The sequence below is a fragment of the Eurosta solidaginis genome, chromosome 3, assembly GCF_040869045.1.
Source record: "Eurosta solidaginis isolate ZX-2024a chromosome 3, ASM4086904v1, whole genome shotgun sequence".
Classification (NCBI taxonomy): domain Eukaryota; kingdom Metazoa; phylum Arthropoda; class Insecta; order Diptera; family Tephritidae; genus Eurosta; species Eurosta solidaginis.
Window position 1 is genome coordinate 37,815,215 of NC_090321.1, and position 272,496 is coordinate 38,087,710.

Here is a 272,496-nt window from a genome sequence, read left to right on the forward strand (position 1 = left end):
GCACATTTCTTGGAACACAGCTGATTCAAAATTCCTGCCTTGGTCAGAATGTAACTCCATTGGTACACCATACCTTGCAACCCATTCGTTTTTAACCACTTCTGCTACTGTTTCTGCTTCTTGGTTTGGGATTGGGTATACCTCTGGCCATTTACTGAAATAATCCATAACCACCAGTACGTATTTGTTTCCGCGGTTGCTAGTAGGAAATGGACCTGCGACATCCATGGCGATCCTTTCAAATGGTGCACCTGAAATATACTGCTTCATCTGGTCATGACTTCGGGTTTTGGGCCCTTTCGCTCTGTTGCATACCTCGCAATTGGCAATCCACTCGGTGACCGACTGACGGCAACCAACCCAATAGAATATCTGCTTAATTTTCTCGAGTGTCTTCGTGATTCCAAGATGACCTCCACTTGGACCATTGTGCAGCTCGCTGAGCACGTCAGGAACAACTATCAGTTTCTTCTTGCATTGACCATCCTCACTCTCCCATACTCGATGCAAGCAACCGGATATCAATTCTAAACTGTTCCACTGTGCCCAATATGACTTCGCAATGGGACTCTCTGCTGACATCTCCTCTCTGCTTGGTCTTTCGTTTCGTTCGAGCCCTTGCATAACATGTGACAGATCTGTATCTTTTAGCTGACACTTTCTTAGTTGTTCCTTGTCCCATTCATCCGTAAACGTTATAGTCATTAGCCGGACATCTATAATGTCTTCTTTAGCCTCGGCATTTGAACAGTGCTTGCATTCCAAACTACATGGCCTTCGTGACATTGCATCGGCATTTCCATGGGTACCACCTTTTCGATGCTCAATGGAAAAGTCATAGCTTTGTAGTCGCTCGATCCACGGTGCCAATTGTCCTTCCGGATTACGGAACTGCAGAAGCCATTTCAACGCTGCGTGATCTGTCCTGACACGGAATCGCTGGCCGAAGAGGTATTTGTGAAAATGTTTAATGCACTCTACCAATGCCAACAGCTCTCTCCGCGTAACACAGTAGTTCCTCTCTGGTTTTCCAATCGAACGGCTGTAATATGCAACTACCTTCTCCTGTCCATCGACCAGTTGTGATAAAACGCCTCCTATAGCATATCCACTCGCATCTGTATCTAGAATAAATGTTGCTCCTGGAATCGGATATGCTAACATTGGGGCAGTGCACAAACGCTCCTTCAATGTTTGGAAAGCCACTTCTTGCTCCTTCTTCCATTCAAAAGCTTTATTTTTTCTTGTAAGCTCATGGAGGCTATGGGCTACGCTGGAAAAATTTGGTACAAATCGGTGGTAATATGTGCACAGCCCAAGGAAACTTCCTAATTCATGTAGGTTCTGTGGTCTTGGCCAATCCTTTACTGCCTCTATCTTTTCGTTCGCAGTGCAGATGCCCTCTGTCGTTACCTTCTGACCCAAATAATTTACTTCCTTTTTAAACAGCGCACACTTTTTGGGACTTAAATTCAGACCAGCGCCAGCTATTCTTTGGAAAACTTCCTCCAAGTTCCTAAGATGTTCATCAAAATTCTTGCGCAATACGATGATGTCGTCCAGGTACACCAAGCATGTTTTCCAATGTAGTCCTTTCAGTACCTGGTCCATGAGTCTCTCAAAAGTAGCTGGTGCATTACAAAGTCCAAAAGGCATCACTGTAAATTGCCAAAGACCATCACCGACACTGAAGGCTGTTTTCTCTTTATCTTCCTCCTTCACCTCCACTTGCCAGTAGCCGCTTTTCAAGTCCAGCGTGGAAAACCATTTCGTACCAGATAGCGAGTCCAGAGTGTCGTCAATTCTTGGCAATGGGTAGCTATCCTTTTTCGTTACGTCATTCAACTTCCGGTAGTCCACGCAAAACCTCATTTTTCCATCCTTCTTCTTTACAAGTACTACCGGTGAACTCCATGGACTAGCTGATGGTTCGATGACGCCGCTGTCGCTCATTTCTTGTATGATTTAACTCACAACTTCCCGCTTCGCCAGTGGAAGACTACGTGGAGCTTGACGGATCGGCCTCGCATCTCCAGTGTCAATTTGATGTTTCACAACGTTGGTGCGGCCTGGTTTGAAACCATCCTGGTCAAAGATGTTCGGGTACTTTAGGAGCAGTTGTTTTGCCTTACTCTGATAGGCTTCCTCTAGCCCTTGCGTCCATGCCGTGATGTCCTTTGAAAGATCAGTATTACTATATGAAACGTGTTCCTGGAGCTGTTCACAGTTAATAACTACTTCGGCCTCTTGGCATCTTCCCAAAATAGTTCCTTTGGTCAAATTGAATGGTGACTTGAACTCATTGAGTACTCTTACCGGAATACGTCCATCTTGTTTTGTCATAGCCAGGGTTTTTCCTACAAGTATGTTCAGTGCTGATTTATTTGCTGCTTCGACAACCCACAATTTGTTTGTCCCACAATCTCCATCAACCTTTGCCCAGATGACTGCTTCTGATTTTGGTGGTATTTGCTGACTCTCTTCCACCAGCACTCGTTTACTGCTGTAGCCTCTCTCGTAGCCGAAATTAAGTGGCACATCCATGTTCTTATATCGCATCGTCTTGCTTTGCATATCGATTTTGATGCCTTGGTTGATTAAGAAGTCCACTCCAATTATGATTTCATCAACAATCTCTGCCACTATAAAATTGTGTACTACCGTGACGTTCCCAATTGCGACTTCACATGATACTTCTCCTAGAACCGTGCTGTCTTCTCCAGTGGCTGTACGCAATCTTGCTCCATGAAATGGTCTTACCTTCTTGTTGAATAAATCCGCTCGAATGATGGAATGAGATGCACCCGTATCTACAGTCAGTAAACGTTCCTTTCCATCCACATGTCCTCCTACAGTAAGATTGTTTGACCTTCTTCCAATTTGTGAGATAGAGATTATGGGGCATTCAATTGAGGGAGCCAGCTGTCGCCCCTTGCGGCTGACTCGCTTTAGTTTAACGATTGAGTGGACTTGGAGATTTGCACATCTCCTTCAGCTCTGCGTTTACGGCCACCCACATTATTAGAGCTATTGGCACCGCTGCTGCAATGTCGTGCAATATGACCTGGGTTGCCGCACTTGAAACATTTAATAACTCCGGCATTTTTGTTGTGATCCCTTCAGTGCTTCCAAAATTGTGTCTACCCAATCTGGTCTTTCCACTTCCACACGATGAGCTTTGTATGCTGGTTTACTCAATAGTGAAGCCGTTTCCTGAGTCAATGCATGTGATACCGTTTCAGCAAATGTCAGCTTTGGGTTTGCGTATGTAGCTCGCTTCGTTTCCACGTCCCGTATGCCATTTTTAAAACCCTGGATTTTTACCCTCTCGGTGTATTCCACGGGTGCATCCGCATTTGCGAGATGAGCCAACCTTTCAACATCCGAGGCAAACTCCTGCAAAGTCTCATTAGCTCTTTGGCGACGGTTTTGCAACTCAATTGGAATATCTGTTTCCTATGCCCGCTTCCATAACGTCTCTCGACAGCGGCCATCAATGCTTCATAGTTGTTCCTCTCTCCTTCGGGAATCATCTGTAGGATTTCGGCTGCTGGCCCTTTCAATGCCACGAACAGAGCTGCAACTTTATCTTCAGCATTCCAGTTGTTCGCTGTCGACGTCTTCTCAAATTGGAGCTTAAATACCTGGAATGGAACAGAACCATCAAACGTTGGGGATTTTACCTTCAGAGTAGACGTTGAAGTGATTGGACGGTTCAATTGTAACTCCTGAATCCGATCTTTCAAAGCATCCATCTCGGCCTCCACTTTATTTTGTCGTTCCCTAACAGCCTCCAGCTGTGATGAGAATTTTGTTTCCTGTGCCTCCAGCTTTGTTGAGATACGCTCTTCTTGTGCTTCGAGCTGTAATGTTATGCGTGCCTCTTGTTCTTTTAATTGTTCTGCAATTTGTGACGCAATGTGTGTTTTCTGTTCTTCCATCTTCGATGTTATTCGTGTCTCTTGAGATTCCATCTGTGATGACATATACGTTTTTTGTTCTTCTAGTTGAGATGACAATTGCGACGACATTGATTCTAAAGTTAGAAAATAATTAGGTAGGTCCTAGGTACTAGTCATCACACTCCTTATCAATCTAGGGCGTTGATCAGACAATCAAATAAAAGCGTTGGGCGCGTGAAATTTCTAAAAATGTGAGGCGTAGCATAACCTGATTAAGGTTCAGTGGGTTTTACTTATGACTATCAATAGGGGGGCAAAACCGGGACACTTTGAAAATTCAAAAAATATACACCCCCCCCCCCTCCCCCCACAAAAAAAAAACATTAAAATGTTTTTTTATTTACGCACATAAGTATTATTATTTATTTACACAGGACAAAAATAAAACCATAAACAAATGATATACCTTCCACGTCCCCTAAAACAGCTAATCACAACTACTATTCAAAATAAATACTTCTAAGGTAATAAAATAAATAACTGTAAAGCGCGATAACCTCCGAAGAGATTTTAGGCCGAGCATCTCTCCCAATTTGCGTCGTGCTCCTTTTAATTTATCCTAAAAATTGGCGGGACGGGACCTACTTGTTTTATGCCGACTCTGAACGGCATCTGCAAGGCAGATGAGTGTTCACTTAGAGCTTATCATGGCAGAAATACACTCGGGTTCACACCCCGGGCAAAGCAACATCAAAATTTTAGAAATAAGGTTTTTCAATTAGAAGAAAATTTCTCTAAGCGGGGTCGCCCCTCGGCATTGTTTGGCAAGCACTCCGAGCGTATTTCTGCCATGACAAGCTCTAAGTGAAAACTAATCTGCTTTGCAGATGCCGTTTTGAGTCGGCATAAAACATGTAGGTTCCGTCCGGCCAATTTGTAGGGAAAATCAAGAGGAGCACGACGAAAATTGGAAGAGAAGCTCGGCCTAAAATCTCTTCGGAGGTTATCGCGCCTTACATTTATTTTTATACTCAGTTGAGCAGAGCTCACAGAGTATATTAAGTTTGATTGGATAACGGTTGGTTGTACATATATAAAGGAATCGAGATAGATATAGACTTCCATATATCAAAATAATCAGGATCGAAAAAAAATTTGATTGAGCCATGTCCGTCCGTCCGTTAACACGATAACTTGAGTAAATTTTGAGGTATCTTGATGAAATTTGGTATGTAGGTTCCTGAGCACTCATCTCAGATCGCTATTTAAAATGAACGATATCGGACTATAACCACGCCCACTTTTTCGATATCGAAAATTTCGAAAAACCGAAAAAGTGCGATAATTCATTACAAAAGACTGATAAAGCGACAAAACTCGGTAGATGAGTTGAACTTATGACGCAGAATAGAAAATTAGTAAAATTTTGGACAATGGGCGTGGCACCGCCCACTTTTAAAAGAAGGTAATTTAAAACTTTTGCAAGCTGTAATTTGGCAGTCGTTGAAGATATCATGATGAAATTTGGCAGGAACATTACTCCTATTACTATATGTACGCTTAATAAAAATTAGCAAAATCGGAGCAGGACCACGCCCACTTTTAAAAAAAAAATTTTTTTAAGTAAAATTTTAACAAAAAATTTAATATCTTTACAGTATATAAGTAAATTATGTCAACATTCAACTCCAGTAATGATATGGTGAAACAAAATACAAAAATAAAAGAAAATTTCAAAATGGGCGTGGCTCCGCCCTTTTTCATTTAATTTGTCTAGGATACTTTTAACGCCATAAGTCGAACAAAAATTAACGAATCCTTTTGAAATTTGGTAGGGGCATAGATTTTATGATGTTAACTATCTTCTGTGAAAAAGGGCGAAATCGGTTGATGCCACGCCCAGTTTTTATACACAGTCGTCCGTCTGTCCTTCCGCATGGCCGTTAACACGATAACTTGAGCAAAAATCGACATATCTTTAACGAACTTAGTTCACGTACTTAATTGAACTCACTTTATTTTGGTATGAAAAATGAACGAAATCCGACAATGACCACGCCCACTTTTTCGATATCGAAAATTACAAAAAATGAAAAAAAATGCCATAATTCTATACCAAATACGAAAAAAGGGATGAAACATGGTGAGGTAATTGGATCGGTTTATTGACGTGAAATATAACTTTAGAAAAAACTTTATAAAATGGTTGTTACACCTACCATATTAAGTAGAAGAAAATGAAAAAGTTCTGCAGGGCGAAATAAAAACCCTTAAAATCTTGGCAGGTATTACATATATAAATAAATTAGCGCTATCCAACAGATGATGTTCTGGGTCACCCTGGTCCACATTTTGGTCGATATCTGGAAAACGCCTTCACATACACAACTACCACCACTCCCTTTTAAAACTCTCATTAATACCTTTAATTTGATACCCATATAGTACAAACACATTCTAGAGTCACCCCTGGTCCACCTTTATTGCGATACCTCGAAAAGGCGTTCACCTATAGAACTAAGGCCCCCTCCCTTTTAAAATACTCATTAACACATTTCGTTTGATACCCATATTGCACAAACGAATTCTAGAGTCACCCCTGGTCCACCTTTATGGCGGTATCTCGAAACGGCGTCCACCTATGGAACTAAGGATTACTCCCTTTTAAAATATTCATTAACACCTTTCTTTTGATACCCATATTGTACAAACAAATTCTAGGGTCACCCCTGCTCCACCTTTATGGCGATATCTCGAAACGGCGTCCACCTATGGAACTAAGGATTACTCCCTTTTAAAATACTCATTAACACCTTTCTTTTGATACCCATATTGTACAAACAAATTCTAGGGTCACCCCTGGTCCACCTTTATGGCGATATCTCGAAACGGCGTCCACCTATAGAACTAAGGATTACTCGCTTTTAAAATACTCATTAACGCCTTTCATTTGATACCCATATCATACAAACGCATTCTAGAGTCACCCCTGGTCCACCTTTATGGCGATATCTCGAAAAGGCGTCCACCTATGGAACTAAGGATTACTCCCTTTTAAAATACTCATTAACACCTTTCGTTTGATGCCCATATTGTACAAACAAATTCTAGGGTCACCCCTGGTCCACCTTTGTGGCGATATCTCGAAACGGCGTCCACCAATGGAACTAAGGATTACCCCCTTTTAAAATACTAATTAATACCTTTCTTTTGATACCCATATCGTACAAACAAATTCTAGGGTCACCCCTGGTCCACCTTTATGGCGATATCTCGAAACGGCGTCCACCAATGGAACTAAGGATTACTCCCTTTTAAAATACTCATTAATACCTTTCTTTTGATACCCATATTGTACAAACAAATTCTAGGGTCACCCCTGGTCCACCTTTATGGCGATATCTCGAAACGGCGTCCACCTATGGAACTAAGAATTACTCCCTTTTAAAATACTCATTAACACCTTTCATTTGATACTCATATCGTACAAACGCATTCTAGAGTCACCCCTGATCCACCTTTATGGCTATATCTCAAAAAGGCGACCACTTATACAACTACCACCACTCCCTTTTAAAACCCTCATTAATACCTTTAATTTGATACCCATATCGTACAAACAAATTCTAGGGTCACCCCTGGTCCACCTTTATGGCGATATCTCGAAACGGCGTCCACCTATGGAACTAAGAATTACTCCCTTTTAAAATACTCATTAACACCTTTCGTTTGATGCGCATATTGTACAAACAAATTCTAGGGTCACCCCTGATCCACCTTTATGGCTATATACCTAAATGGCGTCCACCTATAGAACTATGGCCCACTCCCTCATAAAATACTCTTTAATGCCTTTCATTTGATACACATGTCATACAAACACATTCCAGGGTTTCCCTCGGTTCATTTTCCTACATGGTTATTTTCCCTTATGTTGTCACCATAGCTCTCAACAGAGTATGTAATGTTCGGTTACACCCGAACTTAACCTTCCTTACTTGTTTTTTTTTTATAAAAGGATAAAATTAAACAGTCATATATTTTTCGTTGCACAGAACTTGTTCCAAAACTTCTGGCTTATTTTTAATATAATTGTAAAATCCTGTGCAAATCAGTCTTAAGTTGAATTTGCATTGAATAATACGGTCTAATGTGCTGATATTCAACGAATTTCTTTCCTTTGTCCATTGAGATGAAACAAGAGAAAAAATTCGATCCGCATTAGCATTATAACCAGGTATCGCATATAGATATTGAACTATTTTAAGTAAATTGTTTTTCTCTTCTTTTCTTTAGTTATGTTAGCTAATTAGGAAGAATACTTTACATCTATATATGTGTACTACGCAATGTGCAACTATCTAGCGACGCTAGAATTTTACAATTAAAGTCGGTCGTTGGTACTTGTATTCAGACTAGTTGGAGCGCACATTATAAGCAAACCGAATAGTTGGTAGATTTTATGCCTCTTTATTTAGATTTAAAGCCCGGGACACCTAAACGAAAACCGGGACATTTTGGGGTTGGAGCGGGACACCGGGACAAATGGCCTAAAACCGGGACATGTCCCGGAAAACCGGGAGGTCTGGCAGCCCTAATCATTGGTCGCTTTCTATTCATGTATGTATTATGTGTTCCAAATATGGACCAAATCAAATCGGACCACAAATACGATTTTTGTGAATATCTCGATCCTTGCGCCACCTAGCGGCGATTTTTTTCCACAGGTCGATTTCAATTCTTGCATGTATTATGTGCTCCAAATATGAGCCAAATCGGACAACAAATGCGAATTTTGCGAATATCTCGATCCTTGCGCCACCTAGCGGCGATTTTTTTCTTATTATTGCATTGTCATCGGGTTCTGAACTATGTTCCAAGTTTCAAGCTTGTAGCTTATCGGGAAGTTACTTAAATTTCAATTACAAGATTCGTTCACAACGGCCGTGCAGCCTGTCAACTCAAGCTAAATAAAACCATGATACAACAAGTAAGGAAGGTTAAGTTCGGGTGTAACCGAACATTACATACTCAGTTGAGAGCTATGGTGACAATATAAGGGAAAATAACCATGTAGGAAAATGAACCGAGGGAAACCCTGGAATGTGTTTGTATGACATGTGTATCAAATGAAAGGTATTAATGAGTATTTTAAAAGGGCGTGGACCTAAGTTCTATAGATGGACGCCTTTTCGAGATATCGCCGTAAAGATGGACCAGGGGTGACTCTAGAATGCGTTTGTGCAATATGGGTATCAAATGAAAGGTGTTAATGAGCATTTTAAAAGGGTGTAATCCTTAGTTCCATAGGTGGACGCCGTTTCGAGATATCGCCATAAAGGTGGACCAGGGGTGACCCTAGAATTTGTTTGCACAATATGGGCATCAAACGAAAGGTGTTAATGAGTATTTTAAAAGGGAGTGGGCCTTAGTTCTATAGGTGGACGCCTTTTCGAGATATCGCCATAAAGGTGGACCAGGGGTGACTCTAGAATTCGTTTGTGCAATATGGGTATCAAATCAAAGGTGTTAATGAGTATTTTTAAAAGGGAGTGGGCCTTCGTTTTATAGGTGTTCGCCTTTTCGAGATATCGCCATAAAGGTGGACCAGGGGTGACTTTAGAATTTGTTTGTATGATATGGATATCAAATGAAAGGTGTTAATGATTATTTTAAAAGGGCGTGGGGCTTAGTTCTACAGGTGGACCCCTTTTCGAGATATCGCCATAAAGGTGGACCAGGGGTGACTCTAGAATTCGTTTGTGCAATATGGGTATCAAACGAAAGCAGTTAATGAGTATTTTAAGAGGGAGTGGGCCTTAGTTCTATAGGTGGACGCCTTTTCGAGATATCGCCATAAAGATGGACCAGGTGTGACTCTAGAATGCGTTTGTACGATATGGGTATCAAATGAAAGGTGTTAATGAGTATTTTAAAAGGGAGTAATCCTTAGTTCCATAGGTGGACGCCGTTTCGAGATATCGCCATAAAGGTGGGCTAGGGGTGACTAGAATTCGTTTGTGCAATATGGGTATCAAACGAAAGGAGTTAATGAGTATTTTAAGAGGGAGTGGGCCTTTCTGGACCAGGGGTGACTCTAGACTTTGTTTGTACGATATGGGTATCAAATGAAAGGTGTTAATGAGTATTTTTAAAAGGGAGTGGGCCTTCGTTCTATAGGTGTTCGCCTTTTCGAAATATCGCCAAAAGGGAGTGGTGGTAGTTGTATATGTGAAGGCGTTTTCCAGATATCGACCAAAATGTGGACCAGGGTGACCCAAAACATCATCTGTTGGATACCGCTAATTTATTTATATATGTAATACCTGCCAAGATTTTAAGGGTTTTTTATTTCGCCCTGCAGTACTTTTTCATTTTCTTCTACTTAATATGGTAGGTGTCACAACCATTTTATAAAGTTTTTTCTAAAGTTATATTTCGCGTCAATAAAACAATCCTTACCTTACCATATTTCATCCCTTTTTTCGTATTTGGTATAGAATTATGGCATTTTTTCATTTTTCGCAATTTTCGATATCGAAAAAGTGGGCGTGGTTATAGTCGGATTTCGTTCATTTTTCATACCAAGATAAAGTGGGTTCAGATAAGTACGTGAACTGAGTTTAGTAAAGATATATCGATTTTTGCTCAAGTTATCGTGTTAACGGCCATGCGGAAGGACAGACGGACGACTGTGTATAAAAACTGGGCGTGGCATCAACCGATTTCGCCCATTTTCACAGAAAACAGTTAACGCCATAAAATCTATGCCCCTACCAAATTTCAAAAGGATTGGTTAATTTTTGTTCGACTTATGGCGTTAAAAGTATCCTAGACAAATTAAATGAAAAAGGGCGGAGACACGCCCATTTTGAAATTTTCTTTTATTTTTGTATTTTGTTGCACCATATCATTACTGGAGTTGAATCTTGACATAATTTACTTATATACTGTAAAGATATTAAATTTTTTGTTAAAATTTTACTTTAAAAAAAAATTTTTTTTAAAAGTGGGCGTGGTCCTTCTCCGATTTTGCTAATTTTTATTAAGCGTATATATAGTAATAAGAGTAACGTTCCTGCCAAATTTCATCATGATATCTTCAACGACTGCTAAATTACGGCTTGCAAAAGTTTTAAATTACCTTCTTTTAAAAGTGGGCGGTGCCACGCCCATTGTCCAAAATTTTACTAATTTTCTATTTTGCGTCATAAGTTCAACTCATCTACCAAGTTTTGTCGCTTTATCGGTCTTTTGTAATGAATTATCGCACTTTTTCGGTTTTTCGAAATTTTCGATATCGAAAAAGTGGGCGTGGTTATAGTCCGATATCGTTCATTTTAAATAGCGATCTGAGATGAGTGCTCAGGAACCTACATACCAAATTTCATCAAGATACCTCAAAATTTACTCAAGTTATCGTGTTAACGGACGGACGAACGGACGGACGGACGGACATGGCTCAATCAAATTTTTTTTCGATCCTGATTATTTTGATATATGGAAGTCTATATCTATCTCGATTCCTTTATATATGTACAACCAACCGTTATCCAATCAAACTTAATATACTCTGTGAGCTCTGCTCAACTGAGTATAATAAAGAAGGTAGTTCCACTCAAAATGTTTTGACGTATTTGGGGATTAGGGATTTGAAGATTCATAATGTTTGTTGTTTTGCCAGAAGCGTTGCCATACCGTTACTGTTTAAGACAAAATTGTGGTTTTTCGGGATGGAAATTTCCTTTAGGATGAAAGCGCAATTGTCATTTGAGACAATAACAATATGCTTTAGCACGATTTATGTGCATATACATATATTGATTGAGAATACAGTAAAACATGCAATTTTAATGAAAAATAGTGAATAATGACTCATACATTGGTTAATGACTCATATTTTTATGGCAGCTTGATCCCTAGATAGAAAAAAATACACGAAAAATCCTGCTGTTCTAACATGACGATATGATCATGCCTCTTCAGTGGATGTTTCTCAAGGCGTGTTGAGAAAAAGTGTACGTCCAAAGTCTGCAGGGAGTGGTAGGTGTTTAATTTGTTACGTTTGTGGGACGTCAATGCTAAAGGCATACAGAATGTGTATAGGCGGGGCTTGCGCCAAGGTGACCCCTGGTACAACGGCCAAAACAACTCTCATAACTACTGCTAACCTGCATAGCTACAGGGCAATGTTCTCCTTAAAAAAATGGTTTAACAATTCCTCCCTTAAGCGCTAAGCTTGACTTATACAATAAATAAAAAAATAAAAAATGTGGACCTGTAGCCAATTTATCAAGAAATTGCGGTGTCGATTTATAAGGACCTCCTTTGAGCAAGCAATTGACAAACGTGTATGTTTTGTCAAAATATTCTGAGCAAACGTACAGGCTATATTCCCTTGCTTATTATATTTCGATCCATGTTTCTTCCACCAAAACAATTCTCGGGAGCTCGAAAACGTATTAAAAACTTTTTCTAGACTGATATTTCGTATTGAAATATTTCCCAGGCATTGGGGTCTCACAAGAGAAGTCGTTCGTTCTTCGGCTTTTGAGTTAGCGAAACAGAACAACATTAAGAATCCATTTTCGACTCTGTATGGTTCCGCTGGAAAAGACTGGTTAAACGCTTTCTGTAAACGCCACACTACCCACTGGAACTTCGTTTGACAGAGCTAAAGGTTTCAATAAAGAAAATGTGAAGGGATTTTTTGACTTGCTTGAGCAAGAATTTGAAAAGTATCAATTTCCACCTAGACATATTTTTAATGTGGATGAGACAGGACTTTCTATCGTACAAACCAAAGTGTCAAAAGTTATTGGAAAAAAAGGTAAAGAGCAAATCGGGGCCATGATTTCAGCCGAGCGTGGGTCGCTTATAACAGTGATAAGTTGCATGAGCGCATCTGGAAATTTTGTGCCCCCATACTTTATTTTTCCAAGGAAAAATCACAATGTTCTTATAATGAAGGATACGCCCCCAGGTTCGCAATCTTCGTGCCACTTATCGAGTTGGGTGCAAACTGACATATTCACTAAATGGTTCCTTCACTTCCTTGAATTTACAAAACCTACGAAGGAAGAGCCAATAATGTTGATATTAGATGGACACCACACTCACACCCGAAATATAGAAGTAATCAACTTACCTCGTGAAAACGAAGTGGTTATAATATCACTGCCCACACATTCCACTCATAAAATGCAACCTCTCGACCGATCTTTTATGAGCCCACTTAAGACTTATTATAGCAACGAAGTGAAGCGTTTTATGAGAGAAAATGGACGAAAAGTAACACAATACGATTTGGTTGGTCTCTTTTCTAAAGCGTATTTCAAAGTTCAGTCTGGCCAGGTTGCAGTTAAGGGTTTCAGATGTATTGGTATATATCCGTTCGATCGGAATATTTTTACTGACGCGGATTTCATTGCTGCGGAATCTTTATATGAGCACGTAACTGCCGATAACTCTGAAGATCCTGAGCCAGATAATGTAACTTCAGATTATATATTGCCGGAGACTGCACAACAAGCAATTACACCTGCATCTAATGTAAATCAAGTCCCTTCTCCAGAACCTGTGGCATCCACAAGTAAAGGAGTTGTTTCACCATGGCAGATTTCACCTTTGCCAAAAATCAGAAAACCAGCGGCTAATGGCAGAGCAAGAAAATCAAAAGCGACAGTACTAACAAAATCACCTTATAAGAACCACTTGGAAGAAAGCATTCTAAAAATCCAGAAAAAGAAAAGGCTAAAGCTAAAAAAGTAAAACCATTGACGAAACCTCCGAAAAAGCCACAAGCAAAAGCCCGAAAAGATAACAACGAAGATTTAACCAATTTCGGAGTCACGTGGTTTACGCAGAATCGGACCAAGGGAACTTCGTTGAAATGTCCCCAGATGGAGCCATTTGCTCTTTTTGCACAAAACTTTGGAAGGATGACAGAAATATAGCAGAATGGCGTGCATGTTTGCAGTGCGATATGGTTTGGGCTCATATCGCTTGTATTCCCAGGAAAAATCCAATTTTCGTTTGCGAGTCTTGCGATAACTGAGCCCAGACCATTTCAATAGTTACGTACCATTCCTTTAAAAACATGTATTTTTTATCTAAACTAAAAGGGAGCCAAGGAGGCATTTTATGTTATCTAATGATAAGATTTTATTTTAAAAAATGTTAATTTTCAGAAAACACTTTTCAAAACCTCCGATGCATTTGTTACTGATTCATGGAAGTTAGAACAGTAGGCACTGATATTTTATTTTTGTTACCTTTTGTTTATTAAATACATGTTTCTGAAATAAAATTTAATAACTTTAAAATGTTTTATTTAATTTTTCCCTCAGTAAAACTTATTTGAGTACACTTCGGGTAATGTGGTAAAGTATACCAAATTAAACTACGCGTGTATACCATATTACCCTTCAATTTTTGAGGAAGCGGCTTTTCAGGTTGCTGCATATTTCGTCTTATAAAATGTAAACTGTCAGTGATACACAAGTTTTGTCCACATATTTCTCCAAACAGCATATGCTAGAAAAGACTGAAATTGGACTTGTAGTTTGGCAGAAATTGCGCGTCAACCAAAAGGTATACCACAATTGCCGCAGTTCCTCTATTAAATGAAACAAAATAAAATAAAACAATAATGGCTTGGTTTCCTCGAAATCGGTGCCGCTATATAGCGGCCGTTACTTAGCGGTAGAGTACGTTGTCAAAAATATTGCAATGTAAAAATAATTATGTGGAAACTAAGAATATGGTGAAGTTCACCGTAACGTAATAAAGCGGCCGGGCATAAAACAACCCTGCCGTTATGACGGTAGAAACTCGTTCATCACCGTTTTTTCCCACCGCTATTGTCAAATCGGTGAATATTTTGTCAAATAATTCAAATTATTAATAAAATAAACAACATTTTTGAATTGAAATTTTTTTCTTGTGAGTTTATTAAAAGAAAAATTATAAAAAACTAAAAAAAAAAACATGTAAAAATGTAAAATTAACTTTTGCAACTCATCTGCCGTAACAGTTCGTAGTTTCCAATAAAGCGTTGCCGCTAGAAACGGTAAATTTGTAATTTTTACATCAAATAAATGAATTTCGAAAAATTAAATATAAGTTTAAATAAAAAACAAGTAAAGCTGTCTAAGTTGGGATGTAACCGAACATTATATACTCAGCGTGAGCTTCAATTGTACATTTCTTTTCAGATAAATTACTTTTCTACATAGCACGTGGCACCGCCCGTTTAAAAAAAAATTTCTACACATTTCCTCTTAAAATAAAACTTGATAAGTGTAATATCATTGATTTAAAACTATTTTTTGCTAAGTTATAGCTTCTTATTCTAGTCTACGACCCTTTTAAATTTGTTTTATATCTAAGTTGTCGTGGTCTTTAACCGATCCCATCCATTTTTACTGGAAATATTTTCTGCTATAAGGAAAATATGTGCACACAATTTCATTACGATCCGTTAATTTTTCTTCGAGGTATGGCTCCCGAAACATAGAAAATTGCTTAGTCATAAAAGGGGCGGTGCCACGCCCATTTTTTTAAATTTGAAGTTTTTCCTATTTATTGTTATAAATCCACTTGGAAAATGAAATACCATTGATATAAAGCTCTTTTTTGCATAGATATAGCTTATTTTATTCGTCCACAACCCTTTTAAAAATCTTTTATATAAAACTAGCAGACCTGACAGACGTTGTTAATCCCTAAATTTGTCCTATCTGCATTTTTTAATAAGCTTTTTCCGTCTAACTCTGCCCTCCCCACCCCTCTCCACTTTTTCCTGATCCTTTTATTCACTCGTCCTTCCGTCTTTTTCGCTTCATCTATCTCCATTTTCGTCTCATTCTATTTCTTTCTCAGTATCCTTCTACTTCTCTTTTTTCTCTTCTCTCACCTCCTTCACATTCGTCTTCATCCCTTATTGCCTGTCCCAGAGGGTGGTATGTATTTTGTTCCAGTCCCAGTCCCAGTCCCACTCCGAGTCTCAGTCCCGGTCCTAGTTCTAATCCCAGTCCCAGTCCGTCTCTGGTTAACTTCCCGGAAAAAAGGATCGTAAATACTAATATAGGCAAATTTATATACCAAATTTTCAAATTTTGAATTTTTCTAAAAAAGAAAAATCGTAACTCAAGAATGGCTAAACCGATTTTGGATTTCAAAATCAACTAACCATTATCTCTCCTTCCTGTATCTTTCCTAAAAATTTCATGGTGACAATCAAAATGTACACTTCTTTTTATATATATAGATTGGGCGTGGTCCTTAACCGATTTCGTTAATTTTTCTTCAAAGCATTCCTTATAGTAAAGGCAACCTCTCTGCCGGATTTTGTTACGATAGGTTTGACGATTTCTGATTTATGATTAATAATATTTGTAAAATTGATTTTATCACAAGTGGTCGGTGTCACGCCCATTTTAAAAAATTGTTTCTAATTTTTATCAAGAGTCTCAGTATCAGTCCACATGCCAAATCTCAACATTCTAGGTGTGTTATTTACTAAATAAATAATCGGCTTTTTTGTGTTTTCCAAAATGTTACATATGTATATAAAAAGTGAGCGTGGTTTTCATCCGATTTCGCTCATTTTCAATACCAGTCTATCCTGACTCCAGATAAGCTCGTGTACCAAATTGGTGACGATATCTCAATATTTACTCAAGTTATCGTGTTAACGGACAGACGGACGGACGGACATGGCTCAATCAAATTTTTTTTCGATACTGATGATTTTGATATATGGAAGTCTATATCTATCTCGATTCCTTTATACCTGTACAACCAGCCGTTTCCAATCAAAGTTAATATACTCTGTGTGCAAAGCACGTTGTGTATAAATATATAGTGTAAGATGCAACAAAAACAATAAGAATAAATTATATAAATTAAAAGACGGTTCAAATAATAAAAATATCAAGATAAGAGCACGTTTAAGCAAAAAAAAAAAATTTTAATTTAGAAAATTTATGAATAGAAATAATACACATTGATATGCGAGAATCTATGTGATCAACGAATAACTACAAATTTCAAATGATTGCATATAATAGCCGTGTTTTTTTACGCGCGTATACGTTTCGTTTGCGCGTGAAAAAAAAACGCCTATCCTCGCTTAGATAATGCTTAGGAGACCCATCTAGCGGCTGTGGTTAAACAACTAGCTACAGCAACAGGGTGTACCGAAAAGCGGAGACACAACGCTCTGATGGCCATAGGGTATAACATATAGCTGATGAATTGTGGTCACACATAGAATACATAGAATTAGTGTAGAGGGTGAAACAAAGACAAATATTTCAGTTACATCTGAGTATAATGCGTATTGAAATTTAGTAGGAGAAAATTTATGCGCAGCAATTTCAGAGGTGTATTTAAAGTTTGTCGCTTAGCAGTCCATATAAAGTTTAAGCGTAAACGGATATACGCGTATTAAAAACACGGTAAATATCTCACCTTAACTAAGCTTGTAATAGCCGTGTTTTTTTATACACGCGTATACGTTTACGTTTGCGCGTAAAAAACGCCTATCCTCGCTTAGATAATGCTTAGGAGATCCATCTAGCGGCAGTGTTTAAATAACTAGCTACAGCCACAGGGTGTACCGAAAAGCGGAGACACAACCCTCTGATGGCCATAGGGTATAACATATAGCTGAATCAGTTGCGATGAATTGTGGACACACATAGAATACATAGAATTGGTGTAGAGGGTGAAGCATAGACAAATATTTCAGTTACATCTGAGTATAATGCGTATTGAAATTTAGTAGTACACATTTTATGCGCAGCCATTTCAGAGGTGTATTTAAAGTTTGACGCTTAGCAGTCCATATAAAGTTTAAGCGTATAGACGTTTACGTGTAAAAAAACACGGCTAATGTTGTTGTTGACCTTGTTGTTGCTATCGCTTCTGTAGCGGTTTTAGCGTTTATCTGTGGAACAGCAACTACACTGGTTAACTAAAAAAAGGCGAAAAAATTGTAGCTTGTTGCCATGGCTCAAATATATGGTTGGCTCATCTCATCAGCTGATTTTATTTGTTTCATTTCACTGGCATAGGGATTGTCAAAAGGGAGATGGCAAACACAAAATGTAACCAACACATTGATAAATATTTTTGTCGTCGTGCTATATTTTTTACTAAAAAATAGTTTCACAGCACTTTAAGTTAGTTTTTTAGTAAATGCATCAAATTTAACGCATTCTATTCCCACAACACACAAGAATTGCAAAGCTTTATATTTTCTCTCCATTCCATTCGCCTGACACCAACACGCAGATTTGGCAATCTACACAAAGGTTTGTTGTTGCTGTAGAGAGGCTCCAACCATATAATCCAACCATCCGGTGGCAAAATCCTGAGCCAGATAAATCCAGATAGAAGTCTGGTTCAATTTGTGAGCCAGATAATTTGTTAATTACTTCTTTTTAGTTCGGCAACGCTGCTTTTAATAAACCCACTTTTTCAAAAATAGATGTCACTGCTTAGCCTTTCGCCGTATGAGTTAAATGAAAAACAGCGGCGACATCTGCCTATCCCATTTCACGTGTGCGAAAATTTCACGACATCTACTTCTCAAGTCTCTCAATGATCCAGAGCATTCCCGTGAGAATTGAGCGTGAGCCGGAGCTGTAAAACTCACTGGAAGACGGCAATAGTTGAACCATGCTTGTTGCATTAGGGTTGCCAGTCTTATTTTTCAGAAATATAGTATTGATATAAAATGTTGCCAGAAAAATACGTTATTTTCGAAACTTAGTCGGATCACAAAAAAGGAAACCAAACTGCAGATGATACATTTTCAAAGGAGATTTTTCTGTATTTAAGCGTGTTTCGATCTTAGTCGTTTTTATAGAAACCGAAAACTGCAATTTCGTTTTTTTAGAGGAAAGGGGAAGATATGGGGATAAAGCAAGGATCAAACATGGAGAGGAGGGAGGGAAAAGAAGTTATAATATGACAAATGCCTCTATCGACAGAGAGAGATACATCGCGGGGAAGAATATTATGGGGTGAGGGACGTCTCAATTATCCATCTATATCTGTAGGGACTCCATATATGAGAAATTTGAGTTGATAGAGATAGAGGGAGTGGAAGTGGGACTAGGAGTGAGATAGGAGTTCAAGCGGGAGTGGGGATGAGAATTGGAGTGAAAGTGCGAGTAGGAGTTGGTGTGGGAGTAGCAATGGTAGTGCCATGAGGATTGGGAGTGAGAATGCGGGTGGAAGTGGGACTGGGGAGTGTGTGGGTGTGGATTTGGGTGTGGGCGGGACATAAATGAAATAAGGGATAAACAAGAATATGAACAAAAATGAAAGAGAAAGTACAAAATAATGAGATAGAGAGTGAAGAGGCAAGGCGATGCTCACTTTTTGAATGTAGGAAAATCAGTTTCGGGCAGAACAATGTCTGATGTGGGCTCTAGTTTTTTTGTAATGTCAGGGAAATAACATGACAGCATTAATTTTGCGAAGAGTATAACGATTTTTCCTTTCACAAACATTTTAAATTTAATCATAAAAAATTGTTGCTAAATTGCGATACCGATAAAGAAATCTTCGTTCAGATGCTATAAAATTCTACTTCAGTAAAGTATAATAGCAAAATTTTGAGACCCTCACAGGTCATACTGAATGGAAATGGAAACGCGAAATAAATGAGAAACGTGAAAGTTTGACATCTACTAAATTTATTCCTATATTTTGACGGCTAGATTAATTATTGTGGATTTATTGTAGACTAGTGCAGGTGTGCACGTGGTCTTACTCTTTACGCATTATATGACAAATTTACTATGAAAAAAATATAAGAAATGTGACCGCACTGAAAAAAAATTGTATAACAAAAAGTTTTCACATTTGGTGTGTGCGAATTTTGGAATTAATAGCGAGTAATAGAAATGTCCTTTAATAAGGAATGGGGCATGAGTTCCTTTTTTGCGAAAATTTTTGAGTGCGAAGCACAATGTATGTTGTGCTTTGTAACTATGAAAAAAATTTCGAAATACCAGTTGAAACGACATTTCTTCACGTGTCACCAAAACTTTTTTGAAATGGTTAAAGGGGATGAAGAAAGCCTAGAAAAGGTAAAAGCCTGAAAAGAAGAGTTTCTTGAGTATGATGCGAGAAGAATACTTGATGTGATTGAAGACGAAGGTCCTCCAAATCATGTCAGAATTTTATACACCAAAGATAATTATGATATGTGCGAATTGAAATAAGTTTGAAGCTTTTTTCCGATGGACCTTTAATAAAAGAAATATGCCAGGAGATGCTTTCATGTTTTGGAGTAAATGGAAGGGCAATGGCAAACGAAATAAGCAGGGTAAAACTATCCCGATCAACAGTAACACGTCAAATTGAAAATTTACAGCAACATTTAAATAATAAATTGAGAGGGAAACTGGATGCATGCAGATATTTTTCATTTGCAGTTGATGAGTCTTGTGACATTGCAGATACTAGCCAGCTCTTGATAGGTACGAAGTTTTAAAGCATAATATAATGCTATCACGGGTGAAAAAAATTACTATTCAGTAAAATTTTGGCAAAAATTTATATTTTAAACGACAAAAAAATCACCATCGGAAAATCTGATATACTTCAGAAAATTTCACCCAGCTAGTATATTTTTACTAACATCTCACTTATCAATGCTTAGGAATACGCATTATTGATGATGATTTTGAAATTAGCGAGGAGATATTTGGTATCATGCCACTTTTGGAAAATACCAGAGGAATAGATATATTCAACGCTATTTATAAAAAGTTCAATGAGAATCTTGCTTTGACAAAACTATCTGCTATATGTACAGACGGAGCACCAGCCATGGATGGTAAGAATAATGGTCTTGTTGGTCAGCTAATAAAAAGGGGAATAGATGTACCTGCATATCACTGCATAATGCACCAAGAAAACTTATGCGCTCAATGGAAGTATGCCACCAAAACTATGGATGTAGTAGTACAAATTTTAAAAAATATAAGAGGACGTCATAACGCACTTACACATAGAAAATTTAAGAAATTTCTAGACGAATGCGAATGTAAATATGGTGATTTGGTAATGTTTCCACAAGTGAGGTGGCTGAGCAGAGGAAAATGCTTAGAACGATTTTTTGAAATAAGAAACTACATTTCGCTATATTAAATTTAAAAGACACGGACTTAATAGAAGCTATATCTTCAGAAAATTTTAAGTTTGATTAGCATTTTTAGCAAATACTAGCAACCACTTAAACAATTTAAACTTATCGTTACAAGCAAAAAATAAAACTATATTTGTTATTGGCCGATTTTATAAGTAGTTTTATATATAAAATTGACATATTTTTGGCCCACCTACAAAAAGAAAAATTGTTCCACTTCCCTTGTTTAAGGACAATTTTGAGTGAGTATGAAAATATAGACTTTGATTTTAGTTACATGAAAAGCAGCTTGAAAAGCTTGAGAATAAGTTTTCGGAGCCGATTCAAAGTTTTCGACGGGATTAAACAAATTTTACCAATTTTTTACAGTCCCATGACTTGTGATATATTATCGCAAAGTCCACAGTTTCAGATGGAATTTTGCAATTTACAAACTGATTCATTCCTTAAGGAAACAAAATTACAAGGCATTGATTTTTGGAAAAGTACGAGAAAAGACAAGTATCCGATTTTAAGAAATGAAATATTAAAATACTTGTATATGTTTAGTAGTACATATTTATGTGAGAAAGCATTTTCCAGCCTTAAATTAATCAAAACGAATTTAAGACACTCCTTGACCCAAGACCATTTAGAAGCCGTTACACAATTATCCACATATAGTGCAACAATGGACATCGAAGATGTTATCAAAACATTCAAATAAAGTTGTGACTGGCAACATAATTATATTAAGTATACACATTATGAACTTGTTACTGCGTTTATTCCATTTAACTTAATAGGGGGACTCATGTAGCCGTATAAATGCCTTATAAAGTGTGTAAACGTATAAATTTATCTAGTTTACGCACGAGCTGTCAAATTTTGTAAGAAAAATCATTTACACAATTTGTATACGCGCACATTTCATTGTGTAATCGCGGTAAACTCAAAGGAATGCAACCTTGCAGACATTACAGACGGCATTTTCATCAAAAATCTCCAACATCAGCAAGTAAAGGCGTTTTAGTTTTGATTTTTCACTTAGTCTTGGCATTTTTTAATTTGTATAACAATCAAAAAATGTTGTTCGGCAATAATACAGCTGATAAACAATCAAGTTTATCAAGAGTTTTACTAGGTGCGTTCATATAACAGCGTGTGTAAATGGATATAATTTTACACCTTATAAGTTTATATGCTATCATGTCCCCCTAATACCTCTTCTATGTTTGTTGTATTATTATATGTAGATCTATACATACATAAAATTACTTGAACTGTATTACAATATTATTTACAAAAAAATAGTTCCATTTAAAAAAAGTATTTTGGTTTTTCTCAGTGCACTTATAATTTTTTGTAATTGTGTTAGTATTTGCACTTCAATACAAAAAATTTTGAGCAGCCCTGCTTATGATATACCCGATTAAACAAGTGTATTTACGAGTATATACTTTCGCGAAAGTTATTTTATTTGTAACTCGTTTCGAGGCAGGCTAGTCTGAACTCTATTTGTGCAAAATATTGAGCTTCCTAAAATCCATAATTTTCCGATATATAAACCTTTAAATGAGTTAACAAATTCAAAATTACTCGCTGGAGGGTTAAAATTGCATCTATTTTGTAAAATTTCCAGGCGCTTTAAAAGACAGTGGAGGCAGTGAATGAATTCAAGTTCCTCCACTTTGTATCTCCTAACTCGGTGCAGACCTTCTGATGTGAAACAAAGGTATGGAAGATTATCTATGCCGGTGGGTATTCAACGATTCGATTAACATAGCCAAGGTACCTTTTTTGGTTTTTATTGGTTGATGATTTCAAACCATACACAATACAGGTATAATAAGTGCCGTTTGCTCATATTAACTTCAAAATAAATCTGCCCTATAAACAAAAATTTTGCTTTTATCGGACAGATAAATCTAAAAGTTTAAAATGTATATGCGCTATAAACACAAATTTCGTTTATTAGAAGCATATTTATCGAATCGATAGCGATCTATGGGTTTTTGTTAGCCCAGAGAGGAATTTACTTTTCAATTTTCTACTCAGTCCAAACTAACATTTATTGCAAGAGTCCGTCTATGGGTGACTTTCTCAAGAGGAATATTTCTTGGGCTGCACAGTGTATTGCATTGTTGCACCCATATATGTTGGTCTATGTATATGCTTTGCTAAATGAGCACTGTTATGCCATTTAAAGTATTAGTTTCTGTTAATTTACGTGTTTAATAAAATAATTATTAACTTAAAATAACTAAAATAAAAACTTGAATAGATAATAATAATAATAAGCCAGACATGGGTGCGCCAAGCGGTTGAAATATTTATTGTTTGTTTATTTGTTGCAACTACAATGTCGACATTTGGTATATATTTTGTTTAACAAAACGGAACTACTAAATATTTGAATAAATTTATTAAGTATGCAAACACTACTGAATCGAATGTATATATATAACGTATGTTAATGAGTGTAATACTAGGTTTATACTGTTTTCACACGGACGGCTTATTGAATAATAAAGACAGTTTTCTACATTAAGACGCTTATTGAGCTCAACCTACAAAATTCGAATCTATAATTATTTCATTAGTGACTAATCCAATGCCTAATGAAGTCAAAAGCACAATGCAGCTCTGTTGGGAGCGTTCAGTTTCTTAGTTTTTGGTGTGCTCAGTGCTTAAAAATGTCATTTGTCAAAGTAAATGTCATTGTCTGTCATATAGTGTTGTCATTTTATTCCCTTGACATTTCATCCTTCATACTAATCGAGCAGTTACTTCTGTGTGAAAACAAAAAATTTACGATTTCATTAGAAGGTGAAATGAGATCATTAAGCTTCTGTGTGAAAACAGTATTATACAGTATTATACTGTTTTCACACAGAAACTTAATGATCTCATTTCACCTGCTAACGAAATCGTAAATTTTTTGCTTTCACACAGAAGTAACTGCTCGATTAGTGTGAAGGATGAGACAGACAATCATGGCGGAACGATACAAGGTGGGAGCATGGTGACATACCTACAAACAAAAAAAATTCCATGTACTTGTAAATTCGATGGACAAATGTCAAAATCGTACTGCGCCGGTAGTTGATGTATCAAATCAAATAAAAAATGTTATAATCAGCTGTTCGATGCGGCCACCTTGTATCGTTCCGCCATGCAGACAATGACATTTGCTTTGACAAATGACATTTTTAAGCACTGACCACACCAAAAACGAAGAAGCGGAAACGGAAGCGGAACGCTGCCAACAGAGTTGCATTGTGCTTTTGACTTCATTAGGCATTCGATTAGCTACTAATGAAATAATAATAGATTCGAATTTTGTAGAGAAGATTGAGCTCATTGTTTACTATATAGTTTGGCAGCTTAAGTAGAGGTTATGTTGCGAATAGAGTGGAAGGCAGTGGACTAGGCAGTCGAATGTCATATAATGAAGGAATGGTGTTCGGAGTATTTTCAAAGTTAAAAAAAAAAAATGATAAAAGCTTTAATATAAATAAAACTATTGTTTTAATAACAACAAAAACGCCATGTATATTCTGTATACATTAATTGGCAAAGATTATCTAACTTTAAAATTTGAATTAAATAATCTAAAGTTTTTTTTTGAAACTGAGCCGAGAACTGTGTGTGTGAATGTGCGAATTTTCACCGATCAGCTGTTAGTTGCGCTACTTGGTAAAATTTACAATGATTGAGCTCAATAAGCGTCTTAATGTAGAAAACTGCCTTTATTATTCAATAAGCCGCCTGTGTGAAAACAGTATTACTCGTATAGATATTTACTCAAAAAAAAAAAAGAATTGCACTCGTACTTGTAGGTAGTTCTAAGTTCAAACATTAGAATAAAAATTTTGTAACTTTTATTGTAAATTTTAAATAATAAAGTAATAACTTATATTTAAGAATTCATGAGCTTAACACCGGCTTATAATAATTGAATTTCAATTATTATATTTTCTAAGAGAAACTGAAAAGAAAGAAACATTTACTGGCATATTGCGATGGACCATTTCGAAAACCGCCAACGTAATCATCATCACGCAATTTTGTAATGTTATCAAAGGTTTCACCGGGATTCGAACCGTGAATCACATGGTGAAAATGCAGTAGCCTTTAACCACTAGGCCATCCTGCTGGTATTTGTTTTCTTGCTTAATTCAGTTTTTCTCATTTCTACACTAACAACACAATTGAGACATTTTGTCTCTATATTGATTTGCGTGCCATGTAGATTTGTTTTTGTAAAGTTCTTCTTCGTTGTGAATTTTCTCGGATCCACTAAAGCCGGAGTCATTGGTGCCGTATGTCGTATCGCTGTATCCGTATCCCTAACGTAATCAGCTGATTATCGTTACGACGGTAAACCAAAACCCAATTAGTTGGCTACGATACGGTTACGACCTTAGCGGCACCAATAATCAATTGCATTGATTCTCATAAGGTTGGTCGAATCAGCTGTTATAAGGTTACCGATAAAGCACCAATGGTCCAGCTTAAGACAGGATAGATTGCAGCAAGTTACTGCATTAGGCCTGATTACATTAAAGACGGCGGCTACAAAGCGACAGAGCAGCACGACAATCAATCACAAATACCGTTGTAGCCAGAAAAAACCTAATTATATTTTTGGGTAGCAGCAGTGAGTGGCGTCGCTTTTATTTTGTCAATAAAAACTAAAATAGAAGTAAATAACAGATAATAAAAGCTAAAATTATTCTTTTGAACGTTTTTTAAACATAAATCATATATATATTTTTCTAAATTTATTGCTACTGTTTGCTACAATTTAAATCTGTGGCTGTTGTGCTCAAAGTAATCAAGAAGCCAATGATTGGCTACGGTTGTCGTCAAACTTTGCTTTATTGTGGTTTTGGTCTGTAGACACCGTTGTAGGCACACAATTATTTGTGCGATATCCAAAATTAATTTTATTAATTAAAGTTTTGAAATTTACATGAATATATATATAAGTTTAATAAAATGAAATAAATGTATTGAAGGCGTGGTGTATGACACGTTCGTTGTCCAAGTATTAACTTTCTTCTTCTTCTTTCGTTTATGTATCCATCTGTTTGACAGTTGGGGTAGCGTTGCCAGTTGGTGTGGTATTGGCAAAGTTGCCGTCGCTCACAGTCGGCTTTCCTGACCATTCGTAGCGCCCTCGCTCGAAATGCTGGTTTCGTTGTCACTGATGTCATCAAGATCATCAGGTGGTAACTGACACCATGGTCGTATTTGATCAGATGCAAAGACGGATGTATAGTGGCGTTGTGTTCTTTCAGCATGAGGGAGATCTTCTATAACGTAGCGGTCATTTGGTAATACCTTGCTAACAATGAAAGGACCTTTGTATCGAGGTTCCAGCTTACGTGATGTACCCGTGCTCATCGGTTCATTCGTGGTAAGCACAAGATCACCTTCGTTATACGTCTTCGGCCTGGAGTGCTGCGAGTCGTACAGAGCTTTTGCGTGTGCTCGAATGTCGTCGATGCGATTAGCTACATCTCCTCGTAGCTGCTGTAATTCGGTATCGGTCATCATGTCATTGGAATCATCTTGGAGCGCTTGGATGAGCTGGTTGTACAGGATATCTCGTGGCGTATACCCATAGAGTAACTGGAATGGAGCACAACCGGTAGTTTTGTTGGGCATGGTGTTGATGCACCATTGGATTCGGCGTAGATCGTCGTCCCATCGTTTTTCATTTTCGGTTGTCGGTAAAAGCATGGATAGTATAATGCGATTCATTCGTTCGGCGTGAGCATTTGCACGTGGAGTACGCACGGCGTTGAGAACATGTTTGACGTTGTTGTCGCTGCAAAACTTCTGGAACGTTTTTGACGTGAAAGCCGTTCCGCGATCGGAGATGATGCGTTCAGGCATTCATAAGTAGCTCGTTACTTCTAATAACACCTGGATTACGTGATTTGTTGCTGTGCTCTTTACTGCGCGTATTATGGTAAATTTCGTGAATGAGTCGACAATGGTCAATATGTGCTCGTTGCGTTTGGAACTTTTTGGAAACGGACCTAAATGGTCGACGTGAATTGTATTAAATGGTATCGGCTTAACGTTGTCGTAATGGTACTGACCTTCTCGTCGTCCACCTGGTGTTTTGTTCAGAGCGCATCCGACGCAGGATTTGATGTAGCTCTTCACGTAATTACGCATGCGAGGAAACCAAAACATAGTGAGAATGCGCTTTATCGTTTTATCGACGCCCATGTGACCTGCTTTGTCGTGGCATTCATGTAACACCACGTGTCGTATTTGCTTCGGGACTACCCATAGAAGTTTGTCGTTGTACTTCCTGTATAGACGTCCTAACTCGATGACATAATCCGAGTGTTCTGGATTTGTACCATTCCTCATCTCGTCGACGATGTTCTTGAGTTTATCGTCTTGCAATTGGATGCTGAATAACCAACCCGGCTTGTCGATGATTGTTTTAGCAATTCTGAGATCAGCGGTTTCCATCTCGTGGGCGCATTCATATGGCATACGGCTAAGTGCATACACATGTTCCATACGGGAACCTGGTCGGTGAATGATTTCAACGTCGAATTCCTGGATTCTCAACCACCATCGGGCTATACGTGGTATCAGTTCTCGTTTTTCCATTGTAGTCCGCAGAGCGTTACAATCAGTAATGACTCGAATCTTCTTTCCATATACGTAATACTTAAATCATTCCAATGATTCCACGACCGCCAAAGCTTCCAGCTCATAACTGTGGAAACGCTTCTCGTTATCTGTAGTGGATCGACTAAAATATGCAATCGGCTGGAGTTGCGCCTTCTCGGCTTGCATTAGGACGCTTGCAAGGCCAATGGAACTGGCGTCCGTATGTAGTTCGTGATCGGCATCGATGCGGTAGCTCACCATTGTTGGTTTTGAGATGAGCATATGTTTCAATTTGTTAAATGCTGATTCTTGTTGTTCTCCCCATACGAATTTTATATTCTTGCGTAGTAACTGACGTAACGGTTCAGATATGATGGAATATCCGGCGACAAACTTGCGAAAATAGCCGCTAAGACCTAAGAATTTGCGTACTTCGGTGACGTTTCGTGGTGGCGGAAAGTTGGCTACTGCATTTGTCTTAACTTCTCCTGTACTGATGCCTGTAGGATGTAGTTGATGTCCTAAGAATGTGATGGTTTGTTTGAACAATTCACACTTATTGGCGTTTAGTGTGAGTCCACATGATCGTAACACTTGAAGTGTTCGGGAAAGTTTATCGTACATTTCTTCGAAAGAGTTGCTGCCAATCAGAATGTCGTCCATGTAGTGAAGCATGTCGCCTTTCTTCACTCGTTTTTGTATTTCGGCCATGAGTCGATTAAAAACTGCTGGTGCGTTCTTAAGCCCAAACGGCATACGTTTGAACTCGTACAATCCGTCGGTGGTAATAAATGCGGTGAATTTTTGACTATCGGGTGCCATTGCGATTTGGTAGTAGCCACTATTCAGATCGAGCGACGAAAAATAACGAAAACGTTTGGCTTCTTGCAGCCTTTCTTCGATATTTGGGACCGGAAAGTTCTCCTTTTTCGTTAACTTGTTGATGCGTCGGTAATCGATACATAATCGACCACTTCCATTTTTCTTTTTCACGAGTACGACTGGGCTAGCATACTCGGATGTGGATTTCGTGATGATGTCATGTTCTAATAGCTCGTCGATCATACTATTGACGATGCCTCTTTTCGGCTCTGGAATGCGATATGGAGGTTGGGATACAATCTGACCGTTCTCCAGTTCGATACTCGCTTGGACCACATTGGTTCTGCCGATGCCGCTTAACCCGTTAGAGAAAACATCTTCATAACTCGTCAAAAGATTTTGCATTTTAACTTGCTCAGTTGGAACTCTGAAATTAGACAAAAGTTTTACAATTTTACATTCGGATATTACCAAATCTGCTGTAGCTCGTTTATTCCCGAAAATAGTTCGACCATCCTCAATCTTCATTGTAACGTTGGCGTTGACAATGACGTCTTGTCCTAAAAGTATTTCTTCCTGCAGTAGCTCGTCGTCAGCGATGTAAACTTCAGCTTTTATGATAGCTGTATCGATGATTATGTCTGTGACCATAGACTCATGGAGCACTCGTGTTCCTCCACAAATACCTTTTATTTGCATGCAACACTTTTTACGTTTTGCATTTATACGATTTGCCACTGAGTTACGTATGATACTGCACTGGCTATCAGTATCGATAAAAGCGATATACGGAAGCGTTTGTATGTAAATTGTTTTGTGGAAACATCCATCGAGATTATTTGCCCCAAGTCGTCTTGTAGCTGCCGTCGTTTTATCGCAATTTCCTCCATTTGGATGTACTTTGTTGCACGTTGTACAGCGATGACGTTTCTGTGGTAGTGGACATTTGTTTGAGAAATGCCCCGGTTCGTTGCAGTTGTAGCATTTCAGCTGCGGTTTCCTCTCGTTTCCTTTCTCTACAGCGTACAATTTTGTTTTTGCTTCATCTCGTTTGATTACTTGATTTGCATGCGGATCACTAGCCGCGCCACGATTAATGAAATAATCCTCGATTGCATCGCGCATGTGCTTCATCGTTGCAAACTTCATTGCTGCTATACTGTGCTGGAGCTCACGGTGTTTCAAACCCGACCTAGCTTATCTGATGACTGCTGCTTCACTAAGCTTGTACCGAATACCTAGTGCTGATATACGGAAACAATATTCCTTCACGGTTTCTTTTGGTCGTCGTGTCGCATTAGCCATGCCAAAGTGAATTTCCGCTTCGTCTTTCACTGAGCCAAACTCGCATTGCAAAGCGTTGGCAAAATCGTTCCAAGCTGTGGGCATTGTGCATCCAACCACATACGTGCGGCACCTTTTAATCGGGTGTATACAGCCAATAACAAAATTCTTTCATCCCATCGATAGGCCTCTACAACTTTATTGACCCTATCTATAAATTACTCTACGGTTATGCTTGCGTTGTTTGTCGGATCAAATTCCGGCAGGGTATGCGAAATTTCTTTGACCGATGCTTGCCTCATATTTCCGTTTGAAAAATTTGTATTTCCTTGATTAAGTAGTGTTGCGCCACCATTAGCTGACACTGCGCTGTCATCGTCTTCTAGAACAATCTCGTCGTTTCTATTACGTTCGTTTGCATTTTCGTCGCCTGCTACCGTGCTGTCTTTTTCTGCGCGCTGCTCTGCTACCTTTGACGTGTTGTCATTAGCGTTGGCGTTCTGCGTTTGCAAAAACTGCGCCATCATTTCACGAATTTGCTTCATTTCTTGCTGTAGCTGTGATATCGTTAACATTTGCGATTATTCTTCCTGAACATTCCCGTCCTGTATGTCCACTTCATCGGATTCCTCGTGTGCACCGAGACGCTGTATTAATTGATCCCTTGTACCCGTCGTTGCCAAATCTCGTTCGCGTAGCAATTTCTTCAATTGTTCTACTTTAAGTTCGTTTATTTTCACCATTTTTATGTATAAAGCAATGATTTTTCGTTTTTACGTTGCAAATTCCTTTTCGTTCGTTTTGACGTTGCTGAGCGATGCTTGCTAGCCGTTGTATCGTTGCCTACTTGCTTGTAGTCGTTTTCGTTGTCGCTCCCGCTGAGCGATTTCGTTTTAAGTCCACTGCTTTACGTTATTAAGTGGTACTTATTAGTCGTTCCATCACTGCTGCGTCGCAGTTACTATGCGCAGTCGCTGCACATTTCGTATTTCGTTGCAAGAAAATAAAGGTGACTTACCGTTTTGCATGTACTCACATGCGCTGCCACAAAATCATGCGCTTTTTGTTACTCGAAGCAAGTGGATTCTGATCCCACTCTGAAACTGTAGGCACACAATTATTTGTGCGATATCCAAAATTAATTTTATTAATTAAAGTTTTGAAATTTACATGAATATATATATAAGTTTAATAAAATGAAATAAATGTATTGAAGGCGTGGTGTATTACACGTTCGTTGTCCAAGTATTAACTTTCTTCTTCTTTCGTTTATGTATCCATCTGTTTGACAGTTGGGGTAGCGTTGCCAGTTGGTGTGGTACTGGCATAGTTGCCGTCGCTCACACCGTGTTGAATGTAATCAGCCATATTCTTTTCAAATTATTCAACTGAACCTGGCTTTATGGATTGAAGTTTAATGCTTGGTTTTCACTAGGCTAAATATCCATATCAATATAAACGGCTTGTCATACGATCTCAAATGCGTTTATCGTCCGCGTTGACTAGAAAGAGACAATAAAATTGGTCAATAATTGAGAACGTAAATTGCCAAAAGTATGGCAAATTTGACATTTAAACTTCATTCGCCAATACATCGACTGTGAAGTTTTTGAAAACAAAATCTTAGTATGGATTTTGGCCATACTCTGCTTGCATAATGGCAACGCCTTCAACTCTAAATGACCAGGCCAGTTTGAGGTAGTTTTTGTTGTCAGTAATTAAATAAAAATAAAAAAATAAAATAATATAAAATATCCAAGGATGTGTTTTTATTGGCGTGAGTCGAGTTTGATTAAGAAGCATCTAAGTTGCTTGCTGTTGATTTTTATGCTGAAATCTGGAACTAAGGATCACGATATTTTCAGCCGCAGAGAAGCTGATCAACCCTAAAAAAGATCCATGTAAAAAGCGTTCAAGAAAAATTTAATCTGCCAAGTAGGTAGTAAAGTCTCAAGAAAACTGATATGCTTTCTGTTACTTTTTTCTAATAAGTTTTTTGTAAATGATCACATGAGAGCCGTGGTTTCGCCACTCTAGCTATATATATATAAAAATCGCTATGAACGTATTCCCCACACTTCAATCATCACGAAATTTTGGTTATAGGTTCCTTCGATCAACGGGAAGGTTTTAGGCTAAAAATAATTTCCATATATAAAAGGGGCGTGGCACCTCCCATAAAAATGGAATATATTATACTGCATATCTCTGGATGTAGTTATGGTAGGATAATGAAAATTGGTAAGGAGCTATATGACGTTAAGTCCTAACACCTGCAGTAAAATGTGGAATGGGAGAAAAAAGGGGCGTGGCACCTTCCCTACAAATGGGATTTTTCAGAACTATGGCTGCCGTACAAACTTAAGTTATTTTAACACCTAAAGTTTGACTGATTTTTGACTTTGGCTGTTATGCCTTTTGGACGTTTAGTAATCTGCCGCAGTTAAAAAAATTGTTTAGTTTCAGTCTATCTACATCTTCTATAAAAATCAAATTCTGTGTGTGTGTTCCCTATGAAAACGTGTTTCCCATACTTCAATCATTACCAAATTTTGGCTGTAGGTTCCTTCGATCAAGACGAAAGTTTTTCATATTTCAGAATTAAGAATTTTAAATTTAAGTGTTTTTTTTTGGCTATGCGAATGAACTATCTTAGCTCCTAAAAATGATCATGTTAACAAAATCAATTGGCGGTCACCGTGGTGTGATGGTAGCGTGCTCCGCCTATCACACCGTATGCCCTGGGTTCAACTCCCGGGCAAAGCAACATCAAAATTTTAGAAATAAGATTTTTCAATTAGAAAAAAATTTTTCTAAGCGGGGTCGCCCCTCGGCAGTGTCTGGCAAGCGCTCCGATTGTATTTCTGCCATGAAAAGCTCTCAGTGAAAACTCATCTGCCTTGCAGATGCCGTTCGGAGTCGGCATAAAACATGTAGGTCCCGTCCGGCCAATTTGTTGGGAAAAATCAAGAGGAGCACGACGCAAATTGGAAGAGAAGCTCGGCCTTAGATCTCTTCGGAGGTTATCGCGTCTTACATTTTTTTTTTTTTTTTAACAAAATCAATGATATTATTCAAAACCAATTTCCTGGTGAAGTGACGAAATATAAATCGATCGACACAGTTACAGATGAAGATAAAATTGTGAATTATCCAATTGAATTTCTAAACTCCTTAGAACCAAAAGGAATGCCTGCGCATATATCAACTTTGAAAATTGGCTCACCAATCATGCTTCTTCGGAATTTAAACCTACCAAAATTGTGCAATGGAATCAGACTTTGCGTTTAGAAATTAATGCCGAATATAATCGAAGCAACATTCATCAGCGGTAAAAGCAAAGGTGAAGATGTGCTCATACCACGGATCCCAAAGATTCCTACAGATTTGCCATTCAGTTTTAAGCGCTTATAGTTTCCTGTAAGCCTTGCCTATGCAATTACAATCAACAAAGCACAAGGACAATCGCTGACTGTTGCAGGCTTAAATTTAGAGAGTCCGTGCTTTTCCCATGGCCAGCTATATGTTGCTTGCGCTAGAGTTGGAACACCAAAAAATTTGTTTATCTTTGCACCGAAGGAAAAACCAAAAATATTGTGTACCTACATGCATTAGAATAACATACAATAATAAAATGTTTTAACAGAAAATTTCACCAAATATGCGTACAAAATTCAATTCAATTTACAGAACAATAAATTAAATTATCAACAAACAAAACAGAAACAAGTAAGGAAGGCTAAGTTGGGGTGTAACCGAACTCAGCTGAGAGCTTTGGAGACAAAATAAAATTTAGTAAAATGAACCAAGGGTAACCCTGGAATGTGTTTGTATGACATGTGTATCAAATGAAAGGTGTTAATGATTATTTAAAACGTAGTGGGCCTTAGTGCTATAGGTGGACGCCTTTTCGAGATATCGCAATAAGGATGGACCAGGGGTCACTCTAGAATGTGTTTGTACGATATGGGTATCAAATTAAAAGTATTAATGGGGGTTTTAAAAGGGAGTATCCCTTATTTGTATATGTGAAGGCGTTTTCGAGATATCGACCAAAATTTGGACCGGGGTGACCCAGAACATCTTCTGTCAGGTACCGCTAATTTATTTATATATGTCATACCACGAACAGTATTCCTGCCAAGATTCCAAGGGCTTTTGATTTCGCCCTGCAGAACTTTTTCATTTTCTTCTATTTAATATTATGGTAGGTGTCACACCCATTTTACAAAGTTTTTTCTAAATTTATATTTGGCGTCAATAAACCAATCCAATTACCATCTTCAGAGGTTATCGCGCCTTACATTTATTTATTTTTTTATTACCATATTTCATCTCTTTTCTCATATTTGGTACAGAATTATGGCATTTTTTCATTTCTCGTAATTTTCGATATCGGAAAAGTGGGCGTGGTCATAGTCGGATTTCGGCCATATTTTATACCAAGATAAAGTGACTTCAGATAAGTACGTGAACTAAGTTTAGTTAAGATACTTTTATACTGTAAAGATATTAAATTTTTTGTTAAAATTTGACTTAAAAAAAAAAATTTTTTAAAGTGGGCGTGTTCGTCATCCGATTTCGCTAATTTTTATTTAGCACATATGCAGTAATAGGAGTAACGTGCCTACCAAATTTCATCATGATATCTTCAACGACTGCCAAATTACAGCATGCAAAACATTTAAATTACCTTCTTTTAAAAGTGGGCGGTGCCACGCCCATTGTCCAACATTTTTCTCATTTTCTATCAACGCACCTACCAAGTTTCATCGCTTTATCCGTCTTTGGTAATGAATTATCGCACTTTTTCGGTTTTTCGATATCGAAAAAGTGGGCGTGGTTGTAGTCCGATTTCGTTCATTTTAAATAGCGATCTGAGATGAGCGCCCAGGAACCTACATACCAAATTTCATCAAGACACCTCAAAATTTACTCAAGTTATCGTGTTAACGGACGGACGGACGGACGGACATGACTCAATCAAATTTTTTTTCGATACTGATGATTTTGATATATGGAAGTCTATATCTATCTCGATTCCTTTATACCTGTACAACCAACCGTTATCCAATCAAGTTATTATACTCTGTGAGCTCTGCTCAACTGAGTATAATAACGCAGCATTCATTCGATCTCGGACGTTACATCGTACGCCGGGTAAAGCTAGTAATATATACTAGTATCGCCTGTGGTCGAAATTCGACCAACGTGTATTTTTTTCAACTCAGTCTATGCATCAAGTGTTGGAAACGTAGCAAACTGGTCTAACTTACTTAACTTTTTTCTTAAAATTTTGAATTTGACCTAAGACCTTGTACTTTTTGATTGTATTTTCTACAAACTTTTCGCGTGTAATTATAACGTTTTGGTATGGAGTTCCTTAAACAAAAATATAAAAATAATGTAAAATCAAATGAAATTGACATAGAATTATGGTGAAATTACTTGAAATTGAATTGAAAAATAGGTTTTTCCACACCACCCGGAAGTTCCCCGTTGGCGCGCTACCGAAGTTAGTTTTGGGAGCTCGGTTCCCCAGTAGGCCTATATAACCCATATACATATATCGCCCATTTACTTCAATTGTGTCATAATTAAAAAAAAACGAACTTTTAGTTAAAAACGAAGAAATTTGCTAAAGGAATTTAGCCTATTTCACGCCACCCGTTTAATTTTGTATAAATAGATACATATATAATATGTAAGTGTGACACAAAACAAAAATTTCGAGTAGAATAGCGGATACCTTCATAAAAAAAAAATTAAAATATAAAAAAATTATGTAATGAGAAAGAAATCAGAGTTTACTAAAAAATGTTTAATTAAAGAAAACAAGTAAGGAAGGCTAAGTTCGGGTGTAATCGAACATTACATACTCAGTTGAGAGCTATGGAGACAAAATAAGGAAAATCACCATGTAGGAAAATGAACCTAGGGTAACCCTGGAATGTGGTTGTATGACATGTGTATCAAATGGAAGGTATTAAAGAGTATTTTAAGAGAGAGTAGGCCATAGTTCTATGGATGGACGCCATTTAGGGATATCGCCATAAAGGTGGACCAGGGCTGACTCTAGAATGTGTTTGTACGATATGGGTATCAAATGAAAGGTGATAATGAGTATTTTAAAAGGGAATGGGCTTTAGTTATATAGGTGAACGCCTTTTCGAGAAATCCCCATAAAGGTGGACCAGGGGTGACTCTAGAATATGTTTGTACGATATGGGTATCAAATGAAAGCTGTTAATGAGTATTTTGAAAAGGAGTGATCCTTAGTTCCCTAGGTGGACGCCGTTTCGAGATATCGCCATAAAGGTGGACCAGGGGTGTCTCTAGTTGTACGATATGGGAATCAAATGAAAGCTGTTACTGAGCGTTTTAAGAGGGAGTGGGCATTAGGTCTATAGGTGGACGCCTTTTCGAAATGTCGCCATTAGGGTGGGCCAGGGGTGACTCTAGAATGTGTTTGTACGATATGGGTATCAAACGAAAGGTGTTACTGAGCATTTTAAGAGGGAGTGGGCATTAGGTCCATAGGTGGACGCCTTTTCGAGATATCGCCATTAGGGTGGGCCAGGGGTGACTCTGGAATGTGTTTGTACGATATGGGTATCAAATGAAAGGTGGTAATGAGTATTTTAAAAGGGAGCAATCCTTAGTTCTATAGGTGGACGCCTTTTCGAGATATCGCCATAAAGGTGGACCAAGGGTGACTCTAGAATGTTTTTACGATATGGGTATCAAACGAAAGGTGTTACTGAGCATTTTAAGAGGGAATGGGCACTAGGTCTATAGGTGGACGCCTTTTCGAGATATCGCCATTAGGGTGGGCCAGGGGTGACTCTAGAATGTTTGTACGATATGGGTATCAAACGAAAGGTGTTACTGAGCATTTTAAGAGAAAGTGGGCATTAGGTCTATAGGTGGGCGCCTTTTCGAGATATCGCCATTAGGGTGGGCCAGGGTGACCCTAGAATGTGTTTGTACGATATGGGCCAGGGTGACTCTAGAATGTGTTTGTACGATATGGGTATCAAATGAAAGGTGGTAATGAGTATTTTAAAAGGGAGTAATCCTCAGTTCTATAGGTGGACGCCTTTTCGAGATATCGCCATAAAGGTTGACCAAGGGTGACTCTAGAATGTTTGTACGAGATGGGTATCAAACGAAAGGTGTTACTGAGCATTTTAAGAGGGAGTGGGCATTAGGTCTATAGGTGGACGCCTTTTCGAGATATCGCCATTAGGGTGGGCCAGGGGTGACTCTAGAATGTTTGTACGATATGGGTATCAAACGAAAGGTGTTACTGAGCATTTTAAGAGGGAGTGGGCATTAGGTCTATAGGTGGACGCCTTTTCGAGATATCGCCATTAGGGTGGGCCAGGGGTGACTCTAGAATGTTTGTACGATATGGGTATCAAAGGAAAGGTGTTACTGAGCATTTTAAGAGGGAGTGGACATTAGGTCTATAGGTGGACGCCTTTTCGAGATATCGCCATTAGGGTGGGCCAGGGGTGACTCTAGAATGTTTTTACGATATGGGTATCAAACGAAAGGTGTTACTGAGCATTTTAAGAGGGAGTGGGCATTAGGTCTATAGGTGCACGCCTTTTCGAGATATCGCCATTAGGGTGGACCAGGGTTGACTCTAGAATGTGTTTGTACGATATGGATATCAAATTAAAGGTATTGATGAGGGTTTTAAAAGCGAGTGGCCCTTAGATGTATATGTGAAGGCGCTCTCGCGATATCGACCAAATGTGGATCAGGTGATCCAGAAAATCATCTGTCGGGTACTGCTAATTTATTTATATATTCAATAACACTAACAGTATTCCTGCCAAGATTCCAAGGGCTGTTGATTTCGCCTTGTAGAACTTTTTCATTTTCTTCTACTTAATATGGTAGGTGTCACACCCATTTTACAAAGTTTTTTCCAAAGTTATATTTTGCGTCAATAAACCAATCCAGTTACCATGTTTCATCCCTTTTTTCGTATTTGGTATAGAATTATGGAATTTTTTTAATTTTTCGTAATTTTCGATATCGATAAAGTGGGCGTGGTTATGGTCCGATATCGTTCATTTTAAATAGCGATCTGAGATGAGTGCTCAGGAACCTACATACCAAATTTGATCAAGATACCTCAAAATTTACTCAAGTTATCGTGTTAACGGACGGACGGACGGACGGACGGACGGACATGGCTCAATCAAATTTTTTCTGGATCCTGATTATTTTGATATATGGAAGTCTATATCTATCTCGATTCCTTTATATATGTACAACCAACCGTTATCCAATCAAACTTAATATACTCTGTGAGCTCTGCTCAACTGAGTATAAAAATAAAGTACTTAAATTGCGAAAAAATTAAGTGAAGTGAACAAACAGTTCCATATAAAAACGCAATAAGTGCACTTTGACTTTTTCCGGGGTTTAATGTGATCATTGTGGAAATATGAATATTCAAATGTTTGGGTATTTAATGTTGGGATTCCCATTGAGATCTATGTACGTAATTAATTTGTATTAAATTTGTAAACACTCCATTTCATGAATATATATGACCATATCTAGGATAAAATATCGTCTGTGAACGATATAATATTAAGATATAACAAAGCAGAATAAATTAGAAAGAAAAGAAAAACAAACAAAAACATTAAAGTTATTCACGCAAACATATTTACTAAAATAAAATTGATTTCATAACTTTAATCGACATAAAAAATTAGGGTTATGGGATCTAAGCATCCGATTAATGGATATATAATCCAACAAAGTTAGCCTAATAATAAATATAGTGGGCAATATACTGACTATGCACGCTATGATGCCGGTTGCCGTTTTGACCTAAAATCAAAGACGTTTTTGGGATGTTTTTTTGTTTCGTTTAATATACAATGTGAAATTTTCCGATTAAGTCAAGTTGCAGTTAAATAATAATAAACCAATTTGAAATAAGAGAATATATAATAAAATAAAATAAGAAGTAAAATAAATTAGCCTAAATGGCAATATAAAAAATTTAATGTTATATTTTTGTAACTTTTTTTTTCGTTCAGTATAAGACGTACTTTTTTTAAATTGAGGATTAAATATGCAAATGCCAAAACATTTTCGGGCAAATTTGCCATTAATTGTTATAAATAAATTAGTTAGTTTCAACTAAAGTTAACTCATATTTGCGATTTCATGTTTTTTTGAAAACAACTAAAATAAAAACAAAGAATCTGTTAAATAAAGACTTATGTATTTACGTGTAAGTGAAATTTTCCACAAAAAATGGGACAGTCAAAAATAAATTCTATTTAAGCTTTTTGGTACGCTACAAATTATTTTGGAACAATTTTTTAGTATTTTCGTAGAGGCTATTATAGGTAAGTGGCAACAATGGGAAACCATGTTTTAATCTTTCACCGTGTAGCGCGTACGCTTATGTAGGTTTGTGTCTTAGAGCACTTACATAATTTGTCCAAAGATGGCGCGCTTTTGTGCAAGAAAGTAAATATCCATATTTGGAGAGATTGTTGGATTTACGAAAAAGTTTTTCTATTAATTATAAACAAATAGAGTAATATCTGTTATCAAAAATAGGCCTATGCACTGCGCTTGATCTATACGAATCGAATCATATCACTTTTATATGATTTTACGTATGCTAACTATGCGAAACCGCCTGTCAATTGTTTGTATGGAAATTTTGTTAGCGAATTAATATATAGATAGTGGGTAATATACTGCCTATGCAATACGGCCGCTATGATGCCGGTTGCCGTTTTGACCTAAAATCAAAAACGTTTTTGGGAAGTTTTTTTGTTTCGCTTAAAATACAACGTGAAATTTTCCGATTCAGTCAAGTTGCATTTAAATAATAACAAACCAATTTGAAATAAGAGAATATATAATAAAATAAAATAAGAACTAAAATAAATTAGCATAAAAGGCAATATAAAAAATGTAATGTTATATTTTTGTAACTTTTTTTTTGTTCAGTATACGACGTACTTTATCTAAAACAAGGATTAAATCTGCAAATGCAAAATGGGCCGGTCAAAAATTAATTCTATTTAAGATTTTTTGGTACGCTAAAAATAATTTGGAACAATTTTTTAGGATTTTGGTAGAGACTATTATAGGTAAGCGGCAACAATGGGGAACCATATTTGAATGTAGGTGAAATGTTTGTGCTTTCGAATTTAGCGAGTATACATAAAATTAGAAATTCACATTAGAAAACTTAGATAATTGTTCCCAAAGACGGTGCTCTTGTGCATAAAGGTTCAGGTCTTTGAAATTCACATTAGAACACTTAGATACTTGTTCCCAAAGATGGCGCGCTTGTGCACGAAAATGACTTACGATATTTGTATGAATTGTTCGAATTTACAAAAAACTTTTTCTATTAATTATAAACAAATAGAGTAATATTTGTTACCAAAAATAGGCCTATGCACTGCGGCTGATAAAAAGGAATCGACTCATATAACTTGTATATGATTTTACGTATGCTAAGTATGCGAAACAGCCTGTCAATTGATTGTATGGAAATTTTGTTAGCGTATTAATATATAGATAGTGGGTAATATACTGATTATGCACGCTATGATGCCGGTTGCCGTTTTGACCTAAAATCAAAGACGTTTTTTTGTTTCGTTTAATATATATGAGAGAATATATAATAATGTAGGTGAAACATTTGTGCTTTCGAATTTAGCGAGTGTACATAAAATTTGAAATTCACATTAGAAAACTTAGATACTTGTTCCCAAAGATGGCGCGCTTGTGCACGCAAATTACTTACGATATTTGTATGAATTGTTCGAATTTACAAAAAAACTTTTTCTATTAATTATAAACAAATAGAGTAATATTTGTTACCAAAAATAGGCCTATGCACTGCGGCTGATCAAAACGAATCGATTCATATAACTTTTATATGATTTTACGTATGCTAAGTATGCGAAACAGCCTGTCAATTGATTGTATGGAAATTTTGTTAGCGTATTAATATATAGATGTATATGCGTCTCAATATTTCTCGAGCACCAACTCTGTAAGAACACAGTCGGTTAAATACCAGGGAGAGCAGTGACTGTGTTTATTTTGTTTTTTGAATGGAAGGTTCAAATCAATTTAAGCTAAGGTATTATTTTTCTTTTGTTGGGAGTATTCTCTTTTACTTAAGTGCATTTTCAATACGTATGTATATGGTAATTTTGACAAACTTTCTTCAGATGCATTGTTGTGTCTGATTTTTGACTCTTCATAAAGAACAGAGAGCTAAAGGAAATCTCAAAATTACTTGGCTACTTCAATTTTTCACACAAGAAATAGGTATATACAAAATTTTTCTTTAGCGTTTTTTTATTATGTGGATTTACAGGTTTCAGGATATGCATGCGTCAATGCAGTTAAAAAAGGTAAAAATCTTGTGCTCCGTGGTAAGGTTTCGAGCCGAAGTGCTCCGGATTACTGCAGTGTCCCCCACCCACTGGGCTATCACAAGTAACAAATCTATGACTTGCAGGCCTTTTTATAAATAAAATATTTTATTTTTAAATTTTCAGCAACAAGTTTTAAACTTTTGGACCCAGAAGTATCCACAAGTTTCTATTTTTAGATTTTCGAAATTTTTTGATTCTGTTTTAACATTTTGAGATTTTAGCCTTATTGTTCAACCAAAAAATGCACATAACTGGTATGAATAAAGGTCGGGCTTTTTCAGTGTGTCTAATTTGTTGCTCTGGCAATGGCGTCTTAATGTGCTTGGGCGACTATCACGGGAGCGATTTGACCAACAAACCGTAGAGAATAGTTTCTACAACAATCAACAGTCGAAGTAATATAGATCAACAGCAGCATCGATCGCCACCTGCAACATATGTAAATATTTATGTATGTACGTACTATCTATGTACAATACTCATTGCATAAGTTTATATTTGCTTAAGAATAAAATCGAAAGCCTTTTGATGCAACTTTACAAAGCCACCTAAATCATCGCTACAATAACGATCGTATCGATCAGGAGGAGGAGGCTTGTAACTTTACACAAATTCAAGATCAACAGCGGGTCGAACAAAACTCGTCGTGTTCAGGTGAATTTATGTGTGTTCGTCCATATGTGCATGTTTGTGTTGTGTATGGAAAGAGGAGGCGGGGATGGTGCAGTGATGCTAGTAGCTGTGATCATGGCGACAGAGACGCCACTGAAAATGCTGCTGGCATTGCTATGTTGTTGCCGCAATATTAACAATGTTGTTTTTGTTATTGCTCTTGATTTTGCTATTTTTGTAGCATTGTTGTAGTTGCTGCTTACCATTATTTTACTTCTTATTGTTGTTATTTTCTTCTATATGCTGTTGCCGATCATTGTTATTATTCTACTCATTGCTTATGTCAGTTTCGTATTGTTATGCGCATTTTTGTTGTTGCTTACAATTTTTTTTTTAATTTTTAGTTTTATTTAATTTTTTTCCAACGAAGTACATACATACATACAAGTGTGGTCATTGCTATTGGTGGCGTTGTTCTCCAGCTGCTGCTGTGGCCGTCAATCGCTGCGTCCAAAAGCGTGAACAAGATCACTTCTCACGTAAAAGGAAAAAACATAAAAATACTTAAAGTGGAGAAAACAACAAAAATAAAATTGAGAAAATGTAAATATTTTTTGTAATGAATTCAGAATTTTCACAAACTCATATACAACCGCACATGCATAGATACAGAGTACCTATGACAAACGCTTGTGGCTTATAGAAATATGCATTTATTTATTTGTTGTTGTTTATATATATGTGTATTGCTATACAAGGTGTAAAAAAATATTTGATTTAAGATCTGTATGGATCAAATTTGTGCAATAAATGTTCAGGTGGTTATAGCAACGATTCCGTCCGGCCGGCAGACTTGTGATAATTTCTATAGAATTCCATGGCCTCCAGCGGGTTAGGGGGTAGGAATATACCCGCGGTAGGTATGTCTGTCTTAAGAGGCGACTAAAATACAAGATTCAAGGGCTTGTGTAGTGCAACCAGCGCAATATATAGCTTCTCCAAACCCAATTGTCAACCTCACCTATCCGTGGCGAATCCTGTTTCATTAACAGCCGAGGCTCTGGCGACCCCGAACTCCTAATGGATATTGGGGGTGGGAGGGCGGTATGGCCTAGAAGGTTGCATTTGGTCATAACAAATATTTCCCGAGATGGTCGGGCTTGGTACCGGAACGTACCGGATCTGCATCCGGCAAAGGACCATCGACTCGATAACACTCCCCAAGCCCTTCGGGGAGTGTCTTTATCGCTACAACAGCAACAACAACAACGAATAAATTCTGGCGGCCCGACAGATTTAATGATACACCGCGCAAAGCGAAAAATAACTCAGGATTATTTTCAAATAACAGCACATTGAGGGGTACGAAAACCCTACTCACATCATCATCATAACTTGAGGCTTAACCGCCTAAGCGATTTTTGGCGTTTCACAACAATCTCTGCTTCACGATAACTCACGCCAATTGGGAGCACCATGGAAAGTCAAGTCTTCCTCCACCTGCTTCTCCCAACTCAGCGGAGGTTTCCCCTTCCTCTGCTTCAAAACTGCGGTGTCGATTGAAATACTTTCTTGGCCCTGACCTAGCAAGTGAAGCCTTTGGGTTGTTATTCGCTGCAGTATCGTCAAATCTGCGTACAGCTCATCGTTATACATCCTTGGATGCTCGCCGTCGGAGAACTTTTCTCTCGAACACTCCAACATCTTCCTTCGACACCGTCAATGATTCCGAGTCATACATCAGAATAGGTATTATGAGCGACTTGTAGAGCTTGATTTCTGTTCGCCGCATTTGTTAGCAATATTTTTTCTGTCTGATTTCTAAGCTGACGTTGTTTTTGCTATTAATGCTGGCTCCCAAGTAGACGAAATCCTTCACAGTGACGTGGCTGCCTAGGCCTACCCACTCTGGTGCGAAAACCCGGCTGACATGGGAAGTGCTTAACTGGCACAAGTCTGGACTTCCTATCATAAAACTGCTACCTCTAAGCAATTAAGTTTCGGAAAGATATAACTTAGCCGCTTCACCAAACTCCTTTGTCCACCCTTGACCACTGTACACAGTAGCTTACGCAGACTAAACCTACTTGTCCCTACATGACACAATCAATATTTGATGTGTCACCAATAACTCTTGCAACCTTTTTGAAACCTTCAAGTACTTTCCTTAGAATTTTATTAGAAGATGCTGATGGCAAATTTTGATTATGTGCACCATCATTTATGTGAGTCTTTTAATTATAAATCAATGTATGTGTGTTTTATACATCTCCAAAGCTCTAAACCGATCTTTTCGAAGTTTTCACTGTTCACACAGGTACACGCACGTTCACGCCACGCCCCAGGGCTATTTAATTGCATACTGAACAAAAGCCCGACTTTATTTGGCTTTACTGGGTATACGTGCCCAATATCAATCAATCGGTATAGAATTTTAGAAAAGTGGGCGGTACCACTCCTACAACCAAGAAAAGTTAAGTGCGCTATATCTCCGCAACTATTTAAAGTAGCGTCACAATTTATTCTATATACAAGGATGTTAGGGTGGAAGTGGGCTAGGAGAGGTAGGTGCCTACAACTCCTAGGAATAGTAGTGGAAATGTGAGTGACAGATGGAGTTGTAGTGGAAGTGGGAGTGATAGCAAAGATTATCGAAAATAAAGGTGTTGCAGGCGCAAACTTCGGTGGACAGCAGCGGAGCGTAACAAGATTCTAGTAAGTCACTTTCACCACACCAAAAACTTTAACATAATTTTTAACATAATTTAAGCACAGAAATACACTGATTGGAGTTTTAGTGAGTAAAAGTTAAAATTCTGAACACATTAGCTGAATAAAAAGTGTACAAATAATTATTAAATAACAAATACAGATAGTGGTAGTTTAACAAATTCTGCTGTGGTAAGTGGTGAATGTGACCTACTAGAATTTTGTGAAGCTTGCCTCACACGATTTTTCGTCTATGCAATGTCTCTATATTATATCGTTTCTGGTGATAGTAAGAGTTGGAGTGACAGTAGGGGATAGGTGTACGTCGCTTTGCCTGGTTTTGGCGAATTTCTTGTAGATGTCACCTTCACGTTAATCAGAATTAACTTTTTTGGCCGTTTCCACAATCTCCATTTAAGTCAGATTTTACCTGAAGGATAGCAATCATTGTAAACAAGTAGCGCAACTAACAGCTGATCGGTGAAAATTTGCACATTCACACGCACAGTTCTCGACTCACTTTCAAAAAAAAACTTTAGATTATTTAATTCAAATTTTAAAGTGAGATAATCCATATAAATTTATGTATCCAGAATACATATGGCGTTTTTGTTGTTATTAAAACAATAGTTTTATTTATATTAAAGCTTTTATCATTTTTTTTTAACATTGAAAAAACTCCGAACACCATTCCTTCATTATATGACATTCGACTGCCTAGTCCACTGCCTTCTATTCGCAACATAACCTCTACTTAAGCTGCCAAACTATATAGCAGGGATGCACCTTAACGTTAAGCTAATCGTTTATCAAAAAATTTCCACCGTTTCCGTTGAAACACTTCGAAATATTATCGATAAAGAAATTATCAAGATAAATTGTATCTCGTTTTTAACCGAAACGAAAAGCTTTCGTTAACGTTAAAAACGTTAACAAAAACGTGATACTTTATGTTTGAATTGTGCTGGCAATGCTATAGCCATGGTGAAGCCGTAAGGTGGCAACAACGAGCGCACATACACACACAAACTCTATGTAATTTGTTTGTGTAATTCGTTGGTGGTAATGTCAAAAATACTCTGAGAAATGTTTGTACTGTCAAAATTCATGAGAAAAGTTGCAATCAGCTTGGCTAATGCTTTCACCTTTAATGACTCCGCCATCAATCAGCTTTGCCAGCATAGTTTGAAATTAATAATCAACATAAACGATTTGATTTCGTTTTGATATGGCAGAAAACGAAACGAAATCATTTCGTTAATTTGACGATCTTAACGTTAATAAACGAAACGAAATGACTTCGTTTCGTTTATTAACGTTGATTATCGTAACGAAATGATATCGTTTCGTTGGTTAAGCATGCCTGCTATATAGTAAACAATGATAGCAATCTATTAGATAGCTTCATTTGACATTTTCGTTCACACCAACACAGGGCGACCAACCGAATCGCAAACATCTATGTTGAAAACTATCCAAGCAGCTGACTTTTGTTTACACTTTTTCCGTATCCCTAACGTAATCAGCTCTTTATCGTTACGACGGTAAACCAAAACCCAATTGGTTGGCTACGATACGGTTACGATCTTAGCGGCACCAATAATCGATTGCATTGATTCTCATAAGGTTGGTCGAATCAGCTGTTAAAAGGTTACCGATACGGTTGCCGATAAAGCACCAATGTCTTCAGCTTTAACTGGGACGCGAAGCTTCTGTTAGCATGGCGAAAACGCAGATTTCGATAACTTAAGGCCAAATTAATCTTCCTTAACCAAAACGCCATAGTCGTAACCATACCCATATCCATAACCATCTCAATGTGATCGATTAATGGTGCTTTAACCTAAAAATCGTGAAAATTTCATAAAAATGATGAAAACGCAAAAATTACAAACATATTCCACAAAAAATAAGTATCTTATCATAACGTATCCAAAACAATGAAGAAAATCTAAAAAAAAGTTATTAAATTCACCAACTCAAATATTTTTAGGTTATGGATATGGCGAGAAACCAAAAGCCAATTGATTGGCTATGGCGTTAGCGTTATGGTATGGCACCATTAATCGATTACATTCCTTTCCATAAGGTAGGTTCGATCAGCTGATTTATCTGGTTATGGCTTTATGGTTATAAGTCACCATTAATTCGCCCTTTATACTTTGGTTCACCATGTATTGTTCGCGGTTAACATATGTATATATTTGTACGAAAGTGCTTTCAGTGCGGCATTGTTGTAGCTGAGTGCTGTTGCTAATATCGCCACTGTAGCTGGCTCCATTGTAGTCGTTGTTGTTGCTGTAATTGTTGTTGCATTCGATCACTGCTGTTCTCGCCATTGCTACACGATATTCTACAATTTTGGTGTTAAACTCAACAGATTTATGCAGCAAACGCATCAGTACAAATTTGATTTTAACGACGTTCAGTTGCGAAATCTCGAATAAGTGAAAATATAGATATATCCAGATTCGCAGAAAAACAAACGGTTTACATTCCAGCATTAATTTTATTCTCCGACTTCCTACTAGAGAGGTTTGGAAGAAGTGTGTTTGAGATCTCACAATTGATGGTTTTGCTTTTTATTTAAGAATTCACTAAAATTTAAATAAAGAAATAGAGAACGAATAACGAATTGAAGCGTAGAATAAAAATAGGGTCAAATTTATCCGCGCGTGGTTCTAAGTACAAGTGCACTTACATATTCTCTAAATCCTGTGAGCAGTGAAAAGTGTTATAGGCAAAAAATTATTTATAAAAATAAAAAAAAAGTGCGAAAAATTCGTGGAATCAAAGATTGCAAATTTCATTTTTAATCAAGTTATTTCGCCTACGTTAGCCACTTTCCATCAAAGCTAATTATCAAATAGGCAAGAAATATAATTCAACCAAAATGAAAGAGGAAGATCTTGTCATGGCGCGCATTTTGGTGGCCGAACAAGCTGCAGCAGCGGCCGCAGCAGCAGCTGAATCGTCAGCAACATTAACAATGGATCAACAAGCATCGCCCGCCGTCTCGCCAGCACCCTTGCGGCGCCTACGTGAGGCCGATCTGGCGGAAAAACGTAGCCAATTCAGGTAAGTCGATAAATGAGGTCGCAGCATAATTAAGAGCTCAGAACTTTGAGATTTCTATTATTTCTTTATGGGTTCAAAGCCGATATTAGGGCGGAAGGTGTAACAACACTAACTTCTGCTTGGAATAGTCACCCTATTACCATGCCCATTATCAAGCTTCTTAGGTGGATATTTATCAAGACGTTTAGCTTAAAATGTTGGGTCTGTTGAGAAAAAGTGTATCCTAGTATCCTAAAGTCTAAAGTGTGTGGCAGGACGCACTTGCTGTGATATTTCTTAAGGTCTTTAGTATGCTACGCTTGGCAGGATGCAACCTCCAATGACATGTTAATGTTAAAATGGTATGGAATGTGTATAGGCTACAACGGATGGTTTCAAGGATTCTCATGCCGAATTTCAGGCCTGCGGATCTACGGGTTATTGATGTGCTAACCATTTCTTATCGATTTGTTATCGGTCTGTTATCGAAGAGGCACATACGAGTTGTTAACTTGCTATCGAAATGCTATTAATTTTCTATCGATTTGAATCCGCAAGTTATCGCTTTGTTATCGAAAATATGTCGATTTTGATATCGACGTGTTAAAAAAATTATCGACTTATCAAAAATTTATCGAAAAAAGTGGCCGATTTGTTATCGGAATATTATTAATTTGTTATTGGCGAATATCGATTTGTTATCGACGACTATCGGTTTATTAAGAATCAGATACCGAGAAAACTTCAACATAAAATCGGTACAAAATCTCGATATCAACCCGATACGAAACTAATAGGAAGCCGATGACTCTGTGAACTCCTGTTGAACCTCCAGGAAAATCGTTCGCCTTGCGTGCACGCACGCCATCACGCACAGGCACTTTCATTATTTGCGACCACAGATTTTATTTCGGTTTAATATCGTTCTTCTTCTTTATTTATGTCTTTATTTATTTATGTTGCGGTTTTATAAAAAGTATATAGGAATACAATTTCCACAATAGTTTGGTTTTTTTTAATCTTTAAATGCAATCACTTATTTCAATTTAATTTTTTCTCCAACCGTGTTCGCCAAGTCCCAAAAATGTGTATCCTCAAAAATGATGCCCGCCTTTTCTTCTTTTTTTGCCGACCTCCCCGTTTCCAACTTGTTTCAACACCTGTTGTCCATTCACAATAGACAACAGGTTTGCACCAAGTAGGAAACAGGGTGAAATCATAAGGCTGCTGTTACACCATCCCCCTTTTCGAAAAAAAAGTTTGAAGGCGACAAGTTGATCAGGTTTGTCGGCTTCAACCTTTTTTAGTGGTATGGGTTTAAATACCTTCCGAATAGCAAATTGAACAATTTGAGAAAAAAATTGGACTTTTGTGGCAGATATAGTTAAGTCAACTTATTTAATATAACTAATGACATTTAGAATTAGAACCTTTGCGGCAGATATAGCTAGGTAATCTAGTTAATTTAATTAATTACATTTATTTGTACTTATATGTGTTATGCTTAGTTTTTCATTTATTGTTAGCCTACATATTTACATATATGAATAATAATAGTTTATTTATTACTCTCTTTTTTCTGTAAGTTAGCTTAGTTAATTTAATTAATTACATTGATCTGTTCTTTAAGCCTACATATTTACATATATGAATATTAATAGTTTTTATACCTTTTTGTTTGTTTCCTTTGTAATTCAAAATTTCATTTATATCGGTTTTGTATAGTAACTTATACATACATTTTCTATTTGTTTATTTTACTTGCGTTATGTATTGTTTTCATCGTTTGACATATTTTTATTTAAATTTGCATTTACTTAAATTAAGTATGGTTTTAAAGTATGATAAATTTTGGTTTAAATTTGCTTTATTATCGTAATGAAATAGTAAAAAAAAATTTTTTTTGACTATCTCAAAATGAAATTGGGTACATCCGATTATATTTATCTAGGTACTCCTCTTATGCGGTTTTTATGTACCGTTTTGTATTTTTTGTTTTCATTATCCAAAATGGTTACATTTACACCGTCTATATTTGTTACTAGGTATGGACCCTGATATATGTTTTTATGTTTTTCCCGTGGTTCTTTTTGAACTAAAACCATATCGTTTATGTTTACTACTATTGGTTGTGCATTTTTGTCATATGCATCTTTATTCCTTATTTTGTGTTTTTCTACTAACTCTTTAGCCAAGGCGTGGCACTTTTGCATTCGGTACTTTACTTCTTTTGAATAATTTTCGATATTATAAATTGGTTCAATTCTTTCGTTATTCAGTTCAGATGGCACAATGGCCTTTTTACCAAAAATTAGTTCAAAAGGAGTAAGTTTATTATCGAATACCGTATTTGGCGTTGTGTTATGCCAAAACGTAAAATATCTCAAATATGTATCCCAATCATCAAAGGAATCATCTAAGTACGCACGTAGGTACTCGTTAAAAACTCTATGGTTTCTTTCGACAGTTCCTAAGGTTTCGTGGTGATATGGTGTAGAAAAGTTGTGATCAATATTTAATAAACTGGTTAAATTTGCAAAAATTTCATTTTTGAATTCAGTTCCTAAGTCTGATTTAATCAATTTCATAGCCCCGTATATTAAAATAAAGCCTTCGAATAGTGCTGACGCGATGGTTTTTGCACTTTTATCAGGTATTGATATTGTAACTAAGTATTTTGTCAGATCGCAGATTATGGTAAGCGCGAACTTATTACCATATCTCGATTCTGGCAATGGGCCTATGGTATCAATTACGACAATGGCAAAAGGTTTATTAGGAGTAGGAGTTAGAACGAGTTCTTCTTTATTTCCTATTTTGACTTTATTCAGAAGACATTTTTCGCATTTCCTAACATAATTAGCTATGTATTTTGTCATGTTTTTTCAGTAAAATTTGTTTCGTAATTTGGCGTATAATTTTTTCGTTCCACAGTGACCTCCAGTGATGGGATCATTGTGATAAATTGCTAATAATTTTGATTTTTGTTCCTGATCAATGATTGTTTCAATTGGATCCATTAAAATAATTTTTAAAAATTGTAAAAGCTTATTTCCTCTTTCTTTAAAATTTGTAATTGTAATGTATTTGAAAATTAAATCGTTTTTTTGGCCATTCTATTTCCTTAATATTAAGTTTTCCGGCTTCTTTTTCTAGCCTCGAAAGTAAAGTATCGAAATTCTTTATTTCGTTAGAAAATTCAAAATCAAGTAAAATTGTTCTTTTATGCTTTATATGCGCGCATATTCTTAAAAATTGTTTTTGGCTGAGTATTGCTCCACATCCCGTCTTAGAAGCGTCTACTGTAATGGTAAACTGTTTGGAAAAATCTGGGTATTGTAATATCGTTGGTGACATTAGGGATGCTCTTAGTGCATCAAAAGATTTATCGCATGCCTCGTCCCACTTAAATTCTACTCTTTTTCTATTCAGTCTGTTCAGAGGTGCTGCCAGAGATGCAAAGTTTGGAATAAAGTGTCTGTAGTAGTTGGCAAAAGCTACAAACCTTCTTACAGCGTCCTTGTCTGTTGGCTTAGTATAGTTACGAATTGCGTCTATTTTAGATTCGTCTGGTGACATACCTTCAGCTGAGCGTTTGTGTCCTAGGAATGTTACTTCTGGTCTTAGAAAATTACATTTAGTTGGATTGAGTTTAAGGTTTAATGATCTACAAGTATTGAATACTTTAGACACATTTTTAATGTGATGGGATTCGCTACAGCCGATGACTATAATGTCATCTACATAAAGAAAAGCTACATTAGGGGGTATTCCTGAAAATGCGATGGTCATCATCCTAGAAAACGAATTTGGTGCAATGTTCAAACCAAATGGCAATACCTTCCATCGATATGCTCCGCGATCAGTAGAAAATGAGGTTATATCGCGTGAATATACGTGTAATGGTATTTGGTGAAATCCAGAAAAAAGATCTAAGGTTGAGAAAAATTTGGCTCTGCCAAGATTGTCTAAAATATCATCAATTCGTGCTAATGGAAATTTGTCTGCTATTAGCTCCTTGTTAACTGCGCGAAAGTCAACACACATTCGGTATGCTTTTTTGCCATTTATTTTCTTTTTAGGAACTAAGATAAGAGGATTGTTGTAGTTAGAATAGCTTTCTTCTTTTAAGTCATTTTCTAATAATTTTGTAACTTGTCTGTTAATTTCTTCCCACTGCAAATAGGGTAGACGATAGTTCTTTATATACACTGGTTCGTTGTCGGTTAACCGCAATTTCTGCTCATAAAAATTATTTAACGTCATTTTATCGTTGTCAAGCGCGAATATGTCAGCATATTGTATGCATAGATCTAAAAGTTCAGATGGTGCATCTTTTGGAATTTGATCTTTTAAAATCGAAGTTATTTCGTTAATTCGCTTCACATCTGACTTAGTTTTGTCGATTACGTAGACGTGATAATTAGATAAGTTTTCTGCTTTAATATAATTTTTGTGTACGAATTGTACCTCATTTGTGGTATTGATTAATTTTATGATTGGATTATTGGAATTTATAATACATCTTGCGGTAAATACGCCTTTTTGTATTTCTTGAGATTCAACGAAAAGTGGAGTTGTTGAGTAACCTAAGTCGAAAATTCGAAAAACTTCACATCTTGGTGGTATAATACACATATCTCTTTTTATTCCGTGTAGGACTGGCATAATGACTATTTTATTTGCCCAGAATGAGATACTACTATTTGAATAATTTATTACACATTTGTTATGATGAAGAGTCTTTACCCAGTATACCATCTGATGGGATATTGAAGTCATCGTTTACCACGTGTAAACTATGTTCGACTAGATTATTATAAAAATTTAGGTCTATGTTTATTTTACCTATGGTAGGGAACAGAATTTGATGTAACGCCTGTGATATTAACTATATCGTCATAGTTAATGGGAATGTGCTTATTTAAGCTTGAAATTTTAATCAGCGAAATGTCAGCTTGCGTGTCTAGTAAAAATGTACATAATTTGTTAGATCCGGTTATATGAGTTTCGATAAAATCTGAGTAATTTAGGTTTAGACAAAAAATATTTTTAATATTTATTCGTTTATCTCCTCGTCCCTCAGTGTTCGCTGCTGAGGGGCGTCCAAGTTTAAAGAACGAACGTTTGCATTATTTCGCGTATTTGAACTTCCGGCGTTAGTATTGGTTCTGTTTTCTAGCCTATTTTGACTGTTGCTAGTGTTACGCGAGTTATTATTGTTTCGATTGTCGTTGTTTTGCCTATAGTTGTTGTTTTGCCTATTTTGATTGTTATTATTGTATCTACCATTATTATTGTTGTTGTACCTATTGAAATTATTATTGTTATTGAACCTGTTGAAATTACTATTGTTGTTGTATCTATTATTGTTGTAGTAGTTATTGCCTCTATTGTTATTGCGAAAGTTGGTTTGATTGTTAAACCTTGATCGAAAAGATAATACCTGTCTTTCTGTAGCCTGATTGTTTTGTTCGACTATCATTTTTGCTACGTCGTATTTTGCGTCACTAAAGGAGGTTGATGCGAGAATTGATTTGACTTAAGCCCCCATTACTGATACTTAGCATAGACTTGACTTGACTTGGCGTAAACTTGGCAACTTAGCCACGATTATACTCCACTTGGCGCATAAAATCTGGCATCATAATCAGCGTTGATATTTATTTTTAAATAAATGTCAATTTGTTTGACAAAATGTCAAAATGAAATGGAAACAAACAAATGGCATCTCAAAATGTAAACGTCACTTAGAACTTACATAGAAAATCAAAATTCAACAGACTTCTAAGTCAAGTTAAGTTTTGAGTAATCAGTAACATGCAATGTTCATTTAACAGAACTGTAAGTGACAGTTCGCAAGCCAAGTCAAGTCTATGTTAAGTATCAGTAATGGAGCCTTAAGTCTGAGCGCGTATTTAGCCTACAAACGTTTACTGACTGTTCGACTGCCATCTCGTGCGCTTTGTCTTTTGATATTCCCTCGATAATTAGAGACCTCTCTAAAGCATCAGATAATTTCTCTACTCGTTTAGCAAACTCGGTTAAATTATTGTTCGTAACCTTTAGTGAAGCTATTTTCCCTGCAACGACTTTTGAATTGTCTGGCTTTATTCGACTTTTAAGCGCATCTTTAATTTCTTGGATAGATGTTATATTTGTCGGAATTGCTTCTCTTGCTTTCCCTTCGAGCTTCGATTTAACCAATAAAATGAAAGTTGGCACAAGATCTGGATCTATACATCCTTCTACTAGTGCAATTTTATCTATGAAGGAGTCTAGCGCTAAGGGTTCACCGTTATAGTTTTCCCTGAATAAGGGCGCCCACGACCCAATAAACTGCCTCTTTTGCTCTGGTGTAGCCATTATTGTTGGTTCTAGAAAATTAGTACGAGATTGGTTGGAATTTGAGAAAGTTGTTAAAAGCCCTAAAGGATTGTTTGATGTAACGACTGGGTTATCGAAACCACAGACGTTTTCTTGTAACGAAATATTTTCAGTATGAGGTAAAGAACAATTTTTTTCACCGATACGACTGTCGAGTGTTTCCGGCTTTGATGGGTCAGAGAATTCTTCTTCTTCCTCAGATTCGATTTTGTATGCGTCGAAGGATTCTTTTTCTTCCCGATCAGTATCTGATATAAAAGTGTTATCTTGGACTAAGTCGATGTAGTTGGTTGGTACTTTAACTGTGCAGTTAAGTTTTGTAAAACATTTAATTAATTCTTCCCTACAACGTGATAAACTTTTATTCACAGCAATTGGTCTGGGTCGGTTTTCAAAATGACCATTTACCTCTACTAAAATGTTATTATATGCCTCAATTAAAGAATTTTTATATTTATCTAACTTCTCTTGCCTTGTCGGTAAAGAACGACCTGTATGTAAAACGCGTTTTTTAATTTTAAAGAAATTTTCTCTCAATTCTTTGAATTTTGTTTCGAAATTTGACATTAGCAGAAGGAAGACTCTTACACTTGCAGCTTTGTATGCTTGGATATTAATAAATTTTAATGAAAAGGAAGGATGAAATGATTTTATAGTCTAATGCTATGTTCAAACAGAAAAATAAATTGAGGCAATATCAATTCAAATTGAGTGGTGTTCATACAACTCAATTTAGCTTACACAATAGTAATTTGATGGCCGGTTGGCTCATCTCTACAGCAATAACATACCTGTGTTCAGAATGTCAAAATGTGCGTGTTGGAATTAGGTGAATGGAATGGAATGAAAACATAAAACTTTAAAATTTTTGTGTGTTGTAAGATAATGTGTTCAATGTTTTGGTTTCATTTTGAGTTTGCCATCCTCTTTTGACAATTCCTACTCCAGTGAAATGAAAAAAATAATATCAGCTGATGAGATGAGCCAACCATATAGTTGAGCCATGCGCAGCTGACGTTTAAATCTACTCAATAAACACACTTTACAAGGTTGTATTTACAGTTTGAAACAATTTATTACGCAATTTTTTTTAAATTGGCAATTTGTTATTACAATTTATTATATGATAAATTGCGTAATAAATTGCCCAAATGGTATAAATTGCCAATATGGCGTGTGTTTGTACCTAGTATAAATCGAGATGTGAAAAAGTTGCAAGTTTGAGGTATGAATATGAACGAATTTGAATGAAAAAGAAATTTGGAATGGTTTTCAATTTTAAATTGTTTGAGTTGTGAATAAGAACAAATTTGAATGGAGGAGAGATTTCAAATGGTTTTATAACCTATATTGTATTAACCTAAATTGAATTGTTGCTGCATATCTGAGACATGAATGTGAACAAATTTGAATTGAAAGGGAATATGAAATGGTTTTATCACCTAAGTTGAATTAATAAAAGTGGCAAGTTTGTGTTATGAATGTCAATTTTGATTGAAAAGAAATTTAAAATGATTTTATAATCTAATTTGAATTTTGTATTGAATGTTGAAGTAAAATTAATGAATTGAATAAATTTGTTATTTATTTGAAGTTGGAGTCACTTGAGAGACAGCTGGGTTGTATTCCCTGTGAACAATGAATTAAATTTTTTTGTTTATACCGGGTGTGCTACCATATACGGTATATAAGAGAGAATCCTGATCTATTTTTCCAATTTTCCAAGACAGTATTAATTTTAGACGTGATATGTTTATTGCAATTTAGTATCTATTAAAATATTGTTTAACGTGACGGTCGCACCGTTGCACAAAAAAATCATTAAATTTTACGTGACGGCCGCACAGTTGCACTAAAAAGCATTAATTATTTTAGAATTTTTACGGACGAACCGTTTTCATCAAAAATATATTCATTGTTTAACGTGACGGCCGCACCGTTTCACAGCAAAATGTTCAGTAAATGAAAAAATGTATTGCAATTTCATTATTTAAAGTGTCGGCCGCACCGTTTCACAGCAAAATGTTTCTTTTTGTTGTATTAAAAAAATTTTTGTATTAAATGTTATTTGTTTTTATCTTTTTTTTCTGTTTTTTTTTTTTGTTTTTTTTTGTTTTTTTTTTATTTTTTTTTATATATTTCCAAATTATAGGATATATTACGAATTTAATAGATTTTTAATGTGTTTTAAAAGTATTGAATGTGTTGGAAAGTAATTAAATTTTCACAAAGCGTGTCAATGTATATGCATACGTCGTTTTAAAATGCACTACGTATATTCTCTTTTCGCCGCGATTTATATGCAGATACCTACACACCTTATACAAATTTATTTATTTGTAATTTTTAGTATACCTTTATTATTTAAAATATTATTGTTGAATTATCTCTGTTTAGTTTAGTCTTAGTGTTAGTTTCTTTTATTAAACAATTTTCTTTTCTCCAAGTATTTAGGTTAGGGTTTTTTCCGATATATTTAGTTGTAGTTTTTAGATATTCCTATTATTTAAGCGATTATCGTATTATCTCTGCTGTAATTACATTTTTTTGTTTAATTTTATTAGAATTCTTCCTTTTCACGCACTGCCACTTTACTTATCTCCCAGAAAAAATGTTCCCACACCACCACCTACCTTGGTCACGGTCGCCATGTGAACTCCTGTTGAACCTCCAGGAAAATCGTTCTCCTTGCGTGCACGCACGCCATCACGCACAGGCACTCTCATTATTTGCGACCACAGATTTTATTTCGGTTTAATATCGTTCTTCTTATTCATTTATGTTGCGGTTTTATAAAAAGTATATAGGAATACAATTTCCACAATAGTTTGGTTTTTTTTTAATCTTTAAATGCAATCACTTATTTCAATTTAATTTTTTCTCCAACCGTGTTCGCCAAGTCCCAAAAATGTGTATCCTCAAAAATGATGGCCGCCTTTTCTTCTTTTTTTGCCGACCTCCCCGTTTCCAACTTGTTTCAACACCTGTTGTCCATTCACAATAGACAACAGGGTTGCACCAAGTAGGAAACAGGGTGAAATCATAAGGCTGCTGTTACAACTCCGCGGTATCAAGCCGATAACAAACCCTGCGGATCTACGAGTTATTGATGGGCTAACTATTTCTTATCAATTTGTTATCGAAGAGGCACATACGAGTTGTTAACTTGCTATCGAAATGCTATTAATTTTCTATCGATTACAAACGTTATCTATGAGCTATTGATTTGAATCCGCGAGTTATCGCTCTTTTATCGAAAATATATTGATTTTGATACCGACGTGTTAAAAAAATTATCAACTTATCAAAAATTGATCGAAATAGTGGCCGATTTGTTATCGGAATGTTATTAATTTGTTTTTGGCGAATATCGATTTGTTATCGAGGACTATCGGTTTATTATGAATCAGATACCGAAAAAACTTCAACATAAAATCGGTGCAAAATCTCGATATCAAGCCGATACGAAACTAATAGGAAGCCGATGACTCCGCGGTATCAAGCCGATAACAAACCGATAACTCGACGACAGTTTCGTTATCGATAATAGGCCAATATTAAAACAACGTGTCGGTATCGGTAGCTCCCCGGTGGGGTAAACATGAAGTAACTCGATAATGCAACCTAAGCCTTCTCCATTGAGCTGAAACAGAAGGGTTTCCCAGCTATACGTCATACCCACCAATCATTAAAGCGTTTGAGCACTGCTACAACAACAACAACATTAAAGCGCTTGAGCACTGCTACAACAACTAAAACAACATTAAAGCGTTTGCTAAGCTGCGGAACTTTAAATTACCTACCGCCGGTTCAGGTGCACCTATACGGGCTAAGGGGTCACACTGGGATACTGCTTTAGCCCAGAACGCAGAGGAACTGAACCTTAATATAGTTACATGGAAACGTTAGTGATGCCTAGGCACTTGATTACACCACAGTCGGCCTTTGAAAGTTGTTTGGTGATCCGAGTTGATGTGGCTGGATATCATTCTATCCACAGCTCCCATACCCGCGATAACTACTCCTAGGAAGGCATTACAGTGATAGGGCCGCTGCAACGTGCGGCTCACATGGGGCTACTGCAAAATAGCGTCTACAACCCTTATCTTCAACCCATACGTGAACCAGTAAACTAACCAACGCTTCCAGATGACTCCCTATACCCAGTCGTTTCTAGATGGAATGAATGAGTTAAAGCTTGCATAGAACGCAGATGTCGCCATACAATATATACAAGTCAACAAGGTCTTAAATAGTCCGTGAGGTGATGCGGTAGCACTTCCAATTACGCTAAAACAATTCGTCTTACAGATTTTGCGAAAATGGTTTTCTTCGAAAGAGCCAGAAATACGATTTTCAGGCGGCTCCTAGAGGTTTTGAGTTCCGCCTTTTGTCTAACAACACCGAAAGAAACGCTCTTGCCTACAAAACTATTTGATCGAGGCTTATAATATGTGTCACAACTTAAATCTCCTATTTCGAGACATTGGTGATGATTCTTGCCTACAAATTGGTGGGACGGGACCTACATGTTTTATGCCGACTCCGATCGTCATCTGCAAGGCAGATGAGTTTTCACTGAGTAGCTTTTCTTGGCGGAAATACACTCGGGGGCGAACCCGCTTAGAAAAACTTTTTTCTAATTGAAAAAACTTGTTTCTAAAATTCCGGGGCGTGAACACAAGATCTTCGGTGCGATAGGCGGAGCATGCTACCATCACACCACGGCGGTCGTCAGATAATCAGACGAAGATATATTCAGATTGCTGGGCATTAGAGTTTAAGGAGGCCAGGTGGTAGTTCAACACGTCTTGAGTTTGAAATACAAGTCTGGAGGAAGGAGGTAGACAGAGACTCTGTGGAGTTGGACGAAAGTGTCCCCATCATGTTCTTGGCGCCTCTTAGTCCTTGGACGATAGTAAATACTTTCTCAATAATTAAAAATTGTGTAGAATAATGTCTTTAAAGGCAGGCTTTTTTCAGCTTCGGATATCAGAGTTTTAAAAGGAATTTAGGTCACATTTGGTCTTGCATATGTTTATATGATACTTCTAAAATACACATTCCTTAGGAATTCCATAGTTTCTAGATAAAGTGAATTCCCAGTGAGGTTCGGTATATACCTCGAGGAGTAGAGAGGAGCCGTTGTGTTCGCCTGAGAACTTGGTCCTATATCGTTGCAGAATGTGTTCCAAACTGTGTTTAGGTCTTTTCGTAAAGAAGCGTACTGCTTCATCTCTATGAAGCTGACTTTGAGATGAAATCGTCGAGAGATGCTGAAATGGATTTAGAGCGCAGCAAAGGGAGCCCAGCACGACAAGCATATTCAGAAGTGAGTTGCATAGCATCGTCCAATATTCTCGTTTGATATCTCATCTCTCTTTAATTTGAGCAAATATGGTGCTATAGACTTCAACAGATTTGTAACTTCTTTTGTATTTATGAAAGCTTGTTAAGGCTTCAAGCACTTTTAATAGCCGAAATCTGATTACCGGTTTTGAGCCTTATGTATTACGTGCTTAGCCTCTATTTCGTTGCGATAGTCACTGCAATCAAAGAATTATTAAACGTCGCCCGTACATCTCGTCTTACACACATTCCTTTCATTCTATTTTCGAAATTTCAAATCATTTGTTATTGTTTTGTTCCTAAAGCGAAATTATTCACGTCCCATAATAACAAAAACAAATCTATTTTTGTAAATTTGGCGCTACATTTTGGATACTTGTAATATGCGAAGAGATGTGTAGGGAGGCGTATGTAAATACATATTTGAGTTTCTAACGTAAGTGTGAGTGGCACATTTATGGCATCCGGTTTATATTTGGAAACTTAATAACCAATTAGTAGATTATATTAATAACATGAAGAAATTACATTTATTTTCGCACCTCAAATAAAGGTGCCCCTCTCAGCTCCGCAACAAGTCCTCACATTGATACACAAGATCTTGGTTCTGCACGGTAGTATCGGACAACAGCGTTTGTCCATGAGTTGAATTAATTTGCATCACACACTGGCCCTTTTGGCGACTGTTGAAGCCATCTGCGTTAAATGATATTATGTATATATCTTAAACGTGGACTATGGCCAAAGTTACCTGTATTCCAATAGCGGACCAAGCCTCTCAATAGTCCTTCATACCCAATCATTTTTTAATCGCTCCTTCTATATGTCTAATAGGTAAGTATGCGGTCTAAAATACTTTCTTAAAGACTGCAGGATACTCTGTGTTGCCCTCCAAGGCTTCGAATAGAGAGGGTTATGCGTAATTACCTAAACCGATGTCCGGTCCATCATTTACAAGAGAAAGTTCTTGGGCATGTTGTGCTACGGGGGTTACTTATAAAGACATGCTAACTATGTTGTCCAAATCATACCAAATCTATGAAAACTCAACTTAAATGTTATTGTTTCTATTCACGAGATGATACAAGATCCCTCAGACCCGCCCTCAGGATCCACCGCGACTGAGACTGACAAGATCAGCTACCTCTTGATTTTACGGGACAGGAAGCTGGTACGAAGGTATATGTAAAGTAGGGTGCTTGCAATAACTTATATTTTCGTGGGAAAATTTAATTCGAAGATTTGAGTGCTGGTTGGTGAACACCCCAAACTACACTCACTATACAAAGAGGGGAATAGGTAAAGAAGCTGCCAGGCTACTGCCGCATCTTCTAAGCGGACAATGGTGGCTGTCCTATGAGGTATTCTTACAGTTAATTTATTGAAATGCCAAGATGCAATAAGGAGTTGAGCTAATGACTGCTTAGGTCATGGGTAATTTGTAAATTGCTGAGCTGCTCTCGACAACTTTTCATTATTTCGGGAGAGAAGTCATTTAGACCCCGGTGGTTTCGCTGACACCCCGACAAATTGTCATGGGAATTTCTTGAGCATTTGCTTGTTACTGAAACGTACCGGAACTACATATATCCGGCAAAGGACCATCAACATCGATAACATTCCCTAAAACTTTCGGATAGTGGGTCATGGGTTGGCCAAGGCTTTAACGGCTGACAATACATTGCTCATATGAGCTCAGAAGTCGAACACGTAAGCTGCTCTTGGTCAACTCATGTTGTTCCACCTGTGATTTTATTTCTCCCTAGCTCGGATTCTCTTAGGTCAGCCGGAATGTTTATTTGATCACCAAAAAGTTAACTGACGCCAAAATTAAGTTTTTCGTAGGTACGCTTCTTGTTAAAAAGAAGACTAGCTAGCTATTTAAAAATATCAATATTTAGTCCTATTTATAAGGAAATCTTTTATGTACCCAGTTTTTTTTGGGTCTTGGCAACCCCAGCGAAATCTTTAGCTTTCCCAACGTAATTTTGAACCCCACCCACCTACCTGTGGCGAATCCTGTTTATTTAGCCGGCGAGGCTCTGGCAGCCCAAATCTTTATGGAGAGAGGGGACTTACACTTTTCCGCTCCTGTTACATATGTGAATACGTAGGCACATATATTTACCAGGTGAGGCTTTGTTCTTCGCCAGAAAAGTGGCGAAGCAAAAGTTTTCCCCAGACAGTCGAACAAATGACTTGGTGGGCTACTACTCTAGTGGTCAGTCGACCAAGTTTGAAAACTGAGGCTACGCGGTTATTCATAATGAATTCTTGTATCAAAAGGCCGGAAAACAAAAGTTTGAACTGAGCGTATAACCTTAACATCTTTCAACTTAAAATCGGTGGACTTTCATTCTAAAATATCGTTTTGGTTTAGAGAATACTGTTGAAATCAATGTTTCTAACACAAACGTCTACAAATTTTGGTATACATAAAAAAAAGGAACCAGGGTCCTTGTAAAATTTAAATTATGTAGGATTATACTATTTTCACCCTTGAGTTACGCAATAATATCCACCTTGGACTGCTTATGATTTCGAGGGCGGCATCCTTGGCCGAATAGTTGCTCCCTAACGTTTCAAGGTGGTACTCTGGTGTAGCTCGGCAGCATAGCGCAACAAAAAAAATCCGTTAGAAAGTCTTCGGAGCTAGACATAGAGCTGCTGGTGATGTTCACGAAGGTATGAGTTCGAAGTCGCATTGCTATAGCTTCTGTGCTGGCATGGTGTATGAGGCTCAGAAGGCGTGGTAGCGACTGGTGGTGAACAGGATTGCTACTGTTCGCACTACGGGAAAAAACTAGATGCCCCCTTTGGCGCGATTAACAATAGGCCAGCGTTGGTGCTCATCGTTAAAACTGTGCCATGAGGTCCATGAGTATTAAAAGATCATGAATAGCAACCGGAAATCGCATTTGTGCGTGACCACAATAATTTAAAGAAATCGTGTCGATAACGAGTATTAGAAGTTAGACCAGAACATCTACGCTTTGTACGAGACATACAGACAAAAGTGTGACCATTTTAAGTACTTAAATTTTTTTTCGGCAGACGCAGCAGTACCAGTCCCTTAGACTGGGGCTAGGTTCGAAGCCTCCCTGAATGAAGGACAGGCCCTCCGGAAGGAGCCGCTTTTGAAATTTTTTGAACGATCCGCGAGACTTTGAGGCAAAACCCCTGGATCTTTCACAAATCGCCAATACGTTGATTCCCTTAAATACATATGTACAAAGAAAACCTTTCCTAAATATTATTTTTTTTAAATAGAAAAAAGCTTTTTAAAGCAAGAACACCGGCGTACACCGGCGCGCCGCCACCGCCGCCGATATAGTAATCGGCGTAAACCTCTAATCCCTATGTCCGTGAAATGAAAATAATAAAATCAACTGATGAGATTATGAGATAACCATATAATTGAGCGTGCCTTAGCGGTGCTCGATAAATTCAAAGAAAGTCAAAAACAAAGATAATGAAAATCATACGTAAATAATTTAAAAAAAAATAATTCAATCCTTCGAGCCGGATTTGAACCAGCGACCTATGGATATCTGCGCTTCAATTTGTATTGAATCGTATGCCTCTACAGTCCACCGCTCTACCAACTGAGCTATCGAAGGCTTGTAAGCTTTGGTGAAAAATCACTCACTTGAGCAACGTCAGTTTGTATTGCTTGTTTTTCACATTCGTGATTTTACAGTCAAAAACACATTTTTTAACAGAGCTCTTGTATTTACATAGGTAATAATGTTCTTTTAACAGAGCTCTGGTATTTACATAGGAAATAAGTAACAAGTGCAGAATACATACATTTGTCAAAATAAAAAATCGGACTTTATAGAGATTTTTATGCTGATTCCAACGGTATATTTCTTTTTTGGTGCAAATGAAAGGTTTGGGGGTGATTCCATGTCAAAAGGCGAAATTATGAATTTTTCAAATCAAAATATCTCCGAAACTAGTGGATGGATTTCAAAAATTAAAAAATCGATAACAATACCTTTCATCTTATGTATATATATCTTTAACTTTTCTAGTCTTTATTTATCAAAAATTTGAAAAAAGCTCTTTTTTGCATTCGTGTACGAGCTGATATTACCTTATAACTCTTATGTTTATTGTTATGTTAGCCGATCCACGGTGATGTCCTTCTGCGTAGTACACCCTTCTGCGCAGATTGTTGTGAATATATAAAGCAGAAGGGTGTACTACGCAGAAGGACATCACCGTAGCGGCAGCCACGGTTATACCACACACCCGGCCTTGGCATAGCGTAGCCCAGGGTTATCTTTTATAAGCGCGGCCGAAGGCCGCCTATGCAGAAAGGTGTTCTACGCAGAATTACTGTGCATGGCGCAGCCGGTGTTGGATCGGCTAACATAACAATAAACATAAGAGTTATAAGGTAATATCAGCTCGTTCACGAATGCAAAATTTTAAATAGTTTACCTTTGACGTATATTTTAACAACAAAAAATTAGCAATGTTATACATTATGTATTTTTGCAATTATTTAATACAACGCATAAACCCATACATACATAAATAACATCATATATATACCTACATACATCGATACAAATAATTGAACTCATATGACACCTTCATTGTTTTTCGCCCCTAAATAATCAAGTTATACCTTCTAATATAAAGATATATATACAAATTAAAGGTAATGAAATTATCTTCAACACGGTAGTATTAAAGTATTTTGTCAATAACACATTTTTTCGGCTTATTATTCGATTTATGATAAGTTAGCAATCATTTTCCCATAAAAACATAATTTTATTATAGAAATTTCTTCTAAATATATATGTTTTATATATCAAACAAAACTTGTTTTATTACCTATCTAAAGACATTACATTTCAAGATTGACTCAACAGTTTCAAAGATATTTTGTTTTAAAAAAATTTAAAATTTACCTTTTGACGTAGAATTACCCCTATAGTTATTATTTGCACCAAAAAAAATTTTACGGTTGAACTCACTATAAACACCACTACCGATACTCATATAATTTTTTTGAATTTAACAAATGTATGTATTCTGCACTTAAGCCGGAAATAATGTTATTTCAACAGATTCTTTTTTTTACATAGGTAATAATGTTAAAGTTTCTCGCCGTGCGGCAGCACTGCATTTTCGAACTGTCAAAGTTTACAGAGCAGATTTGACAATCATGGAAAATGATGAGAAAAATAAATAAATAAAAACTTGTTTTGCTGCAAAGTATCGTACATTTTGTGCTTAAAAATAAATTGTGTTTTGTCTTAGAAAAAAATAATGCTGTCCTGATAGAGCTAATTACAATTGAAGCACTGCACCAAGCATTGTGAGAATTTGCTGATTTCATCAGTGTAAAGTGAACTTATCTTGATCGTAATATTGAATAGTAAAGCAAATAAAAAAGCAGAAAAATTAAGAGAAAACAGCTATTAAATTATGGCGAAACTGGTTTAAATCCACAAAGGCTGTATGCATTTTCATTAAATGATCTGATTAAGTAGCTACCACAACAGGCAACAACAAATTTATCGTAGGGCGGTAGGAGCTTGCATTTGATATCACTTCAATTGACACGCACTCACCCGCGCTTATGTCGATTTTTTGTTAACAAAGGAACTGACCTTTATCACTCTTTTTAATTTGTTAGTAGAAGGTTATATTGGTTCACTGAGTTGTTAATAAAATCTGCAGGTATTTTCGTCAGCGCCCTTAACGTTTTTCAATAACCAACTTTTGATAAGTGTACCTATTATATTAAACAATAAAAGAAAATAAATCAAAACCGTTTGTATATAAGTATATAAACAAAGAAAAACGCAAACAAAAAAAAATAAAAATGTCGCAGACAACAGCAACGACAACAAGTAATGCGAATGGCCTACATAGCAGTTCACCAGCCTTGGAGTGCATATCGTCTGCTACGAATGATGCCGGTGCGGCATACCAAGAGTATCAGCAACAACAAAAATTTCTGGGTATCAATCGCAGCAATGCTGGAGATGCCTCATCAGCGCCAAACGTGGAGGCAATGCGTGAATGGTGGTAAGTTTTCAATGTAAAGCTGAAAAAACGTTTTCTTATTATTTAAATTTAGAGAGCTCGTTTTATGTCTATTCATTAAATAAGCGCATGCATATTATTACCATATTAGATAACTTAACTTTATTTCAAGCATTCTCCATTTTAAATGAGTCATCGGTACGCCTTTTGGTTGATATTGCTTTGTCATTTTGTTAACTTTATAATTATCACTTAAATAATAGATAGGGTCAGCCTACTGCTTTATTGCCGGCTGCGTAAATTCACATGCTATTTCCAAATTAGGTATTTAAATGGTACCTATGATGATTTAGCAATTTTATTGTATAGCTTATTTTTTTTATTACTTAAAGTTGATAAACTTCTTCATAGCTCTGTTCAAATGCTCAGAATCAGAGATCATTGCAGCTTAAAAATTATTTAGGCATTTGACCTTCATCTTTGATCAGGATAGTTAATCAAGGTAGGTAGGTAGGTTGAACTGGCCGGTCCATGAGGACCTCACATAGACTGATTGAGTCCGTAGTGTTACCAGAAGTTTGTTTTAACGACCAAACTGAAAAACCCTATCAAAAACCAGGACCTATGTTATAAAATAACTCCGTCCTCTTGGCAAATACTAGAAGCTTCCTAGGACTTAAGCCACTTGCTGCTTCTAGATCTGACAGCTGTATCACTCCTAATAGCTGGAGTCTTAACCTGGCAAGTGCAGGGCACGAGCACAGAACGTGCTCGATCGTTCCCTCCAACCCGCACTTCCTACACCTGCTATCACTGACCAAGCCTAATTTAAAGGCATGTGACGCCAGAAGGCAGTGTCCAGTCAGAATACCCGTCATGAGTCTACAGTTCTCTCTTTTTAATGATAGAAGCAACTGTGTTAGTCTAAGGTTGTAAGACCTACACATAATCTTCGACACTTTACAGCCCCGCGTTTGAACCCACGCCTTTTCTGCTTGGTCGATCATGTGCACCTCTCGCCTTCGCTTAATCTCGCCCAATCTAATTGGGACGTCTACGGAGCAAGCTTCAAGGGATGCGCCCTTTTTAGCTAATTCGTCCGCTTTTTCATTCCCATCTATTCCCATATGCCCTGGGACCCAATATAGATGTATGCTTCTCCCTGTCCCGATTCTCTCCAGAGACTGCTTACACTCTAACACGCATTTAGATGCTGTGCTATGCGAGATTATTGCCTTAATTGCTGCTTGACTGTCAATATAAAAATTAACACGGTTGCAGCTTAAGCTATTCTCTTCCAGGGTTTCTACTGCTTTGGTTACGGCTAATATTTCCGCTTGGAAAACGCTACAGTAATCCGGCAGCCTGTAGGATCTGCTTAATTCCGGATCAGCGCAGTATACCGCAGACCCTACTCCTTCCACTATTTTGGAAACATCGGTGTACACATGTATCGCCTCGTCCGCCATTTGCGCACCCTTGCGCCAACCGTCCACCTCTATTGTGGCCTTAAGATCTCCCTCAAAGTGCAGGTAGGGAATCATGTAGTCTGTTCGTCTTGTGACTGAGGACGCTATACTACTATGGCCATATGGTCGGCGCTCCAGCTGCCCCGAAGCATCGAGCCTGGTTGCGGTCGTTAACGCTTTGTTCTTTGCTACCAGGTCTACAGGTGGAATGTGCAGAATGGCATACAGTGCAGCCGTCGGGGTTGTTTTCAGGGCTCCCGTAATGCAAAGCATCGATAGTCTGCATACCCCCTCTAATTTTTTGAGGTATGTTGTTTTTTGTGTGGCTTTCCACCAAACAAGAACTCCATAGTTAATCAAACTAAGGCGACTTAAATTGTGGAACGAGATCAAATCAAAACGCTCGCACCAGAGTTGGCCTAGTACCTGATGATGCTAGTAGCGAACCATGATAGATTTATATGATTTGCATACTGTTTTGATTTTAAACAAAAGTCAACAATAACAAAGAAATTAGCTAGAAATCAAAAATATCAAACACATCAACCAATGTAGATCTACAACCAACTAACTTTTACCTTTTTGCGGTTGTTGACTAGCCTCTGTGTTTCATATGTTGTTGTTGTTGTTGTAGCGATTAGGTTACTCCCCGAAGGCTTTGGGGAGTGTTATCGATGTGATGGTCTTTTGTCGGATACAGATCCGATACGCTCCGGTAACACAGCACCATTAAGGTGCTGGCCCGACCATATCGGGAACGATTTATATGGCCACATTGAACCTTCAGGCCATCCCTCCCTCCCCACCCCCAAGTTCCATGAGGAGCTTGGGGTCGCCAGAGCCTCGTCTGTTAGTGAAACGGGATTCGCCGCTCGAAGGTGAGGTTGACAATTGGGTTGGAGAAGCTATATATTCCGCTACACAACCCCTTGAATCCCTGTGTTTCATATAGAGAACGGTGGTACAGCGCTTCACGGTAAAAGTTGCCAAATATTTCTAAAGCGTTATACTATGTACATAGATCTATACCCAATATGTTAGAAATTCCTAATGAGCTTGTATCCTTCCCCTGAACACTTTCTTCTATGTATATGTGTATGTTTACATATGTAATTGCGTTGTGAACTAGTAAATGATGCCTCTTTTTTCAATTCGAAACCGTTTTAGCCCTTTTTATTGAGAACACTGGACGTTGGTAAATTTCTTGTGACATGTCCGCATTAGATGTCGGCATTGGCGGATGAGCAAACGGTTTTATTTTCACTGACCCAGGGGGATTTCCTCTAAACGGCTCAGTGGTGTTGCCTCAAGGCTTTATGAGAAATAGCTCAATACATATTGTTGTTGTTCCTGTTGTACTTGCTGTTTCAACAGGGATGGACCAGAGAGTAAGATTTTAACCTATTACAGTATCCAGTTGAGCTAGAGTGTCGGGCGCCTCCCTGTAGAGGTTGCTTTCCTTAATTGCGAGTTCATGGTATTTGTCTTTAAGAACGGGGTTCTTCGGACAATACCTGGTGGAAATGGCGGATTTCGGCAGCGCTTACAGAGATGACTTCTTAGGCTCCGGGGAGACGCTACAATAACAACAACAACAACAGTGTTGAGATTAGCCGTGGTTTTTTTTTACACGCGTATACGTTTGCGCGTAAAAAACGCTTATCCTCGCTTAGATAATGCTTAGGAGACCCATCTAGCGGCAGTGGTTTTATAACTAGCTACAGCACAGGGTGTACCGAAAAGCGGAGATAGAAACCTCTGTTGTATGTCTGCGTATAACATATAGCTGAATCAGTTGCAATGAATTGTGTTCACGCACCATTTTAAGAGGTGATACATAGAATTAGCGTAGAGGTGAAACATACACATATTTCAGTTACATCTGAGTATAATGCGTATTGAAATTTAGTAGTACTAATTTTATGCACAGCAATTTCAGGGGAGTATTTAAAGTTTGACGCTTAGCAGTACATATAAAGTTTAAGCGTAAACGTCTAAATGTATAAAAAAACACAGCTATTGTTAAAGTTAACAGTGGGCAAAGTTAACTTCTAGGAACTGTACTAACGCCATATTTATTGAATGAGTTTGCCTCGGTATAGTATACACTCCAGAGTCGTGCTGACCTCGAATAAGTTAAGTGAGTATTCCATAGTAAGTTACCCTGAATGATCACGATTATGTTTCCCAGTTTTTTTAAGACACTCTGCATTTTTTTCTTACTGGGTAGAATAAAGTCACATGAATGCAAGGCGAATTCATTAGAGGTGGTGTTATCCCATCAGCTGATTGCTTCTTCTTGATAATTTTCCATACAAAGTCTTGTACAACAAAATGTCAGTTAATCGAAATCTATGAAAAATTTCTTTTGACTTGACATTCATCTGCATGGCGAATTGATTGAATTCGCTTTGCCAACACCTGGTATAGATTCGCCTTGCATGAATGCTTGTTGATACAAATTCGCTTTGGTATCAGTTTCACTGACAACAGCCCGACCTACAACTTGGCCATATTAATAATAAACAAGTGAATTAAGATTTACGACAACAACAAAGATAAAGCTAAATCGATTTAATTTTAATTAATAATATTAAAAAATGTAACAATTAACGCACGATGAATGCTAAAAGTCAAAGCTGCTTATCAGTTGTTATGCTTGACAAAAACAGCAAAAAAAAAAAAAAAACCGTGGAGTGAGGTTGAATTTGATTTAAATATTGCGCATTATTTTGCTATTTTTCATTTTTTTATTAAACAATCACAGTTTGTCTGTGCAAAAAATGTTGTGATCATGTAAGCAGCGCTAATAAACGTGATCATCCGGTATTGCCTTTGTCTGAGCAGTGATTGCCCAAAGCTGCGATTATTAAACAAAAAAACATGTAATTTCCAATCAAGAAATATTTTTATAACTACATGAAATGTTATGTATACATATATGCATGCTTGGTAAAAAGCTAACAACAAAAAGCAAAGCGTTGATTTACTTTAACTTTTACTTTACTTTTAAATAAATATTGTTTACAAATGCAAGCCATTAAACCAAAATGTATTTAATAATAAATAGTAATATAGTAACTCACAATCAAAGTGGGATAGAGAAAACTATTTTTTTTCTCAAATAAGAATCAAAACTTTTTCTGTTATCGAATAACTGAAATTTCGATAAAAATTTAGAAACAAAATTTAAATATTTAGAACGCTTAAAAAATTAATATTTTTGGACGAATATTTTTTGTGATTTTTTATTTCAAGAACTTTTATAAAACCAAACATTTTTAAGAAAAATGTATTTTTCTGCGAAAAAGAATTTTTAATTGAAATCAAAGAAAAAATCAAAGGTCTTTTTGTTTGTAGAACTAAATGCGTACGGGACTTGTTTATCAAAACTAATTTTTTTTGGGGAACACAAAATTTGATACATGTAAATGCAATGTGATTCAAAAAAAAACTTTTCTGTAAATCAACAATTTTTTTCTAAAAATATTTTTTTATTACAAAAAAAATTGTAAAGCGAACTTAAAAACAGTATGAATTCATATTAAATAAATAAAAAATTAAATCTTGAACGTAAAACTTTTACTCAAAAGCTTACATTTTTTATAAAAAACGATTTATTTTGAAGGCAGTGCATTGCTTTTTTTTATAAAAAAATTTAAGTTTTAACAAGTTTATATAAAAAATAATTTATTTTGAAGATAATGAATTTAATTTTAGAAAATTTTTAGTTTTGAATAATTTCTATAAAAAAATAATTTATTTTGAAGATAATGAAATAAATGTTTTTAAAATTTGTAGATTTGAAAAATTTCTATAAAAAAATTTAATAAAAAATATTTTCTATTACAAAATTTTAAAGTTGTACAGGAAACGAAACTTGTTTTCTAAAAACATTGTCCTTTCTCGCAAACATTTATCCGCAGTTGTCTGTTAAACTTCGATTCATTTTTTATTCTTTTAAATTCAAAATGCACTATAATTTTCATTGAAAACAAACTTTTTTTAAAAACCAAGTCTTTTCTGCAAATCAAATAATTTTTTATTTGGTTACAAACAGTGGAATTTTAATAAAAATATAAGTAAACAAATAAGGAAGGCTAAGTTCGGGTGTAACCGAACATTACATACTCAGCTGAGACCTTTGGAGACAAATGTACGAAAATGAACCTAGGGTAACCCTGGAATGTGTTTGTATGACATGGGTATCAAATGGAAGGTATTAAAGAGTATTTTAAGAGGGAGTAGGCCATAGTTCTATGGGTGGACGGCATTTAGGGATATCGCCATAAAGGTGGCCCAGGGCTGGCTCTAGAATTGGTTTCTACAATATCGGTATCAAATGAAAGGTGTTAATGATTATTTTAAAAAGGAATGGGCCTTAGTTCTGTAGGTGGACGCCTTTTCGAGATATCGCCATAAAGGTGGACCAGGGGTGACTCTATAATGTGTTTGTACGATATGGGTATCCAATTAAAGGTACTAATGAGGGTTTTAAAAGGGAGTGATGGTAGTTGTATATGTGAAGGGGTTTTCGAGATATCGACCAAAATGTGGACCAGGGTGACCCAGAACATCATCTGTCGGATGCCGCCAATTTATTTATATATGTAATACCACGAACAGTATTCCTGCCGAGATTCCAAGGGCTTCTGATTTCGCCCTGCAGAACTTTTTCATTTACTTCTACTTAATATGGTAGGTGTGACACCCATTTTACAAATGATTTTTCTAAAGATATTTTGCGTCAATAACCCAATCCAATTACCATATTTCATCCTTTTTTTCGTATTTGGTATAGAATTATGGATTTTTTTTTAATTTTTCGTAATTTTCGACATCGAAAACGTGGGCGTGGTGATAGTCGGACTTCAACCATTTTTTATACCAATACAAAGTGAGTTCAGATAAGTGCGTGAACTGAGTTTTTGCTCAAGTTATCGTGTTAAGGGCCGAGCGGAAGGACAGACGGTCGACTTTGTACAAAAACTGGGTGTGGCTTCAACCGATGTCGCCTTTTTTCACAGAAAACAGTTATCGTCCTAGAATCTAAGCCCCTACCAAATTTCACAAAGATTGGTAAATATTTGTACGACTTATGGCATTAAAAGTATCCTAGACAAATGAAAAGAAAAAGGCCTGCGCCACTCCCATTTTAAAATTTTCTTTTATTTTTGTACTTTGTTGCACCATATCATTACTGGAGTTGAATGTTGACATAATTTACTTATATACTGTAAAGATATTAAATTTTTTGTTAAAATTTGACTTGAAAACATTTTTTTTTAAAGTGGGCGTGGTCGTTCTCCAATGTTGCTTATTTTATTAAGCATACATATAGTAATAGGAGTAACGTTCTTGCCAAATTTCATCATGATATCTTCAACGACTGCCAAATTACAGCTTGCAAAACTTTTAAATTACCTTCTTTTAAAAGTGGGCGGTGCCACGCCCATTGTCCAAATTTTTACTAGTTTTCTATTCTGCGTATTAAGTTCAACTCACCTACCAAGTTTAATCGCTTTATCCGTCTTTGGTAATGAATTATCGAACGTTTTCGGTTTTTCGAAATTTTCGATGTCGAAAAAGTGGGCGTGGTTATAGTCCGATATCGTTCATTTTAAAAAGCGATCTGAGATGAGTGCCCAGGAACCTATATACCAAATTTCATCAAGATACCCCAAAATTTACTCAAGTTATCGTGTTAACGGACGGACGGACATGGCTCAATCACATTTTTTTTCGATCCTGATTATTTTGATATATGGAAGTCTATATCTATCTCGATTCCTTTATATACATATGTACAACCAACCGTTATCCAATCAAAGTTAATATACTCTGTGAGCTATGCTCAACTCAATATAATTAAAATTTCAGCAAAAATTTGTAAAAATATAATTTCTTGTGAAAATATAAATTTACAATATAATTAATAAATAATTTTTGAAATTTATTTAATTTAAGGTCACCATTTTTCCCTAAATTTAAATTTTAAACTTTTTGTAAAATATGTTTGAAAAAAAAAATGTTAAAAAATCGTATATTTTAATTGGGAGTACTTTTCAATGAAATGTAATTTTTTGGTAAATATTTACAATTTTTATTAAAATTTGAAATATGTATAAAAACTTATCGTATACATGCTCTCAAGGCGAATTCAGTAGCAGGTGTTGTAACAGCTGATTGCTTCTTCTTGATTATTTGCCATACAGCGCCTGTGTCAATTAACCGAAATCAATTAAAATTTTCTTTTGACTTGACATTCTTCTGCCCGGCGAATTGGTTGAATTCGCTTTGCCTTCATTTTGTATAGGTTCGCCTAGCATACTTTAACTAGGCTGTAGCTATTCGTCCGGAAAATTCAGTACACAAATTAAAATTTTTTGTTGTAGTTTTTTAAGATTTTGTTGTTGTTTTTTTATACCTTTCATGAAAATGAAATGGTATATTAACTTTGGTCCTATGTTTGTAACGTTGAGAAATATAAGATAGACTCACCATTAAGTATACCGAATTGATCGGGGCGACGAACTGAGTTGATATAGCCATGTCCGTCTGCCCGTCCGTCTGTCCGTCCGTCTTTCTGTTTGAACACAAACTAGTCCCTCAAATTTTGAGATATCTCAATGAAATTTGGCACAAGGATGTATTTTTGTATTATATTAAACATTTGTCGGATCCGGTAGGATCGGACCACTATAACATATATCTCCCATAAAACCGATCGTTCAGATAAGACGATTTTGGTCATTCCTGCCGCAATTTAGAAAGTATAAACGTGAAACTCTCGGTGATATTTATTCTAATATGTCATAGAAGATTTCATGAAAAACCCATTTCGATCGGAGCTATATATAATATATATCCCATACAACCGATCGTTCAGACAGAAAGATTTTTGGCCATTTCTCCCTTATTTTTCAATATAAAAACGTGAAACTTGGTGATATATATTCTAATATATCATAGAAGATTTCCTGTAAAAATCATTTCGATCGGAGCTATATATAATATATATCCCATACAACCGATTTTTATTTTATATTTATCTTAAAAATCGTTTAGGTATGTACATCTGTTCACTATATATTTCTTATCTTATACATCCGATTATTTGGAGATTACGAACGGGATAAGATTATTTTTCAGTCCCATTCAGGAAAGGTATGAAGTCTTCGTCACAGCCGAAGACAGCCCCGTCCTTACTTGTTTTCATTTTACTTCAATCCGGGAGATAGGAAAAAGCGTTTTTTCAGATGGAAAGCCATTTGCAACAAATTAACAGTACAAAAATGATTGTGAATGCAGCGAAATTTTGTTTATTAGAACGTCGTTTTAACCACCCTTTACTAGCGCCATATAGCGTCTTCCCAGTCCTCCTCACAGTAAAATTTGTGCAATTATGGTAAAAATATTGGGTCTCATTTTAGCTTAAATATACTGTTTGCAATTCTCCCCGTAGCCTCATAGTCAGGCGATCTTTATAAATCGCACGATCGCTTAATCGCTGAAACCTTTACATTTAACTTTGTTTACTCCTCCACACTTAACCCGATATCACTTTAAACATTTTATGAGCGTCTACTTGTTATTTTAATCTGTTTTTTTTTTTATTTAAGTTATATTTATTTAAAATTTTAACATGCGTGGCACGTTTTCATCAGCGCAACTTGAAATAACCCAAGCAAATTTCAAATGCAAACGAATGTACCCGGCAGCGTGTTGAAATAAAATTGTTTGCCTTCAAATTGCAAAATCCATTTGCCCTTAAGAACAAGTACCAATTGCAAAACGATTTACCTACCCCGCCTTAAACAGAAGACATTCAATACAATGGAGAGTAAGTGGCAGTGATCGTGTACTAGAGGTTTACGCCGATCACTTTATCGGCGGCGGCGGCGTAGACTCTATTATATACCGGAGGCGGTGGCGTGGGCGGCGCGCCGGCTTACGCCGGTGTTCTTACTTTAAAAAGCTTGATTTTTCTATTTAAAAAAATAATATTTAGGAAAGGTTTTGTTTGTATGTATTTAAGGAAATCAACGTGTTGGCCATTTCGGAAAGATCCGGGGTTTTTGCCTCAAGATCTCGCAGACCGTTAAAAAATTTTCAGGAGTAGCTCCTTGCTGAGGGATTGTCCCTCGTTCGCTTACTCCAGAGAGGCTTCGAACCTAACCCCGGTCTATGGAACTGGTACTGCTGCGTCGGCTGAAAAGAAATAGAGATACATAAAATAGTCACACCTTTGTCTGTATATCTCGTGCAATGCATAGTTTCACCTAGGGTTAACTCCTAATAATCGTCGCGAACACAATTTCTTTAAATCATTTGTGGCTCCTTGGCGGTCACGCACAAAGGCGACTTACGGTTGCTATTAATGGTCTATTAATACTTATGACTCTCGTAGCACAGGGCGCCTCCAGTGTTCTCGGCTGTTTTTAAGAGCTACAATTCCCGATGTGCGAACAGTAGCAATCCCTACAATCAGTCGCTACCACGCCTCCTGACCCTCACACCATATGCCAGTACAGAAGCTATAGGACTGCGACTTCGAACTCATACCTTCGTCGACTTCACTTTCCTAGAAGCTCTAGGTGTAGCCCCGAAGACTTTCCAATGGATGCTTTTGTCGTGCTATGCTGCCGAGCTACACCAGAGAAACGCCATGAAACGTTAGGGAGTGACTATTCGGCCAAGGATGCCGCCTTCGAAATCATAAGCAATCTAAGTGGAAGTCATTGCGTAATGGGTGAAAATCGTATAATCGTCGGCGCATCTGCATGATTAAAATTTTACAAGGACCCTGGATAAAATTTTTAAAATGTAGACCAAAGTTTGCAGACGTTTGTGTTCACAACATTGATTTCAATAGTCTTCCTTAAATCAAAACGATATTTTAGAATGAGAGTCGACTGATTTTAAGTTGAAAATGTTTACTGCTGTTTTCCGGCCTTATGATATAACAGCTCATTATGGATGACCGCGTAGCTTCAGTTTTCAGACTAGTTCGAATGTTCACTACGTTAGGGTAGTAGCACACACGGTCATTAGTTCGACTGTCTTCGGAAAGATTTTGCTTCACCACTTTGAGTGTTCTTGCGAAGGACAAAGCCTCACCTGGTAAATATATGTGCCTACGTATACACATTTGTAAAAGGAGCCGTAACGTGTAGTTGATATTTAAACTTGGTTGATAGGCTATATCAATGTGATTCACTCCAAAGGACTAGTTTTGGATAGGACCGCCAACTTTAGGAAATGTCAAACCGGGAGACTTGGGTGTTGAAGGATGAAGTGTGAAAATCAAAATTAAAATTTCAGACGCTATTGTATAATTTCGCAAATAAACAACAGATGTTTGAATGTAAGACCAAGCGATTTTTCAAACCCTTCTCATACATACATATATCCTCAACTTAAGTATGAGGTAAGAATCATTTCAATGGACTGTTTATGCCCCTAGAACCTGCTAAAGGATTTTGAATCACTGATTTCGATTATTCTTTCAGCCAATCGCAATATAACATTTTTAAAAAAAATCGGCACCTTTTTTGGGTATTTTGGTTTTTTTTACAACTTGAGGACAATTTGAAAACAATTTGAAACGCCTTGGGTCATTTTATTTGAATTCATTGTTCATTATTAATTTTTTGAAAAAATATGCAAAGTGAGCATATAAATTTATTATATAACTTTTCTTTTAGTGTTTTGGTTTAATAACTTGGTGAATTGGGTGATGGAAAGTCCGTGTTAAGCAGACATCGAAAACGCCTGTTTTTGTAAATAACTTTTGAACATTTAGAACGAGTTAAATTTCGCAATTAGTATCTTATAACTGGCAGTTATGCGCATCCTTTGATACCACTTTCGACCATATCCGACCAATTTTCGACATGAACAATAAATGGCCTATACATTCTTAAACGAGTAGAAAATATAGTAACGCGCCGGACGCCGCCGCCGCCGCGCCGATATTTTTGACTTTCGGCGGCGGCGTGCGAAAACGACCCTAATCGGCGGCGGCGGCGGCGTTTATCGGCGGCGTATATCTACCTCCACACGACTTAACCCGCTATCACTTTAAACATTTTATGAGCGTCTACTTGTTATTTTAATCTGTTTTTTTTTTCATTTAAGTTATATTTATTTAAAATTTTAACATGCGCGGCACGTTTTCATCAGCGCAACCAGAAATAACCCAAACAAATTTCAAATGCAAATGAATGCACCCGGCAGCGTGTTGAAATAAAATTGTGCCTTCAAATTGCAAAATCCATTTGCCCTTAAGAACAAGTAGCAATTGCAAACCGATTTACCTACCCCGCCTTAAACAGAAGACATCCAATACAATGGAGAGTAGGTGGCAGTGATCGTGTACTGGAGGCATCACGTTTCAATTAAAAAGCACACAACTAGGCACTGGAGTGGCATGCGCTAGCCAACAACACAGGCGCGGTTGTGGCTCTATGAAATCATTATAGGAAATTTAAAGCTCAATTTTTACCCAATTCGATTAACTCAGCACCCACTTACCCGTCTTTGTTGTAGTCGAAGTTACTGCAAAGCTCATCACATTTAATTGAGCTTTGAATTTGTCTGTGCTGTGCTTGCCACTTGTTCAATAGAAGCAAACTACTTTGAAAAAACAAAAAAAAAAAACTTTTTTAAGTGTGCATACCAGTCGTCATCTCAACCGCTTCATCACCCACTCACACTTGAGCAGCATTAGAAACGATCTACAGCACCTAAACGTTTTTCCGCGATATTGTGATTGACAGCTCATTGGAAGGCGACAAAAAACTGCTACTTCCCGCCCTCGTCATTTCGCATCACTTTTCAAATTTATCACAGCTTGCATGATGAGCGATGAGCTTACAGGCGGCTCCGGTCGTTTGACGTTCGTAAGTGTAAATGAATTATCTAAATACTTTGACTCCTCATTTTTGCGGCCAACGAGCCGTCAACTACTATTTTTATACTCAGCGGAGCAGAGCTCGCAGAGTATATTAATTTTGTTCGCATAACGGTAATCCGTCACGGCATAAACTATTCGAGTTAGATATAGACTTTTATATACCAAAATGATCTGGGCGAAAAAATAAATTTATTTAGCCATGCCCGTCCGTCCGTCTGTCCGTTAACACGATAACTTGAGTAAATTTTGAGGTAATTTGGTGAAATGTGGTATTTAAGTTCCTGGGCACTCATATCAGATCGCTATTTAAAATGAACGAAATCGGACCATAACCACGAAGACGGCTAAAGCGATGAAACTTGGTAGATGGGTTTACCTTATGACGCAGAATAGAAAATTAGTAAAATTTTGGACAATGGGCGTGGCACCGCCCACTTTTAAAAGAAGGTAATTTTAAAGTTTTGCAAGCTGTAATGTTACAGTTGTTGAAGATATCGTGATGAAATTTGGCAGGAACGTTTCTCTTATTACTATATGTGTGCTAAATAAATATTAGCAAAATCGGATTACGAACACGCCCACTTTTAAAAAAAAAATTTTTTAAAGTCAAAGTTTAATAAAAAATTGAATATCTTTACAATATATAAGTAAATTATGTCAACATTCAACTCCAGTAATGATATGGTGCAACAAAATACAAAAATAAAAGAAAATTTCAAAATGGGCGTGACTCCGCCCTTTTTCATTTAATTTGTCTAGAATACTTTTAATGCCATAAGTCGAACAAAAATTCACCAATCCTTGTGAAATTCTATGACGATAACTGTTTTCTGTGAAAATGGGAGAAATCGGTTGAAGCCACGCCCTGTTTTTATACACAGTCGACCGTCTGTCCTTCCACTCGGCGGTTAACACGATAACTTGAGCAAAAATCGATATATCTTTACTAAACTTAGTTCACGTACTTACCTGAACTCACCTTATTTTGGTATAAAAAATGACCGAAATCCGACTATGACCACGCCCACTTTTTCGATATCGAAAATTACGAAAAATTAAAACAAAATGCCATAATTCTATACCAAATATGAAAAAAGGGATGAAACACGGTAATTGGATTGGTTTATTGACGCAAAACATAACTTTGGAAAAAACATTTGTAAAATGGGTGTGACACCTACCATATGAAGTAGAAGAACATGAAAAAGTTCTGCAGGGCGAAATCAAAAGCCTTTTGAATCTTAGCAGGAACAGTATCGTGGTATTACATATATAAATAAATTAGCGGTACCCGACAGATGATGTCTGGGTCACCCTGGTCCACATTTTGGTCGTTATCTCGAAAACGCCTTCACGTATACAACTAAGGGCCACTCCCTTTTAAAACCCTCAATAGTACCTTTAATTTGATACCCATATCGTACAAACACGTTATGGAGTCACCCCTGGTCCACCTTTATGGAAAGGGCGTCCACCTATAGAACTAAGGCCTACTCCCGTTTAAATAATCATTAACACCTTTCATTTGATACCCATATCGTACAAACAAATTCAAGAGTCACCCCTGGTCCACCTTTATGGCGATATCAAGCAAAGGCGTCCACCTTTAGAACTAAGGCCCACTCCCTTTTAAAATACTCATTAACACCTATCATTTGATTCCCATATCGTACAAACACATTCTAGAGTCACCCTGGTCCACCTTTATGGCGATATCTCGAAAAGGCGTCCACCTATAGAACTAAGGCACACTCAATTTTAAAATACTCATTAACACCTTTCATTTGATACCCATATCGTACAAACACATTCTAGTCCTGGTCCATCTTTAAAATACTCTTTAATACCTTCCATTTGATACCAATGTCATACAAACACATTCCAGGGTTACCTTAGGTTCATTTTCCTACATGGTGATTTTCCCTTATTTTGTCTCCAAAGCTCTCAGCTGAGTATGTAATGTTCGGTTACACTCGAACTTAGCCTTCCTTACTTGGTTTTATTTCAACGCATATCAAGTGTTTATTTGTATAATGACAATCTGCTGCCTTGCTTTTATATGCTTAACGAGATTGAGTAAATTGTAAAACATACTTGTTACGTAAGCTCATAACTCAAGTTGCGTAAGTGATATTTAGTCATTTAATTGCGTAAGTGATATTTAGTCATTAGCTTCAATGTAAACTTAATTATTGGTATTTGCTAGCCGGTTGTTTTGCTTAAAAAGGTTCTTCTAGTACCTTTCAAGTTTTTAGGAATAATTTACCCTACGTATGCGCGTTCTTACTTAACGTTTTGAATAAGTTGGCGAGTGCGAGGAATTCAATGTAAAAATGTTCTGGAAGATTCTACTAATTTCGAAGATAATTCCTTGATAATTATTCGAAACTATTTTTCATTCAATTCGTGGACGCTCAGCACAGAAAGTATTTTTATTCACAGCGTTTTCGGAAGCAGAAGAAAAGGAAGACCTCCACTGAGTTGAGAGGGCAGGTGGCGTAAGACCTGATCATCCTTGGTGCTCCCGATTGACGTCAGTTATAGCAAAACAAGCATGATGACTAACATGTCCTAGTATGGTAGCGGTGACAGGACTGATTTATTATTTTGGAATCTCTACGGAGGTTCCAATGTGAGACGAACTGAGAGGTAAGCCCCCATATTTCTCACAGCTCATAGGTATACTCCACTAGTTGTTGCGGGATATGTGAAAAATGCAGCGCCAATGCCACCCATACCTACGGTGAATGGTAAACGGGCCTTTATAGAATAACTGAGCGCGTACAGTCCCATTCGGCGGATCAGTATCAAAACGATATCAAAACGGAAGTTGGCCTATAGTTACCCTGTCATGTAATTCAAGCAACAACCAACACTGAGAGAAGGTACCAACTAAAGTAGCTCGCAACGCGAGATGCCGTCTGCAAAATGAAGTACGATTCTTGGTATGAAACTGCCCTCACAAGAAATTCCGTATCATCTCTACAACAACAACATCAGCAACGATCAACAGCACAACGCGTCAAAAGGGCAAATTCATTTCCATCTGGTGCAAAGTGGTCAAATATTGTCTCAAGGTTGCCCTTATCGGTACAAGAAGCAATGGTAGAAGGCAAGTGCGGACCCTTTGGAACTCCATTGCGAAGTGACAATTCGAGATGATCGTCGAGCACTCCAAGATTAAATTACAGCTAGCCAAAATTGCCTCGGATAACCTTATGGTCCTTCTCAGAAAGTAAAGTGAAGAAACCGTGGGTTCGGTTGTCAAAGATTATTGGCCTACCGACCCTCCACTCATTGAGCAGGTAAACCCATATCCCAGTTATTCAACGGATTTATTAGCGAGGAGATGCCTGATATTAGGTAGTGCTGAGCACATTCATAGAAAACGGAGGACTGATTCCTTGTAGTTTTCCCACAAAAAGCCATGAACCCCTCGACTCCTAGTACTTACACTTGGCATGGCTGCTGAAGATACCGCTATTTCAATACTGCCCCCTTTTTCCGTATCAATACTTCTTTTGGTTGGGTCTATTGTACAAGTATACACAAGTGTGAAACTCCAGTGGGAGCTGGACAACGATTACGATTAGTGCATACGTTGACTTTAGTATGCTCTCTTCACTTTCCAGGCACGTTGTCTCTATCATTCAACCGCAAAATTTACTCAGGAAAAGGAATCCCGAGGATAATAATCCTAGCAGGGTAGAAGTGGGCGAAGTCGGAAAGGACTTCAAAAACCGTAGAAAAAGGGACAGGTGGAGGACGCGGACGTCACCACAAGGTGTTAGAAGAGTATTCTAAGCGGGCAGGTAAAATATATGTTTAAGCTAGCAAACACCGCGGAAAGCGAAGCGTGCCCGGACGAGTATAGGAATCTATTGAGGTTCTACAAGCGTGAAATTGCCAGGGCGAAGAGTCTCAAGAGGGCTCCAGTCCACTGACTAATAAAGAAAGAGAACGGGGAATGGTCACGTAGTAGTGAGGAGTCCCTTTAGGTGCTTTTCCACATTTCCCATCGGTGATTCAGAAGAGCCAGCAGACAACACTCACACTGGAGGAGAGTGACGGCACTTTATGGATATAAAATAATGCTGGGGTGTATGTGGGGTTTATCGCCATCTCTTTCTCACTGTGTATTTACAGCAATTGTAAACCCTATCCTACACTATGGAGTTCTTGTTTGGTGGACAGCAACACAAAAAAGAACCTACTTCAAAAAAGTAGAGGAACCATGCAGGCTATCAATGCTTAGCACAACGGGAGCCCGGAAAACAACCCCGACGGCAGCACTTATGCACATTCTACCTGTAGACCTGACAAAGAACATAGCGTTAACAACTGCAACATGGCTCAGTGCGACATGAAATAAGCAATACCTGGAAAGAATCGGAATGCGAAAAAGCGTACATCTATATTGGGTCTCAGGGCATATGCGAATAGATGGGCATGAAAAAGCGGATGAACTAATTAAAAACGGCGCATCCATCAAAACTTGCTCCGTAGACGTCCCAATTAGATTGGGCGAGAGGTGCACATGATCGACAAGCGAGAAAGGCGTGGGTCCAAGCGCTGGGCTGTGTGGAAGATTATGGATAAGTCTTACAACCTTAGACTAAGAAAGTTGCTTCTATCATTAAAAAGAGAGGACTGAAGACTCATGACGGGTATTCTGACTGCACATCTGGCGTCACATGCCTTTAAATTAGGCTTGATCACTGATATCAGATGTAGAAAGTGCAGGTTGAAGGTGGAAACGTTCGAGCACGTTTTGCGCTCGTGCTCCGCGCTTGGCAGGCTAAAAATCCAGCTATTTGGAGTAATACAGCTGTCAGATCAAGAAGCAGCGAGTGGCATAGGTCCAGAAAGCTTCTAGTATTTGCCAAGAGCACGGAGTTATTTTATGACATAGGCCCTGGATTTTAGATAGGCTTTAATGCGATCATTGCTTTAGTCAGACTTTAAACTGTTCGTTGGAACGCAACGGCAAAGCATTGGCCCACATTCGACTACTGTTAATGGTAGGCTAAAAAAAAAAATAAAGAGCAAGCGACGGAGCGTATCGAGCTCAATTTCGGCTGCTGCTTCTTACCCACATGCGATTTTTTGTTATTTTTTTATGCCATTGCCACACGTGAGTGGTAAAGCACACTCGAGCAAATTTACAAACTGATTGACATTTACAAATACTTATAAGCTAATCAATCCCGAAAACGCCGTCAATGTTTAAGAATGCACTTAGTGGAGCTTGCAATCTGAGGTAACGCGCGGAAACCGGCAGTTGGCGTGGTATTCATATGTACACTGACTCCTGTTTGAATGGTTTACATGGTTTTAAGGTTTTTGTAAATTCGGTAGTGACACAGTTGAAACTGTTATGTGAACGAACCTTTCAGGTCTAAATCGAAGCGCCTTTTTCGAGTCATTGCTAAAAATTGCATTTCTGATCCAAAACCCTGCCTATCTAAAAAACGTTTTTGAAACAGGAACAATATTATCACTAGATGGCGCCCTATGGGGAGGGGGGGGGGGTTTAAAAAAAACTTATCTGGAAATTAATACTAAACCAGTAAATTAAAAAAAAATTTCAAAGATCGAATACTTATTTTTTCAAAATTGATTTATGCAAAAAGTTTTCTGGTTTTCTGGCGGCCGTCGTGGTGTGATGGTAGCGTGCTCCGCCTATCATACCGAAGATCCTGGGTTCACGCCCCGGAAAAAATAACATCAAAAACTTCAGAAACAAGTTCTTTCAATTAGAAGACAATTTTTCTAAGCGGGGTCGGCCCCTCAGCAGTGTTTGACAAGCACTCCGAGTGTATTTCTGCCATGAAAAGCTCTCAGTGAAAACTCATCTGCCTTGCAGATGTCGTAGGAAAAAAAAAATAGGAGAACGACGCAAATTGGAAGAGAAGCTCGGCGTTAGATCTCCTCGGAGGTTATCGCGCCTTACATTTATTTATTTTTTTTTTTGGTAAACGAAATTTTGTAAATTTCCAACGTGTTTTATTAAAAACAAAAAAAAACCCAAGATCTACTAACCAAAATAATATGGGATGCTGAATCCGCATTTGTAAAAAAAAGTTTAAATTTATGCAAAATATTTCCTATATAAAGATTTCAAAACGTTTTCAAATATTGTTCCCAAGTTTACGAGCTTGCAATTTTAAAGCTAAAGTTACAATTGTGAAATGCCCAAAAATACTAAAAACTTTTGGAAAACGTTTCTAGAAAATATAATTTCAAAAAATTTCTAATGCATGTTTTTAGCTAAAAAATGTTCTAAGAACTTAGAGGTGCTTGGGCGAAATATGTAAACTTTGTGCAAAATTTACCAAACTTTCGAATATTTTGAAAACTTTATTTCAAAAAAGTAGCAGAAAAAATTATTATTATCAACCGAAATACGGGTCAATTCAACCGAAATTTCTGTCAATTTTTATCCATCGCAACAAGATGTTGAATCAACTGCGCACAAATCGTTGATTCATAATTGACCATTTTAGTAGTCAAATGAACAAAAAAAGTTGTTGCGACAGCTTTGTACGAAAGTACCTACATATGTTGCGGCATTTGCAAGGCAGATGAGTTTTCACTGAGATCTTTTCATGGCAGAAATACACTCGGAGTGCTTGCCGAACAGTGCCGAGGGGCGACCCCGCCTAGAAAAATTTCTTCTAATTTAAAAACCTTACTTCTAAAATTTTTATGTTGTTTTACCAGGCGTGTGAACCCAGGGTCTTCGGTGTGGTAGGCGGAGCACGCTACCATCACACCACGGCGGCCGCCATATACATGCGTAAATATGTGCATACATTTAGTACACAGCATACACAAGTTCAAAGTAGAGAGCGCAGTGAGCGTAAAATTCTCTTTGAAATTTGCTAATGTATTGACTGTTGATCGCTGTTCAAATGACCAGTGAGATCAGTTGTGTTAACAAAAAAATCAGTTAGATTGATTAGGAATCTGTCAATTTTACAGAATTTTGTTAACTTAAGAGCGACAATTCCTTTTCTGTTGAAATGACTAAACTAATTTGTTCGCTTGACAAAGAACTCGGTCGAATTAACCATAATTCGATCAATTTCACCGAATCTCCGTTAAGTCAAGAACAAAAGAACCGATTTGTTGATTTTACTAGCACCATTTCTCTCAGTGTACAAACACATTTTGTGTAAGCAAGTTTGTGACCCAATAAATTTCAATCTATTAAAGATCAGGTTTGAAGTTTCAAAATTCGCACTGATTTTTGAAATTTTTTTTCAACAGAAATTTTATGGAACTTTAAGTACAAAACAAAAACGAATGACACCAAAACTGATGTAGGACTACAAAACTGCATACTAGAAAAAATCGCTGAAAATTCTAAGTAAAAATCTTGCAATTTTCATGCTTATTTTAAAATACTTCTCAAATTTTCTACTTTTTTGTAAGACGTCTTTAAGTTGGGTTTGCACAGTTATAGCTACAAAATTCATTGCTGTTTTTATTAAATTAACTAAAAAGAAATAAGTGATGAAAACAAATAATTAAATTTGTTAATAATTTTTACTGCTACTTTCGTTCTTGCAGCTGTAAGTATTTTTAGACAAATTTTTCAAATCCTAGAAATAACCTTTGACTTTAGAAAAATATCATGTGGTCACTTTTTGAAGTTTTTTATTTGCCATTTAAATTTAAAAATCTAATTTTCTACAGGTATTGAGATGCCCATGGCGATTTTGTGAAAATTCTATATATTTTTATTTTCAAAAGTTTTGGAAAATTTTCGAGTAAGCAAGGCAAAGCCTTGAAGTCCGTAAAAATTACCTTCGATTTTTGAAAAATATTTTCGAAACAATTGAATAAATAAATTTTTAAACTTTTTTATGCCAATTTCGCAATGAAATAATTAGTCAAGTTTTCTACATTAAAGCCCTAATTGAACTCAATCTTCCATACAAAATACAAATTCTTAATTATCTCATTATTGCTTTATTGAATGCCTAATCAAGTGAAAAATCCAGTCGGTTTTGCTTGGTGCTTCGAATTTTATTGTCAATGTAACAAATGACAATCAAAAATAAATTATTTTCAATAATTTACAGAAAATAGAAAAACACAAAAAATTCAAAATTTGATTTTCGCTGCATTTGCTGCAAAAGATAATATGGCTTTTTCGAAAATAGGCGCATATTTGGTTAGGTGCAACATCTATGGGTAGTTGCGCATGCATTTTATTTGTATTGTATTTATAGTTAAGAAGGAAACGGCTTCTTTCCATTTTAACTATTTTTTGTAAAAACGAAATATTTTTTTGGGGCTGCTGACAGATGTTCGCTTAATGAAGCAAAAGGTCCTGTATGAAAAGGAAAACTTAATTATTTCATTAAATAGAATTGTGATTCGATTAAGTTTCTGTGTGAAAACGGTATTATACTACCAAAATTCGAAAATTCGAAACATCTCGGTAACGTATATCAAATAGCAGTGGCAATTTTTATCAAATGACGTCGACTACATCCTTCTATCAATCTAAAGGGTGTATAACTTAATCCCGACTTACAAAATCCCGAAATACATAATCCCGACACGACCAAATCCCGACAAAAATCCCTACAACATGTAAATTGGTGACTAACATTTTTTACATATTTTGTCAGTATTTTTGAATAAGCTGGATTCAGTTTTCACTCAGTGATAAAACGATGCCATAAAAAATACACATCTTCGGTATTATTCTATTATTTTAGGCACCCCTTTTGCGTAGGCTGCCTTCGGCCGCGACTCATAAAAATAATCCTTAGCCGATCCAATCCGGCTGCGCCATGCACAGTAATTCTGCATAGAACGTCTTTCTGCATAAGCGGCCTTCGGCCGCGCTTATAAAAAATAACCCTGGGCTACGCCATGCCAAGTCCGGGTGTTTGGTATAACCGTGGCTACCGCCACGGTGATGTCCTTCTGCGTAGTACACCCTTCTGCGTAATAACGAAATTTTAGTAAATTTGTCTGGATTATGTGCTGTCGGGATTTTGAGTTGTCGGCATATTGTGTTGTCGGGATTTCGTTATGTCGGGATTTTGTTATGTCTGGATTGTGTCTTGTCGGGATTTTGAAAGTCGGAATTATGAGGTGCACCCCAATCTAAAACCCCTTTTTCGAAAAAGTGCGAAAATTCGAGCAATTCGAGAAATTCTACGAAAATTTTGGACTTTAAGATTTAGATTTCAATACTCAAAACTCTTAGTAAAAAGTACGACGTTTTTATAGCAGTTTATCGAATTTTCGAACCTTTTCGAAAACGTTTTTGAGATTGCTTGCATAGTTTCAATAATAAATATCATAAACGTTTTTTCTAAAATTATCGAAAATGAACAAAGAACTGTTCGATTGACGAAATTTGATAAAAGTTAATACTGCTGTTTTATTGTATGCTGCTGCCAATATGTACAAAGTTTTCGAAAATTTTCGAAAACGCAGTTTAATAGCAATAGGTGAGAGTTTGAAATTAACATAGATTTTGAAAAATTTTTTGTTTTACCAAAATGCCTGAAGTCTGCTTAAAAAGTTAACAATATGCTAAATGTCCCATTTGCCCTGCAACCAAGTGTGCTTTATTATGTATAAGTTAGCTTTGGCTGAAATCGAACCGCGCTTTATTAGCGGCATATTGCCTGTATTAAAAAACATCTAAGCGTGACAACAACGCTTAAAAGCAATAATCAAAAATCCGCTCAACACTTGATATCAAAAAAAAAAACGTTTTATTTTCGAAACATTTACAAGTCAGTTGGTATTCGGACACTCAGCACGGCAGACGCGAACGCGCATATTCATATTCTACTAGTAGCTACTACTTACTACTAGTATTTGGTAGATACGACACCGCAGAGTCATTAACGTCAAGCTAAAATTCACACCACGCTAATATTGTGGTAATACTTAAAAAGTTGTTGCAATCAGCGGTGAATCGGTCAGTGTGTGCTTTAGCTGTTGTGTGCTTTAGCTGTTGTGTGCTTGTTTGGCCTTTCGTTCGCGTTTTTCTGTTTTGTTTTTTGTACGCTATAGCTCATCAATTGCTACGTTCGCATAAGCGTTGGCTCCACATCGTTCCCATCTCCTCTCAATATTTAGCTCCATTTCGTGGACATTCGAGATTTTTTTTTTTGTTTTTGTGTTGTCAACGCCGTACCGTTGTGTCTCGTGTATCATTGTTCGAATTTATTTGTTGAATTGCTGAGCTTTTCATCAGTCATATTCGCGCCTTTTATGCGCTTTTCGAACAGTTTAGCAGCTCACTCACTTATCGTCGGTTGCTGTATTAGACCCGGTTGCGGTTACGTTGTGGTGTCGCTAAGCGCTTGTTGTACGTAAAAAAGTTCGTGTTTCATGTTTTTTTGTATATTCCAATGAGAAAGGTAATGAACTAAACTAGTGCGTTGAGTTGGCTATTAGTTTGTGTTGATATTTCGTAATTTAATGCCATTTGAGGTTTTTTAATATTTTGTGTAAATTTTTTTTCTTGCAAAACCTCTCAACGAAAAGTGCTCGACTAAAGCGGTTTCACAAACTCAAAAAATATGATCTACAGTTTTGTAAGCCATTATGAGGAAACTAATTAAAAATTATTACTATGAAATAATAGCAAAAATATATAAAAATTGTGTCTCGTTTTGTTGTTACAACAAACATAAAAAACAATTCACCGAAGTGTTCGAGTCGTCGTATTGATAACCTGTTTTTGCGCAAAGTCGTTAAGTGCAAATTAACTGAGTTCACTGTGAAATTATTTCCGAAGTGCTTTAACAGCTGATTTTTATGTGTTAATGTACGGAATTGAAATGCGAGAAGTAAAATATGCAATTTTTGGGTTTTATTAGTGCTGCACAGAACTGGATACCCGAAAAACCGACTACTTTGCGGATTGACTAAACGACAAGAACTGAATAATGTGACACCGCGTTATACAAACAGAACAAAAATGTGATTTCAAAAGCAGTGAAAATGGGTTTAAAGAAACGATTCCGAAAAACCATTTAAGAGTTTAACAGTCATGTTCCGATTCTCGATTCCAAAAAAGTTTTGTACGAAGTGGATTCAAAATGGATTCGATTTTTTTTCGAAAACAGGAACAGGCATGTTTAAGTGGCATTATACAATAATGGTTCCCGTTGAAATCGATGAAAACGATTGGAAACCACTGATTCTTTGCTGTGAATACGAAAATAGCAGCAACAATTACACAGCCGCACAGAAAAAAAAGTGGGATGTGCAACGCACTAGGAAGATAAATTATCAGAATTCAAAAGTTATCTCTTGTTATATGAATTATTTCAGGCTTGGCTGATCCATTTATTTTGGTGCAAATGAAAGAATTCAATTCACCATTCTGCCCAACGTTTCGCTGACAAATTTCAGCATCATCAGGGGCAACTCTGTTTATTTTTTTTGAAATTTCTAAAAATGTGAGGCGTAGCATAACCTGATTAGGGTTCAGTTGGTTTTACTTATGACTATCAATAGAAATATGACGCGTCCAACGCTTTTATTTAATTGTCTGATCAACGCCCTAGATTGATAAGGAGTGTGATGACTAGTACCTAGGACCTAACTAATTATTTTCTAGCTTTTCGTTTTATTATTATTTCATGTAAGTATTGTTTTCAATAAAACCGTTTAACTTAAAAATTTTTTTTTAATTATTTTATTAAACGATTTTATTTAGCTTGAGTTGACAGGCTGCACGGCCGCATGCACGACGGTTGTGAACGAATCTTGTAATTGGAATTTAAGTAACTTCCCGATAAGCTACAAGCTTGAAACTTGGAATATAGTTACGAACCCGATGACAATGCAATAACAAGAAAAAAATCGCCGCTAGGTGGCGCAAGGATCGAGATATTCGCAAAATTCGCATTTGTGGTCCGATTTGGCTCATATTTGGAACACATAATACATGCAAGAATAGAAATCGACCTGTGAAAAAAAATCACCGCTAGGTGGCGCAAGGATCGAGATATTCGTAAAATTCGCATTTGTGGTCCGATTTGGCTCATATTTGGAACACATAATACATGCAAGAATAGAAATCGACCTGTGAAAAAAAACGCCGCTAGGTGGCGCATGGATCGAGATATTCGCAAAATTCGCATTTGTGGTCCGATTTGGGTCATATTTGGAACACATAATACATGCAAGAATAGAAATCGACCTGTGAAAAAAACGCCGCTAGGTGGCGCATGGATCGAGATATTCGCAAAATTCGCATTTGTGGGGTCATATTTGGAACACATAATACATGCAAGAATAGAATCGCCGCTAGGTGGCGCATGGATGGAGATATTCACAAAAATCGTATTTGTGGTCCGATTTGGTTCATATTTGGAACACATAATACATACAAGAATAGAAAGCGAACTATCAAAGAAAAAATCGCCGCTAGTTGGCGCAAGGATCAAGATATTCACAAAAATCGTATTTGTGGTCCGATTTGATTTGGTCCATATTTGGAACACATAATACATACATGAATAGAAAGCGACCTATGATGCCCGATTTGGCTCATATTTGGAGCAAATATTGCATACAGTCCAGTAGAAGTGACATCAAAATATTTTGGAGTTGGAGGAGGGACAAGCATACGTGGCGCAGAGTCGAGTAAAGTCTTTGGAAGGATTATGTATTGAGGACTTAGGTTGTAACAAATTGTCAGGAAAGAGTCCTTGTAATAATGAGTCACTAAATGAACTAAATACAATGAGAAATAACAGGCAATTAAATAAAGATTAAAAACTTGAAAATAAAATAATTAAAAAAAATTTTTAAGTTAAACGGTTTTATTGAAAACAATACTTACATGAAATACTAATAATACGAAAAGCTAGAAAATAATTCGGTAGGTCCTAGGTACTAGTCATCACACTCCTTATCAATCTAGGGCGTTGATCAGACAATTAAATAAAAGCGTTGTGTGAAAAAAAATCGCCGCTAGGTGGCGCATGGATCGAGATATTCGCAAAATTCGCATTTGTGGTCCGATTTGGCTCATATTTGGAACACATAATACATGTAAGAATAGAAATCGACCTGTGAAAAAAATCGCCGCTAGGTGGCGTATGGATCGAGATATTCACAAAATTCGCATACGTGGTCCGATTTGGCTCATATTTGGAACACATAATACATGCAAGAATAAAAAGCGACTCATGAAAAAAAATCGCCGCTAGGTGGCGCAAGGATCGAGATATTCACAAAAATCGTATTTGTGGTCGGACTTGGCTCATGCTTGGAACACATAATACATACAAGAATAGAAAGCGACCTATCAAAAAAAATCGCCGCTAGTTGGCGCAAGGATCGAGATATTCACAAAAATCGTATTTGTGGTCCGATTTGATTTGGTCCATATTTGGAACACATAATACATACAAATAGCGACCTATGATGCCCTATTTGGCTCATATTTGGAGCAAATATTGCATACAGTCCAGTAGAAGTGATATCAAAATATTTTGGAGTTGGAGGAGGGACAAGCATACGTGGCGCAGAGTCGATTAAAGCCTTTGGAAGGATTATTTATTGAGGACTTAGGTTGTAACAAATTGTCAGGAAAGAGTCCTTGTAATAATGAGTCACTAAATGAACTAAATAGAATGAGAAATAACAGGCAATTAAATAAAGACTAAAAACTTGAAAATAAAATAATTAAAAAAAATTTTTAAGTTAAACGGTTTTATTGAAAACAATACTTACATGAAATAATAATAATACGAAAAGCTAGAAAATAATTAGGTAGGTCCTAGGTACTAGTCATCACACTCCTTATCAATCTAGGGCGTTGATCAGACAATTAAATAAAAGCGTTGGACGCGTCATATTTCTATTGATAGTCATAAGTAAAACCAACTGAACCTTAATCAAGTTATGCTACGCCTCACATTTTTAGAAATTTCACGTGCCCAACGCTTTTATTTAATTGTCTGATCAACGTCCTAGATTGATAAGGAGTGCGATGACTAGTACCTAGGACCTACCTAATTATTTTCTAGCTTTTCGTATTATTATTATTTCATGTAAGTATTGTTTTCAATAAAACCGTTTAACTTAAAAATTTTTTTTTTATTATTTTATTTATTATTTTATTGATTTTCTTTAGTTTTAGAAAAGGCTAACGAATTGTGTTACACATTTCAAAAACTATTTCGAAAAGATTTGAATATTCAAAAAATATTTTAAAATTTATTACAAAAATTTCCGAAAAATTTTGAGTTTATTTTTTACGTTTCTTTAGGTGTTTTTCTTCATTTCACTTCATTCTGGACGGAACAAAACAAATAATCAATTTCATTAAAATCATCATGGAAGTTTCGAAATTTTCGGATAGAACTTTGAGAAACTGTTGAAATTTCGCTAAATTCGCATTGACCTTTGACAAATTTTTTTTGCCGAACTACATATGTATTTGAATATATTTTTTATTATAAAAGGAAAGCTTAGAACATTTGGTATATGAGAAAAACTCAAAACTCTTCTTTGGAAATAAAGAAAACTGCAAACCTAAGCTATGAAAAATGTGAATAAAAATTTGGAAATTCTTATGAATATTTTTTTAAATTTCTTTTGAAAATTTATTTCGAAAACATTTTGGTAATATTTTTTTTAAAACTAACCAAAAATTAATAAAAGAAGAAAACAACTGTTAAGTTAGCTTGTTAATATGCGCAGCAGTTTTCATGCTCAGAACGAATTAGCACGTTCTACATATCGTTGGCTAAGTGTAAGATCATCTATTCTCGACTGCCATATTTTAGTAAGGCTATAAGGGCCTATTCGTCCGGAAAATTCAGTATAAAAATTGTCGAAATTGTTTTGCTTTTTATTTCATATTTTGGTTTTTTATGCTTTTTATAACTCATTGTGAACGATTTCGTTAATTAAACTCTTTTTTATTTTCGACAATTTAAGAAAAAATTCATGTGAATTTTTGAACTGAAACCGAAAAACATTTTCGAAAAAATTTGAAAATTAAAAAAAGAATGTTACGAATATTTCGAACTTTTTATTTTGAGTTTTCTGATTTTTTCGAGTATGCTGTTTTGTAGCCTTATCAGTTTTAGTCTAACAAAGTACAAGTCATAAGTCTCTCGAAATTGGTATTGATTTTTTCTAAAGGTGTTTTACATTTTATTTTACATAAAAAATAAAAATTGTCAAAAACCAATAAGAATTTTAAAGAGACCTATAACTTGTACACTGTCAAACGATTAATTGATTAAGTTACACAACTGCATTCTTGAAAAAACTTAGAAATCCCTAAATTAAGAGTTAGAAATTTTCGTAATATTCGAAAAATTGTTTGAGATTGGTTTACATAGTTTCAGTTACAAACTTCATGTAAGTTTAACCCTAAATTCTCGAAAATAAAAAAAAATAAATATATTGCCGAAACTTGATAAAAGTTGCTACTGCTATTTTTCTGATCGCTGCTGTAAACCGTCAAATAACTGTAGCTGAGTAAGCTGTCAATCCAAAACTTAATAGAAAGGATCTTTTGGTGTTGATAAAATAGAGCTATTTAACAATTTCACAGACAAAATGTTAGTTACCTATCATACCTGGCACCAATTCAAAAACTCTTTTTCACTTGGAATCGGCCCCCACTTAACCGGTTCTTGAATCTCGAAACTGTACAGCGCTTGACCCGATTTTTCTTTGTTTTTTTACCACTAGTGTGATGTGGTTTTGTTTATTTAAATTTCTAGTAGTTGCTTCTTCTTCCTCTAGCACTTGTTTTTTTTTTATTCATCATTTTGTTCTTCCTCATAGCGCGTGATTGCATTTGTTCAGCGATTGAGATAACTTTTAGTTTTACGCCCTTGAGTCACACTTGTTGTTTGGAATATATATTCCAAGGGTAGGCAAGCGTTGGCGCGGTATGAATCACATCAGTATTCGAAAAGGTGCAAACAATCGGAATAAATAAAAAATTAAGGGGAGAAGCGATAAAATATATGTACATATATCCTGATGGCTTCAATTTACTTTGCAGTGAGAATGGTAAGAGAACTTGAAGCAGAGCGATATCCAAAAAAAGTATGAAGACGGAGGTTTTCTAAGCGGAGTGCAGCATTTGGCGCAGAAACTCTGCACATCGTTGGTCTATATCGCTTAGTTATCAGAGTGTAAGATAATACTGCAGTTATGTAAATATTTGTGTTTGGTTTGGCAAAAAATTAATCAAAATTTTATGTTGAATAAAAAAAAGTATACAACTAGAATGCCCAATGGACAATCTTCAGTTCACTTCAAAAATCTGTCTTACATATAACGACATACGTGAACAGTTATTTACGCCATGCCCATTGACTGCGACTACCCTGCAAAAATTGTTGGATCATGTGGTCCACTTATGTCATACTGGAGTACTTACCATTCTACTCCACTGTAATGCAGCAATGGACCAACTCATGTTTCTACACGAACATATTGTAAGCCGATCATTGATCGTTTTTAACGATCGTAATCACTACACGATGTTTATTGGAATGCTGAGCTGGAGTATATGGTGTAGTCCTAGGATATCGCAATGTTAATTGGACCATATTTTTTGTATGAATTGTTGTTAATTTTGGAACACTCGCTTGGTCCATAGCGAGTACTCCATACATGCATGCATGGAGTACTCGCGTTTTTTGCAGGGTAGCAACCGTATTCGATCAAATATCACTAAATAATACCGCCAACGCAGCTGTTTGGACTCCCAACCCCGTTGCAAAAGTTTTTATACCCTTATTGCATATATGTAGCTTCGCATTTCGTTTTATTACTTTTAAGCAATTGTGAAATTAACAATTTTTGTTGTTATATCGGCCTACTGATTTTAAGATCGCGGGTTCGAATCGAGCTCAAGGCCTAACAATAATTTTTTATCATTATTATTGTTATGATAAATTTTTTCTTAATTGAAAAAATTTTTAAATTAGAATAGAAGAAAGAAAAAAATTTAGACAACTGCCAAAGCTCGTTGTATAGATCCATTTCGGGAACTGCTAAATTCCTTCATCGGCAACGTTTAGGCGCCGCTGATACAATCAATAAAATATGACACTATGGCAGCATTGCCAACAAACAAGTCCAATTTTCACAGCTATTCTGCAACAGATGTCGCAGTGTTGTGAATATCAATTGGCACGAACCAGAATGGAAGTAGGATTAATGAAGACAAACAAAAAACCGCTGTGGTGGCTGAATGGTTATAGCAGCGGCGCCTAAACGTTGCCGATGAAGGAATTTAGCAGTTCCTGAAATGGATCTATACAACGAGCTTTGGCAGTTGTCTAAAATTTTTTCTTTCTTCTATTCTAATTTAAAAATTTTTTCAATTAAGAAAAAATTTATCATAACAATAATAATGATAAAAAATTATTGTTAGGCCTTGAGCTCGATTCGAACCCGCGATCTTAAAATCAGTAGGCCGATATAACAACAAAAATTGTTAATACATCCCAGAGCACGGGGAAAAAAGTGTCAATAAAATATGACACTATGGCAGCATTGCCAACAAACAAGTCCAATTTTCACAGCTATTCTGCAACAGATGTCGCAGTGTTATGAATATCAATTGGCACGAACCAGAATGGAAATAGGATTAATGAAGACAAACAAAAAACCGCTGTGGTGGCTGAATGGTTATAGCAGCGGCGCCTAAACGTTGCCGATGAAGGAATTTAGCAGTTCCCGAAATGGATCTATACAACGAGCTTTGGCAGTTGTCTAAAATTTTTTCTTTCTTCTATTCTAATTTAAAAATTTTTTCAATTAAGAAAAAATTTATCATAACAATAATAATGATAAAAAATTATTGTTAGGCATTGAGCAATTGTTGTGAAATGTTTGAATTAGGCAGTCAATTCTGAATTAGCATATTATGTATCAGAAATTTAAATTTGTGCTTCATATAATGATTAAATATAATAATTACTATGAATTAATATAAGATGTTTTCATATTTTCTTTATATCTTTAAAATGATTGATAATAAACTAGTTTCAAACTAATATTTAAGTAAACAGTTAATTTTGTTTTTAGTAAAATTATTATTTTGAGTATTATTTGATTAATTGCAGTTAGTCCTGATTCTTATAATTGCATGATTAATGCAACAACTTGACTACCTCCAATTACGCCCTTTTGATTTTTAATACATGATTAATTTGATTAATTAATTATCTTTTTATAATCTTTCTTCATAATTTCCTTTAAATTTAAACTTGCTTGCTTTACGATGCTCATCTTCTTGGAAAAAGATTTAAAAATAAATAACGGAAAATATAGTTGATTAATTTTAATCATTTGATCTATTAAATTTTAGATTATTTGCTTCATTTGCTGATTTTTGTTTTTATTAAGAAAACTTTTATTAACTGCTCTTTAAAACTTACTACAAATAATGATTGCAATCAAATTAATTATTAACCATTTTTATCAAAAATACATTACTCTCAACTCAAATCTGAAAAAATGCTAATTTTTTGAAATTTTTCGTTTTGGAATTTTCTACATATTTCGATGTACACCTGCGAATAAAAAAAATTCAGCAAGTCTTTCAAACCTCGTATTGGTTTCTGATAGTTTGAGCGGATTTTAAATTTTTCCATAGAGAAAACTTCCATGCAAAAACAAAATAAAATTTTGTATATGGAAGAAAATCTTAACCACTCTTCATAAAAAAATTTTCGAAAATCAATCCCGTTTTGAGATGCTTCTAACTTGTACTGTGTTAGCTTAAAACTAACCGGTCTACGTTTCTGTAATTCTACTTAAAATCTTCTTCAAAATTTGTACTAAGATTTTCAAATAAGTTCGTATGTTTGAAAAATTAAAAAAAAAAGTTTTCTTGTATGGATTATGTTTGTGTCAAATATAAGCTTCATTTTAGTCAAAGTTTTAATTTTCTTAACATATCGATCTCAACGGCGATGGGTTATACATATATCTTATGAAAAAATTTCATGAGCTAAATTCTTTTATTTTTATACGGTAGTTTAAGAAAAAGCTTTCATGTGACTGAAGCTATGCCACACAGCCTTAAAATACAAAAAAATTTTACGAAAACTTCGAACTTTTTATTCAAAGTTTTTTGAATTTTTTTAAATTATGCAATTTCGTAGCCGAATCAATTATAAGTCTAACAAAATATAAGTTATAGGTCTCGAAATTCGCATTGATTTTCGAAGATTTTTTACTTAAAAGGAATGGATAAAAAATTTAGAATTTTTTTGAGTATGCAGTTTGGTAGCCCAATCAATTTCGGTGTAACGAAGTACAAGTTGTAGATTTCGCACGTGTTGTATGTTTTTTTTTTTCAAAGGGTGTCTCAAAAATCAATGTGAATTTTGGGAGGGCTTTAACTTGTACTTTGTCGGACTATAATCTATAAAGCTACAAAACTGCATACTCTAAAAAATTCCAGAATTCCAAGCTCGAAATTTTCGTAAAATTGTCTCGGATTTTTCGAGTTTTTTCGAAAACGTTTTTGATGATAGTTTCAGTTACAAAATTCATAGCAGTTTTATCTCAACATACCGAAAAAAAGAGAATTTTATTGACTACTGTGCACTGCTCACTACTGTGCACTTGTTTCGAACATTACGTGTTGTAATTTTTTCTTCAAATTTCTTTTTTTTTTTTTTTAATAAACACGAGTTTTGTAAATTAGATCATAGGTAGTCGTATCGCATCATAAATATAATTTTTTTTGTACCCTGGTACTTCGAGCCGTGTGCCTCATCGACATTTCATCCTTTTATATTGCCTGGTTATAGCTTCTCAAGTTTCTAGTCTCTGGATATCCCATAAGCTACTCACGAATCGATACCAAGATACCATAAGATTCCTATTTCAAAACAATCAGACAGAACATATACTCTCATCCAATTACTCAACTATTGAATTGAATTACAATTACAATTCTTGTTCCATGTTCGTGAAAGGTATCAGAACAGCCAAAACGAGTTCTCTATTTACTTATTGTTGCTTTTCACACAATTTTGTTAGCTTTTCTGTTAATAATACAACGAACTTTATTAGCCAGTTGAATTTCAGCCAATTACTTCAATAAGCTACTAAGTAAAACTGTGTCATTCGTTTTTTGTTTCGATTCCATTATGTTTCACTACTTTAAGCTGCTACTGTTTTTGGCGCTCACAAACTCGCGTTGTTTTTTTTTTTATGCTGAAGTGCTGTTGAAGCTAATTTGGTTAATGGAGTTGGTATTGATACACAACCATAGTGAGCATGTTTTGACCAACATCATTGTTGGGTTTTACCAAAGTTTTAATTGCCAATGGAAATGTGTAAGCGATCATATCGAATATTTAGGGTGTTAACCTACTCCCAATTGCTTTGAATTGCTTGATTGCCCTTTTTGAAATTTTTTGTATATATTTTTGGTTTATTGGTCAAAAATTCTTTTTACATTGTGTTTTTGTTTTTTTTTGTAAATACCATTGCAAATCGAGTACTTAAACTTGCGTTGTCTGTTTCTTTGATTGCAATCGATTTACATGCGTTTTAAAAAATTAATTGGATATTAAACTTTTTTATTTATTTTCATTTAACTCTTTGCATTGCGCTGAAAATTTGTTACTTTCTCACACATTAATCGTAAATTTATCTACTAATTGTGCTTTTATCGATTATAACGATAAACTCTTCCGCCTTTGAGTCAACGAGTTTCCCTCTAATATTTTTATACTCAGCTGAGCAGAACTCACAGAGTATATTAACTTTGTTCGCATAACGGTAATCCGTAACGGCATAAACTAATCGAGATAGATATAGACTTCTATATATCAAAATGATCTGTGTGAAAAAAGAAATTCATTTAGCCATGTCCGTCCGTCCGTCTGTCTGTAAACACGATAACTTGTGTAAATTTTGAGGTATCTTGATGAAATTTGGTATGTAGGTTTCTGGGCGCTCATCTCAGATCGCTATATAAAATGAACAAAATTGGACTACAACCAACCCCCCTTTTTCGATATCGAAAATTCCGAAGAAGCGAAAAAGTGCGATAATTCATTACCAAAGACGGATAAAGCGATGAAACTTGGTAGGTGCGTTGACCTTATGCCGCAAAATAGAAAATTTGAAAAATTTTGGACAATGGGCGTGGCACCGCCCACTTTTAAAAGAAGGTAATTTAAAAGTTTTGCAAGCTGTAATTTGGCAGTCGTTGACGATATCATGATGACATTTGGTAGACACGTTACTCCTATTACTATATGTGTGCTAAATAAAAATAAGCGAAATCGGATGACGAACACGCCACCTTTAAAAAAAAAAATTTTCAAGTCAAATTTTGACAAGAAATTTAATATCTTTACAGTATAAAAGTAAATTATGTCAAAATTCGACTCCAATAATGATATGGTGCAACAAAATACGAAGATAAAAGAAAATTTCAAAATGGGCATAACTCCGCCCTTTTTCATTTAATTCGTCTAGAATACTTTTAATGCCATAAGTCGAACAAAAATTTACCAATCCTTGTGAAATTTGGTAGAGACATAGATTCTATGACGATAACTTTTCTGTGAAAATGGGCGAAATCGGTTGAAGCCACTCCCAGTTTTTATACACAGTCGACCGTCTGTCCTTCCGCTCGGCCGTTAACACGATAACTTGCGCAAAAAACGATATATCTTAACTAAACTTAGTTCACGTACTTATCTGAAGTCACTTTATCTTGGTATAAAATATGACCGAAATCCGACTATGACCACGCCTACTTTTCCGATATCGAAAATTACGAAAAATGAAAAAAATGCCATAATTATGTACCAAATATGAAAAAAGAGATGAAACATGGTAATTGGATTGGTTTATTGACGCAAAATATAACTTTAGAAAAAACTTTGTAAAATGGGTGTGACACCTACCATATTAAGTAGAAGAAAATGAAAAGGTTCTGCAGGGCGAAATCAAAAGCCCTTGGAATCTTGGCAGGAATACTGTTCGTGGTTTGACATATATAAATAAATTAGCAGTACCGACAGAAGATGTTCTGGGTCACCCTGGTCCACATTTTGGTCGATATCTCGAAAACGCCTTCACATATACAACTAAGGGCTACTCCCTTTTAAAACCCTCATTAATACTTATAATTTGATACCCATATTGTACAAACACATTCTAGAGTCACCCCTGGTCCACCCTTATTGCGATATCTCGAAAAGGCGTCCACCTATAGCACTAAGGCCCACTACGTTTTAAATAATCATTAACACCTTTCATTTGATACACATGTCATACAAACACATTCCAGGGTTACCCCAGGTTCATTTTGCTAAATGGTGATTTTCCTTTATTTTGTCTCCAAAGCTCTCAGCTAAGTATGTAATGTTCGGTTACACCCGAACTTAGCCTTCCTTACTTGTTTTCCATTATTTAATTACTTTCGTATTCAAATTAATTATAATTATTTCCATTTAATTATATAGTGAATACTTGGAGTTTTATTTGACCTTTATTTAACTTTGATAGCTTAATTTGTGTGCTAGTTTGTGACTAACTACTTAATCTATATATATGTATGTAAAGAAGGATAAATGTTTGCATGCAGCTTATGCACGGCCCACTCCGGGATTAGTGGGGATGATTGCAGAATTGATTGAAGTTTTTTATGAGAAAAAAAGGCGAAACTCGAAAAATCTCGAAAAACTGAAAAATTACAAACAAAAAAAACTTTAAAAATTTTTTTGAAGTTTTTCCGAAAAGTACATTTGAAAACAAATTTAAAAATAAAAGAACCCAAACGGTAAATTTTTGAAAAAGTTATAGCATTTTGAAAACAAAAACGGTGTTTTTTTTAAAATTCATAACTTTTTTTGAGTTGGATGAAAAAATTTGAAAAACTTCTGAAAAACGTCTTTCGTAAGCTAGAAAAAGAAGAAAAACTTTCAGCCAATTCTAAAGGGGTCGGGTTCAAAATTGGTAGAAATGGGATGGAATACCCCATATGTAGATAGCTCTTTGCCTAGATTAGTGTTTACGGCACTTTTTTCATCAATCAATTAATAGTTGGTTGTTGAAAAAATGATTTGCCATTGTAAAAAAATTATAGACTATTTGAAATATAATAAGGGAATTACAACAATCAAATAATATTCATGTGATCTTAGTCAATTACACTATGGGACAAAATCCACTTTTTTTCTGGGTATAGGACAAAACCCCCTTTTTTGTAGAGAATGAGGCTATAGTACTTTGTCTACCTCCGTTTTTCGAAGTTAGCCTCCAAAAAATAGATATCGGCTTTCGAAGTTCGAAATTTTTTTTTTTTTTGTTAACGCGTTTAGCAAATTAAAAAAGTAAAAATCTGATCGTGGTCCGCCTTTTTCTTTTATTTGAATGGCTGAATTCTTTTTTTGAAAAATTACAGTACGAGCAATTCCAGTGGACAGTATGTGCAGACATGAAAGTAGTAGCCACTATCATGGGACTATCTGACTTTTCACCTCGTATAACAGCTGGTATACTAAATTTCTCAAAAGAGAATTCAGCCCTTCAAATAAGAGCAAAGAGCGGACTACGACCACATTTACTTTACTTTTTTAATTTGCTGAACGCGTTAACAAAAAAAAAAATAAAATTTCGAAATGTAGAATTTCGAACTTCGAAAGCCGACATTTATTTTTTGGAGGCTAACTTCGAAAAGCGGAGATATTACTTTGTCAACTGAAGCCTCAAACTCTACAAAAAATTGGGGTTGGTCCAATACCCAGCCGCCTGTTGCACAGTGTTATTAGTGAACTGATTTTAATTTGGTTTTGTGGTATTTTAAATTCAATGATTAGTTGTAATTATTCAAAATTACTTTTATGAACAAAGACAGTTTTTGACACCAATTTTTTTAAAATTTAATTAAATACATAATCAAAACGTCATTAAATAAGAAATATAGTTAAATAATTTTTAAATAAATAATTTAAAACAATAAATTATTAGTCATTAAAAGTAATATCAGAAGGGAAAGAATGCTGCAAGCATATCGCTGTGAGATTAGTATTTCACGAGAGTGAAACAATACAAAACATATTAGTGGAAAACAAACTATCAAGCTAGCATGAACGTCGTTCGCTTGCGCGCTTATGTACGAAAGCACTTTCCTATGTATGTAAACAGTTACTTAACCATTACAAATAATCGCAAAAGACACAAATGGAAGAAACTATAGCTGTGAGAAGATTAGTATTTTACACTAACAGATGGCTAGGAAAGGTTCCGATTTCGACAAAAGTGAAGCGGACCTTCCTTCCGACCACCGCTGGGTTATCTCCTGGGGAGAATCGAGGAATATGAGAACAGGGCAACGGACTTGATATGGGCCAACAGGGTTGACTACGAAGTCTCAAGGTCCTTATGGCCATGCTTGGATAGGAAAGGCACCAGCTTCCTTCTCAAACTCTCTCATTACAGGTCATTGCTCTGTCGCACCAATGCTCCGACGGTGGCGAATACCAACAAGCTCTCTCTGCAGAAGCTGTCAGGATGAGGAGGAAGAGGAGTCGATCTATTACTTTCTCTGCCAATGTTCGGGGCTTCAAAGAATAAGGCTCAGATTTCTGGGCGCACGGTTCTTCGACAGCCTGGCATAGTTTGGAAAGGTGGACGTCACGCTTCTTCTTGGGTTCATCAGGGAAAGCAAGTGGTTCGTTGAGGACAACTAGGAGGTAATGGGGTTAAACGAATGTGCCGCCATCCTGCACTTACTGAAGGCACTCACAATGGACAAAAATGTCTCCGAGTGGAGGTGTGGGTAATACCCACGCACGCCCTCTTAACCTAACCTAACCCTACACTAACACGAGAGCGAAACAATACAAACCACATTTGTAGAAAACAAACTGCTAAGCGGGCATGACAGTCATTCGTTTGTGCTAAAAGCAATTTTTTACACGTATATACATCTACGTTTGCAGGTAAAAAAACGCGTATCCTCACTTAGATAATGTTCAGTGGTTAAATAACATGTTACAGAACATGTTGTACCGAAAAGCGGAGACACACACCTCTGTTGACCATAGTGTATAACCTGTAACTGAATTGGTTGCGGTGAATAGTGGGCACACACTATTTGTAGAGGTAATACATAGAGGTAGTGTAGAGACACATATTTGAGTTGCATCTGAGTATAATGCGTGTTGAAATGTAGGAGTACTAATTTTCTGCGCAGCAATTTGAGAAGTGTAAATAAGGTTTAACGCTTAGGGGCCCATATAAAGTTTAAGCATTTATGTATATAGATGTAAAAAAACACAGCTAATCATATATATTATTTCTAATTGCTGTTTTTATGTACGGGTCTCTTTTTCGCTCTTATTTGGAATCCAAATCTATAAATAAAGTTTTGGTTGTTTTAAGATGGAGATTCATTCATTCATTTTTATTCATTATTGTCTTGTGCAATCTTAAATTTATACAATTCATAAAACAGAAGTATACTTATGTATATAAAATTTGCAAAAGATAACAGTTAACGGTGTTTAGTGTCCAAAATAACAGGACAGAGGTAACACCATTTCCTTAAATAAATATATTTCTATGTTGAACATTGTGGGGTGCAATACAAAATCTATGTAATGAAGTAAAAATAGTTACAGAAGTTGAAGAATTAAACAAATTCCAATACGGTCAATCCCCGATTAATTCATATAAAGAGACAACATTTGGTTAATTCGTTGTAGTTCTATAAATAGAACAAAAAACAGCAAAATACCAAGCTTCCATGAAACCGCCTTACAAATAAACATGCATAACTTCAACACATAACTACATACAAAGTATGTGATGTGTGGAAGATAATATATGCGAAAGAAGGCAATTGGAAAAAACTTTACAGCAACTAAGAAATGACGTAGCTGAATGCGTTTGTAACCATTTCAACTATCGTAGGAGTGCGGGTTCGACTCCCACTCCCGGGAGAAAATGCTTTGAAGAGATTTACAAGGTATAATCGAAACAGCTGTCGCCTTATCCGTCCTGATGTCACGTTGTTTAAATTTTTCCCAAATTATTAAATAAATTATAAAATTAAAAATTGCTTGAAATAAATGTTCATACATTTAAAGCAATACGGGCAATCCCCGATTAATTCATATAAACAAATTCCAATTTACAAGTGTGCTTACTACGAAAGAATTATACAGAGGTAGTGAAAGACAAAAAATATAATGAAAATACTAGTAATTATATTAATTAATTATAAAATTTTTTAAATTTTTAAGAGGGAAACACTTTACGTAACAGGCCGCAACAGAGCTTCTATATCATCATGATTCAAACAAAGAAGCCATAATTTCACCTCCTTCAAGAAAACGGATAGTCTCCTAATGCTTTGTATAGCTTCAGGAAGCTTATTGAAAACCATGCAGGACACTATTGAGTAGAAGTTGCGAAACAGGGTGGTACGAGATTCGGGCTATTAGCAAGCTTTGGGGAATTTAGGTCGTAGTGCTTTTGTTTACCTATATTTTATTAAAATAATTTGTTAAAAATAAACGATTGTGAGCACACAAAGAAATCTATTTGTACTATGACACTATTGTGAATATTTGATTAGAACTAACACTGCATTACCTGCAGTTGCTATCTTTCGCAAGATGGCAGCGCACAGCGCAAGCGTATGTAAGTTTTTATTGATCAGCTGATTTCTGTTGATATTTGATATGAGACTTTTATATTTGTTGAGCAAGATGCGCACGGGTCCGGCTCGTATGTATAAAAGCTGTTGTCAACTACGCGAACTATCTGCTCCTGGATATTTTTAGGCTATAATACGAAATCCTTCTAGCGTCATCGAATAGTCGATTATGAGTACATAGCAATAAATTAAATATTTTTTCAAAAGTGAAATTATATTATAAAAAAAATTAGAGCGCCATCGTTCCACAGAAGTGATGTGCATATTTAGGTGGAAGTGTATGTATGTGTCTATACATGTAAATATGTCTCCTAGGTGCCAATGAACCAACCTAGAAGCCAATGCCAGACCTACAAATTTCCAAAAACAACGAATAAGTAGCAAATATGAATGTTATATGATTTTACAAATAATTATGTGTGTGAAAACATACATACATATTTATGTGCATTAGGGTGCCTCTCCAAAACAAATCGCGTTTTTTCGTCGAAATTACAAAATTTTAAATGTTTTAAGATTTTTGTCATAATATTTCGGAACAATATTAACATAAACATGAACATTTTAGTTATTCTTCCAAAAATCCATTTATTTTTTAATTTTTCTATAACTGAAAAATAATTTTTTAATTTGGAATAGAAGATAGACAATTTTTCAGACACCTGCCATAGCTGCGAAGATAGATCCACTTGGAATGTTGTTAAACCTTCATCATCAGTGCGCTCTAGAGACACTCCGCTAGCCACATAGCTACCTTGAGCTCGAATTCCAACCTGGAATCCTTTATCAATAGACAGATAAAACAACAAAACAGTTTTGGATGAAAGTTTTGTCTAAGGCTGACGACAGAGTGAAAGCCAGAAGCGTTGCTATAATATAAAGATAGAAAGCTATACAAAATTATTTCTTATGGAAAATTGTAAAAGTTGTGAGAGTGCTTGACACGTTGGGAAACTTGTTACATATGTATATGAAAATAAAAATTGCTTCTCGCCTAGCATAGCTTATAGCGCGCACTCTGTCGTCAGCCTAAGGACCTGCCTTATATGATAAAAGTATAAACGTAAGAAATTGAATGAGAGACCTATAATTTATACTTTTTAGATTAACATTGATTAGGCTTACAAAACTGCATGCTCAAAAAAATTCAGAGAACTTCAAATAAAAAATTCGAAAATTTCGTAAAAACTTCTCGACATAAATTTTTTTTTTACAAAACCCTTTTGAGATTGTTTTGCATAACTTCAGTTACAAAGTTCATATAAGCTTAAGCTTTTTCTAAACATATCGAAAATAAAATAAAAGAAGAATTTAATCAACGAAATTTTGAAAAAATTGCCAATGTTATTATTTACTGTTACTGTTGATTTGCGTCTTTTTTTGGTATGCGATTTTTTCATATCCTAAGAAATATTTAGAATAGTGTTGAGTTGACTTCCTTTAGCGCATGAGCTAATTTTTTATGATTTGCTCATTTAGTCTAGGCTAGTGTTACCAAAATAGGGGATGATGCAAAATTTTGGGGAACATATTTTTAAAAATATAATTTGTTAATGAAAATGTTCAACAACCAATTTCTTAATGATGTTTGTGTGGTAAAAGAAATTTGGCAGTTGTTCAAAAAAAATTAAAAAATTAGGAACGGAAAGCGTTCGAGTTCTCGTGAGAAATGGTTGCCACAAAAGAAAACGTGTTAAAGAAAGTTTTCCTTGAGTTTTTTTTTGTTCTCTTCTGAACTGAGACTTTTTCTTGAGTTTGATTTAGCTCTGATTTTCACAAACCATGCGGAACTTTCAAACAAATTTTAATTCATTTACCTTGAATGTTTGTTCCTTAGCTAAAAATCTAATCTGTATTATAATAATAGACGCTTTTGTTTCTGCGGTTTTTACTATTAAAACTTTCAACTCAAAAAGCGTAATCACGAAATTCTCTCTCGCTTATAATTTGAAACTAAAATTTATTGGCACTACTCTTTACATCAGCCAGCTAAGTATTAAGTTCTCATTGTGCTCAACGTTTATCAAAAATTACATAGGAGTTTAATATGGCGAAAATTATTCCAAAGTCGTAGGTATAAAGGATAGTTAAATCTCAAATTTAATCATATTTTGTTTTCTTCAAGATAGAACACAAAAAATAACAACACCTAAAAATTGCACACCCTAATGTACAATTTACTACCAATTGCGGTAGGTTTCTTTGGCCTGTGTATGATTTAATTTTGTGGTAGATAAGCATTTTCGAACATATGTAACTAAATTGATGTCATTACGAAATATGAGCGCTCAAGTGTGAATTGATTTATACTTGACATCGATTTTCAACTGATAGTAAAAATAAAAATTAAAATTTTTGTAAATTGGCTATCAAGTTTCTAGTTAGTTGAAGTCCGGTGGCGCGTAACTAGTATGGCGAAATCGAGTTCAAAACGACTGCTGAGTGAAATCTCGCCCTTTCTCTGCTGCCGTTTCGCAAACGCCCTATCTAAGCAAACTTTTGACTAATCCCCATATCAGAATTTGTTTCAAAAACGCATTAAAGAATTTTGATGGTCCCCTTAATGAATAAATTGAGTTAAAATTTTTCTTAGTGCTAAAATATTTTTGAACATTTTTGTTGACAAGTTGTTAGTGTAAATTTGAATATCATACCGAAGTGCCTTGGTTACATATGGAAGTGTTTTTCTTTACACTTTCATATGAAATTCAGGCACTTTCATATGAATCGAATTTATATGTGACGGCATATGTGAGTGCTATGAAAATTTTTTTTTATATTCAGAGTGCGAACTTGTAACTGTGCCTATTCTTCAGGACACAACAAAAAGAAAAGTGCTATAAGTGTATAGGGGTTAAGCTGCTCTGGTATTGACTTTTGACAATTTTTATATCAAAGACGCTAAGCTTTATTGCTTATGTGATAGAAAATATGAAACAAAAAAAAAATACGTCCGTCATTCCTTGTCTCATTTGCCTTAGAAACACAGAGGCTTCGGGGTCGTTACCTCTTCAAGGCTGTCTATATGAATGGCACTAGAGAAGGCATAACACCGAAATTTATTTGTATTCAAGTCAAATTCGTCACGTTTTGATGGAAAAATTAATTTATCATTTTACAAAAACTTTCCCCCGTGTTGGAAATTAAAAAAAAAAAAAACAGAGTTAATATAAAAAAAATCATCGAAAAAGCTTTAGCTGTTACTGAGCTTTTTATATAATCACTTATTATCAATTTACAAATGTATCCTTTTATGCAAAGTAAAAGTTTTGAACATTTAAAAAAAAATACAATATCTCATTTTCTCCTGTACTACTGTACTTAACGTAGTTACAATATAACAAGTAAGGAAGGTTAAGTTTGGGTGTAACCGAACATTACATACTCAGTTGAGAGCTATGGTGACAACATAAGGGAAAATAACGAAGTAGGAAAATGAACCGAGGGTAACCCTGGAATGTGCTTGTATGACATGTGTATCAAATGAAAGGTATTAAAGAGGCCATTTAGGGATATCGCCATAAAGGTGGATCAGGGTTGACTCTAGAATTTGTTTGTACGATATGGGTATCAAATGAAAGGTGTTAATGAGTATTTTAAAATTGAGTTAGCCTTAGTTCTATAGGTGGACGCCTTTTCGAGATATCGCCATAAAGGTGGACCAAGGGTGACCCTAGAATTTGTTTGTACGATATGGGTATCAAATGAAAGGGGTTAATGAACATTTTAGAAGGGAGTGGGCCTTAGTTATATAGGTGGACGCCTTTTCGAGATATCGCCATAAAGGTGGACCAGGGGTGACTCTAGAATGCGTTTGTACAATATGGGTATCAAACGAAAGTTGTTAATGAGTATTTCAAAAGGGCGTGCGATATGGGTATCAAATGAAAGGGGTTAATGAACATTTTAAAAGGGAGTGGGCCATAGTTCTATAGGTGGACGCCTTTTCGAGATATCGCCATAAAGGTGGACCAGGGGTGACTCTAGAATGTGTTTGTACGATATGGGTATCAAATTAAAGGTATTAATGAGGGTTTTAAAAGGGAGTGGTGGTAGTTGTATAGGTGGCAGCCTCTTCGAGATATCGGCATAAAGGTGGACCAGGGGTGACTCTAGAATGCGTTTGTACAATATGGGTATCAAACGAAAGGTGTTAATGAGTATTTCAAAAGGGCGTGGGGCTTAGTTCTATAGGTGGTCGCCTTTTCGAGATATCGCCATAAAGGTGGACCAGGGGTGACTCTAGACTTTGTTTGTACGATATGGGTATCAAATGAAAGGTGTTCTAGAATATGTTTGTACGATATGGCTATCAAATGAAAGGTGTTAATGAGTATTTCAAAAGGGCGTGGGGCTTAGTTCTATAGGTGGACGCCTTTTCAATATAACGCAATAAAGGTGGACCAGGGGTGACTCTAGAATGTGTTTGTACGATATGGGTATCAAATGAAAGGTGTTAATGAGTATTTCAAAAGGGCGTGGGGCTTAGTTCTATAGGTGGTCGCCTTTTCGAGATATCGCCATAAAGGTGGACCGGGGGTGACTCTAGACTTTGTTTGTACGATATGGGTATCAAATGAAAGGTGTTCTAGAATATGTTTGTACGATATGGGTATCAAATGAAAGGTGTTAATGATTATTTTCGATATCGAAAAAGTGGGCGTGGTCATAGTCGGATTTAGGCCATTTTTTATACGAATACAAAGTGAGTTCAGATAAGAACGTGAACTGAGTTTAGTAACGATATATCGATTTTTGCTCAAGTTATCTTGTTAACGGCCGAGCGGAAGGACAGACGGTCGACTGTGTATAAAAACTGGGTGTGGCTTCAACCGATTTCGCCCTTTTTCACAGAAATAAGTTATCGTTCCAGAGTCTAAGCCCCTACCAAATTTCACAAGGATTGGTAAATTTTTGTTCGACTTATGGCATAATTTGCTTATATACTGTAAAGATATTTCATTTTTTGTTAAAATTTGACTTAAAAACAAAATTTTTTTTTAAAAGTGGGCGTGGTCGTTCTCCGATTTTGCTAATTTGTATTAATCATACATATAGTAATAGGAGTAACGTTTCTGCCAAATTTCATCATGATATCTTCAACGACTGCCAAATTACAGCTTGCTTGTAAAACTTTTAAATTACCTTCTTTTAAAAGTGGGTGGTGCCACGCCCATTGTCCAAAATGTTACTAATTTTCTATTCTAAGTTCAACTCACCTATCAAACTTCATCGCTTTATCCGTCTTTGGTAATGAATTATCGCACTTTCTCCGTTTATCGAAATTTTCGATATCGAAAAAGTGGGCTTGGTTATAGTCCGATATCGTTCATTTTAAATTGCGATCTGAGGTAAGTGCCCAGGAACCTACATACCAAATTTCATCAAGATACCTCGAAATTTTCTCAAGTTATCGTGTTAACGGACGCACGGACATGGTTCAATCAAACTTTTTTTCGATCCTGATGATTTTGATATATGGAAGTCTATATCTATCTCGATTCCTTTATACCTGTACAACCAACCGTTATCCAATCAAAGTTAATATACTCTGTGAGCTCTGCTCAACTGAGTATAAAAAGATTTTTACTACTAAGCAGTCGAATGGATGTAATTGTAATTAATAATTCATAGCGAGAATATAAATTATTTCATTAAAATTGCAGTTTGGCGTTACTTTTTGAAGTATTCGTTTACATCCCATAAAAAAAACCTTAACATTTCAAACTTACATAATTTCTACAATTTATTAATAACACTTATATCAATTCGAAATAATTTGAAAAAAGTTACCGTAAATGATAGCTCTCGAGAGAGCGTGCGTGTGCACTTCCACTCGAAGACTGTCCGCTGGGAATGTACTCAATATCGGTGTTTTTTTTTACACGCGTACACGTTTCGTTTGCGCTTGAAAAAAAAAACGCCTATCCTCGCTTAGATAATGCTTAGGAGACCCATCTAGCGGCAGTGGTTAAATAACTAACATAACAGAACAGGGTGTACCGAAAAGCGGAGACACAACCCTCTGATGGCCATAGGGTATAACATATAGCTGACTCACTTGCGATGAATTGTGGACACTTATACAATACATAGAATTAGTGTAGAGGGTGAAACAAAAACACATATTTCAGTTACATCTGATTATAATGCGTACTGAATTTTAGTAGGACAAATTTTATGCGCAGCAATTTCAGAGGTGTATTTAAAGTTTGTCGCTAAGCAGTCCATATAAAGCTTAAGCGTAAACGTAAAGATACCAGGCATGCTTAACGAACGAAACGATATCATTTCGTTACGATAATCAACGCTAATAAACGGAACGAAGTCACTTCGTTTCGTTTATTAACGTTAAGATCGTCAAATTAACGTTAATTTGACGTTCTTAACGTTAATAAACGAAACGAAGTGACTTCGTTTCGTTTATTAGCGTTGATTATCGTAACGAAATGATATCGTTTCGTTCGTTAAGCATGCCTGAAAGATACCGTTTCCTTTAGAGCTGACAGATCTTGCGATTTTTGCGGAATAACGTGATTTTCGTTTGTGACTTCTCGGTCCAATAATCACAATCACAACTCTTTTTACATCTTAATAATTAGCTGCGACCATATATGTAATACTCCTATATTGCTAATAGAAAATGCTCGCAACGTGTTTTGAATTCGAAATCAAAAAAAGACAGCCTATAAAATTTTTGTGATTGTAGCAGCATAAGTGTGAAAAGGAAAACATTTTTAGGTACATTCGATTGTGGAATACAAAAACAAAAACGTTGAAACAGCAATATATCGGCACTCTGATGTTTGGGAATGTACCTAGCCTTTTGTAGCAATATAGGAGTATTACATGTATGGCTGCGACAATATAAATGAAATAATCTGTGATTTGTGCTGCGACTGAATAGCAAAAGATTACACAGTCGCAGCATAAATATGGATTCATTGCTTCATCTGGTCGAAAGTAATTAAACTCAAATGCTGGGACATTCGGTCAGTACCCTGCAAAAATCGCGAGTACTCCATGCATGTTTGTATGGAGTACTCGCTATGGACCAAGCGAGTGCTCCAAAATTAACCACAATTCATACAAAAAATATGGTCCAATTAACATTGCGATGTCCTAGGACCGGACCATATACTCCAGCTCCGCATTACATCAGAGTAATCCATGGAGTACCCACAGTCCAATAAACATCGTGTAGTGATTACAATCGTTAAAAACGAGCAATCATCGGCTTACAACATGTTCGTGTAGAAACATGAGTTGGTCCATCGCTGCATTACAGTGGAGTAGAATGGTAAGTACTCCAGTGGACCACATGGTCCAACGATTTTTGCAGGGTAACGGTGATTTTTCCGAGGCAATTGCTGCGATTTATTAAGATTTTTAGGCGCTGTGAAAAATTATGAATATTTACCAACTTACTTCACTTACCTCTGACAAACTACCGAAAAAACGTGCTGCCCAAAATCATTTTTGGAACTGTCGAATTTACTTCCTCTACTTCCTAGCCCTGACAGCCTCGCGTATATTGTTGTATTACTTGGGAGTAAGATGAGTTCTGTTTTAGTGGGATAGGTCACTAATCGTTGGAAGAAATTAACAAGTGATCGGTATCACTAAGGCACGGTGCGAGTTTAACCCTGCCAATGCATCAAACGATATGTATTTTTAATTAGCGCATAACGCAGCTTCTACGCAGGCCTACCTGGCGTGAGTTTGAACAACAAAGAACCTCAAATCGTTTTCATCTGATCATTACAACGGAGTCGAAGCTTTCCTCTTATTGTGCGTTCATAGGCAAGATAAGAATTCCTTCTGGCGTCATTGTATGCTGTCGATCTCCATGCTTCTGCACTAGATAATAGGACGGGTACGATAAATGACTTTTAGCGCTTCATTTTCGTTTGTAGGATTTGCCGGAATTTACTTTCTGCTGACGTTGCTTGTGTTTGATTCTCACTGGACATTAGCCGTAAAAACGCAAATGCGCCGTTTCTAAGTTTGATAACAGCAGTGACCTCAGTTTCTCGTTCACAATGAAACCTATCTTTCAAGTTGTTTTCTCTAGTTTGGGGTAAGCAGAATGGTCCTTTCCTGCCAGCTTATGTCACTACGCTCCTTTTGCCGTTTTAAAGGCTTCAAAGAAGTCGTTAGCTGCCAATATTGGTTGGTATAGGAACTCTTTTTGACGGATTCCGTTTTTGGGGCATGAAGAATCCTGAGCATAAAGCTAAACCATACATCTTTAGACACCTGCCCTGAAGATGAACTCTGTTTTAATAAGTTTAAGAGCAACCTCGATGTCGATAAGCATTGCAGGATGCCACTGATAGTCATCGACATGAAGAATACGCGCTCAACATCGGGTTGATAACCGTGCTACTAAGCATAAGCTGCGCTGGAGATGGTCGTCGTTTTAATATATGATATAATTGCACCTTCGATGTCTGGTTCAGATATTTCTCGGTAACTCTTACGCGAAGAGCGCTCTAAGCGGAATGCGTGTTGAGCTATGAAGGTTGTTTATTTATTTAGTAGTGGAGTTCCTTGTATGTAGCTCAATAAGCGTCTCTTGTGTTTTTAGGACAAAGGAAGGAAGGCTTATGAAGCGTTAGCTTTGGGAACACTTAAAAATAGTTCACTTGAATTTATATTAAGTCCTCTACGATCAAAAATCGTGGACTCAAAGTCTCTTTTCATCCCTATTCTGATATATGAAAAGTTTGGTTTTTGAGATTTGTGATTTTAAGTAGGTACCTAAAACAGCTAAAACGCTCAAAGTATGGTTTTGGTTTTTTCCGAATGTGGCGTTTTTTTTATTTTCTTATATTGACCACGTGCCATCTGATCTGGCCTTCAATGTCATATATTTATGTAGACATGAAATATGTTCGGAACATTTACAACCTGTATGAATTGCATCAAGCGGTTTTTTTAATTTTATTTGTTCTCCTTTTAGCTTAAACAGATCAAGGTTAAACAAATTTTATTTTGTAATGCGTATAATAAAACGCTTAGTTCGTTCAACTTTCAATGGAAGCTTAATGAGCTTATTTAACAGCATCTTCATTTAAATAAACATAATTTAAAAATTTGGCTGCCTCCGAAATGTTGCAGCGCTCTTTGTTATAGGAGCTCTACTCTACCCCGCCTTTCTTTCCTTTGGGCTCAGAAGTTCATTTGCTTAAAAACCCGTCACATGAGCAGTTTTTCATATAGATGTGTTTTACTCAATCTTATGCATTATGAGTAGATTGCACGTATTTTTATGGAGATAGATTCAGCGACACTAGCGCCATCTGACATGAAAAAGTAGCCAACTTGCAAATTTTGTTGCAATCAAAGCATAAGAAGAAGAATTTGACGTTTGTTTTGGCTAAGGGTGCTGGCACACTTTGCAAGTTAAATTATTTTCCCCACTCGTTTGTAACTTTTCTAACATTTTTCGCAATTAAAAACTGCAATATAACAAATGAATACGACACAAAATTTGTTAGCAAGTATTTTTGTTGTATAGGGAAAATGTTTATAACAGTGCTTCGCGAAGTTTTGTATGTCAATGGGCAAGGCGAAATAAACTTCAATTGCCAACTCTGAAGTTCCTTCATATTCACAAACGCAACATCTTGGTTGATTGTGGCAATGTAACTGGAATGAATAAGCTTGTGTTAAACGCATCTATATGAAAAATTTCATTGTGCCACGGCCCTTAGTGTATTTTTACTCACTGGGCGCTTTCGAAAATTTTATCTCTGAACGTAGTGCTGCCAATTGAAATAATTCTGCGGTCACAAGCAATAATCGCCTATGTCCTATCCTTTTACATGGGACTTAGGAATCTGTTGCTTATGTATGACCACAGAATTATGCTTAAATTTTTAGAAAAAGTTTCTTAAATAATTCTGCACACTTCACTATAATATCATCCGTAACCAACACTTTATAATGTCAAAGAACTGCCAGATAAGTCGAATAAATATGTTGGCCGAATGTAGCGAAAAAATCTATGCTCAGTAATTTGACGTAAAACCCAATGTGGAGTGGATCAAAAATACTCAACGGTGGTTTCAGAAAATCAACGATTGATCAACACTTGTGTTGGATGAAAGCGCCCATTGGCTTAGTATTTTTTTTTTCCTTCTCAAATCTTGGCTTTCTTATTTATGTTGCCTCAATTGCAGCTGTTAGTATTTGTGACACAATTTGTTGTTTATTGTTAATTTTTATTGTTGCCGCTGTTGCTACAGTTGTCGTTTTATTGTCGCCTGGAATGTGGCTCATGTTTGACGTCTCCATGCAACATAATTCGCATTTCAAGTTTTTATAGAAACTCATACGGTTTTTTTAGTTTGTGGTGAATTTTTTGTTTTCCGAACCAATTTTACTTTCGTTTCTGTGCTCTGTACTGTTAAAGGGATTTTGGAAACTACTTTATGCATTGTTTTGCCATGTAATTATGTGTTTATGCTAAGTTGTTTGCATTCTTCCTTCTTTCGTATTTGTTATTTCATTGTTGATTCGGGACTCATATTTGAAAATATCTCTTAAGCGAAATGCATTTCATGCAAAAGAGCCATTCCATGATTCCTCTGGATATGAACAAAAGTAATATTCATTGCTATAATACATCTGATACTGCGGACATTGTCGTAGCCAAACATATCTTACTCGCTTCCTCTATATTCCCTGCCCATTCTACAAATCAATACCCAGTATTCCATCCTACATCTCCAATCCTTCACTTTCAGCTCTTTCAGCCAATTCCCCATCACCGCCTCCCTGCAATCTCCAGCGCAAGTCAAAGTTTCTAGGAAAATCTATGCACGTCCCTAACGATGCTTATGTAGAATTTTCCTGTCTAAACAAAATATATAAAAATCTATCGATTCCTTTTTGTGTTTATTTAGGCCCTTCGTTAATATAGATTTCTCTAGAATATTTTCTAATTTCTAAGAAAAACTTCGCTCTAACAGAAGAAAAATCGCAGACATCTTTTGCAATTTTTTTTTTTCAAATTTTTGGGAAAATTTTTTTATTTTCGATATTTTAGAAAAAACTTGCATAAATTTCGTAACTGAAACCATGCAAACAACTTTTAAAAACGTTTTTAAAAAAATTCTAGAAATTTTCAAGTTTTAGTTTGGAGTTCTCTAAATTTCAATCTGTTTTGGTATCACAAGGTACAAGTTTCAGGGGCCTAATTCTGTAACTCGACTCGAAAAGAAATGCGATTCGAAAGCTGTAAAATTACATACATTTTTTCATATCCGAATGAAATTTCTTTCGAATCGAGATAATATGATCCCAGATCTCCCGAGACTCGCATTGATATTGACATTTTTTTCCGAAGGGTTTTTCCGATTTTCTTACACCGGCGTCAGCCAATCCTCAAATAATTTTATACAAATCTATTGAAACTACTTTCGTTTAGCCATATTCCGAATTCGATTAGGAAAGCTGTTTTCGTTTTTTCTAGTCAGCAAAATGTTTCGAGTAACCTTCAACTAGTGAACGGAAGTAACTAACACAATTCTATATGATTTAAAAACCAACGAAAAGTGTGAATTTGGAAAATGCTCTCGGTTTTTCAGTCAGCCTGCGGAAATCCGATTTACCTGTAGCCAATTTTTTATCGAAAATCCCTCAAAAGGGAGAAAATCCCTCCACCTGAATCAAAATCTGCCAAGCTCTGCCCTTCTTTTCGTTGTCAGATTGATACAGTCATGGTTGAAACAACCAGGCAATCTATTAGAAATTCAGTTTTCTAATATTTTTTCTCGCCTCTGTTTCTAAACTTCCTGAATTGTTTAAGAGTATTATTACTTTAGGCCGTGTATGAAAATTTTAGTTGTTGTAATAAGGCCAAATGCTTCCTGAAGGCTTAGGAGAATGTCACGGATTGGCCAGTTGTATTCCGGATCAGGATGCAGTTTGCTCCAGAACAAGCACCTTCCGGAGCGAAACCGACGCAGGACTGTTAAACTCCAAAATGGGTCTTAAACTCGAATTTATGGCGCAGTGTGAATTTAATATAAGGGTGCTATGTACATTACGAGAAGAAAATCACGTTGTTGTTGTTGTTGTTGTAGCAGTGCTTCGCCCCATCCAATAGGTGCAACCGATCACGAATTGTCATCAATATCCTCTAACGGGAGTCCAAGGAAACTTGCAGTTTCAACAGGGGTCGACCATAATGAGACGGGTGTTAGAGGCGTTGGTTCCACATTACAATTAAAGAGATGGTTGGTGTCATGTGGGGACACATTGCAAGCGGGGTATACATTTTGTATGTCGGGGTTGATTCTGGATAGGTAAGAGTGGATAGGTAAGAGTTTAAACTGTTACAGTATCCAGATCGAAGTTGAGCTAGACTGACTCGCGTTTCCCTTGGGAGTATGCGTTCCTCTTCCGCAAGTTTTGGGTACTGTTCTTTGAGTACTGGATTAACCGGGCAATGCCTGGCATAAAGGTCCGACGCCTATTTGTAGAGTTCGCTGAGGATCTGCTTGTGTTTTTTGGCTTCATACGGCTGAGTTGTCAGGTGCCGTATTTCCTCATAATGCTTACGGAGATGACTCCTTAAGGACCTTGGCGGCGTTGGCTCATCAGACCATATCCACGGCCACTCTGTTTTGCGAGGTGGAATACTGAACGTTCACGTCGATCGTGTTGTGCTACCGACTGTCAGTCATCCAAAGATCTTAGGGGTAACATTCGGTGACACTCTCACCTTAAAGGCGTATGCCATCGAAGTTGTTTGTGTAAAGTACAAAGCCGCAACAAAATCCTCAAGTCGCTTGTCAGCAGCTCTTGAGGAAATGTACAAAGCAATTGGCCAGCCGCTCAACAGCAAATCAAAACTAAAACAAGTAAGGAAGGCTAAGTTCGGGTGTAACCGAACATTACATACTCAGCTGAGAGCTATGGAGACAAAATAAGGGAAAATCACCATGTAGGAAAATGAACCTAGGGTAACCCTGGAATGTGTTTGTATGACATGTGCATCAAATGGAAGGTATTAAAGAGTATTTTAAGAGGGACTGGGCCATAGTTCTATAGGTGGACGCCATTTATGGATATCGCCATAAAGGTGGACCAGGGTTGACTCTAGAATTTGTTTATACGATATGGGTATCAAATGAAAGGTGTTAATCAGTATTTTAAAAGGGAGTGGGCCTTAGTTCTATATGTGGACGCCTTTTAGAGATATCGCCATAAAGGTGGACCAGGGGTGACTCTAGAATGCGTTTGTACAATTTGGGTATCAAACGAAAGGTGTTAATGAGTATTTTAAAAGGGAGTGAGCCTTAGTTCTATAGGTGGACGCCTTTTCGAGATATCGCCATAAAGGTGGATCAGGGGTGACTCTAGAATTTGTTTGTACGATATGGGTGTCAAATGAAAGGTGTTAATGAGTATTTTAAAAGGGAGCAGGCCTTGCTTCTATAGGTGGACGCCTTTTCGAGATATCGTTATAAAGGTGGACCAGGGTTGACTCTAGAATGCGTTTGTACAATGTGGGTATCAAACGAAAGGTGAGTATTTTAAAAGGGAGTGGGCCTTAGTTCTATAGGCGGAAGCGTTTTCGACATATCACCATAAAGCTGGACCAGGTGACTCTATAATGTGTTTGTACGATATGGGTATCAAATTAAAGGTATTAATGAGGGTTTTAAAAGGGAGTGGTGGTATATGTGAAGACATTTTCGAGATATCGACCAAAATGTGGATCAGGGTGACCCAGAACATCATCTGTATTTTGAAAGGGAATGGGTCATGGATCTATAGGTGGACGCCTTTTCGAGATATCGCCATTAAGGTGGACCAGGGGTGACTCTAGAATGCGTTTGTATAATTTGGGTATCAAACAAAAGCTGTTAATGAGTATTTTAAAAGAGAGTGGGCCTTAGTTCTATGAGTGGACGCCTTTTCGAGATATCGCCATAAAGGTGGAGCAGGGGTGACTCTAGAATTTGTTTGTACCATATGGGTATCCAATGAAAGGTGTTAATGAGTATTTTAAAAGGGAGCAGGCCTTGCTTCTATAGGTGGACGCCTTTTCGAGATATCGTTATAAAGGTGGACCAGGGTTGACTCTAGAATGCGTTTGTACAATGTGGGTATCAAACGAAAGGTGAGTATTTTAAAAGGGAGTGGGCCTTAGTTCTATAGGTGGAAGCGTTTTCGACATATCACCATAAAGGTGGACCAGGTGACTCTATAATGTGTTTGTACGATATGGGTATCAAATTAAAGGTATTAATGAGGGTTTTAAAAGGGAGTGGTGGTATATGTGAAGACATTTTCGAGATATCGACCAAAATGTGGATCAGGGTGACCCAGAACATCATCTGTCGGGTACCGCTAATTTATTTATATATGTAATACCACGAACAGTATTCCTGCTAAAATTCCAAGGGCCTTTGATTACGCCCTGCAGAACTTTTTATACTCAGTTGAGCAGAGCTCACAGAGTATATTAAGTTTGATTGGATAACGGTTGGTTGTACATATATAAAGGAATCGAGATAGATATAGACTTCCATATATCAAAATAATCAGGATCGAAAAAAAAATTTGATCGAGCCATGTCCGTCCGTCCGTCCGTCCGTTAACACGATAACTTGAGTAAATTTTGAGGTATCTTGATGAAATTTGGTATGTAGGTTCCTGAGCACTCATCTCAGATCGCTATTTAAAATGAACGATATCGGACTATAACCACGCCCACTTTTTCGATATCGAAAATTTCGAAAAACCGAAAAAGTGCGATAAATCATTACCAAATACAGATAAAGCAACGAAAGTTGGTAAATGAGTTGAATTTATGACGCAGAATAGAAAATTAGTAAAATTTTGGACAATGGGCGCGGCACCGCCCACTTTTAAAAGAAGGTAATTTAAAACTTTTGCAAGCTGTAATTTGTCAGTCGTTGAAGATATGATGAAATTTAGCAGGGACGTTACTCCTATTACTATATATGTACGCCTAATAAAAATTAGCAAAATCGGAGAAGGACCACGCCCACTTTTAAAAAACAAATTTTTTAAAGTAAAATTTTAACAAAAAATTTTATATCTTTACAGTATATAAGTAAATTATGTCAACATTCAACTCCAGTAATGATATGGTGCAACAAAATACAAAAATAAAAGAAAATTTCAAAATGGGCGTGGCTCCGCCCTTTTTCATTTAATTTGTCTAGGATCTTTTAACGGCATAAGTCGAACAAAAATTAACCAATCCTTTTGAAATTTGGTAGGGGCATAGATTTTATGATGCTAACTGTTTTCTGTGAAAACGGGCGGAATCGGTTGATGCCACGCCCAGTTTTTATACACAGTCGTTCGTCTGTCCTTCCGCATGGCCGTTAACACGATAACTTGAGCAAAAATCGACATATCTTTAATGAATTTAGTTCACGTACTTACTTAAACTCACTTTATCTTGGTATGAAAAATGAACGAAATCCGACAATGACCACGCCCACTTTTTCGATATCGAAAATTACGAAAAATGAAAAAAATGCCATAATTCTATACCAAATGAGAAACAAGGGATGAAACATGGTGAGGTAATTGGATTGGTTTATTGACGCGAAATATAACTTAAGAAAAAACTTTATAAAATGGTTGTGACACCTACCATATTAAGTAGAAGAAAATGAAAAAGTTCTGCAGGGCGAAATAAAAAACCCTTAAAATCTTGACAGGTATTACATCTAATCTAATATATATTATAAATGGGAAAGTTTGGATGTTAAGATGTTTGGATGTTTGGATGTTTGGATGTTTGTCCAGACGTTTGTCTTTGTGACTCAATAACGCAAGAACGGCTGGACCGATTTGGATGAAATTTTGCACACATATAGCCAATAGTCTAGAAGGATCTACTAGCTATATATTTTTCAAAAGGGGCGTGGTCCCCGCCCCCTAGGAACAGTTATAATTTAATTATTATATTTTTTCGTCTTTGCGACTGAATCGCGCCAGAATGGCTACACGGATTTTGATGAAATTTGGGACACAGACAGTAGTCTACTAGCGAAATTTTTTTCGAACATGGAAAGAGGGGTGGGGGTGCCACGACCCCTTCGAGAAATTATTTTTCATAATTTTTACACATTATAACTTTACGTATACTGGCCTTCACCAATATCACAGACTCAAGGGGTCAAATAAGTCGAGGGCTTACAAAGTAAGCAGTGACACCCGCCGCCCGCCCCCCTTTATCTCCCCCTCTGGTGTAAAATCCATAAATTGTTATAACTCAATCTAAATTTTCTCCTAAATCAATAGTTTTTGGTATCTGGTACATACAGAACGAGATCTAGACAATTTTGGAGGAACGATCAGTGGTCCTCTCCTCTACTCCCGCCATCCGCCCTCCATCAATTGTTTTTATTAGCACGCTTTTATTAGCTTTACCTGTATGTTTCTATCTAACTTTTTATTCGCTCCAATGCGCCTGCTGCCTTATTAACATGGTTTTATAATTAGCTTCACCTTATTTGTAATCCCGTAAGGGTCATATCGAGACCCTTCCGGGATCATTTCTGGATGGTTTTCGGGATCGGTCCGGGATTACGCCGGGGTAATTTCGGGACTTTTTCGGGACTATTTCGGGATCATTTTGGGACCCTTCTGGGATCATTTCTGTATAGTTTACGGGATCCGTCCGGGATCCCGTCGGGGTTATTTTGGAACATTTTCGGGACTATTCCGGAATCATTTCGGGACTATTTCGCGATCATTTGGGGACCCTTCCGGCATCATTTCTGGATGGTTTTCGGGATCCGTGCGGGATATCGTCGGGGTCATATGGGGACTTTTTCGGGATCATTTGGGGGCTCTTCCGGCATCATTTCTGGATGGTTTTCGGGATCCGTCCGGGATATCGTCAGGGTCATTTGGCGACTTTTTCGGGATCATTTGGGGGCTCTTCCGGCATCATTTCTGGATGGTTTTCGGGATCCGTCCGGGATCCCATCAGGGTAATTGCGGGACTATTAGGGGATCATTTGTGGACCTTTCCGGCATCATTTCTGGCTAATTTTCGGTATCCGTCCGGGATGCCGACGAGGTCATTTCGGGATTATTTCGGGATCATTTGGGATACCTACCGGCATCATTTCTGGATGGTTTTTGGGATTCGTCCGGGATCCCGTCGGGGTCATTTCGGGACTTTTTCTCGACTAATACGGGATCATTTGCGGACCCTTTCGGCATAATTTCTCGATAGTTGTCGGGATCCGTTCGGGATCCCGTCACGGTCATTTCGGAACTATTAGGGGATCATTTGAGGACCTTTCCGGCATCATTTCTGGATAGTTTTTGGAATCCTTTCGGGATCCCGTCAGGGTCATTTCGGGGCTTTTTCGGGATCATTTAAGGATGGCTTTCAGGATTCGTCCGGGAACCCGTCAGGGTAATTTCTGGACTTTTCCGAGACTATTTCGGGATAATTTTGGGACCTTCCCAAGATCATTTCTGGATGGATTTCGGGATTTGTCCGGGATGCCCTCAGGGTCATTTTGGGACTATTAGGTGAGCATTTGAGGACCGTTCCGGCATCACTTCTGGATGGTTTTCGGTATCCGTTCAGATTCCCGTCGGAATAATTGCGGGACTTTTTCGGGATCATTGGGGTCCCTTCCGACATCATTTCTGGATGGTTTTGGGATTCGTCCGGCATACCGTCGGGGTCATTTCGGGACTTTTTCTCGACTAATACGGGATCATTTGCGGACCCTTTCGGCATAATTTCTCGATAGTTGTCGGGATCCGTTCGGGATCCCGTCAGGGTCTTTTCGGAACTATTGGGAGATCATTTGAGGACCTTTCCGGCATCATTTCTGGTTAGTTTTCGGGATCCTTTCCGGGTCCCATCAGGGTCATTTCGGGACTTTTTCGGCATCATTTAAGATTGGTTTTCAGGATTCGTCCGGGATCCGTCAGGGTAATTTCTGGACTTTTCCCAGACTATTTCGGGATAATTTTGGGACCCTCCCAAGATCATTTCTGGATGGTTTTTGGGATTCGTCCGGCATCCCGTCGGGTTCTTTTCCGGACTTTTTCTCGACTAATACGGGATCATTCGCGGGCCCTTTCGGCATCATTTCTAGATAGTTGCGGGATTAGTTCGGGATCCCGTCAGGGTCTTTTCGGAACTATTAGGTGATCATTTGAGGACATTTCCGGCATCATTTCTGGATAGTTTTCGGGATCCTTTCGGGGTCCAGTCAGGGTAATTTCGAGACTTTTTCGGGATCATTTAGAGATGGCTTTCAGGATTTGTCCGGGAACCCGTCAGGGTAATTTCTGAACTTTTCCGAGACTATTTCGGGATAATTTTGGGACCTTCCCAAGATGATTTCTGGATGGATTTTGGGATCAGTCCGGGATGCCGTCAGGGTCATTTTGGTATTAGGTGATCATTTGAGGACCTTTCCGGCATCACTTCTGGATGGTTTTCGGTATCCGATCAGGATCCCCTCGGAATCATTGCGGGACTTTTTCGGGATCATTTGGGGTCCCTCTCAAGATCATTTCTGGATGGATTTCGGGATCTGTCCGGAATCCCGTCAGGGTCATTTAGGGGTGCGTTCGAGATCCCGTCAGGGTCATTTCGGGACTTCTTCGGGACTATATCGGGATCATTTCTGGATGGTTTATGGGATCCGTCCATGACCCCTTAAGGGTCATTTCGGGACTATTAGGTGATCATTTGAGGACCTTTCCGCCATCACTTCTGGATGATTTTCGGTATCCGTTCGGGATCCCGTCGGAATCAATGCGGGACTTTTACGGAATCATTTGGGATTCCTTCCGGCATCATTTCTGGATGGTTTTCGGGATTTGTCCGGGATCCCGTCGGGGTTATTTCGGGACCTTTTCGGGGCTAATACGGGATCATTTGGGGATCCTCTAGGGGTCGTTTCGTGACTTTCTGTATTATTTTGGGATCATTTTGGCACCCTTTCGGCATAATTTCTTGATGGTTTGCCGGATCCATCAGGGTCATTTCGGGACCATTTTGGGATCATTTGGGGACCCTTCCGAGATCACTTCTGGATCCGTCCGGTATGCCGTAGGAGCCATTTCGGGATTTTTGTTACTTTTCCGGGGTAGTTTTTGCACCCTTCCGGGATCATTTCTGGATCTGTGCGGGATCCCATCTGGGTCAATTCCGGACTATTTCGGGATCATTTTGGAATCCTTCCGGAATCATTTCTGTATGGTTTTCGCGATCCGTCGTGGATCCCCTCGGAGCAATTTCGGAACTTTTTCTGGAGTTAGTCGGGATAATTTAGGGACCCTTCCTGGATATTTTCTGGATGGTTTTTGAGATCCGCCCGGGAGCCCGTCAGGGTCATTTCGGAACCTTTTCGGGATCATTTTGGAACACCTTCAGGGATCATTTCTGTGTGGTTCTCTGGATACGTCTAGAATCGTGTCGCTCTCATTTCGGGGTTTTTTGGGACTATTCGGGGAACTTTTGGAGACCCTTTCGGGGCATTTCTGGATGGTTTTCGGGATCCGTCCGCGATAGCGTTGGGGTCATTTCGTAGCTTTTTCTGGATAATTTCGGGATCATTTGGGATCCTCTCAGGTTATCAGCTCATTCAGTTTTTTTTTTACTCAATTACAAAAATAAAATGCATTAGACAGAAAACAAAATTTTAAACAGATAATAAGCAGGCTAACGCGAGTAGCCCATATATTTAAAATTTTCCTTGCGGACGGGGCCGCGGGTAAAGGCTAGTATATAAATAAATTAGCGGTATCCAACAGATGATGTTCTGGGTCACCCTGGTCCACATTTTGGTCGATATCTGGAAAACGCCTTCACATATACAACTACCACCACTCCCTTTTAAAACTCTCATCAATACCTTTAATTTGATACCCATATCGTACAAACACATTCTAGAGTCACCCCTGGTCCACCTTTATGGCGATATCTCGAAAAGGCGTCCACCTATAGAACTAAGCCCCACGCCCTTTTTAAATACTGATTAACACCTTTCATTTGATACCCATATCGTACAAACATATTCTAAAGTCACCCCTGGTCCACCTTTATGGCGATATCTCGAAAAGGCGAACACCTATAGAACGAAGGCCCACTCCCTTTTAAAAATACTCATTAACACCTTTCATTTGATACCCATATTGCACAAACGAATTCTAGAGTCACCCGTGGTCCACCTTTATGGCGGTATCTCGAAACGGCGTTCACCTATGGAACTAAGGATTACTCCCTTTTAAAATACTCATTAACACCTTTCTTTTGATACCCATATTGTACAAACAAATTCTAGGGTCACTTCTGCTCCACCTTTATGGCGATATCTCGAAACGGCGTCCACTTATGGAACTAAGGATTACTCCCTTTTAAAATACTCATTAACACCTTTCTTCTGATACCCATATTGTACAAACAAATTCTAGGGTCACCCCTGGTCCACCTTTATGGCGATATCTCGAAAATGCGACCACCTATACAACAACCACCACTCCCTTTTAAAACCCTAATTAATACCTTTAATTTGATACCCATATCATACAAACACATTCTAGAGTCACCCCTGGTCCACCTTTATGGCGATATTTCGAAACGGCGTCCACCTATAGAACTAAGGCCCACTCCCTTTTAAAATACTCATTAACACCTTTCGTTTGATGCCCATATTGTACAAACAAATTCTAGGGTCACCCCTGGTCCACCTTTATGGCGATGTCTCGAAACGGCGTCCACCTATGGAACTAAGGATTACTCCCTTTTAAAATACTCATTAACACCTTTCTTTTCATACCCATGTTGTACAAACAAATTCTAGGGTCACCCCTGGTCCACCTTTATGCCGATATCTCGAAACGGCGTCCACCTATGGAACTACGGATTACTCGCTTTTAAAATACTCATTAACACCTTTCATTTGATACCCATATCGTACAAACGCATTCTAGAGTCACACCTGGTCCACCTTTATGGCGATATCTCGAAAAGGCGACCACCTATACAACAACCACCACTCCCTTTTAAAAACCTCATTAATACCTTTAATTTGATACCCATTACGTACAAACACATTCTAGAGTCACCCCTGGTCCACCTTTATGGCGATATTTCGAAACGGCGTCCACCTATAGAACTAAGGCCCACTCCCTCATAAAATACTCTTTAATGACTTTCATTTGATACACATGTCATACAAACACATTCCAGGGGTTCCCTCGGTTCATTTTCCTACATGGTTATTTTCCCTTATGTTGTCACCATAGCTCTCAACTGAGTATGTAATGTTCGGTTACACCCGAACTTAACCTTCCTTACTTGTTCATTTTATTCTACTTAACATGGGAGGTGTCACACCCACTTTACAAAGTTTTTTTCTAAAGTTATATTTGCGTTAATAAACCAATCCAATTACCTCACCATGTTTCATCCCTTTTTTCGTATTTGGTATAGAATTATGGAATTTTTTTCATTTTTCGCAATTTTTGATATCGCAAAAGTGGGCGTAGTCATAGTCGGATTCCGGCCATTTTTTATACCAATACAAAGTGAGTTCAGATAAGTACGTGAACGGAGTTTAGTAAAGATATATCGATTTTTGCTCAAGTTATCGTGTTAACGGCCGACCGGAAGGACAGACGGTCGACTGTGTATAAAAACTGGGCGTGGCTTCAGCCGATTTCGCCCTTTTTCACAGAAAACAGTTATCGTCCTAGAATCTAAGCCCCTACCTGGGCGTGGTCATTCTCCGATTTTGCTAATTTTTATTAAGCATACATATAGTAATAGGAGTAACGTTACTGGCAAATTTCATCATGATATCTTCAACGAATGCCAAATTACAGATGGCAAAACGTTTAAATTGCCTTCTTTTAAAAGTGGGCGATGCCACGCCCATTTTCCAAAATCTTACTAATTTTCTATTCTAAGTTCAACTCACCTACCAAGTTTCATCGCTTTATCCGTCTTTGGTAATGAATTATCTCACTTTTTCGAAAATTTCGATATCGAAAAAGTGGGCGTGGTTATAGTTCGATATCGTTCATTTTAAAATGCGATCTGAGATGAGTGCCCAGGAACCTAAATACCAAATTTCATCAAGATACCTCAAAATTTACTCAAGTAATCGTGTTAACGGGACGGACGGACGGACGGACATGGCTAAATCAAATTTTTTTTCGATACTGATGATTTTGATATATGGAAGTCTATAGATCTCGATTCCTTTATACCTGTACAACCAACCGTTATCCAATCAAAGTTGATATACTCTGTGAGCTCTGAATTGCCAGTCATAGAAGACAGTGCTTCTGTTTTAAAAAAATTTTCTTATGGTCCAAGGAGTTACTAGGGCCTCATAAAATCACCGCTTGAACCGCAAAAATATTTTTTACACTAAAACTTTTCAATTAATTTTGCAATTCCTTTCAGCAATGGGAAATTCTTAATTATTTTTGCCATTTCTTGTAATGCAATTGGAAAATTTTCAATTATATTTCCAATTCCTTTCGAAGGTACTGTGGCAGAAATTACATTTGAGCAAAGTATTTGTTTTCAATTACAAACAAAAATTTTTTGTACTCGAACCTCAAAAAAAAAACGAAATTACTTTTGGTACCTTTTTTGAGGAATTGAAAGTGCATGTAATGGAGAATTGCTGGTAATTAAATACCTAATGTATTCATTAGTACCCAGCTGTGTGTATACTGTACTCGACACGATAAAGTACTTCAGTTGTCATTATTGATATTCGCATGTGACTTTTGTACCCAACAGATAATCAGTCTAACAGATTAATTATATAACCCACAAACGGCTTAGTATTGTTCGCACGAGTTGTATTAAATAACGAATGTAATACTGTGTTCACACAGAAACTTAATGATCTTATTTCACCTGCTAATGAAATCGTAAATTTTTTGCTTTCACACAGAAGTAACTGCTCGATTAGTATGAATGATGAGACAGACAATCATGACGGAACGATACAAGGTGGGAGCATGGTGACATACCTACAAATAAAAAAAATTCCATGTACTTTTAAATTCGATGGACAAATGTCAAAATCGTACTGCGCCGGTAGTTGATGTGTCAAATCAAATAAAAAAGGTTATAATCAGCTGTTCGATGCGGCCACCTTGTATCGTTCCGCCATGCAGACAATGACATTTGATTTGAAAACTAAGAAGCGGAAACGGAAGCGGAACGCTGCCAGCAGAGTTGCATTGTGCTTTTGACTTCATTAGGCATTCGATTAGCTACTAATGAAATAATAATAGATTCGAATTTTGTTGGGAAGATTGAGCTCAATAAGCGTCTTAATGTAGAAAACTGCCTTATTATTCAATAAGCCGTCTGTGTGAAAACAGTATAACGCTCCGGTCGAGCACTTTCTAAATATACTACGAGTATATAACTGTAAAGCAAATCAAATATGATTAGTCTCAATCTAACTTTCAAATGTGCACATTAAGATCAATAAAGTTAAAACAAAATACGTAATTACTGTGATTAAAGTGGGTTACCCAAATACATTAGTAAAATATTAACCAATTAAAAGTGAATTATAGAAAAATTAGTGTACAATTCGTAATTACAAATAGATAAACAAATTATAATAACGAATAATTACAAAAGTAAACAAATACAGAAATTTTGTGCAAATATAAAAATTCACAATAATACATAACAAAACAACAAAATAATTAATAATAAAATCAACACACAATGACCTGCCTGTCGGACATTGATCTGGCTACTTTACATAAAAGTCGTCTCGAAGAGCGTCTCAATTACAAATTAGCCTGGGGTGGCAGTACCACATCAACAAATGGTCCAATGGCCTATAATCATCATACAACACATCAACACCCTCAACAAGCACTACTACATCGATCACTACAACCTGCAACAGCTCACATACCAATTGCTGCTACAAAGAAAAAACAAAATAAACAGCAACAACATCAGCATCAATCAATTTCCGATGGTTTTAGCGAAATGACACGTTTTTGCCTACAACGCAATGCTCATAGTAAATATGCCTCTGATGATTTGTTGAATGGTAATTGTGTTTCGATCGGCGAAAAATTGCGCCATTTAAATTTAAATTTCAATGACGAGTTTGCTGTCAATCACAAGCCAGTGCCGCATAAAAGTCGAGAGCCGGTAAGAGAGGGTGGCAACTCTGCAAGTCGCTTGTTGGATGTTGATACGAATAGCAATTATTTTACGAAGACAACACGTCGACGGCGTCCGGGAACGTGGCCGTAAGTGTTTAAAACGTTTTTCTTGTATTTGAAAATTTGATTAAACAAATTTTTAACGAACCTGAATCGGGGATCCTCAATTCGACAGTTCAAAAATATTCCGATCGAACTGGAATGCAGCTCCCGAATTCCAAGCTGCGCTAACGCTAAAACTCCATCGCCAGAAATATCTAAAACAGTATCAAGTGCGCGGAAAAGTATGCAACAAGGAATAACGACCTTAGTCCTATGTAAAAGCATACGAGTTAGGCTGTTATTTCTTTTAATCATATCTTACTAAATGTTTTCTGCGCACTTCTTACTGTTTTAGATATTTTTGGCTATTGAGTTTGCGCTTTAGCAAAGGTTGTAATTCGGGTGCAGGTCTGTCTATTATGTAGGGCAACTCTCTACATAAAGCTATCTAATACAACTTCTCAGTTGTTTGGATTTGGCGGTATGTAGCTGCACCAGAGAATCTGTAATTTTTACAAAAATATTGTTACTTGAGGGTCAACCATTTATGTTCTTTTAAAATGTGTACTCTTCACAAAAAACTCAATTGAATTAACTACAATGCGATAACTTTTACCGAATGTCTGTTAATTCAAGAACAATCAACACGATTTGTTAATTTTAATACCGTTATTCCTTTCAGTGGCATAGTAAATTCTGTTGTTATTGTAGCAGTACATCGCCCCATCCAATAGCCGCGACCACTCACAAATCAATCAGGGATGGCCAGGTGTCTGCGTACTCAACATGAACTTTTTGATCAGCATTTCATTTCTATCCCCAATAGGGAGTATTCTTGCTTCATTGTGTACGTGGTTTTCTGGGGACATAAGAAGATTCTGTCTCCGTGACTCATGTCGCCTTTTTATTTATTTTTTTTCTAGATTGATCCATATTCTGACTGAACTAAAAATTCTATCTAGCCGCTGTAAGAGGATTGTACATTTTTTTCTAAATGCTGCCAGGGTAAAAAGTTCAGTGTGGGCGCGATATGGAATGTTCCTAGTTTACTACATATATTAATTAGAGATTAGCAGGCGGAATATTGGTTTTCTGAGTAAATTTGTACGGTGTACGGCTGTACGGTAGCCGTAACTAAGTATTTTAATTTGAGCACCGCTCTCAGTATATAGATCATACCAGCCAAGGCCATCCGTAGAAGGCACTAACGACTAGGCATGGACCCAGCAAGGCTTTTTTGTGCTAACCTTTAAAACACTAGACACTAAGATAGCTGGGCCATTCGTAAAAAGTTTTAACAAAGAATGTTCTTTTAATGCTCCGGGTTCTCAATTCAGGCTATTAATGTTTTTAAAGAAAGTAGCCCAGTTATCTAATTCTAGTGCTATACAAACATGGCTTAGAACCAACAACCCCGTCTGCCGTGCCCACTATTCCTACTTTAAAAGGGATAAAAAACAACATTTTGCGCGATTCAACTCCGAAGGAATTTATGCCAAGCTTTTCTACCAATTTGCGTCGTAATCTTTTTTTAGTTTTTCCTACAAATTGGCAGGACGGGTCCTACATGTTATATACCCATTCCGAACGGCAACTGCAAGGCAGATGCATTTTTCACTGAGAAGCGTTTTATGGTAGAAATACACTCGGATTTTATGTCAAACTACTGCTGAACCCGCTTAAAAATGTTTCTAATTGAAAAGCATTTTTTCAAAGTATTGATGTTGCTTCTCCCAGGAGGCGAACCCATGACATTCGGTTTGGTAGGTGCAGCATGATACCACCACACCGTGGCGGCCACCAAAAGGAATAATACGGTTGAAAAGTGTGTATACTAGGCCAGGTCCTTAAATTTTGTGCCCTAAGTCTTCCTATAGCGTCTTTAGGTTTTCATTTGATGTAATGTAAATCCGTTTATTCCATCCAGAAAACGCCAAGACTATTGAATTGCTGTTGATTTTTGAAACATCCAGCTTTTATGCTTTGATAGACTGTAGCGAATCGCGTAGGTTTCGAGCTAAACTGTTTTTTGATACCGAGCTGTACTTGTACACAGGGTATTATACGTTTGATTGGATAACGGCTGGTTATACAGATATAAAGGAATCGAAATAGACATATACTTTCATATATCAAAAGCATCGGTATCGAAAAAAAATTTGATTGAGCCATGTCCGTCTGTCCGTCCGTCTGCCCCTTAACACGATAACTTGAGTAAATATTGAGTTATCTTCACCAAAATTGGTACACGAGCTTACCTGGACCCACAATAGATTGGTATTGAAAATTAGCGAAATCGGATGATAACCACGCCCACTTTTTATATATATAACATTTTGGAAAACACAAAAAATCTGATTATTTAGTAAATAATACACCTAGAATGTTGAAATTTGACGTGTGGACTGATATTGAGACTTGATAAAAATTAAAAAAAAAAAAATTTTAAATGGGCGTGGCAAAGCCCACTTGTGATAAAATCAATTTTACAAATATTATTAATCAAAAATCGTTAAGCCTATCGTAACAAAATTCGGCAGAGAGGTTGCCTTTACTATAAGGAATGCTTTGAAGAAAATTAACGAAATGGGTTAAGGACCACGCCCACTTTTATATAAAAGATTTTTAAAAGGGTCGCGGACGAATAAAATAAGCTATATATTTGCAAAAAGAGATTTATATCAATGGTATTTCATTGCCCAAGTGAATAGGAAAAATTTCAAATTTAAACAAATGGGCGTGGCACCGCCCCTTTTATGAATAAGCAGTTTTCTATGTTTCTGGAGCCATAACTCGAAGAAAAATTAACGGATCTCAATAAAATTGGGTACACAAATTTTCCTTGTATCAGGAAATATTTCCAAAAAAAAGGGACGAGAGCGGTTAAATACCACGCCCACTTTTATATAAAATATTTTTAAAAGGGTCGTAAACGAAAATAATAAGCTATATCTGCGAAAAAGAGCTTTGTATCAATAGAATTTTACTTTCTAAATTGAATTATAACATTAAATTGGAAAACACTAAAATTTTTGAAAATGGGTGTGGCACCGCCCCTTTTTTGTCTAAGCAATTTTCAATGTTTCGGGAGCCATAACTCGAAGAAAATTTACATATCGTAACAAAATTGGGTACACATATTTTCCTTATAGCGGGAAGTATTTCTAGTAAAAATTTACTTGTAAAATTGAGGTATTTAATTTAATAAAGGTCATTGGTGTTAGCCTCTGTATCTTTTTTGCTTCTTTTAAATGAAAATTAGTTCAGAATAGAAACTTATGTATATATATTATTGCGCAGCCTTGTAACATTATTAGGCACATAAAACAAACAACAACAGCATTTGAAGTGTACAGTTGGGTATGTAATGTTGGTTTCACCCGAACTTAGACTTCCTTACTTGTTGATGTTTATTTTACTATTGTCTTCGAACATATTGTGGCGAATATTAGCATCACTATGCTGTAAATAATCACAACAACAAAAAAAGCAAGCAGTCACACTTATGTACATGTATACATTAAAGCAAGCGGCCACACTTATGTATAAGGCAACGAAGAATATTCCACACACATAACCAGCAGCTTGAAGCAGAGAACAGCAGCTAAGAACAGAAGCTGTTACTCATACATACACACGCATATGGCGAGAAGAAAAGCATAAACTACAGATATACATGTATATAGCTAAATAACCAAGCATGAGATACATCTGTTCTAGAAGGTATGCTGGTGAAAAGTCTAGACTTTGGGAGAAAAGCAGCGCAAGCTGAGGAATAACTAGTCAGTTTGATTTAAGCACGCTATTAGTGAATTATAATTGTACTACTCCCAAAGTAGTGTAAATAAAGACCATTTTGCAATACTGAATTTTGGAGTTATTTATTCGACAGTTCAGCAATTCGAACGTTAGAAGAAGATGCATAATTATCAGGAACTCCCCAAAAATTCGTTACAATATGATCAGTCGATGAAGCATTATCGCATATGTAAGTTATATTTCGTTTATATGTATACCTAGTTGCATAAATAGTTTTTAATGATCATATATCCAAAATTATGTTTTTTTTATATATTTCTGTTTACCAACAGTCATGAAGATGGCTGCAGATTGAAGCCGAAATATCGACAAATTAAAAACCAATGCAATTTTAAACATTGTGTGTTACCTTACCTACGGCCTTTCAGCTCATAAAATTAACACAACATAAACGTATAAGATATAAGAGAAAAATTGCAAAGTTTACAAACGGCGAAGGTTACTAGGACATGTTTCTGAATTTCATTTCTTCATCAGCTAGCTTCTCGGGAGCTGAGTATTGAACTCGAATGTCTAATATCAATAACAAAACAATTGTATAAAGTAATATGAGCAAGTCTCGCTAATTAAATACAAGAGATAATATTGATACAATAGTTAACAGCGGCATTTGTGCTAATAACAGCAAAACTGAAAAAATCCATTGTTACTAAGCTTTTAAGCGCGCCTAAAACATTCCACGCAATTAGGATTAAATAGCATACAGAATTAGTAAGTACCTAAAAGGTGAATAAATTCAATTCAATTGCAAAGCGAGCAGCGGGGCATTCATATGGCTGATTGGTTAAAGGCATCTCCCTTTACACTAGTATGAATGTTGAAGATTCGAGTTCAATACTCAGGTCCCGAGAAGAAAGATTAAATTCATTTTTTTGTATACATCCGCAGTTTCATAAGATAAATTTTTCTCGCACCAAAGTTCACTTTCTCATGGAACCTCCCTTCAGTATTTTATTCCCAGTTTAAATTCAATATATTTTGACGTGAGCTGAGACGTTTATGAAATAAATCTAAAATGGAGCGTTCAGCCGAGATAGAGTAATAATTCACTCAGCACTTATTTAAAAAAGACCTTCCAAATTTTTATTTATAAATAAATTTCCTTAAAAAATGTAAATTTTGTGGATTAGCTACATTTATATAAAGTTTCGTATTTATAGCGAAAGGCGAAGATATTCCCACCGCACAAAGTTGTCCATCCACGACGCCGGGTGCTCCAGCATATCTATTACAGAATTTTTCGACACTTTTTGCACAATACATATTTTTTCCTACGGGGTAATCCTCACAGTCACTTGGTTCTGCTATAGTTACTTCATGTGTTACGACTGCAAAACGAATTCGTGCTGTTGATTTTAAAGTCCATTCTCTAATTGTCCAGGCATGCCGCAGCTGTTACCACTTTTTGCATAGTGACTAAGGAGCCACCGCAATGATACAATTCGTCATAAAATAAATGTACCAAAGATTCGACAGTTTGCGAATTTATATGGGTGAAAAGACCGCTAAGTACGACAACCACGATCGCGATATGAATGTTGAAATTCATTTTAGTTCCTGATGTTTTGCGCTGCACGTTAAGTAGATATAAAGTAACTAAAGCAAGAAAAATTTTGTGGGCGCTATTTGTATACAGTGTTGAAGCTTGGTTAGAAATAATAAATGAAATTAGTGCGTATATTCATTCCTTTTCAAAAGAAATTTTATTATACTTAATTGCTCGTTTCTATATTTGCACAGTTGAATAGTAGTATCAAGTTCACATAGGTTAAGTGACACGTGGACAATATGACCGTATATTTAACCAAAACAACAAATTATATATTGACTGGTACAGAACACCCACAGCTTCGGGAAGACTAATTAACTTTTATTCAATACATGAATATCGCCAAAAGCTTCATAAGACGGGTACGGTCGCCTCTCGGCAGTAATTTGGCATACACTCCAATCGTATTTCTACTATGAAAAGCTTTTCATACTTATTATTAAGAATTCATGAGCTTAACACCGGCTTATAATAATTGAATATTCAATAGCATACAGAATTAGTATGTACGAATCACACGGTTCGAATATCGGTGAAACCTTTGATAACATTACGATATTGCTGGATGATGATTACGTTGGCGGTTTTCGAAATGGTACCATCGCAATATGCCAGTAAATGTTTCTTTCTTTCTTTTCAGTTTCTCTTAGAAAAACGTAATAATTTAATATTTAATTATCTAATATAAGCCGGTGTTGCGCTTATGACTTCTTAATAATAAGTATAAATTGAACACACCATTAAACAAACAAACATGAAAAGCTTTTCAGTGAAAATGCACCTTCCTTGCATCAGCTTCCGCTTCGAATCGGCATAAAACATAAAGGTCCCGTCCGCCAACTTGTAGGCAAAATCAAAAGGGAGCAAGACGCAAATTCATGAGAAGTTCGGCCTAAATATTCTCGGAGATAAATCGCGCCAAGCATTAATTATTATTTTTTTATACCCAGTTGTGCTTGTACACAGGGTTTATAACTTTGATTGGATAACGGTTGGTTGTACAGGTATAAAGGAATCGAGATAGATATAGACTTCCATATATCAAAATCATCAGTATAGAAACAAATTTGATTGAGCCATGTCCGTCCGGCCGTCTGTCCGTTAACACGATAACTTGAGTCAATAATGATACATCTTCAACAAATTTGACACACGAGCTCATCTGTACCCAGAATAAATTGGTATTGAAAATGAGCGAAATCGGATGATAACCATGCCCACTTTTTATATATATAACATTTTGGAAAACACAAAAAACGTGATTATTTAGTAAATTATACACCTAGAATGTTGAGATTTTACGTGTGGACTAATATTGAGACTCTTGATAAAAATTTGCAAAAATTTTTTTAAATGGGCGCGGCACTTGTGATAAAATCAATTTTACAAATATTAATCATAAATCAAAAATCGTTAAACCTATCGTAACAAAATTCGGCAGAGAGGTTGCTTTTACCATAAGGAATGCTTTGAAGAAAAATGAACGAAAACGGTTAAGGACCACGCCCATTTTATATAAAATTTTTTTAAAAGGGTCGTGGACGAATAAAATAAGCTATATCTTTGCAAAAAAGAGCTTTTTATCAATGGTATTTCATTTCCCAAGTGGATTTATAACAATAAATAGGAAAAACTTCAAATTTAAAAAAAGGGCGTGGCACCGCCCCTTTTATGACTAAGCAATTTTCTATGTTTCGGGAGCCATAACTCGAAGAAAAATTAGATCAAAATAGAACCATATGTATATGTATTATTGCGCAGCTTTGTAACACTATTAAGCACACAAGATAAACAACAACAGCATTTCAAGTGTACAGCGGGGTATATAATATTGGGTTTCACCCGAACTTAGACTTCCTTACTTGTTTAGTTTAAGTTTAGAAAGTAGCAATTGCAGTTCAGAAAAAAGTTCAGAAAGTTAAAATTGTAGTTCGGAACTTATATATGTAGTTTAGATGTGACAATTCTGAACAAAAATCATAATTTTCTGAACTTCAATTGCAACTTACTGAACCAAACCTGAAAAAGCTGTAGCACAGAACAATGACTTGTTTAAATGTTGATATTTTAGAAATTTTTTCAATTTATTTAATCAATTATTTTCCTATCTATCAAATATTTACTTCTAACTATAAATCAAGTTCATTTGGGTTTCAAAATAAAAACATTAGCATTTTCCTTGATGTAAAACATATTTGCTCAATTCATTACAGCACGTTCGCAACAACTTATAAAAACTTTTCAAAAACAAATAAATATAATTAGTATTGATAATTATTATTAATTGGTAAATACAGTCATCTTAGATAATTCTTATCGTACGCCATGCTTTACATCTTATCTGCACGAGCTAGAAAACTGAAAATAATTTGTAATTAACCATATTTATTTCAAGCAAAATGTAAATTTGATAACAACAAAGTAACGAGATTTGAAATACATGGAAACAAACGCGTTTCAGATATGTATTACAATACTGTAGTTGTATGTTTGTAAACGTGACTATGATGATTTTGGCAATTTTTTAGCAATAAAGAATAATATCGTAAAAAAATCCCTCGTGAATTTTTAGTATTCTTTCAAGCATTTTATATTTTTGCTAGTTACTCAATTTACTTAGGTATCGAAAAGTTATGAATGTTTATCATTTTATTGTTTAAAAAGTTACATTCTAAAAAAAAAAAAAAACAATTCGATGATCTTCTGATACTCCCCGACGGGGAATTGAACCCCGGTCTCCCGCGTGACAGGCGGGGATACTAACCACTATACTATCGAGGATCTTAATAGCTGCTAGAACAAATGCATACAAAGCATGAACTTAGAGTGTAGTCTTAAATGTCTCTCACATTTAATTTCTCACTATGTTGTGTATATGAGCAAACACGTGCGCTCTCTTAGTATCGTGGTAGGTTGCTTTGTTGGCACTCTTTTGTTACTGACGCACTAGCGATATGTCTTTGTTTTGTTATTGAAGTAAAAATAAAATTTGAATTCACCTTAAATTATTTTTCCTCTTTGAACTGCGTTTTAAGATGCAATTTTTATTAATTCTCTTATCCGCTAGCTATCGAGTAAAAACAAATTTTTATTTGCATACATATGAACGTACATACGTATGTATATTGGTATGCATTTACATTAGACTGACCGAAAAACAAAGTCTCTTTTTGGGACTTGCAAAAACTTTTAATATTTTTTTTTAACAAATAAGTATGAAAAAATATCAAAATAATATACCTTTTTTATATTTATAAGCATAGGATACACGCAATAAATAGGTATTTGAATGGAAAACGCCGTACCAGTCTGCACTTGGCGTCATTCATGCATGTAGAAAAACAGGGATAACTTATTTTAAGAACAATGTAATCAGGGCTCGTATTACGTGTTACGATCGATACTCAATTTTTAAATCACAATAGCTCTGAAGTGGTGGATGGGATTAATGGCATATGTAAACTAGCGACAAATAGTACTCGTTAGATCAATAATTTTTATACTCAGTTGAGCAGAGCTCACAGAGTATATTAAGTTTGATTGGATAACGGTTGGTTGTACAGGTATAAAGGAATCGAGATAGATATAGACTTCCATAAATCAAAATCATCAGGATCGAAAAAAAATTTGATTGAGCCATGTCCGTCCGTCCGTTAACACGATAACTTGAGTAAATTTTGAGGTATCTTGATGAAATTTGGTATGTAGGTTCCTGAGCACTCATCTCAGATCGCTATTTAAAATGAACGATATCGGACTATAACCACGCCCACTTTTTCGATATCGAAAATTTCGAAAAACCGAAAAAGTGCAATAATTCATTACCGAAGACAGATAAAGCGATGAAATTTGGTAGGTGAGTTGAACTCATGACGCAGAATAGAAAATTAGTAAAATATTGGGCAATGTGCGTGACACCGCCCACTTTTAAAAGAAGGTAATTTAAAATTTTGCAAGCTGTAATTTGGCAGTCGTTAATGATATCATGATGAAATTTGGCAGGACCGTTACTCCTATTACTATATGTACGCTTAATAAAAATTAGCAAAATCGGAGAAGGACCACGCTCACTTTAAAAAAAAATTTTTTTAAAGTAAAATTTTAACAAAAAATTTAATATCTTTACAGTATATAAGTAAATTATGTCAACAGTAATGATATGATGCAACAAAATACAAATATAAAAGACAATTTCAAAAAGGGCGTCCAGGATACTTTTAATGCCATAAGTCGAACAAAAATTAACCAATCCTTTTGAAATTTGGTAGGGGCATAAATTTTATGACGTTAACTGTTTTCTGTGAAAATGGGCGAAATCGGTTGAGGCCACGCCCAGTTTTTATACACAGTCGTCCGTCTGTCCTTCTGCATGGCCGTTAACACGATAAGTAGAGCAAAAATCGACATATCTTTACTGAAATTAGTTCACGTACTTATCTGAACGCACTTTATGTTGGTATAAAAAATAAACGAAATCCGACTATGACTACGCCCACTTTTTCGATATCGAAAATTACGAAAAATGAAAAAAATGCCATAACTCTATACCAAATACGAAAAAAGGGATGAAACATGGTAATTGGATTGGTTTATTGACGCAAAATATAACTTTAGAAAAAACTTTGTAAGATGGTTGTGATACCTACCATATTAAGTAGAAGAAAATGAAAAAGTTCTGCAGGGCGAAATAAAAAACCCTTGAAATATTGGCAGGTATTACATATATAAATAAATAGCGGTATCCAACAGATGATGTTCTGGGTCACCCTGGTCTACATTTTGGTCGATATCTGGAAAACGCCTTCACATATACAACTACCACCACTCCCTTTTAAAACTCTCATTAATACCTTTAATTTGATACCAATATCGTACAAACACATTCTAGAATCACCCCTGGTCCACCTTTATGGCGATATCTCGAAAAGGCGTTCACCTATAGAACTAAGCCCCACGCCCTTTTAAAATACTCATTAACACCTTTCATTTGATACTCATATCGTTCAAACATATTCTAGAGTCACCCCTGGTCCACTTTTATGGCGATATCTCGAAAAGGCGACCACCTATAGAACGAAGGCCCACTCCCTTTTAAAAATACCCATTAACACCTTTCATTTGATACCCATATCGTACAAAAAAATTCTAGAGTCACCCCTGGTCTACCTTTATTGCGATACCTCGAAAAGGCGTCCACCTATAAAACTAAGGCCCACTCCCTTTTAAAATACTCATCAACACCTTTCGTTTGATACCCATATTGTATAAACGCATTCTAGAGTCACCCCTGGTCCACCTTTATGGCGATATCTCGAAAAGGCGACCACCTATACAACTACCACCACTCCCTTTTAAAACCCTCATTAATACCTTTAATTTGATACCCATATCGTACAAACACATTCTAGAGTCACCCCTGGTCCACCTTTATGGCGATATTTCGAAACGGCGTCCACCTATAGAACTAAGGCCCACTCCCTTTTAAAATACTCATTAACACCTTTCGTTTGATACCCATATTGTACAAACGCATTCTAGAGTCACCCCTGGAGCACCTTTATGGCGATATCTCGAAAAGGCGACCACCTATACAACTACCACCACTCCCTTTTAAAACCCTCATTAATACCTTTAATTTGATACCCATATCGTACAAACAAATTATAGGGTCACTCCTGGTCCACCTTTATGGCGATATCTCGAAACGGCGTCCACCTATGGAACTAAGGATCACTCCCTTTTAAAATACTCATTAGCACCTTTTTTTTTATACCCATATTGTACAAACAAATTCTAGGGTCACCCCTGGTCCACCTTTATGGAGATATCTCGAAACGGCGTCCACCTATGGAACTAAGGATTGCTCCCTTTTAAAATACTCATTAGCACCTTTTTTTTTGATACCCATATCGTACAAACAAATTCTAGAGTCAACCCTGATCCACCTTTATGGCGATATCCCTAAATGGTGTCCAGCTATAGAACTATGGCCCCCTCCCTCATAAAATACTCTTTAATGCCTTTCATTTGATACACATGTCATACAAACACATTCCAGGGTTACCCTAGGTTCTTTTTACAACATGGTGATTTTCCCTTACTTTGTCTCCACAGCTCTCAACTGAGTATGTAATGTTCGGTTACACCCGAACTTAACCTTCCTTACTTGTTAGAAATAGTTTGCCAGTTGCATATCTATCGCTTGACTGAAAATGGTTTTCAGTCACTGATCGTAACACGTAATACTAAAAGTATCTCTAACTTTTTTTTATTATACACAGCTGTACTCGGGGTACACAGGGTATTATAACTTTGATTGGATAACAGTTGGTTGTACAGGTATAAAGGAATCAAGATACATATAGACTTCCATATATCGAAATCATCGGTATCGAAAAAAATAAAACTTGATTAAACCATGTCCGTCTGTCCGTCCGTTATATCTTCACCAAATTCGGTATACAAGCTTATCTGAACCCAGAATAGATTAGTATTGGAAATGAGCGAAGTCGGACGATAAGCACGTCGATATCGAAAATTTAGAAAAATGAGATAATTCAAAAACGAACACCGCTAAGCTAATGAAATTTGGTGAATTGGTTTTCTTACGCAAACCATAAATTCCAAAATGTTTTGGAATATGGGCGTGGTGACCCATATTTAGAAAAAGAAAATTTGAAAGTTCAAGAAGCCGTAACTCAAAAGATGTTAAAGAAATTACATTGAAATTTGGCAGAGGATCGTTTCGTTCTGAACTTGTTCAATTGACCGGGTCCCTCAACTGAACAAGTGAACTTGATCTTCGATTTCGGTTCTATTTGTTTTTTCAGTTCTTTCTCTCTTCTCGTTCGCGAACATTGCAAATTCATACATACATATGTACGTAGAATTTCACAGTGAATACGAATGTCGATGATGCCACTTACACTAAAGATATGTATGTGTTGCACTTACTTACTTACTTAAATGGCGCTTAACCGTCTAAACGGTTATGGCCGTGCAACAAGGCGCGCTAGTCGCTCCGCCAACCGGCGCCAGTTGGTCACACCAAGGGAGTTTAAATCGTTTTCCACCTGGTCCTTCCAACCGAGTGGGGCCGCCCTCTACCTCATCTTCCATAGGCGGGTTCCGATAGAAACACTTTCTTGGCCGGAGCATCATCTTTAATTCGCATAACATGGCCTAGCCAACGCAGCCGCTGCGTCTTAATTTGCTGGACTATGTTGATGTCTGCGTATAGCTCGTACAGCTGATCGTTAAATCTTCTGCGGTACTCGCCAACGCGTAGAGGTCCATAAATCTTTCGAAAAACTTTTTTCTCGAACACTTCCAAAGCCGCTTCAGCTGCTGTTGTCATGGTCCATGCTTCTGCTCCATATAGCAGGACGGGTACGATAAGTGACTTGTAGAGTACGATTTTCGTTCGCCGAGAGAGGACTTTACTTTTGAATTGCCCACCTAGTCCAAAGTAGCATTTATTGGCAAGATTGATTCCTCGCTGGATTTCAGTGCTGATGTTGTTGCTAGTGTTGATGCTGGTTCCCAAATAAACGAAGTCTTTTACTATTTCGAAATTATGGCTGCCAACAGTAGCGTGGTTGCCAAATCGCGTATGTACTGACTCTTTGCTGGATGACCGCAGGTACTTCGTTTTGTCCTCATTCACCATCAAACCCATCTTTACCGCTTCTTTTTCCAGTTTGGAGTAAGCAGAACTAACAGCGCGGGTGTTTAGGCCGATGATATCAATGTCATCAGCATGTGCCAATAATTGCAGTATAATGTGTGGCACTGCTATAAAAAAATATGTGTGGACTATTTATGAAAAACATCGGTAATTCTTTACGCAGCATGACACTGCTAATACGTCCAAATATATCGAGTCAGGTGTCAAACGACGGGTCTTGACAACAGTATTAATAATCCGAAGGCGGAAGATAAAAATTTTAAGTCGTTCAAAAGATATAAACGAAAAAGAACACCTTTCTCCGTTGACGGCCTTCGGCCGCGCTTATAAAAAATTACCCTGGGTGGGTCCAACACCGGTTTGGAGACCAAAACTATATCCGCACAAAACACTTATGTTCACAATTTTTTTTGTGGGTACACCAACATTACAACAACCACATGAAAATCGCCAACTTCAACTGCAAATATCTCCGGATAGAGATAAAGTTTTTCTTTTTGACGCGTATTAGCAGTGTCATGCTGTCGTAAAGAATTAACAAAACATCTTATGTAAGAAACTAATTATTACATTTATTAAACTTGAAAAGTTCATATTTACAATTTGTGTCTGTACTCTTTCAACTTCCTGGATCTTCCGAAATTTGTAACTTTTTTTTTTGAAGTTAATTATACATATGTATATATATTAACTTATTTATTCATAACACATTTAAATATACCTACACAAAGCATTGCTGCATACACACCTCCATCTATACTTGTTGACTTTTTTCGTGTGTGCGAGCAGCAGTGAACAAATTTGCTTGAAAAAAAGGAACAGATGAACAAAAAGAACAACTTGTTCGTTTATCAGAAAAAGAACGAAAGAACCGAATCTCTGGAATGAATGAAAAAGCACAACTCTAGTTAAAGACCACGTCCACTTTTCCTAAAGGTCTAACCTTAACAAAATTTGCAATAACTCTATACTCTTTCCAAAATACTTTTATTGCTATAAGTCGAATAAAAATCTTCCAATCCGAACGAAGTTTGGCATATAGATACAACTCTTAAACTGCATTTTTACCCGCTCAAGTTCATAAGTGGTAGCCTCTGTATGCCTTTTGCTTCTTTTGAACGAAAATGAGTTCAAAATAGAACCATATGTGACCCGGTCTATGAAAAGGTGGCTTATGACTCAAAAAAAGAAATTGCGAGAAACAGCTGAAAATAGCAGTTTTTTTTTAGTCATACGCCACCTTTTCATAGACCGGGTCACATATATGTATTATTGCCCAACCGTATAACACTATAACCATACAAAGCAAACAACAACAGCGTTTCAAGTTCACAGCTGGGTATGTAATGTTTGGTTTCACCCGAACATAGACTTTCTTACTTGTTATACTCAGTTGAGCAGAGCTCACAGAGTATATTAAGTTTGATTGGTTGTACATATATAAAGGAATCGAGATAGATATAGACTTCCATATATCAAAATAATCAGGATCGAAAAAAAATTTGATTGAGCCATGTCCGTCCGTCCGTCCGTTAACACGATAACTTGAGTAAATTTTGAGGTATCTTAATGAAATTTGGTATGTAGGTTCCTGAGCACTCATCTCAGATCGCTATTTAAAATGAACGATATCGGACTATAACCACGCCCACTTTTTCGATATCGAAAATTTTGAAAAACCGAAAAAGTGCGATAATTCATTACCAAATACAGATAAAGCGACAAAACTTGGTAAATGAGTTGAATTTATGACGCAGAATAGAAAATTAGTAAAATTTTGGACAATGGGCGTGGCACCGCCCACTTTTAAAAGAAGGTAATTTAAAACTTTTGCAAGCTGTAATTTGTCAGTCGTTGAAGATATCATGATGAAATTTGGCAGGGACGTTACTCCTATTACTATATGTACGCCCAATAAAAATTTGCAAAATCGGAGAAGGACCACGCCCAAAAAAATAAATTATGTCAACATTCAACTCCAGTAATGATATGGTGCAACAAAATACAAAAATAAAAGAAAATTTCAAAATGGGCGTGGCTCCGCCCTTTTTAATTTAATTTGTCTAGGATACTTTTAACGCCATAAGTCGAACAAAAATTAACCAATCCTTTTGAAATTTGGTAGGGGCATAGATTTTATGATGTTAACTGTTTTCTGTGAAAACGGGCGAAATCGGTTGATGCCACGCCCATTTTTTATACATAGTCGTTCGTCTGTTCTTCCGCTCGGCCGTTAACACGATAACTTGAGCAAAAATCGATATATCTTTACTAAACTCAGTTCACGTACTTATCTGAACTCACTTTGTATTGGTGTAAAAAATGGCCGAAATCCGACATTGTCCACGCCCACTTTTTCGATATCGAAAATTACGAAAAATGAAAAAAATGACATAATTCTATACCAAATACGAAAAAAGGGATGAAACATAGTGAGGTAATTGGATTGGTTTATTGACGCGAAATATAACTTTAGAAAAAACTTTATAAAATGGTTGTGACACCTACCATATTAAGTAGAAGAAAATGAAAAAGTTCTGCAGGGCGAAATATAAAACCCTTAAAATCTTGACAGGTATTACATATATAAATAAATTAGCGGTATCCAACAGATGATGTTCTGGGTCACCCTGGTCCACATTTTGGTCGATATCTGGAAAACTCCTTCACATATACAACTACCACCACTCCCTTTTAAAACTCTCATTAATACCTTTAATTTGATACCCATATCGTACAAACACATTCTAGAGTCACCCCTGGTCCACCTTTATGGCGATATCTCGAAAAGGCGTCCACCTATAGAACTAAGCCCCACGCCCTTTTAAAATACTCATTAACACCTTTCATTTGATACCCATATCGTACAAACATATTCTAAAGTCACCCCTTGTCCACCTTTATGGCGATATCTCGAAAAGGCGAACACCTATAGAACGAAAGCCCACTCCCTTTTAAAAATACTCATTAACACCTTTCATTTGATACCCATATCGTACAAACAAAGTCTAGAGTCACCCCTGGTCCACCTTTATTGCGATACCTCGAAAAGGCGTCCACCTATAGAACTAAGGCCCCCTCCCTTTTAAAATACTCATTAACACCTTTCGTTTGATACCCATATTGCACAAACGAATTCTAGAGTCACCCCTGGTCCACCTTTATGGCGGTATCTCGAAACGGCGTCCACCTGTGGAACTAAGGATTACTCCCTTTTAAAATACTCATTAACACCTTTCTTTTGATACCCATATTGCACAAACAAATTCTAGGGTCACACCTGCTCCACCTTTATGGAGATATCTCGAAACGGCGTCCACCTATGGAACTAAGGATTACTCCCTTTTAAAATACTCATTAACACCTTTCTTTTGATACCCATATTGTACAACCAAATTCTAGGGTCACCCCTGGTCCACCTTTATGGCGATATCTCGAAAATGCGACCACCTATACAACAACCACCACTCCCTTTTAAAACCCTAATTAATACCTTTAATTTGATACCCATATCATACAAACACATTCTAGAGTCACCCCTGGTCCATCTTTATGGCGATATTTCGAAACGGTGTCCACCTATAGAACTAAGGCCCACTCCCTTTTAAAATACTCATTAACACCTTTCTTTTGATACCCATATTGTACAAACAAATTCTAGGGTCACCCCTGGTTCACCTTTAAGGCGATGTCTCGAAATTGCGTCAACCTATGGAACTAAGGATTACTCCCTTTTAAAATACTCATTAACACCTTTCTTTTGATACCCATATTGTACAAACAAATTCTGGGGTCACCCCTGGTCCACCTTTATGCCGATATCTCGAAACGGCGTCCACCTATGGAACTAAGGATTACTCGCTTTTAAAACCCTCATTAATACCTTTAATTTGATACCCATATTGTACAAGCACATTCTAGAGTCACCCCTGGTCCACCTTTATGGCGATATTTCGAAACGGCGTCCACCTATAGAACTAAGGCGCACTCCCTTTTAAAATACTCATTAACACTATTCATTTGATGCCCATATTGTACAGACAAATTCTAGGGTCACCCCTGGTCCACCTTTGTGGCGATATCTCGAAACGGCGTCCACCTATGGAACTAAGGATTACTCCCTTTTAAAATACTCATTAACACCTTTCATTTGATACCCATATCGTACAAACGCATTCTAGAGTCACCTTTCTTTTGGTCCACCTTTATGACGATATCTCGAAACGGCGTCCACCTATGGAACTAAGGATTACTCCCTTTTAAAATATTCATTAACACCTTTCATTTGATACCCATATCGTACAAACGCATTCTAGAGTCAACCCTGATCCTACCTTTATGGCTATATCCCTAAATGTCGTCCACCCATAGAACTATGGCCCACTCCCTCATAAAATACTCTTTAATGACGTTCATTTGTTACACATGTCATACAAACACATTCCAGGGTTTCCCTCGGTTCATTTTCCTACATGGTTATTTTCCCTTATGTTGTCACTATAGCTCTCAACTGAGTATGTAATGTTCGGTTACACCCGAACTTAACCTTCCTTACATGTTTTTAGTTAAGTTTATAGCGAGGCGAATTCAGTACCAGGCGTTGTTATCCTAACAGCTGATTGCTTCTTCTTGATTTTCCACACAGCGCCTTGTACTTTAATATGTCAGTTAATCGGTATCAATTAAAAATTTTCTTTTGCCTAGATATTCTTCAGTACGGCGAATTGGTTGAAGTCAGTTTGCCACTACCTGGTATGGATTCGCCTTGGTTTATGGCTACCAGCTGTCAATATCCTAATTGTATAACAAATTCGAACTGTATACTACAAAATTAAAGTGCAATACAACTGATTAGGATTTTAAAAAGGCTTTTAATTTTTAAGTTTAATTATTGAATTTTATCAAAAGACCTGCACGATACATCGTAAATAAAAAAAAAGGATTAGGTGAAGGCTTCAGCCCCTAAGCAAAGCAGAAATGTACATTGAGGTCGGTTGACTTATAGCGTTTTCTTTTCTGGCTAAAGTGTTACGCTTTTTGTACAACGCGCAAGGGTTGTTGTTCTATTCTAAAAACAGGGGTATTTCATTCTTTGGTGAAAATTGGTGCCTGCTCGCAACGCAAAAGCGTTACACTTTTACCCTGTATAAAATGGCGGTGTGGCAGTGCAACTCTGCGAAACTCTCAATTCGCTCTTAGGTTCCACATATACTCTGTTAATATTTATTAATTTATTTAATAGTCTACAAATTGAGCAATTTAAACAGACTAAATTGCAAATAGCAGTACATTTACAAATAGTATGTCTTATACAAAACGAATGTGCAGTGTAAAACATTAATAGCGTTTTCTTTTCTGAAATAAATTGTTGCCTAAGTAAATGGTAAAGCCTTACTAGAGTTACTCCTACCCCATAAAATGTTCAACATTTATAGTGTATACAAATAACATTTCAACTCACCATATTCACTCATATAACAGAGTATATGTGGAACTTAAGAGCGAATTGAGAGTTTTACAGAGTTACACTGCCACAAAGTGTAACGCTTTTGGATTGCGAGCAGGCAACAATTTTCACAAAAGAACGATTTACCCCGTAAAGGCGTTGCCTGTTTTTTAGAATAGAACAACAACCCTTGCGCGGCGTACAAAAAGCGTAACACTTTAGACAGAAAAGAAAACGCTATAAGTAAACGATCTTAAGAGTTATAGTTACATATTTGATATTAAAAGGTGACATGTGTAATTATATGCGCAATAATTTAAATAAATAACTTAACTTTACAAAAGGGTATGAGTTTTGTATAGGTATGCCCAGTAAGGGGCAGACGAAGGTGCTCAGAAGGGAGCTGACGCGAATTGCTCAGAAAGGAGCTGATTGCCCAGTAGGGGGCTAACCAAAGGTGCTCAAAAGGGAGCTGACGCGAACCGCTCAGAAAGAGCTGCTATATTATATATACATAAAATGGAGTAACAGTAAGTTTTAGTTAGTTATTTGAAATATGTATACATATATACTAATTTAACTCAAATAAAATACACCTATTTATTTTGAAAAGGGAGTCCGACGTATCAAAATTACTATAATGCTTGTTAAAATCCAGGCACAAACAACGAAGGGCTTCATGCATTTCGAAATTCGACCTACATCTGCTCAAAAAAAGCGGATGGAAATACCTTGATAGCCTCTTGGGAACATTAAATTTGATCTCGCTAAGTAAAAAAGGGCTATTCACCGTTCCACTCAATAATTTCACCATAAACAACACACCAAGCATTTCCCTGCGACTATCGAGAGAACCGAGTGTTGTAAGAGGGAAGATTTCTTCCCCCACGCCCAATGAGTCAAAGCAAAAAGTAGGAATTGTTTTTGAATCGATTCAAGCTTGTCACGATAGATTTGATACCGCGGGTTCCAAACGATTGATGCATACTCCAATATAGGTCTCACCACAGCAGTAAAGAGAGATTTTCTAACGTAGGGGTCATTAAATTCCTTAGACCATCGTTTAACAAAAGCAAGAACTCCTTTCGATCGGGTCACGTAAGTTTCAATATGAAATTTAAAGTCAAGTTTTGGGTCCAATGAATATATGAGTGAATATGGTGAGTTGAAATGTTCTTTGTATGCACTATAAATGTAGAAATTTTTCTGGGACAGGAGTAACTGTATTAAGGCTTTACCATTTACTTAGGCAAAAATTTATTTCAGAAAAGAAAACGCTATTATTGTGGTGTCACCCATATGAGCTAGAGTGCTTGCTTCTTTAGGGTATAGTTGACCTCGGTCTGGTCAGTTGCTTTTCTTCCTACGTTGGCGTTTTTTCTAAATAGTTATATCCCAGCCTAATATAGAAGAACATTTTATCCCAAATATTACAATTTAATTGAGCTCTGAGTTATTTTCAAATTTTTGTGTGTCTAGCTCATCGGAAAGGTACTCAAAATTCCTAATGACGCGTAGTCTTACAGATTTTGTTTTTTATTTCATTGTCACGATACCCTGATATAAGTGTGAGAATACACTTTTCTAGGGCAATGAGAAGTAACTTAAAAATCTATCTCAAGATTACACATGATTTGAGAAGACTTTCCGGCCTCTAAGTACCTTGGATACATGCCCCGTCTAGTGTAATTTGATTTTCCCAGAATAGAATTTTAAGCTATGTACAAAGTTTCAAGTCTCTAGCTAATCGGGAAGTTACGTAAAAACCGATCTCTAAATTCCTATCTCGTATGAGTTTTTTTATTATCTCGACCCGTGTGTCACCTAGCAGATATTTTTTTGTTGCATTGTCACGGTACATCAAGTTTTTAGCTCAATGAGAAGTTACTTAAAAATCGGTCGAAAGATTCCACACGTTCTGCATGGATTTTCTGAAGACCTCAATCCTTGCCCCACTAGTATTACAGTTCAGGCTCGAATTCGAGCTCAAGGTCTATGACAATAACTTTTATATTAAAAAAAAAATGATATAAAAATTATTGTTATAGGTCTTCAGTTTGAAAGATTAAAAAAATAATTATTACAGACAGAGTACTCCTTTTTGATACGGATGAGGGACCAAGAAAGCACAGCATACGGGCGGTGTCCTCACGGATCTGTTCTAGGGCCAACTCTTTGGAATGCGATGTATGACTGTGTGCTACAAATCGACCTTCCCGGAAGCACGGAAATAGTCGGATATGCAGATGATATTTTCGTAGTAGCAGTGGCCAAGAAACTTGATCTGCTCCAATCATTATGTAATGAAGCCGTGGGAAGAATAAGGGAATGGCTGACGAACATGTGGCTGGAGATGGCTAGCAATAAGACAAAAATGGTTTTGGTGAGCTCAAAGCGAACTGTGGATGAGTTAGTCCTACCCATAGGAGATTATCGAATAAATTCAAAGCCTTCCTTGAAATATCTAGGAGTAATCATTGACTCAAAACTAACTTTTAAGGAGCACTTCAGGGCGGTTGGGTATTCTAGACCTAGTGGATCCCTAACGCGAATAATGCCAAAATCGGCGGCGCATGCGAAGCTATCAGTCAGCTATTATCCAACGTAACCAGCTCTATAATATTATATGCAGCACCAGTATGGCACGGATCTAAAATGGTCCACCAAAAAGATATACTAGCAGCCTACCGCATTACTGCTTTACGAATAGCATATGCTTATCGGACGGTGTTCGACGATGCGATCCATGTTTTATCCAGGAAAATCCTCGTAGATCTTCTCTCAGGTGAAACGACCGATCGGTATGGCATTAGAATCAGCTGACCATCTGAAGATGCTAAGAAAAGCTCAAGGTCACTCACAATAGTTAGGTGGCAAGAATGGTGGGAAGAATCGAGAAAAGGGCGCTGGACCTTCATGCTAGTTCGGAATATAGCGGAATGGTACGAGCGAAAACACGGTGAACTAAATTACCACGTCACACAGATATTGAGCGGGCACGGCGGCTTCAAGGAATATCTACATAAGCGTGAGATAGAGGAGGATCCTTTCAGTCCACACTGTCCCTCCGAATTGGAAAGCGAAGAACATGTAATGTTACACTGCCCTCGTTTTCACGGCGAAAGACTCTGTACACAGAGTTTTTATCCTTAGGATCGACCTATTCTATTGTATAAACGAGCATGTTACTTAGAAAACAGCAGCCATTTTTACAGAAATCAATTTAATTGAATAAAATTAGACCCCAATTACAAGCACCAAAAAGTCGCTGTACAAAGTCGCCTTTAGGGTTGCATTATTAACACATTCAGAACTATTTGGAAGGTATCGAACCGAAATATAAAAAAAACAAGTAAGGAAGGTTAAGTTCGGCGGTAACCGAACATTACATACTCAGTTGAGAGCTATGGTGACAACATAAGGGAAAATAACCATGTAGGAAGATGAACCGAGGGTAACCCTGGAATGTGTTTGTATGACATGTGTATCAAATGAAAGGCATTAAAGAGTATTTTATGAGGGAGTGGGCCATAGTTATATAGGTGGACGCCATTTAGGGATATCGCCATAAAGATGGATCAGGGTTGACTCTAGAATTTGTTTGTACGATATGGGTATCAAATGAAAGGTGTTAATGAGTATTTTAAAAGGGATTGGGACTTAGTTCCATAGGTGGACGCCGTTTCGAGATATCGCCATAAAGGTGGAACAGGGGTGACCCTAGAATTTGTTTGCACGATATGGGTATCAAATGAAAGGGGTTAATGAGTATTTTAAAAGGGAGTGGGCCTTAGTTCTATAGGTGGACGCCTTTTCGAGATATCGCCATAAAGGTGGACCAGGGGTACGACTCTAGAATATGTTTGTACGATATGGGTATCAAATTAAAGGTATTAATGATGGTTTTAAAAGGGAGTGGTGGTAGTTGTATAGGTGGTCGCCTCTTCGAGATATGGCTATAAAGGTGGACCAGGGGTGACTCTAGAATTTGTTTGTACGATATGGGTATCAAATGAAAGATGTTAATGAGTATTTTAAAAGGGCGTGGGGCTTAGTTCTATAGGTGGACACCTTTTCGAGATATCGCTATAAAGGTATACCAGGGGTGACTCTAGAATGTGTTTGTACGATATGGGTATCTAATTAAAGGTATTAATGAGGGTTTTAAAAGGGAGTGGTGGTAGTTATATATGTGAAGGCGTTTTATAGATATCGACCAAAATGTGGACCAGGGTGACCCAGAACATCTTCTGTCGGGTACCGCTAATTTATTTATTTATGTCATACCACGCACAGGATTCCTGCCAAGATTTCAAGGGTTTTTTATTTCGCCCTGCAGAACTTTTTCATTTAGGTAGGTGTCACACCCATTTTACAAAGTTTTTTTCTAAAGTTATATTTTGCGTCAATAAACCAATCCAATTACCATGTTTCATACCTTTTTTCGTATTTGGTATAGAATTATGGCATTTTTCGTTATTTTCGATATCGAAAACGTATGCGTGGTCATAGTCGGATTTCGGCCATTTTTTATACCAATTCAAAGTGAGTTCGGATAAGTACGTGAACTGAGTTTAGTAAGGATATATCGATTTTTGCTCAAGTTCTCGTGTTAACAGCCGAGCGGAAGGACAGACGGTCGACTGTGTATAAAAGCTGGGCGTGGCTTCAACCGATTTCGCCCTTTTTCACAGAAATAAGTTATCGACCTAGAATCTAAACCCCTACCAAATTTCACAAGGATTGGTAAATTTCAGACTTATGGCATTAAAAGTATCCTAGACACATTAAATGAAAAAGGGCGGAGCCGCTCACATTTTGAAATTTTCTTTTATTTTTGTATTTTGTTGCACCATATCATTACTGGAGTTGAATTTTGACATAATTTACTTATATACTGTAAAGATATTACATTTTTTGTTAAAGTTTTACTTAAAAAAATTTTTTTTTTTAAAAGTGGGCATGGTCGTTCTCCGATTTTGCTCATTTTTATTAAGCATGCCTACAGTAATAGGAGTAACGTTCCTGCCAAATTTCATCATGATATCTTCAACGACTGCCAAATTACAGCTTTCAAAATTTTTAAATTACCTTCTTTTAAAAGTGGGCGGTGCCACGCCCATTGTCGAAAATTTTACTAATTTTCTATTCTGCGTCATAAGTTCAACTCACCTACCAAGTTTCATCGCTTTATCCGTCTTTGGTAATGAATTATCGCACTTTTTCGGTTTTTCGAAATTTTCGATATCGAAAAAGTGGGCGTGGTTATAGTCCGATATCGTTCATTTTAAACAGCGATCTGAGATGAGTGCCCAGGAACCTACATACCAAATTTCATCAAGATACGTCAAAATTTACTAAAATTATCGTGTTAACGGACGAACGGACATGGCTCAATCAAATTTTTTTTCGATTCTGATGATTTTGATATATGGAAGTCTATATCTATCTCGATTCCTTTATACCTGTACAACCAACCGTTATCCAATCAAAATTAATATACTCTGTGAGCTCTGCTCAACTGAGTATAAAAATAATTGCGAAAAAGTAAAAGTCAATGCATGTGTGTAGTTAATATAGGTTTATATACATACCAACACTAAATATATACATATCTGTATAAATTTGATTGTTAATTACTGTGCGTTAGTGTTAATTCTTTGCTTTTGTTGTAAGCACCTTTAACACCTAAAATACATACATTAAGAATTACTAATTTGCAGACATATAAAGTTCTGGGCAGTCAAATTACTACTGCACTACGTACTTAGGTATAAAATGGGGCATGCCGTGTTAGCGCATGCTACCATTTCAAGCATTATGGATGAAACAACTTTTGTTATATTCTTTGATTTTTGTTGCATAAATGCTGAAAAATACTATTTTCGAAAACACAAATTTTAAGTAAGTAAAGTAGAAAGTTTCTTGTATGCTAATTATTGATTATAATTTTCACCCGAGTTTATAGCACAAAATAAAAATAAAATTATAAAACATATTTCAAAATTCAAAAGATATTATAAAAAAACATTCTTGGTGCAGAAAAAAGGATCCAGTATCCAGTATCAACCACATTATTTTTAAAAAAGTAATAAAGAATTAGAAACAAAATTTAATAAAAAATTTAATATATGAATAAAAGTTTTCTAAACTATAAAAACAATTTGAAAAAAGTTTAAAAAACTAAAAAACAATGATTACTTTAAGTAATATAAAAGTAAAAAAATAAAAACTCATATTTCACATCAAAGATTACAATCTAAAAACTCATGCTTTTACTTTTTTTTTACTTGTTTGAACTATAAAATATTAAAATTCGTACTCTTCCTTTTGATGCAACAATTTTTTCCAGTTTTTGCATAAAACTTTAAAAGAAAGCGTTGATAGGGTCTTTGGATGTCGAATATTAACCAAATTATTCGGTTGGGTTATATAATAGCAAACAAAAATCATAGAAAACCAAGTAAGGAAGTATAAATTCGGGTGAAACCGAACATTACATACCCAGCTGTACACTTGAAATGCTGTTTTTGTTTGTTTTGTGTGCTTAATAGTGTTACAAGTCTGCGCAAAAATACATATACATATGGTTCTATTCTGAACTAAATTTCGTTTAAAAGAAGCAAACCGGATACAGAGGCTAACAGTGGGGCAGTAATGCAGTTTTCGTTCAGATATGGGGATTTCCTTACTGTTTATTTTAAAATAAAGATATAACAGAACAATAAAAATACGATTGGTACAAAACTATTTTTCGCTCAGATTTAACTTATTATTTTTGCCTACGACCCTTTTTAAAGTCATTTATATTAAAGTGGACGTGGTCCTTAACCAATCTTATTCATTTTTACTAGACATTTTTCCTGCTATAAGGAAAATATGTGTACCCAATTTTTTTTTTTTTTTATTTATGTAAATCTTTCTTCGAGTTATGGCCCCCGAAACATTGAAAATTTGTTAGGCAAAAGGGGGGCGGTGCCACACCAATTTTCAAAAATTTAGTGTTTTCCAATTTTAAGTTATAATTCAATTTAAAAACAAGTAAGGAAGGCTAAGTTCGGGTGTAACCGAACATTACATACTCAGTTGAGAGCTGTGGAGACAAAGTAAGGGAAAATCACCATGTTGTAAAAAGAACCTAGGGTAACCCTGGAATGTCTTTGTATGACATGTGTATCAAATGGAAGGTATTAAAGAGTATTTTAAGAGGAAGTGGGCCATAGTTCTATAGGTGGACGTCATACCGGGATATCGCCATAAAGGTGGACCAGGGGTATATGGGTATCAAATGAAAGGTATTAATAAGTATTTTAAAAGGACGTGGGCCTTAGTTCTATAGGTGGACGCCTTTTCGAGATATCGCCATAAAGGTGGACCAGGGGTGACTCTAGAATTTCTTTGTACGATATGGGTATCAAATCAAAGGTGTTAATGAGTATTTTAAAAGGGCGTGGGCCTTAGTTCTATAGGTGGACGCCTTTTCGGAATATCGTTATAAAAGTGGACCAGGGTTGACTCTAGAATGCGTTTGTACAATATGGGTATCAAACGAAAGTTGTTAATAAGTGTTTTAAAAGGGCGCGGGCCTAAGTTCTATAGGTGGACGCCTTTTCGAGATATCGCCATAAAGGTGGACCATGGGTGACTCTAGAATTTGTTTGTACGATATGAATATCAAATGAAAGGTGTTAATGAGTATTTTAAAAGGGCGTGGGCCTTAGTTCTATAGGTGGACGCCTTTTCGGAATATCGTTATAAAAGTGGACCAGGGTTGACTCTAGAATGCGTTTGTACAATATGGGTATCAAACGAAAGTTGTTAATAAGTGTTTTAAAAGGGCGTGGGCCTAAGTTCTATAGGTGGACGCCTTTTCGAGATATCGCCATAAAGGTGGACCATGGGTGACTCTAGAATTTGTTTGTACGATATGAATATCAAATGAAAGGTGTTAGTGAGTATTTTAAAAGGGCGTGGGCCTTAGTTCTATGGGTGGACGCCTTTTCGGGATATCGCCATAAACGTGGACCAGGGGTGACTCTAGAATGCGTTTGTACAATATGGGTATCAAATGAAAGGTGTTGATGAGTATTTTAAAAGGGCTTGGGCCTTAGTTCTATAGGTGGACGCCTTTTCGAGATATCGCCATAAAGGTGGACCAGGGGTGACTCTAGAATTTGTTTGTACGATATGGGTATCAAATGAAAGGCGTTAATGAGTATTATAAAAAGGAGTGGGCCTTAGTTCTATATGTGGACGCATTTTCGAGATATCGCCATAAACGTTGACCAGGGGTGAATCTAGAATGTGTTTGTACGATATCGGTATCAAATTAAAGGTATTAATGAGGGTTTTAAAAGGGAGTATATAAGGGTATATGTGAAGGCGTTTTCGAGATATCGACCAAAATGTGGACCAGGGTGATCCAGAACATCATCGGTCGGGTACCGCTAATTTATTTATATATGTAATACCACGAACAGTATTCCTTCCAAGATTCCAAGGGCTTTTGATTTCGCCCTGCAGAACTTTTTAATTTTTATACTCAGTTGAGCAGAGCTCACAGAGTATATTAAGTTTGATTGGATAACGGTTGGTTGTACATATATAAAGGAATCGAGATAGATATAGACTTCCATATATCAAAATAATCAGGATCGAAAAAAAATTTGATTGAGCCATGTCCGTCCGTCCGTCCGTCCGTCCGTTAACACGATAACTTGAGTAAATTTTGAGGTATCTTGATGAAATTTGGTATGTAGGTTCCTGAGCACTCATCTCAGATCGCTATTTAAAATGAACGATATCGGACTATAACCACGCCCACTTTTTCGATATCGAAAATATCGAAACACCGAAAAAATGCGATAATTCATTGCCAAAGGCGGTTAAAGCGATGAAACTTGGTAGATGGGTTGACGTTATGACGCAGAATAGAAAATTAGTAAGATTTTGGACAATGGGCGTGGCACCGCCCACTTTTACAAGAAGGTAATTTAAAAGTTTTGCAAGCTGTAATTTGGCAGTCGTTGAAGATATCATGATGAAATTTGGCAGGAACGTTACTACTATTACTCTATATGTGCTAAATAAAAATTAGCAAAATTGGATGAAGAACACGCCCACTTTTTAAAAAAAAAAATTTTTAAATTCAAATTTTAACAAAAAATTTAATATCTTTAATGTATATAAGTAAATTAAGTCAAAATTCAACTCCAGTAATGATATGATGCAACAAAATACAAAAATAAAAGAAAATTTCAAAATGGGCGTGGCTCCGCCCATTTTCATTTAGTTTGTCTAGAATACTTTTATTGCCATAAGTCGAACAACAATTTACCAATCCTTCTCAAATTTGGTAGGAGCATATATTCTATGACGGTTACTGTTCTCTGTGAAAATGGGTGAAATCGGTGGAAGCCACGCCCAGTTTTTATACACAGTCCACCGTCTGTCCTTCCGCTCGGCCATTAACACAATAACTTGAGCAAAATCCGATATATCTTTACTAAACTTAGTCCACGTACTTACCTGAGCTCACTTTTTCTTGGTATAAAAAATGGGCGAAATCTGACCATAACCACGCCCACTTTATCGATATCGAAAATTACGAAAAATGAAAAAAATGCCATAATTCTATACCAAACACGAAAAAAGGGATGAAACATGGTAACTGGATTGGTTTATTGACGCAAAATATAACTTTGGAAAAACCTTTGTAAAATGGGTGTGACACCTACCATATTAAGTAGAAGAAAATGAAAAAGTTCTACAAGGCGAAATCAACAGCCCTTGGAATCTTGGCAGGAATACTGTTAGTGGTATTGCATATATACATAAATTAGCAGTACCCGACAGATGATTTTCTGGATCACCTGATCCACATTTTCGTCGATATCGCGAGAACGCCTTCACATATACATCTAAGGGCCACTCGCTTTTAAAACCCTCATTAATACCTTTAATTTGATATCCATATCGTACAAAAACATACCAGAGTCACCCCTGTCCCACCCTAATGGCGATATCTCGAAAAGGCGTCCACCTATAGACCTAATGCCCCCTCCCTCTTAAAATGCTCAGTAACACCTTTCGTTTGATACCCATATCGTACAAACATTCTAGAGTCACCCCTGGCCCACCCTAATGGCGATATATCGAAAAGGCTTCCACCTATAGACCTAGTGTCCACTCCCTCTTAAAATGCTCAGTAACACCTTTCGTTTGATACCCATATCGTACAAACATTCTAGAGTCACCCCTGGCCCACCCTAATGGCGATATCTCGAAAAGGCGTCCACCTATAGACCTAATGCCCACTCCCTCTTAAAATGCTCAGTAACAGCTTTCGTTTGATACCCATATCGTACAAACATTCTAGAGTCACACCTGGCCCACCCTAATGGCGATATTTCGAAAAGGCGTCCACCTATAGAACTAAGGATTACTCCCTTTTAAAATACTCATTACCACCTTTCATTTGATACCCATATCGTACAAACACATTCTAGAGTCACCCTGGCCCACCCTAATGGCGATATCTTGAAAAGGCGTCCACCTATAGACCTAATGTCCACTCCCTCTTAAAATGCTCAGTAACACCTTTCGTTTGATACCCATATCGTACAAACATTCTAGAGTCACCCCTGGCCCACCCTAATGGCGATATCTCGAAAAGGCGTCCACCTATAGACCTAATGTCCACTCCCTCTTAAAATGCTCAGTAGCACCTTTCGTTTGATACCCATATCGTACAAACATTCTAGAGTCACCCCTGTCCCACCCTAATGGCGATATCTCGAAAAGGCGTCCACCTATAGACCTAATGCCCACTCCCTCTTAAAATGCTCAGTAACACCTTTCGTTTGATACCCATATCGTACAAACATTCTAGAGTCACACCTGGCCCACCCTAATGGCGATATCTCGAAAAGGCGTCCACCTATAGAACTAAGGATTACTCCCTTTTAAAATACTCATTACCACCTTTCATTTGATACCCATATCGTGCAAACACATTCCAGAGTCACCCTGGCCCACCCTAATGGCGATATCTCGAAAAGGCGTCCACCTATAGACCTAATGCCCACTCCCTCTTAAAATGCTCAGTAACACCTTTCGTTTGATACCCATACCGTACAAACATTCTAGAGTCACCCTTGGTCCAGCTTTATGGCGATATCTCGAAAAGGCGTCCACCTATAGAACGAAGGATTACTCCCTTTTAAAATACTCATTACCACCTTTCATTTGATACCCATATCGTACAAACACATTCTAGAGTCACCCCTGGCCCACCCTAATGGCGATATCTCGAAAAGGCGTCCACCTATAGACCTAATGCCCACTCCCTCTTAAAATGCTCAGTAACACCTTTCGTTTGATACCCATATCGTACAAACATTCTAGAGTCACCCCTGGCCCACCCTAATGGCGATATCTCGAAAGGGCGTCCACCTATAGACCTAATGCCCACTCCCTCTTAAAATGCTCAGTAACACCTTTCGTTTGATGCACATATCGTACAGACACCCCTGGTCCACCTTTATGGCGATATCTCGAAACGGCGTCCACCTATGGAACTAAGGATCACTCCTTTTCAAAATACTCATTAACAGCTTTCATTTGATACCCATATCGTACAAACACATTATAGAATCACCCCTGGTCCACCTTAATGGGGACATCTCGAAAAGGCGTCCACCGATAGACCTAAGGCCCACTCCCTCCTAAAATGCTCAGTAACACCTTTCATTTGATACCCATATCGTACAAACAAATTCTAGAGTCAGCCCTGGTCTACCTTTATGGCGATATCCCTAAATGGCGTTCATCCATAGAACTATGGCCTACTCTCTCTTAAAATACTCTTTAATACCTTTCATTTGATACACATGTTATACAACCACATTCCAGGGTTACCCCAGATTGATTTTCCTTATTTTGTCTCCATAGCTCTCAACTGAGTATGTTATGTTCGGTTACACCCGAACTTAGCCTTCCTTACTTGTTTTTTACTTACTTCACACCCATTTTACAAAGTTTTTTTTCTAAAGTTATATTTTGCGTCAATAGACCAATCCATTTACCATGTTTCATCCCTTTTTTCGTATTTGGTATAGAATTATGGCATTTTTTTCATTTTTCGTAATTTTCGATATCGAAAAAGTGGGCGTGTTCATAGTCGGATTTCGGCCATTTTTTACACCAACACAAAGTGAGTTCAGATAAGTACGTGAACTGAGTTTAGTAAAGATATATCGATTTTTGCTCAAGTTATCGTGTTAACGGCCGAGCGGAAGGACAGACGGTCGACTGTGTATAAAAACGGCGTGGCTTCAACCGTTTTCGCCCTTTTTCACAGAAAACAGTTATCGTCCTAGAAGCTAAGCCTCTACCAAATTTCACAAGGATTGGTAAATTTTTGTTCGACTTATGGCATTAAAAGTATCCTAGACAAATTAAATGAAAAAGGGCGGAGCCACGCCCATTTTGAAATTTTCTTTTATTTTTGTATTTTGTTGCAACATATCATTACTGGAGTTGAATGTTGACATAATTTACATATATACTGTAAAGATATTAACTTTTCTTTTAAAATTTGAATTAAAAAAAAAAAATGTTTAAAAAGTGGGCGTGTTCGTTCTCCGATTTTGCTAATTTTTATTAAGCAGACATATAGTAATAAGAGTAACATTCCTGCCAAATTTCATCATGATATCTTCAACGACTGCCAAATTACAGCTTGCAAAACTTCTAAATCACCTTCTTTTAAAAGTGAGCGGTGCCACGCCCATTGTACACAATTTTACTAGTTTCCTATTCTGCGTCATAAGTTCAACTCACCTACCAAGTTTCATCGCTTAATCCGTATTTGGTAATGAATTATCACACTTTTTCGATTTTTCGAAATTTTCGATATCGAAAAAGTGGGCGTGTTTATTGTCCGAAATCGTTCATTTTAAATAGCGATCTGTGATGAGTGCCCAGGAACCTGCATACCAAATTTCATCAAGATACCTCAAAATTTACTCAAGTTATCCTGTTAACGGACAGACGGACGGACGGACGGACGGACATGGCTCAATCGAATTTTTTTCGATACTGATGATTTTGATATATGGAAGTCTATATCTATTTCGATTCCTTTATACCTGTACAACCAACCGTTATCCAATCAAAGTTAATATACTCTGTGAGCTCTGCTCAACTGAGTATAATAAAATTCTATTGATAAAAAGCTCTTTTTCGATACGATATAGCTTATTATTTTCGTCTACGGCCCTTTTAAAAATCTTTTATATAAAAGTGGGCGTGGTCTTTGACCGATTTTATTACGATCCGTTAATTTTTCTTCGAGTTATGGCTCCCGAAACATAGAAAATTGCTTAGTCATAAAAGGGGCGGTGCCACACCATTTTTTAAAATTTATAGTTTTTCCTATTCTTGTCATAAGTCCACTTGGGAAATGAAATACCATTGATATAAAGCTCTTTTTGCAAATATATAGCTTATTTTATTAGTCCACGACCCTTTTAAAAATCTTTTATATAAAAGTGGGCAACCTCTCTGCAGAATTTGTTACGATAGGTTTAACGATTTTTGATTTATGAATAATAATTTTTGTAAAATGGATTTTATCACAAGTGGGCGGTGTCACGCCCATTTAAATTTTTTTAAAATTTTTATCAATAGTCTCAATATCAGTCTGCACGTCAAATTTCAACATTTTAGGTGTATTATTTACTAAATAATCAGGTTTTTGTGTTTTCTAAAATGATATATATATAAAAAGTGGGCGTGGTTATCATCTGATTTCGCTCATTTTCATTACCACTCTATTCTGGGTCCAGATAAGCTCGTGTACTAAATTTGGTGGAGATATCTCAATATTTACTCAAGTTATCGTGTTAACGGACGGACGGACGGACATGGTTCAATAAAATTTTTTTTCGATACTGATGATTTTGATATATGGAAATCTATATTATCTCGATTACTTTATATCTGTACAACCAACCGTTATCCAGTCAAAGTTATAATACCCTGTGTACAAGTATAGTAAATATTATAAAACAAAAAATAAAGAAAATTGTTTATAAAAAATAAAAAGTTAAAATTATGAAATAAAAATATAAAAATATAGAATAAAAAAATAATAAGAATAAAATATAATTTAAATAGAATATGGAAAAAAATAAAATTAAAAGAAATCACCCAATTATTGACAACAGTTATTAAAATAAAAAAAACTTAAAAAATTAAAATTACAAAATGAAATATAAAATAAAAATTATAAAAATAAAAACAAAATTTTTAAAATAAACAACAAATATTTTTAAAAAATTATAAAAAAATATAATACAAAAAATAATTAAAAAAAACTTTTTAAGTTAAACGGTTTTATTGAAAACAATACTTACATGAAGTAATAATAATATGAAAAGCTAGAAAACAATTAGGTAGGTCCTAGGTACTAGTCATCATACTCCTCCTTAATCTAGGGCGTTGATCAGACAATTAAATAAAAGCGTTGGGCGCGTGAAATTTCTAAAAATGTGAGGCGTAGTATAACCTGATTAAGGTTCAGTTGGACTTATATATGACTATCAATAGAAATTTGACGCGCCCAACGCTTTTATTTAATTGTCTGATCAACGCCCTAGATCAAGGATGAGTGTGATGACTAGGGGTTAGGGGGGTCAGAATATACCCGCGGTAGGTATGCCTGTCGTAAGAGGCGACTAAAATACCAGATTCAAGGGGCTGTGTAGCGCAACCCTGCAGGTTGCCAGCGCAACATATAGCTTCTCCAAACCCAATTGTCAACCTCACCTATCCGCGGCGAATCCTGTTTCACTAACAGACGAGGCTCTGGCGACCCTAAGCTCCTTAAGGAACTTGGGGTTGGGGAGGGAGGGGATGGCCTGAAGGTTTAATGTGGCCACATAAATCGTTCCCGAGATGGTCGGGCCAGCACCTTAATGGTGCTGTGGTACCGGAGCGTACCGGATCTGTATCCGGCAAAGGACTATCACATCGATAACACCCCCAAAGCCTTCGGGTAGCAACCTTATCGCTACAACAACAACAACATGACTAGTACCTAGGACCTACCTAATTGCTTTCTAGCTTTTCATATTATTACTTCATGTAAGTATTGTTTTCAATAAAACCGTTTAACGTAAAAAGTTTTTTTAATTATCTTATTTTCAAGTTTTTAGTCTTTATTTAATAGCCTCTTATTTCTCATTCTTTTTGGTTCATTTAGTGACTCATTATTACAAGGAATCTTTCCTGACAATTTGTTACAATCTAAGTCCTCAATACATAATCCTTCCAAAGACTTTACTCGACTCTGCGCCACGTATGCTTGTCCCTCCTCCAACTCCAAAAAATGTTGATGTCACTTCTACCGGACTGTATGTAATATTTGTTCCAAGTATGGACCAAATCGGACCACAAATACAATTTTTTTGAATATCTCCATCCTTGCGCGCCACCTAGCGGCGATTGTTTTTCATAGGTTGCTTTCTATTCTTGTATGTATTATGTGTTCCAAATATGAGCCAAATCGGACAACAAATACGATTTTTGTGAATATCTTGATCCTTGCACCACCTAGCGGCTATTTTTTTCATAGGTCGCTTTCTATTCTTGTATGTATTATGTGTTGCAAATATGAGTCAAATTGGACCACAAATACGATTTTGTGAATATCTCGATCCTGGCGCCATCTAGCGGCAATTTTTTTCATATGTCGCTTTCTATTCTTGTGTGTATTATGTGTTCCAAATATGAGCCAAATCAGACCACAAATACGAGTTTTATGAATATCTCGATCCTTGCACCACCTAGCGGCGATTTTTTTCTTATTGCATTGTCATCGGGTTCTGAACTATATTCCAAGTTTCAAGCTTGTGGCTTATCGGGAAGTTACTTAAAAAACACCCAGCCCGTCAACTCAAGCTAAATAAAACCGTTTAAAAAATATAGTTTTTGCATAACTCTTTCAGATAAAGCATTAATAGAGTGTATGGATTTCGAATATTAACCAAATTATTCGGTTAGGTTATATAATAGCAAAAAAACTCATAGAAAAAAAAATATATATATAAAAAAAAAAATAAAAACCTTAATTATAAAAAATAAAAAGCTCAAAATTATAAAAAAAAATTATAAAAAAATACTTAACAAAAAATTGTAAATAAAAAAATATTGAAAACAGTAAAATTAAACAAAATCACCATTTTATTGAAAAACATAAAAAAATATAATAAACAAGTAAGGAAGGCTAAGTTCGGGTGTAACCGAACATTACATACTCAGCTGAGAGTAAGGGAAAATCACCATGTAGGAAAATGAACCTAGGGTAAACCTGGAATGTGTTTGTATGGCATGTGTATCAAATGGAAGTAATAAAGAGTATTTTAAGAAGGAGTGGGCCATAGTTCTATAGGTGGACGCCATTTCGGGATATCACCATAAAGGTGGCCCAGGGCTGGCTCTAGAATTGGTTTCTACGATAGCGGTATCAAATGAAAGGTGTTAATGAGTATTTTAAAAGGGAGTGGGCCTTAGATCTATAGGTGGACGCCTTTTCGAGATATCGCCATAAAGGTGGACCAGGGGTGACTCTATAATGTGTTTGTACGATATGGGTATCAAATTAAAGGTATTAATGAGGGTTTTAAAAGGGAGTGATGGTAGTTGTATATGTGAAGGGGTTTTCGAGATATCGACCAAAATGTGGACCAGGGTGACCCAAAACATCATCTGTCGGGTACCGCTAATTTATTTATGTATGTAATACCACGAACAGTATTCCTGCCAAGATTCCAAGGGCTTTTGATTTCGCCCTGTAGAACTTTTTCATTTTCTTCTACTTAATATGGTAGGTGGCATTTTACAAAGTTTTTTTCTAAAGTTTTATTTTGCGTCAATAAACCAATCCAATTACCATGTTTCATACCTTTTTCGTATTTGGTATAGAATTATGGCACTTTTCGTAATTTTCGAAATCGAAAAAGTGGGCGTGGTCATAGTCGGATTTCGGCCATTTTTTATACCAATACAAAGTGAGCTCAGATAAGTACGTGAACTGAGTTTAGTAATGGATTTTTGCTCAAGTTATCGTGTTAACGGCCGAGCGGAAGGACAGACGGTCGACTGTGTATAAAAACTGGACGTGGCTTCGACCGATTCCGCCCTTTTTCACAGAAAATAGTTATCGTCCTAGAATCTAAGCCCCTACCAAATTCACAAGGATTGGTAAATTTTTGTTCGACTTATGGCATTAAAAGTATCCTAGAAAAATTAAATGAAAAAGGGCGGAGCCACGCCCATTTTGAAATTTTCTTTTTTGTTTTTTTTTTGGTGCACCATATCATTACTGGAGTTGAATGTTGACATAATTTACTTATATACTGTAAAATTTTTGTTAAAATTTGACTTTAAAAAAAATTTTTTTTTTAAAAGTGGCCGTGGTCGTTCTCCGATTTTGCTAATTTTTATTAAGCATACATATAGTAATAGGATTAACGTTGCTGCCAAATTTCATCATGATATCCTCAACGAATGCCAAATTACAGCTTGCAAATCTTTTAAATTACCTTCTTTTGAAAGTGGGCGGTGCTACGCCCATTGTTCAAAATTTTACTAATTTTCTATTCTGCGTCATAAGTTCAACTCACCTACCAAGTTTCATCGCTTTGTCCATCTTTGGTAATGAATTATCGCACTTTTTGTGTTTTTCGAAATTTTCGATATCGAAAAAGTGGGCGTGGTTATAGTCCGATTTCGTTCATTTTAAATAGCGATCTGATAGGCACATTTATATACAATATTAACTTTCTTATACCTCAAGTAATCAACAATTAAATATTTTTTTGTCAGTGATACTAATAAAAACAATGACAAAAAACTCCATATCTAACATCGAAGGTGTAATCTTAAAATCCATACCATTACTTCTTTTGAACTTTGATTTAAAAAATATTTTTTGTTTGTTTTGGTTTTCTGTTGATGGATAAAATACTGAAATTTATGCTATTTTAATGAAATCAATAATGAAAAAATAAGGAAAAACCGATGCATGTCAAATACAAAATAATTAAAAATAAATTATACAAGAAAAATGATAAAAAACACGATCAAATTATTAAAAAAGTATAAAAAAAAAATCAAATAATAAATATAAAAAATTATTTGTACCTCTTATCGTAGGATGTAAAAAGTTCTAAAAATTTGGAAATTTAAAAAATTAATATTCATATCGCATACCGCATATGTATTAGAGATATACGCCGCCGATAAACGCCGCCGCCCCCGCCGATTTTGGTCGTTTTTTGCACGCCGCTGCCGAATGTTAAAAATATCGGCGCGGTGGCAACGTCCGGCTCGTTACTACATTTTCTACTCGTTTAAGACTGTTTAGGCCATTTATTGTTCATGTCGAAAATTGGTCGGATATGGTCGAAAGTGGTATCAACGGATGCGCATAACTGCCAGTTATAAGAAACTAACTGCGAAATTTAACTCTTTCTAACTGTTAAAAAGTTATTCAAAAGGCAGGCGTTTTCGATGCCAGCTTAAACCGGACTTTACATCACCCAATTCTCCAAGTTATTAAAACAAAACACTAAAAGAAAGGTTATATAATAAATTTATATGGCCACTTTGCATATTTTCTTTTTTCAAAAAATTAATAATGAACAATGAATTTAAATAAAATTTCCCAAGTCGAACATGTTTTCAAATTGTCCTCAAGTTGTTATAAAAAGCAAAATGCCCAAAAGAGATGCCGTTAACATCTTTCAACTTAAAATCGGTCGACTTTTATTCTAAAATATCGTTTTGATTTAACGAAGAATATTGAAATCAATGTTGTGAACACAAACGTCTGCAAACTTTGGTCTACATTTTAAAAACTTTATCCAGGATCTTTGTCAAATTTTAATTATGTAGATGCGCCGAGGATTATACGATTTTCACCCATTACGCAATGACACCCACTTAGGCTGCTTATGATTTCGAGGGCGGCATCCTTGGCCGAATAGTCACTCCCTAACGTTTCAAGGTGTTTCCCTTATGTAGCTCGACAACATAGCGCGACAAAAGCATCCGTTGGAAAGTCTTCGGAGCTAGAGCTTCTAGGAAAGTTACGTCGACGAAGGTGTGGGTTCGAAGTCGCAGTCCTTTAGCTTCTGTGCTGGCATATGATGTGAGGGTCAGGAGGCGTGGCAGCGACTGGTGGTCGGGATTGCTACTGTTCGCGCATCGGAAATTGTAGCTCTTAAAAACAGCCGAAAAAACTGGAGGCGCCCTGTGCCACGAGAGTCATGAGTATTAATAAACCACAAATAGCAACCGTATGTTGCCTTTGTGCGCGACTGCCAAGGATCCACAAATGATTTAAAGAAATTGTGTTCGCGACGATTATTGGGAGTTAACCCTAGGTGAAACTACGCTTTTCACAAGATATACAGACAAAACTGTGAATATTTTATGTATCTATTTCTTTCCAGTAGACGCAGCAGTACCAATTCTAAAGACTGGGGTTAGGTTCGAAGCCTCTGTGGAGTAAGTGAACGAGGGACAATCCCTCCGCAAGGAGCTACTCCTGAAAATTTTTTAACGGTCTTCGAGATCTTGAGGCAAAAACCCCGGATCTTTCCGAAAACACGTTGATTTCCTTAGATACATACAAACAAAATCTTTCCTAAATATAATTTTTTGAAATAGAAAAATCAAGCTTTTTAAAGTAAGAACACCGGCATACGCCGGCGCGCCGCCCACGCCGCCGCCGCCGGTATATAATTGAGCCTACGCCGCCGCAGCCGATAAAGTGATCGGCGTAAACCTCTAATATGTATGTCAAGTTTTTATTTTATTTTTCAGATTTGATATAAAAGTTATTATTATTATTTCTTTAGTCGGAGGATAAAATAATAAAATTAAATAAAAATTTAAAAAGATTTTTTTTAAATTATGGAAACATAATCGTACAAAAAGGTGCCCTATATCAGAGAAACCGAAATATGGAAGTCCAGCGGTTTAGAGAGAATTGGTATGGAACGCCCCATTTATTAGTACAATTCTATATAGTATTATTCATATCTAGACACACGTATAAGTATATAAGATTGATTGTTTGTTTTTACGTGCATGTATATATATTACATATAGATAGGCACATTTTTGTATATATAAACTTCCTTAGACTTCAAGTAATCAACAATTAAATATTTTTAATCAGTACTTCGATGCCATCGTGACGGGAAGTTGTAGTGCGTTTCTTAAAGAAACTAAAAAAGTAAAATTATGTTTAATGACAAGTAAATTTAAGGCCATTTAATAAAAATCAAGCGCAGAAATAGTGAAAGTGTCCGCAAAAACGTGTAGCTTCAAGAATTGTTTTAATTACAATATGACACCACAAAGGATTAGTGAAAGTGAAACAACAAGTATGTGTCTCATCTAAGAAGAGCTTTTTAACTACTATAAGATTTAATAACTCTTTAAAACAGCAATTTTGCAACAGTGTAACCATGGTGTAATTCCGAATGGTGGCATTTAATAGATAGTCTAGTGTGCTTTGACCACGTGAACGGAATCCTGAAGATATTTAGCTCTGATAGATATAGTACTGAGGGCCCAATTAGATATAGTTCTTAGACTTCAAAATGCCAATATTTTTCTCCGTCCACTCTTTCAAACAAACCTCGGCGGGGCTAATGGTTGAGCGTCAAAGTATGAGTTTGATTTGTATAAGGAACAATACTACTTGGACACGTAAGAGGTACCTCTGCCAGACGTGCTGAACTGCAAAGTGCGATAATAATCTGTACGAAGTCCGTAATCTGAAAAATATCATGATATCATTTTAGATTTTGTTGTACTGTGTTATGAGTAGGTATTAAGTTCTTCGGGAACAACATAAACTGCGGACGTTTACGTGCCAGGTGGGAACGCTAATCACTTTACTATCGAGGCCTATACATACGGAAATAATTTTTTTTAATATTTTTGTTGTTCAATAAAAGTTTAAACTGCTTTGGTAAACTTTGTTTAAGTAAAACAAAATAGCTGAGGCACAAAGTTAAAAGCCTTTGAGATGGTATTAGTAATATTTTCAAAAACTGTCCTTCGTTGGACTTCCTTTTTATACCTTTCATGAACATGAAATGGTATATTAACTTTGGTCCGATGTTTGTAACGTTGAGAAATATAGAAGATAGACTCAGCATTAAGTATACCGAATTGATCAGGGCGACGAACTGAGTTGATATAGCCATGTCCGTCTGTCCGTCCGTCCGTCTGTCTGTTTGAACGCATACTAGTCCCTCAAATTTTGAGATATCTCAATGAAATTTGGCACAAGGATATATTTTTGTATTATATTAGACATTTGTCGGATCCGGTAGGATCGGACCACTATAACATATATCTCCCATACAACCGATCGTTCAGATAAGACGATTTTGGTCATTCCTGCCGCAATTTAGAAAGTATAAATGTGAAACTCGGTGAAATATATTCTAATATATCATAGAAGATATCCTGAAAAAATCACTTTGATCGGAGCTATATATAGTATATATACCATACAACTGATTCAGATAGAAAGATTTTTGGCAATTTCTCCCTTAATTTCCAATATAAGAACGTTAAACTTAATATATCATAGAAGATTTCGTGAAAAAATCATTTCGATCAGAGCTATATATAATATATATCCCATACAACCGATCGTTCAGATAGAAATATTTTTGGTCATTTCTCCCTTAGTTTCCAATATAAAAACGTGAAACTTGGTGATATATATTCTAATATATCATAGAAGATTTCCTGTAAAAATCATTTCGATCGGAGCTATATATAATATATATCCCATACAACCGATCGTTCAGATAAGGGGATTTTTTGCGATTTTTTATTTTATATTTATCTTAAAAATCGTTTAGGTATGTACATCTATATATTTCTTATCTTATACATCCGGTTATTTGGAGATTACGAACGGGATAAGATTATTGTTCAGCCCCATTCATGAAAGGTATGAAGTCTTCGGCACAGCCGAAGACAGTCCCGTCCTTACTTGTTTTAACAAGGTTTTAGTGAAATATTTAAAAGACAATTGGACTTCTCGCTCCTAGTTTTCAAGTCAGCCAGCAATAAATTGACATCTAGAAACCCTAAAATTACTATGTGAAACTATTCTGAATCGGAGCGGAGCTACTAGTATTGACGCATCCAAATAAGCTTTGCCAGTAAAACCTTATTCACACATAGCTCAATACAGGCAGCCCCGTGTTATTGCCAAAACTCAATGGGATGTTTCTGTTGAAATAATGCTTCGCTTCGTTAAATATGCTGAATCTCTGAAGCATTGTCCTTTAAAGGAATTTCAAGGAAATTATTAGCTTAACAAGGCTGAATAATAAAGAAAAAGGCATCCATCATCTTTGTCGGTGTTACTTACGGATAAGAGTTTGATCTGTTGTAATATCCAGAACTAAGCCAGGAGTGGCGGACATGATGTGCTGCTAGGGTTCTCGCCTATCACACCGATTGTCCTGGGTTAAAGGCCTAGGAAAGGCGGTGTCGCTTCTCGTCATTGGTGCAGCAAATACTCCGAGTGTATTTCTGCACCCCCACGGGTTATGGGCTTAGAATATACCCGCAGCAGGTATGCCTGTCGTAAGAGGCGACTAAAATACCAAATTGATTTCTTTTCTCCAACCCAATTGTCAACCTCACCTACCCATGGCGAATCCTGTTTCCTTAACAGCCGAGGCTCTGGCGACCCCAAATTCCTCATGGATCTAGGGGGTGGGAGGACGCGATGGCCTAGAGGGTTTCATGCGGTCATACCAAATCGTTCCCGAGATGGTGAGGCTAGTACCTTAATGGGGCTTGTTACCGGAACGTACCGGATCTGCTTCCGGCAAAGGACATTCAACATCGATAACACTTCCCAAGGCCTTCGGGGAATGTCCTTATCGCTACCACAACAACAACGATATTGTATTTCTGCTATGAACAGCTTTTTAGCGAAAGTTCATATCCCTGCAGGTACCGTTCGGGGTCGACATAAAATACATAGGCCCATCCCGACATTTTGTAAGAAAAGTTAAAAAGTAGAACGACGTAAACTGGAAGAGAAGCTCGTCCTAAATACATCACCACCTTGTATTGATTCATCTTTTAACTTGAGGACGGGCCAAGGCGACTGGAAAGTGTGCTTTCCTTCTCCGTGAAGTCTGAAAATGCAGTTTTTGTAACGGAGTTCATTGATGGAGAATTTTTAAGGAAAGCCACAGACCATGGCTGGATACGTTTACGGGCTAGCGCATATTCCTTTGTATCAAACGGCTGAACTATGTGTCCGGAGCTTCCTTAAACGTCTTTGAGGAATAGTCATGCTAAGCAGGATACCCTAGTGAGGAACAATATAACAGAAACTGCCACCTTAGCATCTAATTGCGCTCTTTAACATAGAGAACTTCCGTTTCGTTGTGTAAATGGTGTTCAGACTAAGGAGACATCCCGTGCAGTTATTGCCGGTATCGATTCTCATTTCACATAACTTTTCTCAAGCTGCACTAATCTGACTCCATCAAATAAAAATACGATAAGAAAATGTTTAAATATTCAAAGGCTTAATACCCAATAATTGCTACCGTTTGTTGGATTGTATTCGTAGTAGAAAGCATCGACTTTGAATGAAGATTTCTGCATTACTTTTTTTACATGAAGCGACCAGGGGCTTTAGGGTATCGTGAGCCAAATAAAAATAAAAATACATGTGTTTCCACATATTGGATAAGAGCTTTTTGCGGTCAAAGATTTCTCTCAGAAATCAGATATGTGAGTTTAGTTCACGACGGCGAACTCCACTTACGATCTTAGGTTATAATTTTTTGCTGCATTATCTCTTTTGGTAAAAGATGCTGTTCCGAATCGATACTGGGAATTTTTAAAGTGCGCTGATATTATGCCCGCTGTCGAAACTGTTTCGTTTCACGTTTATCGAATCAAAAGACTGCCAGGTAATTTGGTTGATTATATGAGCTGTGATTTTTTGGCGCCATTTGTCGACTTGTTACTGTTTTCGTTACGGTATCTTGCGGTCAAAACCTATTGCGTGTGTACTTAATTCCCGCCGAGGGCGGTTGATTCTTTGTTTTCGTATTTCGACAAAACTTCCTTTGTTTTCGCACGCTTCCAAACACAATGGAGCAGTTTATTCACGTGAGTTCATGATCTTGTTCTACACATATTCAATCGAGAGTTATTTTGCCACTTGACAACAAAAGATCCTGCCTTTTATTACGCATAAATTTATTGCTTGAGATTTTTATTCAAAGTTTCCTCCCAACGCTTACCACCCAGCACAATTCGCAGCTGATAAATCAGGAATAATCGCCATATTCGTGTAATATATCGATTATGACAGAGATGTGGTCACGTCACTAATAAATCATTTGGCATATATAAAAAAAAAATGTTCGAACGCGTGTTTTTTTAAATAAATAAATTATTTATAAATAAATCTTTGTGCTTAATTATCCGACATATTTGAACACCATTATCTCATGCATATTCTTTTGAACAAAGGAAAGCTAAGTTTGTTTTACGTTTACTTTAATTTTCGTCACACTCATTGTTTCAAAAAATATACGCTTTGTAATCTTTGGCAGTGCTTTTGAATCAAACGTGACTAATGATTAAATTTGTTTAAAATATGACGTACACATTGTTTTTACATTGTATTCGAAAAAGCGAAACTATAAGCTTGTACTTGATGTCTTAACTTAAATGTTTTGATTTAAAGTAATTGCTAACAGTGAACCGACCTCCACCCTCTTAAATGAAACTACGAAACGGACACGGATAACGGCTAGCTGTGACAGCTGAGCCTCATCAATCATTCTTTTATGATTTTGTATGTATGCTCGTAATTTTGAATTGTCATCTTGTTGTAGTCACAGTTTTGTCTGAGTTGATATATGTATCACAGTCACCAGCGCTTTATTTTATTAATATTTTGTCGCAGTGAAAAGTCACAAGTCACTGCAACTTTTACACACGCACAGCAATTTTTTTAAGTTAATGTGATTTAAGAGTGATATTAGCGGGTAATGCAGCTCGCATATTAGTTTAATGCAATGGTTCTTAATTGCTTCAAAGGGTTTTTTTGTAAGTGATTTGAGTGGTGGAGTCTAGTATGGAAAGATCATGTGGATTTTAATCTGTGACCGCGATTTTTGAGCCACATCGATTTTTATAAGGTAATATGATTTAAGAGTGTTTGATATAAAATCAAAATGCAGCTCACATCATTAGTTTGATGCAAAAGCTCTCAATTGCTTCAAACGGCTTTTGTAGTTGATTTCAGTGGAGCAATGAAGTAGGGTTGAAATATCCTGTGATTTTCGATCTGTGACCGCGCCTTTTGAGTCACAGTGATTTGTATACATTACAGCCCGCATCATAAATCTGATCCAATGGCCTCTTATTGCATCAAAATTACACCAGTTCATATTAGACTAAATCTTCCGTTGTAAATTTCTGAACTTCAATTGATACTTTCGGAACTACAAATATAATTTTTTGAACTAAAAATGGAAATTTCGAACTTCAATTGCAAATTTCGGAATTTAAACTGAAGCTTTCTGAACTACAATGGTCATCTTCTTAACTACAAATGAAAATTCTCAACTTCAGATGTAACTTTCTCAACTTAAATTGTAAATTTCTGCACTTCCACTGAAACATTTGAAACAATAACTGTCATTTTATAACAACAAATAGACATTCTGAAGTCCTGTTCAGTTCAGAAGTTTCTGTTCAGTTGTAAATTTCTGAACTAAAGTGTTCTCAACTACAATTGTGATTTTCTGAGCTATAAATAGAAACTCTGAAGCTCAATTGTAAATTTGTGAACTTCAAATTAAAGTTCTGAACTTCAAATCAAACTTTCGGAAGTGCAAATAGAAATCCTGAAGTCCAATTGTAAAATTCTAAACTTCAATTGTAAATGTCTGAACTAAAACTAAATTTTTCTGAACTACAATTGTAATTTTCTGAACTACAAATAGAAATTCTGAAACTCCATTGTACATTTCTAAACCTCAAATTTAATTTCTGAATTTCAACTGAAACTTCTGAACTACAATTGTAATTTTCTGAGCTGCAAATAAAAATTCTGAACTTCTATTGTAAGTTTTTAAACTTTAGTTGTAAATGTCTGAGTTTTAACTGAGACTTGATGTACAATTGTCATTTTATGAACTACAAATAAAAATTCGACAATTGAACTGCAAAATGATTTCAAATTGAAACTTTCTCAACTACAACAACATCAAAATACTTTAGAAGAAATTTTGTAAGCGGGGTCGCCCCTCGTCATTAGTTTGGCAAACACTCCGAGTGGCGCAACGCAAGTTGGAAGAGAAGATCGGCCTAAATTATTATCATTATTACTATTAAATTATTTAAAAAAATAATAAAAGTAAGGCGCGACAACCTCCGAAGAGGTTTTAGGCCGATCTTCTCTTACAATTTGCGTCATGCTCCTTAATTTTTCCTACAAATTGGTGGGACGGCACCTACTTATTTTCTGCCGACTCCGAACGGCATCTGCAAGGCAGATGAGTTTTCACTGAGAGCTGTTCATGGCAAAAATACACTCGGAGTACTTACCAAACGTTGCCGAGGGGCGACTCCGCCTTGAAAAGTTTTCTTCTAATTGAAAAAACTTATTTCTAAAATTTTTATGTTGCTTTGCCCAGGGCGTGAACCCAGGATCTTCGATGTGATAGGCGGAGCACGCTACCATCACACCACGGCGCACAGTGTCAATTTTGCATGAATATATTTCATTCAAACCAAGTGTATATGTTTGCATGCCTTACCCCCTTCAGTGAGGATAGGCGAAGGCGGAGGTGGGGAGTTTCTTATAGCCTTATCTTGTTCTTTTGTTCACAATTGAAAATACCTATATTTAAATTTCTTATCTTCTTCAAACCATGAAGCAAACTTTCCAAGAAAATTAACTTTGGTGTAATTCACGTGAATCCATCTCATACAAAGTTTGATAAAAAAGTTCGAACTTTACTTCAGCATTCATCATACCATCCTCGTCTCTATTTACTCCCTCCCTAAAACAGTACACACGTGGCCTTAAACGTCTTTATCCTTCTGCTTTTGGCCACTTTCTGCAACCCACACCTCATACAACTCCCTCTTTGTGATCGTCATTACATCAAAGCGGGGTCCTACGGGGATGAAGAATCATTTGAGTTATATGTAATAATATTGCATTATAGCAGAAATACATAAATTGTTGTGGTGCAGCGTGGTTCAAACTTTTGGCAGGCTTTTCTTTTCACGGCTTTATATATTTTCAGCATAAAAATAATACACATTAAAAAACTCATAATTTCGTAAAAAATATTAAACCAAAAAACTTCTGAAAACTTGCAAAATAATATAATTTCGTGTAGATTTTAAATAACCAAAAAATATTTTTGCTTTTGCTTCACCACAAAGTTTTATTTAATTTTAAACAACGCGTGATTTCACTTCTGTAAATTGTACTACTTAGCGCGTCATCAACAACTCACAGTTTGACAGCAGATTATTCAATGAAGAACAATAATTATAAGAAATGATAATTACCGTTATATACTGTGGACATTTTAAAAACAAACTTCATTCAACTAAAAAAAAAAAAATTACATGAAAAGTTTTACTTCTTCGCGTCTAAATCACGCAAAAATGCCACTGTGCGGCGGCCGCTGTAGGTAATATTAGCCGTGTTTATACCTTTCATGAAAATGAAATGGTATATTAATTTCGTCACGAAACCCAAAATTGTAAGTCCTTAAAGGAAAATAGATAGACCCACCATTAAGTATACCGAAATAATCAGGATGAAGAGCTGAGTTGATTTAGCCATGTCCGTCTGTCCGTCTGTCTGTTTGTATGCAAACTAGTCTCTCAATTTTTGAGATACCTTGATAAAATTTGGTGAGCGGGTGTATTTGGGTGTTTGATTAGACATTTGTCGGAACCGGCCGGATCGGACCACTATAGCATATATCCTCCATACAACCGATTTTTCAGAAAAAGGGGATTTTTGTCATATCTTACTCAATTTAACAGATTGAAGCTTCAAACTTCTCCATATAATTTCGTATATTGTACATATTGTTGCCTGAAAAAATTGATGAGATCGGTCGTATATATAGTATATATCCCCCACAACCGATTGTTCAGATAAGAAACTTTTCGTAATTACTGCCCTATTTTAAGAGCTAGAGGCTTCAAATTTCAACGAATGCTTACGCATATAGCATATATTGTTGTCTGAAAAAATCATAAAGATCGGTGGTATATATAGTATATATATGGTGGTATATATAGTATATATATTTTTTTTTGCGATTTCGGCCCCATTTCACCAAATGCTTACGTGTATAGCATATATTGATGTCTGAAAAAATCATTGAGATCGGTGGTATACATAGTATATATCTCATACAACCGATTGTTCAGATAAGAAACTTTGCGCAATTTCTGTCCCATTTTAACAGCTAGAAGCTTCAAATTTCACTAAATGCTTACATATATAGCATATATTGTTGTCTGAAAAAATCATAGAGATCGGTGATATATATAATATAGATATGATGGTATATATAGTATATATAGATATTTTTTTGCGATTTCGGCCCCATTTTAACAGCTAGAAGCTTCAAATTTCACCAAATGCTTACGTGTATGGCATATATTGTTGTCTGAAAAAATCATAGAGACCGGTGGTATACATAGTATATATCTCATATAACCGATTGTTCAGATAAGAAACTTTGCGCAATTTCTGCCCCGCTTTAACAGCTAGAAGCTTCAAATTTCACTAAATGCTTACGCATATATTGTTGTCTGAAAAAATCGTAGAGATCGGTGGTATATATATTATATACTTCATATAAACTGTAATTTTTGCCCCTTTTTTACGGCTAGAAACTTCAATATTCATCAAATTTCATCAAATAGTTACGTTTACGTCATATATTGTTGAAATACGTGATTCGTAGTCATAGTTTTTACACGCAGACCACAAAAAAACCTGAAACTTTGCATCCTCACACAAAGTACCTACCTGACTTTTATTTTATATATATCTTAAAAATCGTTTAGGTGTGTAGATCTGTTCACTATATATTTCTTATCTTATACATCCGATTATTCGGAGATTACGAACGGGATAAGATTATTGTTCAGCCCCATTCATGAAAGGTATGAAGTCTTCGGCACAGCCGAAGACAGTTCCGTTCTTACTTGTTTTTTTTTTACAACCGTATACGTTTCGTTTCCGCGTGAAAAAACGCACATCCTCGCTTAGGTAATGCTTAGGAGACCCATCTAGCGGCTGTGTTTAAACAACTAGCTACAGCAACAGGGTGTACCGAAAAGTGGAGAAACAACGCTCTGATGGCCATAGGGTATAACATATAGCTGAACCAGTTGCGATGAATTGTGGACACATATAGAATACATAGAATTAGTGTAGAGGGTGAACCAAAGACACATATTTCAGTTACATCTGAGTGTAATGCGTATTGAAATTTAGTAGGACAAAATCTATGCGCAGCAATTTCAGAGGTGTATTTAAAGTTTGTCGCTTAGCAGTCCATATAAAGTTTAAGCGTAAACGGATATTTGCGTGTTAAAAAACACGGCTATTGATTACTTTTGGTGCTCAGCTAGTTGTATAGTTATATGTAAGTTGAACTAAGTGAAGAAAAAAACTTCGATTGAGTTGACTGCGTAAGTACACTGTTGGGGATACAAAAATAAAACTCAAATTTGAGTTGCTACTCTGACGTGCGCTGAGACCACCCGCTGCTACAAAATGCGGAACCAATGAAGTACTTGTCTTTTACGACTTGCCGCATATTTACCAGCTGAGCTGAAGCAGTGGGAAGTTGCTACTTATGTCTCCCGGCAGCCTGTGCCACCTGTGTCGAATCAGCTCAATTCAAGCCTCTTTTTTGCCATTTAATTACTACTTTGCATTTGTTTACATTGGTGAATTTTTTATGATAAAACATTTGTTTGGTTTTTATTATAAATCACTTTATAACAGCAAGCAGTATTTATTTATTTGACAAACAGGCATAATAACCGTATAAATAATAAATTATGACCTTTGGCAAATTATTCCATCATTTTGTAATCGCGCGTTTGATTGATAATTTCTTGTTGTTTGGTTTGCTTTTAACTGAATGAGCAATTGTGAGTTGAACAATGTTGAAACATTAAAAAATGAGTTTTTTTAACTTCCTGCGTTCTCAAATACTTTTTGTTGTGAGAATTCATCGAGCTACGACCAAAACGTTCTCCGATTCCCTAAATTATAACCTTTTTTAGATAAACAAGTCTCAGAAAATTTTGGTTTATCAAGTGATGGAGTTGCCAAATGTTTATGAATTTCTGATTTTGTTAGAGCGACTAATGCATCACAATAAATCCCCGCGCCAACTTCGAAGATATCATGAATGCCTGACTTCGACGGCATCGGTGTCTCGTTCGCAACCGCGTTAATAATAATAGCAATCACAGAACCAAATCCACAAAAACAGCCCCCAACACAGGAATAACTAGCTGCAATAATATAAACCAATGAGCCTGCTATATATATTGCGACTAAGTAGCACTAGATGTCGCAGTGAGCTGAGATCAGCGGCACTTTTATAGCAGTTTATTGCGACATATACCAGTTGATAACAGCTCAACTCAGGAACACTTTTTTGCTGTGAGTACATCTGTGATCTTTTATTCGAAAGTGCAATTGCTTACCACATTTAAGATCAACAGTGCCCACGTGCTGGCTCTTTTGGCTTCGTATGGCTCCCAAAAACATCACTTTGGCTCCGGCTGGCTCCCAACAACAACCAAATCAATTTCGATAGATTAAAACAAACTAATCCCAGAATTACTGGAAAGTAAACAAAAATTCAAATTTTGATCTGCGTTGATGCTGGAATGTTAGATAACACTGCGTTACAAAAACGAGCTTTAGCTCTGTCCTATGAAATAAATATACTTTTTCGGAAAGGGGAGAAAAAATAAAAATACACGTGTATCGGCGATTTTCATGTACACGTCAGAATTTTTTTTATGTATAAAGTATAAAGCTCGTAGTGTCCGTTTGTCCGCCTGTGTGAAAGACTTTGTTCGATTTTTAACCCTTTTTCCGTGATCCAATCGGGCTGAATTTTTGCAGGCAGGAACGTGGAAATGTCTGTATCACGTCAAATTAAAAAAAAAGTATTGATTTTTATCAATTCTCAGATTTTCCTGATTTTTTTTTAATATTTATCGGTTTTTTTTTGTAACGGTTTCAGCTGATTAAAAAAACGAACTTTTTATTAATTTTATTATATTAAAATTAAAATTGTTACATTAAAAATTTCAATGCTTTTAAAGAAATTTAGGCCTTTTATTTTTGAGTTTGTAAGCATTTGTGTCAGTATCACGACAACTAGACCAACAGTATTCGCCAAGCATATGCGTAATGTTTTGTCCTTTAAAGCGCTTTTCACTAGCCGCAATGTCCTGATGGAACCTTTCGCCGTGCTCATCGCTACAAGGTCCTAAATCATCAGGGAAAAGATCTCTCCTCTCGACAGAGAGGATGCCTTTAATATAAAGAATGATTCAAGAATAAAAAAACGAGATCGGCTAAGGATCACGCCCACATTTATATAAAAGACTTTTAAGAAGGTTGTAGGCGGATGTAATAAGCTATACCTTAGCGAAAAATAGTTTTATATCAATGATATTTCATTTACCAAGTTTATTGTAAGAGGAAATTGGGAGACATTTTTATTTTTAAGGGGCAGTGCCACGCCCCTAATCCGATAAAGCATTACACAACATTTCTAGAGGCTCAAAAAATATATCTCTCCTGACAAAGTTGGAAAAAGTAATTTATCTGAAATGAACTGTACAATTGAAACTCACGCTGAGTATACATATAATGTTCGGTTACATCCGAACTTAGACACTCTTACTTGTTCTTTTTTTACAACCGTATACGTTTCGTCGCCTGATTAATTTTTTATCCTCCCAACCAAGAAAGTATAAAATCAATACAGCGAAGAATCTGATACGAAAAATAATAACGATTAGCCACGAAAAATTCCATGAAACTAATATAGAAAAAATACACACAATCTTGAAAAATAATAATTACCCCGACCACTTGATACATGAACTAATAAACCAGGAAATCATGAAAAATAGCAACCCCCACAATAAACCACAAAATGCAACAACAGAAGTAAAGAAATATTACAGCGTCACATATATCCCAAAGCTTAGTACAATAGACCACAACATACTAAAAGAACAAAACATCACCTTAGCCTACAAATCCAACAACACATTATCCAAAATTTACACAAGAACAAAAGATCCAATAGACAAGCTACAACAAAACAATGTGATATACAAAATAGAATGCAATGGAAAAGAGAACGAAAACTGTGATAAGATTTATATCGGAACTACAAAACGAGAGCTTGGTATACGAATAGCCGAACACAAAGCAGACGTGAAAAAACAAAAGCCAAGCACTGCGCTCTCCCAACACATAATAAGCAGTGGCCATACAGCTGATTTTAACAACACCAAAATTATTGATAAGGAAAAAAGAGAATTGACCAGATACAGATTGGAAAGCTTGCACATATTGAGAAATAGAGAAAAGACGATCAACAAAAAAGAAGACTACGACTGCATAGGCGCTGCATACATGTTATGTTTAAGTAATAATTTTAGTATTGACAAAACTACCACGCAAGGTGGTACGGATGATTAATCTTTAAGTGTTCATACTGTTTATTGTTATTGTAAGTCAAATTGGTTGTTCTACATGTTAAATGTTATGAATGTTTATACATATACAATAATGTTTGTTATCTTTTATGAAAAATAAATAGTGTAGCCCCTGATGATGCTGGAATATTCAGCGAAACGTTGGGCAAGAAGGTGAAATAAAGCGTTTATTTGCACCAAACATAATTAGGTCTAACTAGCCTACGACCCTTACTAATATTACTTGTTTTAATTTTTTTATTGTCACCTATGTAAATTGCAAATATTTATTCATGGTATAAGTACTTTGTGTTTTCCACACCTTCGGATCGCTATATTCGAAACGCTACAATTCGCTAATCGTGATTGTTCAAAGTGCGTTTAAACAAGTTTTTTTGTGTGTTTTTGCATAAATAATTGTTGTACACACATCAATTCATACGGTAAATGTTCAATTTTGCATGTAGCAAAAAAAAAACAGTAATTTTCGAGTATAACAAATAAATAATTTAGATATGTATAACTTTACCTACAAAACGTTATTAATTAACGGGCGTGTGTTTAATAATCGAATGACGTTAAAAACCAGATACAAAATTTTACCAACTTCCCCTGAGCACAAAGAGTCAATCATTTTATTGAATTTTTTATCTGTTGTTAAATGGTTTTTGTTTTTTTAAGTTTATTATGAAATATATTTATCGAATTTCATTAACTATTGTTTTTATTTGTATGGAAATAATCTTTTGTTTTTTGTATACAATTTGTTGGTAACTTTGTTTGGACACCTGAACAATATCAGCTCTCGGAATATGAAATTGAATTTGTTGCGATCTTAAATCGATGCAATCCCAGCAAACATTCCGAGAATCAGAAGGGAGTCCTAATTTGGATCGTTTACGCTCATTACGTGCTCATTTATGGGTGCGGAATGAATGTATTTCCCTTCTTGAGATGGTCGAACGATATGAGCTTAATTTCATACATTATATGAGCCTAAATAAGAGTCCGATATGACTACTAATAGGCTTATAAACAACTCATAATTTGCTTTTTATATGAATCTTTTCGGAGTCATTTACGTGCTTGATGTAAGGGATTACATTGGATAGATCAGGGCGGATTTCGGAAGCATGGCATTAAACATGGGACATCCTGCCATTGGACCTAGCTGGTTAACGAGCGGCGGCAACGTCAGCCCTGCGCTTAAGGGAGTTGTCCTGCTGGAACAACAAGACCACAGGACATTCTAGTATACTAAACCAATACAGTTTTCTTCCTCCCAGCACGGATCGCTGTGCCTCAACAACAATTGCGGAAACCAACTTTCAGATAAACATTCCCAGTGGGGATGACTGGACGGAGTCGGATAGGTGCCTTGCTGTTGACGGCAGTATTTCCATATACACGGACGGCTCTAAGCTAAATGGGAGCATTGGAGGTGGAGTATACTCAAGAGACCTTGACCTCCAGCTCTCCTTCCGACTACCCGACCAGTGTAGCGTATTCCAGGCAAAAGTTTCAGCTATCATGGCAGTCGCAGTTAGGATAGGCACACACAATGTCGGCAAAGAAATCTTTATTTTTAGCGACAGCCAGGCTGCTATAAAATCCCTTGGCTCCTACTCGTTCAATTCTGAAGTAACACTAAACTGTCGCCTATCTCTTCAAGGGAAGGCCCAACAGAACCATGTACACCTCACATGGGCCCCTGGACATAGGGGCATCGAGGGAATCTGCATTGCAGCTGAACTCGCTAGGAAAGGTGCAACCAGGCAGATTCTTCCCGGTCAAGAACGCTTAGGTATGCTCCTGGCCACATGCAAGGTAATTCTAAAAGAACACATTCAACGCCAAGCCGACGAAAGATGCTACAAACACCGGGGTGTCGGACATCCAATGAAACCGGGCCAAAATGGGATCCTAAACGATCCCGTCACGTGTACAACCTAATTAGGGATGCCCTCGGACAGTCTCTTCTACCTAACCTAACCTAAAAATGAGGAAGCATGTCCTCAGTATTTGTTGGGAAATAAGAAGGAATATATTCGGAAAAAACCCATGAACGTAGCATATCTGAGTCACAAAAAACTCGTATGTGTTCATATTTCTGGGGCTCATATTTTCCACATATTTCAGACTCAGATCGGATTCCTCAATCATGAGCGCTCCGAGAATGTTTGAGGGGATGTTACCCCTCAAGGAGCAAGGTAATTGAATCCACATCTGTTCATTTTATTCAAGCTGGAAGAGTCCCAGAAATCCGGTCATACTTTCCAATGGAGGACACTATCTTAGCGAGAGAGCGTGACCTTATAAAACAGGACATCATAACGACCCCCAAATAAGAGACATAAACCAACGCAGCAGGCAGCTTGGGGACAAACACAGGCGGATGAAGTGGGTGGAATATTTAAAGAATTGGACTTTTGAAGTCATATCCACAAGCGTTATGAGGAAATACGGTACCAGAAAACCCAGCCGTATGTACAAAAAGAGCAGAAAGAGGTCCTCAGAGATATCCACCAAAGCGCATCGGACCTCTATGCCAGGAGTTGCCGGCGAACCACGTTCTGAAAGTCAAATACCCTAAACTAGCAGTAGATGAAAGTAATTTCCCCAGGAAGAGGCGCGTCAACTCTAGCACAGCTTCAATCTGGATACTGTAACAGGTTAAACTCTTACCCATCCAGGATCAACCCCGACATACATAATGTATGTCCTGCTTGTACAATCTTTTCAATTGCAATGCGGAACCAATGCCTCTAACACCCCTTGCTGAGTGATTCTGTTGGAAGAATTTCAAATATCTTTATGTTCAAGGTATGTCTGTTCCTGAAGATGACTTTAGATTGAAGTCGAAATATCGGTAATATGTATATCTCTTTCGACAAATACATATATATACATGGTTTAAAACACATTTGTTGTCTTTTATATAACATATGTATATATTGGCCTAGAGCTCAGACATAACTTGACTATATTAACAAAAAGGCCGAAATATAAGAAAGTAAATATCTTTATGTTTATAAAATATTTTTATTAAAAAACTCCATCGTCTCCCCGACGGGGAATTGAACCCCGGTCTCCCGCGTGACAGGCGGGGATACTAACCACTATACTATCGAGGATGTTGTGACTCATGCTGCTAAAAGCGAAATACAAACATATCTTTTTAAGTTAATCATACATTTTTAGTTATTGTAAGTTAATCTTTAATTCAATCTCGTTTTATAACTTTTTTTTATTTCTATAAATATTAGCACATAAGCATTTACTCATATTTTTAGACATCAAATTTTAATTGTTTGAAACATTAGTTTTTTACTCACTCTTTTTATACCTTCCATGAACATGAAATGGTATATTAACTTTGGTCCGATGTTTGTAACGTTCGTCCGTCTGTCTGTTTGAACGCAAACTAGTCCCTCAAATTTTGAGATATCTCAATGAAATTTGGCACAAGGATGTATTTTTGTATTATATTAGACATTTGTCGGATCCGGTAGGATCGGACCACAATAACATATATCTCCCATACAACCGATCGTTCAGATAAGACGATTTTGGTCATTCCTGCCGCAATTTAGAAAGTATAAACGTGAAACTCGGTGATATATATTCTGATATATCAAGAAGATTTCCTGTAAAAATATTTTCGATCGGAGCTATATATAATATATTTCTCATACAACCGATCGTTCAGATAAGGGGGTTTGTTGCTATTTTTATACTCAGTTGAGCAGAGCTCACAGAGTATAATAACTTTGATTGGATAACGGTTGGTTATACAGGTATAAAGGAAGCGAGATAGATATAGACTTCCATATATCAAAATCATCAGTATCGAAAAAATAATTTGATTGAGCCATGTCCGTCCGTCCGTCTGTCCGTTAACACGATAACTTGAGTAAATTTTGAGGTATCTTGATGAAATTTGGTATGTAGGTTCCTGGGCACTTATCTCAGATCGCTATTTAAAATGAATGAATTCGGACTATAAGCACGCCCACTTTTTCGATATCGAAAATTTCGAAAAACACAAAAAGTGCGATAATTCATTACCAAAGACGGATAAAGCTATGAAACTTGGTAGGTCTTATGACGCAGAATAGAAAACTAGTGAAATGTTGGACAGTGGGCGTGACACCGCCCACTTTTAAAACAAGGTAATTTAAAAGTTTTTCAAGCTGTAATTTGGCAGTCGTTGAAGATATCATGATGATATTTGGCAGGAACGTTACTCCTATTACTATATGTATGCTTAATAAAAATTAGTAAAATCGGAGAACGTCCACGCCCAATTAAAAAAAAAATTTTTTTTAAGTCAAATTATAACAAAAAATTTAATATCTTTACAGTATTTAAGTAAATTATGTCAACATTCAACTCCAGTAATGATATGGTGCAACAAAATACAAAAATAAAAGAAACTTTCAAAATGGGCGCGGCTGCGCCCTTTTTCATTTAATTTGTCTAGGATACTTTTAATGCCATAAGTCGAACGAAAATTTGCCAATCCTTGTGAAATTTTGTAGGGGTTTAGATTCTAGGGCGATATCTGTTTTCTGTGAAAAAGGACGGAATCGGTTGAAGCCACGCCTAGTTTTTATACACAGTCGACCGTCTGTCCTTCCGCTCGGCCGTTAACACGATAACTTGATCAAAAATCGATATATCTTTACTAAACTCAGTTCACGCACTTATCTGAACTCACTTTGTATTGGTGTAAAAAATGGCCGAAATACGACTTTGACCACGCCCACTTTTTCGATTTCGAAAATTACGAAAAATTAAAAAAATGCCATAATTCTATACCAAATAGGAAAAAAGGGATGAAACATGGTAATTGGATTGGTTTATTGACGCAAAATATAACTTTAGAAAAAAAAATTGTAAAATAAGTAGAAGAAAATGAAAAAGTTCTGCAGGGCGAAATCAAAAGCCCTTGGTATCATGGCAGGAATACTGTTCGTAGTATTACATATATAAATAAATTAGCGGTCCCGGCAGATGATGTTCTGGGTCACCCTGGTCCACATTTTGATCGATATCTCGAAAACGCCTTCACATATACAACTACCACCACTCCCTTTTAAAACCCTCATTAATACCTTTAATTTGATACCAATATCGTACAAACACATTATAGAGTCACCCCTGGTCCACCTTTATGGCGATATCTCGAAAAGGCGTCCACCTATAGACCTAAGGCCCACGCGATTTTAAAATACTCATTAACACCTTTCATTTGATTCCCATATCGTACAAACAAATTCTAGAGTCACCCCTGGTCCACCTTTATGGCGATGTCTCGAAAAGGCTTTCACCTATAGAACTAAGGCTCACGCGCTTTTAAAATACTCATTAACACCTTTCATTTGATTCCCATATCGTACCAATAAATTCTAGAAACACCCCTGGTCCACCTTTATGGCGATATTTCGAAAAGGCGAACACCTATAGAACGAAGGCCCACTCCTTTTTAAAAATACTCATTAACACCTTTCATTTGATACCCATATCGTACAAACAAAGTCTAGAGTCACCCCTGGTCCAGAAAGGTCCACTCCCTCTTAAAATACTCATTAACACCTTTCATTTGATACCCATATCGTACAAACGCATTCTAGAGTCACACCTGGCCCATCTTTATGGCGATATCTCGAAAAGGCGTCCACCTATAGAACTAAGGCCCACACTCAGAGAAAAAATCGTTCTAAAACGAACGAAACAAGTTCAAAATTAAGAACATTCGTTGACAAAATCTGTTAAGTACGTTTTTTCTTAACTCATGACCGATGGGCTTGTTTTAAGAATAGTTTTTCCACACACCGTTCGTATTTTATGACCACTTTGGTATTGATGTGTGAACCTTCAGTGCTCATTTCAAGCACTACTTGGGCTTGATTTAAGAATTTTCGTTCTCACGCTTCGAGAAAGATTTGGGGTCGATTTAACATTTTTCGGTCTTAATTCAAGAAAGGGTTGTTCTTGATGTTTGGTGGACGGTAGGGGGGGGGGGGGGGGGTGGTTTGGGAAGGTAATTTTCCCAATTAGTACCCATTTAATTGTTTATTTTTATTAATAACTTTTTTGTTATTAATATTTTTTATTAATTACAAAAAAAGACCAAAAGATGAAAAAACGCATAACATGCATTTTTTCATGTCTTTCTCTTATTGAGAAATTTTTCTTTTTATCGATGCAATCTGAATATATACTTAAAACATTTCATAACAAGTTTGAGAATTAGCTGTGCATATATGAGTGGAACTGAACGAAAAATAAGAGTTAAAAAAATAGAGTATACAAAAATTGTTTTAGAAAATTTCAGAGTTTGACGGTGATCGAACTTGCGTCACACGATCGCAACCGCAACATCGTAGCCGCTGTGCCACTACAACTGCTTCGTAGTGTGTGTCAAATGTTGTATTTAATATTTTAGTGCACACGAATTATACAGTTTCTTTTTTCTTGAACTTAATTTAAGCATTGTTCTTACTTTATGAACAGCCGTTATCTTTTCAAGAACATGGTTGTAAGTTCAAGAACAAGGTTGTTGTTTTGAGAACACGTCGTTCGTTTTTCAAGCACAAAAAAGTAACAACATGAAAAGCTTGAATTGAGTCCGGTGGTGCTGGATTTTAGAACGGCGTTTTTCTCTAAGTGCACGCGCTTTTAAAATACTCATTAACACCTTTCATTTGATACCCATATCGTACAAACAAATTCTAGAGTCGCCCCTGGTTCACCTTTATGGCGATATCTCGAAAAGGCGTCTGCCTATAGAACTAAGGCCCACTCCCTTTTAAAATACTCATTAACACCTTTCATTTGATACCCATATCGTACACACAAATTCTAGAGTCAGCCCTGGTCCACCTTTATGGCGATATCCCTAAATGGCGTCCACCTATAGAACTGTGGCCCACTCCCTCTTAAAATACTCTTTATTACCTTCCATTTGATACACATGTCATACAAACACTTTCCAGGGTTACCCTAGGTTAATTTTCCTACACAGTGATTTTCCCTTATTTTGTCTCCATAGCTCTCACCTGAGTATGTAATGTTCGGCTACACCCTTCCTTACTTGTTTATTTTATATTTATCTTAAAAATCGTTTAGGTATGTACATCTGTTCACTATATATCTCTTATCTTATACATCCGATTATTTGGAGATTACGAACGGGATAAGATTATTGTTCAGCCCCATTCATGAAAGGTATGAAGTCTTCGGCACAGCCGAGGACAGTCCCGTCCTTACTTGTTTTAATTTTTTTTTGTACCTATTAACTTTTTTTTGTCTTAAAATAAATAATATTTCAAGAGAGAAACAAACAATACTTCTCTATTATTTATATCGCTGCTACATACATATTTTTTTTAATTGAATGGTCTTTTCAAATGTGTTTGAAAACTACAAGCACTGCTAGCAGTTGCCCGGCTAGCTCAGTCGGTAGAGCATGAGACTCTTAATCTCAGGGTCGTGGGTTCGAGCCCCACGTTGGGCGCAATTTTTTGTTTTTTATAATTTAAGCTTATTTTAAATTTACGTAACATGTGCGCAAAAATTGATTTTAAAAAGGGCTTCAGAGTTTGGCAATAAACATTTTCATTAAAATGAAGTATTTACCAAAGGTGTTAATCTATTGATAATTATAATAATTAGCATAATCCTACCAATTTTCTATATATTTTTCTTAATCCATCGACCAAAGCAAAGTATTGTTAAAAGTCTTTCAGAATTGCCGAGCACGTATTTATTATTAATATTGTTGATTTGGTGGTGCACGCGTCCAACGCTTTTATAATTCTCTAATCAACGCCCTAGATTGGTGATGAGTGTGTTGTGATGACTAGTACCTAGCACCTACCTAATTATTTTCTAGCTTTTGGTATTATTATTACTTAATGTAAGTATTGTTTTCAATAAACCCGTTTAACAAAATTTTTTTTTTTAATTATTTTATTTTTAAGTTTTTAGTCTTTATTTAATAGCCTATTATTTCTCAATCCATTTAGTTCATTTAGTGACTCATTATTACAAGGAGTCTTTCCTGACAATTTGTTAAAATCTAAGTCCTCAATACATTTTTTTTTTCATAAAGCGTTTTTTATTTCTGTATGTATTCCGTTTTCCAAATATGAGCCAAATCGGACCACAAATACGATTTTTTTAATATCTCGATCCTTGCGCCACCTGGCGGTGATTTTTCATATGTCACTTTCTATTCATGTATGTAAATGAGTTCCAAATATGAGCCTAATCGGAGCACAAATAAGAGTTTTTTGTATATCTCGATGCCTGCGCCACCTAGCGGCGATTTTTTCCATAGGTCGTTTTCTATTCATGTATGTATTACGTGTTCCAAATAGGAGCCAAACCGGACCACAAATACGATTTTTTGAAATATTTCGATCCACGCGCCACCTATCGGAGTTTTTTTCTTATTATTGCATTGCCATCGGGTTCTGAGCTATATTCCAAGTTTCAAACTTGTAGCTTATCGGGAAGTGACTGACTTAAATTTTAATTACAAAATTCATTCACAACGGCCGACCGCTACACAGAGTCAAGCTACTAAATAAAACCGTTGAAAAAAAAGTTAGCAGATGCTATCTGTGTTTTAATTTAAAAGGGATACATCATAAATAAAACTCCACTATAGTCTACAAGTTTTCGTAATATTTTTGAGGAAAATGGTTTTTATTTGCAAAATAACGCCGATAAAACTATTTTCAATAAGGAAATCTACTTTTTGTCCTTTTAAAGAACCCATGAAAGATTACTCTACATTCCACACTGTCTGAGAACCTCTCTAAAGTTTTTGGTATGTGTTTTACACCGACTCCAAACGATGTCTGGCAAATGAATATTTTCATGAGAAATTGGTTATTATGAATATGAATAAAGGAATTTGAAGTCAGATGGTGTCTTATTATAAGTCCAAGTAATATTATATGTGCAATTAAACTTATAATAGGTTATAATATGGTACACCAATCCTTATTCGTTATTATAGCAGCATACATTGAAAGAAATAGTGCTAGTAAAATCAACAAATCGGTTCTGTTGTTCTTGACTTAACGGAGATTCGGTGAAATTGATCGAATTATGGTTAATTCGACCGAGTTCTTTGTCAAGCGAACAAATTAGTTTAGTCATTTCAACAGAAGAGAAATTTTCGCTCTTAAGTTGACAAAATTCTGTAAAATTTACAGATTCCTAATCAATCTAACTGATTTTTCCGTTAACACAACTGATCTTACAGGTCATTTCAACGGCGATCAACTGTCAATACATGAGCAAATTTCAAAGAGAATTTTACGCTCACTGGGCTCTCTGCTTTGTACTTATGACGATGGTGCCACTTGTTAAAAAAAAAACACCAAAATATGAAAACCACCAAATCGAAAAAACACACAAAATGGGAAAACAACAAAAAACTAGTTTTTCAGTTATCAATACAAAACGAAACCCCCTTTTTTTGAATTTACTGTGCAAAAAATTATGAGATACTGGGACACCTATTTATCGGGTACAATTTTGCAACTTCTCGTCCAAGCGAAATGCAAAATTCCGCCCTCTTGTTGCAAAATTTATGCTTGAACGAACAGAATTTTTCCAAAGTTAGTAACATTTTGTTCAAGTTTTTATGAATTTTCACTCACACGAACGAATCTAATAAGATAATAAAAAACATCCTTTTTTAATGTTGATGTTTCCGACAAAATAAAAGATTGAGTTGTTTTGTAATCGTTTCAACTTAAAGTGTTACGAAAATTAAACTTGCCGAATTACATGTAAAGTTACTTCAGCGAAGTTTTGTTCGAAACAATCAAGTGTGACAACTACATGCGAGAGAAGAAATTGAGAATGAGCTGAGCTGCAACTGAAAGAATTGAGAATCAGTTTTGTGACTACTATTCATTTCTTTCATTTTCTTTTCATTTCTATATTCATATGTACGTATGTGTAGCGAGCATGCATATTTATGTATTCACATATTTACGTATTTATATGGCGGCCGCCGTGGTGTGATGGTAGCGTGCTCCGCCTGCCACACCTAATACCCTGGGTTCACAACCCGGGAAAAGCAACATCAAAATTTTAAAAACAAGCGTTTTCAATTAGAAGAAAAATTTTCTAAGCGGGGTCGCACCTCGGCAGTGTTCGCAAGCACTCCGAGTGTATTTCTGCATGCCTTGCAGATGCCGTTCGGAGTCGGCATAAAACAAGTAGGTCGCGTCCCGCCAATTTGTAAGAAAAATTAAAAAGGAGCACGACGCAAATTGGAAGAGAAGTTCGGCCTAAAATCTCTTCGGAGGTTATCGCGCCTTACATTTATTTATTTATATGGCAAGATAGGTACTTTCATACAAAGCTGTCGCAACAACTTTTTTGCTCATTTGACTACTAAAACGGTCAATTACGAATCAACGATTTGTGCGCAGTTGATTCAACATCTTGTTGCGATGGATAAAAATTGACAGAAATTTCGGTTGAATTGACCCATATTTCGGTTGATTTTACCAGTCTTTCTTTCAGTTTATGTAAGCCTGATTTTGGGTGGGCTATATATACGCCTTATATAAAAGATCCTAATATAGCAAGTAGTTTCTTTTAATAAGGCCTTATGTAAATAAGCCTTATTATTTTTTGGTCTATAAGTCTTATAATAAAGTTTTTATATTCTACCTTATAGCTTATAATAATTCCTTATGTAAGTTTTACTTCTTATGAGCTAAAAGCTTTACACACAACGGTATCTTTTAAATAAATATATATTATGCCTGTTGACATAAGTACAAAAAAACAAGGACATCCCATTTGTGTTGATGCGATTGCAACGGATCGAGTTCGTCGTTTTACGCAGCATATATGTATCATCGAGTGAAAAATTCAGTCGGCTTTGCTTGGTGCTTCGATTTTTATTGTCAATGTAACAAATGACAATCAAAAATAAATTATTTTTAATAATTTACAAAAAACAGAAAAACACGAAAAAATTCAAAATTAAAATTTCGCTGCATTTGGTGCAAAGGATAATATGGCTTTTCGAAAATAGGCCCATATTTGGTTAGGTGCAACATCTATGGGTAGCTGCTTTCCATTTTAACTATTTTGTGTAAAAACAAAATATTTTTTTGGGGCTGATGACAGATGTTCGCTTAATGAAGCAAAAGGCCCTGTATGAAAAGGGAAACTTAATTATTTCATTAAATAGAATTGTGATTCGATGAAGTTTCGGTGTGAAAACGGTATAAAACTGTTTATCTAGATTTTCTAAATGTTTGAAAAAATCTAAAAAATTTCTAAAAAAAAAGCTTAAAGCTAAGTCGCAACTTTTCAAGCTAAACGGAGAAAGAAAAGATTAATCTAGTTTAAAAAAAGCTAAAATGTTAACACTGATAGCGATTGGTGGCTGGAATAACCAATTTGAAATGGTTGCTACTTCCCTTATTTGAAAATCATATTTATTGGTAGTACAGTTTTTTGATTTCAATGCGTTTCTTAAGCACATAGAGATCTGTATTTCGTATATCATAGCTGGTTTACACATATTCGCGGTACAGCATATCGACTATCGTTTCTTGTTACAAATGAGGATCTTTATCAACTGTCAGCTTCAACGAAACTGTCATTATTGACGTCTTCAGCTTTAGGGCGATTTTCTCAACAGAAGCCATTTGTAAATAGTTCACTAACTAAGCGCACTTTTGTTGCTACCCTCGTATGTAGTTAAGTTTTCTGTTGTCAAGTCATCTTCATCGCTACATTTGGTTCTCTCAGCAAACCGTAACATCCGTCTGAGAATCTCAACAATTATTTGTTTACTTTGATGTATTGATTGTGTGCGCCATTTTTTTTTTGTTTCTCGTAATTTTTTTGTTTTATTTTTTTATATATTTTGTTTTTTTGATTTGCCTTCTTTTACACTCAATATCTGTTTTTTTTGTATTAATTTATTAACTCAAATTGTTTATAGTAGTTGTTGCTTAATATTTTTGCTGATTGTGGTTTATGTGTAAACGAACACTGAACAATTTTAACTCGTCGTTTTGTTACGAATTATGTTTCCTGCCAGCAGACGAGCTGAGCTGTACGATAGCGGTGTCTTACTCAAAAAATATCCGCAAAAGAAAAAAAAACGTATTGCAAATTGTTAGTAGCAAGTTGTTTTCAGTATTTTCTTAACCTTCGCGCAGCCAGCAAGCAACGGAACGTGGGACAACAAAAGCGTCATCCAAGCTAAAAAAGCAGCAATCACAGCAAATCAAAAAGGCAACAACGTAACGTCGCATCGCACAGTAACAATAGTTGATTGAGCAAGACAAGCCGCTTAAAAGCTACTCAATTACAAGTACTTGGCTTATAAAGGAATTGTACAAAGTGAATTGAAAGTAGTAATGAAATACGTTTTGAACTAAAGTAGTTAAATCATTCTCCTTACATAAGAAAACAAATTTATAATTTGCAAAAAAGTACTAAGTGCTTGAAAAAAAAAAATGTTGCCCATACATCGACGTCATCAAGAATTGTTGTTGGATGCATTGCCATTAGAACGCGCTGGCGTCGACTTGGAAGAATTTAATAACCATATCAAAGAATATGAATATAATAACGGTCTTCATACCTACAGCAATGGCGATAATGTGCCAGAACAGCTGCCACCGTTAGACAAAATTACAGCGAATTGCAGAATTTTAAGGTGAACAATTTCTTGCAATCGAAAAACAAAAACAATTAATTTGTCTTTAAACGAAACGACTTTAGCAGAACTAGATATTTACGTCAATGCAATAACAAAAAAAAAAAACTAAACAAAACACAAAAACAAAAACACTTTCAGCCCGTTTATTAAGGCGCTTAACAAAAAACGCGCTTTGAGCACTGCCTTCTCTGTATTACATAAAGACGCGAAAAAAGTGGATCTTGCGGTAAATGAGGACAAGACGAAGTATTTGCTGACGTCTGAAAAAGAATCTTCGCATTTGTGTCTTGGCAGCTACATATATGTGACCCGGTCTATGAAAAGGTGGCTTATGACTAAAAAAAAAATTACTACAACTAAGAAACTGAAGAAATGCATTGTTTATCTTTAACAGCTGTTTCTCGCAATTTCTTTTTTCATAAGCCACGTTTTCATAGACCGGGTCACATTTAACTGTTGACGGATATAAATTCGATACTGTGAAAGATTGCGTCTATTTGGGAACCAGCATTAACTGCAAAAACCATATCGGCTTCGAAATCAAACCAAGAATAAATCTTGCTAACAAGTGCTACTTTGTACCGCGTAAGCAGAAAAAAATCACGCGCTACGTACAAGTCGCTCTTTATACCTCACACACGGTGCCGAGAAAAGATGAGATGACTCTTTGAATGTTCGAGCGAAAAGTTCTTCGTAAGATTTATGGTCCTGTGCGTCCTGCAGACGGCGAGTATGGAAAAGGGTGTAATGATGAGCTGTATAAAGTTTAGGAAAATTTGATGATAATGCAGCGAATAAAAACCCAAGAGCTTCGCTGGGTAGTTCATGTTATGCTAATGGAAGAAAATGCTTCGGCTAAGAAAGTATTTCAGTACCACAGTTTGGAAGCAGTGGAAAGGGGGAAGCCATCACTGAGTTGTGAGAGGCAAGTGGAGGAAGACTTTTGAGCTCCCTTGGTGCTCCCAATTAGCGTCATAAACAGCCAAAATCGCTTAAGCGCCTTTTCGGTGTAACATCAAAACGAATTTTGGTGTGCTTTCAAATTTAGCACCAAAATAGTGCAATGTGAAAAATTGTGGTGCTATTGTACAGCATTACACAATCTAATTTTGGAGTCAACGCTATTTGCTCGTTGTATTGAGTAATGACAGATGTGTAGATGCTGTAGTATGGTGGTGAAGTGATCCGCCTTTTACACCGAGTTTTCTGTATTCAAGTCCCCGCCGAAGCAACATTATGTTTGTTTTTTATTATTACGTCCTTGGTACAAGTCCAAGTACAAGAAACATCCTCTTTTTTATTATTCAATTTTAAATTCTATTTTGAGCACAGGTTTTTCCAGCACTCCAGTGCGGTTTTTACACCAACTTTTTTTTGTAGGTGTTTACTAAAAAATTCGAATATAAAAATGTTGTATATGCAATTTTATTGCTAGCACACTTAACAGTTCGTTTAGTAAAACCCAGTTAATCTAAAAAAAATCAAACAATTATTAAAAAAAAAACTCATAAAAAATCTATACAAAGAACCCAGAATATATCTACTAGATTGTAATCAAATGAAACAAAAATATTAACGATTTTCGGTGCCTGGCGCCACTCAAGCACATATTTAACAATTTTAAGGTGATCAACTAAATCTGGTTTGGCTTCTTATGTGCTTAAACACAGCTCGCCGTATACACATGTACTAGGTACCATATGATCGTATGAGCGATTAATGATCATAAACATTACTTACATATGTACATATCTAACTAAATGGCGTGTTAAAAAATTTTGGGCGGTAGTCGAAAATCGAAAAATTCTACCAACTGATATGTGAAAAAAAGTGTTGTTTACATTAAGTTTTTAATGGAATTTTTTCGGTGGTGATAAGCAATGTAACTCAATGATCTGTGTCGGTTCTGTGATAGCGACAGCGATCTTTGTCGGTTTTGCTCGAATGGACTAAGGATTCGTGTATCGCTAAAATTAGAAAGTATGCACACTTTGTAAAGCTGAATACCATTCTAGATTTCCTCTGGGAAATCGGTTTGTATGAAATTCTGTGAAGCGAATGAGGGCGCAATAGTATGGCTCGGAAAATAGTTCGATTATCCGACTAACCGGTTAACCGATTATTCGATTTGTAAACGAAACCATGCTTACTATGTAGTCAGTTTATGGTAATCGAATAGTCGCTCAGCTTTGATTAATAGATTAGTCGTTTTGCTGCGACTACTCGACTACTGCAGCAAATCGAATTTCAGTAACCGATTTGTCTTTGACTTTTTTTGTACGAAATGTATAATAATTTTAAATATACAAACATGAGCGAACATAATAGTCCAACAGTTGGAAAGTTCAAGCTCCACTATATGAAGTAGATTGACCTCGCCGCGGTTTGAAATATGACCATCTTTCGAAAGTGAGAGATTAATCGATTAGTCGAAAGCTTTCAACGAATCGAGCATTTCTAACCGAATAACAATAGTCGACTACTGTCAAAATCTAGTTATTTAGTTAATCGACTCACTGATTAGTGCGAGCTCTACACAATAGACCAATAGGTCACAGTGCATAACCTCACAACAATCTATCTAACTAACTTATTAGTCAATTATTCCTCTGCTAAGCATTTTTTTTAAATAATTTCACCTAGATCTAAAATCAATTACAAGTTTTCACTATTTAAGACGAATCATTAAGGTTACTCACTCAAGATTTGCAATAGCCTCGTAACCGAGGGAACCTAGGAAATGGAACCAATTTTATATATGTTTACACGGTTTACGAGCTTTGCAAGCTTTCATGCACTTCACCTTTTATGTTGTTTATAATACAGGCAGATTTTAGAAAATAATACAAAATTCCACAAGTTTCCAAATCTCAAAAGGGTTTTGAAGTATCGTCGAATATCTGAAGCCTGATAGTTTCTCTCAAATTTGTTCAAGCTCAAAATTGTCTTTGAAAATATTATCTAATAGTAAATTTATAAGCCGCATCTGCTACAAAAGAAGTCGAAAATGGCCCCACGCAAATTGTCCCACCCTAATGTGCACCAAGTATCGCATGCATAGCTTGCCGCCGAGAAGCTGGGCCCGTATTACGTGTTACGATCCGTGATCGAAAATAATTTTTTAAATCACAATATCTCTGAAATGGTTAATCGGGTTAATGGCATATTTGAACTAGCAAGAAATAGTACTCGTTAGATCCATAACATATTATAATTTTTAGGAAATGTTTGACAGTTGCATAGTTATCGCTTGAGTAAAAATTTTGTTTAGTCACTGATAGTAACACGTAATACGGGCCCTGTTTATGCTTGGAGAGACATTCGATGGATTCTCTACTGTCTGCGAGAAGTTTGCACAAACGATATAACTGAGCATAATTCACACTCAATTCGAAAGCGATTTCAGAGAGCGCGGCAGTGAGATAGTTACAATGAAGGTAGTATTGCTCTTACGGAAAGGAAATATGCCATCTAAGTGTGGGAGCACACTGCGCACCTCAGATAAATCTGAGCAAATGAGTGCTAAAGTGCAGTGAAAAAGAAAAAAGAAAAGCGGTGAAAAGTTTACAATGTTGGTTGAAAAGAGTAATAACAAACGGTTTTTAAGCTGGGAGAAAATTTCTAGCCGTTCTTACTTGAGTTATGGAAGAAACACTTTTACGCATTTTTTTTTTTTTTTTTTTGTTTTTTGTTGGGCCAAACTTTTTAATTTATGGAGAAAGTGCTCTACACTCAAAAAATGAGAAGGCAAAGTTAAACTGTAATTTTCTCTCCTACGCGTGTCGGAGCTTTCACGTCTTCTTCAGGGAATCTGATGATTTTATGTTAAAATACAAAAATTAACAACAAATATCACCTTCAAAGTGTACAGACAAAGAAGTATTCCCACAATAATAAGCTGAAATGCTTCTTTTCGATAGAATATAAAAGTGTTCCGTTCTTAGACTTACTTGTAGAAGTTTTTAACTCAGTGTTAAAATGTGTCAAAATTATATGAGTTTGATCCCTCATGCGAAGCTTAACTCTGAGTTAAAAAGATAATTTGCAGCTCCGCCAAAGGGCGTTAAGCGGGATTTTTTCTCTGTTGTTAAGAAGACGTCTCATTTTTGAATCTACTTCCGAAAGAGGTTTCGATAAAACCGAAGGTTACAAAACTTTCAGAAACCTTTCACACGATCAAATGACTCGTTCACGGGTTTTGTAAATAACAAATTTTACTGTTTAAGATCAAAACTATAATAAATTGTTTCTCCATAGTTAATAATTCTATTTACTCTTTTTATATTTTCAGGCGCACTAGAAGTTTGAATGCTCCATCGCCCTATCAACATTTTGGACCATGTGGACGAATAATGAAAAATCCCGCAATGGTTATGTAAGTATGACATAGTTACTAAATAAAATGCTAAAGAAAGAAGAATTTCAATGCCTTGTTAGCGTCGACAATTCTACGCGCCATTCAAACACCAATCTCGTGAGAGGAACTACCACTGGGAGCATTTTTATTGCTATTATTTTGCGCTAATACTTCATCGGGGAGATGGGTTGCAAGAACTGCTGTTAGGTAGGAAGTAGGTGGCGAACTATTTTCAACAACTGTCACTTAGGTCGAGGCAGAGGTAGAAGCGAAGGAAGCGCCCGTGACCTTCAAAAGTATCTCGTGAACTAACGCCGTTTTGATCTGGTTGTACGCCTAGTATCTTTATGCGGTTCAAGGTATTTCGAATTATAAGATAGGTACTATTGGTAAAACTAGGGCCAGAGTGGGGTTTAGAACAGAAGCAGAAGCTACTGAAACCGGATTTATTATTAAAGCTTCATCCGGATACTTGCGTTTTTTAGCGATATGATTTTCCTGCGACTTCGGAGAAGCTTAAACGATTTAAAGGCCACGTCGTGCTGAGATAAATCTGTTTATTTAAGACTTGAAGCTTTTGCCCGATCCATTGAGATGCCTTGCGAGGGGTACTAAATAACTTGAAGAGCTCCACGTCAGTCCAACTCCACTTAGGACAAGACCAGCGGAGGCCTTTTCCCTCGTTGATAAAGTCAGCCATTCTTCCTTCCATTCAGCACGTTTAACATGAGCGAACCCTCGCATTGCAAGGATATGTTGAATATTTGGTATAGCAATGATTTTTCTTAAGGATGGGAAAAGAAGGGTGGGAGGAAAGAAAGGAAGGGGAGGTAAAAATAGGGTAAGTAGAGGCTAAAGAAAAGGGAAAGCCTATTAATATAGATGAAGGCCAATGTTTTTACAGAAATCGGCATATGTGTATGAGTTATAGATAAATTAGAATATAGTTTTCAAATTGTGGGAAGTGTCGCGCCCTTTTTAAAGAAAACGAAAATTCTTTATAGCTCCGCAAGTGTTTCAAACAGTTTTGCAACACTTGGTTTAGATATCCTATTTATGAGGGATAGAAATGGGTGGAGAAAAGAAAGAAGGGGCAAGGAGAGAAGAGGAAACAAAGGAGTCAAAGGGTGTGAAAAGAACAGGATAAGGGAACGGAGAGAAGTAGAATAAGAACATGGAAGCAAGCTGATAGGATAGGAAAGTGAAAAGATAAAAGGAAGAGAGCGACCGGAAGACAGGAGCAGGCATAAATAGGAACGGGTAGAGAAAGAAGGTGAGAGAATATATGAAGGAAAGGCAATGGAAACTTGAGTTTATAAGGACAAAAAGAGGGTGAATTAAAACGGGAAATTAGTGGGAGAAGCATCGCAAAGAAAGAGGATGATATGAAGGGACAGAAAAACGGAGACGTAAAGGCAGAGGGGGAAACACCAGAGAACAGATGAAGAAGGAGGGAAGAGACATGGGAGAATCAGCAGGAGGGAAGTAGTATAGTAAGATTCAGTATAGAAATGGAGAAATATTATGAGTATAGAAAGATGTATATAGAAGGAAAGTAAGGAGAAGACGGAGAGCAGGAAGATGTGGAATAAAACGGGAAAGGAATGCGAGAGGTATCGCGAAGAAAGCGGATTAGGTGAGGGAAAGGACATAAAAACAGTGGGAGAAGGACGGGGAGAAAAAAATAAAAACAGATGAAGAACAAGAGAATAAAAGTTGTACTGGAAGCAGGAGGAAAGTGCAAAAGGAAGAGGGAGAAAGAAAGGAAGGAAAATATAAAGTGAAGGAAGAGAAAAATAGAATGAAAGATAGAGTGGCAAATAGTAAGATTGAGAGTGAGAATAAGAATACGGAGAAGTCGTTGATGGAGAGAGCTCGCTACAGGGAACCACAATACAATGGCTTTGGTTACGTTTCAATAATATTTATATGAGTCTGAGACGCACCGAAGTGAGGTAGGGTGTACGTTTAGGGGTACATGCAAGGTCACACTTTGTAAATTTGACAAGTATAATAATAATATAAACCTTTCTCCTTTTATATGCTCAGGCAAATTCAGGATCCTGCCAGTCAACGTTTGACCTGGTACAAACCACCGCTCACCGTGCTCGTCATAAAGAAAGTGCGTGATTCAACGGTGTTGGCGCCTTTCGTACAATTGGTCGAATGGTTGGTGCAGGAGAAGCACATGGTTGTATGGGTCGAGTCGGCGGTGCTCGATGACCCGCTACTATTAGAGGATAAGAAATTTCAAAATATCAAAGAGAAATTGGTAACATTCAAGTAAGTTGAAGTAGCACTTTTTTTCTCATTACGATTATACTAATTTAAACTTTTATCTTTATTTTGCCAACATTAGAGACGGCCGTGACGACCTTACCGATCGCATTGACTTCATAGTTTGTTTAGGTGGCGATGGCACATTGCTGTATGCATCATTGCTATTCCAACAATCTGTACCACCAGTTATGGCATTCCATTTGGGTTCGCTTGGTTTTCTAACACCATTCCAATTTGATAATTTCCAAGAGCAAGTCACAAATGTATTGGAAGGACATGCAGCATTAACATTGCGCAGTCGCTTGCGTTGTGTCATCTATAGGAAGAGTGATCGACGCAAGGAATCGGAGAGTATGCTGAATAATCAAATAAAAAATCCATGCAATCATCAAATGGATCAACATTGTACAGCGCTTGAGGAAGGGCAAATATCTGCTGGTGGATCTAGTAAAAATGCAAATCGTGCCTCAACGAATATTTTGGTGAGTGTGAGTGGAGGAAGAGAGGGAGGAAATGGATGGAGACAAAGGAGGGTAGAGAGAAAAGAAGAGAGAAGGAAACAAAGAGAGATCACATATGGAGAGAAGGAGTATATGAGAGAGAAATAAAAAAGAGGAGAAACAAGAGAGAGGAATGGAGAGAGGAAAAAGGAGAGGCAGGAAAAAGGACAGAGAGAAAAGAGAGAGACAAAAACGGAAAGAAATAAGAAGAAAGATAGCAGAAGAACAAGGCTGGTGTAAGTAAGTGAGAGAAGAGGGAGGAAGAAAAACAGAGAGACAGTGAAAGAAAGAAAGACATTGAAACATAGAGACGGAAAGGAGGAGAAAGGCGTGGACTTATAAATAAAGAGAGTAGAATAGAGAATAAAAGAAATAAAAATTGAGCAATATATAGAAGAGATACAGATTGGGAGAGAGGTAGGAAGAGAAGGGAAGAGGGGCAGAAAAAAATGATGGAGAGGTAGAAAGAGAAGGATAAAGAGGGAGATATATACTAAGAGAATAGGAGAGGGAGATGAAGAGGGTATGCGAAGTAAGCAAGGGAATTAGAAGGGGAGGTTTTTAGAAGAGAGGAGGGGAGATAAAAGATAAAAACAAAAGATAGCACAGAAAACAAAGAGAAGATGGAGATAGGAGAAAAGAAAGATCTATAAAAATACGTAATGAAATAATTTAGATAAAAAAGAGGGAGAAAAATAAGTAGAGGGAGGGGCAGTGCGACCGAGAAGAAGGGAGAGACGAAGAAGAAGACAGGGAAAGAAAGAAAGGAGAAATAAAGAATGTGTCCAACAAAGAATACCGCTGCTTTTTTTTAGAGAGAGAAAGAGAGTGAGAGATGGAAAAAAATAATTATAGATATAGAGATAAGACAAAGGATAATAATAAAAGAAGAAAAAGAAAGATAAAATAACGAAGGCATGAAAGACAGGATAAGGGAAATAGAAAAGAAAATGAGAGTGGAAAAAAGGGAGAGAGAGTAAAAAATTAGTTTAACAGAAAATCATCTTACTCCTCCTTTTTTTTATCTGACAGGTGCTCAACGAAGTCGTTATCGATCGTGGCCCATCACCGTACCTGAGCAATATCGACCTCTTCTTAGATGGCAAATATATCACATCTGTTCAGGGTGATGGCCTAATTGTGTCTACGCCCACTGGCAGCACAGCTTATGCAGTAGCAGCTGGAGCTTCAATGATACATCCCTCCGTGCCGGCGATAATGGTAACACCCATTTGTCCACATTCATTGAGCTTTAGACCAATTGTGGTGCCAGCTGGTGTGGAGTTAAAGGTAATTTATTTCATATTTCCAACTCGCTAAAAATAAATGTACTACAGTCTCTTTCTCTTCTTCACCCACATACAGATCTCCATATCGCCCGACAGTCGCAACACATCGTGGGTCTCATTTGATGGACGTAATCGTCAAGAGTTACTACATGGCGACTGTTTGCGTGTCACAACCTCAATTTATCCCGTACCCAGTATATGTGCACAAGATCAAATTTCCGATTGGTTCGATTCGCTGGCAGAATGTCTACATTGGAATGTGCGAAAGAAGCAGAAATGTTTAGATGAATTGTGCGATCTTACTGCATCTGGTTCTGAGGATACGCTCGATGATTTGGATCGTGTTAATGATTCGATATTAGATAGTTAGATATAAATGTCTTTTTTTTGCCATGAAGAAGAGTGAGCAGTGTTCAATATAAAGCAAAAAAATATATAGGTAAAAATGTTGAAGAGCATATTTAGAGAAGATATCGACCTCGAAGCGGAATATCACCCTTGCTCGGCTGCCAGTTCGAAAACGTGCTATCCTACTTTTTTTATTTTTCATGCACGTTCTACTTATAGCTCAAAACGTTTTGAAATTATAATTAAATATAGCGTTTCCTGTGGAGTCGTTCTTCAAACCGATTCCGATATAGGGCTAAGCTAGGGGCTTTTCGAAATGGCAGCTGAAATTGTTTGATATTCCATGCAGTTGCCGATAAGAAATTTGAAAATAGAAAAAAAAAAACTTAAGAATCATTTCAATATTTGGCAAAAGAAAGAAATCTGTTGGAAAGCGCACAGATTTTTTGTTAATTAGTGCTTTAGCTTTAGCGTTACTTTGTTTAGTGAATGAAAGATACAAATGTAGAAAAGAGTTTGATATGTATCTAAATGTAAAAAAAATAATAAATAATAATACAAAATTGTAACAAATAATTAAAAAAAAAATGTTTACTTTAGTATAGCATAATTTTTAAAGAGAGAAAAAAAATTAAGCCAATAAAACAAAAGTGAAATGTGATGTGTAGTTTCAAGCAAATTATTCCATAGTAGTATTTGGTATGTAAGCATGTGTTGTAATTTGTTCTGGCAATACATAAATATGCAATATTTGAAATTCTAAATTTTTTTCTTGCTCTCGCAAACGTATAATAAACTGTTATAGTTCATCTTATTATAAGTCAACTCTTTTAGTTTTGCTGCTAAAATTTATTATTTATCTCGTTATTGGCCGTTAGTTTCTAGAAAAATAAAATTTTTTTTTTTTGGGTTGAGCTCAAGGCCGGGATTTCTTAAATAAAACACTTGGATGTGTATTTTATTTTGCTTTTTTATTTTGCAACATTTCGACTTCAGTCTGAAGTCATCCTCAGGACTGGAAATGACATACAAAACATAATTATTAAAACAAAAAAAAAAAAAAAAAGGCATCAACAAACATTCATTACTTACATCTTAAGCTACGCTTTGAAGACTAAAAAAGCTCTACAATAGTTATATGTAACACGCATACAATTGGTATAGACAGAAAAGTAAACAAACAAAAGAACAGTAATCGTATGAATTTTGTTTACGATTACTGTTCTTTTTTTTTGTTTACTTTTCTGTCTATACCAATTGTATGCGTGTTACATATAACTACTGTAGAGCTTTTTTAGTCTTAAAAGCGTAGCTTAAGATGTAAGTAATGAATGTTTGTTGATGCCTTTTTTTTTTTGTTTTAATAATTATGTTTTGTATGTCATTTCCAGTCCTGAGGATAACTTCAGACTGAAGTCGAAATATTGAAAAATAAAAACAAAATAAAATACACATCCAAGTGTTTTATTTAAGAAAACCCGACCTTGAGCTCAACCAAAAAAAAAAAAAAAAAAAAATTAAGTTCTGCTAAAATTTATTCACATAGTAAAGCGATTATTATACTCATTACAAATATATTATACAAATATACAAATTATATTAACTTTGTACGGCAATCCGTAACGGCATAAACTAATCGAGATAGATATAGACTTCTATATATCAAAATGATCTGTGCGAAAAAAGAAATTTATTTAGCCATGTCCGTCCGTCCGTCCGTCCGTCCGTAAATACGATAACTTGAGTAAATTTTGACGTATCTTGATGAAATTTGGTATGTAGGTTCATGGGCACTGGGACTATAACCACGCCCACTTTTTCGATATCGAAAATTTCGAAAAACCGAAAAAGTGCGTTAATTCATTACCAAGGACGGATAAAGTGATGAAACTTGGTAGGTGCGTTGACCTTATAATGAAACATAGAAAATGATTAAAATTTTGGACAATGGGCGTGCCACCGCCCACTTTTGAAAGAAGGTAATTTGAAAGTTTTGCAAGCCGTAATTTGACAGTCGTTGAAGATAACATGATGAAATTTGGCAGGAAGGTTACTCCTATCACTATATATGTGCTAAATAAAAATTAGGCAAATCGGATGAAGAACACGCGCACTTTTTAAAAAAAAAATTTTTTTCAGTAAAATTTTTACAAAAAAATTGATTATCTTTTCAGTATATAAGTAATTTATGTCAACATTCAACTCCAGTAATGATATGGTGCAACAAAATACAAAAATAAAAGACAATTTCAAAATGGGCGTGGCTCCGCCCTTTTTCATTTATATGTCTAGAATACGTTTAATGCCATAAGTCGAACAAAAATTAACCAATCCTTGTGATTTGGTAGGAACATAGCCTCTATGACGATAATTGTTTTCTGTGAAAATGGGCAAAATCGGTTGAAGCCACGCCCAGTTTTTATACACAGTCGACCATCTGTCCTTCCGCTCGGCCCTTAACACGATAACTTGAGCAAAAACGGATATATCTTTACTAAACTTAGTTCACGTACTTATCTGGACTCACTTTATCTTGGCACAAAAAATGGCCGAAATCCGACTATGACCACGCCCACTTTTTCCATATCGAAAATTACGAAAAATGAAAAAAATTCCATAATTCTATACCAGATATGAAAAAAGGGATGAAACTTTGTAATTCGATGGTTTATTGACGCAAAATATAACTTTAGAAAAAACTTTGTAAAATGGGTGTGACACCTCCCAAGTTAAGTAGAATAAAATGAAAAAGTTCTGCAGGGCGAAATCAAAAGCCCTTGGAATCTTAGCAGGAATACTGTTCGTGGTATTACATATATAAATAAATTAGCGATACCCGACAGATGAAGTTCTGGGTCACCCTGGTCCACATTTTGGTCGATATCTCGAAAACGCCTTCACATATACAACTGAGGATCACTCCATTTTGAAACCCTCATTAATACCTTTAATTTGGTACCCATAGCGTACAAACACATTCTAGAGTCACCCCTGGTCCACCTTTATGGCGATATCCCGGTATGACGTCCACCTATAGAACTATGGCCCACTCCCTTTTAAAATACTCTTTAATACCTTCCATTTTATACCAATGTCATACAAACACATTCCAGGGTTACCCTAGGTTCATTTTCCTACATGGTGATTTTCCCTTATTTTGTCTCCAAAGCTCTCAGCTGAGTATGTAATGTTCGGTTACACCCGAACTTAGCCTTCTTTACTTGTTTTTATTTCTGCAATAATAAAATTATTATTCACAATAAATTAGCGCATGCACGTATGCATGCGTACATACGCCTACATACACATATCTGTTTAACCGCAACTAGGCTAATCATTTTTATACGACATACATATATAATGCATATACACACATATTTAGATTACATGCTAAGCACACTTGCAATGTAAAACCAAAAGCTCAAATTGTACCCGCTTGATTATAAATAAATTTATGTAGAGCATAAAAATCAGTTAAAACTATATATAAAATATGTACAACTGTTGTTTTATATATGTACATATATAGCTATTTGAAATTAATTTTTGCACTTTTGCAGCACTCACAAAAGCTTACAGTTATTGTACTATAAAGTTATAAATTTAAGTGATTGAATTAAATTAGGCAATTGAAAAATCAAATAAAAGTTTTGAATTCGGTTGAAAGAAAATTTAAAATTTTTTAGTGTTTTATTTTTTTATTTTTTGTAATTTACTTCATTCTGGACCAAAAAAAAATTTTTCAGCCACTTTCTTAATTTGTATGAAACTGCGCTAGGTATTGCACCAAAGCAATTATCTTGTAGAGAGCAAACAAGTAATTGCCCCGTATTTCGAAGTTAGTTTACAAAACTTTGATGTTGCCTTCGAAAGTTCGAAATAGAACCCTTCCTAATATATTATATTGTGTAATATAGAAGTGAGCTGCTTTCTTTTCTTATTTAAGTTGTATACATTGATTTTGTATTCAAGGTGTTATGAAGAGTCAAAGAGCAGATCTTCGAAAAACTTAAAACTGTTAAACTACACAGCCACATAAAAAAAATTGGCGAACCTGGTAATAAGACACATGTGTTCTCAAGCACTTTATTGTGCTGCATTCGAATGTGCTACTAGAACTACCCTATCAGGTCACAGTTCAGCATTAACCTCATTAAAATATTCAATAGCTAATGATTTGTTTCCGGATTTTGAGGTTAGGGCCGAACTACGTGGCGTTTGGCCAATGATAATGTCAGATTCGTAATCAAACCATCAAAATGCCTGATAATGGGCACTACCAGGTGCGGCCTAGAAGGTTTCATGTGGTCATACTAAATCGTTCCCGAGGTGGTCGGGCTAGTACCTTATTGGTGCTTGTTAATATCGATAACACGCTCAAAAAACGAAGTCCTTACAACAACAACAACAACAAGGAGAGAAAGTTGAATTCTTATAGATTCAAAATGGCTCTCGGTAGGCATGCAGAATTTTCGTGCATACTCTTTTACTCTCAGTACTAAGGTTAGTTTGATCTAACCGCTGCATAAGGCCCTTACATAGACTTAATCAGACCAATTCTAAATATCCTCGCGGATTTTTTTATTCCCGCGGAAAAATTCTTCCAATTCTTTTCTCCTAGGGAGAAGAAAAATTGGGGAATAGGAATTTCGAATTTTCGAAGTCAGCTGTTTTGTCAATTGAAATTTCGTTGCGCATTTCTTATTTTGTTTAAAAAATTGAAAAGTTTAATTATTGTTGCGAATTTGTTTGAAATTAAGAAATAAGGTATAAACAATGCACATTATTCACCCTTATCGCGAGTTTTATTTTCACCCGAAAATATTCACAGTTTTTGTTCACTCTATCGCAGAGGGTGGCGAAACAATTTTTCATGTTCGAAAAAGATTTGACCTTATCGGCAACTCTTTGTTCGGGCGAAATGAACCAAAATTTTTTCACTTATATTTTACAGGCGAACGAGAGGAAAACAAAATGTAATTAATTTTTTGTTTTGAAATTTGATACTCTTATAATTATATTGTTACGAATATTACCAAACTAAGGGGTGCTGCTATCGCTAAGCCGATGCTAAGCAGTGACGTGAATTCACATCAATAATTCAATCATTATGTATCTACCTTAACGAAACAATAATTACGTCTGCACATATGTACCATGTATGTATACGAGCAGCGGAGAGTCAATGTACAAACACATGCATATATCTTATCTGAGTTGTCACAAAGAGAGGCAATAATTTGTGCAAGTATTACTCAAATGAGAAATTATACATCTGTAGTTGTAGCTGAGAATTTGATAACTAAGTAAAATTCTGGAAGCGCCTAGAAGATGCCACGAAGAAATCACAGAGTATAAAAGCATCAGCGGTAGAGGCGCTATGGGCAAGTTTCGATTCAGACGCTATCTAGCGAGCAATAGCAGTATTATTTTGATAGTGGTTTTTCATTTGAGCTATCAATCAGTTGGTTATTAAGCAAGCTATTTGTTGCAAAGTTTGAGTGTTATTGTGCAGTACTTTAATAAAGGCCATTTTGCATTATTAAATATTGGAGTTATTTATTCAACAGTTTAGTGATTCGAACTCAGCAGAAGATTGCAAATAAGGGGAATTGCAAGTAAATTCGTTACAATTGGTGTCAGAAGATGAATTGTTGAATAAATTCCAGAGGACAACAAGGACATGGCAAAGTTCAGTGAATTGAAGATCCAGCAACTGAAGAAAGAGTTGGAGAGCGGGGGATTGAATACAAGCGGCGTTAAACTTGAACTTCAGGCACGGCTACGAGAGGCAATGGAAGCAGAAGGAATTGATGTGGACGAGTGTGTCTTTCATCTTGATGGCGATGAGACAACAAAATTGGAGGAGAAAAATGAAACACCGCAGACAATGGCGAACACAGACTTGAACATGATTTTGGCTGCAATATCTGCTTAAACAACGACAGTGGCGTCTCAACTGGAATCACAAAAGACAGATATAACATCTCAACTGGAAGAACAAAAGACAAGTATAGCATCCCAACTGGAATCCCAAGAGACACGAATTACATCAAAGATGGAAACACAACTGAAAGAACAAGAGGCACGCATAACAGTACAACTCGAAGCGCAGGAGGCGCGTATATCATCAAAACTCGAAGCGCGTATGGACGAGAAAATAACGCAGTTTGAGGAAAAAATCGAAGCCGAGGTGGATGCTTTGAGAGGTCGTATACAGGAGTTGCAAATGAATCGCCCAGCTGTTTCAGCGAGTAATCCAAAAGTAACAAGTAAGGAAGGTTAAGCTCAAATTGTACCCGCTTGATTATAAATAAATTTATGTAGAGCATAAAAATCAGTTAAAACTATATATAAAATATGTATAACAGTTGTTTTATATACATATATAATTATTTGAAATTAAGTTTTGCACTTTGGCAGCACTCACAAAAGCTTACAGTTATTGTACTATAAAGTTATAAATTTAAGTGATTGAATTAAATTAGGCAATTGAAAAATCAAATAAAAGTTTTGAATTCGGTTGAAAGGAAATTTAAAATTTTTTAGTGTTTTTTTTTTTTATTTTTTGTAATTTACTTCATTCTGGACCAAAAAAAAAAATTTTCAGCCACTTCCTTAATTTGTATGACACTGCGCTAGGTATTGCACCAAAGCAATTATCTTGTAGAGAGCAAAAAAGTAATTGCCCCGTATTTCGAAGTTAGTTTACAAAACTTTGATGTTGCCTTCGAAAGTTCGAAATAGAACCCTTCCTAATATATTATATTGTGTAATATAGAAGTGAGCTGCTTTCTTTTCTTATTTAAGTTGTATACATTGATTTTGTATACAAGGTGTTATGAAGAGTCAAAGAGCAGATCTTCGAAAAACTTAAAACTGTTAAACTACACAGCCACATAAAAAAAAATTGGCGAACCTGGTAATAAGACACATGTGTTCTCAAGCACTTTATTGTACTGCATCCGAATGTGCTACTAGAACTATTCTATCAGGTCACAGTTCAGCATTAACCTCATTAAAACATTCAATAGCTAATGATTTGTTTCCGGATTTTGAGGTTAGGGCCGAACTACGTGGCGTTTGGCCAATTCTAATGTTAGATTCGTATTCAAAGCATCAAAATGCCTGATAATGGGTACTACCAGATGCCGCCAAATTTTTTTTGTAGCTATGTAACATACAGCTTTTTATCTATTTTAATAAAATAAATACTTGGCGCGTTAACCTCCGAAGAAAATTCGGCCGAGCAACTCTTCCAACTTGAGTCGAGCTCCTTTTAACTTTTCCTACAAATTGGTGGGACGCGACCTACGTTTTTTATGCCGACTCCGAATGGCATCTGAAATGCACGTGAATTTGCACTGAGAAGTTTTACATGGCAGAAATACACTCGGAGTGTTTGCCACCTACCACGGCAGCCGGCTTATACTATTTATACTTTTATTCGAAAATATTAGTCAACCTCACCTACTCGTGGCGAATCCTGTTTCTTTAGCATGGATGTTGGGGGGTGGGAGGGCGGTCCAGCCCAGAAAGTTTCATGTGGTCATACTAAATCGCTCTCAAGGTGGTCGGGCTAGTACCTTATTGGTGGTTGTTAATATCGATAACTCTTTCAAAAACCTAAGTCGAAAAGTGCCCTTACAACAACAAGTAGAGAAAGTTGAATTCTTATAGATTCAAAATTGCTCTCGGTAGGCATACTCTTTTCCTCTCAGTACTAAGGTTAGTTTGATCTAACCGCAAAGTGAAAAGCCCTATTAAGAACCAGGCTGTTATACATAAAATAACTCTGTCCTACTATGTAGAAGTTTTTCTTACACCCATTTTGCTTGCTGCACCTAGATCGGAAAATCTGGTGAGCGTAAGATACGAGCGCACGTGCTCATCCGTTTAATCCTGCAGCTCGCACTTCCTACATCTGCTGTTACAGACCAGATCTTCGTTTTATGCTCTTGCGATGTCTATCAGCCTGCGGTACTTATAAGTGTCAAGGCTAATGTCCCATCGCAACATTTTGCTAAGTTTTGTTGTTTTATGGAAAATATTGCAAATTTCATCGTTTTTAATTGAGATTTCAAAAGCATCATGTTGCTGTTGTAGTAGTGCTTTACCACGCCCATGAGGTGCGACCACTCAGAAATTGTCATCAATATCCTCTAACGATAGTCCGAGGAGTGCACCGTCCGTTTCAGCAGGGCTGCACCAGAGAAAAAGGATATTAGAGACGTTGGTTCCAAATTCATTATATTCACTTTCAGTCCTAAAGAAATCGTGCCTATTACGTTATCCGACGGATGCTTTTTGGGGGGAGAGCGGATCGATTCGTAACAGAACAGATAGGTATTTGAATTTAAGGATTAAAAAAAAATGGTTTTTATATTTCTTTAAAATTGATTCGAATTCTAAATGCAAATGAATTCAGAAAAAAATTATAAAATTTTTTTTTTAATTTTAAAATAAAACCCGTAACTATTTTGTCGCGTATCGATATGCACTCCTCCGCAAAGCATTCGCCGCATACTCAGTTATCTGCATAGTTCACTCATAATGAGTCATCATATGAAGCTCCTCTCATTGAAGCTTTATATGTATGTAAAAAATACACTGCCTTTGGTATTGTCACGGTATTTCGCCCTGCTTAGTTGGACGTCTATTCGCGGACTTGTTACTATGAATTATTAACAAAAGTCTTAGGCAACTTGCAGTTTGATGACACGTTGGACACGTTGAACGACTACTCATTACTGCAGCGGTTTTCCGGATCGAAAGGGTTAAGGTAAGTATAATATTCCATTAATATCAAACGGAAAACACGGCGTATACGTAATATGCATACAACGCATACACATCTGCATAGAAAATTAGCCTAAATGTATGCAATGTAAATTACAATATTCTCTACGTTTAGCATCTACAACCCTGCAAAAATCGCGAGTACTCCATGCATGCATGTATGGAGTACTCGCTATGGACCAAGCGAGTGCTCCAAAATTAACCACAATTCATACAAAAAATATGGTCCAATTAACATTGCGATGTCCTAGGACCGGACCATATACTCCAGCTCCGCATTACATCAGAGTAATCCATAGAGTACCCACAGTCCAATAAACATCGTGTAGTGATTACAATCGTTAAGCACGAGCAATGATCGGCTTACAACATGTTCGTGTAGAAACATGAGTTGGTCCATCACTGCATTATAGTGGAGTGGAATGGTAAGTACTCGAGTGGACCACATGGTCCAACGATTTTTGCAGGGAAGTCCTAGCGATTCATATGGGAGAGAGTTTAAGTATTTATGTGTGAACCAATTTATCAGTGAAGCAATTAATTAACTATTTCGTATACTGAGTGTAGGAATTAGTTAAGAACAGAAAATTGAAATATGTATTTAAGTATATATGTGTACTAGAGATATACGCCGCCGATTTTGGTCGTTTTTCGCACGCCGCCGCCGAATGTCAAATATATCGGCGCGGCGGTGGCGGCGGCGGCGTCCGGCGCGTTACTATATTTTCTACTCGACTGTTTGTTCATGTCGAAAATTGATCGGATATGGTCGAAAGTGGTATCAACGGATGCGCATCGCTGCCAGTTATAAGAAACTAACTGCGAAATTTAACTCTTTCTAACATTTCAAAAGTAATTTTAAAAAACAGGCCTTTTCGATGTAAGCTTAACACGAACTTTGCATCACCAAATTCACCAAGTTATTAAAACAAAACACTTAAAGAAAGGTTATATAATAAATTTATATGGCCACTTTGCATATTTTTTTCAAAAAATTATTAATGAACAATGAATTCAAATAAAATGACCCAAGGGGAACATGTTTTCAAATTGTCAAGTTATTAAGAAAAACAAAATACCCGAAAAATGTGCCGATTTTTCAAAGAGTTTTATGTTGTGATTGGCTGAAAGAATAAGCGAAATCAGTGATGCAAACTCCTTTCTAGGTTCTAGGGGAATAAACACTCATTTGAAATGATTCTTACCTCATTTGGGGGTTAAGATACTTGGCTTGGATATCATACGTGGTTCCAGGCTCTGGATCAGGGACTGGTATCAGTCTTAGACCGGCCATAGTGACGAATTGTCGCACGTGATTGGTTGTCACGTCCTGCACGAGGTGCCCCTGCTTCTACTAATAATGGCGGATCTAGAGAGGACAACTCGATAAAACCCGCACCCCTGAGTCATTGTGCCGAGCTCAGGGGAGGGAGGACCCTGTTAAGGGTCAAGATCGGTACTCAACGGTGACGAACCGGATTGTTAGGGACTTGATTTTGACTATGGATAGGAATTGATGACTTTGGGCTGGTAGGTGCAGTATTCTGCCACCTTAGTAGGTCGGGGTGAAACCCTATCGAAATGGCTGGTAGGCTAATGCTGCACCTGCCCACGTCCCGTTAAAACCGTGGCGGGCCTCAAGGTACGTTCCGGCTCCGTCGCCGTTAAGTTGGTGGTGTAGGTGCGGTTGAAGATTTTCCCGCTTTGCGTCCGGTCTGGCTCTGAACGCAGTACTCATAAGGTAATGCGTCAACCCTCGCGTGGCCTCCCTGCGCAGCATAGATAACCACGGGACCGTTGAAGGGCGACTACACAATCGGCTCCGGATAGCGGCCTTGAGGGGGGACTTCTTAGAATGGACACGAAGACGAATAAAAAGGAGGGTAGGAGTGACGGCGAAAGTCGTCATGGTGCGGGGGACGCGACAGGTGCGGAGAGTGCTCCGAAGCAGGTCGCCGCCAGCCGGGAAAGCTCCCGGCGGGTCAAAAGGGCTGATCAGACGGATCAGCGCAGGGGTTTGGTTTCAAACCCCGTAGGTACGGGTAGTTCGGGTAGTGGAGGGGTGTCGAAACCGACACCCAATGTAGGCCCATATGGGGCTGTGACAGGGAAAGGCAGAGGTCCGACGAATGCGACGGAGCAGCCCAGTACTAGTAAGGAAGCCCTGTCGCGAGGAGCTTTCCCAACGGGAGCCCTGGGGTCGAAGCCTGCCGGGAAAGGTAGGCGATCGACGCTGCGTAGGAAAGCTCTGGGTGATCGGCGCTTAGCTGAGAAGATCTTGGAGCGCTACGGCGGAAGGGATGCAGCTCAGATGTCTGAGAAGCATTCCCGGACGCTAGAGTGGGCCAGGAGCGTCGTAGCTTGCGACGACCACACACCGGTGTCGAACGATGCGGGTGAGCAGCAGGGTTTGGGGGCTATGAAGCGGCAAAGGTCGGATGAGCGGAATGCCTCAACGACAAAAAGGGCCCGAGGAGGTGGGGACGCAATTTCGTTTAGCGAAATCGCTAAGCGTGCAGGCTCCATCACCCTCGGGGTCCTGGATAGGAGTAGGGAGGATGGTGCCATCTCCCGAGAGGAGTGGCCGTGGGTCGCCAGCGCCATATCAGCGGCCTATATGACCGCTGTTATGGAGAGCCCAGGTACGCGGCCATGCTTCGAATACTCGGGGTGGTATCATGGTTTTAGACTGATTACTTGTGCTGACGAGTGGTCGGCCTGTATCTTTAAGAAAATAATTTCTTTGGTAGGGGAGGTCTGGAAGGGGGCCAGACTCGAGGCAGTGGAACGGAGGGATCTCCCCCTTCGACCGAGGGCTCGGGTGTGGTTGCCTGCCGGGCCATCTCAGCCGGAGAAAATACTCGAACTAATGCGTTACTGCAACCCGAACCTTCCGACGCATAACTGGAGGGTCCTCAGAGTAGAGGAGGCTGTTGGGCCACGTCGGCAAGTGCTGATTCTGCTAAACGCAGAGTCCACCGGTCCTCTCTCTGACACGAGGGGGGTTATCTCCTATGGCCTCGAGCGTGTGGTTCTTAAAATCTACCACGCCGATTCCAGGGGGGATGGTTCCTCTCCCACAGAGACTGTTCGGGAGGTGGAGGCGTCCGCAGGGGAGCCAGTACCCATGGTTGTGGATGCTGACTCCGCTAATTTGGACAGCGAAAGCACTGTTGACGTCCCGTCAATAGCGGGATCTGTCATCAGTGCTAGTCGTCTGGCTGATAGGGCCGAGGAGGAGCTCCTGGCCTCCGAGGGCGAATCATCGATGGCGGGATCCGTCATCAGTGTAAGTCGTCTGTTGGGGGAGGAGGAGGATCTCCTAGTCTCCGAGGGCGAAGCCGCCAAGGATGGGGTGCAGAAGAAGAAGAGTGGTGTTGATGGAAATCCGTCAAATCAATCTTCAGCATTCTAAGGCGGCTTCCGCAAACTTGTTGCTCTGTCTTGAGAAAGGCGGAGTGGATATTGTCCTTGTCCAGGAGCCGTGGCTGAGTAGTAACGGCGGAAAATTTTCTGGATTAAGGACGGGAAAATTCAACACCTTGGTGCATGGGGAGGCAAGTAGGCCTAGATCCTGTGTGCTTATTAAAAAGGAATTTAAAGCTTTTATTCTCTCTAATTTCAGCAATGTTGACGTAACCACGGTCTGACTCGAGCGAGGCAGTAGCGAATTGTGGGTGGTCTCAGCGTATATGCCCCATGGGGACGTAACGGGACCACCGCCTGTGATACTGGGCGAAATCACCGCTGAAGCAAGGCGGAGAGGTGTTGGCGTAATCATAGGTGCCGATGCTAATGCACACCATAGCATATGGGGGAGCTCGGATACGAACACCAGAGGTGAGTCTTTATTTACTTTTATTGTAGATGAGGGACTTTGTATATGTAATAGGGGGAATGACCCGACTTTTATTACTGCGGTAAGGGAGGAGGTCTTGGACCTCACCCTGGTTAGCAGAGAACTGGAAGATCGGATATCTGGATGGAGGGTTCTCAACGAGCACTCTTTCTCTGATCACCGATATATTCAGTTCTCGGTGAATGAAGAACGTCCCGGTAAAATATCTTTTAGGAACCCTAAAAGTACCAACTGGGACTTGTATTGTAGGAAGTTGGGAGAGCTATTGCCTGAGGCGCCTATCGCTGGTTCGGACCTGTCCGAATCTGAAATAGACGATCTGGTGGAAAACTTCACCTTGGCAAGCAATAGCGCCTTTCAACAGTCCTGCCCACTGAAAACTTACAGGGGGAAGGGCAAGCCGCCCTGGTGGTCTGATTCCCTTGACGACGTAAGAGCGTCCAGTAGGCGGCTCTTTAATAGAGCCAGGAGGAGTAAACTACCCTCGGACTGGGAGCTCTATAAGGTGAGTCTGGGGATTTATAAATATGAAATAAGGTTAGCCAAGCGGGATTCATGGCGAAGCTTCTGCGAAAACGTAGAGGGCTGCAATGAATCCGCGAGGCTTAGAAAAATACTCTCTAGGAATCCCGCCCCTCGGGGGTATCTGAGAGATGATGGTGGGGACTGGTCGATGAGTAGCGAGGAGTCCCTGAGACTTTTACTGGACAATCATTTTCCCGATGTCCCAGTTGCGCAGGGATCTTCGCTTGCGTGGTCGGCGGTTGCTGGCCATGCAGAAATGCCTGCCATCCCACTACGGGAAAGTCAAATATCCTGGGCTATAAATTCGTTCAAGCCCTATAAGTCACCCGGTCCGGATGGCATCATTCCTGCGCAACTTCAAAGGTCTTTAGGGATTTCCTGCCGCTGGTTGGCCATCATCTACACTAACTGCCTCAGGCTTAACTATATCCCTAGGTCGTGGCACACGGTTAGGGTCATCTTCATTCCGAAGGCCGGCAGGTGCTCTCATGTGTCACCTAAGGATTTCAGGCCAATCAGTCTCTCGTCGTTTCTTCTTAAGACGCTTGAGCGGCTGATTGACCTGTACCTACGAGAAAGGATACCTGGGGGGTTACTGTCGGCTTCACAGCATGCGTACTGCAAAGGCAGATCGACGGAAACGGCTCTCCATTCGATTGTAAAGCAAATAGAGGGGTCTCTAGAACATAAAGAGTATGCTCTGGGTGCCTTTCTAGACATCGAGGGGGCTTTTAACAATGTTCTACCGGGGGCAATCGAAAGAGCTCTGGTGGGTTTAGGAGTCGAAGCGGCTCTGGTTGAATTTATTAGCAAACTTCTATGCGGCAGAATTGTCGCAGCGGAGTGGGGAGGAGCCATAATAAGGAGGAAGGTGTGCAGGGGCACGCCACAGGGAGGTGTCCTATCTCCTCTGCTCTGGGTTGTGGTAGTCAACGAGCTTCTTGTGGAGCTGGAAGCCAATGGCTGTCGGGTGGTTGCCTATGCAGATGACCTCGCTATCCTAGTCAGGGGCAAATTTCTGGGCACCCTGCGCGATGTTCTGCAGGGATACCTGGATACTGTGGCTAGGTGGGCTGAATCATGTGGAGTGGCGGTCAACCCGGGAAAAACAGAATTGGTTCTTTTTACAAGGAGATATAAGATACCCGACTTCAGAACTCCTTCGATTGGAGGGGTACCGTTGGTACTTACTGACAGGGTTAAATATTTGGGAATTGTTCTGGACAAGAAGCTGTCCTGGAGGCCCAATGTGGAAGATAGGGCCAGGAAGGCCGCGGTTGCCTTGTACTGCTGCAGGGGGGCTATCGGAAAGAGATGGGGGCTCTCGCCAGGAGTAGTACACTGGCTTTATGAGATGGTGGTCAAACCGATTCTGCTATATGGGGTGCTGGTCTGGTGGAAAGCACTGGACACGGCGAGCACCTCCAAAATGCTAGTGTCAGTGCAACGGACGGCGCTTATCGGCATCAGTGGCGCTATGAGAACAACACCTACCTTGGCACTGAATGTCATGCTGAATATACATCCAGTAGATATTGCGGGAAAGGCAGCCGCGGCCCGGTCGTTGGTCAGGCTTCGTGATATGGGTTATATGCTTTCTGATTTCGGACACTCTAGCCTTCTTACTAGTTTCGACTTTATCCCGGACAGGACGGACTATTGCATGCCGGTGGCCGCTCCCTATACAACCTTCACCCCAGTCATTCCCCCGAGGGAGGAGTGGAGAAGAGGAATTATCTGGGGCATGGGACCGGTTAACTTGTTCACGGATGGGTCGAAGTTGGACGGAAAGGTTGGCGGGGGGGTCTTTTGTCAAGAGCTAAATGTAAGCCGCAAGTTTAAGTTGGCTGATCACTGCAGTGTATTCCAAGCGGAAGTTGCTGCGATTAAGGATGCGGTGGATGAAATGCTATCCAGCGCTACTACGGTTAGGGAATTTAACATCTACTCTGATAGCCAAGCGGCTATAAAGGCCTTGAGCTCAACTACAGTGCGATCGAGGGTGGTCTGGGAGTGCCTGACCACACTTGCGATTGCATCGAATTATTTTACAATTAAGATTATCTGGGTCCCGGGCCATAGTGATATTCCGGGTAACTGTCAAGCGGATCTCTTAGCCCGAATCGGTACAACTGAACCGGATGAAGATGGCTGTAGGGATTTCGGGATTCCGCTAGCCACCTGTGGATTGCTCTTCCATAGCTGGGCCTCGAGTCAGCTCAGCAAACGTTGGGCGGACACTACGTCTTGTAGGATATCAAGATCTTTCTGGCCGAAAGTGGATGGCAGGAGGTCTGCTGAAATAATTGGGTTGACTAAGGCTCACCTATCAATGGTCATTGGGGTTTTGACAGGGCACTGTCCCATGGGTATCCATGCGGTACGTCTCAATATATTGGAAACTCCATCCTGCTGCAGCTGTATGGAGGATGATGAGGTGGAATCACCAAATCACTTTATGCTTGACTGCCCAGCTTTTGCCAGAACTAGGCGAAAGTATTTTGGTCGTGACTCACTTGGATCTCCCGAGGAGCTATCCAAGGTTGAGATCGGGATCATTCGGAACTTTATCGTTGCTACCCAACGATTCTCTAAGTAGTTATATCTACGTCACCGTTAGTTTAGTTTATTATATGTGGTATCACAACGGACCGTCATGTTGTCCAAGTGAGCTTCCTCTCATCAGGGAAGCTACCACCCAACCTAACCTAACCTACCTCATACTTAAGGTGAGGATATATGCACGTATAAGAAGGGTTTGAAAAATCACTTGGGCTTACATTCAAACATCTGTTGTGTTAATGTAAATTTTTATTTTCACACTTCATCCTTCAACACACAAGTCTCCCGGTTTGACATTTCCTAAAGTTGGCGGCCCTATCGAAAACTAGTCCCTTGGAGTGAAGCACATTGATTATAGCCTATCAACCAAGTTTATATATCACCTACACGTTACGCCTCCTTTTACAAATGTGAATACGTAGGCACATATATTTACCAGGTGAGGCTTTGTCCTTCGCGAGAACACTCAAAAGCAAAAGCTTTCCCAAGACAGTCGAACTAATGACCGTGTGTGCTACTACCCTAATGTCAGTGGACAGTCGAACTAGTCTGAAAACTGAAGCTACGCGGTCATCCATAATGAGCTCTTATATCATAAGGTTGGAAAACAGCAGTTACCATTTTTCAACTTAAAATCGGTCGAATTTCATTCTAAAATATCGTTTTGATTTAACGAAGACTATTTAAATCAATATTGCGAACACAGACGTCTGCAAACTTTGGTCTACATTTAAAAAAATTTATCCGGGGTCCTTGTAAAATGTTAGTTATGTAGATGCACCGAGGGTTATACGATTTTCACCCATTACGCAATGACATCCACTTAGACTGCTTATGATTTCGAGGTCGGCATCCTTGGCCGAATAGTCACTCCCTAACGTTTCAAGGTGTTTCTCTGGTGTAGTTCGACAGCATAGCGCGACAAAAGCATCCGTTGGACCTACATCTTTTGTGCTGGCATATGGTGTGAGGGTCAGAAGGCGTGGTAGCGACTGGTGGTCAGGATTGCTACTGTTCGCACATGGGGAATTGTAGCTCTTAAAAAGAGCCGGAAAAACGAGAGTCATGAGTATTAGAAGACCGTTAATAGCAACCGTGAGTAGCCTTTATGCGTGACCGCCCAAGAGCCACAAATGATTTAAAGAAATTTTGTTCGCGACGATAATTAGGAGTTAACCCCAGGTGAAACTACGCTTTGCACGAGATATACAGACAAAAGTGTGACCATTTTATGTATCTCTATTTCTTTTCAGCAAACGCAGCAGTACCAATTCCAAAGACTGGGGATAGGTTCGAAACCTCTCTGGAGTAAGTGAACGAGGGACAATCCCTCCGCAAGGAGCTACTCCTGAAAATTTTTGAACGGTCTGCGAGATTTTGAGGCAAAACCCCGGATCTTTCCGAAATGGCCAAAACGTTGATTTCGTTATATACGTACAAACAAAAGCTTTCCTAAATATTATTTTTTTAAATACAAAAATCAAGCTTTTTAAAGTAAGAACACCGGCGTACCCCGGCGCGCCGATATATAACAGAGCCCACGCCGCCGCCGCCGATAAAGTGATCGGCTTAAACCTCTAATGTATTCTTATATATATTTTGCTTAGGAAAGAGAGATATTCGAATAACTGTATACGAGTACATAGTTTCTTGGTACATCTTTCGTTAACATTTTTCCGTACTATCAAATTTTTCAGTATTATACAGGAAAATAATGTCTTCGTTCTGTATTTCCTTTTATGGGAGGGTTTATTTCGTTTTCCTACGAGGAAATGAAAAAGTTTCAGTCAACGGAACTGAATGGCCGAATCTTCGGATTATCACATTGTCCAAAACTAAAGAATATGAAAAGACAGTGCTGATGCCAATAAGATGACTGACGATCTAGAACAATATCATGAAGTTGCGGATGAGTATCTGGGAGGTTTTTAATACGAAAACTCGTGATTGACGGTATACGATGCCAAGATCCATCATTTAACTACATATTGTAACGAATTTTCGGAAATTCCGCTTAATCCAAACCTTCTGTTAACATTCGAATCGCTAAACTGTTGAATAAATCACTCCAATATTCAGTATTGCAATATGGAATTTATTTAGTCCACTTGGGAGTAGTACAATTATACTTCAATATCACGTACTTCACAACAGCGTGTTTAAATCGAACTGATTAGTCATTCCTCAGCTTACGCTGCTTTTATACTCCCTGTTGCCTTTTCCACATATTTCTCCAAAGGTCTAGACGTTTCACTTTCTAGATTTTCTGCTTGGTTACCAGATATATACATGTATATTTGTAGTTTATGCGATTCTCTTCGTCATATGCGTGTGTATGTGTGAGCAACTTCGGCTGGTGACCACAAGTGTGTGCGTGAAATATCTCGTGCCTTCTATATATGTGTGTTGCTAGGTTTAATGTGGACATGTTTATAAGAGTGGATGCTTTATGTTTTTGTTGTTGCGTGATTATTTACTAACAGCCTAGTGATGTCAACATTCGCCACAATATGTAAACTAAGCGTTGAAGTAGCCATATTGAGCAGAAAGAGGTGGCTGGTGAAAAAATATATAGTAGCAGAGATTTAGCAACAACGATGCTTCAACAAACTAGAGCTTACAGATTTAGTTGATGAGAAATAAAAAGATGATAAAAAAATTTTAAGGACTACCTTTATATAAATGGGCCAAAAAATAGAAGGCAATTTTTCCTTTAACACAGACATAGTCTTGTTGAATTTTGACTAAAAAACTTTAACAATAGCTCTTGTAAAAGAATTTTGGGATTTAAAATTATGAAGGTAGAGCGCGTGTCTTAACTTGAAAGATAGCGCTCCACCTTTATAGTTTTCAAACCCAAAAATTCTTTAACAAGAGCTATTGTTAAAGTTTTTTAGTAAAAATTCAACAAGACTATGTCTGTGTTAAAGGAAAAATTGCCTTCTATTTTTTGGCCCATTTATATAAAGGTAGTCCTTAAAATTTTTATATCATCTTTTTATTTTAAATTTTTTAGTACTGCTTACAACAAGGCAATTGCAACTTTGATTGGTAATTTAAGTAATTCCTAAATGAAAATTCTTATCTTTATTTATTTGTTCAAAATAGCTACCCCCTCTTTGGCGTTGCTCCGACGTACTACGGGTGAGTTGGACAACGAGGATGAATTTGGTGAATGATTCTTGTTGGCGATTATTCCAGAGAATTTAAACACAATGAGAAGGCGTTTTTTTGGCATCCACTGCTTACGATCCATTTGCATGTGACACGTCTTGCACTTCACCACTATTCCCCAAATTCATGTTAACTTAACAGGGTGCAAGACGTAACAGAAAATTCGTTTAACGATTTTCTCTGTTCGTCTGTTACCAAAAAAGTCTCTGATCAGAGCAAGTATATTGCAAATTTAATTCTCTGATTTTTTGTAAATAAATTATGATGGTTGGAAGGTTGAAGTCTTCGGCACAGACGAAGACAGTCCTGTCCTTACTTGTTTTTTTTTTATATTCAAAGTGTGAATTTGAATCTGTGCCTATGATTCAGGGCAAAACAAAAACAAAAGTGCTACAAGTGTATAGGGGTTGAGCAGCTCCGATGTAAAGAAATATTTTGACAAGTATAAAATACATTATTCAGTCAACAAATATAGTCAAAAAAGATTCAGAAAGCTGAATTAAAAATTATTATAAATTTTTGATCTCCTAAAGTAATCACATTTGATTCAAATATGATTCCAAAATGTGGTTGAAAAAATATATTCAGTGTTTGATCATCTAAAGTATTCACATTTGATTATTTCTTTTGTTCAATTGTATGGTAACTTATTATTTTGTCAGAAAGAGTAATCAAATTATATTGATATGTAGGGAAATTGAAAATTTAATCACCTAAATGGTGAGTGGGTATAAACAAACCTAGATTGGTATATATGTACACACTTATATTCCTAAACTAAAGATCAGCCTACACCCCCATTTCCCACCCACTTCATTGATACCAATATATCCATGCATAAGCTAACAAATGTTTGTACATTGACATGTTCAAATAAAAGACAAACTGTTTCAATCAACCACTTCCTACAAACTATTCTTACGCACAAGCATATGTACAAATCTATGTTCATATGTAAGCTAAGAAATATTTTTATATTCGCATGTTGACAAACAAAACAAAATTCACTTCAACCATCCATCCATACGCACAAGCACACATCCATATGTACATATGTATGCTCATGTTTGTAAATCGCAAAATCCTGAAAACTAGCTTACTCTTTATTTTTCATTCATAAATGCTTCTTCTTAAGTTGTCTGAATTGGTGATAGAATTCAGCAACATGGCATTTGATAAAATCGTCAAAAGACAAATTTTTGCGATTTTATAAATTCCAACTTCGATGCATATTGGGGGTATTCATTATGACGAGCATAACTACTTTCATAACCCCGCACTTTTCCTATGAAATAATACCAAACTATTTATAAGCCTGTATGAAAGTGCTAATATGGTAGTAAAAAATGCAAATAAACATGCACAGATATTGCCTAGTAAATGTCCACTAACATATTAGCAATATAATCTAAAAATTTCCATCCAATGTTCATATGAATTATTGCAAATAATTTTCTCATATCCTGAATTACCGAGTTGTCACAGCTTATGGACATTTTTATTTGCTATTTGAAACCCCCTATCATATTCTGCCGAAAAATTGTTCGCGCAGTCACGCAGCCAAATTTGCAGCAACTGTGTTGCAGTTGCTACATAAGAGTGGTGTTTTACCCGTTTCTGGCCCGAATTCGCACTGTGACGTCATACTGTATATGCTGACTTGTTTATCACATGTCAGTACAAAGTAAGAATTTTACATTATTTTCATAGATAAAAATTAATATATGGGAGCGGCGAAATAAATTAAAGTAATTTTGCGAAGAAATATAACATTATTTCGCAAAAGAGCAATAAATTCGTTTATTTTAATTTTATAATAAATTCCCCTTTTAGCTGTGAGTTATTAAAGGTATAAACGGAAACACTTTTAACCACCGACGACACATAATTTGGCTCGTGTCTATTGTATTTCGTCGGCTAATTGCTACGAGCATTGATATTTACATATCCATGGCCGTATACGCGGATTCCCATAATTGATTTGGTCGCTTCATAACGCGGAAAGCGACAAGTTGTTTTATTAATAACTTAAAGACACTGCCACAGCATCAAAGCGACCAATCTTTTTATACATGTCTGCCTTTAATTGGAGTATTATCAGAGAATTTAAACACAATGAGAAGGCGTTTTTGCTAGATTCCAACTTTTTTGCATGTGAACACGTCTTGCACTTCACCACACACAATCCAATTTCAATGTTAACCAGTTAACAGCAGAAAATTCTCTGTCAACAGTTTCAGCTGGTGTATAAATTCTCTGGATTTTCTCTTAATATGATTTCTTTGTGGGAATATAGGTATTTAGTAGGATTAATTAAATTTAAATTTTATTACTTGTAGCAATATATTTGCTTGTTTTATGATTTAATATGAATTTGAACTTAATTGATATAATAATAGCAATATATTTGCTTGTTTTATGTTGATGCAAATTGCAGAAATTTTGCTTATTTCTCTACAAACAAAAACCTATTCATATACCCAAAATATGCCCTTTCATGAAATGTATGTAAATTAATCATACATTTATGAATTATCCCATCCCTTTTTGTTAATAAATTAAAATGTTAGGAAAATGTATGCAAATTGAAATATGCATGCAAATAGTGTTTTGCCGACGGCATTTGCACACTTGGAATTTCTGTGCACACGAAATCCATTGCATATTTATAAAACGTTAATTTGCATAAAATGTATGCATATTAACCATGAAGTATGAATTATTAATAAATTGAAAAATTGAAATAAATAAAATATTTGATAACAATTGAATAAATAAAAAAATATTTAGTTATTATTTGGACTATGGGTGGGAGGGGAGGTACCTATAAAGAAATTTCCTAAAGCATTTTATAAGTGTTATTCAGTACAATGATGTAAGTACCTATGTACTTGAATATTTTCAAAGGCAGGTTTGATAAGCCAAGTCAAACTTAAATACATTTGACCTGCATCAAATCAACCCTTAAATATGTAAATAAGACCAACAATACACAAAAGACATGTGCCTGTTGATCAGATGTTGAGCATTGTATCAGAGAATTTAAACACAATGAGAAGGCGTTTTTGCTAGATTCCAACTTTTTTGCATGTGAACACGTCTTGCACTTCACCACACACAATCCAATTTCAATGTTAACCAGTTAACAGCAGAAAATTCTCTGTCAACAGTTTCAGCTGGTGTATAAATTCTCTGGATTTTCTCTTAATATGATTTCTTTGTGGGAATATAGGTATTTAGTAGGATTAATTAAATTTAAATTTTATTACTTGTAGCAATATATTTGCTTGTTTTATGATTTAATATGAATTTGAACTTAATTGATATAATAATAGCAATATATTTGCTTGTTTTATGTTGATGCAAATTGCAGAAATTTTGCTTATTTCTTTACAAACAAAAACCTATTCATATACCCAAAATATGCCCTTTCATGAAATGTATGTAAATTAATCATACATTTATGAATTATCCCATCCCTTTTTGTTAATAAATTAAAATGTTAGGAAAATGTATGCAAATTGAAATATGCATGCAAATAGTGTTTTGCCGACGGCATTTGCACACTTGGAATTTCTGTGCACACGAAATCCATTGCATATTTATAAAACGTTAATTTGCATAAAATGTATGCATATTAACCATGAAGTATGAATTATTAATAAATTGAAAAATTGAAATAAATAAAATATTTGATAACAATTGAATAAATAAAAAAATATTTAGTTATTATTTGGACTATGGGTGGGAGGGGAGGTACCTATAAAGAAATTTCTTAAAGCATTTTATATGTGTTATTCAGTACAATGATGTAAGTACCTATGTACTTGAATATTTTCAAAGGCAGGTTTGATAAGCCAAGTCAAACTTAAATACATTTGACCTGCCTCAAATCAACCCTTAAATATGTAAATAAGACCAACAATACACAAAAGGCATGTGCCTGTTGATCAGATGTTGAGCATTGTATATTGTGTTTAAATTCTCTGGTTCAACACAATTGATGACGTGGTGAATTTTCATTGCTGGTGAATGTGCATCATAACAATGGAATTCCACCTCGTTTGTCAGCTATTTAATTTGCACAGCTGAAAATTGTGGGGAAATTCGCATACGCCTGAAAGTCTAAAAGAATCGTGGTGAAAGTCGCGTATGCCTAAAAGTATGCAAGGACGTGCATTGAGTTGGGCATTCAACGAGGTGGAATTCTACACGCCTGCAACACTCAGGAGGCTAGCCATCAGTGTTGCCAGGTTAGCCTTTTCGAGGCTAGATTTAGCCTTTTTTTTTTGCCTTTAGCCTCGAAATTTTGTGTTTAGCTTCGTGACTTTTTTATAGCCTTTTTCACTCCGAATATATTTTTAAAAATTTCTAAAATAAAATAATTTCAATAGTTCCTGTGAATACCTAATACCTAATAATATGAGTTCTCTACAAAAGATTAATTCTTTTTCTGCTGAAAATTCGTTGAAAATTTCAAAGCCAGATGTATTTTTTTACTTTGAAAAAGAGAAGTATAGTTATTCTTCAAGTCAAATAGCATTAATAGAGCTGCAGTGGCGAAAACTTATAACTATACAATGGAAAAATGTACACTCCACCATGGAATTTTGGTCGGAAGTCCGAGAACATAAAAATGCATTAAACGAACCTCCTTTTTTAGAACTTGTCGAATTCATATTTAGTTTTTTAGTATTACCACTCAGTAACGCGGAGGTTGAAAGAGTTTTTAGTGGCATGAAAATTCTGAAAACTAAATTAAGGAACAAACTAAAAATTAAAATGCTTAATGCGCTGCTTAATATTAGATGCTCGTTAAAACGCTTATCTAATGTTGTAATGACTTTGAAATTACCTATGATCTCATATCTATGGTAAATAGCCAAACTTTATACCCAGACATAAGCTCCTCTGATTCTTCAGACGGGGAATATTTTATATAAATAATTAGTTTGTAATATTTTTTTTGTGTATTTACACATATGCAATCATTTAAAGTAATTCCATGTGATAGCCAAAGAAAATGTGCCTGATATATTTTGTCACCGGGTTTTGACCAACGGCCCAAGTTTCAAGTGTCTAGCTAACCGGAAAGTTACTCAAAAATCGATCGCAAGATTCCCCTCGTTTTCAGGGATTTATAGTTATCTCAATTAGCACGCCACCTAGCGGAACTTTGTTTTCTATAAATTGTATTTTCACGGGGTCTCGAACTATGTGCTAAGTTACAAGTCTCTAGGTGACCGGGAAGTTAGTTAAAAATGAATTGAAAAATGCCCAAATTAAAATAAATTTTCCTAATATCTGGATCCATGCGCCACCTAGCGCAATTTTTTTGATAAAATATTGCATTGTCACCGGGTTCTGACTTACGGCTCAAGTTTCATATCTCCAGCTCACCGGGAAGTTACTCAAAAATCGATTGCAAGATTCCCCTCGTTTTTCAAGGATTTGTAGTTATCTCACTTAGCGCGCCACCTAGCGGAATTTTGTTTTCTATAAATTCTATTGTGACCAAGAAGCCTCGAACCGTGCGCCAAGTTTCAAGTCTCTAGGTCACCAGGAAGTTAGTTAAAAATGGATTGAAAGATTCCCAAATCAAAACTAATTTTCTTAATAACTCGATCCATGCGCCACCTAGCGAAATTATTTTGATCAAATATTGCATTGTCACCGGGTTCTGACTCACGGCCCAATTTTCAAGTCTCTAGCTTACCGGGAAGTTACTTAAAAATCGATCGCAATATTCCCTGCGTTTTTTCAGTGATTTTCAGGGATTTTTCGTTTATCTCGATTCGTCTGCCACCTGGCGGCATTTTGTTTTCCACGAATTGTAGTGACAGCAACTCGCAAAATATGTGCTAAGTTTCTGGATCACCGAGAACTTAGTTAAAAGTCGATCGCAAAATTTCCATTTTAAAATTAATTTTCTGTATATATCGATCCGTGCGCCACCTAGCGGATTTTGTTTTACTTGCATTGTAATGTCTCCCAGATCTGAACTATGTATGTTCTAAGTATCAAGTGTCTAGCTCAACGGAAAGTTACCGAAAAAGACTTTTCCGTGGGTCGTATGGATATGAGGTAACAAACATGAAAGGGGCTTAATATAAAGGTAATAAAAAAAAAAACTTTGGCTTATCGGAATTATATTTTAAACCGCTCTGGTTATTGCTGGAAACGTTTAGAAATACATGAAATAATCCCAGCCGAACGATCAAACCCGACAGACATTGTTCCAACTTTCTCTATCTATCTAACAGAGTCTTCTTTGTCTAACCCTCTTTCTCTATTTCTTTCTTCCGTACATCCTCCCGCTTTTCTTCTTACTCTTACCGCTCTAGCTCATATTAAAGTCTATCTATCACCATCCCTCTTAATAGATCTTTATTCTCAATTTTTCACTTAACCTCTTTTCACTACTTTCTCTCAAGCCATTACCGTTATTCTTACTTTTACACTCACAGTCGATATTTATCTTGTTCTCTTTACTTTCTCAACTACCCTCAGAATTCCTCTACATTTTCTTCCAATTTCCTATGTTTTTTCTTCTCTTTTCCTTCATGTCCCCGTTTTCAATGTGGAGATATATCGAGTTTGGCTGTTTTCCGCACATCACATAACTAAGGTTGTAAAGAAGTAGCAAAATAGTGCCAAAAGTTTTCCCTCACTACAACTTTAAAATTCATAACCGGATTATCAGGACCGTCAAATTGTTGTTGTGGAAATGATTTTACCTGTCTGGTTGTATTGCGACATGATTCCGTACATGCCATGAAAGGCTGGACGCGTGCAATACCGTGAAAGAGATTTTGGGAGCAAACATTTATTTTTTCATAAACATTGCTAATTTTTAGGTACGGACAAGTTCCATTGATTAAATTGAATGAAAGGATCTGACTGAATGGAATAAATTTTTTTCACAAATGTTATTTATGCCGTTTTACCCTTTCATCACATGTGTGCATATCCAAGACGTTGACAGCCAACATTGGAAAACACTCAAGAACCAAATATACTGCCGGAATTTAGTAAAGTAGCTAAATGCTCCGTAAAAGGTATCAGCAGGTTCATCGTCCGCTCCAAATGGTTCGAACGGAGTACCGGCTACACTGAAAATAAAATTTCGTAAAAGAGCTACGAAAAAATGTCGTAGGCTTAATTTTCGTATAATGTACGAAATTTCGTTCATAAGACGAATGAACTTTTGACAAATACACTAGATTTTACAAAACTTTTCGTAAATAATACGAAATGACTTTCGTAAGGAATATTTTTAGTATAATATACGAATTCGTGCGTACTATTTACGAAACAATTTAGTAAACTATGATAAAAATCTTTGTACGAATCATTTTGTATAATGTACAAAATACTTTCGTACATTGTACTAATTCACAAAGTCCTTTTTACCATTCGTACAATGTAAGAAAATTTTCGTGAAATATACTAAATTGCTGTCATTTTGCATATTTTTATCTTCAAGTGTTATTGTGAAATGCTATGCGAAAGCAACAAGTTGAAACAAAATTTAAGTGCTTCAAATTTGATTTTTAAACAAAAGTTTATAAGTAATGTGGGGAAATTTAACATATTTGTTCGGTTTTATGCATATATCTATATTTTTTTTACACGTTAGTGATCGCTTTATATTATAAGTGTGTTTTGCTAAACGTTTGCGCCCTTTTTTAAAATTTTGCAATTGCAAGTTTTGAGTGCATTCTTGGAATGAATTGCCTTATTTGCAGTATTAATATGGACTCGCTCCATAGTATGTCCAATCATTTTCGCCTTGTACACAACATGAGTCAAAGAGATTCGTATAAGTGTACTTATGGAGGAAATTGCAATAAATTTTTGAGCTTTTTAAATTGCTTTGTATGCCATATGAAAGAGGAGCACAACTTTGACAAGAACGCGGAGCAGGGAGTAAGTGTGTCTGAAATTAACACAGAAGAAACTTTTTTTGATTATGCAACCCCAGATGCCTCTAGAAATTCTACCATACATTTTAATACCTTAATTGCTCCAACATCAAACGTTTCAATTGAAAGCGATTCTATAATCGATATTGACAATATGGTACAGAGTTTAGACGAAGAAATGCCCCATTCACAAGCATATTTAACCGAGAAAGTAGCTATTTGCCTTGAAACTTCACAGCAAGAACAATTTTAACCGAAAAGATGTTTTAGAAATTCAGGACAGCATTTCATGTAACGTTAAACTTTGCCTTTGACGTTATGCATGATATGTTTGAAGGAGTATGCCATTACGGTATGTGTCATATAGTAAATCATCTCATTGGCAGTAGATAGAAAGTTTATGTTTAATTATTCTGAAATGGAAATAGGTAATATCTCCCCTGAAATATCTTTTTCCCATTTGAAAAAATATCGCCTTAAAATGACTGCGAGAGAAATGATGACTTTTGTGCATTTATTTCCTTTAATGGTTGACCTAGTTCCAGAGGATGATCACGTATGGCTGTTTTTGTTAAATTTTCTCCAAATAATTGATATCCTACTTTTAAATGAAATTTCGAAGCCAATGGCAGAAAGGCTAAGGTCACTTGTAACAAAACACCATAAAGATTATATTCGATTTTTCAATGACACTTTAAAACCGAAACACCACTTCATGGTGCATTATTCTTTTATAATACTAAAATCGGCTCCTCCCCGTCATTATTTGTCATTTAGATTTGAAGCAAAGCATAAATACTTTAAAACATGTGCTAGAAGCATCACGAGTCGAAAGAATATATATGTATCTATATCAAAAAAATACCAACTAAAATTTGCAAAGTTTTTGCTTGAACCAAAAGAAGAATTATTTTCTATTTCACCACATCATTTCATCCCTCATTAAGATTATGAAGAAGTAATACAGAATTTCTGCTCTCAAAATAAAAACAAGTAAGGAAGGTTAAGTTCGGGTGTAACCGAACATTACATACTCAGTTGAGAGCTATGGTGACAACATAAGGGAAAATAATCATGTAGGAAAATGAACTGAGGGAAACCCTGGAATGTGTTTGTATGACATGTGTATCAAATGAAAGGCATTAAAGACTATTTTATGAGGGAGTGGGCCATAGTTCTATAGGAGGACGCCATTTAGGGATATAGCCATAAAGGTGGATCAGGGTTGACTCCGTTTGTACGATATGGGTATCAAATGAAAGGTGTTAATGAGTATTTTAAAAGGGAGTAATCCTTAGTTCCATAGGTGGACGCCGTTTCGAGATATCGCCATAAAGGTGGACTAGGGGTGACCCTAGAATTTGTTTGCACAATATGGGTATCAAAAGAAAGGTGTTAATGAGTATTTTAAAAGGGAGTGATGCTTAGTTCCACAGGTGGACGCCGTTTCGAGTTATCGCCATAAAGGTGGACCAGGTGTGACTCTAGACTTTGTTTATACGATATAGGTATCAAATTAAAGGTGTTAATGAGTATTTTTAAAAGGGAGGGGGCCTTAGTTCTATAGGTGGACGCCTTTTCGAGATATCGCCATAAAGGTGGACCAGGGGTGACTCTAGAATGTGTTTGTACGATATGGGTATCAAAATAAAGGTATTAATGAGAGTTTTAAAAGGGAGTGGTGGTAGTTGTATATGTGAAGGCGTTTTCCAGATATCGACCAAAATGTGGACCAGGGTGACCCAGAACATCATCTGTTGGATACCGCTAATTTATTTATATATGTAATACCTGCCAAGATTTTAAGGGTTTTTTATTTCGCCCTGCAGAACTTTTTCATTTTCTTCTACTTAATATGGTAGGTGTCACAACCATTTTATAAAGTTTTTTCTAAAGTTATATTTCGCGTCAATAAACCAATCCAATTACCTCACCATGTTTCATCCCTTTTTTCGTATTTGGTATAGAATTATGGCATTTTTTTCATTTTTCGTAATTTTCGATATCGAAAAAGTGGGCGTGGTCATTGTCGGATTTCGTTCATTTTTCATACAAAGATAAAGTGAGTTCAAGTAAGTAGTCCCTTGCTTCAGGCGCATTTAAATTGCTTATTTGCTTGGTGCAACGTAAATTCAATGCCGCTGAACCTCAATAAATGCAAATTCATGTGCCTATCTCGAAGATCTTTGCCAGCAGCCTCTTACGTAATTAGTAATTTTTGTCTTCTATCAGTAAACTATTTTGAGGACTTGGAAGTCACGATAGATGCTAAACTTAGTTTCAACCTTCATATTAATGCTACTGTCAATAAGGCTAGAGGTGTTCTTTCATACGTGAAACGGTGGTCCAAAGAATTTAGTGACCCTTATGTAACTAAAGCCCTTTTCATCACCTTAGGTAGACCGATACTAGAATACGGATCAATAGTCTGGAATCCACAATATCGAGTTCATGCAGATAGACTTGAATCAATACAAAAGCAATTTCTACTTTTCTCTTTAAGGAATTTTCAGTGGGACTCTGCGTATAATCTTCCACCTTATACTAGTCGGTTGAAGCTTATCAATCTTCCAACTCTTGCAAGTCGTAGAGAAATGCTAGGCGTTATATTTATGGCTAAACTCCTGAATGGACTGATTTCTAGTCCAATTCGTTTGAACGAAGTAAATTTCAACGTCCCATCACGGGTGTCAAGACATTACAAACCTCTTCTTTTGAGGCAGTGCAGAACTAATTTCGAATTAAATGAATCTTTTCGGTGTTTGTGTCATGATTTTAACACTCATTCTAATTCATTTGATATAACGGATTCACTTTTTAACATAAAGAAAACTGTCTTATCCTATCTTAACTCTTAAGAAAAAAAAAAAAAAAAAAAATTAAATAAATTAAAAATGTTCACTTATTAACAATGTATATGTATAATTTCTATGTAATTTCTAACTGTTATGTATAGTACTCAGCTGATGATTTTTATTCTGTAGCTGAGCAGTTTTAGGTCTCGACGCTTAACAAACCTCCGCCTATCAACAACTCGGCAATAACAAATCCGTGCGTCATGCGGATGCGCCCCTCGCGCCGGTCGGGCGGGCTTTGGAGGGTTTAATCCGTTGGGTATTATTATTATTATTATAAGTACGTGAACTAAGTTCATTAAAGATATGTCGATTTTTGCTCAAGTTATCGTGTTAACGACCATGCGGAAGGACAGACGGACGACTGTGTATAAAAACTGGGCGTGGCATCAACCGATTTCGCCCGTTTTCACAGAAAACAGTTATCGTCATAAAATCTATGCCCATACCAAATTTCAAAAGGATTGGTTGATTTTTGTTCGACTTATGGCGTTAAAAGTATCCTAGACAAATTAAATGAAAAAGGGCGGAGCCACGCCCATTTTGAAATTTTCTTTTATTTTTGTATTTTGTTGCACCATATCATTACTGGAGTTGAATGTTGACATAATTTACTTATATACTGTAAAGATGTTACATTTTTTGTTAAAATTTTACTTAAAAAAAAATTTTTTTTTTAAAAGTGGGCGTGGTCCTTCTCCGATTTTGCTAATTTTTATTAAGCGTACATATAGTAATAGGAGTAACGTTCCTGCCAAATTTCATCATCATATCTTCAACGACTGCCAAATTACAGCTTGCAAAAATTTTAAATTACCTTCTTTTAAAAGTGGGCGGTGCCACGCCCATTGTCCAACATTTTACTAATTTTCTATTCTGCGTCATAAATTCAACTCATCTACCAAGTTTCGTCGCTTTATATGTCTTTGGTAATGAATTATCGCACTTTTTGGGTTGTTCGAAATTTTCGATATCGAAAAAGTGCATTTATTTTTTTCCACAGTGTAGAACCGCAGATTTTACGAAATTCGTAAGTAAATAGTACACATATATTCGTAAAATGTACTAATTTCCATTTGTAAATAGTACGCAAATATTCGTAAAATGTACTAATTTCCATTTGTAAATAGTACACAAATATTCGTAAAATATACTAATTTACATTTGTAAATAGTACGCAAATATTCGTAAAATGTACTAATTTACATTTGTAAATAGTACGCAAATATTCGTAAAATGTACTAATTTCCATTTGTAAATAGTACGCAAATATTCGTAAAATGTACTAATTTCCATTTGTAAATAGTACACAAATATTCGTAAAATATACTAATTTCCATTTGTAAATAGTACGCAAATATTCGTAAAATGTACTAATTTACATTTGTAAATAGTACGCAAATATTCGTAAAATGTACTAATTTCCATTTGTAAATAGTACACAAATATTCGTAAAATATAATAATTTACATTTGTAAATAGTACGCAAATATTCGTAAAATGTACTAATTTACATTTGTAATTAGTACGCATATATTCGTAAAACGTACGAATTTTTTATCATGTCACATTTTTGTAGTATATACGAAAACGGTTTTGTAGAATTTACGAAATCTTTCGTGGCTCAAAACAACGAATAATTTCGTAATATGTACGCAAGTTTTCGTTATATTTACACAGATTTTATTTTGAGTGTAGCCATATGAAATAAGCAGCAATTGGCGCCACGTGCGCTACTTGGGCTCGGATGTTTGGTATCCAGGAGGCACAGCAACCAACCTATCCACTTTCTGCCAATTTCACTAACCACTTTCTGCAAATTTAACTAACACCAGTTCATCGTCTTCTGAAAAATCAAAATAGCAACAAATAGCTCTAGCAGTGGCAAAACAACCAGTATTTTTTTTGAACGAACGCTTTTGTTATTTTCAGACAATCTTTTATAAAACCTTTTAACCCTGAATCGACTTTTCACATAAACTTGTATAATCCAGTCGGAATCTTTTCGTTTTACTATTATTTTAATGAAGCTTAAGAAGAAAAAACAAGTAAGGAAGGCTAAGTTCGGGTGTAACCGAACATTACCTACTCAGCTGAGAGCTTTGGAGTCAAAATAAGGGAAAATCACCACGTAGGAAAATAAACCTAGGGTAACCCTGGAATGTGTTTGTATGACATGGGTATCAAATTAATGGTATTAATGAGGGTTTTAAAAGGGAGTGGCCCGTAGTTGTATATGTGAAGGCGTTTTCGAGATATCGAACAACATGTGGACCAGAGTGACCCAGAACATCATCTTTCGGGTACCGCTAATTTACTTATATATGTAATACCACGAACAGTATTCCTGCCAAGATTCTAAGGGCTTTGATTTCGCCTTGCAGAACTTTTTCATTTTATTCTACTTAATATGGAAGGTGTCACACCCATTTTACAAAGTTTTTTCTAAACTTATATTTTGCGTCAATAAACCAATCCAATTACAATGTTTCATTCCTTTTTTCATATTTGGTATAGAATTATGGCATTTTTTTTTAATTTTTGTAATTTTCGATATCGAAAAAGTGGGCGTCGTCATAGTCGGATTTCGGCCATTTTTTATACCAAGATAAAGTGCGTTCAGATAACTACGTGAACTAAGTTTAGTAAAGATATATCGATTATTGCTCAAGTTATCGTGTTAACGACCATGCGGAAGGACAGACGGACGACTGTGTATAAAAACTGAGCGTTACTTCAACCGATTTCGCCCATTTTCACAAAAAACAGTTATTGTCATAGAATATATGCCCCTACCAAATTTCACAAGGATTGGTAAATTCTTGTTCGACTTATGGTGTTAAAAGTATCCTAGACAAATTAAATGAAAGAGGGCGGAGCGACTCCCATTTTTAAATTTTCTTTCATTTTTGCATTTTGTTGCACCATATAATTACTGGAGTTGAAAGTTGCAATAATTTACTTATATACTGTAAATATATTCAATTTTTTGTTTTAATTTGACTTAAAAAAATTTTTTTTTAAAAGTGGGCGTGTTCGTCATCCGATTTTGCTAATTTTTATTTAGCACAGATATAGGAATAGGAGTAACGCTCTTGCCAAATTTCATCATGATATCTTCAACGAATGCAAAATTACGGTTTGCAAAACTTCCAAATTACCTTCTTTCAAAAGTGGGCGGTGCCACGCCCATTTTCCAAAATTTTACTAATTTTCTATTGTACGTCATAAGAGCAACCCACCTACCAAGTTTCATCGCTTTATCCGTCTTTTTGGGTTTTGGGTTTTTCGAAATTTTCGATATCGAAAAAGTGGGCGTGGTTATAGTCCGATTTCGTTCATTTTAAATAGCGATCTGAGATGAGTGCCCAGGGACCTACATACCAAATTTCATCAAGACACCTCAAAATTTACTCAAGTTATCGTGTTTACAGGCGGACGGACAGACGGACATGGCTAAAAGAATTTCTTTTTTCGCCAAGATCATTTTGTTATATAGAAGTCTATATCTATGTATCTCGATTAGTTTATGCCGTTACGGATTACCGTTATGCGAATAATATTAATATACTCTGTGAGCTCTGCTCAGTTAAGTATAATTATAAGTAGCAATCTACTGCCTATACTTTTAAATTTATCGAACACTATTCTGCCACCATCAATCGCAATCACACACACTCACACATGCACATCCATACACATACTTGGTTACTTGCCTGTCATTCCTCAACTGCAGAGTACTTTAGCTGCACGTGTAGCTGTCAAAGCATTTCACTGTACGTCTCAACAACTTGTGGCATTTATGAAAACGCATATGTTTGTGAGTGTGAGTAGACATACATATGTATGTATTATGTGCATAGGTGGGCACCACTACATTTACACGATTACCAAATTGAGAATGTGTTAGTATACACGAACGCGTGGCTAGCACGAATGCAAAATCAAATATTTATTTAGTTTGATTCCAGCGATTGTACAATAAGCACGTATCACACACAGTCTTGGTACAGTGTTTGGTCGTACAATACGAAAGTATTGTACGTACTTATGAATGCAAAATGTTTCAGATTGAATTGGAAGTAGAGTTTTTTTTTGTTTTAAATAGCGCCAATAAGCCACAATGCTTAGTTTGCGGGAAAATTATAAACTTCATTTGCAAGCAAAGCTTAAGTCGACATTTCGTTTTACTCCACAGGAGCGTAAATAATCTTACCCCTGTGCTATACAAGTTTATACGGATGGTTCCAAATTAATAGAAGGGATTGGATCTGCTCTTTACTGAGTTGGTCCAAAAATAAATAGATCATACGGGCTGCCTGATTACTACAGCGTGTTTCCGCGGGACTTATAGCAGTGAAGAAAGCAGAAGAAATTCCTTAGGAATCGTTATATGAATAAAAAAAAAAAATAAATGTAAGGCGCGATAACCTCCGAAGAGATCTAAGGCCGAGCTTCTCTTCCAATTTGCGTCGCGCTCCTCTTGATTTTCCCTACAAATCGGCCGGACGGGACCTACATGTTTTATGCCGACTCCGAACGGCATCTGCAAGGCAGATGAGTTTTCACTGAGAGCTTTTCATGGCAGAAATACACCCGGAGTGCTTGCCAAACACTGCCGAGGGGCGACCCCGCTTAGAAAAATTTTCTTCTAATTGAAAAATCTTATTTCTAAAATTTTGATGTTGCTTTGCCCGGGAGTTGAACCCAGGGCATACGGTGTGATAGGCGGAGCATGCTACCATCACACACTACACTACCCTCGGACCACAAATACGATTTTTGAAATATATTATATTTCAAGTTTGTACCTTATCGGAGTTACTTAAATTTTAATTAAAAAATTCGTTCACAACGGCCTGTCAAGTCAAGCTAAATAAAACAGTTTAAAAATACTAAAACTACCATATTTTACTTCTGAAAAATGCAAAACAATTAAAAACACTTTTTCGGGGACAACATTGAAAATTTTTTATTTCATATGTACGTATTTTTCGACCGTTCTCTGTGGTAATATTGCGTGCGACACCCTCTTATTGTACGGACGTCGAAAGCAAACTAAAAGTGTTTGGTCGTTGATTTTGACGAAGTAGTCATTTTTCGTTCGCTCGTTGTATACGTATACGGCCGCTTAGCAGGTGCTAAGCTCATGCCCACCCTTGATTATGTGCTTCAATTCTACATCCGTTCCAATTGCACTTAAACTCATGGCCTTAGCATAGGCATTCCAGCATCCGCTGGAATTCAATAAAAATCACACCCGTTCATAACCTGCTGCTACCCCAACATACCCAAGCAAACCCCCCCCCCCCCCCCCCCCCCCTAGTCTTGAATTTAGACCCCAACATGGACTAAATATGTACATACATATCTATATTTCTGTTGTACATAAACGCATTTTATCCGCTCTTTCTTATTGGCTTTTTCATATCTGATGCTGTTAGTGGAAACGCCTCCTTTCCCTAATGCGCATGTCCTGACTAGTGGGCAATTGGCTAAAAATATTATGCAATAACTATTTATATGTGTGCAAGTGTCTGTGTATTCATATTCATGCTATAAAGCACTGATTCGTTGACCTAATCGTAATTCTTCTAGTAAATAGGACTTTTATTTTAATTCTCTAAATTAGAGGTAATCAAATTGATTTTGCTTGTCTTAGCTGAACAGATTTTTTTGCCAAAGGATTATATGAGGATACATTTTTGGGATTCAAGGTGTTGTGCAGCGCAACCCTTTCAAAGGGGTTCCAGAGAAACTTATATCTTTAAAACCTAATTGGAAGATAGGGCTAAGAAGGCCGCTATTGCGTTGTACTACTACAGGGGAAAGGCGGCTGCGGCCCGGTCGTTGATCAGTCTTCATGATAGGGGCTATGGGCTTTCTGACTTCGGGCACTTTACCTTCTTACCAGGTTCGATTTTACCTCTGGCAGGAATGATTACTGTGCGCCGATAACTGCTCGCTGTGCACCCTTCACCACAGTCATTTCCCCGAAAGAGGAATGGGGAAGGGGGCTCATCTGAGGCAAGGGACCAGTTAACTTGTTCTTGCGCTACTGTGCGCCGATAACTGCTCCCTGTGCACCCTTCACCACAGTCATTTCCCCGAAAGAGGAATGGGGAAGGGGGCTCGAAGTTGGATAGAAAGGTCGGTGGGGGTATTTTGTCAAAAGCGAAATGGAAGCCGCAAGATTGTTGGCTGATCACTGCAGCGCCTTCTAAGCCAAAGTCGCCGCGGTTATTGATGTGGTGGATGTAATCCTATCCAATGCTACTACACTTAGGAAATTTAACATCCACTCGGATAGCTAAGTTGCTATCAAGTCCTTAAGTTAAACTATAATGCGTTCGAGGGTGGTGTGGGCGTGCTTGGCCCCTCTTGCGATTGCATCGAACTATTTTATAATTAAGATTAACTCAGCAACTGTCAAGCGGATCTCTTTGTTCGCATCGGCACAACTGAACCGGATAAAGATTGCTGTAGGGATTTCGAGATTCAGCTGGCTAACTGTGGCTGCTAATGCATATATGGGCCTCGAGTCAGCTCAACAAGTGTTGGGTGGACACCACCTCTTGTAGTATGATTGGATTCACTAAGGGTCATCTATCAACGATCATTGGAGTTTTGAGAGGACACTGTCCAAAGGGAGTCCATGTGGTACATCTTAATATACTGGAAACGCTATCTAGGTGCAGCTGTATGGAGGATGATAAGGGGAATCAGCGAGTCACTTTATGATTAACTGCCTAGCTTTTGCAAGAACCAGGCGAAAGTATTTCGGTCTCTACTCACTCGGATCCCCACACTTCGATCACGGAGCTAGTGGCGCCGGGCTTGGTGACCGATACCAAGATCGAGTGGGCAGTGAAGACGTTTTCTAAGTTTAAATCGCCGGGCCCAGATGGTATATTCCCGGCCATGCTACAAGTCTCAAGTAGGGCGGTCGTGGAATGGCTTAAAATAATATTCGATGGGTGCATAAGACTGAATCATGTACCGCACTCTTGGAGAACTGCTCGTGTAGCTTTTCTACCAAAGGCGGGGAAGATCGGTCACGTGTATCCCAAAGACTATAGACCCATTAGCTTAACATCATTTCTGCTCAAAACCTTTGAGAGGCTGATAGATGTGTACATAAAGTCCAACGTGGATGAAAAGCTGCTCTCCACAACACAGCATGCGTACACCAAAGGCAAGTCGGTAGACACCGCATTGCATAGGGTGGTAATAAGCATAGAGAAATCCCTGGAATATAAGGAGTATGCTCTAGGAGTCTTCTTGGACATTGCCGGGGCTTTCAATAATGTTGCAAAATGGGCGATTATGGATGGTCTTAATTACATTAAAGTACATCCTGCCTTAATCAGATGGATCGGCTGCATGTTAAATTGCAGAAAGATTACATCACAATGGGGATTGTACGAGGCCACGAAATCAGTGGACAGGGGCACGCCGCAGGGAGGGGTGCTATCACCTCTGCTGTGGACACTGGTCATCAACCAACTGCTCAGGCAATTCGATGAGGGACCCGTAAAACTTACGGCTTACGCAGATGACGTTGCAATTGTCATAAGTGGAAAATGCCTTCCAACGATTAGTTCTTTGATGGATCGGGCGCTTCGGGATATTCATACCTGGGCATCTAATGTCGGGCTGAAAGTCAATGCGGAAAAGACGGATATGGTCTTGTTTACAAAGAGGTACAAGGTCCCAAATTGGACCAGGCCTAAGTTAGGAGCGGTGACCTTACAGGAGAAACCTTGCACAAAATATCTAGGAATCATCCTAGACAGTAAGCTGTCATGGAAGCTCAACTTGGAGGAGAGGGTCAAGAAGGCCTCAACGGCACTCTATGCATGTAAAGGAATGCTGGGGTGTACGTGGGGCCTATCGCCCTCTCTTTCTCATTGGGTTTTTACAGCGATTGTAAGCCCTATTCTATACTATGGAGTTCTTGTTTGGTGGAAAGCCACACAAAAAACAACATACCTCAAAAAATTAGAGGGGGTATGCAGACTATCGATGCTTTGCATTACGGGAGCCCTGAAAACAACCCCGACGGCTGCACTGTATGCCATTCTGCACATTCCACCTGTAGACCTGGTAGCAAAGAACAAATCGTTAACGACCGCAACCAGGCTCGATGTTTCGGGGCAGCTTGAGCGCCGACCATATGGCCATAATAGTATAGCGTCCTCAGTCACAAGACGAACAGACTACATGATTCCCTACCTGCACTTTGAGGGAGATCTTAAGGCCACAATAGAGGTGGACGGTTGGCGCAAGGGTGCGCAAATGGCGGACGAGGCGATACATGTGTACACCGATGGTTCCAAAATAGTGGAAGGTGTAGGGTCTGCGGTATACTGCGCTGATCCGGAATTAAGCAGATCCTACAGGCTGCCGGATTACTGTAGCGTTTTCCAAGCGGAAATATTAGCCGTAACCAAAGCAGTAGAAACCCTGGAAGAGAATAGCTTAAGCTGCAACCGTGTTAACTTTTATATTGACAGTCAAGCAGCAATTAAGGCAATAATCTCGCATAGCACAGCATCTAAATGCGTGTTAGAGTGTAAGCAGTCTCTGGAGGGAATCGGGACAGGGAGAAGCATACATCTATATTGGGTCCCAGGGCATATGGGAATAGATGGGAATGAAAAAGCGGACGAATTAGCTAAAAAGGGCGCATCCCTTGAAGCTTGCTCCGTAGACGTCCCAATTAGATTGGGCGAGATTAAGCGAATGCGAGAGGTGCACATGATCGACCAAGCAGAAAAGGCGTGGGTTCAAGCGCGGGGCTGTAAAGTGTCGAAGATTATGTGTAGGTCTTACAACCTTAGACTAACACAGTTGCTTCTATCATTAAAAAGAGAGGACTGTAGACTCATGACGGGTATTCTGACTGGACACTGCCTTCTGGCGTCACATGCCTTTAAATTAGGCTTGGTCAGTGATAGCAGGTGTAGGAAGTGCGGGTTGGAGGAGGAAACGATCGAGCACGTTCTGTGCTCGTGCCCTGCACTTGCCAGGCTAAGACTCCAGATATTAGGAGTGATACAGCTGTCAGATCTAGAAGCAGCAAGTGGCTTAAGTCCTAGGAAGCTTCTAGTATTTGCCAAGAGGACGGAGTTATTTTATAACATAGGTCCTGGTTTTTGATAGGGTTTTTCAGTTTGGTCGTTAAAACAAACTTCTGGTAACACTACGGACTCAATCAGTCTATGTGAGGTCCTCATGGACCGGCCAGTTCAACCTACCTACCTACCACTCGGATCCCCGTAGGATTTATCCAAGGATAAGATTGGTCTCACTCAAAACTATTATGTTGCTAGTAATCGTTATCCTTAAGTAGTTATAGCCTACGTCACCGTTAATTTATGTGGTATCACAACGGACCTTAATGCTGTAAATGTGAGCTTCGCCTACCAGGACAGCTACCACCTAACCTTACCTAACCTAACGCAATTGTCAACTCCACCTACATGTGGCGAAGCTATAGCGACCTCAAGTTCTATCTCCCTTTTTGTGGAGGCTATTCGGCAGCTTTGTACAACTTTGGTACAAAATAGTAGTGTGTGGAGTAGCTGCAGTACTGTTTTTCGCTGATAATTTTTAAACGTTTGGATACTTAATGTTGACATAAGTAAGTGTCTTTGGATACCACATTCCTCGAATTTTGTAAAATTTTCAATAGGTCAAATATACCATATATTTCATACAAAATTTGTCCAAAAAAATGTACCATCACAGCAACCCATATCTGAAATTCTGCTCCTTTTTCCGCTTATAAATACATCTCTGCATCGACACTTCGGTCAGTGTCAAACGGCAGTGTGTTAGAAAGAGAAGGAAACAAGCATATCTTCCTTGTAAACCTAATTGTAAATTCTAATCCAACAATTTTATTCTACAATCAAGGACTTTATAGCGAGCATAAACGGGCTGTCAAATCGCAAAGCTAGAGCACAACCCTTTGCGAGTGGCTGCAGCTTTTGCCGATTGCCACCTACAGCACTACTTCCAACTCTATACGCAATATTAAGTTTACAATACAACTTCCTGTACATTAAAGTTTTCAGATATTTAACTGAATCAGTAAGTTCTACAGATACTGCTCCAATCTAGTAAGGCCTGAAAGCAGAATCATATATCTCTAAATAATAAGAACTAACGGAAGGGGTCGGGTCTGTTGTTTACCGTTTCGTTCTAGAAATAAGTAGATCCTTCATATTGCCAGATTACTGCAGCGTCTTTCATGCTGAATTTACAGCCGTGAAGAAGGCAGCAGTGCTTCATCAAGAAGTGTCCTTGAATGCAAAAAAGCAGTGGAGAGACTTCACTCAGGCCAAACTATACATTTATACTGTGTTCCTGGTCATAAAAGGATAGAAGGTAAAAAAAAGGCCGCTAAGTTGGCAAAGCGAGACGCAACACTCGCTGAATCGACAGTAGGCGTCCAAATCCGAGAAATCGAAAGGTGGCAGGAGTTGCATATGATTCTTCAAGCAGGAAAGGCGTGGACAGAAGCGCGGGGCTGCGAAATTTCTAAGATCATGTGTAAATCCTACGATACTGAAATCAAAATTATGCTTATAAGTTAGGCCCCCTCAGTAACAGCAGATGCTGGAAGTGCGAGTTGCAGGAAGAAACGGTTGAGCACGTCCTTTGTTCATAACCTGTACTCGCAGGTCAAGCCTACAGCTACTAAGGGCGTTAAGAGTTGCCAGATCTCGAGGCAGCAATGAAGGTAGGTGCTACAAAACTTCTAGTATTTGCCAAGAGTTCAAAGCTATTCTATAACATAAGTCCTGACACCTGATTAGGGTTCTTCCGTTAAGTCGTTAAACAAATTCTGTTAACACTATGAACACATTCAGTCTATATGAGGTATTTATTAACCGGCCAGCTCGACCTAACCTCGTCTTAAATTGTGTATAATAGTAAAAAGTAAGCTCAGTCCAAATTTTAAATGCAACAAACATTTAAACTTGCAAACCCAAAACTAATCTGAACACTTACAAATTCATGAGATCCGGCATGATTTGTCATACTACACTGACTCGCCCACTTCTTGCGTGAGTATGTCAAACAAAAAAGACTTAGCAATGACCGCTTTCAATTTTTTAGCTACTCGAAAAATAATATCACATCAGCACACAATTGTCTGCTTTTAGGCTTTCTTTTTATACATTTCAACCCTACGAGTATGCTTCCATATAGCATATAGTAAAGGTCACACAATAAAAATTTAGTAATTTGAATCAAATAAAAGAAAAAATATGCCTTTTTGGCGGCCAGAAAAGTACAAAAATTATTGCTTTGCTTTCTCATAAGATTGTCCCAATTTTTTTTTATAGCTCAAGTTTACTTTTTTATAAGCATCAACATCTCTGTATGTATGACTGCCTATATGTCTAAATATGTTTGACGTTAAAGCATTTGTTTATTTATATCTCCTTCACCTCATCCCATTCCCATTTTTATACCCAGCTGTACTTGTACACAGGGTATTATAACTTTGATTGGATAACGGTTGGTTGTACAAGTATAAAGGAATGGAGATAGATATGGGGTATTCTATTCCATTTCTACCAATTTTGAACCCGACCCCTTTAGAATTGGCTGAAAGTTTTCTTCTTTTTCTAGCTTACGAAAGTCGTTTTTCAGAAGTTTTTCAAATTTTTTCATCCAACTCAAAAAAAGTTAAGAATTTTTAAAAAAACATCGTTTTTGTTTTCAAAATGCTATAACTTTTTCAAAAATTGACCGTTTGGGATCTTTTTTTTTTTTAATTTTGTTTTTAAATGTACTTTTCGGAAAAAATTCCAAAAAATTTTTTTGTAATTTTTCAGTTTTTCGAGATTTTTCGAATTTCGCCCTTTTTTTTCTCATAAAAAACTTCAATCAATTCTGCAATCATCCCCACTAATCCCGGAGTGGGCCGAGAATTTTTTTTATTTAATTGAAAAAAAAACTTTAAATTTTTTTTTGTATTTTTTCCGAAAAGTACATTTAAAAAATATTAAAAAAAAAAAAATAATCCCAAACGGTCAATTTTTGAAAAAGTTATAGCATTTTGAAAAAAAACACCGTTTTCCAACTCAAAATAAGCTTTAAATATTTTGAAATAAACGGTGTTTTTTTTTTCACAATGCTATAACTTTTTCAAAAATTTACCGTTTGGGATCATTTTTTTTTAATATGTTTTTAAATGTACTTTTCGGAAAAAATACAAAAAAATTTTTAAAGTTTTTTTTTCAATTAAATAAAAAAAAACAAAAAATTCTCGGCCCATTCCGGGATTAGTGGGGATGATTGCAGGATTGATTGAAGTTTTTTATGAGAAAAAAAGGGCGAAATTCGAAAAATCTCAAAAAACTGAAAAATTACAAAAAAAAAACTTTAAACATTTTTTTGAATTTTTTCCGAAAAGTTTTTAAATGTACAATTAAAAAAAAAAAAAGATCCTGTTTAAGCGACTTAAACTATGACTGTATTAGCCATTGAGTGTGCTTGTAATTCTCAACTTGTTAGTGAAATATTCTAAAGATATAGTTTTAGTTTTTAATTTAAAATTGAGGTTCTTCGAGTAGAAGATGGGGTGCCAATATCTCAGAGCCCAGTGCTCGCCTCCATATCACATTTTTTAAGGGTTCTTCAAATAGAAGATGAGGTGGCTCATTAGAGCGAAACCTCAGAGCCCCCAGTGCTCACCCACAATGAATAAATACAAGAGGTTCTTCAAATAGAAGATGAGGTGGCTCATTAGAGCGAAACCTCAGAGCCCCCAGTGCTCGCCTCCATATCACATTTTTTAAGGGTTCTTCAAATAGAAGATGAGGTGGCTCATTAGAGCGAAACCTCAGAGCCCCCAGTGCTCTCCCCCAATGAAGACTATTGATACAAATTTGAAAAAATTATTCATGATTTTTGATAGTCTTGTAAATATTTGGTATTGTAAAATATTAAATGAGATAAAAGGCCGTAGTTAAATAAAAAACAATATTTAAAATTGTATTTCAGTTTTAATTGGTCGATATTTCTTTTTCAGTCGTCATCGTTGATCAAACATAGTCATATGTTCCTGAAGATGATTTCAGACTGAAATCGAAATATCGACCAATTAAAATCGAAATACAATTTTAAATATTGTGTTTTATTTAACTACGGCCTTTTAGCTCATTTAATGTTTTACAATAATAAATTTGAAACAAATTTTTAAAATGGGCGTGGCACCGCCCAGTTGTGATAAAATCAATTTTACAAATACTAATAATCATAAATCAAGAATCGTTAAACATATCGTAAAAAAAATTCGGCAGAGAGGTTGCCTTTAATATAAGGAATGCTTTGAGGAGAAATTAACGAAATCGGTTAAGGACCATGCCCACTTTTTTATAAAAGATTTTTAAAAGAAAATAAGCTATATCTTTGCAAAAAAGAGTTTTATATCAATGGTAATTCATTTCCCATGTGGATTTATAACAATAAATAGGAAAAACTTCAAATTTAAAAAAAGGGCGTGGCACAACCCCAATTATGACTAAGCAATTTTCTATGTCTCGGGAGCCATAACTTGAAGAAGAATATAACCATATGTATATTGTAACGAATTTACTTGCAATTGCCCTTATTTGCAATCTTCTGCTGAGTTCGAATCACTAAACTGTTGAATAAATAACTCCAATTTGTAATAATGCAAAATGGCCTTTATTAAAGTACTTCACAATAACACTCAAACTGTGCAACGAATAGCTTGCTTAATAACCAAACTGATTGATAGCTCAATTGAAACTCTACTATCCAAAATAATACTGCTCTTGCTCGCTAGATAGCGTCTTAGTCGAAACTGCTTTACAACTCAAATCAAACTGAATTCCAGCGCCTCTACAATTGCCGCCTTTTATACTCTTGGATTTCAATGTTCGCATCTTCTAGGCGCTTCCAGAATCTACTAGTCTAGCAGCTCTCAAACTTCTCAGCTGTAACTACAATTGCACAATTTTATAGTTTTTCTCATTGCATACTTTCAGGAGTATCTCAGATATATGCATGGGTTTGTGCATTGACTCTCCGCTGGTCGTATACGTACATGGTATATATGTGTAGACGCCATTATTGTTTCGTTTTTGTAGATACATAGTGATTGATCTATAGATGTGAATTCACGTCACTGCTTAGCATCGGCTTAGAGACAGCAGCACCCCTTAGTTTTGCTAACATTCGTAATAATATGTATTATTGCGCAACCTTGTAACTTTATTAAGCACACAAAACAAAGAACAACAGCAATTCAAGTGTACAGCTGGGTATGTAATGTTCTGTTTCACCCGAACTTAGACTTCCTTACTTGTTTTCGCTCTTTTTGAGTTTTTAAGCGACGACAATGATTTCTGCTCCATTAACTTTTCATCTGAGTTGCATACAAATTATGCTCATTGAGTTGAGGGTTGATTTGTCCTTTTTAGCCTGTTGAATGCGGTCGAATATACTATGTATTATTTCACACATATGTATGTTTTTTCCTACATACATACATGCGTTAGCAAAAAAGGCTTGCGAGTGCAGGGTCTTGTGGAAATGTTCACTTGATTTGAAATCGCCCTTCTTTTTATGAGGAAATCTCAAGTCTCAAGGAAAGCAAGTCAAACACGGGCGCTTTTCCTTTTAAAATATTTTAATGGTATCTGCTATGTCAACGTTCTATACACCCAACCGTTAGGCAAGTATATGAGCAAATGTTTAGGTTAATTGTTTCTTTATTGCTGAGTAATATAGTTTTACCATCTTCAGAGGAATAGGGATTTATGTATGTGGTAAATAGTCAACGCGATTGGAAGTGGTGTTTAGTAGTTATTTCACTTAGACAAAATTTACGTAAGGCCTTGCTTAAGGCGTTTATTCTGCACTGCTAATCGGCTATGAGTTTCGGCTGCAAACATACTTGGACAATCGACCAGTTGCATAAATGTGTGAATACCCTTCAGCGAAAATACGAAACAGTCATGCAAAGCACCAGTTTCGTTTAATGACTAGCTACGAACTGGTGCTTATCGGATGTAGAGCGGGACAGTTGGTAGTCACACTTTTATCAGCACCACTTATATCTAAGCAATATGAATTTATTTAAAAGTGACTGTTTCAGAGCCAACTCTGACTTAACCAGCTAAGAAGGCGTGCAAGAGATCCGCAAAGGATGGCAACTGCCATTGTTAAAAGTATCTAAGGATTTGCTTTCTGATCAGGTAGTTCGATACTAAGAATGTGTTAGTTTAAAGCACTGCGACGGCACAGAATTAGAACTAGCACCGTCTCTTAATGAGATCGCTTTGTGCGGGTTCGAAACTAGTGCGGTTACCTGCAGGGTACTTGCCGCAGCACAGATTATATGGAAGATTTCGATGCAACACGTGAGACTTGGATCAAACAAAACAGCAATAAAATCTCTAATGAAGCCAACTTGTTTTGATGTCTGAAAAAGGTTAAACGGGACATAGTTTGAAGTCACGTCCTAGACTGTGCTGAACATTGCAATGAAAGGAACTACTGCCCTGCTACTTGATATACTGGGTAAGACAAGCAGTCTATATAGCCTACTGTGGCCGTTAGAGATAAAGAAGCACATCTGCAATAGTGGTTTTGGTCAACTATCCTTCACTATTGTTAACGATCGCCTAACTTCGCGCACCAAGGACTTCTTAGCATTTGTAATACAATACCCCAGAAGAGACCGATGATGCAAGCTATAGCAACTAAAAAATCTTTGTGTAGCAATGATATGAGCAAACATGAATAAAATTAATATCTACCGTCGATTAGTCCTAGGGAGATTTAAGTGAGCCGAAAGGGAAATTCTTTCTCATATTTTTGAATGAACGCCGTACAGTTATAGCAGGAAAAGGTATAGTAAACATAACAAGACTCATCGCAAAGGCGGTATACAGTTACCTTTAAATTTCCAATCACTACTTATAGCTGAACCTTGGTGATCTCAATAGCTTCAGCAGAACTCTTGCCATCCACCTCCGTTCGGAATGATCACGCTGCTTTTTAATAAGAGGTAGTATCCAAATAGCATTTGCTTAGTGACTTGAGGTCTATCTGAATAGGAAGAGGCGATAGGTATCTAGGAGAACTCCCAATAATACAAATACTGTTGTGTTCGCATGTCAGTTGCTATAGTTATGGGCTCCGATACATCCTGGGCTCTGTAAATTTTTAGGTAAAGGAACGGAAGCCTGATTGATCTGAATTCCCTAGGTGGTAACAGCGAGCTCATAGCAGCTTTGAACATGTTTTAAGATTTTGGTTGTAGGTCAGTTTAAGATTACTAGTTTAAACGATGGAAAATCAATGGCAAGAAGTATACAAAGAGTATTGTAATTTCGAAGGAATAATGGCACTCGATGCTAGAGGCAGAGATTTGCAGCACTTGTAAGAATTAATAGCTTTTTTGCAGGAAGATGACAGGAACAATCACAGGAGGTGTAAGTAGTGGTTTTGTGCTGCAGAGCATCGCGATATAATAGTCCAAAAGAAACTTCAGTCCAGCTACCATAAATATTCACAATGCACTCCAAAGAGGCAGGATAAGAGAAATCTCCTGACCCTCGCAGATTAATTGCAGTTTTTTAAGTTACCGAAGAAGTTTCTTCACAAATCACATGCAGATAGCCTTCTTATAGTGCTCTTAATACCCCAACTGGTCCTATAGAGGTTCCAGTCTGGGGGAAAGGAAGGGTCGAAAAGAGATTCTGACCACCCAGACCATTATCTATAACGTCGTGCGAAACTACTGAAACGCACTATTGATTGTGAAGGTAAAGTTTTTCAACGGAGCACCAATCGCAGTTTCGCAGTCCGAACCCGCGCCACAGCCAAAACCTTTTTGACTTTCAAACCGAACTGCATACATCAATGCTCAGATAAGTTGTGTTCATTCTGAGCCCTCCAATCCGCTATACGCTGTACTTGTTTCGGACTAGCCCGAGTGAAGTCCAAGACCTCCCTCCCTACCACCGCAACAATGCCGAGTACATCCCTACTTCTACATATACTTCCTCTACAAAAAGTAAATAAAGATTCTCTGCACGTATTTGTTTGAAGCTCCTCAAGATGTTGTGGTGCGCCATCGGTCTTGACCTCAAATGATAATAGGTGGTAGTTCCGAAGAAACCACCCACAGATCTCAGAGCAGGCTGCACAATATATTCATATGGCAGCTATTGCCTAAACCTTTCTAAAGCAACTTCTTATTTGGCCTGGTTCCCAGTGACGCAACTTTGATGTTTCCATCAAGCGGGTATGAAACAATTTTCAATTTTTTTAAATTTGTCTAGCTACAGCGCACATTTTTACTGTCCCACTTTTCGTTTTACCAATTTTATTAGGGCTCAATTAAGTCCCTTTAAATTTGCCCCCTCTAATCTTATTGCTTTAACATTAAAATAACTGCAAAATAATTGACAACGTGAATTAAGGAAATTGCTCACATTTAACGCCTGTGTAGGAAGCGTTTATTAAATTATTGAAATGCTATTAGGAAAACAAAAAGAAAAACGAAGCTTACTATTAGGCAAATAAATGCACTGACAAGACCATCTGCTTAACCTCATGTTGAGAAGAAAAACAAAATTACAGCGCCAAATACAAAGGCGAAAAGGAATAAAACTCATGCCCGCTTTTATTTCATACCATCCCCTTCGCTAAATACTTCCTTCAAGTTTAACAAAGCGACCCAAACTTTTTTGATTTACATATTGATAGCTTGGAACAATTGTCACTGTCACACACACAATCATGCTGCCTTTCAATGTATGCCTATGATAGCTATTTCCCCTCTACTACTCGCATTCTTGCATGAGCCATCCTCATAGTACGCACATTTTAACATAATTTTCGATTTGAGGAATGCCTGCTTTAATGGTGACACTTTAACACATAGTTACACGAATAGGAAGGGCGGATTTTCATTGTGTTCTAGTGTCATCAATGGCAAACAATTTCTGAAATATCGAAAATTGCGAGGAAGGCGTTAAAACTTCATATCAGTCATTCGTTTTGTTAATCTCACCAAAACTTTTAAAAAGTTTTAAGGAAAATTATAATTTTTTCTGAAACGGTCTAATGTATGCCTATACTTATGCAAGCAAATGTGAGTACATACAAGATTTTTATTGGTAGTGTCCTCTGTTTAATATTTCAGATAAATACTTGCGTTTAAGATAGGACAAAAAGTTAAGCTCCTCAAGCACAGCATTTTAATTTCCTTTTTACGTCATCAGCATACGGTGACTGACTTACTGACCGACCGATAATGAAAGTTTCACTGTCAACTACAGAACGCATAAAATTGCTGCTGGTCATCACAATCATCAGGAATGCAGGATGGGAGGAGATAGTTAGTGCATTTATGCTCTCCGAAGAAAAGGCAGAACCAAACCAGTAAGTAAAATAAAATTTTAGTCAGTTTTTTCTTATGAAAGTAGTCCACATTCTTTTCCAAAGAAAAGTACTTGTTAAGCCCTCCTAGCTACTGTGTCATTTTTGGATTCAGATATTTAAGTTACTCTGCTTCGAAAGCTTTAGATACCGCGTGAAGGTCTCAAAGACCGTGGTAGTATTCTTCAGCACTCGGATGAGAATCACATGCTTTAACTTAGCTTCCATTAAGGCTCGAAAGCTAAGGCTAAGGCCATTAGTGTGAAATACTTTGGGGTGCTTGTGACCCAAAAGTTGAGCTGAAAGTTTAAAATAGAGAATTGAGTCAAACAGGACTAAGTTGCCAGCAAAATAATTGTGGGGCCTGATGCAATAATCAAGGCATCCGCGTGCTGCACAATTTTTCTGATAACTGGTGTGTAATAAGGAAATTGAGGTGAATTACCGATCTACCGATCACAGAGGTGTTTGGATCCAGACCTTCGTGGGATTTGAACGTTATATGCAACATGACAGCATCCCAGGTTGCTCATAGGCACATAGATGTTGAAACGCTAGGAAAAGTGTACAGACAAACGGTCTTTGCTAAGGGCATTGGTATCACATGTAATGTGGACTACATTTGTCCTATTTTTTTTTTTACGAACTACACTCAGAGAAAAACGCCGTTCTAAAATCCAGCACCACCGGACTCAATACAAGCTTTTCATGGTCTTACTTTTTTGTTGTTGAAAAACGAACGACCTGTTCTCAAAACAATAACCTTGTTTTTGAACTGACAACCATGTTCTTGAAAAGAGAACGGCTGGTCATAAAATAAGAACGAATGTTCTATTAATGAGAACAATGTTCTTAAATTGAGTTGAAGAAAAAAGAAACGGTACAATTCGTGTGCAATACAATGTTAAATACAACATTTGACACAAGCTATCAAGCAGTTGTAATGGCCGAGCGGCTATGATGGTGCGGTTGCGATCGTCTGGCGCTAGTTCGATGATCGTCAAACTCTGAATTTTTTTTAAACAATTTTTGATCTTTTTATTTTTAACTCTTATTTTTCATTAATTTCATCATCAAATAAGAAGAATTTCTCAATAAGAGAAATTTATTAACAAATGTATATTATGCATTTTTTCTTAAACTTTTGAATTTTAGTAAAAATTTTGTTGTTATAAATATTTTTTTATTTATGTCAAAAAAATTATTATTAATAAAAATAAATGGCTAATTATTGAAAAAAATACTTTCCTCTCCCACCAAAGATCAAGTACGAACCGTTCTTGAATTGAGACCGAAAAATGTTAAATCGACCCCAAATCGTTCTCGAAGCGTGAGAACGAACAATCTTCAATCAAGCACAACTAGTGCTTGAAATGAGCACAGAAGGTTTACACATCAATACCAAACTGGTCATAAAATACGAACGGTGTGCTTGGAAAACCGTTCTTAAAACAAGCCCATCGGTCACGAGTTAAGCGGCAGTTACCCACGAACGTACGTAGAAAAAACGTTTCAGCTGATGACACGACCTAACTTATAAGTGTGCAATGTAAACGAAAACTTACCGACGTTCAACGCACGTACGTACGTAGCCCGGAACGTAGAAATCAAAACAATTTTGATTTTTTCCGTAAGAACGTGTCACCTGATCGCTGTCTAACAAGACAGAGTTGCCGATTAAATATTTTGTGTGCTATTTTTGGACCAATTGCAGTTATTATACAAAAAGGCCTAATGATTGTTTAAAATTTTGTTGAAATATCCTAAAATTATTATATAAAATTGGAGGTTACAAATAATTGAACTAGAAATTCTTATTCAGTGTTTGTTTCTGCCATTTGCACCATCAAAAATTGTAATTCCAAAAGTTGATGTTTGCATAAGCATGCATGCAAATTGGTCAATGGCAACAGTGTTTTGCTGTAAACAATACACACAAATATGTTATGTACATGTACACAGACGCACACATTGATTCCTATGGGCTTGAGGGTTCGGTCAAACGTGTTTCGTACGACAAACGTCCGTACGTACGGCAAACGTCGGTGAGTAACTGCCGCTTTAGGCATACGCGATTTTCACCACGATTTTCAGCTGTGCAAATTAAGTAGCTGACAAACGAGGTGGAATTCTCTTGTTATGATGCGAGCTAGAATTCTATTGTTTTCGCCAGTGCTGTCAGCGAAAATTCCACTAATTCTCTTAAATCTTGCTATTTTGAACAAATAAATAAAACCGAGAATTTTCACTTAGGAATTACTTAAATTGCTAATCAAAGTTGCAATTGCGTTTTTGTAGACACTACTAAAAAACTTAAAATTTTTATAAATGGACCAAAAAATAGAAGGCAATTTTCCTTTAATACAGACATTGAATTTTGACTAAAAAAATAGCTCTTGTAAAAGAATTTTTGGATTTGAAATTATAAACGTAGAGTGCGTGTTTAAATTTTAAATAATCAATTAGTTGATCTCAAAAACATGGTTTGCCTTAAATTGAAAGATTGCGCTCCACCTTTATAATTTTAAATCCCAAAATCCTTTTACAAGAGCTATTGTTAACGTTTTTTAGTCCAAATTCAAAAAGTCTATGTCTGTATTAAAAGACACACTGCCTTTTATGTTTTTGTGCATTTATATAAAGGTAGTAGTAAAAATTTTGTATCATCTTTTTTTATACTCAGTTGAGCCGAGCTCACAGAGTATATTAACTTTGATTGGATAACGGTTGGTTGTACAGGTATAAAGGAATCGAGATAGATATAAACTTCCATATATCAAAATCATCAGTATCGAAAAAAAATTCGATTGAGCCATGTCCGTCCGTCCGTCTGTCCGTTAACACGATAACTTGAGTAAATTTTGATGAAATTTGGTGTGCAGGTTCCAGGGCACTCATCTCAGATCGCTATTCAAAATGAACGATATCGGACAATAAACACGCCCACTCTTTCGATATCGAAAATTTCGAAAAATCGAAAAAGTGCGATAATTCATTACCAAATACGGATTAAGCAATGAAACTTGGTAGGTGAGTTGAACTTATGACGCAGAATAGAAAACTGGTAAAATTTTGGACAATGGGCGTGGCACCGCCAACTTTTAAAAAAAGGTAATTTAGAAGTTTTGCAAGCTGTAATTTGGCAGTCGTTGAAGATATCATGATGAAATTTGGCAGGAACGTTACTCTTATCACTATATGTCTACTTAATTAAAAATTAGCAAAATCGGAGAACGACCACGCCCACTTTTTAAAAAAAAATTTTTTTAAATTCAAATTTTAAAAGAAACGTTAATATCTTTACCGTATATAATTAAATTATGTCAATATTCAACTCCAGTAATGATATGGTGCAACAAAATACAAAAATAAAAGAAAATTTCAAAATGGGCGTGGCTCCGCCCTTTTTCATTTAATTTGTCTAGGATACTTTTAATGCCATAAGTCGAACAAAAATTTAACAATCCTTGTGAAATTTGGTAGAGGCTTAGATTCTAGGACGATAACTGTTTTCTGTGAAAAAGGGCGAAATCGGTTGAAGCCACGCCCAGTTTTTATACACAGTCGACCGTCTGTCCTTCCGCCCGGCCGTTAACACGAAAACTTGAGCAAAAATCGATATATCTTTACTAAACTCAGTTCACGTACTTATCTGAACTCACTTTGTATTGGTGTAAAAAATGGCCGAAATCCGACTATGACCACGCCCACTTTTTCGATATCGAAAGTTACGAAAAATGAAAAAAATGCCATAATTCTATGCGAAATACGAAAAAAGGGATGAAACATGGTAATTGGATTGGTTTATTGACGCAAAATATAACTTTAGAAAAAAACTTGGTAAAATGGGTGTAACACCTACCATATTAAGTGGAAGAAAATGAAAAAGTTCTGCAGGGCGAAATCAAAAGCCCTTGGAATCTTGGCAGGAATACTGTTCGTGGTATGACATATATATAAATAAATTAGCGGTACCCGACAGATGATGTTCTGGGTCACCCTGGTCCACATTTTGGTCAATATCTCGAAAACGCCTTCACATATACAACTACCACCACTCCCATTAAAATATTCGTTAACACCTTTCGTTTGATACCCATATCGTACAAACAAATTCTAGAGTCACCCCTGGTCCACCTTTATGGCGATTAATCGAAAAGGCGTCCACCTATAGAACTAAGCCCCACTTCCTTTTAAAATACTCAGTAACACCTTTCATTTGATACCCATATCGTACAAACAAATTCTAGAGTCACCCCTGGTCCACCTTTATGGCAATATCTCGAAAAGGCGTCCGCCTATAGAACTAAGGCCCACTCCCTTTTTAAATACTCATTAACACCTTTCATTTGATACCCATATCGTACAAACAAATTCTAGAGTCGCCCCTGGTCCACCTTTATGGCGATATCTCGAAAAGGCGTCCACTTATAGAACTAACGCCCACTGCCTTTTAAAATATTCATTAACACTTTTCATTTGATACCCAAATCGTACAAACAAATTCTAAATTCCGCCCTGGCCCACCTTTATGGCGATACCCCTAAATGGCGTCCACCCATAGATCTATGGCCTACTCCCTCTTAAAATATTCTTTAGTACCTTCCATTTGACACACGTGTCATACAAACACATCCCCGGGTTACCCTAGGTTCATTTTCCAACATGGTGATTTTCCCTTATTTTGTCTCCATAGCTCTCAGCTGAGTATGTAATGTTCGGTTACACCCGAGCTTAGCCTTCCTTACTTGTTTTTTATAATTTTTTATGGTTCGTGCTTCAAGCGTAATACAAATTTTAAAACACTTAAACAAATAGCTTTTGATCTACCAAATTAACAAATTCAAGATTGTTATGTTTATTCCAGCTAAATGAAATTAGCGCGTATATTCTATTTTTTTTCAAAGGAAATTTTATTTGTACTTAATAGCTCGTTTCTATATTTGTACAGTTGAATTGTTGTATTAAGTTCACATAGGTTAAGCGACACGTGTAAAATATGACCGCATTTTTAACCAAAATAACAAATTATATATTGACTGGTACAGAACACCCACAGCTTCGAGAAGACTAATTAACTTTTATTCAAAACATGAATACCGCCAAAAGCTTCAAAAGACGGGTACGGTCGCCCCTCGGCAGTGATTTGGCATAAACTCCAAGCGTTTTTGTCAGCTTCCGTTTCGATTCGGCATAAAACATATATGTAGGTCCCGTCCGCCAATTTGTAGGAAAATCAAAAGGGAGCAAGAAGCAAACTCGAAGAGAAGTCGGCCTAAAACTTCTCGGATATAAATCGCGCCAAGCATTAATTATTTTTATACTCAGCTGAGCAGAGATCACAGAGTATATTAATTTTGTTCGCATAACGGTAATCCCTAACGGCATAAACTAATCGAGATAGATATAGACTTCTATATATCAAAATGATCTGGGCGAAAGACAAATTCATTTAGCCATGCCCGTCCGTCCGTGCGCCCGTGCGTCCGTCCGTCCGTCTGCCCGTAAACACGATCACTTGAGTAAATTTTGAGGTATCTTGATGAAATTTGGTATGTAGGTTCCTGGGCGCTCATCACAGATCGCTATTTAAAATGAACGCAATCGGACTATAACCACACCCACTTTCTCGATATCGAAAATTTCGAAAAACCGAGAAAGTGCGATAATTCATTACCATAGACTGATAAAGCGATGCAAGTTGGTAGGTGGGTTGGCCATATGACGCAGAATGGAAAATTAGTAAAATTTTGGACAACGGGCGTGGCACCGCCCACTTTTAAAAGAAGGAAGTTTAAAAGATTTGCAAGCTGTAATTTGGCAGTCGTTGAAGATATCATGATGAAATTTGGCAGGAAAGTTACTCCTATTACTGGATATGTGCTAAATAAAAATTACATGCCCACTTTAAAAAAAAAAAATTTAAAAGTCAAATTTAAAAAAAAAATTGAATATATTTACAGTACATAAGTAAATTATGTTAGCTTATTGACGCAAAATATAACTTAAAAAAAAAACTTTGTAAAATGTGTGTGACACCTACCATATTAAGTAAATGAAATGAAAAAGTTCTACAGGGTGAAACCAAAAGCCCTTGGAATTGGCAGGAATACTTTTCTTGGTATTGCTTACATAAATAAATTAGCGGTACCCGATAGATGATGTTCTGGGTCACCCTGGTCCACCTTTATAGCGATATATCGAAAAGGCGTCCACCTATAGAACAAAGGCCCATCCCCTTTTAAAATACTCATTAACACCTTTCATTTGATTCCCATTTCGTAAAAACAAATTCTAGAGTCACCGCTGGTCCACCCTTATGGTGATATCTCGAAAAGGCGTCCACCTATAAAACTAAGGCCCACTCCCTTTTAAAATAATATTTAGCACCTTTCATTTGATACCCATGTCATACAAACACATTCCAGGGTTACCCTAGGTTCATTTTCCTACATGGTGATTTTCCCTTATTTTGTCTCCAAAGCTCTCAGCTGAGTATGTAATGTTCGATTCCACCCGAACGTAGCCTTCCTTACTTGTTTTTTTTTTTTTTTTCTTTTTAATTTTTTGTGGTTCGTGCATCAAGCGTAATACAAATTTTAAAACACTTAAACAAATAGCTTTTGGTCTACCAAAATAACAAACTCAAGTTTGTTATGTTTATTCCAGCTAAATGAAATTAGCGCGTATATTCTAGTTATTATTTTTCAAACGAAATTTTAATTTAACTTATTTGCTGGTATCTATATCTGTACAGTTGAAATGTGGTATTAAGCTCACATAGGTTAACTGACACGTGTACTAAATGATTGTATTTAAACCAAACCAACAAATTATATATTGACTGGTAAAGCACCAAAACATAAACTGTATTGAACTATGTAAAAATCAGTTATTGAAAGATACCCTCCGTGGTTTTTAAATGACGAATGCATTGACAACAGCCTAGGTCATTTTATGAAATCAGACACAGCCCCAGAGATCTAATACAGTAAATTCAATTTTATTCGGAATAGATACAAAAACTATAAATTTATATACACTGATGGATCAGAGTCAAATGAGACCATCACATTCAGCATTATAACAAGCAAAACCATTTTAAGAGTAGGCATACTCCCTGAGTATAGTTCTGTCTACTCGGCTGAAATAGTAGCTATTCTCGAAGCATTATTATTACTAAAAAACAAGTAAGGAAGGTTAAGTTCGGGTGTAACCGAACATTACATAATCAGTTGAGAGCTATGGTGACAACATAAGGGAAAATAACCATGTAGGAAAATGAACCGAGGGAAACCCTGGAATGTGTTTGTATGACATGTGTATCAAATGAAAGGCATTAAAGAGTATTTTATGAAGGAGTGGGCCATAGTTCTATAGGTGGACGCCATTTAGGGATATCGCCATAAAGGTGGATCAGGGTTGACTCTAGAATTTGTTTGTACAATATGGGTATCAAATGAAAGGTGTTAAAGAGTATTTTATGAGGGAGTGGGCCATAGTTCTATAGGTGGACGCCATTTAGGGATATATCCATAAAGGTGGATCAGGGTTGACTCTAGAATGCGTTTGTACGATATGGGTATCAAATGAAAGGTGTTAATGAGTATTTTAAAAGGGAGTGATGCTTAGTTCCACAGGTGGACGCCGTTTCGAGATATCGCCATAAAGGTGGACCAGGGGTGACTCTAGAATGCGTTTGTACGATATAGGTATCAAATGAAAGGTGTTAATGAGTATTTTAAAAGGGAGTGATGCTTAGTTCCACAGGTGGACGCCGTTTCGAGATATCGCCATAAAGGTGGACCAGGTGTGACCCTAGAATGCGTTTGTACAATATGGGTATCAAAAGAAAGGTGTTAATGAGTATTTTAAAAGGGAGTAATCCTTAGTTCCATAGGTGGACGCCGTTTCGAGATATCGCCATAAGGTGAACCAGGGGTGACCCTAGAATTTGTTTGTACAATATGGGTATCAAAAAAAGGTGTTAATGAGTATTTTAAAAGGGAGTGATGCTTAGTTCCACAGGTGGACGCCGTTTCGAGATATCGCCATAAAGATGGACCAGGTGTGACCCTAGAATTTGTTTGTACGATATGGGTATCGAATTAAAGGTATTAATGAGGGTTTTAAAAGGGAGTGGTGGTAGTTGTATAGGTGGTCGCTTTTTCGAGATATCGCCATAAAGGTGGACCAGGGGTGACTCTAGAATGCGTTTGTACGATATGGGTATCAAATGAAAGGTATTAATGAGTATTTTAAAAGGGAGTAATCCTTAGTTCCATAGGTGGACGCCGTTTCGAGATATCGCCATAAAGGTGGACCAGGGGATGACCCTAGAATTTGTTTGTACAATATGGATATCAAAAGAAAGGTGTTAACGAGTATTTTAAAAGGGAGTAATTCTTAGTTCCATAGGTGGACGCCGTTTCGAGATATCGCCACAAAGGTGGACCAGGGGTGACCCTAGAATTTGTTTGTACAATACGGGCATCAAATGAATGGTGTTAATGAGTATTTTAAAAGGGAGTGGGCCTTAGTTCTATAGGTGGACGCCGTTTCGAAATATCGCCATAAAGGTGGACCAGGGGTGACTCTAGAATGTGTTTGTATGATATGGGTTTCAAATTAAAGGTATTAATGAGGGTTTTAAAAGGGAGTGGTGGTTGTTGTATAGGTGGTCGCTTTGGGTATCATACCATAAAGGTGGACCAGGGGTGACTCTAGAATGCGTTTGTACGATATGGGTATCAAATGAAAGGTGCTAATGAGTATTTTAAAATCGAGTAAATCTTAGTTCCATAGGTGGACTCCGTTTCGAGATATCGCCATAAAGGTTGACCAGGGGTGACCCTAGAATTTGTTTGTACAATATGGGTATCAAAAAAAGGTGTTAATGAGTATTTTAAAAGGGAGTAATCCTTAGTTCCATAGGTGGACGCCGTTTCGAGATATTGCCATAAAGGTGGACCAGGGGTGACCCTAGAATTTGTTTGTACAATATGGGTATCAAACGAAAGGTGTTAATGAGTATTTTAAAAGGGAGTGGGCCTTAGTTTTATAGGTGGATGCCGTTTCGAAATATCGCAATAAAGGTGGACCAGGGGTGACTCTAGAATGTGTTTGTACGATACGGGTATCAAATTAAAGGTATTAATGAGAGTTTTAAAAGGGAGTGGTAGTAGTTGTATATGTGAAGGCGTTTTCCAGATATCGACCAAAATGTGGACCAGAGTGACCCAGAACATCATCTGTTGGATACCGCTAATTTATTTATATATATAATACCTGCCAAGATTTTAAGAGTTTTTTATTTCGCTCTGCAGAATTTTTTCATTTTCTTCTACTTAATATGGTAGGTGTCAAAACCATTTTATAAAGTTTTTTCTAAAGTTATATTTCGCGTCATTAAACCAATCCACTTACCTCACCATGTTTCATCCCTTTTTCCGTATTTGGTATAGAATTATGGCATTTTTTTTTTCATTTTTCGTAAATTTCGATATCGAAAAAGAGGGCGTGGTCATAGTCGGATTTCGTTCATTTTTCATACCAAGATAAAGTGAGTTCAAGTAAGTACGTGAACTAAGTTCATTAAAGATATGTCGATTTTTGCTCAAGTTATCGTGTTAACGGCCATGCGAAGGACAGACGAACGACTGTGTATAAAAACTGGGCGTGGCATCAACCGATTTCACCCGTTTTCACAGAAAACAGTTAACATCATAAGATCTATGCCCCTACCAAATCTCAAAAGGATTGGTTAATTTTTGTTCGACTTATGGCGTTAAAAGTATCCTAGACAAATTAAATGAAAAAGGGCGGAGCTACGTCCATTTTGAAATTTTCTTTTATTTTTGTATTTTGTTGCACCATATCATTACTGGAGTTGAATGTTGACATAATTTACTTATATACTGTAAAGATATTAAATTTTTTGTTAAAATTTTACTTAAAAAAAATTTTTTTTTTAAAGTTGGCGTGGTCCTTCTCCGATTTTGCTAATTTTTATTAGGCGTACATATAGTAATAGGAGTAACGTCCCTGCCAAATCTCATTATGATATCTTCAACGACTGACAAATTGCAGCTTGCAAAAGTTTTAAATTACCTTCTTTTAAAAGTGGGCGGTGCCACGCCCACTGTCCAAAATTTTAATAAATTTCTATTCTGCGTCATAAGTTCAACTCAACTACCAAGTTTCGTCGCTTTATCTGTCTTTGGTAATGAATTATCGCACTTTTCCGGTTTTTCGAAATTTTCGATATCGAAAAAGTGGGCGTGGTTATAGTCCGATATCGTTCATTTTAAATTGCGATCTGAGATGAGTGCTCAGGAACCTACATACCACATTTCATCAAGATACCTCAAAATTTACTCAAGTTATCGTGTTAACGGACGGACGGACATGGCTCAATCAAATTTTTTCGATCCTGATTATTTTGATATATGGAAGTCTATATCTATCTCGATTCCTTTATATATGTACAACCAACCGTTATCCAATCAAACTTAATATACTCTGTGAGCTCTGCTCAAATGAGTATAATAACAATAGTAACTATATTATTTGCACTGATTTACATGGAGCTATTAGTTCTGTTAATAATGTAAATAACACAAATTTTTATTCGAACCAAATAAGAACTATTTTAATCAATAATTTCCCAAAATTTATTCTACTTTGGGTACCCGGACATGTAAATATTATTGGTAATGAATTCGCCGACGAGATCGCTAAAGAAGTTCACAAATCACCTACCTTCTTAAATAAAAATATTAACAACGCAGATATTATAAGATTATTGAAAATAAAACTACAAAAACTCCACATTTCTAATTTCAATAAAATTTCAAACTGGTACAAAAGATCTAACCCTCATTCAAGGGGTTGTGTAGCGCAATATATAGCTTCTCCAACCCAATTGTCAACCTCACCTTCGAGCGGCGAATCCCGTTTCACTAACAGACGAGGCTCTGGCGACCCCAAGCTCCTCACAGAACTTGGAGGTGGGGAGGGAGGGATGGCCTGAAGGTTCAATGTGGCCATATAAATCGTTCCCGAGATGGTCGGACCAGCACCTTAATTGTGCTGTGTTTCCGTAGCGTATCGGATCTGTATCCGACAAAGGACCATCACATCGATAACACTCCCCAAAGCCTTCGGGGAGTAACCTAATCGCTACAACAACAACAACATCTAACCCTCATAAAAACATCCTAATAAATAAAATTTTCCATATAGGACAACATAATTTAAAAGGACTAGATTTGATCAAATATATCCGATTAAGATTAGGGCATACTCGAGTGACACACCAACACCTTATGGAGAGAAGTTATTCAAACTTATGTAAATTTTGTAATTGTTCAACAATAGCCTCTATTGACCACCTTCTTTTACATTGTACTGAATTCAGATACGTTAGACAAAAAATATTTACGAATCACAATATATTGGATTGTTTATCTGAGCCCACTGACATAAATATAAAATCTGTAATTGAATTCTTAAAAGAAACTCATCTTTAGCTTAGCATAAAATAGACCATAACATTAACCATTACTATTAGTTTAAAAGCTTGTAAAATATAGATTAACCATTAGCTATAAGCATTACGTATTAATTAGCTTAAGGCCCTTGCTGCTATGGCTTTATAACTATATTATACACTAAAAGAAATGGTGCTAGTAAAATCAACAAATCGGTTCTGTTGTTCTTGACTTAACGGATATTCGGTGAAATTGATCGAATTATGGTTAATTTGATCGAGTTCTTTGTCAAGCGAACAAATTAGTTTAGTCATTTCAACAGAAGAGAAATTGTCGCTCTTAAGTTAACAAAATTCTGTAAAATTGACAGATTCCTAACCAATCTAACTGATTTTGTTTGTTCAAACAACTGATCTTACTGATCATTTCAACAGCGATCAACAGTCAATACAAGAGCAAATTTCAAAGAGAATTTTACGCTCACTGCGCTCTCTACTTTGTACTTATGTATGCTGTGTACTATATGTATGCACATATTTACGTATGTATATGGTGGCCGCCGTGGTGTGATGGTAGCGCTCTCCGCCTACCACACCGAAGTCCCTCGGTTCACACCCGGGCGAAGTAACATAAAAATTTTAGAAATACGGGTTTTCAATTAGAAGAAAATTTTCCTAAGCGGGGTCGCCCCTCGGCACTGTTCGGCAAGCACTCCGAGTGTATTTCTACCATGAAAAGATCTCAGTGAAAACTCATCTGCCTTGCAAATGCCGCAACATAGGTACTTTCGTACAAAGCTGTCGCAACAACTTTTTTTGTTCATTTGACTACTAAAACGGTCAATTACGAATCAACGATTTGTGCGCAGTTGATTCAACATCTTTTGATATGGATAAAAATTGACAGAAATTTCGGTTGAATTGACCCGTATTTTGGTTAATTTTACCAGACTTTTTCTTTCAGTGTAATTTAATATTATAATTTTAGCTTTTGAATAAATAAAAAAAAAAATATATTGACTGGTACAGAACAGCCACAGCTTCGGGAAGACTAATTAACTTTTATTCATAACATGAATACCGCCAAAAGCTTCATAAGACGGGTACGGTCGCCCTTCGGCCGTAATTTGGCATACACTCCAAGCGTATTTCTACTATGAAAAGCTTTCCAGTGAAAATGTATCTTCCTTGAATCAGCTTCCGTTTCGAAACGGCATAAAACATATAAGTCCCGTCGCCAATTTGTAGGGAAAATCAAAAGGGAGCAAAACCCTAACTCGAAGAGAAGTTCGGCCTAAATCTTCTCGGAGATAAAGCGCGCCAAGCATTAATTATTATTATTATTTTTCTTTTTAATTTTTTATGGTTCATGCGTCAAGCGTAATACAAATTCTAAGCTAAATGAAATTAGCGCGTATATTTTATTCTTTTTCAAAGGAAATTTTAATTGTACTTAATTGCTCGTTTCTATATTTGTACAGTTGGATTGTGGTATTAAGTTCACAAAGGATTAGTGATACGTGTACAATATGACCGTATTTTTAACCAAACAACAAATTATATATTGACTGGTACAGAACACCCACAGCTTCGGGAAGACTAATTAACTTTTATTCAAAATATGAGTACCGCCAAATTGTTCATAAGACGGGTGCTTACAATAAGTGACATAATGTAGTAGAATATTACTATTTATACTATAATAAATCTCTAGAAAATCGTGTCTGTACATCCAAGATTTATAAAAAAAAATGAGTGTACTTGACGTTTGAAATGTCGCAGAATCCATCGGCACCACTTTTTTCTGTTTGTCTATTTGTCGGTTTATCTGTTTGTCTGTTTGTCTGTTTTTCTGTTTGTCTGTATGATATCGATAATATCGGAAACTAACTAATGGATTTTTATAAGACTTTTACAGATGGATGGCCTGTAATCCAGAAGGGAATCTAGAACTTATTTCATTAAAATCGCGCGAGAAACAAAAAAGATATAGTTGTTTAAGTTATAGTTAAGCTACTTTTAAGGATTTTTTTTGAAAAACGAAGGAAAATGCATTTAGTTTCCAAACAAATATCAAAGAATGCCTTTGCAAAGTTTTTTTTCAATTTCATATAAATTAAAAATCAAATTCATGAATAGATACAGTGGTGCACCAAAAAAATTATTTCACGCTGCCATATTACGATAATCGGTTAAAATGAGGTTACCTAAAACCTCTTAATATGCGTACAATATGGGCATCAAACAAAAGAGGAAGGCCACAGGTTTCATTTGAATTTTGTGATATTTCGATAAATTAATCGATAACTGAGTTATCGGTCAAAATGTATTTGCTCCAAAATCTATAAATTTACCTACAATATTAAATACTTTTAGCTAAGATTTTAAACCTTTTACACGCGTTAATCAGGGACTCAAACCTGGTGCAATTCGATTTATCTATTCGCTGACAGGTGGCGCAAAGTTTTCGGGTGTGTTCTGCGATGCTTTGGTAGGTGTGCGGTTGGTTGTCGTACACATACACTAAGTAAAATTTTCGTAAATGAGGTAATACCAATTGTCGGAAAGGTTATTTGTTATGTGCCCATTTAATTTTCATTGCATTATTTTTAGAAACACTATTCCCAAAAAGCGTTCAAATTTATCTAAACGCACTAATGCGATCACCAGAATCGAGTGAAAATTATGAAACGAGGCTTTCGGAAAATAGAGAACGTATAGCATTTATCAGGTCTATGGAAACTCCTTCCGAAAGTGATGCGCGCCGACATATTGATAGGGAACGCCATGCTTTGTCGCGTGTATTGGAAGCACCGCACGAAAGAGAAATTCGTCTTAGTTTGCAGCAAGCTAGGACTAATTTAAATCAATTTTTTGAAAGCAGTGAAGGTCGACATACACGACTCAGCACTGACCGAGAGCACCATGTATTGTCTCGAAGTTCTGAACCTGTTGTCGAGAGAGAGTCCCGGCTAAATGATCAGCGTATCCGCTCCGCAAACTTAAGGTCACAGGAAACAAGTGAACAAAGGGACAATAGGCAGATGGCTGATCGTGAAAGTCAAGCGCTCTCTCGCGAATTAGAAGCCTCCCCTGAGAGAGAAATTCGTTTAAGTACGCAGCAAGTTAAGACAAATTTAAATTGCTTCTTTGAAAATGAAGAAGAACAACTTATACGACTCAGCAATCACCGAGAGCGCCACATATTGTCTCGAGGTTCTGAACCAGTTGTCGAAAGAGAATGCCCTTTAAATGATCAACGCATCCGCTCAGCAAACTTAAGGTCACAGGAAACAAGTAACCAAAAGGCCAATAGGCAGATGGCTGATCGTGAAAGTCACGCGCTGTCTCGCGAATTAGACACCTCCCCTGAGAGAGAAATTCGTTTAAGTACACAGCAAGTTAGGACAAATTTAAATCGCTTCTTTGAAAATGAAGAAGAACAACTTATACGACTCAGCAATGATCGAGAGCGCCACATATTGTCTCGAGGTTCTGAACCTGTTGTCGAAAGAGAATGCCGTTTAAATGACCAAAGGGCCAATAGGCAGATGGCTGATCGTGAAAGTCACGCGCTGTCTCGCGAATTAGACACCTCCCCTGAGAGAGAAATTCGTTTAAGTATGCAGCAAATTAGGACAAATTAAATCGCTTCTTTGAAAATGAAGAAGAACAACATATACGACTCAGCAATGACCGAGAGCGCCACATATTGTCTCGAGGTTCTGAACCTATTGTCGAAAGGGAGTCCCGGTTAAATGAGCAGCGAATCCGCTCAGCATGTCCAAGGTTATGCCAAACAAGTAATGAAAGGGTCGATATGTTGAACGCCGATTGTGAGCATAGGACATCCGAAACGTTTTCGCATCGTGAGGAACGTTTGATAAATGATCGACATCGCCATAACATTACTAGAATGCTGGAAATTAGCAACCAACAACGCAGCAGTATAGTTATGACTGCAGAAAATTACGAACGCATACGTGAAGATCAAGAAACATACAAGGCCAACGAGAGGAAAAGAATACGCGGAATACGGCAGTTGGAGGCAGAGGAAAATCGCCAAGTTCGCCTGCATGTTGACCGCGCGCGACATACGCTAAATGGGGAACAAAATGACTCTAAAGAGCTTCCCCCAAATATTGATGTAGGTAACGGCTTACTCTCCTGGATTACTAAGACAAAAAGTGCTTTTGCATATAACCCTTTAGTAGATTATGCTAAATACTCATTAATTGGCGAAACGAATTTGAAATGCAGATTTTGTGAAGCCCTTAAATTCCAAAAAGAAACGGTTGGAATGTGTTGTTCCAATGGAAAGGTCAGTTACGAAATTTTCCTAAATCCGTCTGAAGTTTTGAAAGCTCTGCTCAACGGTGATCACTCGCAGTCAAAGCACTTTTTAGAAAACATTCGTGCGTATAACAGTGCATTTCAAATTACATCTTTTGGAGAAAAACAAGTGACGGAAGGACCTTTTATGCCTACCTTCAAAGTCCAAGGGCAGGTTTATCACCTTATTGGTTCATTGTTATTCGAGAATGAGCCAAAGTTCCTGCAAATATATTTCGTAGCGAAGTATGAAGATCAGGTGGCTATTAGAAACGAAAACTTTCCACAACTTAATCGTAGTCTGATATCTATTCTGCAAAATATGCTAGATGATGTAAATCCATACGATCACGATTTTAAAAATGCCCTTGATTTCGTTCCCGAAGAGCAAAATAATAATTATAAATTTGTAATATGTGCTGATAAAAGGCCCGCAACAGAACATCCAAGAAGGTACAATTCTCCTACTACAAATGATGTTGCAGTTGTTTTAGTTGACCAAGAGTGTGAAAGGCGCGATATAGTTTTGCGCACTCATGACGATCGTATTCATCGTATATGCGAGACACATTGATCATACGATGCACGGGGAAGATGGATATAACTTTGAATTACATCAAATTAACCCTACTACTAGATTGCCAAACCCACATAAAAAGTTGTTGTCACAACAATTTTATGTATACATGCTACAGATAAGAGCAAACAGTTTTGTATACTTGCAAAGATTTCGTGGACTATTTAATCGGTTTATCGTCGATATGTATGCTAAAATTGAAACCGACCGTTTGGTTTACATACGGACTAATCAAAGATGGTTGCGTGCTGAGGAGTATGTGCACTTACGTGATGCTATACAACAAGATGGAAGTACAGAAAATTTGGGCAGATTAGTAATACTTCCATCCAGTGACAACAAATCCGAAGTGGGCTGAAATTACACAGCAACTTTTGCAAGGTCAAAATGCATACGATCGGCACGACATAATAGCTAGAGTGTTCCACTTAAAACTTAAATCTCTAATACGCCTAATTACAAACGAGAATCTGTTTGGGTCAGCTTTGTGCTTTATGTACAGCGTTGAGTGGCAAAAACGAGGTCTACCACATGCACATGAACTTCTCTGGTTGGAAGACAAAATACACCCTAACGATATTGATAATGTGATAAGTGCCGAATTTGCAGACAGCAACACAGATGCCACACTATTTGACATAGCAAGAACACACATGGTCCATGGTCCTTGCGGGATATTAAATAGCAACTCTCCAGGCATGCAGGACGGCCGATGCTCGACAGATTATCCACGGGAACTTATAGAACACACCATAACGGGAGAGGATGGATATCCCTCTTATCGGCGACGGTCCCCAGAAAAAGGTGGGTTGCCACTTTAAGATTACGTGGTGAAGATATAATTTTGGACAATAGATGGGTCGAACCATATTCACCTGTACTCTCCAAAACGTTTCAGGCCACATCAACGTGGAAGTGTGCAGTAATGTATCATCCGTTAAATATATATGCAATTACATAAATAAGGGCAGTGACCAGGCAACGTTTGCGTTAAGGAATGAGAATGACGAAATACTAGATTTCAATCAGGGCGTTATATAAGCTCTTCAGAGGCCGTTTGGAGAATATTAAACTTTCCCATTCATGAGCGATATCCCCCTGTAGTGCATTTGGAGGTTCATCTAGAAGGAGGGCAAAGGATATACTTCAATTGGGAAAACGTGACAGATCGAGTAGAAAACCCGACGCAAACCACTATACTGGCATACTTTCCGCTTTGCGAAAGAGACAGGTTTGCGAGGACATTAATGTATGAGGAAGTTCCCTCTTATTACACGTATGATAAGCAAAGAGGTGTTTTTAACCGCAGGAAACGGGGCAGATCTGTAGATGGGGAGCCCGGCATTTTTAAGGAACATGTCATTGGACGTGTATATATGATTCATCCGAACAATGCCGAGTGTTTTTACTTACGGTTGTTGTTGCATACAGTACGAGGACCTACTTCCTTTTCGGACCTTCGCACTTTTTGGGAGTTGAATATCCCACTTTCCGCGCTGCTTGCCGAGAACGCCACTTGCTTGACGATGGTAAGCATTGGGATGATGCTATATCCGAAGCAAGCATTAGTGACAGTCCAAGCCGGTTGCGACATTTGTTTTGCGTTTCAGTGGTATTTTGTTCTCTATCGAATCCTATGGATCTGTGGGTAAAACGCAAGGATAAGCTGTCAGAAGACTATCTCAGAAGCATGCGACGCCATATTGAAGGAGAAATTAACAACGTAATGCGGGACAGAGCTGTTAATCAATGCTTAGTCGAACTTCAGAATACAGTTTTGTCAATGGGGGGGACTTACTATCCCAATACGGCTTACCCGAACCATCTATAGACGGTGAACGCGTGAACAGAGAATACGCAAGCGAAATTTCGTATAATCCTACAGAACTTGCGGACACTACGTAATGGCATTCAACGTTTAACGGATGAGCAAGGAGGAGTATTCGAACGCGTTTGTTATAGTGCCGATAATGAAGTAGGTGAGATTTTGTTTTTAGATGCCCCTGGTGGGATAGGAAAAACTTTCCTAACTAAAATTGTTTTGGCAAAGGTGCGAGCTCAAGGCAAAATAGCTCTGGCAGTGGCTTCATCTGGTATAGCTGCAACTTTATAACCTGGTGGTAAAACTGCACACTCCATGTTCAAAATCCACATACACTTAGATATCAATGAATATCCAATGTGCAACATAGCAAGAAATTGCGAAAAAGCCAGCGTTATTCGTGACTGTGTGTTGGTAATATGGGATGAATTCACCATGGCGAACCGAACTTTGCTAAAGATTGGAAATTGTACATACCCCGAAGAAGAGGGCAAAATTACACTGCCCTATAATTTGTGCCGTACCGTACATTCTTTGCAAGAACTAATTTCTACTGTTTATAATGATCTAGGAGTCTGTCATGATAACTTTTGGCTTTGCGAGAGGGCTATCTTGACGCCACGAAATGATCAGATTTTGAAACCCAATTCGTATATACTCAACGATATTCAGGGAGAGGAGGTCGAATACTTTTCAATCAACAGAGTTTTGGAGCAAGATGACTCAAAAATTTCCCTGTGGAGTTTTTAAATAGCCCTAGTGCACCTGGACTTCCATCCCATAAAATTATTTTGAAAATCGGCGCACCAATTATTCTGTTGCGTAACCTAAGCCCACCAAAATTGTGCAATGGAACGAGGCTCAAAGTTGTTTCTCTAAAACAAAATATAATTGAAGCAGAAATTTTGACAGGCAGTGGCAGAGGAGAGAGAGTCTTTATACCACGTATCCCCCTTATACCAAATAACTTTCCCTTTAGATTTAAACGTGTTCAATTCCCGGTGAGCCTTTGCTATGCTATGACAATCAACAAAGCACAAGGCCAGACGATGAGTGTTGTGGGCGTTGATCTGACTGTGAGTTGCTTTTCTCATGGCCAGCTTTACGTGTCGCTCTCACGTGTTATTGAAGCAGACAAATTTATCGTCTATGTTCCTAACACTTCCACATCAAACGTTGTTTATAAGGAAGAATTATAAAACAATTCTTTTTTTTTAAATAAGCATTAAAAATGTTAAATTTTGTATTACAAGTTAACTCTCCACACATACACATGCATCCCCACTGAAGAGCTTGGAATAATTTTGTTTTATGTGTGCTAAGTATGTAAGCATTCACTTTTTCATATTTCATATTTTCTTTATTCAGTCTATGATTTACAATAATCTTACAGACTAGACTATCAAAAATGTCTTATATATAAGTAGAAAGTGTTAACAAATTTACATAATATAGAGAACTAGCAGACCCGGCAGACGTTGTTCTGCCCTAAATTTGGTCTACCTGCATATATTTTATTTATTTATTTAAATATAGTAATCTTTGAAATACAATGTTTCTTACAGACTACATAACGAATTAAATGTATTTACAAAATAATTGTTTAAGTTAAAAATTCATTTAATTGTAATTTGAATTTATATTTTCCAATTGAGAAATCTATATTCAAAGAATTCGAGAACAAGTTAAACTCTCGTAAGGTTCTGATGAGAGGGGCATAATATGCATAGTTAGTCCTCACGCATTCAATAAAAACAGATCGTTATTTCTTAGGTTCCTCTGTGGAACTAAGAAGTTAATTCGTTGTAAAAGAGTCGGAGCGTCTACTATGCCTTGAATAATGTCAAACACAAAGCTAAGCGAAAGCAAGATTCTTCTGTTATCCAACGTCTTCAGGTTAATAAGGAGACATCTAGCATAGCACTTTTATAACAATCATAATGATATATATGGCTATGTATGCGTATAAGTTATTCTATAACAGTTTTATATAATTCGCCTTAATGTATGCAACAATTAAAAATTAGAAAGTCGTCAAAAGCTATCAAAACAAGTAAGGAAGGCTAAGTTCGGGTGTAACCGAACATTACATACTCAGTTGAGAGCTATGGAGACAAAATAAGGAAAATCACCATGTAGGAAAATGAACCTAGGGTAACCCTGGAATGTGGTTGTATGACATGTGTATCAAATGGAAGGTATTAAAGAGTATTTTAAGAGAGAGTAGGCCATAGTTCTATGGATGGACGCCATTTAGGGATATCGCCATAAAGGTGGACCAGGGCTGACTCTAGAATTTGTTTGTACGATATGGGAATCAAATGAAAGGTGTTACTGAGCATTTTAAGAGGGAGTGGGCCTTAGGTCTATCGGTGGACGCCTTTTCGAGATATCGCCATTAAGGTGGACCAGGGGTGACTCTAGAATGTGTTTGTACGATATGGGTATCAAATGAAAGGTGGTAATGAGTATTTTAAAAGGGAATGGGCTTTTGTTCTATAGGTGAACGCCTTTTCGAGAAATCGCCATAAAGGTGGACCAGGGGTGACTCTAGAATATGTTTGTACGATATGGGTATCAAACGAAAGCTGTTAATGAGTATTTTGCAAGGAGTGATCCTTAGTTCCATAGGTGGACGCCGTTTCGAGATATCGCCATAAAGGTGGACCAGGGGTGTCTCTAGAATGTGTTTGTACGATATGGGAATCAAATGAAAGGTGTTAGTGAGCATTTTAAGAGGGAGTGGGCATTAGGTCTATAGGTGGACGCCTTTTCGAGATATCGCCATTAGGGTGGGCCAGGGGTGACTCTAGAATGTTTGTACGATATGGGTATCAAACGAAAAGTGTTACTGAGCATTTTAAGAGGGAGTGCGCATGAGGTCTATAGGTGGCCGCCTTTTCCAGATATCGTCATTAGGGTGGGCCAGGGGTGACTCTAGAATGTGTTTGTACGATATGGGTATCAAACGAAAGGTGTTACTGAGCATTTTAAGAGGGAGTGGGCATTAGGTCTATAGGTGGACGCCTTTTCGAGATATCGCCATTAGGGTGGGCCAGGGTGACTCTAGAATGTGTTTGTACGATATGGGTATCAAATGTAAGGTGGTAATGAGTATTTTAAAAGGGAGTAATCCTTAGTTCTATAGGTGGACGCCTTTTCGAGATATCGCCATAAAGGTGGACCAAGGGTGACTCTAGAATGTTTGTACGATATGGGTATCAAACGAAAGGTGTTACTGAGCATTTTAAGAGGGAGTGGGCATTAGGTCTATAGGTGGACGCCTTTTCGAGATATCGCCATTAGGGTGGGCCAGGGGTGACTCTAGAATGTTTGTACGATATGGGTATCAAACGAAATGTGTTACTGAGCATTTTAAGAGGTAGTGGGCATTAGGTCTATAGGTGGACGCCTTTTCGAAATGTCGCCATTAGGGTGGGCAAGGGGTGACTCTAGAATGTGTTTGTATGATATGGGTATCAAATGAAAGATGGTAAAGAGTATTTTAAGAGGGAGTGGGCATTAGGTCTATAGGTGGACGCCTTTTCGAGATATCGCCATTAGGGTGGGCCAGGGGTGACTCTAGAATGTTTGTACGATATGGGTATCAAACGAAATGTGTTACTGAGCATTTTAAGAGGTAGTGGGCATTAGGTCAATAGGTGGACGCCTTTTCGAGATATCGCCATAAAGGTGGACCAAGGGTGACTCTAGAATGTTTGTACGATATGGGTATCAAACGAAAGTTGTTACTGAGCATTTTAAGAGGGAGTGCGCATGAAGTCTATAGGTGGCCGCCTTTTCCAGATATCGTCATTAGGGTGGGCCAGGGGTGACTCTAGAATGTGTTTGTACGATATGGGTATCAAACGAAAGGTGTTACTGAGCATTTTAAGAGGGAGTGGGCATTAGGTCTATAGGTGGACGCCTTTTCGAGATATCGCCATTAGTGTGGGCCAGGGGTGACTCTAGAATGTTTGTACGATATGGGTATCAAACGAAAGGTGATACTGAGCATTTTAAGAGGGAGTGGGCATTAGGTCTATATGTGGACACCTTTTCGAGATATCGCCATTAGGGTGGGCCAGGGGTGACTCTAGAATGTTTGTACGATATGGGTATCAAACGAAAGGTGATACTGAGCATTTTAAGAGGGAGTGGGCATTAGGTCTATAGGTGGACGCCTTTTCGAGATATCGCCATTAGGGTGGGCCAGGGGTGACTCTAGAATGTTTGTACGATATGGGTATCAAACGAAAGGTGATACTGAGCATTTTAAGAGGGAGTGGGCATTAGGTCTATAGGTGGACGCCTTTTCGAGATATCGCCATTAGTGTGGGCCAGGGGTGACTCTAGAATGTTTGTACGATATGGGTATCAAACGAAAGGTGATACTGAGCATTTTAAGAGGGAGTGGGCATTAGGTCTATAGGTGGACGCCTTTTCGAGATATCGCCATTAGGGTGGGCCAGGGGTGACTCTAGAATGTGTTTGTACGATATGGATACCAAATTAAAGGTAT

At 37.0% G+C, this 272,496-nt stretch overlaps 1 protein-coding gene and 4 non-coding genes across 10 annotated transcripts; 2 read left to right on the top strand and 3 right to left on the bottom strand.

The window, feature by feature from the left end:
* Positions 1–62,888: 62,888 nt before the first annotated feature.
* Positions 62,889–62,995, bottom strand: TRNAY-GUA (transfer RNA tyrosine (anticodon GUA)). The gene is made up of 2 exons: positions 62,959–62,995; positions 62,889–62,924 (listed from the first exon to the last, which is right to left on the bottom strand). It is a non-coding gene; the product is annotated as a tRNA-Tyr (tRNA).
* A 1,594-nt stretch (positions 62,996–64,589) lies between these two features.
* Positions 64,590–202,504, top strand: Nadk1b (NAD kinase 1b). Of its 6 annotated transcripts, none has more exons than XM_067771407.1 (7): positions 87,795–88,177; positions 128,062–128,760; positions 197,127–197,210; positions 199,242–199,475; positions 199,552–199,954; positions 201,005–201,262; positions 201,338–202,504. In XM_067771407.1, the coding sequence occupies exons 2-7, from the start codon at positions 128,219–128,221 to the stop codon at positions 201,629–201,631; spliced, it is 1,815 nt and encodes a 604-aa protein (XP_067627508.1). In that variant the 5' UTR covers positions 87,795–88,177; positions 128,062–128,218; the 3' UTR covers positions 201,632–202,504. The 6 variants fall into 6 exon arrangements, with proteins under 6 accessions (XP_067627510.1, XP_067627508.1, XP_067627509.1 ...); XM_067771408.1 differs by having other exon boundaries at positions 128,095–128,760; XM_067771409.1 differs by lacking the exons at positions 87,795–88,177; positions 128,062–128,760 and adding an exon at positions 64,590–65,429.
* TRNAD-GUC (transfer RNA aspartic acid (anticodon GUC)) lies at positions 136,793–136,864 on the bottom strand. The gene has a single exon. It is a non-coding gene; the product is annotated as a tRNA-Asp (tRNA).
* On the bottom strand, positions 183,171–183,242 carry TRNAD-GUC (transfer RNA aspartic acid (anticodon GUC)). The gene has a single exon. It is a non-coding gene; the product is annotated as a tRNA-Asp (tRNA).
* TRNAK-CUU (transfer RNA lysine (anticodon CUU)) lies at positions 187,558–187,630 on the top strand. The gene has a single exon. It is a non-coding gene; the product is annotated as a tRNA-Lys (tRNA).
* Positions 202,505–272,496: the final 69,992 nt, after the last annotated feature.

What these genes read in the sequence shown, in the direction of transcription:
- Nadk1b (XM_067771407.1), top strand. Translation starts at nt 128,219, where the DNA reads ATGACCTGCCTGTCGGACATTGATCTGGCTACTTTACATAAAAGTCGT. An exon ending in AAAAATCCCGCAATGGTTAT is followed by an intron (nt 197,211 to 199,241) that starts GTAAGTATGACA and finishes TTATATGCTCAG; the next exon opens with GCAAATTCAGGATCCTGCCA. An exon ending in CAGCTGGTGTGGAGTTAAAG is followed by an intron (nt 201,263 to 201,337) that starts GTAATTTATTTC and finishes ACCCACATACAG; the next exon opens with ATCTCCATATCGCCCGACAG.